The following is a 288,358-nucleotide window of genomic DNA, read 5'->3' on the forward strand; positions in this document are numbered from 1 at the left end:
CCTTATCCCTGACCCAGCCAGGGTCGCCTCTTGCATTTATTTGTCCCATGTCTTTAATTTTCTTTAATGTGAGATATTCTCTCAGCCGTTCTTTGTTTTGTAACATTGACGGTTTTGATGAGGCCAGACCAGTTGTTTTAGAGGTTTCTCTATTTGGGTTTGATTGAGTAGAATCAGGTTCCACTCATTTGGCAGAAGCACTGTATAACTGAGATTGTGTCCCGCTTGGTGCATCACTAAGGAGGCCTGTGATCACAGACTGTCCCTTTTTTAGGGAGGTCTGTTTTGATCATGTGGCTAAGGAATTTTCCAGATTTCTCTTAAGTTCTGGTTATTTTTGAATGCGTGCCAGATGTTATATACAACATTTTTAGTGATAATTTGAGGCTCTGCATGATGTTGTCTTCCTCTAGAGAGGTTTCCCTCTTGTCCTCGGCAGATAGCTGGGTAAGGAAAGATCCTGACTTTGTCAGAGAATGAGATGGTTCACAGCTGGGCTCCAATCTTTTTTTTTTTTTTTTTAAGTTATTTATTTATAGAAAGAAAGCACGAGTCAGGGAGGGGCAGAGAGAGTGGGTAAGAGAGAGAACCCCAAGCAGGCTCCGCACTGCCAGCTCAGAGCCTGACACAGGGCTCGAACATATGAACCGTGAGATCATGACCTGAGCCAAAGTTGGACGCTTAACCGACTGAGCCACTCGGCACCCCTGGGCTCCAGTCTTTTTTTAGAGTTGTCTATTTTTGGTTTACTCTTCTTCTAAGGATCTAGCAGTTGTGGTCCCAACCAAAACCTGAGGGTGCTGACAAGGGCTCTTCCTCCGGGGCAGACTCAGAAATGCCAGTTATAGTGTTATGCCCAGAATTCGTGATCCTCAAAGACCACCAGGGAGCTGAGTCTGATGCAAAAGCAAAGAGCCTTTATTCGAGCTAGCTCAAGCTCATTCCCCTACCTGCACCGATGCAGCGGTGAGATACCAGAGAGAGACAGCGAGTTTCAAAAGCACAAAGGTTTTATAGGGGTCTAGGGGTAGTCGGTGAGGTAATGGTCGTGGCCTTAGCTGATTGGCTGGGGAAGGGTCAGAGTCCCGTTACTTAGGTTGCGGGCGTGGTTTGATCGGGAAGTTACCCAAGGGGAGGAGGCGTGGTCTGAGGTTTGAGCGGGAATTTCTTTCTGTGGCCATGTCGGGGACATAGTCACTCAAGATGGAGGACACAGAACAAGATGGAGGACACAGAACAAAATGGAGTCAGCCGGCCTAGGTCTGCTCTTTCAATAGTCCTTAAGCCCTTAAATTGTCAAAAGCTCTGCTCATCTTCTTAACCTGTCAGCCACTGTTTTTGCTTTCTAAATCTACAATTGCCTCGAGGGTAGAAGTGGCCCCAGATGTTCTGCTTCTCTTGGGTTCCCACAGCTTTCTTCTCTTAGCTCTGAAGACACTCAGTGCCTTGGGAGAGATCTGACACCTTCAAACCCACTTTTATTATATTCTGTCTGGGTTTCCTAATTGTTCTTGGTAAGAGTATCGCAAAAATATCTCAATTTTGCCAGTAGTGGAAACTCTACCACCATTAAAAAAAATAATACTTGATCTTGGGGTGCCTGGGTGGCTCAGTCAGTTGAGCGTCTGGCTTCAACTCAGGTGATAATCTCCAGGTTTGTGAGTTTGAGCCCCGCATTGGGGTCTGTGCTGACAGCCGGGAGCCTGGAGCCTGCTTCGGATTCTGTGTCTTCTTCTCTCTCTGCCCCTCCCCCGCTCATGCTTTGTCTCTCTCTCTCTCTCTCTCTCTCTCTCTCTGTCTCCTTCTCTCTCTCTCTCTCAAAAATAAATGAACATTAAAAAGTTATTAATCTCATCTAAATTGCTTAGGCTGTGTGGGAAATCCCAGGTAAGGTCACTTTATGTAACGAGAATACATAGCGGGAAAAGTGACAGTGCATGCAAAACAACGAAAACTGTTATGTACATATGAAAACGGAGCTTCCAAAACTTGAAATTCAAGCGAAGTCTTTTTCAGGGGTAGCAAGCTCATTTTACTGGACTACTACCACCTAGGTGGTAAATGTGTTTAAATCCATGGTTTTGTCTGCATGCTGGAATTGCATTTCACAACTATGGACTGTTCTTTTACGTTTCTCAAAAGCAGAAAACCCACAAGGACTTTGTTATCAGATAAGAGTATTTTCTTCTTCGACAGCTTTAGCAGCATTAAATTGTAAGCCAGGAGAGAAAAAATACAGTTTTGTGTGTTCTTTCAGAAGTACAGTGTCTCTGTAATATAAAATGCATAAACATTTAATTCGTTTGTGTAGTAAAGCTGTTGGATTTTCCAGGAAAAAACCTTGTTTAAAATAGCTGCTTGTCTTGTCTGATCACACAACGGAGAATGTGATCATGGAATGTACATAATCCTTTTACTAGTTTTCCTTCATATGTGATAGCGGATTATAAGAGATACCATTTTGCACTAACAATTCAGAATGACCAAATGAGATTTCCAATTAAGCATTCAGAGTCCTTGGGCACTGCCCTTACAACATCCCCTAAGAATGCGCGTTGCCACTAATCATGGGAGGACAGAAGGCGGGGGAGTTTTCCACCTCAAGCCCTAAGAACAAACTGAAAGCCTCATTTGTATTTTTGCAAGTTACTTTGGTTTCAGTTAAGAATGCTAGATCAAGAACTTTATTTACAAAATCTACTGACTATTTTTATTTAGTACCCAGAAACAGTAAGAACTCAAAAATATTTAAATGGTATATTTACAGAATTACTGTAAAAGTATAGGTTAGACTGTCTTGTTGATAAGTCGGTGAAATTGATTGTATTGTTTTTAAGTGTGGGGCGACTCAAGTATTTATGGGAACATTATTGTGTCATTTCAGAATCTTTGGTCCCAAGAGTTTCTTTGGCAGCAGGAAGCTCATTTATCTGTGTTCCCCATATTTCAGGGCCTTGGGACCCACTGGCTAACATCCTGGGTCCTATGTCCGAGTTCTGTGTGGTGAAGCGGGTAACTTATGAGGGTTCTTTTGTTAACCTTGCACTGTCGCATATTGAATTCAACTGGATGAATTGTGTGAGGCTCTTTCCCAGAAGCTCAGAGGCTCCGAAAAGGGGTTTAGGATTGAGTGGCTTCCAACATCAGCCTAATTGCTCTGCCTTCAGATCCTGCAGAGCCTACCCGATGCAGCCTTGCTGGTCTCAAAGAGTCGATGTGCTGACTTAGGTGTTCTGTTCCTAGGGAGTGTTTGGTGTGGTCTGAAGTCGGTATCAGAATCGTTTAGCAGGTGGCGTGTAGTGTCTCTTAACACTGATTCTTGAGTCAGTGAATTAACTGAAGCTGAAGAAGGAATACTGGTGAAACATAATGCCTCCTTTTCCTGGGCTCTGGGGAGGATCAGGTTTGGGGGTAATGCAGTCAACAGCCACGGTATTTCTAAACACCATAAAGAACATGTTGCTAGACCTGCTCAGGTACTAAACGGTACCATGCTTCAAAGAACTAATTGTCCCTCCTAAGTGCAGTTATTTGTTAATGCTAGTTTCGGATATTTAAATAGTATAATTTGAATTTTACAAAAAAGTCTTTCCACTTTTCGCCTCCAGATGGTCATGCTTTACGATTACTATGAAATCAAGACTCTCCACCATTGTTATCAGTTCTCGATGTCTGCCGGGTTTTGGCTAAACCCCCATTGCTGTTTATGGCGTTTGTGCACACCCTGGATTGTTCTGCAGGAAAACAAACCGAAGTTTGAGGTGCAACTTTCAATTGCGGTAGTCTGAACTCTGTGTAGGGGGGGACCCTGTCTGTCTCGTTCAGCCTTGGGTCTTGAAGTCCTAGGAGTGAGATAAATGTTTGCAGAAGGAATGAAGGAATGAACGCATGGAGAAAAGGAAATTATTAGTGGTCTCTGACAAATTCCAGATTATAGACGCGTATGTGGTTTTTATCAAGAACTATAAGCCCCCCTTTGTTCTCCCAGACAGCAATTCAAAATATTTAGTTTTGCTTAATTTGGAAGCTCTTGAAGGGTAGGGAGAGATTCTATCTTCAAAAGTGCTACATTCTGCGTTGGGTATGTCTTGATGCTTATGAAATCGTTTTAAAATAACATGATATGAGGCTAAAATAACGTGATATGAGGTCAATAAGCTAAATGTCAGGATTGGTCAGACCATAGTATACACGCTGTGAGACTTTTCCACCCGGTCTGATTCATTATAACTTACGGTACATTGTCAACTTTCATGCTCATAAACTACCTCTTGTTAAAATTACATTTTCAACCAAAGCAAGTTATGGGACATAAAATTCTCATATTGTAAGAATTTTATTTATTTTTTTAAAGTTTATTTCTTTACTTTGAGGGAGAGAGAGAGAGAGAGAGAGAGAGAGAGAGAAAGGGAGGGGCAGAGAGAGGGAGAGACAGAATCCCAAGCAGTTTCCACACTGACAGCGCAGAGCCCGACGTGGGGTTCGAACTCACGAACCATGAGATCGTGACCTGAGCTGAAATAGAGTTGGACAGATAACCAACTGAGCACCCAGGTGCCCCAGGTATTTTATATCTATATCTATATCTAATCTATATCTATATCTATCACACACTATATACAATTTTATTATATATGTCACACTAAAAACTGATCAATTAAAAGATAACTCTTTTTTTTTTTTTTTTTAATTTATTTTTGGGACAGAGAGAGACAAAGCATGAACGGGGCAGGGGCAGAGAGAGAGGGAGACACAGAATCGGAAACAGGCTCCAGGCTCCGAGCCATCAGCCCAGAGCCTGACGCGGGGCTCGAACTCACGGACCGTGAGATCGTGACCTGGCTGAAGTCGGACGCTTAACCGACTGTGCCACCCAGGCGCCCCTAAAAGATAACTCTTACTTAAACTTGAAGCTTTAATACTTCATGATTTTGATTATATAATACTATTTTACCATTGTAATATTGGCCAAAGCCAATATTAATAATAATAAAATCCATGACTGTGTTCTTAAAATCTAGATATCTCCTAAATTTCTGAATAAGAATGGATAGATTATAAAATTGTTCTTACCAATACCAAAGTAAATAAGATACAAATTGGTTATAGTCATTTTCATGAAAAGGCACAATTTTGGCATTTCCCCCCGGTGGACACAAATTCTCATTCATGCTTTGAACTGCCCACTTCATGTAGCAGATGGCGGGAGAAGGCGGATGGGGTTAGCGGAACCATATTTCCCCCGGCACTGTGGATATGGCTCCTACTCCCCACCAGCCGCTGTCCCGGGGGCACTGAGAGATTGGCAAGAATTGCTAGGGTCTGCCAGTGGCTCCTAATTTGCTGGGTCCAATTCCACCTTTTCTGTAACATTGGGAAGTATATTCTGGGTCAAAAAAGGATAAAGAAACCATCATTTATGAAAGAGCCCAGAGAAGAAACAACACTAAGAGGTTTTCAGCTTTTTCAACTGTGTGTGTGTCTGCACAGTCCACTGCCTTGAGGAGCTTTTAAATAGATGATACCCAGGCCCCACCCGGGACCCGCTGAATCAACACACATTCCTTGAAAAGAGTGTTGTTTAAAAATTGCTTTTAGGAGGATCTCATAATGATCATTACGGGGCTGACAGAGCTTGCTAATTGAAGGGGGGCTGGGTTTTATTTATTCATTTCCAGAAGTTGCAAAAGTCAGGGCAGCAACTTTCTGTGTTTGTTTGCATCGTGTTCCTAGCCACAAAAGCAGAGCCTGATATATGTAGGTACTAAATAAATATTCATGGAGGAAATAAATGACAAAGTATAAAGCCCAGATGATGTTTTCTCCCTCATGGCATAGACGTGCGCTCTGCGTTCTTCCTTCAAATGTACTGGTTTGATAGGCAAGATCTTGAGCCTTTCCTTATTGAATGCTATCTTTTTATGTTACTTTTCTTTATTTTGGAAAGAATAGATAGTGGCTTATGTTTTTTTCTGACTCACAAATGAAAACAACTGTGTTAGGAAAAAGGTTTCGTGAATACTCTATAGATTGAATAGAGAACCACAAAACAGAAGTCTTCACGTTTTTGACCCTTCTTCCCCATCCAAAAATAAATAGATGATTCAAAGTCTTGTGGTCAAAATCTTCTTGATGCAAAGGATTAAGAATGATCTTGGATAAAGTAGGTTCCCTGTGAGGATATAGATATAGATATAGATACACACACACAATATGTAAAAAAAATCACATTAATATAAGGCAGTGATCTCATTGAAAAAATCTACTGACCAAACAGTATGATTTTCCACAGGACCCACTTTTCGGATACAGAAAGAATGGCTCGGCTGAGTCCAGTGGAAATATGTTAGCTGACAGGACTCTGATAAAAAGATTGTATGAAGATTATTAAAGTAATGACCAATATTTTACATGAGTGATGTTGATGCATTTATAACACTGTAGTCTTTAGATCTCCTAAAATTATGATAATTTCTACTAGGTATGCCATATAAACATATTTTACTTGTTTGTGATTTTGTTAGGAATAGTTTTAGCAGGTACTGCACAAGTAGTGAAAGTATTAGAAATACCAAATTTGTGTATTTATGGGTCCTTTGTGTCGTTTGTGCTTAAGAAATTGCTATAGATAGGTTTTATTTGCCATTACATTTTTTCTTTTTTCCAAATAGAGGAAATGAGTTTTGTTTTGTTTTTGTTTTTGTTTTCAATGACCAGAAGTAGATGAGTCGTTTCAGGGATATTTTGTTGTGGGAAACTGAATTTTAAGGAAATTTTAAGTGATTAATTTTCCTCGGAATCAGGGACATATTTGTCTACCTGTAGGGAAAATCCAAGCATTGCAACCTAATGGATACTACCAAGAAAAAAAGAGAGAGAAAGAAAAGGAACGATAAATTACAAATGTATAAACTAAACTGTTCTCTTGACCTTCTGGAGAGAAGTGTCATTTAAACTGTTATTCTACTTTATTTATGTTGAACTAGCTCTATCCTTAATGAAATCCTGTGTGAAATATGTGAATATGGTCACTTTTCATTTTAAAGTGACACCAACTTTCTGAGGTTCTATATGGTCTAAATATGACCGGAAAAGCGGCACCAGCGTTAATCTTGAAAACCCAACTTTTTTCTTAATGTGATGTCAGGGCTCTTGAAAATTAGCACGTAAACATAATTTCTGGAGTTAAGATTCCTGTTTCCTGATTCACTTAGCTGACTCCTTGCCAGGCTCATGAGGAGGCAGTGTGGGGAGAGGGCCTCTGGAGCCAGCCGGCTGATTGTGGGTCCTGGCCCTGCTTTGGAATGGTTGTGTGACCTCGGGACACATTACTTAACCTCAGCGGCATGAGTTCCCCATGCACCGAGGGGATAATGACACCTCACTAAATCTGGGGCGTCCGGGAGGCTGCATGCCGAGTGCAGGGAGCTTAGCGTGAGAGTCTTCCCCACTTAGCTATCACCCTCCACGCTTGACAAAGCCTCACACGCTCTGGGCGCTAGCACTGGTGTCTGTTGCAGGTGTCCATGCCTGCAGCAGCCAGGATCCTGTCACGTTTGCTGGAGTCCACGTTGCACATTCGTGGGCTGGAGTCCCACGGCACTGCCCGTTCAAGCCCTGCAAGGAAGGTTCCTTGCGGGATGTTCAGGAGGCATGAGACACGTCACATTTATATTGACTTCAAAAGCGGGCATTTGCGGGAGGGTCACAGATGAAAGTGGAGGAGGACTTTTGATACCATCTTTGACATCCGTCACTGGGGGTGAGGAGTAAGCCAGAGACAGCAGGATGCTGTCACCCGCGGTACTCAGACATCCGGCGGAGACGTCAAGCAGGTGCTCTTGCTGAGGCCCGCAGTGGGCAAAGGCAGCAAGGGGAATGAGCAGACTGATGGACCTTCCCCTGCTGTGGCTCCCCCACTGGGGGCTGTGCCTCACTCTGCTCATTTATTGAACAGACATTTATTGAGCACCCGCTGTGTGCAAGGCTGTGCTGATGGCTTGGGTAGCACAGGGAACAATCATTCACCTGGTGCCCGTAGCCAGTGTTTTCTGTTATCGTGGGTCAAGTTCTTACAGAATACTTAGACTTGGAAGAAGAAAAGGTATTGTATGAATCTGAACAAATATGGAAAATTAAACAAATCTCAACACCCAGGGGTTTCTGAGGCCACACGTGCACAAAATTCTCCTGGAGTAGACCCGAGGGTGGCAATCACTATGCCATCAACAGCAACATGACAGTGGGCATGTCGATTATTAATGTACTCCAGAGAATAGGTTTGCTTTTTGTGATTTGTTTTGGTTTCTGATAGTCTGTACAAGGAATCCCTGAAGTTTTAGAAATCTTGACAATTCACTCACCTGACTTTAAGGGTCTCTCTTCCTCTAAAAATGTTTATTAGGTGTGTCAGTTTCCTCTCACTGCTGTAACAAACCACCACACGCTCAGTGACTCTGGAGCAGTACACGGTCATTATCTTAACTATTCTGGACGTCAGAAGCCCAAAATTCGTTTCCATTGGCTAAAATCAAGGTGTTAGCGGAGCCGGTTCTTTCGGGAGGCTCTGGAGGAGAATAGATTTCTTTGCTTTTTTCCAGCGTCTAGAGGCTGCCCACGTTTCTTGGCTTGTGGCCACAGATCACTACAACCTCCGCTTCCTTCATCACATCGCCACCTCTGACTCTGGCCCTCCTGTTTCCCGCTTACAAGGTGCCTTGTGATTGCATTGGGCCCAGCTGCATCATCCGGGATCCTCTCCCCATCTCAAGAGCCTTACTTCAATCACATCTTTTTTCTGCGGAAGCTGACATCTTTACAGGTGCTGGGGGTTAGGGGGTGGACGTCTTTGGTCACCATTCAATCTTTCTTTTCTGTGCGGAAAGGTGTGGGAGTAAAATTCCACTGGATGACATTGCCCTGAACGATGAAACGTAGCATGACGTATCAACGTCAGAAAGAAACTGCTCACCACTTTCTTCAGAAACCAATTAGTCAGGTGTTGATATGCTCATTTTAGAGAATCTGATATTCTTTTTTTAAATTTTTTTTTTTCAACATTTTTAATTTATTTTTGGGACAGAGAGAGACAGAGCATGAACGGGGGAGGGGCAGAGAGAGAGGGAGACACAGAATCGGAAACAGGCTCCAGGCTCCGAGCCATCAGCCCAGAGCCTGACGCGGGGCTCGAACTCACGGACCGCGAGATCGTGACCTGGCTGAAGTCGGACGCTTAACCGACTGCGCCACCCAGGCGCCCCAGAGAATCTGATATTCTTTTAATAGTCCGTCATGACTGATTATTAGTTTTGGGTCTGAAAATGTGAAAAGGTTGGGTACGGTTTTCTTAGATGCCGCTTATGTATATGTGGAGTCTGTATAAAGTTTGATTTTTGCCAGTTAAGTTAATTTTAAAGTAAGATGAAAGGCTGCCTAAAGGAGCGTAAGTGATTTCTTAGCAAGCAAGTCCTAGCTTCCATTCTGTCCTCTCATCTCTTCAGTTTTCCTCTCCTGTTTTCCCACCGTATCGTCTGGTCCCCTCACCGACTCCTTCCTCCTTGCCGAGCGGTACCTGCCCCTCTGCAGCTCTTGGCCGGCGGCCTCTCCGCTGTCGACCCCCAGGGCCTCTGAAGCTTCTGATCCAGCTCTGACCTTGATGATGGGGCTTCCAAACCCACGCTCTCCTCCCTCCGCCACAGCTCCTCACACGCCTCCACGACAGTTCTCCCCACAGCCCACCCCTACTGGGCTCCACACCCGCAGCTGCCACGTGGCTCCCTGCAAATCGGCAGCCCCCCCTCCTGCCCTGTTTCTGCCCCGTCAGAGGCAGGGTGGGCTCCCGATGGGTCCTCCTGCGTTTGTTGTGCAAGTGGGAGCTTTGTGAGGGCAAGGCTTTTTGTGACAGCTGTTATCAGGTCTAGAAGAGTAGTGCCCGGCATGTAGCAAATACACGGTGTACATTTGTTGCCCAAACGACCCTCAACTTCATCTGTCGGTGACCCTTTTGCATGGATTTTTCTTAGGGCGGTTCTTTTTTTTTTTTTTTTTTTTTTTAATTAAACATTTTCTTTCTTTTTTATAATTTTTTAAAATGTTTATTTTTGAGAGGGAGAGAGACAGTGAGAGAGAGAGAGAGAGAGAGAGGGAGAGAGGGAGGGAGGGGCAGAGAGACGGAGACAGAGGATCCGAAGCAGGCTTTGTGCTGACAGTAGAGAGCCTAATTTGGGGTTCGAACCACCAACTGTGACATCATAACCTGAGCCCAAGTCCCATGCTTAACTGAGGCACCCATGCACCCCAGCACATGGAGTTTTAAAAAATCAATTACAGCGGGGTGCCTGGTTGGCTCAGTCGGTTGAGCATCTGACTTTGGCTCAGGTTGTGATCTCATACTCCATGAGTTCGAGCCCCACATCAGGCTCTGTGCTGACAGCTCAGAGCCTGGAGCCTGCTTCAGATTCTGTGTCTCCCTGTCTCTCTTCCCCTCCCTGACTCACAATCTGTCTCTCTCTCAAAAATAAATTCACATTAACAAAACAAAACAAAACAATTACAGCAAAAACTAACAACCAATACTTGTGGATTGCTTCTGAAACCCAGTGAGACCTATTTTATTTCTTACAAGAACCTTGTGATGAGGCCGGGGGAACATATTGTCCCATCCCCATTTTAGAATTGTGAAAACTGAGACTCAAAGAGCAATTAATTAGTCCAATTTCTTCACCTAAATTTGATTTCATCTTCTCTCAATTTGTTAATTTACACACTTCGCTTCATCTGTAATCTCTCAGCTTTGTCTCTCACGACTGTCTCTTACTTTCAACCCTCACCCTCTCTTGCCTTACTGTCTCTTGTCTAGAAAACTGGAAGTGTACCTTCCTGTTTTCAGTCTTATTGCAAATCTATTTTGAAGCTCTGCTAGAATTTTCTTCAAAAAATACAAATCAGGGGGCTCCCGGGTGGCTCAGTCAGTTAAGCGTCTGATCTTATTTTTGGCTTAGATGATGATCTCAAGGTTGGTGAGTTCGAGCCCCACATCAACTCACCATGTGAGTAGCACGGAGCCTGCTTGGGATTCTCTCTCTCCCTTCCTCTCTCTCTCTACCCCTTCCCCAGTCTTTCTCTGTCAAAATAAATAGAAACAAAAACAAAACGGCCAAAATACAAATCTGATGTCATTCCTTTCTGAAAAACGATTTCTCTCTCCTCCTTCCCAGATTTCATCCTTGCCCAGACATTAATACAGAAGCTGGAACGAAACAATTTCTGCAGTCCAGATGCAAGAGCAAAGAAAAAAGAATTTGATATACACAATTTCCTACGTGGAACACATAGTATGTTTTCAATATCTTTTGGAAGTACTGTGTTATTTCTCTGCATAGTTATTTAAGAGAGGCAAACTGCAAATGGCATTCCTTGTATGTGTATAGAGGTGTTAATGTAGCAACAGCGAATACATCTATCCATAAGATACAGTGAACTCACTTCTGTGTGTCTGGTCAAAGGCAATAGTTCTCATTCAGTATTGTTCTCATGTTAAAAATTAACATTCATCAGACACACATTATGTGCTGGGATGGTCTTGGATGACCCATCAGGCTGAGCTAATCTACTGAATAATATTGCCTAATTTGTAGACCTTGGGGAAATAAACCCCTGATTCTTATTGCTTCAGTGTCTGATGTTAAACAAGTTCTAGAACAGCAGGCTAACCACAGGCTGGAGCCATAACATTGCTTGATGAGCTGTCAGCGCACTGATGCTGAGTTCTTGAGGTGCCACCGCCACAGCCCGCATGTCGGGGGCCCGCCCTGAATCTCCTCCAAACGCAAGAATGCTTGTAATGTGTTTCTTTTAGGTTCAGCTGTCAAGGAGCTTTTTCAGTCTACTAGTTGATGTTTAAAAACTCCATTCTCATTTTCTGATAGATTTTTAAAAACAAGATAACTAGATATAGCTCTTTGAAGATAAATATTGAGAACTCTGTCGACTAAATTGATTCAGTTCAGCATTGTGGAAAATGGTATGGCCTGTCATTTGGGGAAGCTTTTAAATTTCTAAGGACTTTTCCTAAAAGGAATCAGAATAAAAGATGTGAAGTAGATACCTTATATTTTCTATCAATTATAGTAGTTTTTCACTCACAATTCAGGGACCCTGCTGGTGGTCGAAGCATTAAAATTTACCACAGCAAGATGGCAGCCTGGTGATATGTCTGTTTAGAAACTCAGTGTTCTCTAAACACGTATGTTTGCATTTCCTTTGTGTTATGTGCAGAAAAAGAGAAACAGTTGTGAAATGAAATGCAACACACTAGACACAGTGGCAATGTCTGAGAAGTGCACCTTCATAGCATTTAATGAACGCATTTCACCCCTCGGCCGTGTGCCCAGATTATGGAACAAGCTGGACTGGAGAGGGGGTGGGCAGAACACAACTGTATGCTTCCCCCGCTGGCTTGTTAAGCCCACTCTGTGGACCTGTTTCTCCTTGCTTCCTGAATGAAACGGACAGATTCTTGGCTTTTCTGATCAGTCTTTATTTACTTATTTTTGTTTCATTTTAGTTTTGAGAGAGAGAGAGACAGAGTACAAGCTGGGGAGGGGCAGAGAGAGAGGGAGACACAGAATCCAAAGGAGGTTCCAGGCTCTGAGTTGTCGGCACAGAACCTGACGTGGGGTTTGAACTCGTGAACCTGAGCCGAAGTCAGATGCTTAACCGGCTGAGCCACCCAGGAGTCCCTCTGACCACTCTTAAGGTACTTAAACCTCCTGTTTTAATATTAAATGAATCTAATGCAGTGCAATAGTCAGAACTTGACTCTCATCCAGCTGGAAGCTTCTTCCGTCCTGTGACTCAGCCAGCTTTGGGTTTGGTGGTCTACAGTGGGGTGGCTGAGGGCTGGGGGTGGTGTGACCGGCTCTTCCTCTTCTCTCCCAGTCTCCCCAACTTGCTGTGAAGGCTGTTTCTTACTCCTGGGGGGCTAGGGGGGGATAGGGAAAGCCTTCAGAGGCATGGGGCTGTGGTCTGCCGTCAGTCCCTCTGGATGGTGGGTGTGTGTCTCAGCTTTTCCTCTCTAGGAGAATTTTTTTTTAATGTTTATTTATTTTTGAGAGAGAGAGAGTGCAAGCCAGGGAGGGGTAGACAGAGTGACAGAGGGAGACACAGAATCTGAAGCAGGCTCCAGGCTCTGAGCTGTCAGCACAGAGCCCGATGTGGGGCTCGACCTCGTGAACCGCGAGATCTTGACTGGAGCTGAAGTTGGACGCTTAACCGACTGAGCCACCCAGGCGTCCCTCAAAGAGAACTTTTGGGAGTTCCTCAAAGATCCCATGAGGTAGCTGGCTGTGGTTGCTTTGAAGCCAAGCTGATGAAAACAAACGTGCTCTGAGTGGCTCTCAGGGCTGCGGGAGACATGCAGTCGATCCCTGAACGTGTGTTTGAACCACGCAGGTTCACTCACACACAAATCTTTTTCAACACAGTACAGTAATGTAAATTGTATTTTCCTTATCATTTTCACAATATTTTCTTTTCTCTAGCTTACTTTATTACCAGAATACGATATTTAATACATAAAACATTAAAAAATACGTGTAAATTGACTGTTTTTGTTACCGGTAAGGCTTCCAGTCAATGGCAGGCTATTGGTAGTTAAGTTTTTAGGGAGTTAAAGTAATACATGGATTTAAAAAAAAATGTTTATTTATAAACAGTGTGAGTGGGGGAGGGGCAGGCAGAGAGAGGAAGAGAGAGAGACAGGCAGGGAGGGAGAGAGAATCCCAAGCAAGTTCAGTGCTGTCAGCACAGAGCCCAACACGGGGCTTGATCCTCTGAACCATGAGATCATGATCTGAGCTGAAATTAAGAGTCAGACCCAGTCCCGCGTAATACATGGATTTTTGACTGTGGGGGGTTGGTGCCTCTGATCCCCACGTTGTTCAAAGGTCAACTGTACTGGGTGCTGTGCCACTACAGGCTGCCTGTTGTAGCGACCGGCTGAGCCATGGCTGGGAATTTCACCTGCGAGATGCCCCAAGCCACCATGCTCTTTGTTGGTCAGAGGGGCTGGTGGGAACGCGGGAAATGGTAGGTCCTGTCTGACAATGTCCCACGGGGTCGGAATGCTCTTGTTACTGGGACTTGTCGCTTATGACATGGTGTGTCAATCCATTCTTTACTGTTTGGTGATACTTCTTTCAAGTTTGCAATAAACCCTTCAATAGCATTAACTCCAACTCTGAGGAACACAGGTCAAACTCCTGAGTGGTCAGCTGGCAGCCTCTTTCCCGCCTAGACCCTGCACAGAACACCAGTAACCCCCAAACAAGCCCCGACCAGAAGACCCGACTCCCGACAGCCTCAGAGGGCGAAGAGAGCAGCCTCTCCCGGGCCTGCACGTGGGCACGTTTCCACCTGGACAGCAGCTCCCACCTGCTGCATTCTTCTTGGCCTTTGAGTCTGGGCCTAAACTCTGAAAACAGAGTCCTGTCTGCCCTCCCGTGCATGACTGTATTAGCGCAAAGAAGCTAAACCAAGTGGTATTTTATAAGTTTGCCTATGAAGCTTTGAATAACTTCGTTTTATCCAACAAGGTAATCTGCGAAAAACAAAGCACTGGTTAGCTGAATTGGTAAACTCACTTTTGAAAGGAATTTCTTTTAGGTGATGTGAGTAGCAGCATCTGAAATAATATATCTTATTGGTTCATCTTATAAACACACGTGACTGAATGTTAGAAACTCAGGAAAAGCCAAAGCCGTGGGCAAGGTGTGAAAAATAGGTTGACGCAAAAATATTCTTAGCTGTGTGAAAAAAGTGACCGAGGTATTGGTCATTCGGGCAACAATTGTTCATTCAAAATGTGACAGATGAGTTGAGGTGAATTATAAGCACATGTGCCTGCAAATTAAGGGGTAAATGGAAAACAGCAAAGTGAAGTGAGCTTGATGTCCTAGCTCGGTTCATGTTTAAGCCTATGCCGGCATCATCTGGCTAATCTGGCCTCTGTTTATTCGTGCAGTGGACATTGGTTGGTGCTTGCTCTGTGGACACTGGGAATTCAAATGCAAAGTGCATCTTGGTCCTCATGGACCAAGACTAGTGGTAGAAACAGGCTAATTAACAGTGCAAACCCCATGTGACAGTTGCTAAAACTGAGGTAAGACCAACTGCCAGCAATGGACTTTTGGCCCTGGAGCCAAGCAGGCCACACTCTTCTGCCAGGATGACAAGAAATGCTGTTGGAGGGAGGATGCTTGCGAGCTGCAGACCGTGGTGAGCCATGGTTGGCCTGTTCTCATGCCATCGCTGTGCCCATGGCTGGGGAGAATGGCCACTGACTGATCCTTGTGATTATATACGATGTTGTCCAGACAGCCATCCTCTGACCCCAGTGTGAGTGAACAGCCTTCCTGCAGTGGTAGAATATTCTGATGGAATATAGGAGGCACCATAGTTTCTCCAGTCACTTGGGTACGGGCGTGGGTAGGGGAGCTGACAGCAATCCCAATCTGTTAGCTGTGCTTGGTAAACATGTGGCGAGACTTCCCACACCATAGAGACCCAGCAGACTGGCCTGCCTCCTTGGCCAGGGCAGTTTTAGATAACAGGATCGCTCCAGACTTTCTGTTGGCCAGCTAAGGGTTTGTCTGCCTGCTGGCCAACGCATCATGTTGAATATGGATCAATACCAATGGTCAGGTAGAAAGATCAGTCTCCTACACACAAAGTGAGAAGGATGGTTGTTTATGATGTCCCAGTGAACACAGTGACAGGCCTGGCTATATTAGTTTGCAGGCCTAGTACGAAACTTACTAAAAATGTCAAGACCGTAATAGCGGAGCATTACATCAAGTTTGGAGACCTATAAGCAACGGGCTCTGTGCAGCTGCCCCCAGTTAGTGGACTCTGACCCTGTGACCTCTTTTCTTGGCTGGATCTGGATTGATGGCCTCCGGTCTGTCCTGTGATGTCTCTTTCGAGTGATGTCAAGGCTGGACTCTTAGTCCTTGTGGTTGAAATGGTGTGAAATAATACTGATGGGATGAGGAGTCCTTTGAATTTAGGGAGGTGAACTGAGAGGTAAGGACTCATCCTTGAAGAGTGGCCTTCCAAAGATGGAGTTGGCCCCGTGTGGAACAGGACCACCGGAACTAAACTAGGCTTCACACACACTGGCCTCAGCTGAATGTCTAAGGCAGTACAGTCGGTCCTGAGTGCCGAGGGGCAGATCAGGGCTGGAAGCCAGGGATCCACCTGTTACACAGTTGCAGCTACAGGGCATGGGCCCCAGACTGCAATCTTGCCAGGGGAGGACCTGGTACTTACCCTACTATGCAGGTGCTCATGCGCATGAAATAAGGCAGGACTGAGCTTCCTCTTTCAGAGGCTAATGCCAGTTCTGGTTCATCCCTGTAAGCACTCTCAGATTGTGATGGTGAATGGGGAAGCTGCTCTACACTGTCTCTACGTTTTCCTCCCTCGAGTGTTCTTCAGGTGCGGTCTCTGTGCTGTCAGAATGCTGGAGCCCAAGGAAGGGACACTCAAACTGAGAATTTAAGGATGAGAAGTTTGCTAAATAGGCAAATGCACATACCTGTGTGCCGTGTATATTGTGTGGGGTGGGTGGGTAGTGGAGGAGATGAATATGGGCAAGAGAAATAACAGGTGCAAAAGTACGGAAGTAAAGCAGAGCAACTAAAAATCAGGAGGCTGTTAGTAATTGGATTTGGTAAGAACAAAGGGTGCATGTGGGTTAGTCGTATGGGAAATGATGCTGGAAAGATAGGAAGGTACCAGATCAAAGAGAGCCTTTATATTCTACTAAGGAGTTTGGACTTTCTACTTTGTACATAATGGTAAGACAATGGAGGATTTTCAAGGGGAAAGTGACACAGTCAGATATGAGTTTTGATGGGTTGCTGTAGCAAAAGTGACAGGTTGGAAGACTGGAGGCAGGCAGTTGCAGTGGTCTAGAGGAAGATGATAAGAGAGGTAAATCTGTTGGGTTGAGTGACTCTGCTCACGGGATTATGCCAAAGGGGCTCTGAAGCCACAAGATGGTAGATACACAGACAGAAGGAGCCCGGATACTTCATTTATTTTTTGGAAGAGAGCTGCTCGAGAGAGTCACTTTCCCAGGAACATCTGAACTGGGTTTTGCATAAGAGTAATGTAAAGTTTTATTGGTTTTAGGCCATTGAGATTTTTGGATTTTGTAAGTTTTTTTTTTGGCTTTTAGCCCTTACTGATGTAGAGAGGTAAGGAAATCAATGGTACTACCATTAATCCAATATAGTGAAGACAGCAAGGCACCGATTCAGAAGGTGAGGATGAGGTTGGTTTAACTATGTAGTGAGTTTAAGAGACCGTGGGATAGCAAAATGAAACTTGTTGAGAAACCATTCTCCGCGAGTCTCTTGAGTTTCTGCACATCTTGAGAGCAAGGCACTGACTGCTCCTTGTTTCAGACTATCTTTTTAGGGATGTTTGTGTAGCAAACAATCTAAAGAAACTTGAGCAGCTTTCGAAGAAAAAGAGTGTCTCCCTCTGGAACAAAAGAAGAGCATGCTTGCTGCCCACGGGAAAGATTGCATCCTCCAAGCTCAGGGCTCCTCTCCTAGGAGGTGGTCCATGGCATGTGCGAGTCTCACTTGGCCTTCTTTATTTGCCGAATGGGAACTGGGGCTCTGGGAACCAGCGCAAAAAGGTTGATGTTCTGGGTACTGCATTTGCTGCGAGTAATGCACTGCCTTTCATCTCTGTGTCTTTTAGCAGCACTCACGAAACTCTGGCCGGAAGGAGATAAATCTCAGGTTCTTCACAGTTCTGGACAGAACCAGCCAGAGATGGTTAGGAATCCAGATTGGGAGTTCAGAACTGGGGTCTCATTGGAGTATAGGTGGGTTGAAGTCCCGGGTGCTGATTGGGGAGGTTGGGTGGGGGTGCGGCGAGCAGGAATGCTACTTGAAACACGAGAAAGACGAGAACGTGCAAGAACAGCAACTATTAAGAGAGAAAGGAAGAAGAGATTGTGAAGCTGACCCACACAGAGAATCTGACAAACAGGAACTTCTGCTTCCAACACGAGTGGTTAGGAACGTTAATTACTGTAAGATAAGCACTCTGGATTTGAAACTTGAGAGATCACTGGAGATTTTAGTATGACCAATTTCAGGGGGTGATGAAGACAGCATCCACATTTCCATGGACTGACAAGCCAGCAGGAGGTGGGGGTGGGAGGGCAAGCCCAGCCCGTGTAACCAGAACAGGATGTGAAGGAAAGGGCAGAGGGTTATAACACATGAGGTGTCTGGGGTTTGGGAAAGGGCTTCTAATATGAGATACACAAGCACGCACATGTGCGCCCACACACAAATACATTCGCACGTGCACATATGTGTGGCTGTAACTTACCTGGTAGCCGAGGTTTTCTAGTCTGGCTCCAATTTACTTCTCTAAACCAATTTCACACCCGTTTCCAGCACGAAATACTTGGGTAAGTCTAATAGGGTTACTCCCTCACCAAAATGTTTTGCCTGTTCCTACTTTAGTGCCAGTATAAACCTGAACCATTGTTCAAGGCGTATTAAAATCTCCCTTTCTTCACTGAGGGTTTCCCTGCTTCTCTGCAGTCTCTCCTCCCACAACACCACAGGCTCTTCTCTTTATCTCTTTCATGGCGCATAGACCCAAATCTTATAGACCAGATAGATTGGTTCTTCCAGAGGCAGGATATCGTAAGGAGTTGAGGCCCGGCTTGAGGATTAGACAGAACAGGTACCAGCTCTGCTATGCATGAGCAGGGCAGCCATTGGCAAGTCACTCATGTTTTCACACATTGTTTCCTCTGGTGTAAAAAGGGGGTTTACCCCCTTCTCTAGGACTATTATGGTAAATGAAACGGATACGGAAAAGGCTTGATGTGGTGCCTGGCTTATAGTAAGTTGTATATAACTTTGTCCACATAGGCGCTTGTCAACATATACTGAGTAAATAAACATTTGACTTGTGATTACCAAGAACAAAATTATTTTTATAATTTTTGCTTTAAACAACTCTATGACTTTAAAAAATTTAAAAGGGGAAAAAGTGGAGAGAAGAAAACCATCATTTGTGTGTCTCCAGATGTTTATATTTTGTTAACATCTGTTTTTTTGTTTTGTTTTGTTTTGTTTTTTTTGAGGATCCAGCTTTCTATCTGGTATCCTTTCCTTTCAGCCTCAACAACTTCCTTTAGAATTTCTGGTCATGTAGGTTTTATGACCTATGTGGTGGGTGATGGTGATGGATTCTGTCTTCTTTCATCTGAAACTGTCTGTATTTTATCTTCATTCTTCATGGATATAGAATTCCAGGTTGGGGCACCTGGGTGGCTCAGTTGATTAAATATGTGTGAGTTTGATTCACACATACGTGGCTCAGGGGTCACTCAGAAATATGGGTAGGCACTTTGGTGAAACCCTCTTTTGCGTTTTTCCTTCCAAGAATCCTCCATTCTCTTCAGTGGCATGATTACCGTAGTTTCAGGCTCTTCTGGTCAAAGAGACAGCTGTTTTCAGTTAGTGCCCCCTCCAAGACCATGTACTCTGCATGGACTACATTTAGCCCCGGAAGGGAAGCCATGAACACAGGGAACTTACTTGTTTGCTCCCTTCCTCTCCTCCTCTGAGCTTGTCTTCTCCATCAGATTCGGTCTGCTCCACTCAGTCTCCAATTCATTGGGGTATTTGCTTTTTGTATTATGTCTGGGGCTTATACTTGTTTTCTGCGGGAAGTCCTCCAGTTAGGTCTTATTCTGTCATTGCTGGGCATGAAAATTCCTATTTGTTGTTTAGCATAAAAGATGATTTATCACATGAAGGCAAAAATATAACTTATCCATATTGCACTGGTCTTAATGGGAGGGTAGAAAGCTAGTCCAATCTTTTGGGAAAGCAGTTAACATCATATGTATTTAAAGCCTAAAATTCTTTAATGACTAATAGGAGGATAATGTTAAGCTAATTGCTACACTTTAGGTACTATTTATAAACAATACAAAGTAAGATGGGAAAATGCAAAACAAATTAAACATACCAGTTTATTTATCTATTCACCTACTAAAGGACATCTTATTTGCTTACAATTTGGCAATCATGAATAAAACTTATACATCTCCATGTTCAGGTTTTTGTGTGGACCTAAGTTTTAAACTCCTTTGGGTAAATATCAAGGAGTGCAATTGCCGGATCTTATGGTAAGAGTATGTTTAGTTTTGTAAGAAAGTACAAACTGTTTTCCCAAGTGGCTGCACCATTTTGTGCACTGGCAGTGAGTGAGAGTTCCTGCTGCTCTACATCCTTGTCAGCATTTGGTGTTTCAGTGTTCTGGATTTTGGCCATCCCAAATAGGTGTGCAGGGGTTATCTCACTGGCGTTTTCATTTGCATTTTCCTGATGACATATGATGTGGAACATCTTTCCACATGCTTATTTTCCATCTGTTTATATTCTTTAGTGAGGTATCTGTTCAGGTCTTTGGCCCACTTTTAAAATCAGGTTGTTTGTTTTCTTATTGTTGGGTTTTAAGAGTTCTTTGTATATTTTGGACAACAGTCTTTTATCAGACATGTCTTTTGCAAATATTTTCTCCAAGCCTGTGGCTTGTTTTTTCATTCTCTTCACAGTGCCTTTTACAGAGCAGAAATATTTAATTTTAATGAAGTCCAGCTTATCAATTCTTTAATGGATTATGCCTTTGCTGTTATATTAAAAAATTATTGCCAAACACAAGGTCAACTAGATTTCCTTGTGTAACAAGAAAGTTTTATAGTTTTGCACTTCACATTTAGGTCTTGATCCATTTTGAGTTAAAGAGTGTAAGGTCTGTGTCTAGATTCATTTTTTGAATGTGGGTGTCCAGTTGTTCCAGAACCATTTGCTAAAAAGGCTATCTTTTCTCCATTGTATTCCCTTTGCTCTTTGTCAGGATCAGTTGACTATACTTCTTATCAATTTGGATGCCTTTCATTCCTTTTCATTGTCTGATTGCTGTGACTAGGACTTCCAGTACTATGTTGAATAAAAATGGTGAGAGTGGACATCCTTGTCTTATTCCTGATATTAAGAGGAAAGCTTTCAGTTTTTTACCATTGAGTATGATGTTAGTTGTGGGTTTTTCATATATGGCCTTTATTATACTGAGGTATGTTCTCTCTAAACCTATTTTGTTTTTATGATGAGTGGATGTTGTACTTTGTCAAATGCTTTTTCTGCATCTATTGAAATGATATATTTTTTTAATTCTTTCTCTTATTGATGTAATGGATCACATTTGATTGATTTGTGAATATTGAACCATCCTTGCATCCTGGGAATAAATCCCATTCGATTGTGGTGAAGGATTTTTTTTTTTTTTAAATGCATTGTTGGATTCAGTTTGCTAATGTTTTGTTGAGGACTTTTGCATGTATGTTCATCAAAGATATTGGCCTGTACTCTTTTTTTGTAGTGTCTTTGTAAGGTTTTGGTATCAGGGTAATGCAGGCCTCATAGAATGAATTTGGAAGTTTTCCTTCATCTTCTATTTTTTGGAATAGTTTGAGAATAGGTATTAACTCTTCTTTAAATGTTTGGTAGAATTTACTTTTGGGGGCACCTGGGTGGCTCAGTTGGTTGAGCATCTGACTTCGGCTCAGGTCATGATCTCATGGCTCTTGAGTTTGAGCCCCACATCAGGCTCTGTGCTGACAGCTTGGAGCCTGGAGCTTGCTTCATGTTCTGTGTCTCCCTCTCTCTCTCTGCCCCTCCCCTGCTCACTCTGTCTCTTTCTGTCTCTCAAAAATAAATAAACATTTTTAAAAATTTAAAAAAAATTTACTTTTGAAGCCATCTGGTCCTGGACTTTTGTTTGTTGGGAGTTTTTTTTGATTACTGGTTCAGTTTTGTTGCTGGTAATCAGTCCATTCAAATTTTCTATTTCTTCCTGATTCAGTTTTGGGAGGTTACATATTTCTAGAAATTTATCCATATCTTCTATGTTGTCCAATTTGTTGTCATGTAATTTTTCATAATACTCCCTTATAATCCTTTGCATTTCTGTGGTGTTGGTTGCTATTTCTCCTATTTCTGATTTTGTTTGAGTTATGTCTTTCTTCCTTTTGATAAGTTTGGCTAAAGCTTTATCAATTTTGTTGATCTTTTCAAAGAACCAGCTTCTGGTTTCATTGATCTCTTCTATTGTTTTTTGTTTGTTTGCTTGTTTTTCTATTTTGTTTATTTCTGCTCTCATCTTTATTATTTCCTTCCTTCTGTTAGTTTTTTTTGGTTGTGTTTATTCTTTTTCTAGCTCCTTTAGATGTAAAGTTAGGTTGTTTGAAATTTTTCCTGGGGCGCCTGGGTGGCGCAGTTGGTTAAGCGTCCGACTTCAGCCAGGTCACGATCTCGCGGTCCGTGAGTTCGAGCCCCGCGTCGGGCTCCGGGCTGATGGCTCGGAGCCTGGAGCCTGTTTCCGATTCTGTGTCTCCCTCTCTCTCTGCCCCTCCCCCGTTCATGCTCTGTCTCTCTCTGTCCCAAAAATAAATAAAAAACATTGAAAAAAAAATTAAAAAAAAAAAAAAAAAAAAGAAATTTTTCTTGAATTTTGAGGTAGACCTGTATTGCTATAAACTCTCCTCTTAGAACAGCTTTTGTTGCATCCCTATTGTGTTTTCATTTTCATTGGTCTCCATATAGTTTTTGATTTCTTCTTTGAGTTCTTAGTTGACCCATTCATTGCTTAGTAGCATGTTATTTAACCTCCATTTATTTGTGTTCTTTCCAGATTTTTCCTGTGGTTGATTTCTAATTTCATAGCCTTGTGGTCAGAAAAGATGCATGAAATGACTTCAGTCTTTGAGAATTTGTTGAGACTTGTTTTGTGGCCTAATATGCGATCTATTTTGGAGAATGTTCCATGTGCACTTGAAAATATGTGTATTCTGCTGTTTTTAGGATAAATGTTCTGAATATATCTGTTAAATCCATCTGGTTCAATGTGTCATTTAAAGCCACTGTTGATTTTTAAAGCCTTGTTGATTTTCTGTTTGAATGACCTGTCCATTGATATAAGTGGGGAGTTAAAATTACTATCAATTACTTCATGTTTGTTATCACCTACTTTATGTATTTGGGTGCTTCTATGTTGGATACACAAATATTTACAATTGTTGTATCTTCTTGTTGGATTGTCCCCTTGATTATATAGTATCCTTTTTTGTGTCTTGTTCAGTCTTTGTTTTAAAGTCTATTTTGTCCAATAAAGTATTGCTACCCTGGCTTTCCTTTCATATCCATTTGCATGATAAATGGTTCTCTGTCCCTTCACTTTCAATCTGCATGTGTTTTTTGGTCTGAAATGAGTCTCTGATAGGCAGTGTATAGATGGGTCTTATTTTTTGTTTGTTTTGTTTTGCTTTTATCCATCCATCACCCTATGTCTTTTGATTGGAGCATTTAGTCCATTTACATTCAAAGTAATCATTGGTAGGTGTATATTTATTGCCATTTTATTCCTTGTTTCATGGTTGTTTTTGTAGTTTATTTCTATTCCTTTCTTCTATTGCTCTTTTCTCTCATGATGTATATCATGCATACACATGTATATCATAATGTATATACATGTATATCATGTATAAATGGTATACATTTATAGTATACCATTCAGATATACCATTCAGTCTATCACATCTTCTGTGTATAGCCGTTTATATTAAGTTGGTACACTTAAGTTTGGACCCATTCTTTACTCCTCTCCTCCCCAAGTTTTAGGTATGTGGTGTTACTGTTTACATCCTTTTATTTTTGTAAGTTATTTGGTTTTTACAGATATACTTATTATTACTGCTTTTGTGCTTCCTACTTGCCTTCCTCTTGCCCTTTAACATTTCTTATAGGGCTGGTTTAATCATTAATTCCTTTAACTGTTTGTCTGGGAAATTCTCTCTTCTTCGATTCTGAATGATAGTCTTGCTGGATAGGGTATTCTATCTAGAGTATTACCTGCAGATTTTTTTCCTTTCAGCACTTTGAATATATAATGCCACTCTCTTCTGGCCTACAAAGTTTCTGTGGAAAAATCAGCTGATAGCCTTATAGGGTTTCCCTTGTATGTATCTGCTTCCTTTCCTCTTGCTTCTTCTAAAATTCTTTATCACTACTTTTTGCCATTTCACTTGCTGTGTGTCTTGGAGCGGACCTCTTTGGGTTGATTTTGTTGGGGGATCTCTGTGCCTCCTGCATCTAGATTTCTGTTTCTTTCCACAGATTTGGGAAGTTGTGAGCTATTATTTTTTCAAATAATTTTTCTGTCCCCTTTTCTTTCTCTTCTCCTTCTGGGATCCCTGTAAGGATATTATATGGGATGTTATTACACTTGATGGTGTCCCTAAGTTCCCTAAGTCTTTTCTCATTTTGCATATATATATTTTTTTATCTCATCTGCTCAGCTTGATTTTCCATTACTCTATCGTCCAGGCCACTGATTCAATCTTCTCCTTTGTTAACTCTATTTATTCCATCTAGTGTATTTTTAATTCCAGATATTGTATTCTTCATCTCTGATTGGTTCTTTTTTTATCTTATTGTTAAGGGTCTCCACTCCATTTTTAAGTGCAGTATCTTTATGAGCATTACTTTAAATTCTTGAACAGGCATATTGCTTATCTCTGTTTTGCTTAGGTCTCATCCCATGATTTTGATCTCTTCTTTTTTTGGGACATATTCCTCTGTCTTTTCATTTTGTCTAACTCTCTGTGTCTGTTTCTGTGTGTTAGGAAAGACAGTTATGTTTTCTGCACTTGAAAATAATGGCCTTATGAAGAAGAGATCCTGTAGTGTCCTGCCATGCATTGTTTTGTCTTTACCAGAACCTGGTGCTTCAGGAGTATTGCCTATGTGTGATGTGTACACCCTTCTGTTTTGGCTGAGCTGCTTTTTCCTTTAGTCCAGCAGTCTGCAATGGCTCTCTTTGCCTGTTGTGGGCAGTGTTCAGTCCCTGTGGTGTTAACTGGCCAGTCTGGGTCTGCCTTGGGCTTGAGGGGAGTCAGACTGGGCATTTGCCAGAGATGCAGTAGCACCACACTGCAGGGTGCTTTCTCTGAGAAGCTTTCATTGGTGGGTAAGGTCTGTAGTCACACCAGCTGTCTGCCTCCAGCCCACTGCTGGGGGCTCTTTCTGACTGGTAGGTGTGATTATCTTTCCTTCACCCCAGGGCAGGAATCACTCTGCAGTGGTGCTGGCTGCTTCAGGGGCTGCTTGTGCACTGCCAGTCTGGTAGCACCACCCTGTGTGGGCTCTGGCTAAGAGCACATTGAAGAGGGTGGATCTGAGGAAGCACCACTGGGGGATATGGTAGGGTGGTGGTGCTTGCAAACTGCTTGCTGCCATTCCTCCGAGAGCAGGGCAGTGCAGGGACTAAGGCAGGCTGTCTGGAGGGGTGGATTGGTGGAAGCACTGCGCAAGAAGGATGGGCAATTTCCGCAATTCCCGCAGGTGGCTGTGTGTTTACACTGGGGTGCAGGGGAGGGAAATGTGCCTGCCGGTTCCTTTGTTCCTGGAGGAGTTCCCCAGAGATTTCTGTCCCTCTGGAACACGCTCTGAGATTAGTAAATAACTCTCCCTCCTGTGTGCCCCAGAGACTTTTCAAACCGCTACTTCTATGTTCTATCTCTGTGGGCTGTTAGTAGGGCTATTTAAAGGCAGAGACTCAGCTTCCTCTGCTCACTGACTCTTCCAGAGCTGAGCCCACTGATTTTTTTTTTTTTTTTAATTCCAGGTTTTAAGTCCTGCTGTTGTAAGAACTCTCAAAACTTAGCCCTTCTGGTTTTCAAAGCCAAATGTTATGGAGATTTGTCTTCCTCATGTGGGCTTCTTAGTGGGGGAGGGGGGTATTTTTTTTTTTTTTTGAGAGAGAGAGAGAGTTGGGGAGGGGCAGAGAGAGAGAGAGAGAGAGAGGCACAGAATCCAAAGCAGGCTCCAGGCTCCTAGCTGTCAGCATAGAGCCTGATGTGGGGCTTGAACTCATGAATTGTGAGATCATGACCTGAGCGGGTATCAGATGCTTAACTGACTGAGCCACCCAGTCGCCCTGTGTGGGGGTCTGTTTATCTCCCTTTTCCATGCCTATGGCATCCCTCCCTCCTGTGGACAGTTCTGTGAGTCCATTTAATTCCTGACTGCTTCTGTGCTTTTCCAACTGTCTTCGATGTGTCTTCTTCCTCACATTTTATTGTGGAGCTTATTCTGCCAGTCTTCAGGTCATTTTTATTTATACTTAAAGTGAGTGTTATCTAGTTGTATCCATGGGATGACGTGAGCCTAGGGTCCTCCTATTGTGCCATCTTCCCCAAGTCCAGGACTCATTTTCTACATAGACAATCAGGTCACCTGTGAATAAGGACAGTTTTCTTTCTTCCTCCCCAATCTGTATACCTTTCATTTCCTTTTCTGCATCAGTTAGGACTCCCAATATGATGTTGAAAAGGAATGATGAGAGGGGACATCATTGCTTTGTGCCTGATCTTAGTGGGAAAGAGTTTAGTTTCTTATTTTGATGTTAGCTTGTGGCTTTTTACTCCTCAAGTTGAGGGATTCTCCTTTATCGCTAGTTTACTGAAATCTTTGTGCGTGTGTGTGTGTGTGTGTGTGTGTTCTAAATCATTAATGGGTGTTGAATTTTGTCAAAACCTTCTCCTGCATCTATTGATACAATCACGCAAATTTTTTTAAAGTCTGTTGATGTGATGGATCATATTAGTTGATGTTCAAATGTTAAACCAGCTCTGCATACCTGAGTTAAATCTAAGTCATAGTATATAATTCTTTTTATGCATTGTTGGGACTTAGTTTGCTAATATTTTGTTGTGGATTTTTGCAACTAGGTTAATAAGAGATATTAGTCTGTAGTTTTCATGTAATGTCTGGGTGGTTTTGGTGTTAGAGTAATGTTGGCTTCATAGGTTAAGAAGTATTCCCCTTCCTTCTGTCATCTGAAGAAATGGTAGAGAACTTTTATAATTTCTTAGTTACATGTTTGATAGAATTCACCGGTGAACCCATGTGGGCCCAGTGCTCTCTGTTCTGGAAAGTTAGTCATTATTGATTCAATTTCTTTAATAGATATTGGCCTATTCAGATCATCGATTTCCTCTTTCAGTTTTAAGAACAGTTATGTTGGAATTCCTGAATGGCAGTCTTTTTCTTTTAGTACTTTGAATAGGCCACCCCATTGCCTTCTGCCCTCCATGATGCCTGATGAGAACTGAGCTGTTAACCTTATTGAATATTTGTACATAGTTATTTTTGTCTTTTTTTTTTTTTTCCAACTTTTTTAAAATTTATTTTTGGGACAGAGAGAGACAGAGCATGAACGGGGGAGGAGCAGAGAGAGAGGGAGACACAGAATCGGAAACAGGCTCCAGGCTCCGAGCCATCAGCCCAGAGCCCGACGCGGGGCTCGAACTCACGGACCGCGAGATTGTGACCTGGCTGAAGTCAGACGCTTAACCGACTGCGCCACCCAGGCGCCCCATAGTTATTTTTGTCTTATTGTTCTCAAGTTTCTCTTTGCTTCTGTCTCCTGACAATTTGACTATGATGTGTGTGATTGTGGATCTCTTCAGTTTGTACTATGGAATTCATTGAGTTTCTTGGATGTAAATATTAACATTTTTCATCAAATTGAGGATGTTCTCAGACATGGTTTCTATGAACGTTCTTTCTGCACTTTTCTTTTTCCTCTCCTTCTGGGACTCCCATTATGTGTCTGTTAGTATACTTATGGTGCCCCACGTTTCTGAAACTTGTTCTTTCTCCCTATTCATTTTTCTTTTTGTTCTTTTGAGTGGACTCTTTCAATTGACTTAACTTCAACTTCATTGATTCTTTCTTCTACCAGCTCAAATCTGTTATTTACCCTGTAGTGAATTTTTCATTTCAGTTGAGTTTTTCAACACCAGAATTTCTATTTGGCTCTTTTTTTTTTTTTTTTTTTTTTAATGACTTCTAACCTCTTGATAGTCACTGTCAGGCTGCTGCCATGGTAAACAATTGCTGATTTTTATGGTGAGGTATCATTCTCATATTTTAATTCTTTAGACATGGTTTCCTTTAGTTCTTTGAACATATTTATACTAGCTGAATAATGTCTTTGTCCAGTAAGTTCAAGATTTAGACTTTCTCAAGAACAGTTTCTATTGAGTGCTTTTTTTTCTTTTGCATGGACCATACTTTTCTATTTTTTGTATGTCTTGTATTTTTTTAATTGAAATTTGGATATTTTAAATAATGAAAATATGGTAATTCTGGATCTCAAATTCTTGCCCCAGCCCTCCAACCTGGATTTTGTTGCTGTTGTTTGTTGTTGCTGTTTGTTTAATGACCTTCCTGAATAAATTCTGTAAGACCTGGATTCTTTGCTGTGTGCTACCTCTGAAGTCTCTGCTCAGTTAACTTCCTGGTCAGCTAATGATTAGACAGCAATTTCCTTAAATGCCCTGAATTGGTAAATCTTCCACCCTTTGCTAAGGGACTTCTATGTATGTTGAGACATGCCTTCAGTATTTTTGCAGTTTACACCCCTGACTTAGCTTTTAATTCCTGCTTGTGAAGATCCTCAAGGTCAGCCAGAGATGAGAAATTAGGGCATTCTCAGGTCTTTCTTGGGCAAACACACAGCCCTACAAAGCACCCTACATATATATATATATACTCTCAGTAATATTTTGAAGCTTTTCACATTTCCCTAAGGTCATCTCATTTCCCAGGTTTCCCTTTCAAGTTTGCTGTTGCTCCAATGGGTATTTCTGCCTCAGGCAGCTGCCATGTTAAACAACTGCTGATTTTTATTTATTTATTTTTTTTTAAAGAAAATGCCCTGGTGTTAGGACTTTCCTCAAAGAGCAAGCTCTGAGTCAGGTCAAATAAAGATAAGCCCTGTTAATGGAATTTTCGAGGGAGCTGCCAGACCAGTCAAACATTGACAGTTTTCTGGGGATGTGGCTTTTGGGGAGTTCCAAGCTGGTTTTGCTTCTTTTCAATGTCTGATGGGCTGCTGGTTTTCTCAGTTACTGTGGTTCTGGGTCTGTTGGTTTTCATGGCTATGGTGGAGCTGGGAAGAATGAGATGGGAATAGAGCAAGGTAAAATACCACAAGCTTTACTGTTCATAATGAGATTCAGCCATTTTTCTTGAATAAATGTTATTCACTGTTGCAAGTTTTTGGTTAATTTCCAGAGTTCTGAAAATTTTGATTTTTGACAATTTTGCCTGTGTTCTCATTGCTTTTATAGAAGAGATTTTCAGAGGTCCTTACTCCACCATTCTAGAAGTGTTTCCTCCATAAACATTAATCTCTGTACTGAGCTGTAATATAATGATGTATTCAGGGCATGTTGAGGAATATTCAGTTTTGGCCCCATACCACTGTGCTTTTTATCTTTTTTTCCTGCCTTTAAAAAAAAAATATTTATTTTATTTTTGGGAGAGCGTAAGTAGGGGAGGGATAGAGAGAAGGGACAGAGGATCCAAAGTGGGCTCTGCACTGACAGGCTGACGGCAGCGGGTCCAATGTGGGGCTCGAACTCATGAACCGTGAGATCATGAACTGAACCAAAGTCAGATGCTCAACCGACTGAGCCACCCAGGTGCCCCTCCTGCCTTTTTCTTATAAATGTTAGCCTATGAGTCTTCCCACAGCAGTCCCTTTTTCCTTGTTAATATATTATTTCCAATATGTTGTGGAGTTAATAATCAAATAGCCAAATTGGTTAGCAATACGTTAAAAAGCTTTGGATGGCCCACTGCAAAGTGTGTGGACTTTTGTGACATTGTGACTGCCTAGAAATCATTTTGACTTTTTCTCTATGTTTTAAGAATGAGGTTTCTAGATAACTGAATTTACAAGTGAATTGGTGATGTCCAAATCATGGGAGATCCTAATGCCACAGTACTCCTTGCTGAGTTAGATTACATCTGTAGTGGTATATCTAATTCTGGGAAACATGTTTAAGATGATGTTGAACAAATAGGAGTTTCAAGATAACAGTAACCAGGATGGAGAATGAGGAAGTTCTGAAACTATGCCATATGAGGAATAATTGGGAAGAGTGGTGATATTTCATTCAGAGAAAGAAAAGCTTGGAAGAAAGGAAAAAGTTACTGGAGTATAGGACAGGGCTAATATGGTAATAAAATTGTTCTGTTTCCCTGAGCCATACTCATGCCAAATGGCAGGATTATGACCAAAAAGCATAGGTTACAATGGAACAGATTCTGACTCAGTATAAGAGAAACTTCTGATAATGAGAACTGTCCAATAATGTAATTGACTAAGCATTTATTTACCATAGCCTGGGCCCGGGGAGACCAAACTAAACACGATAACTGGGCACTGTTAAATACACTGTATTGGATAGAAGACTAGAGTATCTGACAGCTAAGGTCCTCTCTACAACAACCATTTTAAGGGTTCAGATACAGGTTGGACTCCACTGGCACGTCTACAGAGCTGGCAGTGGCAGCTGCCATTTAGGGCAAGATAAAAAATTCACTGTGAGTCTAGTGTCTCCAAGGAATACAATGTATTTTTGAACTCTGTCTACCAAGGTCTCCTTCTCATCATGTATGAAGTTGGAGGCAAGTTAACTTTACCTTAGAGTTTTACTGACACCTAGTGGTAAATATGGATATCAGTATACTCTAAAATGTTAGAAGACCATATATACAGTAGTGCAAATAAAAATGTTCTAATACTGGGGTGCCTGGGTGGCTCAGTTGGTGAAGTGTCTGCCTCTTGGTTTCGGCTCAGGTCATGATCTCATGGTTTGTGGATTCGAGCCCCGTGCTGGGCTCTGTGGCTGACAGTGTGGAGTCTGCTTGGGATTTTCTCCTTCCCTCTCTTTCTCTGCTCCTTCTCTGCACACCCTCTCTCTCTCAAAATAAATAATAATAAAAATAAAACTTAAAAAAAGAGCTAATAAACTATTTAAAAATGTTTTGATATTTACAAAAATTATTGATGCATATAGCGATAAAAATTTATTCATGCTTTGAACTCTTCTCAAAAGATTTAAAATTGCTCGGGACACCAGGTTGGCTCAGCCGGTTAAGTGTCCGATTTCAGCTTAGGTCATTGTCTCGCAGTTAGTGAGTTTGAGCCCCGCATCGGGCTCTGTGCTGACAGCGCAGAGCCTGGAGCCTGCTTCGGATCTGTGTTTCCCTCTCTCTCTGCCCCTCTCCTGCTCACGCTCTATCTCTTGTCTCTCTCTCTCAAAAATAAATAAACGTTAAAAAAAAAGATTTAAAATTGTTTAAATGTTATCTTCAAGATACTTTTATCCTGAAATTATCTTCAATATTTCATAGATTTTATTTATAAGCAAAATTATAGTGTCATCACTGTATCTTCTCACATATTTCAGTTATACTATTCTCATGGTTTATGAAAAACAAAAACATCATCTAAGCTATCAATTCATTAAATTTTAATCTGTAAGTTGATATCACTAACACCCAAAGGTAAATATTCTTCAATTCAAAGGGAGAATTACAGACACCAATCCAATATCACTAACAGTATTTTTTATCATAGTGATAAAAACCTGATTTGCAACATTCTTGTTTGTGCTTCTGAAGGACAAGTCAGGAGAAGGCTGGTTCTGGTTAGACCTGGGAACTATGGCTAAGAAACAATAGGTGCTAATTGGTCTGTGGGGAAATTAAATCCCTGTTTTGGACCTCTCCAGAATGCCTTTAGGCTAAATAAAGATAAATGGCTACAGCTATTAAGCTAAGAATGTATATAAATACTTTCTGTAATTCACTTATAAACAAAATAGAAAAGCAGAATGTGCCAAATTTTTCATAGTAAGTGAAGCACATGAAAATAAGATTATAGATTTAAAAAAATGTAGCTGTTGTGGTTGATATGTTTTAACACCATGGTAAGAAAATGAAAGCCTTCTAGGAGAGAAGAAATGGGGATCATTAACATTTTGATGGTTATGGTACCATAAAATTTTGATATGACATGAAAATGCCACTTGTCCCATTCCCGTTATGACTTTCAAAGGAATTATAGTCTCCAAATAGTTTTTCCTTCTGCAGGTTTCCCACCCTGCCATACTTCAGAAATAGGACATGACTGATAAGTCGGTTCTTTTTCCTAATAACAAAGGCAAACCACCTAATGTGTGGTGAAGACTGTATTCTTGCAGGACAGAAAGCAAGCCCAGGCGGTCTGGCTCCGGTATCCAGGCTTCCAGTCACTGCCCTGAGCTGCCCTGCGTGACTTCCCAGGCCGTGCCAACACCCCTTAGCTCAACAGAAGTCAGAATGAATTGAACACCATGACGCCTACACTGGAGAAAACTACTTTGAACTCTCTGCCCTATTTTAGTGATGTGGGAATTTATCACTGTCAGGGATGACAGTCTCTATAAATTTATTACATAACATGCATTTTATTACTATTTAACATCTGTTCGCTTAGTGTTAGTAGAAATGATGAAAAGGAAAAGAACTCATAAGAAGAGTATTAGCACATGTAGGCAAAGCCAATTTAAAGTTTCCATTCAATAATTTTTCTCCAGATAATATATAACCTGTTTCTCTAAGTTTTCTCACAGGGACAGTCACCTAACCTCTTAATCATTTTTGTTTCTCTGTAGCATCTAATAGGATGGCAGTTAAACTTAACTGATTTCAGTGTGGAGTCTACAGATTTTCATATATTTAATAAACTGAATTAATTCATGGAATTATAGAGCACAAGTCTGGATGTTTAATGGAACATCTGCAAAGTGTTTAATGGATTAGGTTACTGTAAAAGAGGATTAGAATTGTAGATGAAAATCAAACTCCAATCCATTTTGAAAGCATTTTTAAAACTGTAGGTTTTTTAAAATCAATAATAATGATTCACAGTGATCCCAATAAAAAAAATGTCTTGCTGTTCTTTCCAAAATTAATATCTTGTATACTTTAGGATGCTCATAGAGACTTTAACAAGATGGAATAACCTAGCAATGGTAACAGGTGTGATTCCAATTTTTAAAAATGCTGCCGATGCAATAATTTATTTAGTTATTCTTTGTATCTCACAAGGGCTCAAGGTTGTTTACAAGAAAGTACAGTAGATTAGAAGGAAGATTTATGTTCTAGCTTCCATCCCATTACTTACGAGGCTTGTGACTCATGGCAAATCACCTAAAATCCCTGAGCTGTGGTTTCCTTATTTATACCCCTACTTTATTTAGCCCCACTGCTAGGCTGTTACTGGCAGTCTCCTACACAGGGCCCAATAGACAGCAGGCATGCAGTTAATGTTTGCTGGCTGACCTACTAAGACTGTTAAAAATGAAAATAAAAATATTGCCACACATACCTCAGAAGGGTTGCTACGAGGTTAAAATGATAAAGTGGTATAATACATGGGAAAGTGGTTTGAAAAGCATATAATGCTATGTAGACATATGGTGCATTTCTTGTTACAAATGGAGAAAAATGTTCTTTCTCCATTTTTAAAATGTGGATACATTTTTGGTATCTATCTTCAAAAGAAACAAAGGTAAATGTGTTAATAACTGCAGGTTATTTCAACTCACTACAGCTCACTACAAATATTCTGAGGAAAATAGGCTGTATCTACCTAAAGCTTCAGGGGACTTCAATGACTGCTTAAGGTTAATCTGACGAGAGAAAAAATATCTGTGATTTTCAATAGTCCAGGTAAACTCTTCAGACACGTTTAGATTAAAAAGTCAAATGTGAATTCCCTACAATATAGTCATAACATATAATATCTTACCATATTTAAAAAAGAGATTTATATGTACTAACCTTTAAGGTCTATGATATATTGTTAGGTGAAAAATGCAAACTATACATTTACATTTATATAAAGAAAAGTCAACCCCTCTATTTTTAGGTTTTAAATGTATATGTATATCTTGAAAAAGGCCTAGAAGGTACTCACCTAATTATAACAATGATAACAATGATTATACTGAGGAGGGGAGTGGAACTGCATAAGGGCAAGTAGAGACTTTAGCTTTATTGGTATTGTTTGAATTTTTTTTAATAGAAATGTGAAAAAAATGGACAAGCGCATATTACCAATTTGTAGACTCTTGGGCTTTACCTGAATATTGCAGATGGAAGGGGTAACCAACCATCTATTTAGTTTGACACAAATAAGGGTATATTTCTTGTCCTTGCCAGGAGGGGGCACTACAGCTTTCAGTGACACAACAGTTAGGTATTCTTTTTGCATGGAATAGGTTAAACGGTTTTCCCATAAAGAAGAAAAAGGCTTACTGGCTGACAGCACTGATATCTAACATGAAATATGATACTAAAAAAAAACAAAAGACAAAAAAAACTAACCCACAAAAGTAGAAAAATTAAGAAAAAATATATTTGTTAGTTATATTAGCAGTAAAGTTTGTAATACACATGATTCTCATTAGAGTTATAGTATAGCTTCTAGATAGTCTACCAGTAAATAAATGAATTAAGTTTCATTTTAATTAGTTTTATTATTTCAACATATTTGATTTGTCCAATCCAGTAGACAAAAAGACATGTTGAGTAAATGCAACATAATTTCCATAACCTGAGGGGGCCTGCGCACCATTACCTGATTGCTTGCAATGCTGACTGGCCGTTGATTGGTTTCATGGCTGGAAGTCTCCCCTTGGTTGTAGCACTTCTGTCCCCGAGGTTTTCCTTAGTTTTGTTTGCTCATACTCTCCTTCTTCCATTAGCTTCGTTTCTTGGGCTAACACACTCTCCATATGCCTTCCATCATCTGGTGTTCTTTGCAGGGAGTCTCTTCCCAGAAGTGGCCTCTGTGGCTGTGCTGTGCTTTGTTCCTGGAGTTCATAACCCACTGGTGGTTCTGTCGTCCTCCCGGACCCCCCGAGCTCGTCCTTAGGCTTCCCGGCCAGGGGCTGGTCGTCCCTCTGCTCATACGCAGCCAGTCTCTTCTCAACCACCTCACGAATCAACACTGAAAAATTTTACGTGGAAAAATCGCTGACTGTTCGGATTTGGGTAGTTATAATGCTGACTTACAGAGGACTATAAAGCACTCACCAGGCCTCATCCCTTCCCTGTACGTAACCTTTTATACGATATCGGCACATTTAACTTCTGTGCCACTTAACGCACTGAATATGAATTACATTCAATGCAAGTTTTACCAGAATATCATTTATAAAGTAATGACAGAAGATATTGATTCTGACCAAATTATACAACAACCAAAAGTATTATTGAGGGTAAAAATATTTGCCTTTGTTAATACAATTGATATAATGAAACTTTAAAAACTACAACTATAAAATTTAACATCTTTCTTCTATTCATTCTTTCTACTGGAACATTTCAGAAATGGCTTTTCTTTTAAAAAAAAATTTTCTTTTAAGTAATCTTTACACCCAACACAGGGCTTGAGCTTACAACCCCGAGATCAAGAGTTGCATGCTCTACTGACTGAGCCAGCCAGGAGCCTCAGAAATGACTTTTACATAAAATAAAACAACTTACTGTCAAGCACTGTTCTTCCCACCATACTGTATTCCATGGTTTTGTCAACTTCATTCATTAGCCATGGAAGGAATCCTATTTCAATATCTGTAATTAAAAAAAGTTAATTTTGTTATAATGAAATTCATTATAATTTCATTATAATGATTTTTATGAATCATTATAGGTAGGAAGAATCTGTGCTTTCCCCCTAATGTTGAAGGCTCATTAACACAGTTCTATTTACTTATTTATCTTAAGGTTTTTATTTTGAGAGAGAGAGAGAGAGAGAGAGAGAGAGAGAGAGAGAAGACGTGAGAACAGGGGAGGGGCAGAGAGAGAGAATCCCAAGCAGGCTCTGCACTGTCAGTGTGCAGCCTGACATGGGCTCGATCTCACAAACTTCAAGATCATAACCTGAGCCAAAATCAAGAGCTGGATGCTTAACTCACTGAGCCACCCAGCACACCCCCCTCCCCACTGTTTTCTTAATACTTAAAATATCAAATAGACTTATACAGCATTAATTTTGCCATATTCTCTCTGTATGTTTTGGTCCATTTCCTTTCTATTGCAGTAAAAATAGTATTTTCAAAACTATGAAGCCTTCCTTGGAGTCCAAGCCTTTGGAGCTGACTGCACAGGTACAATCTGAGGTAGACAAGGGGGCGGGTTCAGGAGTGGGGAGGAAGATGTGGGTCTGGGAGCAGAACTCCAATAGAAATGCAATACAAATCTGGGACTGAACCAAGATGATAAAAAGAATGCTCCCGTCTGAAGCCCCGAGCCCATGAGGAGCTGACCAAGGGTCAGAGAGTATCTGAGAACAAGGCCATCTAGAAATGGGTCAGAAACTAGGTGCTTCCATTAGTGATAAATTTGTTCAAACTGAAATGGAAATCTGATGTGTAAGCCTTTTAAAAAATATGATCCATTACAATATACATTTTAATGTTTCAAAATAGCTTTTTTGGGGAGGGGGTAGCATCTGTTACTTTTCAATGGGGTGACAATAGAGAGTGTAATAGAATATTATATTCACTACTATAAATAATTTTTTAATCTGAGGCATGAATCTCATTTGCAAGCTTCTCAATGATCTGTGACTTTTTTTTTTTTTTTTTTTTTAGCAATTCATGAGGGGAAAAAAGGTTACCAGACTCTGTGTGGCTAAAAGCAGTCTAGCTAGACCCCGAGGAGGCGGCAACGAAGCACAGGAAGAGCACTGGACCTGGGGTCAGAGTCCCAGGCCTAATGGCTTCCTTGCCTGTCTGGGAGAAGGTATTTAACTTCTCTGGGCTTCAGTTTCTACTTCTGAAAAATGGGAATTGATCTGCTCCATCTACCCCCCAGGGTTACTGGTATCAATGCTATCATGTATAAAAAATACTACAGAAATGGTAAAGTACAATATAAACTAATAATATTTGTCTGTAATCTGACCCCTTATGCATGTGTACTGAATTGAATCTGTAACCAGTGAAAATTAATATTACTGAACTCTGCCCCCAAATACTATTAGCCATTTGAAATAGGACCTGTACACATTTTGTGAATTTAAATGCTTCTGAACGTGAGGAAGGAGGGCAGCTCTGAGCAACTGTTCATTTGGCCTGACTAGCTGAGAGGTGGGGCTCAGAGGGTGGACAGAGAGCTGACAGGTGCGGTTCTCTAAGCGCAGAGACAGGTCTCCTTGTTTTTATCTCCCACACCTAATACAGGCCCTGGGATGGTGTCCACACCTAAGCGAATGATGACTTTAAGGGTTTTTGAGCAGAACCGGGAGTCAGCTGAGAAAAAGTTACAAGTACGTACACACATATTTTATACACATCATGTTCCACACATATTTTGACATTTAGCTCCTAAATAATCCTCATTTCACCCATGAGGAAATTGAAGGTCATACAGCTGACCCAGGATGAAACTGGGGCCCGCACTCAAGTTTTTGACATCAGGTCCTAGTTCTTCCTACTGCCCAGTGCTGCTTCTCAGCAAAAGACACGTCCAGGTCTTTCTAGCATACCTCTCATTAGCAATAGTACTAACTTAACACGACTCGAATTGACTTTCAGAGTTGGTTTCAAGGATAGATTCCAATTCCGAATGGAAACGGGCACGGGATTACTTGGAAGCATTCAGAGGAAGCGGACAGTAGCAGAGTGACCTGACAACACCCCACAAACCTCTTTCAATGGGGTCGTAGAAGTAGCCGCCGTCCCGGAGGCTGTCGAACACCGAGGGGAGAAGGTCGGCCAGGTACCGCTGGGCGAACACGCGCGCCGCCACTTTCTGCGCCGTCTCGCTGTGTTTGTACACCACCTCCCACTGCTGTCGCTTCCGGCGCTCCTGCACGCACAAGACACGCCCGCACACGGTTACTCAGCCGCGTCGTCCTCCCCCAGCGCCGCGTGTGCTGAGCGCAAGAATCTGGACGCGGATTTGGATCAAAACATGGACAGCGAGGAGTCCGTTAATGGTGCATGAAGGTTTTAGAGAATTTCAAACAAGAAGTCAAACAAGGGATGGAGCTTCAGGTGAAATTCATCTGCTGATCCATTTTTAAGCAGAAGAATTTCAACACGTGCACGGTTGACCCTATGGGTGTTAGCAAAGAATAATATATAACTCTTATTAGCAACTAGTATTATAATAAACTACCAATATGAAAATTATAGTTGCTCAGATATCTTCATTTAAAGTACCTGGGCCAACGAGTTGTGTCATTTGTAATGATTCTTTGAATTCATAAAATTCTGAAAATTATAAACCTTTTTTTGTTGTTGCTTTTTGTAGACCATAGGATATCTATAGAGCTAATGAACCACCTTCTCTGCTCCCATGTGGAAGTGGGAAAATTAACGTAGTTTCTTATTAAGTCTATTTTCAGAATTTAAGTAAATATAAATTTAGACGATTTGTATTCTTCATTGTTTTCACAGTATATTTCCTAATAGTAAATAAACAAGAAGTTTCCTTTGATGAGCATTTCACTGATTATTTCAATAAAGCTAATACTGCCACTGATCATTTTACATTTGTGAACAAATGGTCTTCATTTGCATAATCTCCACCATAAGCCCTATGCCCTTTATGCAATTAATTATTCATTTTGGAGAAAAACTAAAAGTCAATTTAATTAGGTATTGAGCGGAATATCCCAACAACTAAGCTATTCTGTGCTGTGAATGAAACTCTTTGGGAAATTGTTTGAACTCTTTTAGGTATTCAGTCACTTCTGCATAATTTATACATTCGGTGTCCAACAGAGAGCGACAATTATTACCAGACCCAGAAAAAGTCTTAAAAGATGACTGAGCCTATCATTTCCCAATTGAAGGTTATTGTCATATTTTAAAAACTAGATCCTAGAACTTTTCTTATTAAAAGTTCTAAAAACTTGTAATGTAAAGCAATATTATGCAAAGAAGTTTTGGAGAATCCCTAGGGTATAGAGAAGGGTCTGGCCACTGAGAAAAAAGACCCAGAATTCTGTCTGGATCCTCTGCTTCTCCACCACACCCATCCCCAATCTAGTCCACTTTTCCCTTCTACTTTTCTGCCACTGATTATGGAAAAACCAATACATTTCCTTTGCTAGGAATCTTGATATGTAAGACTGCCTTTCAGTCAGGACATATGTGATTACAAATGAAATTAAATGTAATTACAAATGTAATTAAAATTACATTTAGAAACTTTTGGCAACTCTAGGTACATATACGTAAGCTGGTATTAAAGAATGTGCTTCTGTGTATAAAAGTTCTGTGATCTATAGGAGATAACTGAGCAACAAACTCTTTTCTAACATATTTGCAAAGATCTCTAGCTCTATGACATACTACGTGTGATTCAGAACATGATCTGTTAAACATCCAAAGACTGTCTAAGAAAGAAAACTAGAGTTCTATACTTTTTCCTCTCTGTGTCGTTTCTCTTGCTCTGCAAGTCGCTGGACTTCAGCAAGTTCGACGTTGCGTAACTCTTCGTACGCATACTGACTGGCCCGCAGGTTAGCCAACTCTTCTTCTTCCATTACTTCCAAAAGAGACTGCTCAATGGTCTTTCCCACCAGGACTTCTAACATTGGTTTAACTTCAAGATCAAAGTCAAAGAGCTTAAACACACAAAACAAAGCAAATTTAAAATCTGAGTCATGAACCAAATGCTGAAAGAAACAACATCCAGAAAAGTAGTCATGACAGGATACTGTTTATTGAGGATCTTGTGTGTGCTATAGATGCTGTGATGGTGCTTTACTTAATGGTTTCCAACACTCAACACAGCCCCACAGGGCACACAGAATAAGCATTTCATTTACAGGCAAAAATCAGTTTGAGTCCAAATTATATAAAGACCTACAGAGCCATCAAAATGAACCCTGATACTCAATAATTTTAAGAGCAGACTCTGAAACCTGAAAGAAATTATCCTTGTATTTCTCAGTTTTTGCCCTTTTGACTCAATTTTTACTGGTTTGTTTTCACTAACACTTTGAAGAACTAAGGAACAAGAATAAAGGGCATTTTGGTGGTTCTTCTCCAGGGTTTAGAGGCAGCTATACCCTTGGATGTAGTTTGTGAAGACTTATTTTCTCAATTTCAATGGAAGTTCTTTCAAGTTCCTTCAAGTCTTAAATCTCACTCAAGTCATTATGCACATAAGCATTGCTTCTCTTCTTCCATTTCATAAACTGGCTTATTTATGTATTCTACATTGATATGAAAATGTAATTATTTTAGTTTTTTTCTAACATAGGGAGATTATCTTAATGAAAATTATATAATTTACAAGCAGCTAACAGTGGACCTCTTATACCAGTATCTTATACCAGAGAGGCTATTTTTCTTTATTTGGTACAAATTTACCTTGTATTCAGACATTAATCAAGTATGCGAACACACAAAAATCAAAGTGCAGACATTCTAAAAATATTTCTAATGATTTTTATTTCTGATCTGCAAAGAGGAGAAATCAGAATATGCTATTTCAGGATAAAACTATTATAAGTACAGTTGGAAAGAAATCCAATAAGTAGAATCTTTCTGATTATGAAGTGGTTTGTAAGCTTTTAACTAAACCTAACTTAACCTGTTTATAAAGAAGATAGAGGGAAGTCCAGATAAAGTACTGTACCTCTCCTTCTAGTATTTGGGTGGCCACATCTTTGCCAGTTTTGGCAGGAATAAAGAGTGGTGTTGGTGGTCTGTCCAAAAATGCATCTGTTTGGCATTCCACATCAACTTCTATTATGCGGTCAGCAATTTCTTCAAGGTACATTTCTAAGAGAATACCATATGCATTGAGTTTGAAATTCTGGTCTCTTTTAAGCATATATGTGTATTGAAACTTTAGCTCCTTCAAAACAGAATTAAATGGATCAGAAAAGAAGTGCTCAAATGTGGGACTAAATTCACATATTGTACTAAGCATTTTTATGTATTTGGAAGACCCAAGGGCTAGTCAGGCTAGGACATTTATTGAATGTTGAGAAAGCACTGAGCTTTGTACTTGAAAACAGAACTAAAGGAGAACATGAGGCCTAGATGTTTGTAAGATGCAAAGTATAATTGGGGATGAAAAGTTAATAATCCACCTATATAACTGAGTTCTAAGATAGTAAATGTGTAAAGATTTGAAAATTCCTGGATATTTAAAAAATTATGCACCATGTCACTATGTTACTTGATGTTCCCTCTAGGCTATAGATTATAAGCAGGCTTATGAAAACAGATTTCACCTTAGGAATAATTTATGTGAGGCAAGGTCAGCGTGGTTATCATGCAAAGAACATGAGAACTGGAGTCATATGTTGAACATAGGACCTAGTCAAGTTACATCTTCTTAGAGCCTTAGTTTCTTTATCTGTAAAAGGGATCATAATTACCATCACAAGGAGTCCTTCTAATAATAAAGAAAGGAGATACACGTAGAGGACTGGAATAGTTTCTGAGATGTAGGAAAACTCAACACAAAGTGGTTGCTCCTGTATCATTTAATATTCTGCTGGTATAAAGAAACACTAAAATTTAGCTCTTACAGATTTACAACTATATTGCCTAATTACAGACATATCCTCATTCTAGACTTGGCCCCAGGGTAGGGGGAAAAGGCATGAAATAGTTCTCTTCCATTTGCCCTAACTACCCAGAAATAACTGATGAAGCCACTCATCATCTTGACAAGGTGCAAGGCGAATCCTTTTTTTTTAATGTTTTTACTTATTTTTGAGACAGAGCATGAGCAGGCGAGGGGCAGACAGAGAAGGAGACACAGAATCCGAAGCAGGCTCCAGGCTCTGTGCTGACAGCTCAGAGTGGGGCTCGAACTCAGACCACGAGATCGTGACCTGAGCCAAAGTCGGACGCTCAACCAATTGAGCCACCCAAGCGCCCCAAGGTGAATCCTTAATAGTTACATCAGTCCAAGGAAAACACCAAGTATTGTCTGATTACCAAGATTCTGACAACAACACAGCTGGGACCTCTAGGTCCAGGTAAGCCTCCCTAGCTCAGAACCGGCAGACAAGCAAGAAAGCCTGGCACTGGCCCAGCAGAGCTTGTGTGGCCCCGGGGAATATGCGCAGTGAGAGGAGATTAAAAGCAGAGAACAGAAAAGGCAGGGGTGAGAGAGTTGGAGGACTCAGATCCGGATGAGTTCACTCCTTTTAAAAGACAGACAAAGTGCCAAGATGGAACTACCCTGCTCTCTCCTCCTGTAGGTCCCAGCTGTGATTCATGTCGGGCTATAAAAAGAAAAAGGGAGAAATAATCACAGTTTGGGAAACGAGTATGTGAAAAGGGCTAAGACAGAATTAATTTGGTCATCAAATTCTTTTCTAACCCCATCTCACACCCGATGTAATAACATAGTCTATGAATTTGTTTAATGAATGGACTCCTACTACCATGTGATTGGAGCAGTACTGCATGGCATAACAGATATGTAAATAATGGAAAAGCCAAATAAAAATGGACGGACTTAGAAAACTGGGCAAACCAAGGAGGCATGATGCCAATGGCATGGTCACATACCTGTCTGCACATCCACGTGCTTTCTGCCTTCCACGGGCTCGGGTGTTCGTGGTCTGAACTGTTCTTGAGCTCGTTTTTTGGCAAGAGCCCTCCTCTTAGCCTGTTGCTGTCTCTGAATCTCTATAGGATCAGGCTGCCCAGGCTGAGTGACAGAAAAGGCTTCTAAAAGTTAGAAAATCTTTCTCAAAGCACACAGAACTGCCATTGCAGAAGTGATTCCTGGATAGCATGAAAGTATCTGTCATATAATGCTTTCTGATTTAATGATTACAATTCTATTTGAACTTTGTCAGGTAATTATAGTTATCTGATGAAGCACGTAAGTAAGCATACTTCAAAGTATGACTGTTAACTGGAATAAACAGTGACAGAATCCTATCTAATAAGTTGTTTTTCCTCATTCAAGCTTTTTTACCACGAATTTCTTGGATGCTTAGTAACCTAGTATACTATATAACTCCTCAGTAATTAAGGAACTGAAAAGCACCAGGATTTTTTTAAAAATCTGAATTTCATTTAGACAAAATTTCCTTAAAAAATATATTAGCTTACAAAGAAAACATTTTAACCCAAACAAAGCCTGTCCAAGGGCACAAAACAACAGGTGACTAAGGCATTAAAAATATAATTATTCACAGTATTCTGCAGTATTTAGAGGTCCTTGATTTCATATCTATATCTCATTTTGTGGTCATTAAATTTTTTTTTAATGTTTATTTATTTTTAAGAGAGAAACAGAGAGACGGAAAGCATGAGTGGGGTAGGGACAGAGAGAGAGGGAGACACAGAATCCAAAACAGGCTCTGGGCTCTGAGCTGTCAGCACAGAGCCCGACGTGGGGCTCGAATTCACGAATTGAGAGATCATGACCTGAACCGAAATCGGACACTTAATTGACTGAGCCACCCAGGTGCCCCTGTGGTCATTTCTTATAGCTAACCTGTCTTATTTCAAGGTAAATATATAGAGAGTGGAAATATGAAAGTACTTTGCATGAAAAAAAATTAATATTTAAAATTAGAATTGCAAAACATTTTAATTGAAATAACAATGTAATAACATTAAAATTTTTAAAAGGAAAATATCCCATAATCCCATTTCCCTAATACCCTGGCTATTGTCATTTAAATGCACACAGTTTTTTGCAGTTGTGATAATCATACATTTTATATGGTTTTTCCTAACTTAACATATCATAAACTCTCTCCATATGAGCGTTAAATAGTAGAAAGAAGAGCACTGGGCTCTGAAGCTCAGATGCCAAGTCTTCAGTTTATTAATTACTAGGATTAGTAAAGCTCAGACTAACAACCTAAGTTTTCAGATATCCTGTTTTCTCTGTACAACAGCAATACCAATAACATATATCTAAAGTTTTTGTTTGCAAGGAACAAATCAGATCATGTAACAAGCCTAACATAATGCCTTACATAGGAAAGCTCCTCTATGTAGTTACCATTTCCTTTTATTATAAAATAATTTACCCATATTTCTTTAAAAAAGGAAGAAAAAAGAATCACTTATACTTCCATTTTTCTAATATAATTACTAATATCATAGTATTATTATTGGGATCATCTAGTGAAAGCTTTTTTCCTGTGTTCATTCTACATTATTCCAAATATCATGCTTGACTTATTTCCATTTTCTTACTGGAACAGAACTATTAATGTCAGCTCTGGAAAGATTTGGGATAACATAAATGCAAGTAAGTTCATTGTAGAAATACATTAGTACATTGCCCTACTTAACTGTTTCATAATCTAGTCAAAATATTTTTTAAAAAAGAACTTTTTAAAAAGTTTTCTTTTGAAATCATTTATCAAAGATTGCAAAAATAGTAGAGTCCTTTGTACCCTTCACTCAGCTTCCTGCAATATATAATTTATATAACTTCAGCACAATATCAAAATCAGAAAATTAACCCTGGTAAAATATAAACAGATCTTATTCAGTTTTCACAAATTTGATTTTTGATTTGATTTTGATTTGATTTTTTATTTGATTTGCATTGATTTGTGTTTATGTCTGTGTGTATAGTTCTATGCGGTTTTATCCCAAATACAGATTTATGTTAGCTATCACCCAATCAACAGAGGGATCTGTTTTATCACCACAAAGGAGCTCTCCTGGGTATTCCCTTATAGTTCTTAAGTCCTATATTCATTCCTATCCCCTGGCAACCACTAATCTGTTCTCCATCTTTATAGTTTTGTCTTTTCGAGAATGTTACATGTAAGGAATCATATAGTATGTAACCTTATGAGATTGGCTTTTTTCACTAGGCCAAATGTCCTTGAGATCCATTCAGGTTGTTACATATATCAATAGTTCCTTTCTTTTTTGTTACCGAGTAGTACTTAATTGCACTGAAGTGCCAGGTGCCAGGTTTCTTTAGCCATTTACCTATTGAAAGACACTCAGGATGTGTTTTTGGTTTTTGGCTATTATGTATAAAGCTGCTATGAATGTTTGTTAATGTATAGGTTAAAAAAAGTTTATTTATTTATTTTGAGTCTCATGAGAGACAGAGAGAGAGAGAGAACCAGCAGGGAAGGGGCAGAGAGAGGGGGAAACAGAAGATCTAAAGCAGGCTCTGTGCTAACAATGGAGAGCCTGATGTGGGGCTCAACCCCATGAACCATGAGATCATGACCTGGGCTGAAGTCAGATGCTTAACCGACTGAGCCACCCAGGTGCCCCTTACAGGTTTATATGTAAATATAAGTTCCCATTTCTCTGGGATAATGTCTAAGGGAAATTGTGGATTCAAACAGTAAGTAAGACTTGTTAGTTCTTATAAGTAGCTACTAAACAATTACCTAGAGGGAATGTACCATTTGACATTTCTATCAACAATGCATGAGAGTTCCAATCGCTTCACATCCTCACTCTTGTTACAATCACTATTTAAAAGTTTCAGCTTTTCAACAGTTTTTTTTTTTTTCCCACATTTTATTTATTTTTGAGAGAGAGACAGAGAGGGACAGAACCCAAGTGGGGGAGAGGCAGAGGGAGAGGGAGACACAGAATCCAAAGCAGGCTCCAGGCTCTGAGCTGTCAGCGCAGAACCCGATGTGGGGCTTGAACTCACAAACCGTGAGATCATGACCTGAGCCAAAGCTGGATACTCAACCAACTGAGCCACTCAGGCACCCCTGGATGATTTTTTTTTTAACCTGAGTTTTGAGAGTTCTTTAATATTCCAAATTTAAGATCTTTGCTGGATATGTGGTTTGCAAATATTTTCTTCCAGTTTGTAGCTTGTGTTTTTATCCTCTTATAAGGGTTTTCCAGATCACAAAAGTTTTCAGTTTTTTAAAAAGTTTATTTATTTATTTATTTTTGAGAGAGAGAGAGAGAGAGGGAGAGCACAAGCTGGGGAGGGGCAGAGAGAAAGAGAGGGAGACACAGAATCCGAATGTGAAGCAGGATCCAGGCTCTGAGATGTCAGCACAGAGCCCGATGCAGGGTTGGAACTCACAAACTGTGAGATCGTGACCTGAGCCGAAGTCGGATGCTTAACTGACTGCACCACCAGGATGCCCCACAAATTTTTTATTTCAATTAAGTCCAATTTGCCATGCTTTCTTCTCTGGATTGTATTTTGGGTATTATATCTAAGAACTCTCTGCTTAGCCCGAGATTCTGAAGTGCTTCTCCTAAAAGTTTATAGTTTTACATTTTACATTTAAATTCATGATCCATCTGAATTAATTTTTTTGTATGGTGTATTGTTTAGGTTGTGGTTCATGTAATTTTTTTGTCTACAGATGTCCAATCGCTCCCGCACTATTTGTTAAAAAGGCTATTTTTCCACTATTGAACTTCTTTATCCCTTTGTCAAAAATTAGTCAAGTGTATTTGTGCCGGTATATTTGAGTTTTCTATTCTGTTTCATTGTTCCATATAGCTATTCCTCCACTGCCCTGTGTTAATATGATTACTAATGTCATACATGATAAGTCTTAATGTTGGGTAGAGTGATTCCTACCACTTTATACTTCTTTTTCAAATTTTAAAATAAGCTTGTCTAACCCTACATAAATCTTGCTGAGATTGATAGAAATTGTGTTATACTTATAGATCAATTTGGGGAGAATTAACATCTTTGCTGTGGTGAATCTTCCAGTCCAGGCATATCTCTCCATTTCTTTAGATGGTCTTGATTTCTTTCATCAGCACTTTGTAACTCTTATCTTATAGATCCTGTACATGTTGTGTTACATTTATACCTGGGTATTCCAAGTGTTTTGAAGTGATTGTAAATGGTATTGTGTTTAAAATTTTATTTTCCATGTGTTCCTTTCTAGATTTATTATATTTCTGTATACAAAAATATGACTGATTTTTGTATGTTGACCTTGTACCTGTGATGTTACTCAGACCACTTATTAGTTCTAGGGCTTTTTTAATAGATTCATTGAGATTTTCTATGTACGTAATAATGTCATCTGCAATTAGGGACCGTTTTACTTCTTTCTTTCTGATCTGGGTCTAGTACTGGATAGAACTTCCAGTACTATGCTGAATAAGAGTAGTGAGGGTGGACATCGTTGCCTTTTTTCCCAGTCTAAAGGGGGAAAGCATTCACTCTTTCATCATTAGGTATGATAGGTAAGCTGTAGATATTTTGTGGATGCTCTTCATAAAGTTGAAAAAATTTCCCTCAATTCTTAATTTGCTGTGTTTATCATCAATGAACATCGAATTCTGTTAAATGCTTGTTCTGCATCGATAAATATGATCATGGGATTTTTTTTCTTCTTTAACCTATAGGATATGGTGGATTACATTGATGTACAATTGTTGGAATACCCTTGCATTTCTGGAATAAATCCTGCTTAGTCATGGCATATGATCTTTTTATATATTGCTGGATTATATTTGCTAATATTTTATTGAGAATTCTTGCATCTACATTCATGATAGCTATTGGTTTATAGTTTTGTTTTTAGTGTCTTTGTCTGCTTTGGGTATCAGAGTAATGCTGATTACCCGAAGTGTTCCTTCCTCTTTTATTTTCTGGAAGAGACTATGTAAAATTGTGTAAATTATGTAAAATCAATGAGATTTTTTTGGTAGAATGAGGAATGTTTGGTAGAATTTTCCAGTGAAACCATATGGGCCTGATATTTCTTTTTTGAAAGACTTTAAATTAGAAATGTAATCTCTTTTATAGTTATAAGGCAACTCAGAATATCTATTCCATTTTAGGTGAATTCTGATAGTTTGTAGTTTGGAGAATTTGTCCATTTCATTTATTTTGCTGAATTTATATGTACAGATTTGTTTGTAGTATTCCAATTTTATCCTTTTGCTCTTTTAAGAGATGCAGTGTGTGTGTGTGTGTGTGTGTGTGTGTGTGTGTGTGTGGTCTATTTTCTATCTGTTGTTCCAACTGGGTAATTTCCATCAATTTGACTTTGAACTCACTGATTGTTCCCTATGTCAGCTCTGATGAGTCTGTCTGTCCTACGAGTTTTTTTTTTTATGTTATTATGTTAAGAATTACTTTATTAAGTACATAAAATGAAACAATTTTAAGTCTACAATTAAAATAACTATGTATACATCAGTAAAACTACCACTCACATACTGATCATTTTACATATGAATACCATGTTATTTACCACATAAAGCTTAAATATTACATACTACAGTTTTATATTTTGTTGTAACTTAAATTCTGATAAAAATGTTGCTCCTACTTCAACTTTTATGACTTATGGTTTTCATTATCTTTAAATTCTTTTATCCTTTGTTTTGTACAAATGTGAACATTCAGGTTCAGAGACTGATGTTTGACCCAATTTGAATCTTTTTAATAGAGGTATTTAGCCTGATTATGAGTGTGATAATTCACCTCTGTCAATCTATTTTATGTTAATTTTTATGTTTCCTTGCTGTTTTTCACACTTCCTCTCCAATCCGTAGAACTGGTATACTATAATTTACCTGGAACCTTATCTCAGTGTCAAATTTACTTATAATGAACTACTATATGAAGCAGGAACTACTGATTTTCCCTGGACAAGATGTACATAAAACAAGGTTTTCATCTACCACCTCCCCAACCAGGGATTTAGAAATTTTCTTTTTACACAGTATTCACATTATAGATAAACTTGTTACTTTTTCCCCCCTCTATAATAAAAATAGAGGACATAAAACTGTGTCTAAATAGAGGACATAAAACTGATTTCCCATTTTGTCAGATTAACACTTGGATTGCCTTTACTCTATGTGTCCTGTCCACACCGACAAAGCCCTTTTATTTTACTTATGTTTACCTGAAGAGCATGCATATCTTTATCTACATTACATACTAAAAATAACAGCACTTGCTTTCTAAATTAAACATTTGCCACACTTTTTCAGTTTACAATGAGAGAAACTGAAATTTTAGATTGAACTTACAAATCTATTTTTGCACTTAGTCTTATAACCCTACAGCTAACAGTTTAATCTTAATGATGTTTAACTAGCTTTAATGCTTACCCACTTTTTTTTTTACCCTTTTTTTTTTTTCCATACAATTGTCTCACTACAATTGAATTGTTTTAACTTATGGTGTTTATGGGTTGCAGCAATATCATTTAACAAATTTTTCAAGGAAAGCATTTGGGTGATATACTTTAACTCCTGAATATCTGTGAATGTCTTCCAGTTGCCTTCGTATAGAAATGATAACTTAGCAGGATACAGAATTCTTGGCTCAAAATTATTTTTCCCTTAAACCTCTGTAGACATTGCTTCATTGTCTTTTTGGTATTTAGAGCTGCAAAAGAAATATCAGGTCAGTCTGATTTTTACCCCTTTATAAGTAACCTGCTTCCTCTGAATACTTGTAGAATTTTTTCTTTATCTTCCAGTTTAACATCACTAGGGTATGTCCAAAGTGTTGCTTTCTTTTCATTAAGTTCTACTGGTAGCCTATGAGCTTTTCTATTTGCCGATCTAGTTAGTCCCTCAAATTTGGAAAATTTTCTTCTATTGGTTCCTGAATTATTGTTTCTGCTTCATTTGCTTTGCCATCTATTTCAGGTATTCTTATTATGCATGGATTGCAACTCTTGGAGAGATTCTGTAGATGTCTCTTCTATCTTTTCCCTTTTTTTCCGCAGGCTGAGTTTCTCTTGTTTTTCATTTATTTCTGTAATTCGTTTTTGTGACTGACCGGGTTTGCACGTTTCCGTTCTTTTTCAATTCTCTTATACTTTTCCAAGTGCTCTGACAGTAGCCTCTTTATCTTCGAGCATAGGTCTGTAAGCTCCTGTACAATATGATGGTCCATCTTTAAAACCTCTTCAGTTTCCTTCTATATCCGTTTCAAGAGGCGGCATTTTCTCAATTGTAAGCGGTTTCTGCTGAACTCAGGTATTACGACGTTTTGAACAGCGCTTCTTAGTAATCTGACCAAAAGTGACGATTAGAGAATGCCATCTGTCTGAAAACCAAACGAAAGATAACTGCCTATGAGTTTTTAACTTTGGTTATTGCATAATTCAGTTCTATATTTTCCATTTGGTTCATTTGTAGATCTTCTATTTCTTTGTTAATATTTTCTGTTTTTCATTTGTTTTAAGAATGGTCATAATTATTCACTTTTGACTGAGGCACTTTTTATGATCATTGCTTTATTTACTTTAAAAATTTTATTTTTTATTTTTTAAAATTTACATCTTTATTAGTTGGCATATAGTGCAACAATGACTTCAGGAGATTCCTTAATGCCCCTTACCCATTTAGCCCATCCCCCCTCCCACAACCCCTCCAGTAACCCTCAGTTTGTTCTCCATATTTATGAGTCTCTTCTGTTTTGTCCCCCTCCCTGCTTTTATATTATTTTTGCTTCCCTTCCCTTATGTTCATCTGTTTTGTCTCTTAAAGTCCTCATATGAGTGAAGTCATATGATTTTTGTCTTTCTCGGACTAATTTCACTTAGCATAATACCCTCCAGTTCTATCCACGTAGTTGCAAATAGCAAGACTTCATTCTTTTTGATTGCCGAGTAATACTCCATTGGATATATATATACCACATCTTCTTTATCCATTCACCCATCAATGGACATTTGGGCTCTTTCCATACTTTGGTTATTGTTGATAGTGCTGCTATAAGCATGGGGGTGCATGTGCCCCTTCAAAACAGCACACCTGTATCCCTTGGATAAATGCCTCATAGGGCAATTGCTGGGTTGTAGGGTAGTTCTATTTTTAGTTTTTTGAGGAACCTCCATACTGTTTTCCAGAGTGGCTGCGCCAGCTTGCATTCCCACCAATAATGCAAAAGAGAGCCTCTTTCTCCACATCCTCGCCAACCTCTGTTGTCGCCTGAGTTGCTAATGTTAGCCATTCTGACAGGTGTGAGGTGGTATCTCATTGTGGTTTTGATTTGTATTTCCCTGATGATAAGTGATGCTGAGCATTTTTTCATGTGTCAGTTGGCCATCTGGATGTCTTCTTTGGAGAAGTGTCTATTCATGTCTCTTGCCCATTTCTTCACTGGATTATTTGTTTTTCGGGTGTTGAGTTTGAGAAGTTCTCTATAGATTTTGAATCCTAACCCTTTATCTGATATGCCATTTGCAAATATCTTCTCCCATTCTGTCGGTTGCCTTTTAGTTTTGCTGATCGTTTCCTTCTCTGTGCAGAAGCTTTTTATTTTGATGAGGTCCCAGTAGTTCATTTTTGCTTTTGTTTCCCTTGCCTCCGGAGACGTGTTGAGTAAGAAGTTGCTGTGGGCAAGGTCAAAGAGGTTTTTGCCTGCTTTCTCCTCAAGGATTTTGATGGCTTCCTGTCTTACATTGAGGTCTTTCATCCATTTTGAGTTTATTTTTGTGTCTGGTGTAAGAAAGTGGTCCAGGTTCATTCTTCTGCATGTCGCTGTCCAGTTTTCCCAGCACCACTTGCTGAAGAGACTGTCTGTATCCCATTGGATATTCTTTTCCTGCTTTGTCAAAGATTAGTTGGCCAAACATCGGTGAGTCCATTTCTGGGTTCTCTATTCTGTTCCATTGATCTGAGTGTCTGTTTGTGCCAGTACCATACTGTCTTGATGGTTACAGCTTTATAGTATAGCTTGAAGTCTGGGATTGTGATGCCTCCTGCTTTGGTTTTCTTTTTCAAGATTGCTTTGGCTATTCAGGGTCTTTTCTGGTTCCATACAAATTTTAGGATTATTTGTTTTAGCTCTGTGAAGAATGCTGGTGTCATTTTGATAGGGATTGCATTGAATATGTAGATTGCTTTGGGTAGTATCGACATTTTAACAATATTCTTCCTATCCAGGAGCATGGACTCTTTTTCCATTTTTTGTGTCTTCTTCAATTTCTTTCACAAGCTTTCCATAGTTTTCAGCGTATAGATTTTCCACCTCTTTGGTTAGATTTATTCCTAGGTATTTTATGGTTGTTTTGCGCAACTGTAAATGGGATCATTTCCTTGATTTCTCTTTCTGTTGCTTCATTGTTGGTGTATAGGAATGCAACCGATTTCTGTGTGTTGACTTTATATCCTGCAACTTTGCTGAATTCATTTATGATCGTTGCTTTAAAATGTTCATCAGGTAATTTCTACATCTGAGTCATCTTGGTGTTGTCATTTCTTGATTGATTTTTCTCCTTCAAGTTATGACTTCCCTGGTTCTTGGTAGGATGAGTGATTTTTTTAGTTGTATCCTGGAAATTTTGGGTATTATGACATGACACTCTGGATCTTATTTAATCTGTGTAGCAGGAAGTCACGCTTTTTTGTTTTAGCAGCAGGCATGGGTGGAGATGGAAGTTCAGCATCCTGCTAGGCCCCATGTGAAAGCAGAGGGTCAACTAGGTGCCTGGTAGGGGTGGTATTTCAGCTTCCTGCTGTTATCAACTGACACCAGTGCTGGGGTGCAGAGGAGTGGAGCTCTGACCAGCCCTGCCTTATCCCACCTGTTTCACTTTGTTGCTGACAGGTAGGGTTGAAAATTCAGCTCCCTCATGGCTCTGCTGCTGTCACCCCAGCAAATGTAGGACACCAACTTATACCATTTCTTACCATCTCCCTGCCCCTGGGTAGGAGTGGAAGTTCAGCTTCCTGCTCCACCCATGTTGACACCACCTCAGTGAGGGAATCAGAGCACCAATGAGTACGGTGGTGTTGTTGCCACGCGGGGCTGGTAGATCAGTTGCCTGGCTCAGTCTCGCTGACTCCACTGGGAGGGCCAGGACAGTTTTTCTGTTGGGGTTTGGCTGGAGGAGGGGTAGTAAAAAGGTTTCTGCTCTGCTCGGTTACCCTTCCCTAGTCTTCTGGATAGATAGAAGGAGCAGGCCTGTGCCTGTTGGTGGTTCCAGGTTGCAGGCTTTTCCAGCGCTCTGAATGGGATATGCAGGCAGCAAAAAGAAGACTTAGGGAACTCACCACTATCTCGCTCAAATCCTGAGGACCCCAGCCAGTTCCCTTGCTTCTTTCTACTTCCAGAGTCTTCCTATGTTTGCTTCTTGGGCTATGTCTGGGGCTTTTTCACTTGAAAGTGGGAGAAATGGGAAGGGATTGGTGAATCCCTGCTTGTCTGGAACTGGAAGTCTCAGTATAGACTTTTTATTTTTATTTTATTTTTTAATTTTTTAATGTTTATTTATTTCTGAGACAGAGAGAGACACAGCATGAGTGCGGGAGGGGCAGAGAGAGAGGGAGACACAGAATCTGAAACAGGCTCCAGGCTCCAAGCTGTCAGCACAGAGCCCGACGTGGGGCTCAAACTCACGGACCGCGAGATCATGACCTGAGCCGAAGTTGGTCACTCAACCGACTGAGCCACCCAGGCACCCCTCAGTATAGACTTTTTAGTTAAATTGTTGAATAACTGACCAGAGAACTAAAAAAAAAAAGTATATCAAATCATCAAAATATTAATTAAAAAAAAAACTAAAAAAATGGTGATTCTCTTTTTTCCTTTACTTCTAGATGTGCCAGGGTTCATTTCTACTGCCACAAGATGCCGAAACACATATCCATATTGCATATTTGAGCTGTTGTTTTCAAGTGTTGGTCCCTGAATTGGCTGTACCAGGACTGCCTAGGGAAGTTACTAATAATGCACATTCCTGTGTCCAACCCTTGAAGGTTTTAATGTAGTAGATCTCAGGTACAGATGAAACATCCATATTTTTAGTGAGTTTTCTAGGTGGTTTTGATGTATATTTCATGCTTCAAAATGTCTAATATTCCACATGTCACCATGTGGTGTTAGGCACATATATATCATACAGTGTTTACATATTAACTGAACTATATTTCATTTCTGTACCAAGAAATCATCACTCTTAATATCATGCCACATCCTAATCATCTCTGTATCCTAGGTACTCAGCACAGGAGTGCTAAAACTTTATAAATATTTACTGAGTGAATTAAAGAAAATAATTTTTGACTAAATAATGAAAATAGTATTACAGTATGAAATAATTTAAACAAACCTAAATATGTTACACGGATGCCTATGAACTGTTTGGTCTGCAAAAATTTAATTACAGAAATTGAGAGTAGAAGTTTACAGACTTTTAGAGCAGTGTTACAAAGTTCTGTTAACCTAATAAAATCTTGGGCTTTGTATTGTTTAATTATTATTTTTAATTGCAGTGAAGTACACATAAAATTTACGATCTTAGCCATGTTTAGGTGTAGAATTCAGTGGCATTAAGTACATTCATATTGTTGTACAACCATTACCACCATCCATCTCCAGAACTCTTTTCATATTGCAAAACTCAACTTCTGCACCTGGTAAACACTAATTCCCTATTCCCCCACTCTCCCAGCCCCTGGCAATCACCAGCAGCCTTGTATTTTGTACGTCTTTTTTTTATTTTTAGATTTCATTTTTCCAGTAGTCTGTCAATATTCTATTTTACAAACGTTTTAGTTTGCAACAAATTAGAAATCAAAACAAACAAAATGGTCCGTTAGCACAGTTAGTTTGAAAAGCTCTGTGTTAGAATATTCACATTATACTTACCAGCGGTCCTGTGTGTAGAGCATAAGTATTGCCTCGGACCACCCTTCTGTCATACATTATGTTTCCATGATGCACAGGCTCTTCAGCACTGTAAAACAGCAAATACTAAATAACTACGGTAATAGAGTGTTGGTCTATGCAAGTCAACTCATTTTTAATTGGATTTAGACTAAGATAAAAATGGTAAGAATATAGATTTTTGTTCTGACACACTCAATGACAAATGACTACCACTTATTGAATGCTTATTAGATGCCAGCCCCTCCACATATTTTAATTATTGCTCACAATAAGCTTCCAGATAGGAACTATGATTCTCATTTGACAGAAGAGGAAGGAGATTGAGAAAGGAATGTGCCCGAGGTTACCTAGCTAGCAAGTTGTAGAGCTGGATTTAGGCTGTAAATGTGTTGGGCTAACTGACAAATGTGAAAAGGGCCAGTGGGAAAGGGGTCTGCCTTCAAGTACTGACAATAATTTGATTCAAGGGTTGAAAGGATTCACAGAATCAGGTTTAAAAAAGTAAGTCAAATTTCTCATTGTTCTTTAACCTCAAAGATATATTTTCATGGGACTTCAAGCTTAATACAAAGCTGTAACCATCAAGACAGTATGGTACTGGCACAAACAGACACTCAGATCAATGGAACAGAATAGAGAACCCAGAAATGGACTCACCGATGTTTGGCCAACTAATCTTTGACAAAGCAGGAAAAGAATATCCAATGGGATACAGACAGTCTCTTCAGCAAGTGGTGCTGGGAAAACTGGACAGCGACATGCAGAAGAATGAACCTGGACCACTTTCTTACACCAGACACAAAAATAAACTCAAAATGGATGAAAGACCTCAATGTAAGACAGGAAGCCATCAAAATCCTTGAGGAGAAAGCAGGCAAAAACCTCTTTGACCTTGCCCACAGCAACTTCTTACTCAACACGTCTCCGGAGGCAAGGGAAACAAAAGCAAAAATGAACTACTGGGACCTCATCAAAATAAAAAGCTTCTGCACAGAGAAGGAAACGATCAGCAAAACTAAAAGGCAACCGACAGAATGGGAGAAGATATTTGCAAATGGCATATCAGATAAAGGGTTAGGATTCAAAATCTATAGAGAACTTCTCAAACTCAACACCCGAAAAACAAATAATCCAGTGAAGAAATGGGCAAGAGACATGAATAGACACTTCTCCAAAGAAGACATCCAGATGGCCAACTGACACATGAAAAAATGCTCAGCATCACTTATCATCAGGGAAATACAAATCAAAACCACAATGAGATACCACCTCACACCTGTCAGAATGGCTAACATTAGCAACTCAGGCGACAACAGAGGTTGGCGAGGATGTGGAGAAAGAGGCTCTCTTTTGCATTATTGGTGGGAATGCAAGCTGGCGCAGCCACTCTGGAAAACAGTATGGAGGTTCCTCAAAAAACTAAAAATAGAACTACCCTACAACCCAGCAATTGCCCTATGAGGCATTTATCCAAGGGATACAGGTGTGCTGTTTTGAAGGGGCACATGCACCCCCATGCTTATAGCAGCACTATCAACAATAACCAAAGTATGGAAAGAGCCCAAATGTCCATTGATGGGTGAATGGATAAAGAAGATGTAGTGTGTGTATATATATATATATATATATATATATATATATATATATATATATATATATATCCAATGAAGTATTACTCAGCAATCAAAAAGAATGAAGTCTTACGATTTGCAACTACATGGATGGAACTGGAGGGTATTATGCTAAGTGAAATTAGTCCGAGAAAGACAAAAATCATATGACTTCACTCATATGAGGACTTTAAGAGACAAAACAGATGAACATAAGGGAAGGGAAGCAAAAGTAATATAAAAACAGGGAGGGGGACAAAACAGAAGAGACTCATAAATATGGAGAACAAACTGAGGGTTACTGGAGGGGTTGTGGGAGGGGGGATGGGCTAAATGCGTAAGGGGCATTAAGGAATCTACTCCTGAAATCATTATTGCTGTATATGCTAACTTGGATGTAAATTAAAAAATAAATTATTAATTAAAAAAAATAAAACCTATTATCTCACATAGGCAAAAAAAAAGAGATGTATTTTCAAATGATATATATTTTTTATTTTTTTTAATGTTTATTCATTTTTGAGAGACACAGACGGAGTGCGAGTAGGGTAGGGGCAGAGAGTAGGGTAGGGGTGAGTAGGGTAGAAGCAGGCTCCAGGCTCTGAGCTGTCAGCATAAAGCCTGATGTGGGGCTGGAACTCATGAACCATGAGATCATGACCTGAGCTGAAGTCACTTAACTGACTGCTTAACTGACTGAGCCGCCCAGGTGTCCCACAAATGATATTGTTTTAAATGTTAATAAAAATTTAATCTGGGGTATCAGAATATCAATAGTGAATAGTGAAAAACATAGAATTAATGTTTTAATTCAAAGTTCTTTTAAAAAGTTTTTTTCAATGTTTATTTATTTTTGAGAGAGAGGGACAGAGCATGAGTGGGGGAGGGGCGGGGAGCAAGGGAGACACAGAATCTGAAGCGGGCTCCAGATTCTGAGCTGACAGCTCAGAGCCCAACGCGGGGCTCGAACCCACGAACTGTGAGATCATGATCTGAGCCGAAGTTGGACTCTTAACCAACTGAGCCACCGAGGTGTCCCTAATTTAAAGTTCTTTAAAATGATATCCTATGAATGGCTATGAAACAAAATATTGCCCTACACAATAATAGTACTCCACCAGAAATGATTTTGAGAAGGGTAGTAAGTTGCTTTTTTATCATATATTGAAACCACTGTCGGATAACCTGACTTCATGTTACTTACAACCCAGACGTGTTACACTGTGCATTTTACTTGATCCCTGGGACGTGTTCAGCTCAGTTGGCCACTCCTTCACTGAAGCACTCTCTTTTCTAGCCTCTGTGGCACTACCATAGTCTTCTGATTGTTTTTTCTAGGACTTCTTTAACTGCTCTTTCTCAGCCCGTGTTGGCTAGCTCCTCCCCTACTGAAGGATTTCCTCAGGGCTCAGCCTTCTCTTGCCTTAGCTGACCATATCCATTCTCAAAAGACTTCACTCATAATCCTTATACCTAAAACTCCCTATTTTATTTCACCTTTAGCTCAGAACTCTCCTCTGAGCTCTAGGAATGTATATCCAATTGATAATGTTCAATGACATCTCACTGAGATATCTCAAAAGCAGCCTCAAAATTGAACCAATTATCACTCTCCCACTCCAAACTGTTACTTCTTTAGTGTTCTCTGTTTCATTATATGGTACTGCTAACCACCCAATTGGCTTAATCTAGAAGCCTGGGAGTCATCCATGGTTCTTCTCTTTTCCTCACTCCCTGTATCCTAGCAGTCCTATTGATTTTCCTCCCCAAATCTTTTTCACATCTATCCATTGCTCATTGCCACCACTGTCTTTTACGTGGACTACTGCAAAACTCTTTCAGGCTCTTAACTGTTAACATTTCTCCCTCAGTTTGTTCTATACGTTGTATCCAGTGGTCTTTTAAAATAGAATAATCTAAACATGACGCCACTTGATTAAAACCTCCTAGTGCTAATTAATACAATAATGAGAAAACATCTTAGTTTTGTTTTTACACTATCAAAAGCCAAGAAGAAAGAAAAATGCCTACCACCTATTGCTGGTGAGGATGTATGGAGAAAGATACGTTTAAACATTCCTAAATGAAAGGCATATCATTCCATCTGTTCATGTTAAAAATATTCGTGACCTAACAATCCTATCCTGGGAATCTGCTTCATAGAAATCGAAAGGCCAGCACACGAAGTTGTTTATTGAAATCTTCCTCTTTGTGTTAAAAACTTGAAGCAAACTGAATATCTATCAATATCAATAGTGGAAAATATGTGAATATCTGAATATCTACCAATATCTATCAATAGTGGAAAATTTTAGTAACACGTTGTACATCCGTATAGGGCACATCATGCTATTGAAAATAATTGGGAGGATTTCTAGAAAGAATTAACTGAGAAAAGGAAGATGTTGAGAATTGTGTATGTTATCATTGCTAAGAAGTAGACAAAACTCCTATGTGTACTTGTATGTATATACTTATATATTTGTACACAAACGCAAATATGGAGAAAAGTCCAGAAACATTCATGTAAGGTCATTAACATGGTTTACCCTCTGGGGAGGAAGGGAAGAGCAGGTTTACAAGGGAAGAGGGTGGGGTACTAAGAATGTACCCAAGGATAAATGATAGCATTCTATTTATATAAAATTAAATATGTGTATGTATACATAAAGAAATTAGGGAAAAAAAAGAATTAGAAGTTGTAAAAAGCAGGGAGGAAGCTAATTACAGATTAATATGTGTAGTATGATTCTATTTTGGAAATAAACCTCCTATATAAGGTACATATCCTCAAGTACAGAGGTGTAGAAGAATAATATAAAATTGTTAAGGGAAGTGGGAATAGAGGTGGGTGGGAGTTCATTTGCCTTTTTCATTCTTTTTTTTTAAATTTTTTTTTTAACGTTTTATTTATTTTTGAGACAGAGAGAGACAGAGCATGAACGGGGGAGGGTCAGAGAGAGAGGGAGACACAGAATCGGAAGCAGGCTCCAGGCTCTGAGCCGTCAGCCCAGAGCCCGACGCGGGGCTCGAACTCACGGACCGAGAGATCGTGACCTGAGCTGAAGTCGGCCGCCCAACCGACTGAGCCACCCAGGCGCCCCGCCTTTTTCATTCTTATTTTGTATTTTTCATTTGCTTCAACAAGCATTCATTAATTTTATAAACTGAAAATCACCACTGATAATTTTAAACTGAAAAATCAAACACATGCACATACACACTCCTTCCAATGGTTGTAATCAATGGATTCCTTCAATATAAACAAGGTCCTACAAGTTGATTATCAACTAGCTATGAAAAAAAATCATTCCTAATGAAACACCATTTATTATTATTTCATTGTTGGTATAATTTACTAGTAATGATTTATAAGCAACACTTAAAGACACCAGAGAGTGTTTTTGAAAGTGTTTTTAAGTTGAAACTTTTACAGTATAAATAATCCATCTATAAATTTAAATTTTCCATCCTGGTTTCCTTAAAGTGACAGGAATTTTTTCTTTCTTTCTTTTTTTTTTTAAAAAAAAATTATTTTATTTTTTTAAAGTAACCTCTACACCCAACATGGGGGTCGAACCCACAATCCCGAGATCAAGAGTTAGATGCTCCATTGACTGAGCCAGCCAGGCGCCCCATGACAAGCATTTCTTATAAACAAGGTTTTTATTTGTCATAAGACAATTACAAATTTAGACTAAATGTTTGAAATAAGCATCAAGAGTTACTTAGCTGATATGTTCAGTCATTAATTCAACAATTTGTTTTGAGTGCTCCCTGTATGTCAGGCACAGTCCTAGGTGGACAAAAGACAATAAAGGTTTCAGCCTCCAGGGAGTCTGCATTCTTGGGCAGTTCTGCTGGTTCCAAAATTTGAGGCTTATAGCAGGAACTATAAGCTTTAGAAAGGGCCGTAAACGTTATTATGGATAATAATACATATGGATATTTGAATATTTGCAAATAAACGCATTAATGTAAAAATACAATTTGGGGTCCAGCCTGGAAGAATGACCTGATGATTCCTGGCCAAAGACTGGCGTGCAAAGAGCTTTATTTGGCTTTCAGTCTGTTTCTTCATGTGCATAATGGGAGTTACAAAACCAACTTCACAGTACTGTGGAGTAAGGAAGAAAACGTGCATGAATGCCCTTAGTGAGGTGCGGATAGTTGGCCAACAATAGTGACTCAAACGTTGTGAAACAAGGGGGTTTCATGTACATGTTATTGATCATGCCAGCAACTCATTATCACTAAAAGTTAACCAAGGGAGGCCACCCGTGCCCCTTCTTGTTTCATTCCTCCACGCCACGGGGGAGTTCTTTAGGGAAGAGATTTTATTTCGGAGGATGTGGAGTGGGGAGAGCAGCGTGGGCAGAGTCGCCAGGGCGAAGGGGCCAGAATCCCGAGGTCCCGGGATGGGGGCAGGTGGAGACCACTCAGGGGGCCGGTTGCTCACTCACAGCTGCATCAGGTGGTCCCGGTAACGGCGGCGCTGGCAGGGCAGGGCCCGAGGCCGGCTGGTGTAGGTGTAGGTGTAGGTGCCCATGGCCAGGGAGGTGCGGTCGGTCAGCGTGGAGGCCACGCCCGCGGCCAGGTCGCTCCGCTTCGGGTGAATACCGGCTTTCAAGCTGGTGGGCGCTAAGCGGTCTTGGGAGCCGGAGAGGTGTACGTATTGCCAAGGGCAGGGATTCCCCGACGCAAGGAGAGGCGGCAAGAAGGAAGGCGGCCGGGAAAGGAAGTTGCCAGGACAGGAGGTGAGAGCTACACTCGGCTTGCCCCAAGGAACACTGAGCCAGCCTGCGTCTCCCACCGCGGTTGCCCGGCAACCCGGAGTTCCGCCCGGAGGCGGGACCTCCTGGCAGTTCCGGCCGGCGATTTTCGCGGGAAGGCCCGTCCTCAGGAGAACTTCCGGTTCTTGCCTCCGCATGCGCGCGCGCGCGCACGCCTCCCCGGAAGGTGCGTGTGCGGCTTAGGAGCTCTCTCCAGGGCGAGTCGGGCAGGGCGGTGTTGAGGATCTTGGCAGGCACCGCGGCCGCCCTCGTCCCCAGTTTGGAGTCTGGCTTTTCGGCGCCATTCTCCCAGGCCCACGTGCTCCCGTTCCTTAAGGGGCGCCCTCGGCCGTTTCTGCTCCCGTCGCGCCGCTACCTGGCGCTGCTCACCTGTGCTCGCACACACGTGGCACCCGGGCTCCCAGCTCTGTTACGTGCCAGGGCCGGGGGAGGGCTTCTTGGTGTCCCAGCACCGCCACCCCTGCACCTTCGGGGCGGGCTGCCGCCGCGCTCCGCAGCCCTGTCTGCATTTCCCGCCTTCCTTCGCCTACCGCTCTGTTGCTAGCACCTCAGAGGACCCACGGATGCGCGGAGCTGCAGGGGCCGCCCCTCAGACCCCTAATTTTGGCAGAGGGGTGGGTGCTTTGTTGAGTCTTTCTTTTAGGCCTCCTATATCATAATCTGTCAGGCGCCAGACTCTGGAGAACGAAGCATCATGGGGTGGGGTCTGCGCTTCGAAATGCAGGTGCTTAATTTTAGTATGAACAACGTTAAAAATGTTAGAGTTCCTGTATGTGAAGTGTGTGTATCCCCGACCGATCAGTTATTTGCACGTGCATGTACTCCCTCAGTTCAGCCAAGTGCTGCGCGGATTTGAACTCACGTGCTGCCGTGTGCGAGGCCCACGACCTCTGGCAAGTTAATGCTTTTGTGCTTCATTCTCCTGATCTGTAAAATGAGGGTAAGAGAATTTATAAGGGTTTGTCATGAGGATTCAAAGTGTTAATAAGTATAAAATACTTAGAACTGTGCTGGGGAATGATAAGCTGTTATATTGAGATCTAAATTCCTCCTGTACTTTGAAGATTAAGACCGAAAGCTAGTGTAGGTATTGTATAAATAATCCTAACATAGAGATGTGTAGGCAGTGCTAGAGGTAAAAACACTGCGTGAAGATTTGAGGTCTGATCACTGAATTTCGTGGTAACTTAGGATAACGATTACAAGAGAAAGTGACATTTTTAGTTGTGTCTGACGGGTGACTGTTTTTACTGGTGAAGGTCTTCGGGGGAAGTGCATTCAGAATGGCTTGATCAAAAGCTCAAAAGCCCAAGGGGTCTTTGGAGAATTCTAAGTGAGTAAATACATATGTTTGATAATTCCAAGAGCTAAGGAGAAACCACAGGCCAGGAGGTGTCAGAGGTGGAGGGGGACCTAGAGATTTCAGATTGGTCAGGGAAGGCTTCACTGAGAAGGTAACCTTTGAATAAAGATGTGAAGGAGGTGAAGCCGTGAAACTGGGGACTAACATTCCAAGACGCAGTCAGTGCCAAGTTCTAAGGCACATACAAACCAGGTGTGTTCAAGGATAAGAGTAAGGAGGCTAGGGTGGGTGGAGCAGAGGAGAGCATCAGGAGATGACGTCAGAGGTAATGAGTTCAGATCTTTGTGCCTTGTAGGTCAGCATAAAGATGAACTTTTATTGTGAGGTTAAAAGCCCCAGAGGGTTTTGATTATTGGGACATAATTTGATTTTTTTTTTTTTAAAGCATTTCTATTCTAGCTGCTGGGTTGAGAATAGGCTGAAGTGGGGCAAAGAGAAGCAGAGAGACCAAACCGAACCAGTAAGGCTGGCTGAGAAAGTGGTTTGGATCAGGGACCAGGCAATGGAGGGGTGAGGTGTGGTCAGAGAGATCCTGAATCTATTTTGAAAGTAGAAACAGATGGAGTAGAAATGGGGCACTAGACCAAAGAGGAACCAGTTAGTGATGCTGAAGAGGCAGGAAATAGGAGCCTCCCCAAGAAAAAGAGGAAATTCTCTTCCAAGGAGGAGCCACTCAGCAGTGGGCTGGAAGGGGCTGCTTTCAGCAAGAGCAGGAGCTCCGAGAACAAGAAAAAGCTCCAGAAGTTATCCCAGGAAGATTAGATTGGACATTTACCTGGTGGGGCATAACCCGCAAGACAGTTCCTAATCCATCCCTTATATCCCAATAAAAAATTCACAAGAAAAAAGAATTGGGCAGTAGAGAAAGAAAGGAGTTAAAGATCATGCTAAAGTTTATGACTAAATGTTGAAGATTGTGTAGAAAAAATTGCAGAGGCACTCCAGCAGGTCTACTCTTTTTCTAGAGGATATAATTTTATTCCAGCTCCCAATTAGAATAGGAGCAGATGACTTTTAATCAAGAATTCAGGCTTTAGGAGGGCTGATGACTTTCTGGTTTGCCCTTATCCTAGAGCACAGGCCTTTAGGAATCTCAACAGAAAGCCTGGGGTGTTCAACAGGTCCCCATCTTTGGGGGCCCTTGAACTCTCATTTTTGTATTCCCAACTCTGTGAAGTTATTGGAAAGTCTGCTTACCATTTTAGCCACTGCAGCACCTTTGTTTCTTGATTTCTAGTGTCCCTGCAGCTTAGAATTTAGCAAATGCCAATAAAAACCAAACAAATTGTCAGGCTTACTTCTCTGTGATCCACCTTCGTCAGGGGTCTTGTCCCTTCAAGTTCTGTCTGCATTTCTCAGCTCTAATTTCTATCTCCCTAGATCTGACATCGCTAGACCATTGCTTTCTGCTTGCCTGTAAATGTCCTTCTCTGGAACTCTGTAAATGCCCTGGAAGAAAAGCAATGGAGAAGTTCTGTGTCCCTGTGTATTTTCTTTCTCCCTGGGATCCCAATCCCTCATGTCCACTGGTTTGGTTATTCTCTAGGGCCTTCACACAACCTGTGTGGTTTTTGTTTTTGTTTTTGTTTTCAGCTTTTACAGTTATTCCTGTAGGAGAGTTGTCTCATTCAAGTTACTACTCAGTCCTAGGCAGAAGCTATGCCAAGAATGGAGTTTCTGTTTACTAATACAGGGAACACTGGGAAAGAGCAGGTTTTGGAGGGAACATTAGAAGTTCAGTTTTAGGCACATTAAGCTTGAAAAGCACGTTAGTCATCCAAGTGGAGATATTGAGTAGACAGTTTGACATGGGAGTCGGGCTTCAGGGGGATTGGTCAAGAGTAGAGAGGGATTTTTGGGTTGATGGCATAAAGACGGTATTTAAAGCCATGTGACTTGATGAGATTGCTGAGTGTAGAGAGAAGACAGATGAGCCCTTGAATGTAGTTAGAGGCTGGAAATGTGAAAAATAACTAACAAAGGATACTGGAAAAAGATGGTCAGAGAGATGGAAGAAATTGCAGAAAGTCTGGTCACCAGGAATCAAGTGAAGAAAGTGTTGTGTTTTTTTTTTTAAGTTTATTTATTTTGAGAGAGAGAGAGAGAGAGAGAGAGAGTGCATGGGAGAGGGAGAGATAGAATCTGAAGCAGGCTCCATGCTCTCAGTGCAGAGCCTGATGTGGGGCTCCATCCCATGACCCGTGAGATTATGACCTGAGCCGAAACCGTGAGTTGGACGCTTAACCCACTGAGCCACCCAGGTGCCCCAAAAAAGTGTTTCAAGGAGAAGTAAGTATGGCTAATGCAATTTGTGGATCAAGCAAGCTGTGAACATTGGATCTGGCAACATAGAGATCATTGGTGATTAAGCAAAGGGTGCTTGTGATGGAGTTAGGGAGGAGAAAGTTCAGTTCCGTATTTTGAAGAGAGTGGGAAGAGAGAGAGTGACTCAGGGAGGTTTGCTGCAAAGGAAAAGAAAGAACCAGGGTGGTAGCCAGAGAGAAATTGGGCCAAGAGAAAGTTTTATATTTTTTAATGGGAGAGTTGACTGTATATGTGTGCTCATAGGAGTGACTAGAGAGGGCAGAATGGACTATGGAGGGGAGAGAGCCAAGAATTGATGGGCTGATGTAGGCCAGAAAAAATGGGTTCTTGTGCACAGTTAGAAGAGTTGGCCTTGCCTAGAATCATGCATGTTTCATCCATTATAATAGGAGAAAAGGTAGACATGACCACAGATGTACCCTGGATGCAGGTAGGTACATAATATTTTCAAATCCCTTAATAATTAATAGGTGTTTCTGATAAAGCAGTCACTGTGCTAAGCACTTTACATATATGATTTCACTTAGTTCTTAAAATGACCCTGTGAGGTAGGTTCTCATATTATTTTTAGTTACAAGGGGACCAAAGCTTGAAGGGGTTAAAGTAACTTACAGAGTCATACAGCAAGTAAGTGACAATACAGATTAAAACCCTTATTTAAGCCAGATTCTAGAACCTATACACTGAAGTATCAACATATGATGTTCATTATCTTCCTACACTTAATCCTCTCTTGCTATGTTTTTTTCCCCCTCTGTCTCTCATTCTTCGTATCCCCAATAATCACCAAGCCCCGCCCATTTTACCTCCTAAATTGTCTTGATTCTGAGACCTCTTCTTTGCATCCCCACTGTTTATACTAGCCTTGACCTGATCCAGACAGCCTGAGCTGGCTCTTCTGTGCAACCACAAAATGTAACTGAAATACATCTTTGATCCTGCCAGTTCCCTCCTCAAACATTTCTGTAACTGCTTTGCCCTGTGAGTTCAAGCTCCGTAAACGTGCTGTAGGCTCTTCTCTACCTGGTTACTGCCTCTTTTTCCTAGCTCAGATCTCGCTGGTTTCTCCTTGTGCTTTTTCCCCCAGAGTAGCTGAACCTTTGCAGTCCCGCTGTGCTGACTATGTGTGTTCTGCCTCTATGATTTATACTTTCCCTTTATCCCTTCTGGTCGATTTTCTGCTCATCCTTTAAGCCACAGCTCCAGTTTTTTTCTCCACAGACACATTTCTGATGCCTCTAACTGGGGCTTACGTAGTCCTGGATCCTATTTCCATCTTTTATTTGCCGCATGGCTTTTATAACAACTTGTCACCATGTTTGCCTCCACAACTAGACCACAAGTTTCTTGAGCATAGGAATTGGGTCCTATTCATGTTTTTGGCCCTACCACATGGCTTAATGTTTGCCTTTAATAGTTTATTGAGTGAATAAATGAATGAGTGAATAGCACATGTGCAGGGTTTATCCAAGGAAAAGAAGAGGGAGCCTTTCTGTTTAGAGTGTGAAAATGAGTGAATGGCTATAGTTTTTGAACTATTTCTAAGCATAGTAAGAGAGTGTGAGAGAGAACCTATGACAGCTCTTATTTAACAAATATCAAGCACCTTCCATGTTCTGGGCACTTCAGTAAGATCTAGGGACAGATGGGGCTTACATTCTAGTGAAGGGAAACATAGTAGGCAAATGAATTGAAAAAGAAAGAAAAAAGTTTCATAGAACGATAAAAGCTGCGATGAAAACACGACAGGATGTTAGGTAGGATAGGGGGTACCTAAGCAGCCCCTTTACCCCAACTGCAGAGAAAGGCTGCAAAGGCAGTGTTTAACCTGAGATCTGTATGCCCTAGGAAGGAGCCAACCACATCAAGTTGGGGAGACCAGCACAGGCAGAAGGGAATGGGTAGTGTGTTGTCCTGAAGGCGGGAGCACAGCTGTCATGTTTATGTAACAGAAGGCCAGTGTAGCCAGGACTTGGAGAGCAAAGGGGAGAGTGATTGGAAATGAGATTTTAGAGGTAGCTAGGAATTCAATCAGGTAGGGCCTTACAGAATGGGGAGGATTGGATTATGGGGAGCCATTCACGGGTTTTTAAGGTGGGAAGATGATACATTCTGAGTTCTCTTACAAAGATTACTGATTGCTATGTGAAGAATGGATTGTAAGAGGTGAAGACTAAAACTAGTCAGGAAGGTGGTACAGCTGAGTTAGGGTGATCGTAGGGAAAATGGAGAGAAGGGGTGCATTTGGGGACATTTTGGAGAATGGATCTAGATAACTTACTGGTTGATTAGATAGAGGGGGAGGAATAAAGGAATAATAGATGACCACTAAGTTTTTGACTTGAGCAAAATAACGTGGTAATCATGTCATTTATGGAAATGTAGTCGATGGGGTGGAAGAAGTAAGAAATCAAGAATCCCATTTGGGGTATGTTAATTATGAGATGCTATTGGACATCAAATGGATGCGTTAAATTGGTAGGTTGGAGATGTGAGTCTGGAGTTCAGTAGAAAGGTTGGGCCAGGGACATACATTTGGTATGTGAGCACTGGGAGGGCTTAAAAGGCTTTAGAGGTAAGAAGAAGACCGTGTAGTGTTGCTCAAGTCCAAGGTTTCAGGAGCAGTGGGCTCAACCTGGTCAAATAGTGTGAGGGCTTAAGTAAGATGAAAAGTGAGAAGTAACTGTTGGGTCCACGGAAGGCGTCTGTGAACTTGACAATAACGGCAGTTTTTGTGGAGTGGGGACTAAAGCCCAAGTAGTATAATTTGAAGAGAGATCTAGTTATGAGGAGAATCTATAACCTTAGATTATTCTTTCCAGAACTTTTGCTGTTGTCTTAACTACTTAATCAGGCCTTTGGACAAGCCTGTCAAGTGAAAATGGGTGGTTGTAGCACACGAATTAATATGTTTTTGCCACAAGGTGTCGCTAATTGTTTATTAGTTTTTAGTAAGTAAATAGCTGCACAAGTTATACCTTGCATTAAGGAGATGCTGTTTTACAAAATCGCATTTACAAAATAGACCAGTTAGAAAGTAGTTGTGGAAAGATTTCCTTTAAAGAGCCGGTCTCTGTAGCATATTCGACATGTGTGCCTGAGTGTGGAGTAGTGCACTGAGCAGCAGGCTAGGAATCTGCAGACCGGAGTGTGGGTTTAGAGCGCTGGATGTGGAGTCAGAAGACTTGAGCCCAGCTCCAGTTTTGCACCTGCCAGCTGTGTGACCTCAGGCAGAATTTGAATGTTCTTTGTCTTACTGGTAAAGACAACATTTGTTGTTGTTGTTGTTATTTTAAACTAACAGAGATAGTAGATTCTGCTTTACCCATCTCACCCAACTATTTTTACATATCAGAAGACAGTGTGTATGGCAGTGTTTCAACAGTTGTGAGGTGCTGTGTGAATGAATATAAGATTAAAAATTATAAAAATTGTTTATGCCCAACTTTATAACAAGATATATAACTAATATAACTGCGTATTACATAACGCAGTTGTATTAGTGAAGACTCGTTTGCAGATGGGAGAAACCCAGTTGGGATTTGATTGCCAAGAAGGGAATGTTTTGAAGTTTATAAGGACAGCTCATGTGACTTCAGGAGTGGTGGTGCTGTGGGGTGGGTGACAGGAGGGGGCTTTGAATGTCTGCACCTCTACTCTTTTCTTTGCTTCTGCCTGATGTCTTTCTTTTCTTTGGCTTCAACTTGCTTCCTCTACTTAATAAGGAACATTTTGATATTATGAAGGTTGTAGGAGGTGCATGTGATGACATCCTATAGGTTGAGAAGGTTAGAAGGCAGAGCTGGAGAAGAAGTAGATGCTATAGAATTACCTTGATTTTGGTGAAGAGCGTGGATTTCAAATTTATGAAAGCCAATGTCAATTAATACTAGCCTTCACATTAAAAAAAGTGATAAAACCCAAATGTCCTTAAACAGTCTAATATCCTAGGGTCTTTAATTTTTAAAAGTAGACACTTTACATTATTTTCTTCAATAAATTCACACTATAAAGGGTTAAGATAAAGGGATAGGCACACCTAATTTAAAGAAATGAAAGATTAAAAAAATACTCACCCAAAATAAAAAGATAGTTATAATTTTTCAAAAGAAATCTTCATTTACAAAATTTCACAATGTAATTCTTCAAAAAGGAATTGTGCTCTGAAATATGTGTTAATTTAAAAACCTATTTTTATATGACTTCAGGAACATATGTACCAATATTATGAAGTGTCCTTGCTAGATGTATATATTTAGCTTCTTTTCAATCCAAACAAATATGCTAATTGCTTTTAACAAAAAAGTCTTAACTAGAACCATTGCTAAATGTTTTTTCTACATATGTATTAGTTAATCACAAGTCACTTTAGTTATCTGTAAAATTTTACCCGGAAATAAATTCTCGCAACCTCAAATTCCCTTAGCAGGAAGCAGAAGCAAGTTTTCAGACACGTTCATATGTTGAATGAATGGAATCTCTCAGCCCTGAGATGATGTTGAAATGCAGGAGATGGAGACACTGGTAGGTAAGTCCCCTGCCTACCAAAAGGGAAACATCTTGAGACATCTTGAAAGTAGGGACCATTCTCTTTCCTGGGAGGCTGGTGTTTCCCCCTTCTCCATACAGTTTACCAGATATCTGAAAATATTAATAACATTGGTGGAATTGTGCATGCCTTAGCTATTTGTGCATATTCTTATGTATTTAGGTCTCTTTGATAAAAATCTCTAATATATGGACATAACTAAGGCTTCTAAAGTGCATTCAAGGGTACTTCTTGAAATTATCTGATAATGTCCCTGTCCCTATGATTTGTTTAAAAGACAGTGTCAGGGACTCCTGGTTTAAAATGGCATTGACTCGGGGCGCCTGGGTGGCGCAGTCGGTTAAGCGTCCGACTTCAGCCAGGTCACGATCTCGCGGTCCGTGAGTTCGAGCCCCGCGTCGGGCTCTGGGCTGATGGCTCGGAGCCTGGAGCCTGCTTCCGATTCTGTGTCGCCCTCTCTCTCTGCCCCTCCCCCGTTCATGCTCTGTCTCTCTCTGTCCCAAAAATAAATAAAAAACGTTGAAAAAAAAAATAAATAAATAAAATGGCATTGACTCAGGGGAAAGTCTTCCAGCCTTGAACAAAATACCCACGGCAGCAAATACATAGTGTGTCCCATTTCTGTCTGGAAGGACGTAGTGGTTATAGACAAGGGGAGAGGGGACAGGAGTTGTGCATAGCAGGCTGGTTGCAGCTTGATAAGGAGATTTCAAATGCACCCAGGTATAGGTAGAGTGAGTCCAGAGGCAATGATGATGCTGTGTCTGCTGGAAAATCCAGGTGTGGATTTATTTCCCTTCTTGGAAGATGAGGGAGAAGAGGAAGAGGAGAGACATGAAATTCACCAGGTGCAGTGAGGGGGGAAGAGAATACCACATGTGAAGCCTTTGAGATGAGGGGATGCCTAGAATTTTGAGGAGTTGAGAGCTCATCATGTCTGAACCAGAGCTCAAGGCAGAGTGTCAAGAAATACGGATTAAAGGGAAAGTAAAGATACAGTAACAGAATTCAGATCTACATACTGGAGGATGTTGTCAAATGTCAAATCAGCGATTTAAAGAACTACCCTGAGGAAGGTTCCCAGAATCTAGAGGAGAAGATAAAAAATATTGACCCAGCATGGGAGGTGATAACAATTCAACCTATGATTCCTATCCCTGTAGGAAGATCGAAGCAACAATCAAAGACTTAATTTAACAAGTGTTTCCTAAACACACAGATCAAGAGGGTTCACTGCATTCCAAGAAACACTAATAGCAACAATTTTCATATGGTAAGCGTATAGGAAACATATCTTATGAGCATTTAGGCAAAAAGAAGCAAGTTACCTTTGCAAGAATAAAAATCCCTGTGGCCTTAGGCTTTATCTGCAATACTCAACATCAGAAGGCAATTAAACAGCATATAATAGTTTTCGGGGGAAAGTGCTGGAGCACCTGGTACCCAGCTAAGTCCATTGTCTTTCAAGGTAATTACTTATGCTTTCAGATTTGCAAGGCATTATGGACCATTCTGTCCCTTCATTAAAAAATGCTTTAAGACTTCTGCTGCCCCAAAGAGCAGTCAAACTCAGTAACGAAAAACTCAGTAATGAGAAAATTATGACACAGGATTTGTAAGACTGACCTTACTCACTTTGGACCAAACACAGATATTCGATTGGCCCGCACGTGGTCTGGTCAGTTCTGCGTCTGGGGGTTGGGGGGGTGGGTGGTGAAGCACGGTCTGTAGAGCCTCCCTGAGCTGTTCCCCCTGAGGCTGCTCTCACTTCCCAGAAAATGTCTTTCTTGCGCCACATGCTATACCCCATGTATCAGAAGGAATGTTTGATGACCGCTTAAACTGACTCGGTTCTAGTGTGTGTTAATATTGGCTTAATTATTTACCTGGTTGAGATACTAAGTGCTCCCCCTTTCCCAAAACGAGTGATGGATAATGTGGCATAGTGATCATTTTCATTTCCAAGAGCTTCACATATTCTCTGCATCTGTAAGACTCTGACTTGTGGCACTTGTAATTGGGTGAAATTAGTAAACCATATGTTAGCAGCCATTGAGTTTAAAATTAAGCTTCACTCGATCTCTTCCACCTGGGACTTGGGAATGTCCCCCTGTTACCTATGGTTGGAATCATTATTTTCATTACGGACGATGCTGATGTTTAGAAATGTAGCTTATCTGTTTTTCTATTTCTTAAAGAAAATCTCAGAATCAGATAAATGATTTATCATTTCCTTTTGATCTACGAAGTCAGTGACTCACTTTAGTGAGATATATTTTTAAAGGCACATTAAAGAAAAACTAAGAACTATACCATTTCTAGGTACTAGTTCCTCCAGAAATGAGTGGCTTAAACAATAGCCATTTTCCTGTGCTCCCAGGTTCTATGGGTCAGGAATTGGGACAGGATGGGGTGAAGAGGGTTTGTCTTTCCTTGGCGAGGTCTGGGACCTCAGGTGGCAAGGCTCAAACTGGGGATGACTTCACAGTTGGGGCTGGAAGCACCTGGAAGCTCTTTCACTCCCCTGCCTAGTGCCTGGGCTCTGATGACTTAATATCAGCCCTACAGAGCGGCACTATGTTACCGCCTGGCCCAGACTCAGGGAAAGGGGATGTGGATCCCACTTCCAGTGTCAATATTTTGTGGCCATACTTTTAAAAAACTGCCTAATAATAAATGGCCAACACTGGTTTTCTTTCACTCATAGGTTTGGGGATGGTGTAATGGGCTGAATTGTCTCCCCTTAAAATTCACATGTGGATGTCCTAACCCTCAGCAGATGTGACCTTATATGGAAGTAAGATCTTTGCAGATGTAATTAGCTAAATTAGAATGAGAACATACCGAAGTGGGGTGGGACTGATGTCCTTTTTTTTTTTTTTTTAATTTTATTTATTTTGAGAGAGAGAGAGAGAGAAGAGAGTGCAAGTGTGCACACAAGTGGGAGAAGGGAAGATAGAAGGAGAGACCCAAGCAGGCTATGCGCCATCAGCACAGAGCCTGATGCGGGGCTCGAACTCATGAACTGTGAGATCATCACCTGAGCCAAGATCAAGAATTGGACGCTTAACTGACTGTGTCACCCAGGCGCCCTTGAAATATGACTGATGTCCTTTTAAGAAAGGGAAATTTGGATGCAGATCTGCACACAAGGAGAACACCATGTGGACATAATGGGTATCTGCGTGCGATGCTTCCAAAGCCAAGGGATGCCGCAGACTGCCAGGGAACCAGCAGAAGCTGGGAGGGAGGCGTGGGATTGAGTCTCCCTCACAGCCCTCAGAGGGGACCAGCCTTACCAACAGCTGGATTCTGGATTTCTAGCCTTTAAAACTGTGAGACCATACATTTCTGTGGTGTAAGCCACCCCTTGTGTTGGATTTTGTGATAGGAGCCCTAGGAAACTAATACAGATGGTTTTAATGTCTTTTCAATATTTTTCATATTTTTGACAAGGAACATATGTTTCTTTAAAAGTGAGGAAAAATAGGTTTATTTAATATAATAGTTTCAATTTCTGTGTTCCATAAAACATGGAAATAGACCATAATCTTACTAAGGTTGTGTGTAGGTAATGTGACTATAGGTAACTTTTTTTTTCCTTCCTTCTTCATCTCTATATTTAAAATGTTTTCTATACCATCTATGCATGACTTTTATCATGGTGGGAATCGAGACTGTAGGAAGCAGCCATTGAATGTAGCAAGAGGAGGGGCTTCAGGGAGTTTGCCCTGGGGTCCTGCTCTGCTACTTAGTGACTCGGAGCCTGTTTCCCAGTCTGGACGTGGGGCACGTGGTGCCCCTCAGTGTTGCTGTGAGAAGTAAATGAACGAATATATGCGAACCCCCCCAACCTGGTGTCTGATGTCTGTGGCGACTAGGTAGCATTCTGTGTCCACTCTCTGAGACGTGTTTGACAGCCTCCAGGACTGTGACTGTGGAGGGCTGGTGGGAGACTGAAGTTCTTAAAGAGCTCACGCATGTCTTTTCACTGATTATTGGTGGCAGACTGAGGGCTTAAAAAGCTAGGGAGCCCAGAGGCGGCTTTACTGTGAAGTAAGGGCAGCTGGATCTAAGGGCCTGTCACTTACCCAGGTCCCTCCTAAGGCTTTGGAAAGGATTAAGGTCAAAAATGGATTCACGTGGTGGTGTGGTTTATAAAATTTGCAGAAATATACATTAACTATAATCAGTTAAGACTCCTGTCTCTCTCTACTCTGATCTCTTGTGTTCCCCTCACCTACCACCTTTGGAGTGGCCATGGGGACTTGGGGATTGGGCTAAAGGACAGTTGACTTATGGATATTTTTTACTTGGGTTCTGTGAGATTTACTTACATGGTTTGCAGTCACTTCCCTGAATAGGTAAGCTATTAATAGCTGTCCTGGAGTAGGAAGAGCTTCCAGAGATATTCCCACTGACTACTGTGCCTTTTTCACTCAGCTTTCAACACCCCCAAGAACACATTTAAGAATATTCTACAGGGGTGCCTGGGTGGCTCAGTCGGTTAAGCGGCCAACTTTGGCTCAGGTCATGATCTCACGGTCCGTGAGTTTGAGCCCTGCGTCGGGCTCTGTGCTGACCGCTCAGAGCCTGGAGCCTGTTTCAGATTCTGTGTCTCCCTCTCTCTCTGACCCTCCCCCGTTCATGCTCTGTCTCTCTCTGTCTCAAAAATAAATAAACGTTAAAAAAAAAATTTTTTTTCTACAGAGCCTACCACTGAAAGTATGTAGGTAATGGAGGAGAAACGAGATTTGAGATATATGAAGCCAGAAGGTAGTATGTGGAAAAATTTCCCAAATTTTACAGCTCATGTATGAAACTTGATAGAGATTTCTCCAAATTTGATAGAGTCTTAAAAATTTATATTAACAATGAGTTGAGAAGTTGAAATTTATTCTAAGTTATTAATATTGAAGAACCCCAAATTTTAATTAAGTGAACCCCTCCCCCCCAGAATTAACTTTTATTCTCACTACGGAAAATAATACAAATATTTATAGGAAGAAGTGATTAAAAAAGGTATGTAGCCAAAAATCGTAGAAAAGGAGCATTGCTGAAATGCATCAGGAGGTTGTTAATAAAAATACTACATAATTTTGGGGGGCAGATTTTACTAGTTTTTAGATAAACCACAGCTTCATTAAATTTATAATTTATTTAATGTCACTCCATTAGGCTTACAATTTGTGATTTTTGTTTCTCATTCTATGTAAATATTTGTGTTCATTCACTTTTTTAAAAAAAGTTTTTATTTATTTTTGAGAGAGAGAGAGAGAGGGAGGGAGGGAGAGAGAGGGGCAGAGAGAGGGAGACAGAGGGTCCTAAGTGGGCTCTGTGCTGACAGCAGGAAGCCCAATGTGGGGCTTGAGCCCAAGAACTGCAAGATCATGACCTGAGCTGGAGTCAGACACTCAACCGACTGAGCCAGCCAGGTGCCCCTGTGTTCAGTCTTAAATTTATATTTGGGAGTTTGCATTCTTTTTCTCACAGGGGGCTTCCAAAATTGTGTAAGTGGCAGGCCCCTCAAAACCTGGGCCTGACTTCAAAGAACCTGTTTCCAGATCAGTTCTTGTTCCTCCGCGAAGTTGTTATTTGAACCTGATGCTAATGTTTAAGACTCCCGCTTCTCTGTTTTTCCATTTCCTACAGAGGAACCCAGAATCAAAGTATTTACCCATCGTTTCCTTTTGATCTAAGAGGTTTCAGTGGCTCTGTCTAGTAAGAGTTTCAGGATGTATGCTGTTTACCTCGTCAGAGCAAAACCGTGACTCAGAGTGTGAGAAAATGGCTCTCTGCTTCCTAGGAAGTTTTCAATATAAAAACATGCTGTGCTTTTGAATGAAAAGTAAAATTAAAAGCCAAGGGATGGAAATTTCTTGTAAGAAGATATAAAAAAAACCCCAACTCTTCCCATTCTTAAAAATAAGAATTGTTTTTGTCAAAGGATCTGAGACCTGAATAACGTTTTTTGAAGTGAATTTGGCAGACTGTGTAAAAGCCCATGCGCCTGTGATCTTTCCTTGGGGAAGTCCCTCAGCTGGTCTCCTTCCATGCCCACCGTGCTTGGGTGTCTTACAGCTAAAGACAGAGGAATAATGGTCTTGAGTAACAAAATTACCTTTGCATACATGTGGTTTTAACTTAAAGCCAGAAGGTTCTTTCTTTTATCTCTTGTCAGAAGTTTTACCCATCTTGATGGGAACTACTCTGTGGTTTTAAAAATATTTCAATTCCATGAAATATAACGGGTGTATTATAGGAAGGACATAAAATCAGTATCCAGCCTAGAATATTTGTCCCTTATCCCCCATGCAAGAATGGGGAAAAGGGATGTGTCTTCAGAATATGGTCAATCTATGTTCAGATGCTACCTTTATCTCTCATTAACCATGTGACCTTTAGAAAGTTACTTAGTTTCCCCATTTGTACAAACATGGATATTAATATTCATCCCACAAAGTTGTTGTGAGGATTAACTGAGATGGCAGGAGATAAATCCCCCAGATCCCCATCTAGTTCTAGCACCTAGTACAAAGAAGGAGCTCAGTAAATGTTTGACGTAAAAGAAAGATAATGCCTTCATTATCCTCCCAAGGAGTTTGGGATCTAGAGTGTATTAGGAAAGGAGGATTAAAATGAAAGGGTTAAGTCATGGAACCTTTGAAGTTGATGAGTATTGAAAGAAGTGGTAGAAAGATGAATGGTTGTAGTTTGGAGAAATTTGACTTCAGAGAAAGTTTTGTGTGAGGCTGAGATGTAAGGAGGTAAATTGTGTGTGGGGAACCACTGTCCTATTTTCCTGGTTGAATTAAAGAGTGTGCATTCATGTGTTGCTTCTTTCATTAAAGCATGTGAGGATGATTTTTAGAACTGGGGAATACAAAGAAGAAATGTGATCCATTTTTGCCCTCAAATAAGTTACAGTGTACTAGGGAGAGAGAAACATGAAAACATAAGGACATTAAGATTTGGGGTACAGAAGAGGAAGGGTCAGTTTTACACTGGAGTGGAGATGGGCTCTGTGAGGGCTTCATGGAAGAGAGAAGGTGTCCACACAGCAGTGGAGTTGGGGGAGTGTGGACTGTGTAGACGGTCCAGGTAGAGGAATTGGAATGAGCAGAGCCACAGGTGTGGCTTTGCAGGTGTGTGGGAGCTGGACGCCGGGCAAGAGCAGGTGGTACAGGATGCCCCTGCAGCAGTGGGCTGGGAAAATAGGCAGAGGCAGATGATGGAGGGTCTAGCCTGCCATGCTTCCGGGGCAGGGCTATGAGGGGTTCCATCTAGGAGTAATGGTGGCTATGGAAGGGATGCTATGAACAAATTGACATCCTCTGAGACCTGAATAACGTTTTATAAATTGCATGGGGAAGACAGTTGAGGCAAGGGTATTAAATAAGACATTAAAATTTTTTTTTTTTTACTGCTTATTTATTTTTGAGAGACAGAGCATAAACCGAGGAGGGGCAGAGAGAGACGGAGACACAGAATCCGAAGCAGGCTCCAGGCTCTGAGCTGTCAACACAGAGCCCGATGCGGGGCTTGAACTCACGAACTGCAGTATCATGATCTGAGCCGAAGTTGGACACTTAACCCAACTGAGCCACCCAGGCTTCCCTGACATTTTTTAAGCTTGGGAATTTGATATGAGCTGGAACCAGTAGATTGGGGTTTAAATTTTGCCTTTCTATTTTCTAACTCTTTAATCCCAGGAATGGCTGGAAATTTAGAAAAATGGCTGTCTCTGCTATGGGAATGGATAGTCTCACAAATTAGACTTGAAATCTGATTTAAACAACTTAAACTGACTTAAAAACTTATGTAGCAAGAGGAATCTTACACATGCAAATGAACACCTGTGAAAATTCTTGGGCAAGAAATGCTAGATTTAGCAACTCCAGTTTAGCAGTTTGAAAGGGGATCTCTTCTGGGACTAAATGGCCAATTTTAAAGATTGTTTTACTGCTTGGGTCTGCTTTAATGTTTGAATACACAATTCCTATCTCTAAAGCAGTTCTTGAACTTTCTTTATAAATTAGAGATCCTGAAAGGAATGTAGTTAGATAGTGTGCATTTCAGTGTACTCTGAGCCCTGGGGATGTTTGGTGTCTTTCCAAGCTTTAGTTTAGACATCTAAGCTTTGCCATATAAATTTTTCGTAGGAACTAGGTGTATGCAACTCGAGTGTCACATCTCCTACAAATTTGCCAGAAACGAAGCCACAGTTTTTCTCATTTCCAATCCCAATGAAAACCTTATCACTTTTTGCTATAGAGTCATAGATAACAATAATTGAGGTCATGAATCCAATGACCAGATGGCTTCCCTATCACCCTACAGTGAGTGTCTCCCCCAACCCATGTTTCTGGTTCCTTAAGATTTTAATGTATTTTTCTTAATATTTGTTTGGGCCATATTTATATCTTTGGAAACTGGTCAATTTCTGTGTATGTTTAAATGCCTCCTTTTACTTGACAGTATATTTAACATGCCAAAAGCATTTTCCAAGGTACGATCACATTGTGTCCTTTTAATAAGTTTATTCGGGATCAGAGACACCAGTCCATGTTGAGAGCTTTTCACTAGGTTGTGCATAAGCAACGTTGAAGAAACATACCCAGTGTTACAGTGGAACAGGCTCTTAACAGATGAACCCTTTCACAAACTGCAACTATCAACTCTAGATAAACTACAAAAACAACTACCTAAGGGGTTTTGAGAGTGAACAAAAGCAGACAGAAGGGAGTTGAAACCTGGGGGAAGGTGAGTTTCCTGGTATTCAGCTTTGGCCAGAGGACGGGTCATAGTTGCAAAGGTTGTGTGGGTGGCTAAAATTCCAATGGAAAGCCTGTCAGATTTCTGGCCCAAAAAACCAGATGATGGAGCCCAACCATGAGAGAGTGAGGGATCACTCAGAGAAGAAGTGACCTGTGTTTGAACTCTGTCCAAGTCTCTAGCTGACCCACATCCCACACAAGGCAGACTCAAAGCAGCTTGCAGCTGAGGTTTAGAGTAGTGACCTGACATTTAACTGCTACCCGCCCCAGGTGAGGCAGAGTTTGAGTTGGAGCCTCACCAAGTCAGTTGCCTGTTAAAAAGAAATATCACAGTGGGATAAATACTACAAAATTCAGTCTTGACAGTATTAACATTCATGATGTCCAGGATACAATCCAAAACTATTCAAAATATGAAGAAGCAGAAAAATGTGACCTAATTTCAAGAGAGAGGACAATCAAGAAGTTTAAAGCAGCTGTTATAATTATGCTCAGTGGGATTTAAAAAGTGCTTCTGATAAATGAGAAGACAGGAAATCTCAAGAAATTGAAAATGTATGAAGTGAAAATGTTAGAAATGAAAATATAACATTTAATAAAAAATACAAAGACAAAAAGGTTGAAAAAGAAATGGTTGGAAAAGGACATATCACTCACACACACACACACCATAAGAAAATTGAAGTGGCTTATATTACTATCAGATAAAATGGACTTCCAAACAAAGAGTATTACCAGAAATAAATAGGAACATTACATAATGAATGAAAACCCCTATTAGGATGATAAAACAATCATAAATGTGTATGCATCTCAGACTCTAAATAAACAAAAATTGATGGAATAGTATCATAACCATAGTGGGAAGTTTTAACATCTCTTGCAGAGCAATTGCTATGATAACTAGACAAAGTGTCAGTAAAGACACAGATGATCTGAACACTATCAATCATCTTGACCTAATTGATTTTTAAAATCAATTGTTTTTATTTAGACATTATTTTTTTTAGAGCAGTTTAAGGTTCACAGCAAAATTGAGGGAAAGGGCCAGAGATTTCCTCATATCCTTTGCCCCCACACATACACAGCCTCCCCCATTATCAATATCCCCAAATGGTATATTTGTTACAATTGATAAACATATGTTGACACGTCATCACCCAAAGTCCATAGTTTACATTATGGTTCACTCTTGCCGTTGTACATTCTATGAATTTGGACAAATGTATATTTGGACATGTATCCATAATTAGGTATCAAACAGAGTATTTTTACTGCTCTAGAAATTCTCTGTGCTTTGTGTATTCATCGTTCCCAACTCCAACTCCCAATCCCTGGCAACCACTCATCCTTTTATGCTCTCCATAGTTGTCTCTTTTCCAGAAGGTTATATAGATGGAATCATGCAGTTTGTAGTCCTTTTAGATTGGCTTCTTTCACTTAGCAATATGCATGTAGAGTTCTTCCATTTCAGTTTTACTGAAACTGAAAAATGGATTTCCTGAAAAAATGCTCCCTGGTATGTGTGTATGTATTTATTTTATTTTTATTTATTTTATTTTTTAATAATTTATTGTCACATTAGCTAATATATAGTGTATACAGTGAAGTCCTGGTTTCAGGAGTAGATTCCTGTGGTTCATCACTTACATACAACACTTAGTGCTCATCCGAAAAAGTGCCCTCCTCAATGCCCATCTCCCATTTTCCCCGCCCCCCCACCCCACCCCCATCAACCCTCAGTTTGTTTTCTCTTCAGTTCTCTTCAGCAAACCCTCAGTTTGCTTCTCTTCCCTTTTGTTCATCTGTTAAGTTTCTCAAATTCCACATATGAGTGAAATCGTATATTTGTCTTTATCTGACTGACTTATTTCACTTAGCATAATACCCTCCAGTTCCATCCACATAGTTGCAAATGGCAAGATTTCATTCTTTTTGATCACTGAGTAGTATTCCATTGTATATATATACCACATCTTCTTTTTTATTTTTTTTATTTTTTTTATTTTTTAATATATGAAATTTACTGTCAAATTGGTTTCCATACAACACCCAGTGCTCATCCCAAAAGGTGCCCTCCTCAATACCCATCACCCACCCTGCCCTCCCTCCCACCCCCCATCAACCCTCAGATTGTTCTCAGTTTTTAACAGTCTCTTATGCTTTGGCTCTCTCCCACTCTAACCTCTTTTTTTTTTTTCCCCTTCCCCTCCCCCATGGGTTTCTGTTAAGTTTCTCAGGATCCACATAAGAGTGAAACCATATGGTATCTGTCTTTCTCTGTATGGCTTATTTCACTTAGCATCACACTCTCCAGTTCCATCCACGTTGCTACAAAAGGCCATATTTCATTTTTTCTCATTGCCACGTAGTATTCCATTGTGTATATAAACCACAATTTCTTTATCCATTCATCAGTTGATGGACATTTAGGCTCTTTCCATAATTTGGCTATTGTTGAGAGTGCTGCTATAAACATTGGGGTACAAGTGCCCCTATGCATCAGTACTCCTGTATCCCTTGGATAAATTCCTAGCAGTGCTATTGCTGGGTCATAGGGTAGGTCTATTTTTAATTTTCTGAGGAACCTCCACACTGCTTTCCATAGCGGCTGCACCAATTTGCATTCCCACCAACAGTGCAAGAGGGTTCCCGTCTCTCCACATCCTCTCCAGCATCTATAGTCTCCTGATTTCTTCATTTTGGCCACTCTGACTGGCGTGAGGTGGTATCTGAGTGTGGTTTTGATTTGTATTTCCCTGATGAGGAGCGACGTTGAACATCTTTTCATGTGCCTGTTGGCCATCCGGATGTCTTCTTTAGAGAAGTGTCTATTCATGTTTTCTGCCCATTTCTTCACTGGGTTATTTGTTTTTCGGGTGTGGAGTTTGATGAGCTCTTTATAGATTTTGGATACTAGCCCTTTGTCCGATGTGTCATTTGCAAATATCTTTTCCCATTCCGTTGGTTGCCTTTTAGTTTTGTTGGTTGTTTCCTTTGCTGTGCAGAAGCTTTTTATCTTCATAAGGTCCCAGTAATTCACTTTTGCTTTTAATTCCCTTGCCTTTGGGGATGTGCCGAGTAAGAGATTGCTACGGCTGAGGTCAGAGAGGTCTTTTCCTGCTTTCTCCTCTAAGGTTTTGATGGTTTCCTGTCTCACATTCAGGTCCTTTATCCATTTTGAGTTTATTTTTGTGAATGGTGTGAGAAAGTGGTCTAGTTTCAACCTTCTGCATGTTGCTGTCCAGTTCTCCCAGCACCATTTGTTAAAGAGACTGTCTTTTTTCCATTGGATGTTCTTTCCTGCTTTGTCAAAAATGAGTTGGCCATACGTTTGTGGGTCTAGTTCTGGGGTTTCTATTCGATTCCATTGGTCTATGTGTCTGTTTTTATGCTAATACCATGCTGTCTTGATGATGACAGCTTTGTAGTAGAGGCTAAAGTCTGGGATTGTGATGCCTCCCGCTTTGGTCTTCTTCTTCAAAATTACTTTGGCTATTCGGGGCCTTTTGTGGTTCCATATGAATTTTAGGATTGCTTGTTCTAGTTTCAAGAAGAATGCTGGTGCAATTTTGATTGGGATTGCATTGAATGTGTAGATAGCTTTGGGTAGTATTGACATTTTGACAATATTTATTCTTCCAATCCATGAGCAGGGAATGTCTTTCCATTTCTTTATATCTTCTTCAATTACCTGCATAAGCTTTCTATAGTTTTCAGCATACAGATCTTTTACATCTTTGGTTAGATTTATTCCTAGGTATTTTATGCTTCTTGGTGCAATTGTGAATGGGATCAGTTTCTTTATTTGTCTTTCTGTTGCTTCATTGTTAGTGTATAAGAATGCAACTGATTTCTGTACATTGATTTTGTATCCTGCAACTTTGCTGAATTCATGTATCAGTTCTAGCAGACTTTTGGTGGAGTCTATCGGATTTTCCATGTATAATATCATGTCATCTGCAAAAAGCGAAAGCTTGACTTCATCTTTGCCAATTTGGATGCCTTTGATTTCCTTTTGTTGTCTGATTGCTGATGCTAGAACTTCCAGCACTATATTAAACAGCAGCGGTGAGAGTGGGCATCCCTGTCGTGTTCCTGATCTCAGGGAAAAAGCTCTCAGTTTTTCCCCATTGAGGATGATGTTAGCTGTGGGCTTTTCATAAATGGCTTTTATGATCTTTAAGTATGTTCCTTCTATCCCGACTTTCTCAAGGGTTTTTATTAAGAAAGGGTGCTGGATTTTGTCAAAGGCCTTTTCTGCATCGATTGACAGGATCATATGGTTCTTCTCTTTTTTTTTGTTAATGTGATGTATCACGTTGATCGATTTGCGAATGTTGAACCAGCCCTGCATCCCAGGAATGAATCCCACTTGATCATGGTGAATAATTCTTTTTATATGCTGTTGAATTCGATTTGCTAGTATCTTATTGAGAATTTTTGCATCCATATTCATCAGGGATATTGGCCTGTAGTTTTCTTTTTTTACTGGGTCTCTGTCTGGTTTAGGAATCAAAGTAATACTGGCTTCATAGAATGAGTCTGGAAGTTTTCCTTCCCTTTCTATTTCTTGGAATAGCTTGAGAAGGATAGGTATTATCTCTGCTTTAAACGTCTGGTAGAACTCCCCTGGGAAGCCATCTGGTCCTGGACTCTTATTTGTTGGGAGATTTTTGATAACCGATTCAATTTCTTCGCTGGTTATGGGTCTGTTCAAGCTTTCTATTTCCTCCTGATTGAGTTTTGGAAGAGTGTGGGTGTTTAGGAATTTGTCCATTTCTTCAAGGTTGTCCAATTTGTTGGCATATAATTTTTCATAGTATTCCCTGATAATTGTTTGTATCTCTGAGGGATTGGTTGTAATAATTCCATTTTCATTCATGATTTTATCTATTTGGGTCATCTCCCTTTTCTTTTTGAGAAGCCTGGCTAGAGGTTTGTCAATTTTGTTTATTTTTTCAAAAAACCAACTCTTGGTTTCGTTGATCTGCTCTACAGTTTTTTTAGATTCTATATTGTTTATTTCTGCTCTGATCTTTATGATTTCTCTTCTTCTGCTGGGTTTAGGCTGCCTTTGCTGTTCTGCTTCTATTTCCTTTAGGTGTGCTGTTAGATTTTGTATTTGGGATTTTTCTTGTTTCTTGAGATAGGCCTGGATTGCAATGTATTTTCCTCTCAGGACTGCCTTCGCTGCGTCCCAAAGCGTTTGGATTGTTGTATTTTCATTTTCGTTTGTTTCCATATATTTTTTAATTTCTTCTCTAATTGCCTGGTTGACCCACTCATTCGTTAGTAGGGTGTTCTTTAACCTCCATGCTTTTGGAGGTTTTCCAGACTTTTTCCTGTGGTTGATTTCAAGCTTCATAGCATTGTGGTCTGAAAGTATGCATGGTATAATTTCAATTCTTGTAAACTTATGAAGGGCTGTTTTGTGACCCAGTATATGATCTATCTTGGAGAATGTTCCATGTGCACTCGAGAAGAAAGTATATTCTGTTGCTTTGGGATGCAGAGTTCTAAATATATCTGTCAAGTCCATCTGATCCAATGTATCATTCAGGGCCCTTGTTTCTTTATTGACCGTGTGTCTAGATGATCTATCCATTTCTGTAAGTGGGGTGTTAAAGTCCCCTGCAATGACCACATTCTTATCAATAAGGTTGCTTATGTTTATGAGTAACTGTTTTATATATCTGGGGGCTCCGGTATTTGGCGCATAGACATTTATAATTGTTAGCTCTTCCTGATGGATAGACCCTGTAATTATTATATAATGCCCTTCTTCATCTCTTTTTTTTCAATGTTTTTTATTTTTTTTTTATTTTTGGGACAGAGAGACACAGAGCATGAACGGGGGAGGGGCAGAGAGAGAGGGAGACACAGAATTGGAAACAGGCTCCAGGCTCCGAGCTGTCAGCACAGAGCCCGACGCGGGGCTCGAACTCACAGATGCGAGATCGTGACCTGGCTGAAGTCGGCCGCTTAACTGACTGCGCCACCCAGGCGCCCCCCCTTCTTCATCTCTTGTTACAGCCTTTAATTTAAAGTCTAGTTTGTCTGATATAAGTATGGCTACTCCAGCTTTCTTTTGGCTTCCAGTAGCATGATAAATAGTTCTCCATCCCCTCACTCTCAATCTAAAGGTGTCCTCAGATCTCAAATGAGTCTCTTGTAGACAGCAAATAGATGGGTCTTGTTTTTTTATCCATTCTGATACCCTATGTCTTTTGGTTGGCGCATTTAATCCATTTACATTCAGTGTTATTATAGAAAGATACGGGTTTAGAGTCATTGTGATGTCTGTATGTTTTATGCTTGCAGTGATGTCTCTGGTACTTTGTCTCACAGGATCCCCCTTAGGATCTCTTGTAGGGCTGGTTTCATGGTGACAAATTCCTTCAGTTTTTGTTTGTTTGGGAAGACCTTTATCTCTCCTTCTATTCTAAATGACAGACTTGCTGGATAAAGGATTCTCGGCTGCATATTTTTTCTGTTTAGCACACTGAAGATATCGTGCCAAGCCTTTCTGGCCTGCCAAGTTTCAAAGGAGAGATCAGTCACGAGTCTTATAGGTCTCCCTTTATATGTGAGGGCACGTTTATCCCTTGCTGCTTTCAGAATTTTCTCTTTATCCTTGTATTTTGCCAGTTTCACTATGATATGTCGTGCAGAAGATCGATTTAAGTTACGTCTGAAGGGAGTTCTCTGTGCCTCTTGGATTTCAATGCCTTTTTCCTTCCCCAGTTCAGGGAAGTTCTCAGCTATAATTTCTTCAAGTACCCCTTCAGCACCTTTCCCTCTCTCTTCCTCCTCTGGGATACCAATTATGCGTATATTATTTCTTTTTAGTGTATCACTTTGTTCTCTAATTTTCCCCTCATACTCCTGGATTTTTTTTATCTCTCTTTCTCTCAGCTTCCTCTTTCTCCATAACTTTATCTTCTAGTTCACCTATTCTCTCCTCTGCCTCTTCAATCCGAGCCGTCGTGGTTTCCATTTTGTTTTGCATTTCGTTTAAAGCGTTTTTCAGCTCCTCGTGACTGTTCCTTAGTCCCTTGATCTCTGTAGCAAGAGATTCTCTGCTGTCCTGTATACTGTTTTCAAGCCCAGCGATTAATTTTATGACTATTATTCTAAATTCACTTTCTGTTATATTATTTAAATCCTTTTTGATCAGTTCATTAGCTGTTGTTATTTCCTGGAGATTCTTCTGAGGGGAATTCTTCCGTTTGGTCATTTTGGATAGTCCCTGGAGCGGTGAGGACCCGCAGGGCACTTCCCCCGTGCTGTGGTGTATAACTGGAGTTGGTGGGCGGGGCCGCAGTCCGACCTGATGTCTGCCCCCAGCCCACCGCTGGGGCCACAGTCAGACTGGTGTGTGCCTTCTCTTCCCCTCTCCTAGGGGCGGGATTCACTGTGGGGTGGCGTGGCCCGTCTGGTCTACTTGCACACTGCCAGGCTTGTGGTGCTGGGGAGCTGGCATATTAGCTGGGGTGGGTAGGCAAGGTGCACGGGGGCGGGAGGGGCAGGCTTAGCTCGCTTCTCCTTAGGTGATCCACTTCAGGAGGGGCCCTGTGGCAGCGGGAGGGAGTCAGATCCGCTGCCGGAGGTTTGGCTCCGCAGAAGCACAGAGTTGGGTGTTTGCGCGGAGCGAGCAAGTTCCCTGGCAGGAACCGGTTCTCTTTGGGATTTTGGCTGGGGGATGGGCGGGGGAGATGGTGCTGGCGAGCGCCTTTGTTCCCCGCCAAGCTGAGCTCTGCCGTCCGGGGGCTCAGCAGCTCTCCCTCCGTTTGTCCTCCAGCCTTCCCGCTTTCTGAGCAGAGCTGTTAACTTATGACCTCCCAGACGCTAAGTCGCGCTTGCTGTCGGAACCCAGTCCGTCCGGCCCCTCCGCTTTTGCCAGCCCGACTCGGGGGCTCTGCTTGGCCGGCGAGCCGCCCCTCCGCCCCGGCTCCCTCCCGCCAGTCCGTGGAGCGTGCACCGCCTCGCCGCCCTTCCTACCCTCTTCCGTGGGCCTCTCGTCTGCGCTTGGCTCCGGAGACTCCGTTCTGCTAATCCTCTGGCGGTTTTCTGGGTTCTTTAGGCAGGTGTAGGTGGAATCTAAGTGATCAGCAGGACGCGCGGTGAGCCCAGCGTCCTCCTACGCCGCCATCTTCCGGAACCCCTATACCACATCTTCTTTATCCATTCATCAGTCAATGGACATTTGGGCTTTTTCCATACTTTGGCTATTGTCAATAGTGTGGCTGTAAACATTGGGGTGCATGTGCCCCTTCGAATCAGCACTCCTGTACCCTTGGGATAAATGCCTAGTAGTGCAATTGCTGGGTCTTAGGGTAGTTCTATCTTTAATTTTTGGAGGAACCTCCATACCGTTTTCCAGAGTGGCTGCACCAGTTTGTTTGCCACCAGCAGTGCAAAAGGATTCTTCTTTCTCCGCATCCTTGCCAACATCTGCTGTTGCATGAACTGTTAATGTTAGCCATTCTGACAGGTGCGAGGTGGTATCTCATTGTGGTTTTGGTTTGTATTTCCCTGATGATGAGTGATGTTGAGCATCTTTTCATGTGTCTGTAATCCATCTGGATGTCTTCTTTGGAAAAGTGTCTATTCATGTCTTCTGCGTATTTCTTCACTGGATTGTTTTTTGGGTGTTGAGTTTGATAAGTTCATTATAGATTTTGGATGCTAATCCTTTATCTGATATGTCATTTGCGAATATCTTTTCCTTTCTGTCAGTTGCCTTTTAGTTTTGTTGATTGTTTCCTTTGCTGTGCAGCTTTTTATTTTGATGAGGTCCCAAAAGTTCATTTTTGCTTTTGTTTCCCTTGCCTCTGAAGATGTGTCAAGTAAGAAGCTGCTGTGGCCAAGGTCAAGGAGGTTGTTGCCTGTTTTCTCTTCTAGGATTTTGATGGCTTCCTGTCTTACGTTTAGGTCTTTCATCCATTTTGAATTTATTTTTGTGTATGGTGTAAGGTTCATTCTTCTGCACATCACTATCCAGTTTTCCTAACACCATTTGCTGAAGAGACTGTCTTTATTCCATTGGATACTCTTTCCTGCTTTGTCAAAGATTAGTTGGCCATACGTTTGTGGGTCCATTTCTGGATTCTCAGTTCTGTTCCATTGATCTATGTGTCTGTTCTTGTACAAATACCATACTGTCTTGATGATTACAGCTTTGTAATACAACTTGAAGTCCGGAATTGTGATGCCTGATGCCTGCAGCTTTTTCTTTTTCAGGATTGCTTTGGCTATTTGGGGTCTTTTCTGGTTCCAGGCTATATTTAGTTTTACAAGAAACCACCAAGCTGTTTTCCAAAGAGACATCCATTTTGCATGCCCATGAGCACTGAATGAGAGTTCCTGTTTCTCCACATCCTCCTCACATCTGGTGTTGTCAGTGTTCAAGATTTTGGCCATTCAAATAGGAGTGACATGGTATCTCAGTGTTGTTTAATTTACATTTCCCTAATGTGGAGTATCTTTTCATGTTTATTTGCCATCTGTATTTCTTCTTTGGTGGTGTCTTTTCAGATTTTTGGCCTGTATTTTAAGGTCAGTTTCTAGGTTCACTTTTTTGCATGTGGATGTCCAGTTGTTCTAGCACCATTTGTTGAAAAGACTATCTTTGTTCATTGTGTTGCCTTTGCTTTTTTGTTAAAGATCAGTTGACTATATATATGGGTCTATTTCTGGGTACTCTGTTCTCTTCTATTAATCCGTATGTCTGTTCTTTCACTAATACTACACTATTTTGATTACTGTAGCTTTATAGTAAGAATAGAAGTCAAGTCAATACCATTCCTCCAATTTCTTCTTCAGTATTGTGTTGGTTATTCTAGGTCTTTTGCCTCCCCATGGAAACTCTACTTTGCTGATGTCCACAAAATAACTTGCTGGGATTGCATTGACTCTATAGATCAAGTTGGGAAGAATTGACATCTTGACAGTATTGAGTCCTCCTATCCATCAATATGGAATGTCTCTCCAATTAGTTAGTTCTTCTTTGATTTTGTTCATCAGACTTTGTAGTTTTACTCATTACTTTGTTATGTTTATACTAAGTATTTTTTCTTCTTTTTGAATTTAAATTCAAGTTAGTTAACATAGAGTGTAGTCTTGGCTTCAGGAGTAGAGACCAATGATTCATCTCTTACATATGACACCCAGTGCTCATCCCAGAAAGTGCCCTCATTAATGTCCATCATCCATTTAACCCATACCTCCACACCTCTCCTCCAGCAACTCTCAGTTTGTTCTCTGTATTTAAGAGTCTCTTATGGTTTGTCTCCTTTTCTGTTTTTATCTTATTTTTCCTTCCCTTCCCCTATGTTCATCTGTTGTGTTTCTCAAATACTAGTATTTCAGTTTTGGGAGTGTTAATATAAACAGTATTGTTTTTTTTATTTCAAATTCCACTTATTAAATCTTGATGTATGGGAAAGTGATTAGCTTTTGTATATTAACCTTGTATCCTTCAACCTTGCTATAATTCTTCATTAGTTCCAGGAGTTTTTGGTTGGTTCTTTTGGATTTTCTACATAGATGATCATGTTGTCTGTGAACAAAAACAGTTTTATTTCTTCCTTCCCAATCTGAAACCTTTAACTTCCTTTTCTTGTCTTATTGCATTATCTAAGACTTCCAGTATGATGTTGAGAAATTATGGTTAGAAGGGATGCCCTTGCCTGGTACTTAATCTTAGTGGGAAAGCTTCTAGTTTTTCATTGTTAAGTGTAATATTAGCTATAGTTTTTTTTGATAAATATTCTTTATCAAGTTGAGGAATTTCCCTTTATTTCTGATTTACTGAGGGTTTTTTTTTTATCATGGATGAGCATAATTGATTTTTATAGAATCTAAAACACAACAACTGAAGAATACATTTTTTTTTCAGGAACACATGGCACATTCACAAAGATAAAGCTTATGCTAGGCTATAAAACAAGTCTCAATAAATTTAAAAGGATTGCAGCCACATGGAATATATTTTCATAGGCCAAAGAAGAAACCATAGAGAGGTTAGAAGATATTTTCTCCTAAATGATCATGAAAGTACAACATATCAAAATTTGTAGGATGCAGCTAAAGCAATGCTTACATGGAAATGTGTAGTTTTAAGTCCTTATTCCAGGAGAAAAGTCGACTTTCATCATTTAAGTTCTTACCTTAAGAAGCTCTGGAAAGAAGAGCAAAGTAACCAAACAAATCAGAGGGAAAGATTAGAGCAGAAATCAGTTAAATAGAACATATTAACTAACAGAGGAAATTAACAAAACTGGAGCCTTGTTGGTTGAAAAGTTCAACAAAAGTGATAAGTCCTGAGCAAGGTTGATGAAAAGAGAGAGAGAGAGAACACAAGTTACCAATATCGTGATTGAAAGAAGGGATATCACTACAAATCCTACATATATTAAAAGCATAATAAGAACAACTTGATCATGAACAACTTGATTCCAACAAACAATAATTGTGATGAATCGGACAACTTCTTTGAAAAATACAACTTACCAATTGACCCAAGATGGAACAGAAAAGAAGAATAGCTCTATAACCATTAAACTATAGTAACTCTGTAACTATCAGAAACCTTCCTATAAAGAAAATTCCAGTCCCAGTGATGTCACTTTTTTTTTTTTTTTTAAGAAGATAGAAGACGAGTAACACTTTGTAACTCTCTTTTGTCCTTCTCCAAGCTGGGCTGCTGGGTCTTGGGGGAATGGTGACAGGAGTAATGTGAAGCTATCTTTCCTACCTACTTCAACGTATCTTTTCTTACTCCTGTGCTCCATCCAAGTGCTGTAATCCGTTGCCTGGAGTCCTTAGTCTTTATAAAGGTATTTTTGTGCATGGATAGTTGTTCTAAGTAATATTTCTGTGAGGGTATAAGCTCTGAAAACTCCTATTCCACCATCTTAGTGGTATCACTGTCTCAAAGTTGTCTTAACATTAGAAAATTAATATTTCACCATATTAATAGAATAAAGGAGAAAACCATATGACCATTTTAATACATAGAGGAAATAATATGACATAATTCAACATCCATTCAGAAGATCAGTTCTCACCAAACAAAGAATGTAAGGGTACTTCTACTCATAAAAAGCATCTATGAAAATCCTCCAGCTAACATCATATGTTCCTGTTGAAATATTAAATTATTTTCTATTAGAATCAAGAGTAAGGTAATGTGCTCCATTTTGCCACTTTTACTCAACATTGAATTGAAGGTCCTAGCCATTGCAGTAGAGGAAGAAAAAGAAATAAAATGATAAAGATTGGAAAGGAGGAAGAAAAATGGTCATTTTCGATGTGAAATAATGGAAAAATACATATATTGGTCTCTGTCCTGAGTTCCTGGCACAGAACTTCTAAAATCCTTGCAATTTCCCAAGTGGTAATAGAACTAGGGGCATCTTTAGTTCTAATATTTGGTCTTTAAACCTGGTTTCTGACACAGGGCTCTTGAAACCCTTGTAATTTCCTGAGTGATAGGAATGTTTTTTGTTCTAGTGAGATGACTCTGACTGGGCTCCTAGATAAGCACTGATCACAGGAAAGACCAAGCCATGATTAGAAGCTTGAAATTTTCAGGATACCCAACCCCACTCTCATTCTCTTGAGAAGGGAGGAGGGCTAGAAATAGAGTTAATGATTGATCAAGCCTATGTGAGGAAGCCTCCATAAAAATTCACAAAGTATTAGATTCAGAGAGCTTGCAGGTTGGTGAACGCATCTACATACTGGGAAGGTAACACATCCCAACTCCACAGGCACAAAAGCTTCTGTACTTGGCATTCTCCCAGACCTCACTCTATGTACCTCTTCATCTGGTTGTTCATCTGTATCCCTTATCATATCCTTCAATAAATGGGTTAACAGAAGTGTTTCCTTGAGTTCTGTGAGCCACTCTAGCAAATTTAGAATCCAAAGGGGGAAGAGGTCATGGGAGCCATGATTTGTAGCTAAGTCAGGCAGAATTGTGGACAGTCTTGGGGACCTACTAGTATTTGCAATTGGCATCTGAAGTGGAGGACAGTCTTGTGGGGCTGAGCCCTTAACCTGTAGGTTCTAAAGCCATCTCTAGATAGAGTGTCAGAATTGAGTTAAAATGTAAGAAACCCAGCTGGTGTCACAGAGATTGCTTGTTGTAGGGAAAACCCTCGTCTGGTGTTGGGAGTGTTGTGAGGTGGTAGTAGTGTGAGAAGAAAGGAGACACACAGGAGGAGGACTGGGTTTTTCTTAAACAGTAGCTAATATGCTTGTTTACATAGAGAACCCTGAAGATCTGCACAACAACTAGAAGTAATTAGTGAGTATGGAAAGTCATAGTATATAAAGCTAAAATTTTAAAAATCAATTCTATTATTATATTCTAACAGGAAAAGTTGTGAAATGAAATAGAAAAACAATTCTGTTTATAATAGCTGCCTAAATCAGAATATTTAGGAATAAATTTAAACAGATGTTCACTGAAAACCACAGGACATGGCTGAAATTTTAAAAGGTGTAAGTGAATGGGAAGATATATTATCTTCATGGATTGAAAGACTCAAATTTTAAGATGTCACTTCTTCCTAAATTGACCCATACATTTAATTCAATCCCAATAAAAATCCCTAGAAGTTTACATACTGATGTTAAAATTTATATGGATTCAAAGGACTTGGAATTGCCCCAAAAAGAACAAAGTTGCAGGACTTACTATAAAGTTCCAATAATCAAGACTGTACTATAAACAAAAGGATAGGTATATTGATAAATCAATGAAACACAACAGACTCCAAAAATAGGTCTACACATATTTAATCAATTGATTTTTTATAAAGACACAAAGCAATTCAATGGGGAAAGGAAAGTCTTTATTTGTAAGTTCATAATAGTGTAGATCTTAAAAGCTCTCAGAACAAAAATTTTGTGACTATGTGTGGTGATGGATGTTAATAGATTGTGGAGATCATTTCACAGTATATACAAATAGTGAATCATTATGTTATATACCTGAAACTAATATCATGTTATATGCCAATAAAAAAGTGGTCTTTCCATATGGGAAAAAAATGCATTGACTCTTTCCTCATATCACATACAGAAATTAACTTGCAGTGGGTCATAAACCTAAATGTAGAATCTCAAACTGTAAAACTTCTAGCAGAAAATGAAGAAAAAAAATTTTTTGTGACACTGGATGAGGAAAAGGTTTGTTAAACAGAAGATGAAAAGCACAAAGGAAAGACACACTAGAATGGACTTCTTTAAAATAAAGAGCATTTGCTCTCCCATAGATATAGGTAAGAAAACAAAGCCTAAAAGACAGGCCATTGATTGGGAGGAAATATTTGCAAAACATGGATCTTTGTGTCAAAGGGTTTATATCTAGAATATGTAAAGTACTCTTAGAACTCAATTCTTAAAGACAACCCAATTTAAAAAAATGGGCATAGGATTGGACATTTCACAAATGGCCGAGTAAAAACATGAAAAGATGCTCAATATCACTAGCCAATAGAAAATGCAAATTAAAAACAATGAGATACTACTACATACCCACTAGGATAAATTAAACCAAAAGAAATCTGACAATACCAAGTATTATCAACAATGTGTTCCATATTTTGACGGTGGTGTTTTCATGAGTTTATATATAAGGCAAAATTAATCAAAGTGTACAATTTTTAATGGATATAGCTTAATGTTTGTAAATTGTACCTCAATGAAGTTGACTTAAAAAAATAAGCCTATGGAAGAATAACAATTTATTATCCCAATGAAAGACCAAGCCGTGAAGATGCTTGGGTATTTGCTAAAGTAGTAAGTGTAGCTGGGATCAGACTTTAGTTCTCAATCCAGACTATTTTCTCTTCCAATTAGATCATGCTGCTGAGCATAGAACGCAGGATTGCAGGACAGGAAGAAGCAAGAAGGGAAATAAGTGTCCTAAGAATGGACCTGCTGTAATCAGATCTTGGTCTTATCCCAACCAGAGGTGTCAAAACACTTCCCCACAGTACTTAAGACATGCTTTGCTTTTAACTTGAAAATTTTTCATCTTTTAAAATAGCTTCCTCATTTTCCTTTCTCTTCCCTAATTGTAACAGAGTCAATTTGAATTATATGGACATATATGGAAATAGAAAGTCCAAGTGACTTACACTATGTACCGTTAAGGGATGTGAATAAAGAACTTTGGACACATCTCTTCCTATCAGCCCATCAGTTTATTAGTGAATGTTTTTTGGAACCTATTTCAATTATGTTGATAGATTAAAAGTACATAAAGAATTTAGGGAGAGTCAGAAAATGCAGAGAATGTGTTGAGTAAATGCTTTTTAGAATTAACATGTAAATTTGTCAAATCTCCTTCCAGCTTATTATCTTTAACATTTTAATACCCTATATATTTTACGTGTATTTTCTGTATGCCTTTCTTAGGCTTAAAAATAAGTTCACTGAAATTTGATATTTTTTCTCTAAGAGGGCATTTTATCATCTTGAAATTACTGATGTACTAAATTGTCACATATTTGATGTCAGTGTGAAGATTCCACTGTAAGAAAAAAAAGAAAGATAATTCAAGGGAGGAGCACGTACTTAAACATGAGTTCACCAGCCTTTGTTATCTTTTTAAAAAAATTTTTTTTGATGTTTATTTATTTTTGAGAGAGAGAGAGAGAGAGACAGAGTGTGGGTGGGGTGGGGCAGAGAGGAGACACAGAATCCCAAGCAGGCTCCAGACTCTGAGCTCTCAGCACAGAGCCCGACGCAGGGCTTGAGTTCACAAACCGCGAGATCATGACCTGAACCCAAGTCAGACACAACCGACTGAGCCACCCAGGTGCCCCCATCCTTTGCTATCGAACTGAAGCGACATCGTCACCTTTCAGGATTTCTAATACATAATGGTGTACAGTAAGAGCTTGAACTGCATACGTTACATTTCTGAAAAGCTCCTGTGTTCAAACAGCAAAATACCACATTGAGAAATTTAAAAATTTTCTCTGTGAATCTGAATCTGAATTTATGTAGCATATTTCACCTGAACTTACAAAACACAGATAATGTAAAAAATGAGTTCCTTGGAAATAATCTAAATTTTATGTTCCAGAGAAAACTAGCATTTATCGACCACCGACCGTTCTTTGGGGACTGGAAGGACTTCTTGCATGTGATCTTATTTAGTCCTCCTGTCAGCCCTGCAGAGTAGGAAGTACTGTTACCCCCATTTTGCAGATGGGGAAATGCAGGCACAAAGGGATAAGGATAAGATTCAATATTTTTTTAATAGAATATTTAAAAATTTTTTATTTTAGAGAGCACACAAGCAGGGGAAAGGGAGGGAGGGAGGGAGGGAGAGAGAGAGAGAGAGAGAGAGAGAGAGAGAGAGAGAGAGAATGAATCTCAAGCAGGTTCCACTCTCAGCACAGAGCCTGATGCAGGGCTCTATCCTACGACCCTGGGATCATGACCTGAGCTGAAATCAAAAGTCAGACATTCAACTGACTGAGTCACCCAAGGCGCCCCGATAAGATTCAGAATTTTAACCCAGGCTGCTTTCTGTGGAACCTGTGCCCTCTCACCCCGGGCCATACTCACAGGAGTGGGTCCTTGCTCTTGCCTGCACATACCCTGTTCCTTCCCATCCACATTCATCCTGCTCCGTCCTCCTGGAGTGCCCAGCCTGCCCTCTCCACTGACCACATCCTGTCCACCCTTCACTGTCTGGACACTTAGTCCTTCCTTATTCCCACTCGGCCTGATTTCCTACTGACCAAATGTAATTGCTTCCTAATGTTTGGGTAATAACCTCAGAACTGGCTGTTTTGTCTCGCATTGCATTTCCTCCAAACCATCCTATGTAATCACCCTAAATACACATCCTGAAAAGTTTGGGTGGCTCCCACTTTTATGCTTTGAAGCCTAGTTTGGAGAACACTCAAGGCCCTCCAAAATCTGTCTCTGACCCACTTTACCAGCCTTATTCAGATGTTGAAACACCAACCCCAGGCAGGTAGTTCTCAGGTCATTTCAATGTGCTTGGCATATAACACACACTGAATATTTGTTATCATTGTTTTATGTTTAATAGTTGAGTATATACATAGTTACATAGTTCAAACACTAAAAATATAGAAATATATTGTTGAAATATCTTCTACTTATTCTTGGCCCAGTTTCTGTTCTCTGTCCCCACACATTAAACTGTTACTAGTAATTTATTTATTTTGTAAATGTTTTATTTATCTTTGAGAGAGGACAAGCAGGGGTGGGACAGAGAGAGAGGGGGACAGGATCCGAAGTGGGCTCTGCACTGACAGCTGCGAGCTTGACGTCGGGCTTGAACTCACGAAGCAGGAGATCATGGCCTGAACCGAAGTGGGACGCTCAACTGACTGAGCCACCCAGGCATCGCAGGAATTTCTTTTTTTAAAAGATAAATTATCGCATACAATATACATTGACCTACCTGTTGCTTTTTTCTACTTAGTATATCTTGGACATCTTTTTATATCAATAGCTGAAGAGCTTGCTCATTTCTTTTTTACAGCTGCATAGAAATTTTTAGAGCTGTACAGGCATATCACAATTTAATTAACGATAGTTTCATTATTTTCTGGTGATGCATCTTTTTGTCATTTCCAGTCTTTTACTACTATGAACAAAGCAAATGTCCTTATTCTCATTGTATGCATGAAAATGTACTTGTAAAGCACATTCCTAGTGGGAGAAGTAGGAAAGTGATTTATGCATTTGTCATTTTAACAGATACTGCCAAACTGTCCTACATAGGGGATGTATCAGTTTCTATTTCCAACAGAAACAAATGAATCAACAGTTTCCCCACAGCCTTGCCAACACACGTTATAAACTTTTCATTTGTGCCTATCTGATGGGAGAAATGGTGTCTTAGTGTAGTCTTAGTTTGCCTTTTAAAAAAAAGAGGAGTGAGTTTGAGCATTTTTCAAAAGTGTAAGGGCCATTTGTTTTTCTGATTTGGCTGTTCATACCCTTTGCACATTTTAAAACTGTTCTGTGCTTTCCGTTACCAATTTACAGGTACTGTGTATATTGTGGAAGTTAGCCCTTTATCTGCTATATGAGATGCAAACATTTTTCCAAGTTTGTCATTTGTCTCCTGTTTATAGTGTTTTATGTGTGCAGTTGTTTTTGGTTTCAACTTGGCATTTTCTTTCATGCTGTCAAGACTTTAAGTTATGTTATAAATGTCTTTCCCACTCTGAGATTACAATGAATTTTCCCTTATTTCTCCTAGAAGTTTGGTTCTTTCACTTCACACATTTAAATCTTTGAGCCATCTAAAATTTATCCTGGCATGTCTTATGAGATAAATTATGTTCTCCCTTTTTTTTTTTCCCAGATGGTCAACGATTTATACCAGCACCACTTATTAAATATTCCTTTTACCCCTCCCCCTGCTTTGAAATACCACCTTTATGTGCCAAAGTCCTGTATGTATCTGCCTCTCTCCTTGGGGTTTCTCTTCTGTCTGATTGGTTTGCTGTCTGTTCACATGTCAGGACCCAGCCATTCACCTTCTGAGCATGGCTGAAAATCAAGCAGAGTTGGTTTTCTCTCACAGATCCTCCTTTCAGAGTTCTCTTTGCTATTAGCATTTGCTGATTTTTTATATTTATTTTATAGTTTTTTTAAAGTTTGTTTATTTATTTAGAGTGTCCCAAGTAGGCTCCAGACTGTCAGCACAGAGCCCCACATGGGTCTCGAAATCATGAACCAGGGATCATGACTTTGAGCCCAAATTGGGAGTCAGTTGCTTAGCCAACTGAGCCACCGAGGTGCTCCCAGTGTTTACTGATTTTTTTAAATGTGGTTTTCAGGGGCGCCTGTGTGGCTTAGTCGGTTAAGCGTCGGCTCTTGATTTGGCTCAAGTCATGATCTTGTGGTTTTGTGAGTTTGAACCCCGCGAAGAGCTCTGTGCTGACAGCCCAGAGACTGCTTGGGATTCTCTCTCTTTCTCTCTCTCTTTGCCCCTCCCCCACTCACTGGCACTCTTTCTCTCTCTCTCTCTCTCAAATAAATAAGTAAAAATTTTTAAAAATGTGTTTTTCAGATTCAGTTAGTGTTGTTCCAGTAAGTAACAACAGCAATGACAAACAACAAAAAAACATTCCTGTTGGATGTTTTTTTGTGATGATTTTAAGTTTGAAAATTAACCTAGGAAAACTTGATCGTTTTGAATCTTACTCTCTAAAAATAAGTTCTTCTATTTTTGTTCCATTCTACTTCTTTGTCCTGCAAGAACATTTAAAATTTTTTGTCACATTGGTTTTATGTTTCTTCCTAGGTATTTTATCTATTTGTTGCCAATGGAGTCTTTTCTTTCATTATATTTTCTGTTAGTATGTATTGAGACTTTTGGTTTCTGTATATTAATTTCACAGCTTGCTAGATTAATGTGTTTTCTTATTTCTAGTGGTTTTTATTTTTAATCGATTCTCTTGATTTTTGAAGTACTCAATTATATAACCTACAAATAGCAAAACCTTGCCCCCTCTTTTATAATATTTCTTCCTCTGTTTTCTTTCTCGTATGGGTGCTTTAGATAGTACCTCAAGAACAGTGTTAATAGAAATAGTACCAACCTGACTTTTTTCGCACTTCAGCGGGAGTTTCCAGAGTTTCCTCATTAAGCCCTTACAGCCTTTTTGTCTAAGATTGACATCTTTAAAAAATCATGTTCATCATTTTCTCTCATTAAGAATCTTTTATTTATTTAAAAAATCTTTTTAATGTTTATTTTTGAGAGACAGAGACAGAGACAGAGTGTGAGTGGGGAGGGACAGAGAGAGAGAGAGAGAGAGGGAGACACAGGATCCCAAGCAGGCTCCAGGCTCCTAGCTGTCGGCACAAAACCCAACATGGGGCTGGAATTCACGAACCCTGAGATCATGACCTGAGCCAAAGTTGGATGCTCAACTTGACTGAGCCACCCAGGTGCCCCTCATTAAGAATCTTTTAAAAATTCAGCAGTGGAGGGTTGCTGTGTAACTCAGTTGATTAAGCATCCAACTCTTAATTTCGGGTCAGGTCATGATTTCATGGTTCATGAGTTCAAGCCCCTCATTGGGCTCTACTCTGACAGTGCAGAGCCTGCTTGGGATTCTCTCTCTCTCTCTCTCTCTCCCTCTCCCTCTCTGCCCCTTCCCTCTTTGTGAGCACTCTATCTCACAATAAATAAAACTTAAAAAAAATTCAGTAGTAGAGATTAGATTTTGACAGGTCTATGGAGCTGGTTATATTTTCCCTGTAACTTAACAAAATGATGAATTATGTTAATAAATTTCCTACATTGCAATTATACTTGCACTCCCACATTAACTCCACTTGGTATCCATACATTCCATCACTAATATTTTATTTAGGATTTTTACATCAATATTCATAAGATTGATCTGTAATTTTCTGTGTCTCTTTTCATAATTTTTTTTTAAGTGGGCTTGGTGCCCAGCATGGAGCCCAGCACAGAGCCCAAACTCATGACCCTGAGATCAAGACCTGAGCTGAGATGAAGAGTTGGATGCTTAACCAGCTGAGCCACCCAGGCGCCCCTTCTCTGTTTAGATTTTCTCTCTCTTCTGGAGTTAGATTAGTAAATTATGTTTTTCTAGAAATAGTTAATCTCATCTACATTTTCAAATGCATTTGCATTCAGGTCAGCAAAGGAGTTCTTTGATTCTTTAAGTTTTCAGTCTCTGTTTTTATTTCCTATCATCATTTCTCCTGTTGTGTACTTCTGATGTATCTTTCCCTGGACTAGATTAGGCAGCGATTATTTTCAGAGAGACAGCTTTGGTTTTATTTATCAGTTCTACTCCTTTTCTGTTTTTGAAATTACTAATTTCAACTTTTTTTATTATTATTCCGTTTCTAACTTCATGAACAGTATGCTGAATGCATTCAGTTTTATTTTTGTTTATTAATATAATTATGGAAGGACATGAATTTTCATCTGAACATTGCTTGTCTCCGGTTCTGAAAGGTGGGGTGTACACATGCATCTTTCACATTAGCTGTCGTTCTTATTTATGGTAGAAAGTCACTGGGGGGTTAAGGAAGGAAGTTTGGGTACTATTTCTATTCTTTCTAAGGAAAGAAGCCCCTAGGATGGGGCTAGATAAGGTGGGCCTTGATTGGTAGGTGGGAGGTGGAGGGCTTTAGACTTGATGAAAACGGTATTAAGTCATTGGAGATCTTTGGTTAGGAAAGTAACAAGATGTACGTGTTGTTTTGAAAAGATGAACATCCCACATATTAGCAGTTATCTTACATAGTACTTTGTCTTTTCCAAAACCATTTTGTATAGGAAATGCCTTTTTCGACAAGGATGGGAAAAAAAGAAGTTGTCAATTTCCTTTTCAACAGTGATGTGCTCTAATCACATAAATGAATAGCTTCCTGGAAACTCTCATGATTATTTTAAATGTCATACGCTTGGCTGAAATCTTTCATTACTGCTCTGGAATCTGATATAGGAAGCACTTTTAAATATGAAGTATATCCTGGGACACCTGGGTGGCAAGGTCGGTTGAGTGTCTGACTTTGGCTCAGGTCATGATCTCATGGTTTGTGAGTTCAAGCCCCGCCTTGGGCTCACTGCTGTCAACCTGTCAGTGCAGAGCTTGCTTCAAATCTTCTGTCCCCACCTCTCTCTGCCCACTCCCCACTCACAGTCTGTCTGTCTATGTCTCTCTCTCTCTCTCTCTCTCAAAAAGTAAATAAAACATTAAAAAAAGTTTGAAGTATATCCTAAAACTAATTGGACCACGAAACAATCATTTCTCCTATAGCACTTTATGCCATTTCTCATTTGGAATGTACCTTACCTTCAAGGCTGTCTTATTTCTAGCTTGTGAATTTCTTACATACAATATGTCTTACATTTTAATTTTAAATTTTGTTAGTAATTTATTTTACTTAAAACTTCTCATATGAGTATTCTCACAATGTGCATATGAATGATTGAAGTACTCCAAAATTATCTGCCTTGTCTTTATTTATCCCTAATCATATTCAACATTTTCATTTTGAGATTTGTCTCATTATACTAAATAATCTGTGCTTTATCCTTCTTTCTATGTTAGAGCAACTAATTGTATGTGTTTTACCATATCCACGATCTCTTTTGATTTTTGTATCAAGGGCTAATAGTTCCTACTGATTTAGGCTAAAATCCTACTGATTTTGTTGGGAAAGGCAGAGTGCCTATGAGAAACTTATTTCCTAGACTCCTCCGCAGGTGAGAGTAGCCATGGGAATAACTTCTGGCTGCTGGGATGTAGATAGAAGTTAACTGAGCAAGAAAGTTCAAGGCTGGAGGAGGAGGATCTTGCTCACAGAAATGATGGTGGATTAGAAAACCACAAGGTGTGAACAAGGTGAGCTACCTAATTTGCAGGGAGCAGCATGAAATGAAAATGGGGGGCCCTTATTCAACAGTTACTAATAATGAAAAAAAATGCCAACAAGCAGAGCAATGAACCCCAGTGCTGGGCCCTTCTAAGCGTGGGGCTCTGAGACAACACAGGTCCCGTGCCCATGATGCTGGCCCTGGTGTGAAGGAACCCGGGGGCATGGGATGTCCTGGAGCTTCCATGCCAGCCCTGGACTGCCCGTCTGCTTTTCTTTTAATGGAGAGCACAATCCCCTTCTTGTTTAAGCCTCTGTTATCTGGGTTTTCTGTTACGTGCATCCCACAACTGATGCGCTGTTGTGATTATCCTCGTTTTACAGATGAGGAAATGGATGCTCAGACAAGTTTAGTACCTGGTCCTGGGGGCACATTTGGGGTGTGGACTCAGGCCCTGCAAATTGGGTCGTGTACTATTATGCCAACACAGTGTCTTTCCTTGCCTACAGAGATGTTATCATTCTGCATTTCCTTTTTCCGGCAAGACTTTGCACTCTGCAGGTTTGCTGGTCTCCCAGGGGCCCCTCTTTGTAGGAGCCCTCTATAGTAGGAGGAGGGCAGCACTTTATCCCAGTGGTTTTTCCCCCTTCACATTTAATTTGTACCCCGAAGTTGACAAGATGCAAAATCTCTGTTCACATTTCAAATATGGCCAAAAAGTGATTCACTTCCATCTCTAGCAAAATGTTTATAATTTCTTCCTCAGTGGTTCTGCTTTTGCAGATAAGGAGTTAAGATCTTACATAATTCAATTAAAAAAGAAACTCAAAACATGTGAGATCCTATCTGATGTGGGTTTCTGTCTACTTGACCCTTCAGGAGGAAGGCATGTACTGGCGATCCTTCCAGTGAGATCACAATCAGGAAAATGCAGCTAGAGTTTATTCCGTTAACAGTGCATTAGGATAAATAGTGTTTATTGCCCTTGGATGTTCTCATCTATGGTCATGGAAAGCATTGTGGCCATTAACTACTATTTCTTTTATTAACGTACAAGCCACGGCTGCCACTTCCTTGCACGGGGACCCCGTGTAGCACAAGCATTGTATTTGCTAGGCTCTGAGGTGATTGGAGTTTGGCTGAGCTCCACTATGAGCATCTAGCCTTGGTTAACATCCACAAGTCAACATTTATGGACCACTGGGCAGGGGTGGTCACAGTGTGTCATGTGGGAGGCTGGCAATGGCATCTGGAACCCATTTCTCTCCCTCCTTATAAGAGAGAAAACTACCTATCTTCCCTGAGAGGAAGAAATTCTAGTCTGTACAGCCAGATTCCAGGGCAGTGAAGGCTGCATATTATTCACCAGTGGGCACATTAACTTTACATGCTTCCTTGTCTCTCACTTGGTAAGAGGGTCAGGGTCCCTCTTAATCTAGGCCCAGGCAGGTGATGCATGGATGCTGGGGAGACCCAGTGGCTGTGGCTCAGAGGCTAGAGATCAGACCTGGATTTAGGTAGAAGCCCCTATTTAGCCCTTGACTTCCAACCTGATTTTACCATAGACCTTACACCGGGGTGTCAGGCACATTTGCAATAGTCCCATTTGTGATTGTGTGGCCCTTAGGAAGTTCATGGAGGACAGAACTTTGGAGTTCCTGGGTCCTTCACTAAAGCATCATTTTAACATTTTCCAAATCGCACCATAAGCTTGGGTCTTCTGATTCCTTCACTAAAGCATTATTTATTTATTTATTTTTAATTTTGAGAGAGAGAGAGGGAGAAGGTGAATGGAGGAGGGGCAGAGAGAGAGAAGGAGACACAGAATCCAAAGCAGGCTCCAGGCCCTGAGCTATCAGCACAGAGACCAACACAGGGCTTGAACTCAGGTACTGCAAGATCGTGACCTGAGCCGAAGTCAGATGTTTAACTGACTGAGCCACCCAGGTGCCCCAAGCATCATTCTAATAGTATCCAAATCTCACCATAAGCTTGGGTCCTTTGGTTATGGTGAAGTATTAAGAATTGTCAGCATAATCAAGGTATCATTAAGTAGTATTCTGTGAAGCTTGATGGAGGGGTTGCATTGTGTGCCCCCCCCCCCCCATTCATTTGTAGAAATCTTAACTCATAGGATCTCAGAATGTGACTACAAAGAGGTAAAATGGATCATTAGAATGGGTCCTAATCCAATATGGCTGGTGGTGTCCCTCATGAAAGGGAAATCTGGGGACAGACACACATAGAAGGAAGACAATGTAGAGATACAGAGTGATGGCCATGTACAAGCAAGCAGAGAAGCCTGGGAAAGATCCTTCCCTTGTGACCCTCATAAGGAGCCAACCCGCCGACACCTAGATTTCAGTTCTAGCCTCCAGAACTATGAGATGATACGTTTCTGTAGCTTACATTCCTTGTTTGTGATACTTTGTTATGGTAGCCCTAGGCAACTGATGGGCTTGGCAACTGGGGTTGGGCAATGCTAGAAGCCAGTGGTCTCCTCCATGGATGGATGTGGGAAGACCACTCTGCAATATATAAGGTAGTCACCACACCTTTTTCTCCACTATTCAAAGATAGCAACAATCATGACATTTGCTCAACTGCAGGAAGCTCATAAATGTTTGCCACAAACTGTACTAGTTATCTGCAATAGGTAGACAGCTTCCAGCCTCACACCACCTTTTTTAAATTAAAGAAATTTAAGACAAAATTTTGGTGATCTGAGTTGGGTCAACAGAGGTCAGGTCAGTGGTAAAGTGGAATAGACGGGAGGCTTCCTAGTTTTAGTTTTTTATTGATGAGAATTCTGATTGTCAGTAGGAAGTTGCTATTCTTGTTTTAGCCCTGAAATACTTAAAACAGTGCTTGGCACATGGCAGATGCTAAAAATTGTAACTGTCATTTGTGTCCAACTCTGGAAAAGGATTGCTCTTCTGAAGTTAGTGGTCAGAGGGGAGTGTCAACCCCTTGAAACTTATACATTTTTAGTGTGCTTAATAAAGTATTTCTCATGAAGTCTGAGCATGCTCCCTTGAGCAATCTGGGTTACATTTTTAACTTTGTACCACATTATCAATAAATCTCCTCTGAAAATAATAATAGGCCTTTGCCATCTGGTGGTTGGCCAACATAAAAATATTCTTTGAACAAATAAAAAACACACAGTGTTTTATGAAAGAAGTTGATAAAATAAGGAAAATAGAAGTCCAGTATCTCCAATGTACTGGATAAATATCTTAATCATTGAGCATTAAAGTTCTAACATATGACAAATATTTTTACCATTATGTTTGTGAATAAGCAAACTGAGCATCATAAAAACAAGGTTTGTGAAGGTAATGAAGAGTTTCATTCACTAAAACCAGGAAATATTATATTGGTTTTATTACCCTGTATTTGCATACTAAATTTTCTGGTCTCTGAGTGACTATTGAGAAAATGGCTTCGAGTAGGTATATTTTTATGGTTTTGCAAACTACCAAAGAATAGGGATTATCTTTTCTTTCTAAAGACAAGATCCTCAGCCTGCCTATTAATCTAGAATAATGGATATACCTTCAGTAGATGCTTGTTGAATGGACCAATGTGTGAGTGCTTTTCTTAGTGGGTTTCTATGAACCAAGGAAGAGAAGGCAACACATCAGTAAAGAATGAACATGTTTACTTTGAAACAAGGAAGGCAATTTATTGTAGTGAGATTATATTGAAGTTCTATATATGATCCCCAATGCATATCATGCATATAAAGTTTCCTGCACACTGTTGGAGAAGGCATTGCTGAGCCACAGAGAAACTCAAAGTGCTATAAATCACTTAATATTGATATAATGCATTTTTGCTAATCTACCCAAATTGAAAATGAGATGATTAAAAGAACACATTTCACTATTTTTCATAAATGTTAACGATGGCCTTTTCATTCACTGGAGTTTGTAATGCCTTCGATATAACTCCAAACACTGAAGTCTGTTCTTGCAGTCTGCTCCTTTTTTCTTACCGTTGTGGGTAATTATCACAAAGCTGTTTACTGGAGGAAACTTCTAACAGAGATTTAAACATTTTCCCTAAATGGAGTTTGTGGAAAATATGAAAAATGGCATGACATTTGAAGCAACATAAAAAGGAAAAAAAATTATTTTTGAACACTAATAGTGTTCAAAATACTACCCCAGGAGGCAGAGAACAGCAATGCAGTTGACTACAAGTTCACAAATACACACATACTCATGTAGACATCTTTGCACCTAATACCTTGTCTCTAATACATTTTATACACTTGCTACATGTTGCATGAATTTGGGCACACACACACACTGCCTGAGTCCCATTGCGTGGCTATCCCCTCTAGGGAGGCCTCTATACAACCTTTCTAAAAGAGCTTATTCTCGACTTTTTGGAAAACAGAGTTCAAAGCAGTTCTTTATACAGTTGTGCATTTACAGAGACGCCATAAGCCATGTCATGGTGTCTGGTCTGCTGTCCTAAATGTAGGATTCTTTAGCATACTGGAGTTGGTCAGCCTCAAAGACTGGCTGACTACATCGCCGCACTAGATGGTCCAGCTTAGTCTTCTGTTTTGACTCAGATACAGTTCTTGGCCGGTGCAGGTCAGGTCTCCCTGTGACGGTCACGTGTCCTATTGTTTCTACAGAAACATGTACAGTTTGGCTCTGTCTCCAGCTCTCAGTCCTGGGAGATAGTCTGTGCCTGTCAAGCAGCTCTTGACTGCATGTATTTCTTAAATTCCCTCCGTGATGAAAAGGTCGGAGAGGTTCAGCATCCTGGCTGAGCATTCTGGCCCTCATGCTCCCGACTGTTTGGCCCCTGTAGGCCGAGAGGTCCAATGCCTGGCGCCGAATGGCCTCTTCGTAAGATGGCGGACTACCTGGGCTTTTCTGATCCACTTGTTGGAACACATCCCTGACAGAGAGGGCATAGGATGTGGAGCTAAAGTCTAGAGCAGTTTGGCCCTGGATTTCAGACAAGTTTTCCTGGATGATCCGCCCAGAAAGCTGGCTTTCTTTTTTAAAACCTTTCTTTACTTGGTCTCTGGTAAAGCCTTTGGATTTTACAGACACGCAGCTGGGGGCTTTGGTCAGCACTCTTTTGTGAGAGGCAAAGGAGAATGACATGGAGTGTTTTTTAATTTCTCTGTTGGGCTTACTCTTCTCTGTCTTTGTGAAAGACTGATGTCTGGTGAAGAAATTCCTTTTGGGACTGGAAGGAGAAGCCACGGGTGAACCATCAGAGGAAGCATCCAGAGAGCCACTGGAGGAGGCTCTGGGCGCTAGTCCCCACAGTAACACCAAACCCTGAGTCGAGTTCTTCACCTTCAGGTCCTGTGGTCTCTGGGCTTTGCCTTCCACTGCAGGAAACACCTCCTCTGGAAAGGGGTCTTCAGTTTCCTTACTTTCCAAATGAGCCCCTGCCTGGGCCATGGCGACGTCCTCCTCACTTCGTGTTAGTTTTTGGTGTGTTTTCTGGCTCTCGAGGCTCTCCTGTGAGGATGACGGGCTGGGCTCTGAGTACCTCCTGTCTAGTTCACTCAGGGAGTTTTTCAGCCTGGCAAGAGTGCTGCTGATGGGCTCCGGACTCAACTCCCAAGTGAGCTGGGGGCCTCTGGGCCCCCAGCCGGCAGTCGTCTCCACAGGTACTGGGGGTTGCCTATTTGGGGAGCCAATGGCACCACCGGAGTCCACGTCAGGATCGTTGCTGTCATAAGCTGAGTCATTCTGCAGCGTTGACATGTCTGGGGGAAGTTAAGGGCCAGTTGAGTTTCTGGTTCAGTTTCTCTGAGAAATAAACTTTAGTACAATTCCCCCTACTTATATCAAGTATGGCCCTAGGTAATCTGGTGAAGCTACTTTGGGGCTTGATACGAAATTTGCCACATTAAAATTTTGTTTCTTTCCTAGTTTGAGGTGCAGAAGAGAAGCAGATAAAGGAAATATGAGGGAGAATGAGAAGAGAGAGAAAACATTTCCATAAAAATTTGTTGATCTTAAATTAAAAAATTAATCCTTTGGATGGCTCTTTCATTGGATCCATTCCATTTTAATAGACCCATAGCCCATTATGTGGAAACAACCCTCTAGCTGAAGTTAACTTAGTAAAATTTGAAGGTTTTTGTGATTCTGAAAGAAGCTGAACGAGTGTCAGCTGAGTGAGGAGGCACTGCACGGAAATTTGAGAACAGGTGTCCATGTGAATGGTGTCCTATGAGTTTGATTTGGTGATTTGTGTAGGTAGCTGTTGCTTCAAATACCAGATATATTTTACATTACTGGCATGGACTGGCAGACTGGCATGAACTTTCCCCCACAGTCATCATCAATCGAGAGCACATTTTGTACCTGAACTGTCAGTGTGTTCCAGGGAGTCATCAGAAGCAGTACTGGAATGTGCCGGAATGTTCTCCCCAAATATTTCCAAGCAGTTATCGATGAGGAATTCCACCAATGTCTTAACCTGTGAGGAAAAATAAGCAAGTTGTCAGCCTAAAGCTATCTTTAATTTTTTTAAAGGAAGAGGAGAAATAATGGGGATATGATGGGGGTCAACCGATAGGGAGGTGCCAAAATAAGCGTAAGGGATCTTTATGTGTTTGAGAAGAGCATGTGGAAAATTGGTAAAAATCATATATATTAATGTTATCTTTGAGACACACATTTTTTTTTTGAGATTTAAAAAACCCTCTTCCTTTCAAGTAATTTTTATCTAAATAAGGAGTTTCCCAAACTTATAGTTGGACTGATGGCGGGTGATACACAAGTCCTGTGAGACAGGAGGTTTGTTCCGTTTCATCAAATGCATGAGTCTAAGAGGGCAGAACTATGACAAAAGCATTTTGTATTTCATATTTCACTTGACCTTGAGTCAGAGAAACTTAGAGGCATTTTACACTTGGGTCTTCCTTCCTTCCTTCCCTCCTTCCTTCCTCTCCCTCCCTCTCTCTCTCTCTCTCTCTCTCTCTCTCTCTTTTTAATAATTTACTTATTTTTGAGAGAGAGAACTTGTTGTGTGCACAGGTGAGTGAGGGAGGGCCAGAGAGAGGGAGAGACAGATTCCCAAGCAGGCTCCACACTGCCAGCACAGAGCCCGACATGGGGCTCGATCCCATGAACTGTGACATCATGACCTGAGCCAAAACCAAGAGTCGGATGCTTAACCAACTGAGCGACCCAGAAGCCTCCTCCATTCCTTTTTATTATCACTTGGTGTTTTCAAACAGTGAGATCAAATTGGGAGTTTGTCAGAAATAGACCAGAACAAACCTTGTTGTTTAAGTCTTTCTGGGCTTCGAATGACAGGTGTTGATCATTCTCTCGGATCAGCACGTTGGGTCCAATGCAGATAGCTAGATTGCTGGCATCCATCTTACTGATCTGTGAGTTCTTGCTGATGAGGTAGAGCACGGAGACCAGGTGTTTGAGCAGCAGGAGGTTGGGCCGGGGGAGCTTATCTGCAACCCTGGAATGAAGTTCAGGGAGGCTGGTTTTAGAGGAGGCTAATGGTCTATTTCCCTTTAGTGTCTCAAGTTGAAAGTTTCTGCCTAACCCAGACTTCCTTTAAAATGAAGAAGGTGCATTTTCACAGTAAGGTTGTGAAATGTTTATTCAGACACTTCCAGTGGTAACAGACGTGGCATGAAACTGGTTAACCATGAGATCCTAAAGACCTAAGACACTGGTCTTTATAATTAGGAAGGACACCAATAACACAACCCTTTATTACTTGTATTGATCTCAAATTAGGAATCCTTAACTTCTGCAACAAACCCCATAGTTTAATACATTTTGAAAATTGTTTTGGTGAGTAATCATTTAGCCAGGCAGAATGTCTTTCTAGCACTGCAAGACTGGTGTTTTTGGAACACAGTCATTTACTTTTTTTGATCTGTAATCATCACACAAAGATGACCCATTTTTATACCATTCTGAGAAAACTTTATGGAGCATAAATCAGTTTATAAGGGCATGTTCATAAATATGGCCAAGGTAGCACTTAAATGGCAACATCAGTACTAACAGTAATTAGATTTATAAAGCCTCATTTTTTCAAAATAAGCAATGGTGACTAAGTAGGGACCATTTTCATTTCTCATAAGGAGTTACTATTTGAAAGAGCTTATGTCTTTAAGGGGAAACTTCTAACAATATTAGGATTTTCAATTTGGGACAGATACTCTTAACGCCTTCAATTCAATAACTATTTCACTGGAAATATTTAGCCGCCTGGGACAATCATAATAAATAGACTTTCATAGCAGTCGGCGAAAGAGCTGATATTTCAAAGTTAGGTGTTTAAGATTGTCTAGTCACTAACAGGTTACGGTTTCATTTACGAATGTAATTGTTTTTGTTGTCTTTGGAATTTGTTTTTATATAGTTTTCATTTTGATTAATTGTACGAATATGAAACATGCTGTGGAATTTTGTGATCAAAACATTCCCTTCCTATGTTCTACTATGCCTTAGGGGATGTTTTTATGGGAGAATTGTTGCCTTGCCTGACACCCATTTATTAGGTTAAGAATAACCCCAAATTCCTACAGTTGGCTATTTAGCGTGTTTTCAGGGTTTCACCTAAGATTTTGCCCCATTCTTTCTTGAACAACTTACGTTTTTAGACCCCCCACCTCTTGGGATTTGCGCTTTCCACTCTTTGAAAAAGTGCTTCCTTTCATTTGGCTAAAACCACTTTAAAAGGAGTCTCCAAAGTACCTTGTGATTTTTCTTCTGGGAGTAGATAAACAATTCCGTTCTGATTCCCTAAACACTTCAATTTTCATGAAACACTCAGAGAATTATGTGAAGAATCAAAAAATGGAGACCATGTGGGCCTGGCCTCTGGCAAGGACTCTGGCAACTTACTGTTTCAGGGCCTCAATTCTGTCCTCCTCATTCTGCCTCTCCAGGGCGTCCATCCAGTCCTCAAACAGGTCACATGAAAGTAGCTTCAGTGGGATACTTCTGAGGAAGTCCTGGAGGAGGAAAGGGGATGGTTTGTCCTGTTGATGTTCCATTATGTGCTGGCGTCTTCATCGCCCCCTTGTCTGGTCTGTCTCAGAGACCCTCTGATCATCTTAACACAGGCTGCGCCCCCTTCCTTCTTGCATTTGAATACTCGAGGGAAATCTCTCCCGTCAACTTCCTAACAACGCACACACAGTAAGGACATCATCTGAGGGACAGCCAGATTCAGGGGCACAGACTTGGCCATGGGACAGTCTAAGTGCCTTTTCTCATCAGGATTTGGGGAGAATTTAATGTATCGCCTTCCGTTGGAATCTGGGATCATAGAAACAGATGTTTATATCTTAGCTAAAAAAACTTAAACTCCAGGATCAGTTTACTTTGATTTGTAGGGAGAAGAGCCCATTTCTTATTTTCTGAAAATTAATGTGTCAGAGCCACCTGCAGATGATTTGGCAGCAATGTTGTGAACTCACCTTAAAGACCACAGCCAGAAGGTGCACAGGGAGGCTTTTCAGATCCACCACGCCTCCAGAGTTGAGCTCTTCCTTTAGCTCTTTGCGGGCTTTCTCATTGGCTGCTTTCCTGAATATCCCCTCGGTGGAAGGTCCTTTAAGGCACAGAATAGTGAGAATATCCTATAGGAAAGAGGGGCAGGAATAGGAAATGACTACCCTTAGTTTGAATGCATGACACCATATGCTGCTACTAATACATGAAAAATCTATGTTTAGGTAAGAGAAAGAATTAAAATGGTGCATGTGAACAGTAGCAAACTTCACCTGTCCTAGAATATCTTCTCCATAAAAGTTAGTTCTTCATGATACCGAGATGGTGTTAACAAGAGACCTCTAATGCCAGTTTTTCTTTATAGCCCCATTGCTATCAACTGTCTCCCTCAACTCTGCTATTTTTCTAAGAGGAGGTAAGTGGTGAAAGCTCTAATTTTTTACATTCTAAAATTATTCCAGGCCTCCCTCCTTTCAAGTCATTCCATATAAACACTGGATTTCTGATCATACACTTTAGACCCCGTCTCTGTTGACTTTTCAGAAGCTACACATTTTAAGCATTCTCAACTCCATGAGATCATGAGGATGGAAGGATGGAGGGCAAGTAGAGCTCATTTCTAGAGTGTAAGCAGCCAGGTACTCTCCTGACTGTACTCATATGTGGAAACACCATTTCCAAAGGTGGAAAAAACTAAATACTGGCCCCAGCAAGATTAGCATGAGAATGATATTTAGAGCTCCCAAGAATCTTTCACATCCAACAAAAACCTGATGTAGGTTACAAGTAAATGCACACCTACCTGGATGGGTCTGGGGAGTATGTCGTCCTCACCGCAGATGATTGACAAGGGCTGATCAAATAGTGGCGTTTTCAGTTCTGGTTCTGAAGCCCCAGGAAAATCTGACACAGGAGAAGGCCTTCTCATGAGAAAAGGCCAAGACAGCACCTTTTTTCTCTTCTTAATTTCTACAGCCAGGAAAACAAGGCAAAGAGAAAAATTAAATTTAACTTATTAATAAATAAAGACCCATATAAGACAATGGATATCATCAGCCACTTAATGTCATCTATGATATGTCATGGGGGGGGGGCAGGAATAATTTTGAAAAACTGAGAAAGCAAAGGGCGTGAATTTTAATCGAGAAAAATCAACCGATAAAGCAACCACACTGTCACCAGAGCAACCAGCCCCTAAACATCAACACCAAGGTTCCTCAAAGTCTCCACCTTTCCTGTTTTTACCCTTCACTGGCTGTTTGCTACAAAAAAATCAGCAAAACCTAGCCAAGCAGATCACAAACAACCATCTTAATATATTGACCTTAATAACTATGGTGGGCATTTCTGATGTGAAATAGATTATTTTAATTTTCTTCATTGGTGGAAAAAACGAAACTTAGAAGGAGAGGAAGTGACTTGCTTAAGATCTTTTTTTTTTTTAAACTGAAGTATAGTTGACAGTAGAATGTTACGTTAATTTCAGCCACAATGGGAAACAGTATGGAGTTTCCTCAAAAAATTAAAATAGAAATACCATATGAGCCAGTGATTTTACTGCTAGGTTTTACCCAAAGAAAACAAAAATACTAATTCAAAAAGATCTACGCACCCCTGTGTTTATTGCAGCATCATTTACAACAGCCAAGATATGGAAGCAAACCAAGTGTCCAGTGATAGATGAATGGATAAAGATGTGGTTTATAAATACAGCGGAATACCACCGAGCCATAAAAAAAGAGTGGAACCTTGTTCAAGATCATTTTGAAGACACTTAGCTGGGCTGGCGGGTAAACCTCTGCAGCCACTTAGCCACTAGGGGGAGCTACAACAGGCTGTCTGCAGTCCCCTTTAGGATGTCCCTGGTGGCTGCTTTGGGACAGCGCTGGCACAAATTGCCAGGAAGGCTTGAACCTAGACCTGGCAGTTGGGAACTATCAGTAAAACATTAGCAAGATGTTCTATCTTTGCAAAAGCCTGAAGATGTGTATGCGACGGGTATCGCACCTCACAAGTTTCCTTCTGTCTCTCTTTTCTGTCTCCTTCTTTCTCTTGTTTTCCCCTAAATATAAAAGCTGTATTTTCCAAATGCATTGCCATATGTTTCTACACTGGCAAGTGGAAGAGGATGGCTAGAGAAGGAAGAAAAGGGAAAAGGAACGGTCTCTTTTTCATATGTATGCATGCTGTAATTGTTAAAACAGAAGCGCCTAGGAGATCTGACCCCACGAAAAACCCCTTGAAGAGCTGGGGGGTTGGCTCTAGAGAGGATCTTGTCTGTCAGAGTGCCCTGATGCTCTGGTGAGCTGGAGCCTGCCTGCCATCTAAGTGTTAATGTTCTGCGGTCTTTAAAAGAACATTTATAAAAAAAAAATTCCTAGTAAAGTACTGTGGTTTTGCAAACCGAGAACATTTGTTGTTAGCACTTACATAAAAGATCAGTATGTTTTCAAAACTCACCAATTAGCTGGCAAATATTATTTTCACCCTCAGATGATGCCAACAGAGGATGTTCCTTGATATCACCCTAAAAATATATTTGTTTTAGTTAAAAATGACGGAAGAGATCTACCCAGTCTTGCCCCACAGAATACACATACAACAGTTTATTCGTATTAGGAATTAGTCAATAGAGTCCACTGATTTTTTCTAGCTTCTAGAATCAACAATTGATTATCATCCTATAAGGTCCCAATTAATGTATTTAATGTACTGCACGAATGATGTTAATTTTCTACTCTGATAATTAAATAATCCAAACAATATTCCATTAAAACACAGTGTTCCACATTCTCACAGTGCAGATAAAAAGTGTTTAAAATTTCTTTCTTTCAGAAATTTCTTTCTGCTTTCTTACCTCTGACTGACATTCAATCAATGTCTCCATGTTATTGGCATTTAGTGTTTTTGCCTAAAAGAGAAAACCAAAATTAGGTAAAGATCTTTGACTCTGACTTCTGGAAAACCGGAATTAATAAATGTAAGAGGGGGACGTACGGCATTGCAACTGCTTATCAACTTCATTAGAGTCTGTGCTGACTGTCCAGCGATGAATTTCCCTCCGTGTGTCCTTGGCTCTGCCTGTGAGAAATCACGTGAGAAAGAGTGAGGAGGGAGACGCATAATAAGTTGGCCGATTTCAGTGCCAAAACACAAAGTTTGAAACTGTTAGGTAGAAAAGTTTTCATTTAAAGTCTGTGTGTATGTTACTAGATATCTTAGGCTGTTAAGGACAGCACCTGAACACACTTATTTCTATATTATTTAAACCTGATACCTTTACCACGCCACACTTATTCACTTATTCCATTCCCATCAAGAAATAATCTGACAAATAATTACATAATAATTATATACCCCCTTTTTTTGGCAGCAGGTAGAGCTCACTATGTGTCAGGCACTGTATTGCTTGCTCTGCATGGATGATCTCATCTAACCCCCAGGGTCAAAAACTTATTCCCAAGATGCTACTTGTAGTAAACACAAAACAAAGTTAACCTTTCCGGAATTCCCATGCCAAAAAAGTTCAGGCTTCACACTGAAGCCAAGCTTTGCGCGTTCAGAGTCTTTGTAACATGACATGTGTGTTTGTGGTACAGCTGTTTTCTGTCGGAGGTGCTCTCAGACACCTGAGATTTGCTAGCTAGCTTATTCTCTAGTGATATGAATTTATGGTACTCACCCTCAGAGGGTCTCCAGCCAGACTTGTCTTATCTCCGGGGGACTGTGAAAAATGGGAGAAACAGCATTTCACTCTGCTCCTACTAATCCACTGGTTGAGAGGGCAAGACTGAATGACCGGCTTCACGTGTCCTGCATTATAAACGAGAGGGGGCGGGCAGGTGGAAATTCAGAATATTACTGAGACCGGAAAGAACATCATGGGTTGTCACACAGACATAGCCAGCCAGACACTGGAGAGCTCTCACTTCCTCATTCCTTTTAGGGCAGCTCTGGTTCTTTTTCTTCTTCTTCCACTTCAAAGTAAAAAAAAAAAAAAAAAATCTACAAACTAGTAGGGGTGGAAAAGATGACATATGGCTCTTAGGTGAAGGCTGTGATTAATGTCACAGGTGGGATGTGTGAACAAGAAATTGTGTTATTCTGTAATAAACATATTTTATTTTGTAAAGTGGTGATTTCAGGTGCCCTTATTTTGTATCCTGTTTGGGTGCCATCTCCCCTCCCATCCACCATCTACTCTGTTCATCAGTTACCACACATTGACTGGCATCCTCTGGGTGCAGGATGCTCTTTCTCCCAGAAGCTCCAGACATGCTGCTGCTTTTGAGAAATGGTCGCTATCAGTTTCCTTTGGAATTAGGTAGAGAGTCCCCTAGAGCCAGCTGCCAAAATATTAACCCCCTTCTCCTTTCCCTAACTCCTGGTCAAAATTGCTAATACCATCTCTAATCTTGACATGGAAGGAAAACCAAAAATTCCTTTGATCAGATCAATTTCAAATAGAAAGGAGATCGTGAGGGGCACCTGGGTGGCTCAGATAAGCATCCAACTTCGGTTCAGGTCATGATCTCACTATTCGTGCGTTCGAGCCCCACACCAGGCTGACTACTATCAGCACAGAGCCCGCTTGGATCCTGTGTCTCCCTTTTTCTGCCCCTCCCCTGCTTGCTCTCTCTCTCTCTCTCAAAAATAAATAAACATTTAATTCTTTTCTAAAGAAAAAAAGAAAAGAGACGGTGAACTTCATCTGTGGATCCCTCCTCCTCCTCCCTGCCTCCTCCTTCTCCTTCTTCATGTGTGGATCCCTCGTTCTGGATAAGAGAAAATCTCTGGTCTTTTCTATGGCTAAAAGGCTATGTATGTGACCTATATTACGACATCTTCACACAGTGGAGTGTTCCGTAGAACTGAGAATGCATGGTCTATAACTATGTCCAACAGTGTGGGCAGGTCTCACAACATAATGTTGAGCTAAAGAAACCAGACTCAAAAGAGCGTATCTTGCATACAAAGCAAAGTCATCTATGTTGTTGGAAGTCAATCTATGTTATTTTACCAGTTTCCCTGGGGTGGGAAGTGACCACTGGGGGCCAGAGAGGGCTCTCTAATGGTCCATCTCTTGATCTGGGTGCTCCTAGTCTTATGTTCACATTTCTGTATGTGTGTTATTCTTCAACAAAAAATTAAAAACTACCTTTGTCTTAATCCATCACCAGAAGGCTTTAATCCCAAGACTTTTTCATATTGACAGCTCCATTGTCTTTACACTAAAAGGAAGTCATGATTAGGTGTTCTTCAGGAAACTGAAGCACAGAACAGTTAAGATTTGCCCCCTAACTCAGCGTTTCAGTGGGGGGGTGTTCAGGCTTCCAGCTGGAGGCTCCCTCTCTGAAAACTCCCTCAGAGCTGGAGCCCCAGAGCTTAGGGTAGTGTCCCTGTGGAGTCTATGTGAATGACTGCCTTTCCTCCTTCCTCCGGCCCTTACAAATCTTCAAAATGACTCATTGAATTTTTTAAACTTTTTTAAGTTTGAGAGAGAGGGAGGGGGACAAGAGCAAGAGGGAGAGAGAGAGAAATCCTAAGCGGACTCTGCACTGTCAGCTCAGCCTGACGCGGGGCTCAGTCCCAAGACCCATGAGATCATGACCTGAGCCGGAATCAAGAGTCTGGATCTTAACCCAATAAGCCACGCAGGTGCCCTCACTCATTGACTTTTTTATTATCAAAAAGTGCATATATGCTGTACCTCGCCCAGAGACAGGCATGTAGTAGTTGTTCAGTAAATAGCTTCTGAAAAAATACATTAACTTATAAAATAGTCATTCTTTATGCTAATATGTATTTCATGAACTTTTTTCATTTGACATAGTTTTTGGGAGTTTCTAAGAAATCTAATGCTTGCACAGCTCTAACAACCTAATGCATCAATCCTCAATCTATATATTTCAAATGAAGACCATATTTTTTTCTTTGATTATGCACTATACCCCACAATACACATTCTATTAGTGGTTTAAAAACTGGTTTTTTTTTGTTTGTTTATGTTTTGGTGTGGAATTCTATATTTAAAGGAAGATGAACCTAGAATCCTGATATATAAAATGTAAAAAAAAAAAAAAATTGAGTATGTGTCTCTAGTGGGAGAAGGGTGGGGAAGTCATGGGCTCATCCATTTTACCTCTTTTTCTGACGAGCCCAAGCTGGGGGGTGTTTAGGAGACTCAAAAACTCATAGGTTTGGTCTATCTCAGTGGTTCTCAACATGTGTTCAGGGAGTCCTGAGGGTACTTGAGACCCTTTCAGGAGGGTCCATGAAATCAAAACTATTTTATAACAATATTTGCCTTTTTGACTCTATTGTCTCAAGGGCAGACAGTGGAGTTTTTCAGAGGCTACATGATATGGGATGTTACGATATGATGGGAATGCAGGCTTGTGTATTCTTATGTTTAAAATTTTTCTCAGCTTTAATTTTTCCTAAGGTACATATTGGTAAATACAGCTTACATAAATTAAATCTCTAGACTCAGCAATAATTCTGTAAAGGGTTCCTGAGACTACAGAGTTTGAGAACTGCTAGTCTACATTGTATCTGCGTGTGAGAAAGTTCCGGATATTTGTAGTGCATCATTACCTGTCCTCGTCACCCTCACAGCCACAGCCATTTTCAATGAAAATTATTTTCAAGCTGTGTCGTCTGACAGCCAATCACTCTACATCCCATTTTGTTTATTAATGGTTTTGACAAGAGTGAAGAAAGGATTCTGTCCTGCTGCTTTAAATCTTATGCCTGCAGCGACCCCAGGGGTCCTCACTGCCTTTCCTCCACATCTGAGTCTCGGTGCCTCTAATGACACAAATATGCCTCATTATAAGCCATCAAAATATGGCAATGGAGAAAAATGAGAAAGTTAGTTGGACATAAGTGCCATTTCCCTTTGGATATGTAATCCCAAAACTTTTTGAAGTAAAAAAAAATCTTTATTCAACTTTTAATATCACCAGTGGGCACTAACAAACATTTTTTTAAAGTGATCTTTACACCCAGTGTGGGGCTCGAACTAACAACCCCAAGATCAAGAGTCGCGTGTTCCACTGACTGAACCAGCCAAGCATCCCCCCTAAAACTTTTTGATTTTTAAAAAATATTTATTTATATTGAGAGATAGACATCATAAGCTTGGGAGGGGCAGAGAGAGAAGGAAACACAGAATCTGAAGCAGGCTCCAGGCTCTGAGCTGTCAGCACAGAGCCCAATGCAGGGCTTGAACTCAAAAACTGTGAGATCATGACCTGAGCCAAAGTCAGAGTCTTAACTGACTGAGTCACCCAGGTGCCCCAAACGTTTCGAGTTCTTAAGTGAGATTTGATTGTTGCTGGGGTTATATATTTCTTATTATATAGATAATCATGTTTTTTAATTTACTATGAGGCGTGCCTGGGTGGCTCAGTTAAGCATCCGACTTTGGCTCAGGTCATGATTTCGTGGTCCATGAGTTTGGGCCCCGCCTCGGGCTCTGGGCTGACAGCTCAGAGCTTGGATCCTGCTTCAGATTCTGTGACTTCCTCTCTCTCTGCCCCTCTCCTGCTCATGTTCTTCATGCTCTGTCTCTGTCTCTCAAAAAATAAATAGATGTTTAAAAACAAATTTAAAACATTTACTATGAGGTGTACTAAGAAATAGACTTAAATAAACATGTTTATTCTGGTAACAACTCTTTTGGAAAGAGCAATAACAGTTAACTTTATATGTTTGTTAATGATATTGTGGTGACTTTGGACATTTTTTAAGGAAGAAATAATTAAAATGCAAATGCTATAAATTATATTGGCTACAAAATTTCCTGTAATCTAGTTTAATTTTCTTTTTCCTCTCTCTTCTTCCTCCTCCTCCTTTTTCCTTTTCTTATTGTGAGACTGAATTATGGGACTAGAAATGGACATTTGTTGACATTGAATTTCAGGGCTGAATAAGTTTTTTTTTTTTTTTTTTACTGTTTATTTATTTTTGAGAGTGAGAGAGACAGAGTGTGAGTCAGGGAGGGGCAGAGAGAGAGGGAGACACAGAATCTGAAGCAGGCTCCAGGCTACAAGCTGTCAGCACAGAGCCCGATGTGGGGCTCCAACCCACAGAGTAGGAGATCATGACCTGAGCCAAAGTCGGAGGCTTAACTGACTGACCCACCCAGGCGCCCCAAGGGCTGAATAGGTTTTAAGTGAGCAACTGAGTTAATGTCCTGCCCCTGTTCTGATGTTTTCATCTCTGCAGCGTCCTGCCAAATTGTCTCTTTAAAGTTGTTCTGGAAGTCCTTCTGTGCTGAGGGCGTCGCCATCTCAAGTAAACCCTTCCCTAATCCAGCAGAAGGCTTCTAGTTTTGTCAAAGGGGAGCCTTCCTGCCAAAAACTCTCATCTTAAATCCCATCCTATTCTGGGAGATAAAGCTTTCAGCTTCCTCCAGTCAGCCCCTGTGAATACCCCCACCCCAAACAAGAACACCCATACAGAAGCACCAAGAACACCTCCCTCTGGGGTCCCCCATCAACAATCTAGCCTAGAAGAAGAGCCAAAGATTCCTGCTTTAGAAAACACCAGGGCCCTGACTTACTCATTTCTATTGCCCTGTTTGCTGCTAACTTCTGATCCCAGATAGCTTGGTACCTCTGTTTTAAAGAAAATGACTTCCAGGGCACCTGGGTGGCTCAATTGGTTAAGCAGCCGACTTCAGCTTAGGTCATGATCTCTCAGTCTGTGAGTTCGAGCCCTGCGTCGGGCTCTGTGCTGACAGCTCAGAGCCTGGAGCCTGCTTTGGATTCTGTGTCTCCCTCTCTCTCTGACCCTCCCCCGTTCATGCTCTGTCTCTCTCTGTCTCAAAAATAAATAAATACTAAAAAAAAATTTTTTTTAAATAAAAAAAAAAGGAAATGACTTCTATGCCTTCATCATCCCAGTAGGAAATGTTCTCTTAATTTTTTTTAATGTTTCTTTATTTTTGAGAGACAGAGTGTGAGCAGGGGAAGGGCAGAGAAAGAGGGAGACACAGAATCTGAAGCAAGCTCCAGGCTCTGAGCTGTCAGCACAGACCCCAACATGGGACTTGAACCCACAAACCATGAAATCATGACCTGAGCCGAAGTTGGATGCTCAACAAACTGAGCCACCCAGGCATCCCAGGAAATATTCTTTTAAACATCGCCTTGGTTTTTGGCATCCATCATTAGCTCTGCATTCTTGGGTGTGAGATTTACTTATTTAACACCTACTATGTGCCATATACTGTGTGGTATTTTCAAATAACTTATCTCACATAATTACTGAAACAGCACTTTGAATGTGTCATTCTCCGAGGCTTACAGACAAGATAACCAGGGCTCCACGGTTCAGCTGGCTTTCCCAAGATCACTCCACTGGGTTTGAACCTTGGTCTTTCCATCATTTATCTCAAGGAATATCCTTGAAGGGATTCATTTATAAATGGAAACAAAATGTCTAGATCTATTATATCAATTTATGCCAGGTGAGTCCTGGTGAATCCTTCTAGGGAACTCTTATCTGACAGAGAGAGTCAGATTTAGGGCATTGTCCTGAAACTTCAAATCTCCTTCTGTCAGTTTCATTAATAATCATAAATAGAACGCAATTTACATCTTAAAAAATACGTAGCACCCAAGGTTCAGTGACGTGCAGAAACTGTTACAACAACAGATTAGAATTTTCCACTTGTCTGTAATTCTTCCATCGACCTACCATGCCGCCCCACTTTGGAGAAGAAGGGAGGTACCAAGCTATCTGGGATCAGAAGTTAACAGCAAACAGGGCATAGAAACGAGTAAAGTCAGGGCCCTGGTGTTTTCTAAAGCAGGAATCTTTGGCTCTTCTTCTAGGCTAGATTGTTGATGGGGGAGCCCCGAGGGAGGTGTTCTTGGTGCTTCTGGGAGATTGTTGACAGTTACCATCTGATTCACAGGTACGTTTGTGACTGATGGGTGGTCACCATGAGCATCTGGCCCTGGTGACTGATGGAGGAGAGTTGTTCCCTTATGGTTAGTGCTTGCCTGTCAGGCATATGGTCTCCACTGTGGAGACAGAGTGGGAGGGGCAGGTCCTGCACCACTGCTTTAAGAATCGCAAAGTTTGATGGCAATTTTCTGAGCAATAGTAGAAACGTTTGTAAGTACAGTGTGAAATTTGGGGGCAGATGGAAGGATCTGTTTCACTCTCTCCATCGTCTTGTCTGTTACAGTTTCCTTAGAAAAGCAAGCTCTTATCCTGTGTGACAAGAGTTTTTGGAACATTTAAAAAAAACGTTTATTAATTTTTGAGGGGGGGGGCAGAGAGAGAGGGGGACAGAGGATCTGTAGGGCTCAAAGTCACAAACTGTGAGATCATGACCTGAGCTGAAGTCAGACACTCGACTGACTGAGCCACCTGGGCATCCCTTAAGTGGCCTTTGCTAGCCAGCAGATCTGGATAAGATGAAGGGTCAGGTTGAAGAAACACACCTGTAAAGCTGCTTCTCATGCCAGGACTTTTCTTAACTCCTGATAAAAATAGATGTTTCTCCAAGAACTGCTTTGTTTTAACTGTGGTGACTGTCTAGACAGTAAATCCTGTGATAGGGACTGTGATTTCTACACTGAGTGTGTTCAGCTACTACTACCTCAGTCCTGACCGCCGTGTGTGTGGTGTTACCCAGCTTGCCTATGGGACACCAACTCGAGAACCAGTCTCTTCATTCCAAGAATCACTTTTCCCTTCTCCCCCTTGGACTGCCAGTGACCAGAGCCCCACATTCCTTAAGTAGAGCATTATCAACCCTTTCCTGCAGAGAGGATTGTTTTCCCAAAGAGGTCACAATTTCCTAGAGGACTTTCTACATCAGCCCACTGCCTGGCTACCTAATGATTGATTAACACATTGATCTTCTGGAAAGTTCTTCAAGTTACCAGAAAAAAAATACAAATAAAAAGGTATCCATCCTTCTGTCTGATTATGCCTCCTCCCCTCTCCCCTACTTGTCATATTTTAGCTACAGAGTCTGTTGTCATCCCCTAAAAGTGCAGTCTTGCATCTCCAGGCCTGTGAGGAAGCTGTCCCATCCAGAATGCTGTTCACCACACATTTATTTGTCTTTCACAGTATCTATGTTTTCTTTCCACTGAGTCCCCTTCAAGCCCCATCTTCTCTAAGAGCACACAAAGACTCTTCCAGAAGGAATAAGGTCCCTTCCCCAGTTCTGCAATAGCAGCTCACCTGGTACCTCCAAAAAGTAGGGGCCGATTTTCACCTCTTTACAAGCACTTTGGACGCAGCAGGCATTTATTATCTACTATATTTTGATTCTTTTCCATGTGAGAAATTGTGTTATCAAATGAAACATTCAAATCTCACTGTATGCTTACTGGTATCGCAGTGTTAGTTAGCCTCAGTGACTGCTTGCCTCGCCGAAAAAGACCTTCTCTTTGTCAGGATGGAACCATGACTGTCCATGAGGGATGGGATTGATATGCAGAGGACCTGTCTCTGCAAGCCTTGCCCTTGTGAACAGCAGGCTTCATGACACCAGCACGTTGAACTGAGGCCCCTGGACTTCCCAGTTTTGCCTGTCTTGTGTGAGTTAGGTCTGTGATAAGAGCCCTCAGTGAAGGGCGTTCGGGATGGTGACTTCTGTCAATGAACTTGGAGGACATAGTCACGACCGACTGTCTCTCTGCCCCTCCACGGACCAAAGCCTCACCTTCTTTGCGGAGGAGGAAATCCCCCAGTGGGCCCATCCTGGATCCCCTAGCTCCATCTGAGCCAGATGTGTGGACACCTGACCTTTCCAAGGCCATGTTCCATGCAGATGCAGGCTGAGGAGGCCCAGGAACCAGGACTTAGAATAAAGAACTGAGGGATAACGGAGTCAACCATTACCCAAGGCTTGGCCTCTCTCTGCTGCAGATTTGTTGCTGTCCTGACAAATGTTCCATCCAGACTGGGCCTTAGTTTTTCCCATCGAATGGAGGGCATGGGATTCAGTAATCTGCAAAGTCCCAGCTCTGCTAAGTTCCTTCTGGTTACAGTGGATCAGCAATGAAACTCCTTGCCTGCCTCTCCTCTAAGAAACTTGGAGGAAGGTTTGTGGGTGTGTGACAGGACTGGAAGAGACATTCCAACCTTTCCCAGCCTGGGACAGAGGGCAGATGGGGACTCATTCTGGCCTAGAGTAAATCCAGTCCATGTCCTTAAAGGTTATTGTCTTTTCCTGGCAGGAAAAGGGCTGTCCTTCAGCCAAATTTTAATTGATGCTATTGCACGAGAGTTACCTCAATGTCTCTGAGGTTTGCTGGGACTACAGCATCCCTGAAATACTGTAGAGTGTCCTTGTGTCTTGCAGAATTATTGTGGTACCTGCAAATGCCTGCATTTCTGTGGTGGATGCACATGTTTTAAATTTGCCTCTGAGATCTTCGTGATAACTAATTTATCTTTGCATTGGAATATAAAATAGCCTCAGCATAAAATAATATTTGAAGAACTCTGTGTTTTCAGAAAGCTGGCTTGAAAAATACAAAAGGCTAGAACAAAATGTTCTTTTTTAAACTGCCTTCCTCGCTTATTGAGATCAGGATGAAGAATTAGAAATAAAATATCCTGAGATTAGGAGATTATAATCTGTGAATTGCTGATGATACAAATACCACAGTGTCATGGCCAGTGCTACAAACTTACTTGCACATACCACTTTAAGGACTAAAGAGTCCTTCCTTTCTGATATTTTGGCTCAAAAAAATTACACAAAGAAAACCCGAGGTCCAAAAGGGTATGTCAGCGAACTTGAACATTGCTAAACTATGACATAATCCAGCAGATTAGTTTTGGGAAAGAAAAAGAGAAATTTATGAAAAATGAGGTTCCTTTGTTAGCAGTCCACAAAATTCATGGGCAACACTTGTAAAAAATCTGGACAAGAAAAGTAGAAATGATGGGCAAATGTTTAGTTAGCCTCATGCCTTCAAAATACCCTTTAAAGAGATATTTACTTTACTTGGATTCTTTTCTTTTTAAGAACGTCTCTCTTTTTTCATTTGTCACATGAAAAAAAATTACACAGGGCTTTTACCTCCCTGTTTAAATTTAAAAAAAGAAGACCGTTTCTCATTTCGGATGTGTGTGGTCCCGTTCTCAAATACTGTGCCTTATTTGGCGTCTCCTGAGAAAATCTCCCAGTAGTGGCCTCAGAAGGTGGCTTTGGCTCTGGGGGCTGAGGTTTAAGGTGGGGTGGCTGTTGGCAGTGTAGCCAGCAGCCATGCAGGTCCCACCTGGGGAGATGCGGTAAGGGACCTCCATCCAAACCGCAACCTGACCTGAATGGGATTGTCCACACTGGTTCTGAATTCTACTGAAGGACCAGCCCCAGGGTGTTGTGTGAAGATCATGCGATCCATGTGAGAAGATTTTGCACAGAGGAGGCAAGGTTAAGCCGTGATGATTCTGGTGAGCCTGATACAGCCACCCTTAGAGTAAAGCAGAGGAGTGAAAATGAACAGAGACAGACTGAAGACACATCTATGCTAGGCCATGCAAGGATGTCTTGTCATCTGTATACAGAGTTGATATTCACAATTACTCAGCTCCCTTCCTCGGGGTGTAGATGGAAAGGACCAGGCCCCTGCAGTGTTCTTTTTTTTTTTTTTTTAAAGGTATCCGATTAAAACAATTTTTTAAATGTTTATCTGTTTTTGAGAGTGAGAGATACAGAGCATGAGCAGGGGAGGGGCAGAGAGAGAGACACACACACAGAATCTGAAGCAGGCTCCAGACTCTGAGCGGTCAGCACAGAGCCCGATGCAGGGCTCACCCACAAACCATGAGATCATGACCTAAGCTGAAGTCAGATGCTCAACCAACTGAGCCACCCAGGTGCTCCACCCCCTCAACCCCCCCCTCCCCGCGCGCCCCCCCCCCCCCCCCCCCGTAGTGTTCTTGATAGCCCATGACTCCTGGGATCTTCCTACAGAAAAAAGAATCACAAGACTTTCCCTCCTGGCTTTGGGTCATAAACCATTATACGAAACTCTAAGTCGCGAGATGTATTTTCAAACATTCTTTTATCTTTCCTAAATGTTACCCATATGGATTGCAAAACTGAGCCCTGGTGCCATTTCTCTGAGATGTAGCCTTTGTGAGATCTTCAGTAAATCCTCAAGGGCGACCCTTTTTCAGATTTGCACTGTGGTGGTGCTCAGACTTGGACATTCTTCAGCATCACCTGAGGGCTCATGAAAACACAGATTGTGGACCTCGCCCCCAGAGCTTCAGATTCAGCAGGTTTGGGAGAAGCCTAAAAATGTGCATTCCTAACAAGGTCCCAGGTGATGTCGCTGCAGCTGGTCTGGCAAAGACTATTGCTGAAGCCTCATGATGAAGTAAACAGTGAGCCCATGGGACTGGTGCTTCCCGGGCACTGGAGTGGATTCATGGCATTTTTAGAATCACTAGGTTATCCCACAATGCCAGTGCTTTGCTGGCTTTCACTCATATGTCTTGCCCCTGAAATTAGCCTGCAGGTCCTTACAATGGAGAAATTCGCTCTGACCGACACCCTGACACACCCTGACACAAGCCCGAAGTGCCCAGATGTTCATTTTTAAGAATGAGTAAGATAGCAGACTCCCCAGGAGAAGTTATACTTCTGCTTTTATCAGATATTTGGACACATTTCTACTCCTGTTTGCTATGCTCAATGCTGTTTTTTTTAATCAGTTAAAAAAAAAATGGGGACCATTCCAAAGGACCTGTGTAAGCTTTTGTGTTTAGGAGAATTCCAGGCACCTTTACTAGATAGCCAAAGACAGATAAGGCACCTACAACTTGACTCAGTAACTGCAAATAGGCTTTGCTAAATTTTTTTTTATTTTTATTTTTTTTTCAAATAAATGTGGTATTCCCCTGTTGGTGACTCACTTCCAGTGGCCCAGGGTTAAGGAAACCAAATGGACCACAAGATATATTAGTTTGTTCTGAACCTTAGGGTCGGCTGTTGGCCCACAAGGTGTCTTATTCCTCATTTAGAGAGCTCAGTTCTCCACAAAATACCCTTCTGCAAATCCCTAAACACTTGAAAGCAAGCTTCCTTCATCAGCATCTACCAGAATATGCTGTGTGTGTGTGTGTGTGTGTGTGTGTGTGTGTGTGTGTGACATTATCCTTCTGTGTACACATCACAAATGACCAGATAGATAAGCATTAGTTGCATCTTTCTTGCCGACGGAGAAAAGGCAGTTTCAAGTTTAAACACCCGTCCTTTGCACACTTTGCTGCACATTAGAATCCCCTAGGGAGCTTTTAAAAATCCCCAATACACAAGTGACATCCTATACCAGTGAAATTGTGATTTCTCGAGGTGGGACCCAGACAGACCTCAGTATTTTTGAAAACTCTCTGGAGAATTCCAACATGCACCACATTTGAGAACCAGGGAGGTCAGCACCAGCTTTCTGGGTAAACTGATCTGTTGATTCTATGACCGGATCCTTTTCTGCAACTGTGGGCACCGGGCAGTCTTGGAAGCAGCAGGTTCATTCTTGGCCAGGAAGGAAGGCTGTGCCTCAGTTTCCCTCCTCAGAAGAGCACCAGCTCAGGAGAACCGTTTCCCTGACTCACCCCTCTTTTGCTCACCAAGTGAGAAAGTTAAGGTGACTTTGAATCTGCTGCAATCTTGTGGTTGATCAAATGTGGCTATAAATTCTCTGTAGCTGCTCCCATGAAGAGATGAAGTCTATTTCCCTCTCCTCTAAACTGGGCTGGTTTCATGACTTGCTCTGACCAGTAGATTGTAGCAAAAGAGATGTCACATAAGTTCTGGAGCCTGGGCCTCCCATAGACTGGAAGCTTCCACCTTCCGCTCCTGAATGCAGCCCTGAGAAGGCTGTGTGGGAAACCAGTCTAGCGTCCTGGAGGAGGAACGGCCAGGCTCCCCAGACCTCAGTGACTCACCCGAGCGAGCCCTGTGAAACCAGCAGAGCAGTGGCCGAACCATCCATAGAATCAGGAGAAATCAGAAATTGCTGTTGTTTTGAGAGACTGAGTTTTGGGGTGGTTGTTACTCAGGAATAAGGCTGAAACAAATAGTGACCCCATAAGTTATTCTCATAACTTCTGTCATTGTGCTGTGAGGACTGGCTTGCATAGCATTGCAAGTACTGATTTTAAAAAGCACTGAGTTAATCTCTTTCTTGGTGGGAATCTTTTTATTTTAAAGCAACCTCATGATGATACAGTATTTCTCACCATGAGCCCCTGATGTGTTTTTCAGTGTGTTCATGATGACACAATTTAAAATAGACTGTAGAGATATAAAATAAAAATAAAAAATAAATACATTAAAATAAAAGAAAAAGAAAAAAGCAGTACCTGTGGATCCAAATGATGTATAAGGGCAGAGTATCTAAAACTTTGAGTAGTTAATTTACAAATTCCAGAAAAGAATGCCTTTCTCTGAGGACTGGAGGAGTTGAATGGGATACTTCTGTACATTTAGGCCTGATATTGTTTGTATTCACTCAGTCAATAAATAAATATATTTTTGAGTCCCTGCAGTGGAGCAAGGCACTTTACTGAATGTTGGAGGTTCAAAGAAGGATGCAGAATGTTCTCAAACTCAGGGAGCATGCACCACGTTGTTATCCTGTCATTTCGGTTTTCCAAATTATTAGCTGCTGGCAACAGGGCATATCCCAGTCCTAATGACTGGAATTCAAATCTGGCTCTTCCAGAAACAGTCTACAGTTTTTCAGTGCTAAGGAGAGGAGCTGTTGTTCCGATAAGGGTTCCATGGATTGATGAATGGAACAGGAAAGATGGGACTTTTCATTCAATATTCTTTACAAGGAGCTTCTACTGGGCAACATACTCATGTGACTCAGCAATCTAGAATTAACTCAACGAGAAGGCTTTGCCTTGCAAGTAACCACTCAAATTTTTATCATTAACTCGCATTATATGTGCATGCATGGGCACATGGTGGCATGTGTGCACACACACACACACACACTCTCTCACACAATCACTTCCCTGGATCTGCCATAGTAAAATACCATAGACTGGATGGCTTAAGCAGCAGAAATGTATCTGGAGGCTTGAAAGTCCATGATCAAGGTGTCTGCAGATTTGGTTTCTCCCACGGCCTTTCTCCTTGGCTTGCAAATGGCTGCCTTCTCACCATGTCCTCACATGGCCTTTCCTCTGTGTGTGAACATCCCTGGTGTCTCTTTGTGTGTCCTAATCTCTTCTTAAAAGGACACTAGTCATGTTGGGTAACAGCCCATTCTGATGGCTGCATTCTAACTTAATTACCTTATAAAAGGCCTCTCAAAAGACAGTTACGGTTTACAGTACTGTGAGCTAGGGTTTCATCAGATGAATTTGGTGGGGGACGTAGTTCAGTCCACCTCTCTCTCTCTCTCTATTTCCATTGACAGAAAGTATGCCTGCATTTTTTTCTCTGCCAAGGGGTTAGGCTTAGCTCTCTGCCTCATGTTAAAACCTACAGATAAAGGCAAAGGGAAGGGGACAGTAGGTGTTTTGAAACAGCAGACACTCCAGACTGAATCGCTGGAGGTAAAGGCCAGAAAAGCTGAGGGGAAGCCTGGCGGGCGTGGGGTGGGTGGGCAGCAAAGCACTGAACACCAGGTAGTGGGTGGGCTTCTCTACTCCAGGCCACACGCCATCAGGGGGGGCGTCGGTCTATGCGCTTCTGACACTGGGACATGCACTTCAGTTCATTGGGACAAAACCCCCACCTTCTTGAGTAATATTGCACAAGTTCCTATTCAGAAATAATCGTCAAGGAGGAAATTACTTTTTTTTTGGCGGTTCTTTTTTTCCTTCTCATTTTTAAACTCTCCTTGATATGATAGGCAGATGCGACTTCCTTAAATGAAAGCCACTTACTTCCCATTTTCTCTAATTGGAGGCTCTTCAAATAAAAAGCCAGGTTATCCGATAGACAGACACACATACACAAGATGTTTCTTCACTGAAGGGGAATTCTGCAGATAACTAGGAAATCTGAGAGGAGGGTGTTGATTTACACACTTAACAGATTACGTTATAGAATCCAATCCATACTCAAGACTGAGTGAGGAACCTCTGCCCAAAAGAATTTAATGGAACTTTGCTCAACTGCCAGAAAGCCAGCCAGAGGGGAGATTTCCCATTGCCTTCCCCAGGGGGCTGAGCCATCCCAGAGGGAGGGGCCACCCTTCTGCTGGCCATGGGAGGAGACCAGACAGTGTTTCCAAAAGGAAATATGGTGGCACTTGGATAGCTCAGTTGGTTAAGCATCCAACTTTGGCGCAGCTCGTGATCTCGTGGTTTGTAGGTTCGAGCCCCGTGTCAGGCTCCGTGCTGACAGCTCAGAGCCTGGAACCTGCTTCGGATTCTGTGTCTCCCTCTCACTCTCTCTGCCCCTCCCCCACGCACACTCTGTCTCTCTCTCCTTCAAAAATAAATAAACATTAAAAAAATGTTTAAAAAAGGAAATATGAACAGCCTTCCCAGGAACGATGAGACTATGTTACATTGCAATCCTAAAATTGGAATTGTCAACAAAATGGCCGGAGGAAAACATCCAATCCTGCAAACACTGAATCCCCCAGACAGACCTTGACAGGAGGACATTGGGCAGATGCTGTCCATGTCCCACAGGAGTCCCAGATGGAACATCTTCTTCCCATGGGTTTTAATTTTGTAGTTAGTTTGCCTTCCTGCACACTTTTGTTTGTTTGTTCTGTTTTAGTCATGATCGGGTTGAAAATGTTAAAGAAGGCAGACTCAGAGAGAGGCACAATATTTCAGCAATGAACCCTGCACATACAGATGATCAACTTTACTCAGAGCTCATTAAATGAGTAAAATATGTACATATTTTCTGTACTGCTTTTTCTCAATAGAGAAACTACTTTCCCCTAGAAAAGGAGCCATAAGTGGGGCATACATCCCACAGGAACCGTGGGTCTCTCTTGTGGCAGTGAAAGTACCTGTGTGGCATGGGTGGGACCATCTGAACAGAGGGTCTTCTGATGCCCTCCCCTGGGAGCCTCCTTCTGTTCCTCAACTACTCTCCGTGTTCTGTTGCTAAACAGAAGAATGGTGGTCTTTTTTTGATCCACAGACAGATTGAAGTTAGAGATGGAACTTGCTTAGTTTTAACCCCCACGCTCCATATTTATTATGAATTTGTCGCTGACATTTTTCTCTCTTGATATCTACTCTGTGATGCTGTTTGATCTGGCACAAAATTACGCAGGTATTTTACATTAGCATTTCATGGTGATCAAAACCCTTTCTTGTGACTTTCAGGCTCCCTGATGCTCAAACAAGGCTCATAATCAGACCCTGGGGGCATCTCATACAGTGGTTTGCTTCTCTGTCTGTGAGGGCAGGGGCTGTGCCTCATTAAAATCTGTATCCTCAGGGCACCTGGCTAGCTCAGTTAAGTGTCTGACTCTTGGTTTCGGCTCAGGTCATGATCTCATAGTTCGTGGGTTCGATCCCCATGTCGTGCTCTGTGCTGGCAGCACGGAGCCTGCTTGGGATTCTCTCTCTCCTCCTCTCTCTGCCCTCCTGTGTGTACTCTCTTTCTATCAAAAATAAATAAATAAAGTTAAAAATTAAAATCTGTATTCTCTCCATATCAGCTGGCTCATAGGGAGCATCCAGTTAAGGCATGTTGAATCAATGAATTATCATCTGTGAGCCTGAAGCAAGCATGGTTTGACTTTGCAATTAATCGTGATGGGGTGTCATCAAATCGCAGCGACTTCGCTAATTAGGCCCATCCAGGTGTTAGTCAAGAGGGAGGAGGAAGCAGAATCATGTTCCAGTCTGGGGACTTCACAGGAAAGGAGACGACATTTCCAGTGTGGTACTGATTCTGGTTTTCTCTGTGGTGCATCTGGGAGGACACCTTCTCACTATGACCAGAGGAGAAAAGTCTATCCCTGCTTCTTCCCATAGAAAACTTTTATAAGAATCCAGGAAAAGATCTAGTGATGGGAGAAGGTGGCCACAGAGCCAGGAAAACGGCTGGTCCCCTAGAGTCTCTTGTTCTTTGATGCCCACAAGCATGAAAAGAAATACCTAGTCTGAAGCTGGACAGGGGATTCCTCATTCTTAAGTGTTAGTGAGGAGCCAATCTGTTCCAGAGAAATAGGAAGCAACGCATCCTGATACTAGTGATCCTTGGCCAGTTGTGTGGGAGGCTATGAAGGCTTTCCAATTAAAGTCCCTTCGTGTCTTTCTCAGAGCTGTATGGTTTACACAATAAGAAGTACAACTATTTTTCTCTCAACAGGAAGAACTATTCCCGGGAAGAGTTGATTTTCCCTTCTGAAATCTCTAGACCTCTGAATCCTTTTTTGAGTTTGGAGATTGGGGTGGCTGTGTCCTAGGACAGTAGTGCTCAGGGCTGCCCGGGGAGCTTTTAATGATCCCAGACCCCTGGCTGGACCCAGGCCAATTTCTCTGAAGTCTTTGGACTCAAGCATCAGTATATTCTTTTAAAGAATTTATTTATTTATTTATTTATTTATTTATTTATTTATTTATAAGATTTTTAAAAAACTTTTTAAGTGTTTATTTTCGAGAGAGAGAGACAGAGACAAAGACAGAGTATGAGCAGAGGAAGCACAGAGAGAGGGAGACACAGAATCTGAAGCAGGCTCCAGGTTCTGAGCTGTCAGCACAGAGCCTGATGCAGGGCATGAGCTCAGGGATTGCGAGATCATGACCTGATCTGAAGTTGGATACTTAACCAACTGAGCCACCCAAGCCCCCTTTAAAGATTTGAATTTTAAATAATCTCTGCACCCAACGTAGGGCTTGAACCCACAACCCTGAGATCAAGAGTCGTAGGTTCTACCCACTGAGCCAGCCAGGTGCCCCAGGCACCAGTATTTTTTAAAGTCCTTCAAGGAGTTCTAACATGGAGCCAATGCTGAGAACCACCACTTAGAGTCTACTACAGCCCTCACATGTAAAGGTTTTGGTGAAAAGAAAAATAAGGCCAAAGATTTCTTTTAATTGGAAAAAGTATATATTTTTTCACATTCTCATATCTCAAAAGCTACCAAAGGGATTTTTCCCCCCCTCAACTTTCCATTAATAAAAAACAAAACAAATTTATACTGAAACAATGATGAGAAAATTCAGCCAAAAGTAGAATTTTCCAGAAAGTTATGGGCAAGTGAAAAAAAAAAAAAAACAAAGACTGTCATTGAAAAAAATGCTTTTACAGGAATTTCCTTTTAAATCTGCTTGCAATCAATGTCTCATTTCAAAGATGGATAAACAGCATTTGCCAAAAAGTCCCACCTCTGGCTATTGCTAAGAGGCTCAGTGTCAGGTGATGGAAATGCCCACGGCAGAGTTAACTCAGTCTGACTCAATGCGGGTTTTAAAGAAGAAATTAACAAATTTTTTTTGACAGTAAGAGCACAAGTGGGTAACAAAATGACTGGAGGCTATATGACTATATGAGTTGAAAAGAATTATCTGAACAGCTAGGAATGATGGCTCATCTTGCAAGCACAACTTTCTGAAGACTGTATCAACTCTATCTTTTGGTGACAGAAGAAATGTGTCTCCAGTTGGTTACATGCTAGTACTCTGAAGGCGAAAAAAGGGGGGCACATGATCTGAGTTGTGGACCCTGCCCAAGCGCATCAAGTCCTGGTTCATCTTTTGCTTTACTTTAATCTGGCACAAAACATTGACCTCACTGATGTTTTTTATTTTTTTATTTTTGAGAGACAGAGAGCGAGAGAGAGAGAGAGAGAACCTGGGGGAGGGACAGATAAAGAGAGGGGGACAGAAGATCCAAGGCAGGCTCTGCGCTGACAGCAGAGAGCCCCATGCAGGGCTCAGACTCACAAACCTCAAGATCATGACCTGAGCTGAAGTCAGACCCTCAACCAACTGAGCTGCCCAGTCTCACCCGAGCTCACTGATTTTTAGGCAAAAGCTTCCCAGTGGCTCCAGCAGAAACTCCTCAGGCTGGCATGCAAGCTGCTCTATAATGGGGTCACACCTTGCCTTTCCATCACTGTACCCCAGGGTGCCTTTTAGTGGGCTGGTGTTCCTAAAACCTTCCTAGTGAAGAGACTTGGTGACAAATGAGAGCCCAAGTCTCCCAAACTCTTGTGAGTTTTGCTTTTCTACCATTGCCGGCCTTATCCTATAGGCTGAGCTCTCTGTTAAGCATCATCCAGACCTTATCAAATAAGCTGCTACCACAAACTGGAGAGGTAGGAATTATTGCCACCCCCAACCCCCCCCCCCCCACTTTTATCTAAAGTAACTACTGTTGTCTCCTCCTTCAGATACCAGGGTTTGCTGTCTTAATAAAAATAGTACCTTTTCACTCTTTTTTTAAAAATGTTTTTTTAATTAATTAATTTATTTTTGAGAGGGAGAAAGAGTGCAAGCAGGAGAGGGGCGGAACAGAGGACCCGAAGCGGGCTCTGCACTGACCGCCAAGAGCCCAATGTGGGGCTTCAACTCAGGAACTGTGAGATTATGATCTGAGCTGAAGTTGATGCTTAACCAACTGAGCCACCCAGGTGCCCCTACCTTTTCACTCTTAAAACATCTAGTAAAGTTGAGGTGCAGGTTGGTGCTTTGTCCCTGGGTCATATTGGTTTCTTGGGATACTTTTGACTGAGCACGTCTGTAAGGGAATTGGAGCAAAGCAACTCAGGACTTGGCCATGCTGGAATTGCCCCTAATGAATGGAGGAGAGGGACATTCTTTGTTTGGTATCTCTGTCACATGGCTGGGTCATGGCAGGGACAGTGCTCATGATGGAGGCGAGGAAGGGACAGTCAGATGCAAAGTCTCATTCAGCCCTCCTGTCACATGGCTGGTGTTCTGTGCCTGTGACTGGTGCTCTTATGCCTCTGGACCTTCATTCCTTTTGCCCCTCTGCTGGAATGTCCTTTATGCACCTCTCTAAAGGCCCAGTCCTGCCCCTTCCTGCAAGGCTAGCTTAGATGCTACCCACTCCCCAACCCCAAATCCTCGCTTGTTTCTCCCAACTTGAGATAAACTGCCCGTCGTGTGTTGAATTATGTCCCCTAAACAGATACGTCTAAGTTCTAACTCCCTGTACCTGTGGCAATGTCCTTGTCTAGAAATGGTCTTTGCAAATGTAGTTAAGGGAAGGATTCTGAGATGAGCTCATCTTGGGTTTGGGTGGACCCTACCTCCAGTGAAGGGGGTCCTTAAGAGATAGAAGACAGACACAGAGGGGAGGCCACATGAAGACGAGGTGGAGGTTGAACTGATGTGTTTACAAACCAAGAACACCAAGGATTGCCAGCAACCATGGGAAGTTAGGAGAGGACCTGGAACAGATTCTCCCTCAGAGCCTCCAGAGGGAGTCAACCCTGCTGACCCTTCAGTTTTGCCCTTCTGGCCTCCAGAATGGTGACAGAATAAGTATCTATCAGTCAGCCGTCCAGCTCTGTGGTGATTTGTTTCCCATGGCCCCAGGAAATGAATATACTTCCTGTCTCTGGACTCTCCTATCATTCCATCTGATCTTCTCCTGAGACTCATCAATTCTGACCCCACATTTTATCTTCTCACATACACGTCTGCCTTCTCCTACCAGATCTGTCTGGACCACCCTTCAGGTCTCCTGTGATGCCTTCTGGCAGGCTGCATTTGATGATAGCATTTGCAGGGTGCTGCGGGGGAGGGTTGGAGAACAGACCAGGTCATGCTCCAACAGTGACTGGAGCAGCTCCGGGGAAGGCTTGGACTCTGGAGGCCACTCTTCCCTTCCAGGTGGGGGCCGGCCCAACCCTGAGGCCTTTTTGTCATTTCAGGACTTTGGGGTGACCTCCGCCAACCTCTCTGGCACATTCCAGGCAGCACTGGGTGAGGGGCTCCTGCCTCTGTGTTTCCCATTAAAATTATTATTATTATTTGATTATTCTCATTATTAAAGTGCATGCCTGGATCACTATTTGAATGATTTCTTCAAGGCCTGTCTTCACCAGAATTGCAGCCTGCTAAGGTCAGAGGCCATACCTTATTTTCCTTTGAATTTCCTCAGCCCAGTACTGATGACGTATTGACGTGCAGTGAGTATCATTTAAAGCTCTTAAGGATTTGGTCCCCAGCTAGCTTTTCAGGATCATTTTGTCTTATCTGTTCATTCTGACTGTCCCCCACCTCGCCCCCAGCCTTCCTAGTACAATCCAGTGAAGCCACTCTCTTAGTTAAGCATTAAAATGTTCCCCGCTTGGCCCCTCAAATTCACATGTTGAAGCCCTAGCCCCCAGGACCTCAGATTGTGGCTTTTTGCAGAAAGACTGCATTTACAGGGGTAATCAAGTTAAAGTGAGGTTGTCAGGATGGGCCCCAATACAATATGACTGGTGTCCTTATAAAAAGGGGAAATTCCTGGGGCACCTTGGTGGCTCAGTCGATTGAGCATCCGGCTCTTGATTTCGGCTCAGGTCATGATCTCAATGGCGTAGAATCGAGCTCTGCATCAGGCTCCACACTGAATGTGGAGCCTGCTTGGGATTCTCTCTCTCTCTCTCTCTCTCTCTCTCAATCTCCCCCCATCTGCCCTTCTTCCCTGCTTGTGCACTCTAAATTAAAAAAAAATTAAAAATAAAAAAATAGGGGGAAATTCAGGCACAGAGATGCACCTAGAGGGAAGGCGATGTGACGACAAAGTGGGGAGACAGCCATCTACAAACCAGGGAGAGAGGCCTGGAACAGGTCTGCAGCCTTCCAAAGGACCTAGCTCTGCCAAAACCTTGATCTTGGACTTGGAACCTCCAGAATTGTGAGACAATTAGTCTCTGTTGTTTGAGCCATGCCGACTGTGACCCATTGTTATGGCAGCCCTAGTTGGTCCTCCTTCTCAGGGCACCCAGCCTCTCCCTCGATCCTTTGCATATGCCGTTCCCCTTTACCTGGAATGTCCTCCCATTATTGGTGTACAAAGCTCAACCTCTGTTCTATGTGGCAGACTGTGCTAGGAGGTTTACAAGCATTACCTCATTTAATTCTCCCAGCAACACTGTATCTGGAAGTTCCTTTTTTTTTTTTTTTAATGTTTATTTATTTTTGAGAGAGAGACAGATAGAGCAAGAGCTGGGGAGGGGCAGAGAGAGAGGGAGACACAGAATTTGAAACAGACTCCAGGCTCTGAGCTGTCAGCACAGAGCCCAACGCAGGCCTCGAATTCACAAACTGTGAGATCATGACCTGACCCAAAGTTGGACACTTAACTGACTGAGCTACCCAGGCGCCCCAGAAGTTCCTTTAAAAATAAAAAAAAAAGTTTTTTTAAGTTCATGTATTTATTTTTGAGAGAAAGAGTGAGCACCCAACCATGGGAGGGGCAAAGAGAAGGAGAAAAAGAATCTCAAACAGGTTCCACACCATCAGTGCAGAGCTCGACACGGGGCTTGAACTCATGAGATTATGACCTAAGCCTGGGGCGCCTGGGTGGCGCAGTCGGTTAAGCGTCCGACTTCAGCCAGCACGATCTCGCGGTCCGTGAGTTCGAGCCCCGCATCAGGCTCTGGGCTGATGGCTCGGAGCCTGGAGCCTGTTTCCGATTCTGTGTCTCCCTCTCTCTGTGCCCCTCCCCCGTTCATGCTCTGTCTCTCTCTGTCCCAAAAATAAATAAAAAACGTTGGAAAAAAAAATTAAAAAAAAAAAAAAAAAGAGATTATGACCTAAGCCAAGATCAAGAGTCGGACACTTAACTGACTGAACCACCCAAGGGCCCCTGGAAGTTGCTTTTCATAAAAAGAAGTGTTGCATCTGCTGGTTGGCCTATACTGACATTATAGTTGGAATTCATCCCAGTGAGTCAAAAAAGCGCGGCTACATAATTTCCTGGTATCCCAGTGACTACACTGAAGGCACGGGTCAAAAGGCACAGCCATCCTTGGGTTCCATGTCCTGGCCCAGCATGACACGGGGGAATCTCTTGGTCACCTGATTGATATTGGATGTGGTGGCACTTCCAACATTAGTAAGACAGAGCATTTTTTTGTGACTTAGAGGAAGCCATTCTGGAAACTAAAAATCTGTGACGCCCTGCTTGAAAGACTCTTACCTCACATGACACCAGGGCATCTGTGTCAGAAGGGAAGTGAATGATGTATTGTATGTCAAGGACTCAGAATGGTGTCGAGTACGTATACCAAGTACTGTATACCTTAACTGCTGGCTGTTATGGGTACCATTCTAAGACTTCCTTGCCAGGGGAGTGTGTCACAAATGTTAATTTGGGCTCCTCCCTTGTGCATGCAAGCTGATCCTATGAAGTTCATAAGGATAAAATATAAACTTTATCTAGAGTATTGCAGCAAGTGAGGGAAGGTGACACAATATTAGCCATTTCCTGCCAAGCCCCAAATCTGTGGCTACAGCCTCGCAGGACCTACTTCCCATGTAATGATGCTCAGCAAACATCTCAGTTCTTGTGCACAACTCTAAACTTTTCAAGTAGAAATTGAACCTCTTCATGGCTGCCAAGGGAACCCTCTCCTTGGCCCCTTTTTTCGCAGGTGTGTGTATCTGCTGTACACCATAAAACTCTTCTCTACACTTTGCCATTAAGTGGTTTGCCAGAACAGTTTGAAGCAAGTAGGAAGGTTGTTGGAAATTTTCCAGTCACCTCTAAGAGACTGAGATCAGAAACTGTGATTGATGGTTCTAATATTACCATTCATCTTGGCAGTGAAGCCCATCTTTGCTGATCTGGATTTTCCCCTGCACACACACACAAAAAATAATAATAATTAGTAGCCGTCATCCATATCCCTATCTGGAATTTTACTTAAGCTGCTTTATTTCTCAATCCTCAAAACTATGTGTGGCAGCAACTCATTTATTTCCTCTCAATATTCTATACAGCAGATATAGTTGCTTCCTTAACAGTTGAGGAAACTAAAACTCAGAAATATGGGAGAATTTGTCCCCGGAAAATAGGCAAGTGTAGACAGATCTAGAACTCCAATATAGGTCTTCTTGGTCTCATACTCTAGACCATTTGCAAATCCCCACAGAGTTTCTCAGCCTGGGAGAACTGGAGTCAGGGTGGACCATCTAGACAGGGAGGGACAAGACTGATGAAGTTCACTGAGAGGGTCCCCTATACCTGGTCTCTCCAGATGGGTGCAATTCCTTAGTCAGAGTCTCTGTTTCTAGCTAAGGCATGTTTACGAAAGGTGACCATCAGACCTTAAGGACCTTATGTATGTTGGGGGCAACACAGGAGCACTGCCCATGTGGGTCCCTATCTCAGATGGCTCCTGGCAACCAACCAAGAGCACAGGTGAATATGGACAGGGCACAGAGATTAGGAGGCTTCACAGGAATCACCAGAAAGGAGCAGGAAGATTCAACTCCATTCAACACATATTTTTTGATTGCTGTTATGTGCCAGACTCTGGGCCAACAGCAAGTTCTGGGCTGGAGCTACCTGTTTCTGGGTGGGGTGGAGATGGACAGAGACCTAGTGCTGTGGATGGGTTATGAAGGTCAGTGGGGCAAAGCATGATGTCAAGGTCATAATGGACCTATATTTACGTTGCCTTCTGTTCCACACTGAAGGAACAAGTACTGCCCTTTCTGAAGTTTTTATCCCTTTGATACAGCTGACATGGACAACCATTCCCAAAGCAAAGAAGGATAATTATAACAATGCTTATGTGCATATATGTATATAACAGTGCAGACCCTTCCCTGTTGATTGTCGATTCATGGGAGGACATTTTCACATTTTCACGTTTGTTGTAACAGTCGTGGTCTTCCTGAGTATCTTAATGTTGTACACCTACAGTTGAACTTAGCAGCACTCATGGAAACTCGGTGATACAAGGGTTAAAGGTCAGCATGAAGAGGAGAGCGTTTCCTCCACCAGTAATGTGGTCACTGGTTTTGTCTTTGTCCTGATCTACCTCTTTGTCCTAGGAGACTACCCCCAAGGCAGAGAGATGCAGCTTCTGTTTGAATCCTTGTTGCTCCTGGAATTCCTGGGTAAAAGACAATGAGAATTTGGTTTGTATTCTCCATTTGACTCTGAAGTACAGTGGAAATGCTCCAAGTTGAGAGAGCCCTCTCATGAGACCCCTGAGCAGCCTCAATTTAGAAGCTTAGTCCTCTTGTCTTCTTTTCTATCCATATCTGTCATTTGATTAACCATCTATTCAGTATCCAGACAGTGTTTGGAAAGAAAGGACAAGCACTAGCAAACATTTCTGGATCTGTAAATGTGAGGCATGTGAGGAAGGAGCCATCAGTAGGTATGATTTTACACGACACTCACTGACACAGATGATTTGAGATTTCCTCCAGATCCCCCAGTTCCAAGTGGAGAATGGACTTGGAGTTTAGATTTGGCATAGTGCCAGGGATATGGCATCCTTAATAGAGCTGAGTGGGGACCATCCCCACCCAGCTCCCGTCTTATGCAATGACATACTCAGTGGCCAAGTGGTTTTTTTCTAAGTTTATTTATTTATTTTGCTGCAGGGGGTGGGGGGAAGGCAGAGAGAGAGAGGAAGAGAGAGAGAATCTTAAGCAGTCTCCACACTGTCAGCAGAGTCCGACATGGGGCTTGAAGCCACAAAGTTTGAGATCATGGCCTGAGCCAAAATCAAGAGGTGGATGCTTAACCAAATAAGCCACCCAGGCAGTCCAAGATATGGTCTTGTAAATACAGAGAGAGGAAAGTGAGAGGAAAGAAATGGTGTTAGAATTAGTCTTTTTAAATTCTCTCTCTCTTTTTTAGTGTTTTTTTTTTAAAGTAGGCTCCATGCCCAATGTAGGGCTTGAGCCTATTACCTTGAGATTGAGAGTCACATGCTCTACTGACTGAGCCAACCAGATGCCCCTCCAAGTGTTTTGATAATAAAAGCAGTAATAATAAATGAAGGTTATTGCCTTCTCCATTACTTTTTTTGAAAGCACCAAGAGTCAGCAAAAGGACATTTCCTCCCAGCTCATATTTAGGAGGCTCCCAGCTTTGTTTTAGGTATAAATAAAAAGCATAATGTGATAGATCAAAAGAAAAGCAGAAGGCCAGGCAGAGAGTAAGCACTTAATAACGAAAAGAAAAACTTACGGAAGAATCAGAACTTATCAGACACTTTGAAGGATGAATAAAGACTCATGAGTACACAAGACTGTTGAAACATTCCTTCTTGACAAGGACAAACTTATAAGTTTCCCCTTCAATCTTAGCGGCTACCACCATGTACCAAAACATAATTATTGTGAAGCTGGGAAGAAACAAATTCTGAATGTGTAGGAAATAGTCATCCTAGAAGTAAGATACTTCTTGGCTTCTGAAGTCTTCTCAAGCTCTTTTTCTGTGAAACTCGTAACTGGGATTCAACAGAACTGTGGGAAGGGGATAGTAGTGGCTTTGGCTGGGGGTGAAAGAGCAGAGTGCCAGGGGTGAGGGTGGTCCTCCCCGCCCCTGATTTAGGACAGAAGGATCGCTCCATCTAGAGGAGAGCAGACCTGAGCTGAGTAAGAGGAATGGACTGAATAGTGAGTGCAAAACAAGGGACCCATAAATATCATTTAGCCTCAGCATATTTTCAAAATATTTCAACCATCCCCAAAGCACATGGAAGCTCTAATACATAACAGTGGACTTCGATGATGCTGGGGCATCTGGAAGGCTTGGTTGGTGGGGAGGGAGAGGTTGAGGGCAGAAGAGAGGGCAGGCACAGGTCATCTTTGCAATTCTTCCACGTTTCCAAAGATTAGCAGAAGGGATTCCGCTGGCCATCTGCAAAAAGTCCAGTCATTCTGCAGGGCAGGCTGACCTGCCATCTGAAATATATGGATTTGTAACAACACTTTTCTGCTTGAAATAATAGATAAGAACTACCATTGCATTGGGTTTTCCCCTCTCACGCTGCCACCAGGGCACCTCAGGTTATTTGGACTGCAGAGATCCAGGACAAATGGCCAGTGGCATCCCCAGTTTAAGCACCAAGGAAGAAGTTGCCATACATTTTTCTATGGTTCTTATCATTTGGAAATTTTCTCCCTTCAAAGATGGCGCCCTTGCCGTGGTGATCACAGACTGTTTCTTTGGAAGTAAACAGACATCTAAGTCTTCCTCCTAAACTTATTCTTGTGAGAGCTGGAGTGCATCAAGGACTCAGACTTTGCTAGAACTTGATCTTCAGTGCCTTTTCCCGAGCACATTTTTGTTTCCAAGGGAGCTGTATTTTGTCACATGTGGCCTGTCAAGAGCAGTAAATGATGCTGGGTATTTTTAAAGTTTATTTATTTATTTTGAGAGAGAGAGAGAGAGAGAGAGAGAGAGACAGCATGCAAGCTGGGGGAGGGGAAGAGAGAGAGAGAGATTGAGATAGAGAATCCCAGGCAGGCTCTGTAGTGTCAGCATGGAGCCTGACATGGGGCTTGATCACACAAACCGTGAGATCTGGCCTGTCATGACCTGAGCCGAAATCAAGAGATGGACACTCAACCGACTGAGCCACCCAGGCGCCACAGTGCTGGGTGTTTCTAAACTCAGACTCCTGAGACAATCCCATCCTCCCACAATTTGAAAAATTTTTAAATATGCTCTTGGTTCTCAACAGCTGCTCTCCCTTCTTCTACTCCCTCCTGTTCCCACTCCCAGGCAAGCCTGCTGTGTTTTATGATCTTCATGATAGGCTTTTACCCACCACCTTCTCAAGGGAGCAGCAGGCTGGGTTACTTTCTGTTTGTTTGTGTTATTTTGGTTTGTCTCTAGGTGGCTGTGCAAACTACAAGCCAAATACACAGTTCTCCCTTTTTTACAGACTCAGTTGATGGCAAGACAAAAGGACACTTCAACCCAGAAAGATGTGGTGCTTTTTACTCATGTGAAGAAGAAAGAAAATCAAGAAATGGTCAATGTTTGGGGTGCCTGGGTGGCTCAGTCGGTTGAGTGATTCTTGATTTTGGCTCAGGCCATGATCCCAGGATTGTAGGATCGAGCCCCATGTTGGACTCTGTGCTGAGCATGGAGCCTGCTTAAGATTCTCTCCTCCCCCCCCCGCCACCCCCACCCCGTGCCCTCCCCTGCTCACACTCTCGTGCTCTCTGTCTCTCTCAATCTTGAAAATAAAAAAATAAATGGTCACTGTCACTGGTTTTTCTCCTGGGAAATGAGGTGGAGTGTTTATTTTTCCCTGCCCAAATCCTTTCTTGGCTTATGTTTTGGACTTTTTTTTTTTTTTATATTTGTTAAGATAGAAGGTGAAATCAAAAGCCATGAAATAGCGACGGGGTGCCAGAGACAACACAGTAGACTGTCTCCTTGTTCTCTAGCTATGCTTCACCTGTGGTCATTAAAACATGACCTCCAGTGGGAGGAACTTGATGGGCTAGTGCAGGAGGGGAAGACACAGAATGGGGCCTTTCCTGGGGACAGGGTTTCATGTGATGTGTGGCGTGGTGAAGCTTGTCTGAAGGACCTGACATCTTGCCTCACTCAGACAGGGTTATGAAACAGAGTTGACTCAATATGATGTGTTAGATCTTCAGCTGATACGCAGCCTAGAGCACCAGGAAAGATGCTCTCACATGTGCATGGAAAGTACTGCATTGCTATTCTAGGGAGACGCTCCTTTGTGCAAAGGGGGATGTCCTTTCTCGGCTGGGAGAAGATGGCAACTGAATGGCTATGCTGTCTGGGAATAGGTTAAGAAATCCAGGAGGCCACGCTGGCAGTCCCTCTGGCTAGGGAGATATAATTAAAAGCCTGGATTATCTGCAAGCTTTCCCTTGGTGAGGCTGATTAAACAACTGTGGAATGCCTACACAGCTGGGAAGAAAAATAGGTAAAAGTGAATTGGATTTACTTTCCTCAGCTAATGGATGTGACCTTGCTAGTTCATTGGATTTCATCAAACAGTGATGAAAAAAGAGAATTCTGCGTTAGACAGTACTCCTGGGTCAAGAATCCCACAATTATACCTGATAATACACTTCTAGAATTTTTGCTTCCTGTTGCCCGCAATTTAAGCTCTTGTAGGAAGTTTCACTTTATAAGGGAAGAATGCTTTCCCAGGGAACCCAACAGTGAGTGATTCCTTCTAATTGGCAGTTGAGACATCCAGCTGACAAGTTGGGGCTCCTCATGCCTCTGAACCAAAAGGTAAGGAAGAGAATTATCTGTGAAATAATAGAAGCTGTGTATCTTGGTCTCTGCCCCCAGTTCCTGGCATAGAGCTCCTAAAATGCTTATAATTTCCTAAGAGGTAAGAGCATTTAGGAGCATCTTTTGTTCTAACATTTGGTCTTTGGTCCTGGTTCCTGGCACAGAGCTTCTAAATCCCTTGGAATTTGTTAGGTGATTGGAGTGTCTTTTGTCCTAATAAAGTGACTTTTGGTAGGCTCCTGAATAGCTTCAAGTTGGAGGCTGATCACCAGAAAGACCGAGGCACAATTAGAAACATGGAGCTTTTAGGGGCGCCTGGGTGGCTCAGTCGGTTAAGCATCAGACTTCAGCTCAGGTCATGATCTCATGGTTCATGAGTTCAAGCCCCACATCAGGCTCTGTGCTGACAGCTCAGATTCTGAGCTGCTTCAGATTCTGTGTCTCCTTCTCTCTCTTCCCTTCCCCCACTCGTACTCGCTCGCTCTCTCTCAAAAATAAACATTAAAAAAAAAAAAGAAAGATGGGACTTTTAGCCCCAACTCTCATCCTGTGGGAAGAGGAGAGGGGCCAGAGACTGAGTTAAAGATTGATCATGCCTATGTGATGGAGCCTCCATAAAAATCTCAAAAGCATGGGGTTTGGAGAGTTTACAGGTTGGTGAACACCTCCACATGCTGGGAGGTGGTGCACCCCAACACCATGGAGACAGAAACTCCTGCGCTTGGTACCCTTCTGGACTTTGCCCTATGTGCCTCTTTATCTGGGTGTTTATCTGTATCGTTTATCATATCCTTTGTTATATAATAAGCCAGTGAATGTAAGTAAATGTTTCCCTGAGTTCTGAGCTGTTCTAGGAAATGATTGAACTTGAGGAAATGGGTGGTTGGAACCCTGATTTTTAGCACTGGTGACAACCTGGTCCTGGAACTGGCATCTGAAGTGAGGGCAGTCTTGTGGGACTGAGCCCTGAACCTGTGGAGTCTGCACTAACTCCAATTAGTGTCCAAATGAATTGAATTGTAGGATACCCTGCTGGTGTCTCAGAGAATTACTGGGTGTGTGGGAAAAATCCACACATCTGATGTCAGAAGTCTTGTGTGGTAGCAGTGTGAGAGTCAAGGAGAAACACTGTTTTTCCAGCCATGACCCCACAGACTGTGGTAGGTCATCCAACCACCAAGTGGAAATTTGGTTGTTTCAGCACTACAAGGGCAGGGAGGTCTATGTCTGGAATGAGAGGATTTTCTGGGTTGTCCCTTAGTACTTCCATGTCCAATGGAAAACTATAGCAACCAGAGAAGAGGAGGACCACTGAGGATTCCGACCCCTTTGGAACAAAGGGTTGAGTCACTGTGTCAGAGAACTTCAAAAAGCTGAAGACTTGGTTGAGGACAAAGGAAGCACAGAATGGATCATGGAGGAAAGGAGTTACACAAATTAACCAGTTAGAGAGGAAGACTGTAGAAACCGGGCATATTTCCTCAAATGCTTTCTCTGTGTGTGCATCAGTGTGTGCATATATATTCACATAGCTCTTCTCTCTTTACAACAGTGAACACATCGTTGGAGGCTAACCTACAATTTAGTCTTTAGGTAATGCAACATTTGGTTGGGAATGTGATTGAATTTGAGGAATAATTACCCACGTTTTCTTTGCATCTCTAAGCTTTGCTTCTTTTTTTTTCCCCTCCCCTCCTGCCTTTATTGAATTGATCACATTTTCTTTTACCTCCTCATATCCCCCTCTAATTGTTTGGAAAGCATACATTCTATTTTTATTATTTATGAGGTCATCCACAATTTTTGACATGCGTACTTGACCTTACGTTTTCTAGAGGTGATTTATGTTTCTGTCTTCTTGAACAGGAATGGTTTAGCTTCTTTCTGAACTCTTCCATCTTTTATGGTATCGGCATCTATTATATGAACTCCCCACTGATTTCAAGCAACACTCAATTAGCCCTTATTAGTATCGGTACCAGTCAGTAATGACTTAGATTCTGTAGGGCATTTTACCAATTTATTTGACTGCCCTTGTTTTGGGGATCTTCATCTTTCCTTTTGGATTCAATTTCCTTCTTGACGAAGTATACCTCTTAGTGATTTTTTTCAGCAAGACTCTGGGCACTCAACTCTCTTTGTCTATGTATGTCTAAAATTGTCTTTAGCTTTAAAATTTTAACTTTGAATGATAATTTAGCTAAAATTTAGATTTTTGTAATGACAATTGTTTCCGCCTGAGTATCTAAAAGATATTATTCATGGCCTCTGGCATCTACTTTGGCTTCTTAGAAATCCACTTGTAGTTTATTATTCCTTTGTAGCTCATCTGTTTTGTTTTCCTTTAGGTAACTTTAAGATTTTCCTCTTTACCTTGGATATTCTGCAGTTTTATTACCATGTGCCTACATGCTTTTATTTATACGGCTCTAGATTCAGTCTACTTGCATAATATGAAGACATGTTTTTCCTCCCTTTGAGAAAAATTCAGCTCTTATCTCTTGAATATTGTCTCTCTATCTTGTTCTAGAACTTTGGTTAGACATATATTGGCCTTTTCATTCTACCCTATGTCTTTTATATCTCACACTTTATCTTTCTGAACTACATTTTAGGTGATTTCCTTAGTTCTATATTCTAGTTTGCTACTCTTCTCTTCAACTGTATATAACTTACTATTAGTTTTTTAATGTTTATTTATTTTTGAGAGAGAAAGAGAGAGGCAGAGAGAGAGGGAGACACAGAATCCGAAGCAGGCTCCAGGCTCTGAGCTGTCAGCAGAGAGCCAAAATAGGGCTTGAACCCATGGAACCATGAGATTATGACCTGAGCTGAAGTCAGATGCCCAACCAACTGAGCCACCCATGTACCCCTAACTTACTATTAAACCCACCTATTGAGACTTAATTTCCATGTTTTTTGTTTAATTTGTATAGTTTCTGTTTGAGTTTTAGGGGAGGGATCAATTTATCTTTTTCCCCCTGCACTATTTTGTTACTATATATTTCTTTTTTTTTTTTTATCCCTAAATGTTTTAAATGTATTTAAAATCTCTTCAGATTGATTTGTTATCTCTGGTTTTGATGAACAAATGTTACCATTTATTGTGTTTGCTAACTGCCCATTTTGGTAATTTGTTTCCTAATGTGATTTGGATTCTGAACTCATTTTTAGGAAGGGCTGTTTTCAATGGGATGCTGTTGCTTATGGGAATATTCTTATGGAGCAGTTCAGTATTTCATACAAGCCCCTAGTAAAGCATCTACAGGTATCTTTAACCAGATGCCTCATCTGGCTTCTTATCAACCAGAATGGAGTCACATGTCTGTATGTCTGTTCCTGAGCCAATCAATTGCAAGGAGGAAAGAATACTTTTAGGCCAATCAAGTTCACCCCAATTCAGCTGAGAGTTGTTCAGCTTCCTCTTAGGAATGCAGGCAGCTGAGAAGGAGTGGATACCTAAGAAAAATCAGGGTTCTATTAGAAAGAAAAATGGGAGGGGCACCTAGGTGGCTCAGTTGTTAAGAGTCCAACTTGAGCTGAACACATGGTCTCACGGTTCATGGGTTCGAGCCCTGCATTGGGCTCTGTGCTATCAGCACAGAGCCTGGAGCCTGCTTCAGATCCTGTGTCTCCCTCTCTCTCTGCCCCTCCCCTACTTATGCTCTGTCTCTCTCTGTCTCTCAAAATTAAATAAAGGTTAAAAAAAGTAAAAAAAAAAAAAAGGAAAGAAGAAATAGGATATGTACACTCACACTGTAACACTCCTAGAGATTTCAAATTTTCAGAGACGCTTAGGAGTTAATTCAGTAGAGAAATTCTTCAACAGTTGTGGAAGGAGAGGGGAAAAAAAGAATAATTAAAAAAAAAACAAACCCAAATACTCATAGAACATACTTTGGTTGACTGTCATTTACTATATTCTCCAGAAATGCTTCACATTTTCATGAAAAGCAACTTTCCACTGTGTGCCTTTGTATTTTTTCCCTTCTATTTACAGGAAAAAAAACCACAAGTATGACAGCCATTTGACAAAGAAAATGTAAATAAAATGATCTCTAAATTTCAGATCTGACAAAACAAAAATGTAGCATTAACAATATTTTGAATTAATCTGTGAAGACACTGTGATCCTTTGAAGGGTTCAAAGTTATTTGAAGAAAGGAAAAGCCATATTCACATTTTGATGGAGAGCTTTGCCTGGCCCTCGGTCACATGCATAGTAGTTAAGTAACATTATAGGGAACAGAGTGTCTGGCTCCTGGTTCCAGCACCCTGCCCAGCCACACAACTTTGACACCAGGTCTTTACCAGAAGCAACCAAGGTGGGGCCAAAGCTCTGTGAGGTTTTGCTAACACTGATCTGTCTTCCTCTGTTCAGTCAATATTTGATGAATGCCTACTACGTGTCAGGAATTAGACTAGGTGGTGACAGGCTAAGGAATGAATGAAGTTTCTGCCTTCCTTGGAGCTGACTGGAGGAACAAATACTATGTCAGACTTTATTTTTAAACCTATGGATATTTGAATTCCTCATTACTCACAGAGATATGTGCCACTTTATTAAAAAGTAACAGTAATACTAATCATAGTGGTAGGTGCTAAAATACCCCAAATTCGACATTGTAGATATCTAGATCCTCCATTTGCTTATGTGACTTCTTCCTGCCATTCACTCATTCATTTATTCAACTGATGTTAGACGAGGTGGCAGAGAAGACCTCTCTGCAAAGGTAACAGTGGAAGATGAGAGTAAGTGGTGGGGGTTGGCTGAGGCAAGGAGAATATTCCAGAGAACGGAAGCAGCATATGCAAAGAACCTGAGATGGGGAAGAGTGTATTCCCTTCTTGCCTGAAAGCCACCAGGGAGCCACGCTCCCATGCTCCCCAGCTCCCTCTGGCATTCCCCTCCTCCCCTTGGGCTTTCTCCTTAGTCTTCCCCTTGGTTGTGCCCTATCTCCCCTTATTACTTTCTCCTCTTATCCTTTCTTGTGTTCCCTCACCTCACATCTCTCCTATCTTATCATTTCATCCTTGAACTTTAAGTCTGCCTGGAAACTGGTTGTTTTCTGGCCATAATGTAATTGTTGTTTTTTTTTTTTTTAATTTTTTTTAACGTTTATTTATTTTTGAGACAGAGAGAGAGAGACAGAGCATGAACCGGGGAGGAGCAGAGAGAGAGGGAGACACAGAATCAGAAGCAGGCTCCAGGCTCTGAGCCATCAGCCCAGAGCCCGACGTGGGGCTCGAACTCACAGACTGCGAGATCGTGAGATCGTGACCTGAGCTGAAGTCGGACGCTTAACCGACTGAGCCACCCAGGCGCCCCCATAATGTAATTGTTTAAACTGAAATCTATTGAGTCTGTGAACATGCTTGGAATTGTTGCTGGTCTTCCTGTAAACCCACATTTAGACACCATATTGTAAACTTGTCATGATCTCATATATAAACCCTGTGAGGAAATCAGCATTCGTTCATCATGTCAAAGTTTGCATGGTGCCTTTATGCATGTTACCTCATGTAACTCCAGCCCTAACTTGTCAAGGAGGTGTTCTCATGAGAAGACCAAGGTTGTAAGGACTTTGCTGAAATCTAAAGGTTAATAAATAGTGGAGGTGAGTCTGAAACCCAGGACTTCTGACTCCAAATCACTTCTTTGTCTTTTCTATAAATCATACCATTGCCCTGAATAAAGATTGAAGGTTTTATTTTAATAACTACAGGACATCTTACACAAGGCTTTCATTGAATAGGGTTCAGGGTGTCAGTTGATTTTTGAGATTGAAACTCTTTAATTTAGATCAACTATCCTTCAAGATGGCATGGACAGAACAGATGAAATAACTCATTTTTATCTCCCTTCTTCCCATAGAACTAGGGTCATATTTATTTGTTCAAGTGGATTTTTGTTCAACTGATTTTCTGGATTTTCTAGATCAGGAGTTGACATACGTTTTCTGTAAAAGGCCAGATAGATATTGGCTTTGTGTAACTGCTCAACTCTGCCATTGTAGTGTGAAAGCAGCTATAGAGAGTGTGTGAATGGGGCTCTGTTTCAATAAAACTTTATTTATAAAAACAAGCAGCTGACTGAATTTGGCGCCCAGGGAGTCATTTGCTAACCCTTGTTTCAGATAAATGATCCCTAAACAAGAAGATGTTTGTTTCTCATTCTCATTTCTCATAAAATGCCCAGAGGCAGGCAGTTCCCAGTTGGTATGGCAGCTCTCTTCTGGGAAGTCCTATGGGTCCAGTGGCCCTTCCAGCTCACCACTCACCATCCCTCATCCTTAGATCTGAGATGACAACATCCAGTTCCAGGTAGTAGGATGGGAGACAGAGGAGATGAGAGAAGGGCACATGCTGACTGACTCTTAAGGAAAGTTCCCAGAAGCTGTTGCATGACACTTCCTCTTTCATTCTATTGGCTGGAGTTAATGGCCACTGGTTGAGTTGCAAGAAAGTCTGGGAAATGAGATTTTTATTCCGGGGGGCCATGTGCCTAATTTAGAATCTATTACTGTGAAAGTAAGTGAGATGGGATATTGGGAGAATTTGTCCCTGCCACATATCCCTTCCTTTGTTCTGTAGCTGAATTTCCTTTGGGTGATTGCTAATATAATATTAAATAGCGAGCACCCTTTTCTTTTGTCTACAATAGGAATGCTGCTGATGTTTCACTTTTAAGTATGATTATAGCAGATTTCTGGTAGAGATCCTTTATCAATTTAAAGAAATTTTATTCTGTTTTTGGCTTGCTTGCTTATTTATTTATTTATTTATTTATTTATTTATTTATACAGAGAGAGCCAGTGGGGAAGGGGCAGAGAGAGAGAGAGGGAGAGAGAGAATTCCAAGCAGGCTCCACCCTGTCAGCATGGTGGCTTGCTGATTTTTTTAAAATTTATTTTTAATGTTTATTTTTGAGAGAGAGAGACTGAGTGCGAGCAGGGGTGGGCAGAGAGAGAGGGAGACAGAGAATCTGAAGCAGGCTCCAGGCTCCGCAAGCTGTCAGCACAGAGCCCGAAGCAGGGCTTGAACTCACAAGGTGTGAGATCATGACCTGAGCTGAAGTCAGACACTCAACTGACTGAGCCACCCAGAAGCCCCACTGATTATTTTTAAATCAGGATTGAATAAGCCTTATGATCTTCTGATGAGACAGGTCTGGCCAGCCTCATCTTTATATGGTTCATAAGAATGAATTCAAGGCCATCTGAACGGAAAAGTGTCAGATTCCTCACGTAGCTGAGCGGGGCTTTCTCAGTTCTCCAGGGAAGACTCGCCATGCTGCCTGTGCTTCAACCTGTGATTTTACCCTGGGGAAAACCAAAGATGCCTTTATATGGAATCGCCTTTCTGGTTCTCTGCAGAGTGTCTGCTCTGTCAGACTTGTTTGTGGCTGGTGTATTATGACGATTCTCCATCCTCCTGTCCTGTAAACTGTAAAATAGTTTAGTGAGCATTTGCCCTGGGTATCCTTCTTCCTGTTTGTATAGGCTTGTCTCAGCAGATGTTGGGGGAGTTTACTGTTTCCTGTAAGGATAAAGCCTAATCGCAGATTGCTTATTGGAATCAGAGTCCTCTCTATGTTTAAAAAAAAAAAAAAAAAAACCTCCCAAATCTCTGGTAGAGAGTCTACTGGAAACACCTGTTAGAACAGCTTCTTCCCCTCGGACTTAATCAACTTTCTGTTTGTATGTAGCCTGGGCCTAATTCACCTGCCTTCTCCTCACTACTTTGAAGAAATCTTGGATTTGTTTTTTTCTAGACTGATGGTACCTACTTGTCCCTTCCTAAAGAAACTGCTATGGTCTGGTCTTCATGCCAGGTCCTTCCTGTGGGAGGGAGTCCTGTGTCTGGCGTGTCCAACCAGCTCTGTCCCGTTCGATGTTCACATCCAGGCAGAATATTCCCTTTGTCTTTTGTCTGCCACAAAGCACATAGCACCATCAATTCAAGCCAGACGAGCCACACCACATGTGTATTCACCACATCTCTTCTCTCTTAACATAGTGACCAGCTGTGTGTGCGACTGAGCATATTCTGTGAGCCTGTGTCCTGTAGCAGTCACAGCTGACCCTCAGGGGGCATGTATCACAAGAAAGAAATACACTTTCATGGTCCTAAGCCACAGGGATATTTGAGTTGTTTGTTTCCTACAACATAACTTAGCCTATCCTGACTGACACAAAGAGTTAAAGAGATTCTTTATTGTAAGACTTCTTAGCCCTTTTAAATAATGTTGTGTCGTATGAATGTCCAAGATGGAGATGATGAGATGTACTGGTTTCCCAGTCTTAAATCCCAGCACCTTCTTAACTGAAGCATCTACTGAGGCTTGGACTGCTGTTCCAAAAAAGACAAGTGGATATATCTTTGTTCATGTTTACCCAATTAGGTCACATGTCTCAGGCTATGAGTCTGGAGTTCTTTCTTGTCCAGCAAGAGAGTGGATGCAGAATTGAATATGAGAGAGAGGCTAATGTCTGGGAGGAGACAAGAGCCCTGAACAGGGGTTTCATTTCTGTATTTGTTGAGCCCTCAAGATCTTACACACATGGTGAACATGAAGAAAACAAGATATTACCCATGTGGTGAACATGAAGAAAACAATCAGATAGTAATCATTAACTTATGTGTGTAAGAAGCAAAGGGTTTAGGGGGCAAGTGGAGTTTGTGATCAGAGTGCAATAGTATATTGGCATCAGATGGAAAGTAATTTCCTGCGGGTGATATAACAAGTTACTTGTGATCCCATTACAGTATCTTGCTAGCTTACCTTGGACACTTTCACCCCATGGTGGTGGCTTCCCGTCCTAAGCTTTTTCCTAATCCATTTATGTAAGTAGAACCTATTTCCCCACAGTCACAATCCCCTCAGTGTACCCCCCCCCCCCCCAGGGACCAGCACATGTCTGGCACAGGGTTAAGTTCAACAAAAGCTTGTTGGTAATAAAAAAAAACATGAATCCATCCCTGTCACCTCCATGACTACCCGTGTGAACAATTTATTTATTTATTTGCAATATCAGTTTCCTGTTTTGGGAATTGAGTTAAGTGCTTTATGCCTCCTGCTTAAGTCAAATGAGATCCTGTCTAGCCAGTGGAATGATCACTGATCATCACTCTGGGTGCTTCTTCTGGGGCAGCACTTGGGAGGCAGAGAGCTGTGTGAGAAGCTGATTTCCAGAAGAGCTGAGGAAGGCAAATGAGTAGGATTCTAATGTTAAAGCTGGGCAGGAATCACTGTGCATCAGAGATCCAGTTTTAAGGCCCATGCTAAAAGGTCTTCAAAATAGGATAATGGCAATCGCTCCTTAAGAGATGTGGCTGTTAGGGGGAAATGGTGCAGCCATTTTTTTTTTTTCCTCTCAAACAAATGGGACCATTCTTTTCTCAAAAGCCATCGCAAGAGAAATTCCTGTGTTCAGGAGAGAAGGGAGCAGAGTTGGTGGAAAACATTTTGGCCTCTAGTTAATGTCAATGCCAGAACATCAGGGGAGCCGTCAGAAGCTGCTGGGGTCTGTGATTTCCGCTGCCTCTGAGCTTTAAGAGAAGCAGCACCTGAGTAATAGCACCACGGCCCACTCCGTGGCAGGTGGGAGGACAGGAAAAGTCAAACCACAGAGTGGGCTTCTTAGCTGCTGGAGCAGTGGCCTCTCTGTCCTTACCCTTGAGGGGGCTCGGGAGGCCCGGGGGAGGAAGGCAGGCTGGGTGTGAATGTGAAGGTCCTGTCGTGGTTTCCGTGGTAAACCATGGGTTTTCCAGACCCCCAGATTTCAGGGCCTACCCCACAGTGGCCGCCCACCCTCCTACCCCGCTGATCCAGCACAGGTCTCTCTACCCAAGCCCGGCTCCACAGAGGAAGGGGGCATTCGGCCTCTTCTCACAGAAAAGGGAAAGCACTTCTCAAATAGGATTTTGATTTGTGAGCGATGAAGGAAACACAAATAAAACTAGAGCTTCATGGATCCAGGCATTTGTTTTCAAGCTGGTATTTATTGGGGACGTTTATTGTACCTGGCACTGTGATAAACATTTTCCAGTCATTTCCTCTGCAAGCCTTCCCACCATGGCTGTGCGGCCCCTCTGCTGCCCTTCACCTTCTACACAAGAGGAGACTGGCGTCCCCCATGGCAGAGATAGGACTCCATTCAGGTCCAGTTGAGCCCCCAGCTTCTGCCCTTTGCCACGCTGCTGCCCTGTATGGCCATTTTGAAACATTCCGGCTGAAATGGTGATTCCATGGGAACTAAATTCCCTTACTGGGTCAGCACTTCTCTACTTTTCCAAAGAAAGTTTGTCAATCTCCTGCTCAGTGGGAGTCCAAAGTGAATGAGTTTCACCCAGCCCAGGAGGCATCTCCATTCAGTGCAGTTACGGGGGACAGGGGACTTCCTGGTGGAGGTGTCAGCAAGGGTGAAGGCCCAGAAATGGGAGAGCACAGGATGTTTTGGAAACTGTAAGCATTCCTGTGCACACATTGGAGGGTGGGATAGAGGGCTGGAGGTGTGTGTCAGACCAGAGAGAAGTGTCCTAGATGCCATACAAAGTTGGTGGGCCTCATGCAGCAGGCTTGTGATATTGGAGATGGTGTTTGACAGTGAGAATTGGAAATGATGGAAGAGAGGTGAGGCAGGCTGCCTGAGGGAGTCAGAGTCTTAGAGGAAGGGTCTGGAAGGTCAAATCGGGCTGGGCAGGGAGCAACCGTCAGTACAAGAGAGGAGGAGGGCCTGGCATACAACTACTTAGGCCAGGGGTTAGGTGCATGGCCTCGGCACTGAATGGATTTGGGGGAAGGAGGAGTTTTGGTTCTGTTTGGGCCACAGTGTTCATCCCTCACTAAAGAGGACCCTCTGTCTTGACCTTATATGTACATACCCCCTAAGTGAGTTTTCAGGATAAGCATTACCTAAGTGGAGGGTGACGAGTTTTAGGCTCCTATATTTCATTTGCTCACTTCTAGTGTTTGTCTCACCAGCATACGTTTGCAGGTAGACCTTGCTCCCGTGGAAACTCCTGGAGGAAGTTGGAAGTCATCAGAGACACAACGGGCTTTGAAAGGTAAAGCTGGTGTCACCTTTCCCTATCGTCCCTCCTGGCCTTACTCTGGGTTTCCTCTGGGTTACAGAGAACAGCATTCTGGGGCTCCTAGCTTACAGAAAATAAAAACACTTGGCACTTAGTAAAACCGAACAGAGACCTGCAATGAGGAAATATTAACCCTGGACCATTCAAGGCTAGAGTCTCTTATAGGACATTTCGATCACCAAGACGTGAGAGATGCTTTTAGAGGACATGTGGCCATCCAGCAGAGAGGAGGGGAAGGCAAATTCAAGTGACCCCTTTAGTTGGCATCCTTGGTAAAATTGGGTTACAGCCTCCTGGGATCAATTTTTTATTTTATAATTTTTCCTTAAGTTCTGTTTTGTTATTTTCACTAGCTATATCAGAAAAGTCTAGCCCAGATTAACTACTGACATCTGGGCCCAGACCCATGAGGCCCCATGTAGAGTCCAAAGCATAGGCTTGCGTGTGGGGCAAACCGGGTTCAAATCCCAACCTCACAGTTTATTCGTGCCGTGATTCTAGGTAAAGAAGTAACCCAAATATTGGCTTCCCCGTCTACACACTGAAAAGAAAAATACCAATGATGGGTCAGATTATGAGGGTCAGATTACAGAAATAATATGAAAATGTTATCGTAGTGCTTGGCATATAACATAGAACCAAATGGTAGCTCATATCGTGTCCCTCAATCCACAGGAACCAAACCCATGAACGGTGGCATTAAGGCATACGGGTAGGCACACAAAAGGTTTCAGGGTCCAGCACGGGTGTCTTCCTCAGCTTCTCTCGGGAGACAGAAGTGGGCAGCCGGTGTTCACTGTGTTAACGAAACAGAGACCCGACCAAGGTCTCTGCAGCATGGACTTGGACACCCAGCGGGGTCCTTTTCAGGTCAGGCTTTAACCATACATGACAGGAGGTGCAGAACCTTCAAGAAACCTAAGAGTAACCCAGAACCCTCCCCATCCCTTCCCATCTAAACTCTGGGCCTGTCCCACCTTGGGCACCGCAGGAAGTGGTCCGTTTGTGGACACTAGGCTGGTCACTGCCTACGTCTGTTAGCCGGAAAGTTCCGGGCAGGGGACGGGTCATGGGCTTCTCCTGTGTATACAGGGCCATGGAATACACTGAGCTTCTGGGAGAGGAAACGTCCCTTCTTTCCCTTTGTCCTTGTTCTGAGTTAGGGCAATAGTGTTCACTGAATGGAAGAAATAGTCTCAAGAGCCTTTTTTGTAAACCTAACCTTCATTCCTGTCAGTGCCCCCTAAATGTGCCACCAATAGGGAGCAGAGAGGAAGGGGAAGGGGAGCTGCCCTCAGTGTTGCCGGCCCCAGCCCCTCTCCTGGTCCACACTTGGCGACGGGGATGTCCACCCTACAACCAAATTCCCTCATCCTTACATTTAGGAGTTCCTGTGAAAAACAGACCTGGAAGAAGGGAATCCATGACTAAAAGAAAAACAAAAACAAAAACAAGAAACCAAAAGACCTTACAGGGATTTTGAATTAGTTACACCCCCCCCCTACTATTCTTAAAATTTACTTACTTTCAGTTTTTAAATGAAGCATCAAGCATTTGACACATTCACATTAAATGTTTACTAAGTTCCCTGCAAGGGAATTCGATGACTTCAGTTTGTGGGTGAGGGAACACGTGCCCGCCCACACGCACAGAGCCCAGAAACTACAGGAGAGGGATTGAGACTGTCACCAGAGCTCATGTTCCCCTCAAAACTCTGTTTACACACCTCGAAAGCTGGCCGCCTCAACTAGGGGAGGCAGTCCAGCAACTTCTCGGTCAACACGCGTTTCCCAAGAAAAGAGGATAAAGCAGATTTCTTTGGCTCATGAACCTGTTGTCTCCGGAGCCGGGCTGGAAACTGGCAGTGCCCCTGCAGCAGCTGGCACACCAAAGGGTGCCCCTGCGAAGTGGCAGAAAACAAAATATCCCACATTTATGGTGCTAGTTATATGTTCTACAAAAAGGACTTAAACATTCGAATTAACATTAAAAAACAAAATTTGAAAGGGTTGGTTTTTTAGTAAAGTGGATTTCATTTGGAATTATTTGTTTAACGTTTTTATATATTTTGAGAAAGAGAGAGGGAGAGAGAGTGCACAAGCAGGGGAGGGGCAGAGAGAGAGGGAAAGGGAGAATCGTAGGCAGTCTCCATGCTGTCAGTGCAGAGCCTGATGCAGGGCTTGATCCCACGAACCCTGAGATCACGACCTGAGCTGAAATCAAGAGTTGGATGCTTAACCGAGTCACCCAGGTGTCCCTCATCTGGATTATAACCAACATGGTTTAGCAACATTTTGTTCATGTGAAAATGGTAACTGTTGCAATCTACAATTTTGTGAATTGTGGAATTGAAATCTGCAAATTTATGAATCCATCTCCACATCTGGCAGGTAGTCTGTGATGATACAAACGTTGCTAGGTACCTTGCAGAAATGTCACCTTAGTGCCTAGATAGAGAATCGCATATTCGGCTTGCTGAATCACACCTAATGTGGCCACCTGTCAGCTGTCACTGCACTGATATTTCTAAGTGTGTTTGAAAATCACCTTATGTGTTCTTCAGCTCCTCTACTACCTCTGTTTTGTTCCTGCTGTAACTAGATGTGTTTATTTTATACAGCTGACCCTTGAACAACACCGGGGTCAGGAGTGCCAACTCACCAGAAGTCAAAAATCCACGTACAACTCTTGATTTCCCCACAACTTAACTCCTAATAGCCTGTCATTGACTGGAGGCTCTACCAATAACATAAACAGTTGACTAACACATATTTTGTATGTTATGTGTATTATATACTGTATTCTTGCAATAAAGTAAGTTAGAGAAAAGAAAATGTTATTAAGAAAATCATAAGAAAGATAAAAAACATTTACAGTACCATACTGTAAAAAAAAAATCCGTGTATAAGTGGACCCGCACAGCCAAAACCAGCGTTATTCAAAGGTCAACTGTATATTTTCTTTTCAGAGGGGAGCGACTTTTAAAATACAGAAAAAAAAAAATACAAGCAAGAGAAAAAGCAATCCTCCATAATGTGCCTGCCCAAAGACATCTGTTTTAGTTTCTATGGGTTTATATTTTGTTTTGGTAGATGGTAGATGTTGGAGCCTCTCTTCCTTCTTTGTTTTTCTTCACAAATTTGTCTTGGCTGTTTTTGCACATTTAAGAATTTAAGAAGCAGTTTTATTTAAAAAAATCCCCTGGGGATTTTGATGGGCACAACGATGACAGAGTGATTTGGGGGAGAAATGAGAGCTTCACGATTCATCTCCCCATCCATGAATATGGCATACCTCACCAGTACTGAAGTCTTCTTTTATTTCATATTTAATCAAAATGTTCTCTATAAAGGTCTTAAACATTTTTCTGAGATCTGTGTCTCAGTTCTAATGATTTTCTTTGCTATTGCAAACTAGATATTTTATTTCTATTTTTACATTTTAAAACTTTTATTTCCAACTTTTGATTTTCTTTGTACTTTTTTCTACTCATCAAGGTGCATTTTAATTTTGCTTTTCTAATTTTCTAATAATTATTTTCTAATAATTTTCTTATTTTCTAATAATTGCATTTAAGATGTGAACTATAGAACTTAGGCTAGTTTTAAAGTTCCATATCTCATAGTCAAACAAGAGATCCGATTTTTTGATAGTAAATTTATTTTAATAGTATGGTCAGAAGTTTTACCACAGTTATATTTCAAGATTTTGGAAAACAAAGATGAAATCTGTGTATACTATTATCTGTACCTGAAGAGAAATAAGTTTCACAGTGAACCAGGGTGAATAGATCAATTGTGCAATGATGTCAGTCATGAGAATTCATTTTGTTTCCATGAAAGCACTGGTGTTGCATCATCTACATATGAAATAGTTACAACTCAATCTATTTTAGGATTTAAACAAAATTGTTATTTTTCCTTCGATGGTATTTTCTTCCAATTGCTGTTTCATAATCCATTAGCCTCTTACAATCTGACGTGGTCAGCAATAAGTGATTAATAGAATAAGGTGACTGTATTTCACTGAAATTTTAAGCAATATTGCCCACATTGGAACAATTTTTTATAATGGAAAATGAAAATATTAAAAATTTTAAAAAGCAAAAAATTCTTCTCATCAGTCTGAACTATACTTCCCTTATTTTTTTTTATTAATTTGTTTGATGTTTATTTATGTTTGAGAGAGAGAGAGAGAGTGGGGAGAGAGAAGGAGACACAGAATCTGAAGCCGGCTCCAGGCTCTGAGCTGTCAGCATGGAGCCAGACGCCAGGTCTGAACTCATGGACCATGAGATCATGACCAGAGCCGAAGTCAGGTGCTCAACTGACTGAGCCACCCAGACGTCCCTATACTTCCCTTATGTTTATTATAAAGTACTTATTTAATGTACAGTTATTAAAATAAAAAAGTGATATAGATTTTATTACATTTTCATCTATTGCATACAAAATCAGTTACAAATATGTAGAAAACAGTTTTTGAAGCAGTTGAAATTTATTCCTGTCCTAGACAATCATATGGAGTAGATTTTTAGGTTCTAATTAAATTCTCAAAACTTAATACTTGTAAAAGGTAAAAACCTTTGGAATCCCATGAGCTACAAATATATTTAAACCTATTCAAATTATAACAGAAAAACATCCCATGAACCAATTCTCAAACAGTGGAAAATGCTAGTTACATTTTATATTTTAAGACTATATTTACATAAATTGCACTTTTGTTTTACTCATTGCAGACAACTTGAAATGAAAGAAAAATATAAAAAGAGTAAACTTTTGGATAACTAGTGGAATTTTGAAAATAGATTTTGGAGTAACTTCTCTATTTGGGAGCATAAACTTGCTAATTTATATGCAAGGGCAGGTGCAGTTGACAAGCCTGTGGATAAATGACCTGGGGAGATGGGAGATCAGCACGGGCCGGGATCCTCTTAGACTGATTCTTTGCTTAATTTTTTTAAAAAAAATTTTAATGTTTATTTATTTTTGAGAGAGAGACAGAGTATGAGCAGAGGAGGGGCAGAGAGGGAGAGGGAGACACAGAATCTGAAGCAGGTTCCAGGCTCTGAGCTGTCAGCACAGAGCCCGATGCAGGGCTCAAACTTGTGAATCGCGAGATCATGACCTCAGCCCAAGTCAGATGCCCAACAGACTGAGCCACCCAACTGTCCCCTTTTTTTAATTTAAAAAATTTTTTTATTTTCAAGAGAGAGTGCAAGCAGAGGAGGGAGGGAGGGAGAGAGAGAGAGAGTGAGAGAGAGATGGAGGAAATATCTCAAGTAGGCTCCACGCTCAGCACAGCCCAATGCAGGACTTGATCCCACAACCCTTGGATCATGACCTAAGCGAAAATCAAGAGTCAGGTACTCAATTGACTAAACTACCCAGGCGCCTCCTTCTTCTGCTGACTCTGGCCTGTTCCTTCCCCAGGCCTTTTCCCACTCCATGTCTGACCTTTAATGTGTCTTCCCTGGCCCACAGGAGCTTTCACCTGGTTCCTGTTGAGCTACTCTGTGTAAGAGCTTGGGGTCTAGAGCTGGTCTGCTTGGGTTCAAATGTTCCATGTTAGTTTTACGACATTAGTGGACTAATAGAGTACCTGATATATAGGGTGGTTGTAAAGATAAAATTAGGTACTGGACTAGGTAAAGAATTTACAGTAACCACTCAGTGTTGGGTTTTTGGTCTGTTTCCAACCCTCTGTGTCACACTCTGGCTCCCCAGCTGCCTTTTCCCAGTGAGCTGATTTTCCAGTGTGACACTCTCTTGTGAAAGGCACCCAACTGCACCTATAGTGGTCATGCAGTCATGACCCCAAGCTGATTCCTTAGATAGAACCTCACAGTCAGAGGGCTGATATGTATAAGGTAGGATCCTCTATGAATACAATCATTTCATAGTTTTCTGGTAGTTAAAATGAGAACACTACTCGGATAAAAAATACTTAGAAAGATTTTATTACAAAATTTAAATTTCTTCCGTCTTTTCCCTCATCAGTGTTCACCTGAACAATCAAGATAATATCTTATTCCTGTGGATGGAGATCCCTTTTTCAATGAAGCCAATGACTCCAAGAAAAACATTATCTAAGCCCAGATAAGTAAAATGAAAGTTAATATCAGCTTTTCATTTCTTGAAAGTGCCAAAAATGAGCCAGGGTTTATTTTTCAACAAAGGCAAATAATTCATCTAAGTAACTTCACTTGACAAAAGATAATGCACTGCGAGGTGGTACTGTAGCTCTGTGACCTGAGCAAATACGCAAAGTGTGATACAGGAACCACATGACTTCACAGAGCTGTTGTTGGTAATGAAATATATTAAGATGTGCAAAGCGATAAACATGGCTTCTGGGCCATAGCAGGGTGCGAAGGAAATGACAGACATTATTCAAAGTTGGCACAGGCTAAGTGGAGATGGGTACGGAGAGGGTCATCCCTTCCTAAGTAGCCAGCAGGGAAGTAGCCAGCCATGGCGCAGGGGCAGCCATGGAAGTTGGGGACAAGCCATACCTAGAGCTTTTTTATACATTTTATCAAATGAAAAGCATTTCATGGATAATTATGAATAAATGTGAATCTTGGGATGTCTATTTCTATTTTATCTATTTGGATCACATTGACGATGGCTTTTTGCCAGTTTGTCAAATTATTACGTTTCAACAAGAAAAATCCATTCTGTAGCTTTGTGATAGTCATAATTTTCTCAAGATTGCCAAATCATAAAGTGAGTTTTCATTAAAGCTGTACTCAAACTTTAACATAATCTGTGATTACATCAAGTAGTGATTGAGAAGAGTTGAAATTTAGTGAGCAAATTGTCTTTGTGATTTATAAAATCTTATTTCAGCTTGGTGTGTTATTTCATGTTATGCTAACATTAGCTAATATTTTATATAACTTGTTAATAACTTTTAATAGAAAAATATGTTGAAAGAAAAAGATTTTGATATATGTATCACAGTAAGTCACTTATTAGATGATCCCCCTCTGATTATCCAATGGCTTCTCCATTGCCTGGTCCAATTCCCAAATCTCAGTGCTCATGTTACTTGACTTATGTATGGGATGTCCATATAATTCATTATCGGACTGGGCTGCGTTTCAGAGTAAAAGAGGGTGCTATTAGTAACAACACCAGAACAGAACCAGAGGAAGCTGGGATGGTCCTGAGCAAGTCAGGGTAAATGATTACCCTACCTACCAGCAACATTTGACAGAGTAAACCACTATTTCTTTCTTAATGCACTTTCTCCACTCAGTTCTAAAACATCATACTCTCTTGGTTTTCTTCCTACTTCACAAGCCTCTCATTCTTGACCTTCTTTGATGGGTCTTCATCTTCTCCCCCACCTTTCAACGTTGAAGCCTCCTAGGACTCAATCCTTGGTCCCCTTCTCTCTCTCTTTTTTTCCCCACATGCACTCTTCTGGTAAGCTTATCCAATCTCATGGCTTTAAATATAATCTGTATGCAGATGTGATAGTTTTAAAAGTATCCAGGAATCCTTTGGAATATCTGTCCTCAAAAGGTGAAGCTTAATTTGACCTGCCTTGAGTGTGAACTGGATTTTTTGATTGGCTTCTACTTAATAGATTAAGGCAGAAATAATTGAAGGTCATTTCCAAGTTTAGGTTATAAAGAGGCATCAGCTTCCATTTTGAGTAATTCCTCACTGTCTCTTGGGTCACTCATCCTGAGCTAAGCCAGATACTATGTTGTGAGAGGCCCACATGGTGAGGATCCAAGGCTACCAACAGGCATGTGGGTGAACATGGAAGTGTATCTTCTGAGATCTGCCAATTGCTATGCAAGTGAACATGGAAGCTGATCTTTCCCCAGACTAACCTTCAAATGGGACTGCAGCCCCACCAACACCTTGATTGCAGTCTCAAAGCCAGAACTATCTGGCTGAGTGGCTCCCAGACTCCTGATCCACAGACACCTTGGGGGTAACAAATGATTGTTGTTGTAAACTACTACGTTTTGAGTAATTTATTACCTAGCAACACATAATACAGTCAATTCCCGTATCCATCTGTCTCCCCACTTTTTCTTCCAGATGTCTAACAATCATCTCAAACTCAACAGGTCCAAAACTGGACTGCTTATCTCACACATCCAGAACCTACCCCATCCCAGTCTTTCCCATTGCAGTAGAAGGCCACTCCATCCTTTTGGTTTCTTGGACCAAGAGATTTTAGTCCTTTTTAGCTCTCTCTCTGCCTCAAATTTGGCAGATTGGCCTTATCTCTGATAAGGACCACCTTTGTTTGATAACAAAGTTTGTTCAGAATCCGGCCACCTTGGACTACACTTACTGCACCTTCTCTGGGCTTAGCCGCCATTGTCCCTTGCCTGGATTACTGCAGTGATCTTCTAACAGTTCTCCTCCTTTCTGCCCTTGTCATCTCCCCTGACCCTAGGCTATTTGCAGCAAAGAAGCCAGTGTACTTCCTTTAAAGCACAAATGAGATCACAGTACTGCTCTGCTACAATGTTTTCAATGGCTTACCATCTCACTTGGCCAAAAAAGACAAGTCAGGTCCTCCTAAGGGCCCACCAGGCCCTGATTGACCTGGCACCTGTTACCTGTTGCCTGCCTCTCAGCCTCCCACACTTGCTCCCTGGCCCATTGGCCACCTTGCTGCTCCTTTACCATGCCAGGCACACTCCAGCCTTCAGGCCTTTGCTTTTCTGTTTTCTCTTCCAGGAAGGCTCTTTCTCCTGATGCCTTGGCTAACCCTTTCATTTCCTTCATATGTCTGCTCAAAACTGCCTTTTGCAATGAGGTCTATATTGTTCACTCCCTTCACTATTGGAACTGCCTCCCCTCTGGTATGAGTTGCCAATTCCTTTCACCCAATTCTATTTTTCCCCCCATTGCACTTTCCAACATACTAGGTCATTTGTTATGTTTGTTATCTGATATTCTCTATTGCCCCTTGCTAGAAAACAAGCCCCATAAGAGCCCCATAAGATATTTTCTATTGCCCCGTAAGTGCCTAGAATAGTACCTTACATATAGAGATGCTCAACAAAAATGTGTTGAATAGATGAATGAATGGTTATATGAGTAGTGCCATCATCTGGGGGAAGAAACATTGAGGCCAATAACTCAAGAAGAAATAATAATTTTTATGGATCTTACACACCAGACCAAAATGGCAAATATCAGTTTATACACTTCCATTAGTCTGCTTATTTGCCAAACTTGGCCCTTGGTGGTTTCCTTCAGGGCAGCAGAAATGAAGCGTGCAGACTCTGAAACCTGAATGCCTAAGTCCTGGGTTCAGCTCCACCACTCACTGGCTTGGTGACCTCGGGAAGCTGCATAACTCCCATGCCTCATTTGCCTATCTATAAAACAGAAAATCAACCTTTTAATGTTGAAGTTTCCGAGGGCTCACACTGTGGTCTCCTTTCCTTTTTTCTTCATACTCACTCTTTTGGTGATCTTATCCGGTCTCATTTGGTTTCAAATATAATCTGTATGTCGGAGAGATGGTTTTAAAAATATGTTCTTGATTCCCTCAGTATATCTTCTCCCAAAATGTGAAGCTTAATTTCCTCCTTTTGAGTGTGGCTGGACTTGTTGGCTTATGTCTAAGAAGAGACTCTGGTACAAGTGATGGGATGTCATTTCCTACCTGATGGGAATTTTTCGAGAACTAATCAAGTTACTACAAGTGAAGGGCTCTGAACAGTGCCTGGCACAAAGTGAGCAGACACTGTTGTGTTTGTGATATTCAGCAGGTTTGCTCTCCGGGTGGCCCTAAAATTTCTCTTTCCAAATGTGCTGCTTTGGATAAGTCTTGATGAGTAAATTTTTGAAAAGCATGGGAAATAAATAGATATCTGTTATTTTAGTGAACAGACACAAGCAATCTCAATTTTCAGTCCTGCTGGAGCCAGGATGGGCTATGTCAACGTGTGAATGAGGGCACGTGGTGAAATCTACAATGAAGTCACATTTTTCAGCCTAAAACAGTTAAAATCGTTTAAGTTTATAGAAAACATGGGAAATGCATTTATATAGCTCTTATTTAAAAAATAATATTGAAGATGTATCTATTTTATTCTGAAATATGATTTTTGGAAAAAAGATCTTCTGTGAAGCAAAGGGAAGGTTATTAAATATTGGTAAATGCTGGTAAATATGTCAAGCAAAGGTGTTAAGCTTGAAAGTTCCTTAAGTATGTTAATGACGTTAATGTTAAAATACATTAAATTAATAAAAGAGGGCAGCTGGGCTAGCCATGAAGACATGTGACCTGTGCAGTCATGTGGGTCCCCATGTTCCGAAGGTACTTATGTGTGGTCTCATGCTCTGCTCTTTGAACAAGGCACCCCATATTTTCATTTCAGCCTGGGTTCCGCAAATTATGTAAGCCAGTACTGGAGTTGGTAATTATCAACTGTGAACTTCGACTGCCTCAGGGGTAAAAGGAGATTTCAAAACCATCTGGGCAGGTTATGAAATACACTTAACTTCTTTGTATCTCATACTATTTATAGTGAAACGCAACCGAAAGCATTTTTCCTCTGGCAGTGGAAGCAAAGGGTATGTTCTTGTCAATAAATTTCTGTGGCTACCATAGATCTTCACTCACCGATGCTAATAACACAGATCTATATAAAATCCTATAAAAATCCTATAAAATCCTATAAAAATCCTATAAAAATACAATAACACTTCTTTAAAATAGCTCCTCATTATACATATTTGAATATGCTTCCCAATACATCCTAAAAACATACAGAACATTCTACTCTAAATGAGATAAATTGGATACATTCCCCAAACACATAGGAGTTTCAGTCTTTGAATTAAAAAACAAAAACACCAACAAAAACTAAAGTAAACTCAAGAGTTAGCCATCATTCTTTCCCTCTGTCCATCAAGGGGGGCAGACTAATAAACTTTCCTGCTACATTATAAACTCTTTGAGAGCTTGGGCTCTCTGTCTTACATCGCCAGACTGCAGCAGGAAGCCTTAGGCAGAGGAGACCCTTCAACCCACGCCAGTATTGATTAGCTACTACATTATTAACAATTAACTCTTAGGCTAGTAGAGGAGATTGAGATCTCTTCTCTTTTTAGACTGAGGGTGAGGCCTCAGAACCCTTCCTGGAAAACTCTTCAGAAAGGGTTCCTCTTCATAGCAAACACAGAACATCTGTGCCAGTCCTGCTCTAACCTTTTACATGTACTCATTCTTTTCCTCCTCCTCTCAAGCCATCCTGTAAGATAAATACCATTTTATCCCCATTTTACAGACCAGGAAATCAAGGCACGTAGCGCTTAGGTTATAGTTAGCAAATGGCAGAGCTGAGATCAGTCTCAGCAGTGCTGTCCCCAAGAGTATGATTTGTGCATTGGGCCACATCTCCAAGCAAGGGTTCGAGTTAGCCACAGGAAGAGGGGCCGGTGGTCAGAGCGGCAGGGACGGAGGTAAGGAGGCAAGAGGAGCCAGACCCACTGGAAGGGATGAAGGTGGGTCACAGGGCCAGGCCACGGAGTCACGGAGAGTGTGAGGACATGTGATATATCTTATAAAGTGCTGTCGCCCTGATTCTCCTTTCGGGAAGTGACAGGGAAGGATTCCTATATTCATATCCTTTTAAAGCAGTGGCGCGAAGACTCAGTCCTGGACCCGCGGGCTGGCTCTGACGCCACGTGGCAGGTCCGCGGCGAGGTCTGGCCCACGGCGCCCCCTGCGTGTGCGAGGTGTGCTCGCAGCTCGCTGTCCTTTGCAACAGACGCCGGCGGCCCGCACTCCTTCCCTCCCCCGCTCCACTGCGGGGACGATGAGCCGGCTTTGAGGAGTGGGGGGGCTGGGGGGGGGGGGGAAGGGGCTCGTCCGAAAGAGAGAGGGAGGGGGCGGGGGCGAGGCTCAGCGCGCGCCTGCGCAGCGTCTGGGCCGCCACTGGCGGGGAGCGGCCGCTTCCCTTTCTCGGGATCTTTTGTGCTCGAGACCGAGAGAGGGTCAGGATTTCCCCGCCGCTGTTTGTGACCCCGGGGGATTTCTCGGGGCTGTGAAAACACAGCATATCCCCTGGCCAGGAGGGATCAGGGGGCAGGATGCCAGATGTTTTGAATTCTTTGAAATCTCTAAGCATCTAGAAAAAGTAATCATTGGGGCTAGATGCGAGCAGCTCTTTAAAATGTGGCTCATTTCCCCCCAAAGCTTAAAATAGAACGTTTCAAGGGAAATCAAATGAGAGTGAAAAATTCGCAAGTGCTCTTCTTGCTATAAAGCGGGAGGACAGTGTTAACAACCTCCTCCTTTCCCGTGTGGCTACAGTCATCAGCATCATGCAAAATAGGGTCCTTTCTTCCATTGCTACAGCAGCAGCCCCCCCCCCCCCCCCCCCCCCCGCCGTCTATCCCAGGGTTCTGGGCCATGCTTTGTATAAAGACCCTGCTGCTGACCCTGGATTTCAGAGGTTTCCCTCAGGGCCCCCCCCCCTGTTTCCCTGATGAATCCCTAATGTCTGTATCTCCCTCCAACGCCCATCCCGCCCTCCCCCGGGCTTTTCTCTGCCTGTGTGGACTTTTTGAAAGGCTGGCACACATTCCCTGTGCCTGTTTCTGAAAAACACCCAGAATCCTCTGTGATGTGCACGTGCCCCTGGGGAGTGTGACTCACCTCTGATCCCTCCAGGACCAGAGGGAGGTGCCTTGACAGAGAGTTGCACTTGGAGACTAGGATGCAATTTTAAGGCCTGCTTCCGCCACTTCCACCTGGCAGAACTCGGTCAAGCGCTCAGTCTCTCTGAGCTTCACCTCCTCTGTGAAATGGGTGTGACGATTAAGCGAGCCAAGGCGTGTGAGGCTGTGGATAGGTGCTCAGTTCTGAAAGTGCCTGATGAGGGTGGGTGTTTCCCCGGGACCCTGCTCCTTGATGCTCTCTAGTCTAGTGTTCTCTTGATTGTGTCTTGGCAATGAAGGACTCTGAAGCTGGCGGGCAGACTCCTTTCCAGAGGAGTCCTTTCCTGACCAGACTCCAGGGTGACCTTCTTCCATACTGTCATTGCCTTGGGGTTCTAACTGCACCTTGGGTTTGTTGGTGGGCGGTGGGGATCACACCCTCTGGCTCCCTGAGTGTTCTTTTGGCCCCTGTATCCCTTACGAAGGCTTGGAACATTCTTTTGCACCCAAAGCCTGCTGGTGGCCTGTGGGTGGCTCCTGGTTTGAGCTTCCTTGGAAACCGCACGAGGCCAGCAGCCCTCGCCTGAAGAGAGGATGCTTTTCATTTCCTTTAAGCTTCCTGATCTTCTGGGAAGAGGAGAGGAATCTCCCAAAGCAAGGGGAGAGGAGTACAGGGCAGGGAGAGTTGAGGGGTGGGTGCTGCCTACGGGGTGGCTCATGGGCCATTGGCCCAGCTGCCATCTTTCCCACTCTGCTGCGTCCACGGGGTGGTGTTCTTTGCAGCCTACCAGGCTCTTTGGCCCCCTCCCCTCTTCTCTTCCCTGAAACAATGCAGGAGTTACCTAGTCGGTGGGTGACCCTTGTTCCCATTTCTCCTTTGGGTGGAGCTCACATTTCAAAACTGTAAGGGCGGGGGAGGGAGAGGGCGCAAAGTGGGGAATGTGGTTAAGGCCCCTCGGTCCCTCTTCCGTCTCTGCCCAGAGCCAGTGAGGGGCAGCAACCAGGGGTGTTTGCTCTGCAGACTCAAGTTAACAACCTGAGTTCCTGGAAGCAAGGCATTGTTTGGGCTCCGTCAGTGGCCTTAACTAGTAACTGCCTGGACAGTTGTAAAGATCCTCTGGGTGGGGGACACCTGGGTCCATCCGTCCGTTGAGTGTCTGACTGTTAGTTTTGGCTCAGGTCATGATCTCACGGTGTGTGAGTTTGAGCCCTGCATCAGGCCCTACACTGACATTGCAGGGCCTGCTTGGGATTCTCTCTCTCCCTCTCTCTGCCCTCCCCCCGGCCCTGTCTCTCAAAATTAAATAAACATTAAAAAAAAAAAAAAAAAAAGATGTGCTGGGTGGGAACTCTTGTTTCAGAAACCATGATGAATTAGATTGGGTAAGTATCCTGAATGCCTCTGCACCTTACACACATATATACATGCACATGCATGTTCTGGGGAGTGGGAGAAAAATGGAGAGGAGACATTGCAAGTATACAGTTGTCCTACAGGCAAGAAAAGTAATATTGCACTTCTGTTGACCTAGCCTCCCCTAATCTGATGCAAATATTGAAAAAGTATAATTGCATATTTTCCCAGAGAGAAGAATGATTATCATGGTAATAATGTTAACTCAATTCGCTTCTAGGTTTCTGAGTTCAGATGTATTGCTGAGAATACACTACATCTGTAAGCAAACCAAAAGGCCTAGTTCACGTAGGATTTATTTTTAAATGATGGATTTCCTATACGCCCCTTGCGTAGTTTTCTCCCCACTCCATGTGTGATGTTGCCCGAGGGACGCAGCCTCTTGGCCTTACTTGCCAGGTGAAGGGCAGCTCCTCATGGCACTGGGAGATGATGCAGACCTGGAAGGAATTGCCTTTTGACCAAGAGGGACACGGTGACAGTCTTTCAATTACCTCTGCTTGGTGATGACCAGCCAGTCCCTGAAGAGGAGAAGGTAGCTGTCCTTGGTCTCAGGGTCCGGGTGCAGCACCACAGGGCTGTGGAGGATGGGCTCACCATGCTGGTCAGGCAGCTCCAGCTGTTGGAGGGACGCTGGAGACTATAGACTATAGACTATAGTGGGGGAAGGTAGAAATCAATGTGAGGGGAGCGTAATGGATTGATTGGCAGGGAGGATGTGAGGAGCCTCCTCCCAAAACAAGTCAGCTTGAGTTTGGCTTAACTGGAGTGGAAATTAGCAGAGAAAACAGTGAAGAGGCAAATTGCAGATTGTTTTTCTAAAACCTGAACTTTATTATTTATTATTTTTTATTTTAGAGAGAGAGAGAACTTGAGCGTGGGAGAGGGGCAGAGAGAGAGAGAGAATCCCAAGCAAGCTCCACATTCAGCGCGGAGCTCAGGGCAGGGCTTGAACCCACAAACTGTGAAATCATGACCTGAGCCAAAATCAAGAGTCGGTCACTCAACTGACTGAGCCATTCAAGCACCTCTAAAACCTGAACTTTAAAATATGGAATTACAACAAAGCACAGTAAATCAAGTCCAACCGTTGTTTGGTCCTGTTTCAGTGGATAGCTAGCTAAATGTTAAGGATTTTTGTGAGAATTTAAACTTCAGGCAATGATTCCCAAACTTTTTCATGCCACATGCTAATTTTACGTCCCACCAGCAGGTGAGCAGAGGCAGGGAAGGCTGACTGGCCCATGCAGACCTCGTGTGGCCCTCTCCCAGAGCAGAGGGGAGCAGTGTGGGGGCATCACTGTAACTCATTTGGGGCACACGGGTGGAACGCTTGGACTTACTCATTTACTTAGGAAAAGTTTTCCCTAAAGGTTGAAAGGGTCAGGTTTATCCTGATGCAAAATGTAAACCAGTGACTCCAAATGAACGATCTCCTTGCACACAGTGATCTGGCAGCAGCAGAAGGAAAAAACCTTATCTGTGAGGCTCAAGTGGTCGTAATTCATGACTTGGCTCCTTGCGATGCTCAGTTCCTGTTGCTTGCACGGCTTGCTCCCTTCCTGATCACCTGCCCTGTTTCTGGCAGAGATGGGTGACCTCGGCAGGCATGCGTGCAAGTGTGTGTATGTGTCTGTACACATGTGTGTGTAAGGAGGGAAGAAAAGGTAGGTGACCCTTCTCAGCAGCTCTGAAATTATGCCACCCAGATGGCTAGCTGCTTAGCCTTCTTGTCTGGTTGCTTTGACTCCTGCTCACATCCACCTTCCGTTCTAAAGACAGACGGAGTACTAACTCTGGAAGGTAAGTATTTTATGCATGGAAACTTCTGTTTAATTCAAACATGAATTAAACTGTGCTGGGGCTCAAGGACACATCTCTGTTATTTAAAGCAAAGCAAACATGAAAAATGTCATTGCTTGGTATTTTCTGGAAATCAGTGATGTGGCATGAGCCTTGGATTGAGCTGTCTCTGATGAAAAGGTCCAACTCATTAGAATCACTCTGCTCTCTGACCTTCCCACCCACCTCACACCTCCCACTGCCCCCGCCCACTTTCAACATGAGCTGGTGTCCAGAAATGATACGATCCCAGTAAAGCCGGCGGCGGGGGGGACGGTATGAAGCAGGGGGTTTTCAGCCCTTGGTGATGGCCAACAAAATGTTAGGGAGGGGGTCAGGATAAGAAAACGGGGACTCAACCCACAGGAGCTGGGAACTAGAACCCCTTGCTCTGTTTATAAATGTCTTTTGGCTTCCTCTGAGTTGACCTGGAAAAATGCTTGATTATTTCTATATATTTGAGAGATAATAACTCACTCGTGTGGAGCACAGTTTTGTCTGTCTGGTTACACCGATCAGAGCCACAGACACCCGTACACTGTCTAACCTAGAGACTGTGCTTTCAAATGCCTGGGAGGCCAGGCAGGGAGAGTGAAGGGGTGAAGTGTGTGATCTGGAGCAGTGGCTACTGTGGGAAATGGCAGAAGCCGTTTTATGCCCCAACAGGCAGCCCACTGGTACTACGTAGGCAAGCAGTCCCAGTGTTACTGCCAATTTAAAAGGCCAGTGAGCCAAAATTCTATTAATTGTCAACTACTTCTAAGCATTTATTTGTGCATTATTTAAATTTATTGGGGCGCCTGGGTGGCTCAGTCAGTTGAGCGTCTAACTCTTGATTTCAGCTTAGGGTATGATCTCGAGGTCTGTGAGTTGGAGCCCCGCATTGGGCTCTGCACCGACAGTGGGGAGCCTACTCGGGATTCTCTCTCTCCCTCTCTGTCTGACCCTCCCTCGCTCATACTCTCTCTCTCAAAATAAATAAATAAACTTAAAAAAAATGTTTATTTAAGCATAATTCTCTGACCTCTGACCCTCTTCATCGTAGTCACCTGCAGATTTAGAGCACATGAAGACATCTGGATGATACAGAGTCTCTGGCAATTTGGGCAAAATAATTGAATATTTTTAATATGATGTTATAAGCCATACTGAGAGTAACAGATCTAAACCTGTCAGATAATTAATCATTTGAGCTTTAAAAAACAACGGACACATAGCTAATGTGACCAGTAAAAGGAAGTGGGTAAAGTTTCTTTTTCTAGAAGTCATCTCTGCCAAGTGCTATTCCACATTTAATTTCGGTGGAGACACTATTTTCCTTGTCCTTCTCTTTTCTCTGCTACTTCCCCTAAATGCCCCCCCCCCCACCACTTTTGTGCATTTCTTTGAGATCCCAGAAAACAGGCCATGGCTGGGGCTTTGGCTCCCCTACACACACAGAGCCGATCTGAGTGATGTCATGAAAAAAGCACCTCGAGTTAACCGTGTTTCACAACACAGCGCCTCTGTGCTCACACCCTGGGGGAAATTTTTAAAACGCACTGAAATAGGAAACAAGTGATGTAGCAAATACTACCTGGTGAACGGAAATCAGTTTGCCCTTTGCCTTTCCACACAGTGGTGAATTTCCAGTGGAGAGCCGGATGGTGGCTTCCCACAGAGAAAGTGCTAGCTGGCCACACTCTGCTCCCAGGGGCCCCTGATGCGGGTAAGGAGCACATGTGCTGAGCGCCCCGCAGAGCCTGGCCTGAATCCACTTGACTGGGAAGGGAAGAACGCCAGGGTGTCCTGGGAGTCTGGTCAGCATGCTCACACCTGCCATTTCCTGGGAAGGAGCCAGGAAATACTTAACTGCAGTCCTACTTCCTCAGTAGGATCCCCTCCCATTTGTCTGTGGGTTTGGCAGAAAGGAAGGGAGGACGGTGAAGTGTCTGGGGTTCTCTGAGTTACTGGTTCTCTTTGCAAAAGGGAAACAGTGCTGGTACATTGACTTGAGCAGTAGCAAGCCTGAGCCTTCGTAGGGGGTGGGGTTTGGCAGCGAGAAGCAGGTCCTCTGGGTCACATGACCTGTGTCACCTGCATTTAGAGTCACTCTGTGGGGAGTCACGGGGCACACAGCTCTTTCTCCTGGCAATTTTTTTTAAGTTTATTTATTTATTTTGAGAGAGGCAGAGAGCGCTAGTGGAGGGACAGAGAGAGGCGGAGAGAGAGAGAATCCCGAGCAGGCTCTACACTGTCAGTGCACAGCCTGACGCAGGGCTCGAACTCACGAACTGTGAGATCATGACCTGAGCACAAACCAAGGGCCGGACCCTTAACGGACTGAGCCACCCAGGCACCCGCTGGCAAATGTTTTAATGTAGGTTCCTGCTGAAGTCCATGGGCAAGCCTCACTGCCCAACACTGAGGTTTCATTGTGGCTCATCTCTGCACATTCTTTCCTATTTGGGTCCTATTGACCCCAGCCTTGTCATGAGTTACCATTTCCTTCCATGGGGCTGACGTTCTTGAGTGCCTGCCGTGTGTCAGGTTCGTCTCTTTACACTCATTCTCTTTAATTCTCATTATACTCCTGTACAGTTAAGCCCATTTTACAGATAATAAAACTGAGGCTCAGGGATGTTACGTAACCTGCAGGTCACATACCTACCAAGTGGCAGAGTTGAGGGCTGAGGTCAGGACTTTTCCTTCTCCAAATGTCTGAATTCTCATTTACCCCTTTCCTTGTTACCTTAGTTGCTATTGCTGAGTTCCAAGCTCTTGTGGCATGTTGCCTACATTATGTCAATAGTTTCTGACAGTTTCCTTTCCAAAGATCTTAACACCCTCAATTTTCTGTCACCCTCCATCCTCTGCATTACTGTCTGGGGGGAGGGTGTTTAAAAATGCGTAAGTTTAAACCATCTCAGGCTGAAAATCCTGTAGGGCTCTCACGGCCTTCTGAGCTTCTCAGGGCTCGGCCTTCTGAGCTTCTCAGGGCTCCGTGTGGACCACCCTGGCCCTCTCCTGCTGTTTGCTGGGACACGCCCTCCGGGTTCACCCAGGGACTGCTTGCAGTCTGGATTGGCTGTCTCCCTGCAAACCTCTGTCATCTAGTCACCTACTTGCCAGTCTGTATTCGCTGCTGCAGAGCAGATTTGTTTCTACTCCCCCCAGCAGTGTGCGTGGAGAAAATACACAAGGAACAGTATATGAATGAAGCATTCGAACTTGGGTTGAACCACATTTGAACTTGTATGTGTGTTGCTTAATTTGCTTTCGACTGAGGTCCTCTGGATTTATCTTGTCCTTTACTGGCTCATCCCCCACAATCAGTTGGAAGCCAGGGGCAGAGTCATGGAGTGATGGGGAAAAGCAGTGGCTGGTGGAGCCTCAGGGAGCCGGAACCACCCTCGGCCCGACTCTGGGGCAGACACAGTGGCGTCAAGAGGGAAGAGTGCCAGCCAGTGCTCTGGGAGTTCCTGATCCAACCTGGAATTATACTCAGGGCCCTTTTCCTTCCTTGTCCATTCTGAACTCGTCTAACAAATGAATGAATGAATGAATGAATGAATAAATAAATGGTATTTATGATACCTTACAACAAATGACAGACACCATTCTCTCCCCCTTGGATCTCTCTCTCTCTCTCTCTCTCTCTCTCTCTCTCTCTCTCTCTCTAATTTAAAATTTTGTTTTGGGGTTATAGTAGAAAGCTGGTTGCTTTTCCTGGGATGTTATCATTAGTTCTCCAATGGTTTCTCTAATAGTAACGCATGGCTTTTCGGAAGGCTTAGAGTTCGGAGTACTTTTCACCCACATTACCTCCCTCGATTTGACTTCTTGTCTACCCTGGGGATCCGGCAGCCCTATTTACAGATGGGAGACTGAGGCTCGGGGGTGGGGAACAGGAGGAAGGGGTGAACGGCCAGGGTAGAGGCTCCAGACCTTAAGTGTTCCATGTGAACTCGCGCCTTCTCTGTTGTGTTTGTTTACTGTGTCGATCTCTTTATAGATCATCATCTAAGAGCCTCCCACTTGCATGACAGCCGTGGATGGAATGTTCTGTTCAGACACTGTTAGCTGAAGGGTTGACTGTGGGCCCAGGGGAAACACGGGCCAGCACAGCCCGAGCCGCCCACACGTGTGTGAGCTGCAGGAAGAGGAAGCAGGACCGCCCCCAGCTGAGCTCCCCGGTCCTGGGCGAGCAGGCTGTGCTGGGCTGGCCTCTCTCAGCGGTGGGTGGTTCCGGGGTGCTGGGTCAGAGAAGGGGGGTGATCCCGAAGGGGCAGAGAGGCGGGGAGACGGAGCCTAGCTGTACCTGTGCCTGTAGGTCCCGGCGGCTGCAGCTGGCTTGGATGCACGTTAGTCTCCAGGAGGATTTCTTCAACGGGCTCCAGGATGAATTTATGGGGGTCTGTTTTGTTTCAGTTTAAATCACATTCTCGAAGGGTTCCATGTCCCCCCACCCCCAAATGTTGAAGATTCACTATTCTATAGGAGGTCCACAAATATACAAATACCGTCCTACCTCCAAAGTGGGGGTGTTTCTCTGTTACCCCCAATTTGTGGTGATAAGAGGTGGTTGTGCTCAGGACGTCAGACAGGTGTCCTGCTGCCCCCTGCCCAGGCCGCGGTGTCGGGCACGCTGCCCACCGGGAAGCGCTGTTCTCTGCCTGCAGGGTCCCCACCAGGCCTGGCCAACTCCCATTTACTTGTCTGTCGGAACCGGGTGCAGGTTTCATTTACCTCCACACTCCAGCCTCGTTCGACTTCCTGGGACACCTTTGGGCACCTAGCTCCAAGCCTGTCAGCACCTTGCTCTGGCTCTTACACCTGTCTCGCTGTCCTGGTCTCACTTGTCCACCAGGTGAGCGTTGGGAACACTTGGAGACCGGGGCCATCGTTGTATCCATCTTTGCATCTCAGGGCCTGGCTCTGTGCCAGGTACCCAGAGGGTGCTCAATAAATCTGTTTGACTGACAGCTGGAAGCCAGGCTGCTAAGAGCAGACGTGAAGCTAATTGTGAGCTAAATCGGGTCAGGCTCTCAAAATGTGGTTAGCCTGAGTCACACAGGACTCTTTTTAAATGTCATATGAAAATTGCCACTTGTAGTTTGATGGTGTGGTCACCATGACAAACAGAGCAGAAAACGCAGCCGCTTATTGAGCACCTATTGTATGCAAAGCACTCTACTGAATCCCCTCCTAAGAGAATGTGTAAATTCTGTTCAGTTTGGTCAAGCGCAAACAAAATTTAAGGCCTTGAGCCTTGGTCCCATGACCAGACCAAACAGCATGATGTGTTTTAAGATACACTGCATATCTTAAAATGAAACATCTGGTGACAACGAACAATTGGCAAGGAACCAGGTTCTTCTATGCGCCTTTGGAAGGAAAACAATATGGTCATATGAGTCACGTCATTTGTTGATTAAAGATAGTAGCACTTGAAAACGCTGGGTACATCTGGGTGCTCACATGGAGGCAAAGGTATGAAATTCATCTATGTTACTGGAAGTCAGACACACTTCAATTTCATTTACCTTCTTGAATATCGCTAATCACACAGCTGTCTTCCTCAAGACCCACCATCATTTGACTCTTCTATAAACTGGATTCCCATTCATAATTTTTCTCATCCTTCCCTATTGTGGCGATAGCTTGTGATAGATTATATATATATGTATATATATACACGTATATATACGTATATATATATGTGTGTGTGTATATATATGTACATATATATATACATATATATACGTATATATGTGTATATATATATATATATATATATATATATATACTTTGAAACCTTAATTTCAAGTTTTACCCACTGAAGTCGATTATAAAAATCACAGTATTTGGATTCATATATTCGGTTCCCAGCCAGTAAATTTAAACCATCTCCAACCACACCTCTCGAAGGGCTCCTGGTGACACCCCCTTCTCCCTGTGACATGTGGGCATCTTTTCTCTAGTGGCCTTCACAGGTAACAGATACTGTGTGGGGATGCTGTGGTCCGCACCAGGTGTGTTTGCCTTCTGTAGGCCAACTGTATTACTTGGGATTTTGATCAAGTTTCCTTTATGGGGAGCTGCCCATTGAAGAAAATAAGCTCCCATCACTTTCCCAGAGAAGTTTTCCATCACCTTTTAACTCCCCACTGCTTGTGCACAGACATCTGTGACTGAGGGTCACTGACCACAATTAAGGTCCCAGCTCAGTGATGCTCAAGTAAGCCCCTGAATATAGTATGATGCTCTCTGCTCTGCTCCTGGCCATTGTTGATCCTCCCTGCCTCCCTCTCCTCTTTTCCTCCAGTCCTGATCACAGCATACACAGCCTGCTGAGTGCTAGCTAGCACTGCTTCTGGGGGATGGGGTCTCAGGGGAGTCCAGGCCATGTCTGCAATGGTCCCCCAAGCCTTTCCTGCTCTGCCATTTCTCCCCCATGCTTTAACAAAAGTCACAACATCAAACCTGGGATTCAAAGGCACCCATCAGTATAACAGCTGTGTTATGCTCATTCTCAAATGATAAGAGACAGTGAGGGAAACTCCTAGTTGCCATCGACTGCTGTGGCTTCCTTTGAAATGTCTACAGCAGATGTGTAAAAGCAGAACCCACTTGTCTCTAACCACTGGGCTTTTACATTCAGGAAGCAGGAGAGGGAACAGTAAGCAGGGACCCTGTGGGCTCTGCAAGCAGCAACCAGGCCTCCCGCACGATTTGGGGACACTCCTGCAAGTGTGCCTGGGAGGACCTGAGTTCTGTGTGTCTGAGTCAGCATGGAATGTGGCTTTGTGCATGAGCATGGGGTCTGGGGGCAGGAGAGAGACCACAGTGTGATCACAGGTGGCTTTGTCCATGGCTGGAGAGGCCCCCGTTTGGTCATTCTCCCAAGAGGCTTGGCAATGCTCTTTTAGGTTCCTCTAATCCCACTTCATGTCACAAGTTTTAGGTAAGACCCAAGACTGGCTCAGACCCAGTCTGAGCTGATATCCCCGTTCTTATGATCGGTATGGCAAGTTACCCAGCCTTCCGGAGTCTCACTGGGACAATAGCTGTACCTACTCCCTGAGGCAGGTGTGGAGGAGGTAATGATGCAATGTGGCGATGGTGAGCAGCATCTGGCCTTTGGGAAATGCCAGTAACTGGTAGCTCTTCCAAGCTTTTGTTCTGCCCACGTTCCTCCTGGCGTGAGTGAGAGCCTTGGGGAGAGGGATACGGATGCTCCCCCATTTGGGGGCCAAGTCCATAAAGAAAAGATTACATTTAAACAACACTTTAGATTGACTACTTTTCATCTGTGAACGTTTTTTTTGGTTTTTTGTTTCGTTTTGTTTTGTTTTTCCTGCTCTTCGGTTCTGTTTGGGGGGTACCCACATGATGTCAAGGGAGCAACCTGATTCTTTGTCCCAGTGATGCAGCGTGGCAGGGACCACGCTGATGCCTGCTGCGTGTACTTTATCCTTGTCTCACAATCATGTCTCATGCCCTAGAGAGAGAGAGACCTCGGAGCAGAGGTGAAATGAGGGGACAGGCAGGCAGTGCCTCTGCTTAGAGAGGTCGCTGGCCGAAGAGCTGGGGGCGGGGGTGCGGAGAGGCCAGAACTGGAGAGTTCTCCCTCCCAGTCCTCACTTGGCCTGCCCCCGTAATCAGGACCCTTGGTGTCTGGGTGTTCTCCCAAGTGGTGGAGAACTGCAGGTGGCTATGTGCAGAGCAGAGAGACTGAGCGTCTTCTTGACATCCAGGAATCAGTCTTCCCGAGTGAGGCTGCTCCTATGTTTGTGGTCAAGTTCTGAAAAGGGCCCAGATCTTCTGGGTGTGGCATTAGAGCTCACTGCAAGTAGAAATCCCTAAATATCAGACTTTCTGCAATGCAAAAATCCATTGCGAGGTCAAACAGAAAGTCCATTGTCCACAGTCATGTTGACCCTACAGGATAAAGGACAAGGGGGGAGGGGTATGTTTCTAGCCTCAGGGAAATTTACAGGGGAAGGAGGAGTCAGGACATGTGTGACCAAAAGGAGGTGGATGGCCAAATTGGGCTGTTGACACAAAATGAACACACCTTTTAGAATCTTTAGAAGTGAGAAAGCAAAGTTTTATTGTAACCCAAGTTTGGACAGCTGCCCCAGAAACATGTACTTCATGGGGAAGAAAGTGCTCTGGAGAAGGTACGGTTCTTACAGAGTTATCCACTTTTTACATCTTGTAAAAGCTCAAGAGATGACAGATTAGCATATAGGCAGGAACTATGGGGTTTTATTCTCAAGGGATGCAGGGAATTGGAATGTGACCCATAGGTCAAGGACGAGATGGTTTTCTTTTAGGCTACTCGTTCACAAAGCAAACATACAATGCGTGTGTGTGTGCACGGCAGTCAGAAATCAGGCTTTTGGTTTGAACAAAGTTTATACACAGTCATGTTGACTTAGAAGGAAATCCAGGGACGCTCGGATGGCTCAGTCAGTTGAGCATCCAACTCTTGGTTTCGGTTCGGGTCATGATCTCATGGTTCGTGGGTTCGAGCCATGTGTGTGTGGGGGGCGCTGTATGCTGACAGTGCAGAGGCTGCTTGGGATTCTCTCTCTGCCCTCCTCCTTCTCTCTCTCAAAATAAATAAACATGAGTCCAGTATGTGAGAGCCTGTGTGATTGAGCTGGAAAAAAAGGACAAAGGAAGTGGCCTCTAGCCAGCCCTGTTTTCAGGAATGAAGAAGGAGTCTCTTTTTCCTAATCCTGTCTGTGTCCCTGTGACACCTGAACGTCGCCTTGCTTAACAGTCTTTGTTTTCCAAGTTTCTGGATAAAAGACAGATAGCCTAATAAGGTGCTCTTATTTATTTATACCTCCCGGCTAATGACTTGATTCATTCTCTTTTCGAAATCAGAGGCTTACATTAGGGGAAAGGGGATGAATTTTCCGATGCCAAAAAAGTGCTCTGCGGGCCAGGAAGGCCTGGCTTCCTCCCAGTCTGGGGCTCAGGTGAGCAGTTCTGGAAGATTCCCCAGAGTCTCATTCATCCTTTCTTTTCCTGCTACCCTTTCCGAAAGCACCCGGCAGGAGCCCAGGGAAGCGCGGCTGGGCAGGGAGGCTGGGGGCATGAGAAAGGCAGCTGACGCTGGCCGGCAGGGTCTAGAGGCCGGATGGACACAGCAGACTCCCACGCCACAGCTGTGCTGGCCGTCGCCCTCTGACTCATCAGCCAGATATAGATCACGTCCTTTTCTTTCCTCACACGGTTTCTGAAGCATGGGCTGAGCTTCCGTGCTTTGGACAGTTGAATCACGCTGCTTTGGTGTTGAGCAGACTGTGTTTGCAGAAGAGCAGGTTGGTGCCTTATGCCAGCCCGGGGGTGGCCGGGCCCTGGGTGCCCCCGTCCAGGCAGCGTCCTGCCAGTTTCCCACCTCAGCCTTTCTGAACCTGGCTTCATGACAGTGAATCCTGCTGGGGTCCCTCAAGGCATCAGAGTCTAAAATACCTTGTACCTTGTGCCCTGGGCTGGCATACAGGGTGACTCGGAGGAGAACAGGAATACAGGGATGGCTGAGAACCAGGAGGCTTGGGCTGGAGCAGTAGCACCACCTCCGACTTGCCAGGTGAGCCTGGCCGAATTGCTGAGCTTGTATGGGGTTTCAGTCTCCTCGTCTGGAAAATGGGCATGGCCTCCGTGTTCTCCTGCTTTTCCTTCCTCCCATCAGGAATATGACATAAGTCAGTTTTCTAAGCCTTGTCTCTTAGGAAATGAAATACTTTATCTTGGGGGCGTCTGGGTGGCTCAGTCAGTTACTCATCCGGCTCTTGGTTTCGGCCCAGGTCATGATCTCACAGTTCGTGAGTTCGAGCCCTGAGTTGGGCTCTGTGCTGCTTGGGATTCTCTCTCTCTCTCTCTCCTTCCCTCTCTGCCCCTCCCCGCTCTCTATCTCTCTGTCTCTCTCAAAATAAATGAATAAACTTAAAAAAAAAAAAAAAAGGAAATACTTTATTTTCTTATAATAAGAAATGAAAATGTCAGAAACCAGTTGGAGATTTCAGGGTCAGGTGAAGGGTTACAGGAAGCCCTGTAGTTCACCCTATCTCTTTATCTAACAACTTCTTGCATTTAAAAAATACCTGGCCCTGTGCTGGTAGGTTCTGGGGGGTAGAAAACAGAATAAAAGGACATGGTCTTTGCCTTGGGGACATATTATCTGATGGAGGATGTAGATAATGTTCAAGTCAGGTCAACAGCTTATCAGGCGTTAGATAGATTCACTCAAATGCTATTTCTGAGACAATAATACTTTACATTTTAAAGAAGTAGTAGCTGGAATATTTTGAGGACAAAGAAAGGAGAGTAACCCTTCACCCCACCGCACCCTGAAATCTCCCACCTGGTTTCTGATATGTTCATTTCCTTTCATAAGAAATAAAGAATTTCATTTCATAAGAGACAAGGCTTAGAAAACTGACTTAAGCTAATATCATATTCCTGACAGGAGCGAGGAAAAGCAGAACACATAAGGCATGCCCATTGTACAGATGAGGAGACTGAAACTCCATACAAATTTTCAGCATTTTTGGCCAAGCTCCCCTGCAAGTCTCCCAGGGGCACCTCGGCTTTTCCATCATACATAGAGCAGGTGGCCCAGAATCCCATGGAATACTAAATGAGTAAAGTCAACTGTGGTGAAAAAATGCAACACATGCTGTCGAGAGAATGGAAAGGACCCAAGGCCCAGACAATGCACACTTCCTACATAAGACATGACTGTGAGAGCTTTCACTTGTCATAGTTTGGTTACAGCATTGGAGAAAATGGCTCATCACGTCAAACCCATGGGCAAGGTCACATTTTAAATGGGAATTTTTTTTTTTTTTTTGTCTATGGTGGAGATTTAGGGGCCAACCATTCACTCTTGCACGCCTATAAAATTCCTGGCCCTTCTCTGGTCATTCCATAGTCAGCATCTACTGAGCTCATTCAGGACTCTGCACTGACTCCTTCATGGGGCACAAACAAGGCACGTCCCCGAGTCCCATGTCTCGGGCTGCTACCTGAAAAGTGCCTGACGGGTGACATTGGAAATAGTCCCTGACTGTGGAAAAGCCAGTTGGAGATGCTCAGCAGAGAAGTTTGCTGGACTCGAGAAATCAGGGAAGGCTTCCTAGAAGAGGTGGATTATGAGCCGGGCCTACAAATCCAGCAGAATTGGGGCAGGTGGTCCACAGTGTGGGAGTGGGCATGCTCAGGTCCAGGGGATGGGTCAGCAGCCTGGCTAGAGGAGGCAACGGGGGACACCCTGAAAGGAAAGTGATTTCGTGTGGACCATATCCCTGTTAGGAGATGACCGCAGCAGCTAGGCGAGGTGGATGTATTTCAGTGAATCCCGGAACGAAAATCGATACGTGCACCACCAGCTGCAAACCCAGCTTCCTTGTGTCCTGTGTCCCTGCCCACCTGCCCTTCTGCTCTGCCATGTACACCTTGGCACCTTCGCCTTTTCCAAACAGCTGGTGGGTAGAGACAGAGGCCCAGTGGAACTTGCCAAATGTCCTCCTGTGTAACTTATTTCAGAGGACCACGTGGTGACCTTTAAAACCCGAGGTTTTCTTGACGTTTATAAACACACCTCTGCCCCCAGCCCCAAACTGAATTCTATATTCCTGGGCTGATTCTGGAAGGTAAATCGTCACAGCCCTGGAGGTTGGGTGCCTCCTATTGGTGAGAGTTGGTAATGACAGCATCCCAATGGTCATTTTCCAGACTTCTCCAGGGTGAGAGCCAGGCGGACAGGGACCTCCAGTAGGTCGCTGCTGATATTCCACAACCACTTCCTGTGTGCCAGGAGCTTTCCTGGGTCTTATACAGACTCACTCATTTTCCCCTCTTAGTGAGGTTGGTACTGTTATTGTCCCGCATTAGCCATGAGGAAACTGGAGCCCAGAGAAGTTAAGAATGTGTGTAAGTTTACACAGCCAGCCGTCAGCCAAGGTGTGCCTGCTGACACGGGACTGACTCTTAGATAGAATGTGGGATGTGCAGGAGCTCTTAGTGATACTAATGTGTATTGTGGCGATGCTGTTTTTTTAATGTTAAAACTCAGTTGTTTTGACAGGTGCAAATTACTCAACTGAACAAACTTTTAATACCTACTGTCTGGGAGTTCCCAGGGGGATACTATGAAATGAAAGACAATGTTACAATAACAAGGTTACAGTAACTCACACTGAGGTAGCAGCAATAAGACATGTATTCAGATAATCATAACCCAGAGAATGTTCCAGAAGAATACTATGAATGCTCTAGGAACGCGGAGAGGAAACACGATTTTTGGCATGGTAAGGGCTGGTGGAAGCAGCAATTCAGGTCTGATAGAACTTCCTGGAAGAGTTCTGGGCTGACAATGGAGTCGGTGGAGGAGATGGCGGGGTGGGGGTGGGGGAAACATGATTGTCGGAGGGATTAGCGCTAGCGAAGGCAGGGAGGCCAGAAAGCAGAGGGTGTTGGCAAAGCCAATTGATGAGTGAGGCTGTTTGGAGCTTAAGTGGGAGAAATTTAGGTAAGATTGGGAAATAAAGATGGATCGGATCACTAGGGAGTTAAGGATTTCAACTTATATTGTATCATATGAAAGTTTTGGATCAAGAGAGTGGTGATGGGATACATAAATGTTTGTTGGTGCAAACAAAATCGTGACCAGGACCAACTTTACGGAAAGGTGGAATGTACCTAAATAGCAGGTAACATTTGCAAAGACCCTCAAAGGATACTATAGATAGAGCACACACATCTACACCTTTGTCTGACCAGCGCTGACCAGCACACCTGTCTCCAAATCCCCCCCACCAACCTGACACCATAGCTGGATTCCAACCCTGAGCGCTCAGCAAGACAAAGGTTTGAATATCAAGAAGGCCTCAATTAAACTGCATATAGTTGCTTGGGAAGGCAGGTAAGACAGGAGCCATGAACACATTAATAAGGATAGTAATGATATCTGCTAATATTTATTAATCACTCTTTGTGGGGGCACTGTTCTTGGTGTGTTACAAAGTCTATCTCATTTCGTCTTTCCCATAATCCTTTGCAGTAGGTACGATTATTATCCCATTTACCGAGGAGAAAATCAAGCCCAGACAATCTGTATGAATAGCAAATGCTAGAGCTGGAATTCAGTCCTGGGGGTTTAACTGCCATATAGGTTTATCAGAATACTTGGCCATTAACTATCAACTAGTAATGGAAGCAGGACCATGAGGTAAGTGACACAGGCAGGCACATTTTGAAAGGACACAGACAGAAAGTCCAGAATAAGATGACACTTTGAAGGGAGGTTTGATGTCAGAGAGCAGCAGGGAGCCTGGGCTGTCTTATCACATGCAGTGTGCATGCAGCATGTGGGCATATAAACTTACGCCAAGGTCACAGACCTTCTGGACCCTGAATTCGGGGGGCGGAACCACATTAGTGTTAGTCATTGCTGCGTTCTCAGTGTCTTGCTCTGATCAACAAGTCTTGGTGTGAAATTTTATTTGGTCTAGTTCAATTGGATATTTTTTTTCTTAAAAATCTAGTTGGCAGGGACGCACAAGACCCAATGTATGCAGTCTCACAAGAGACTCACTTCAGCTTTAATGACAGGCTCGAAGTGAAGGGATGGAAAAAGGTATTTCACATAAGTGGAAATCAAAGGGGGACAGGGATGGCTATATGTATATCAGACAAAATAGAGTTTGACTCAAAAATCATAACGAGAGGCAAAGAAGTTCTTTATATACTGATAAAGGGGTCAATTCATCAGGAATATTTAACAATAATAAATATAGATGCATCCTGGGGCACCTGGCTGGCTCAGTTGCAAGAGTACGTGACTCTTGATCTCGGGGTTCAAGCCCTATGTTGGGTGGAGAGATTACTAAACAAACAAAACAAACAAATATATATGCATCTAACATCAAAGCATGTAGATATATTAAGCAAATACTAACAAATCTGAAGGCAGAAGTAGATTACAATATGATAAAAGTAGGGATGTCACTACTCCACTTTCCACACACATAGATCATTCAGACAGAAAATAAATAAGGAAACTTTGGACTTGAACTATACTTTAGACCAAATGGACCTAACACACCTATATATAACATTCCATCCAACAGGAGAATGCACATTCTTCTCAAGTACACACAGAACCTTCTCCAGGATAGATCATATATTAGGTGTCAAGTCTTAGCAAATTTAAGAAGATTGAAATCACACCAAGTAGCTTTCCAACCACAACTGTACAAAACTAGGAATTGATAACAGGTGAAAAACTGAAAAATCTACAAGTATGTGGAGATTAAACAACAGGTTTCTGAACAACCAATGGGTCAAAAAAGAAATCAACTGGGAAATTTTAAAAATGTTGAAACACAAAAATGGAAACACAACATAACCAAAACTTTTGGGATACAGATAAAGCAGTTCTGAGGAATTTTATAGTGATAATTGCCTACATTAAGAAAAGGAAAAATTTAAATAAGCAACCTAACTTTATACCTTAGGCAACTAAAAAAACAAATGGAGCCCCAACTTAGAAGAAGGAAGGAAATAATAAAGATCAGATCAGCAATCAATGAAATGGAGTCCAGAAAAACAATAGAAAAGATCAACGAAGCCAAGAGCTGGTGTTTTGCTTTCTTTTGTTTTTTAAAGTTTATTTATTTATTTTGAGAGAGACTGTAAGTGGAGAAGGGGCAGAAAATGAGAGACAGAATCCTAAGCAGGCTCTGCGATGTCAGTGCAGAGCCTGACAAGGGGCTCAACCTCACAAATGGTCAGATCGTGACCTGAGCCAAGATTAAGAGTTGGACACCTAACCAACTGAGCCAACCAGGTGCCTCTAAGCTGGTTTTTTGAAAAGACAACAAAACTGACAAACATTTACCTAGACTTACCAAGAATAAAAAGGGCAAGGACTCAAATTATAAACGACAGAAGTGATATTACAACTGATACCACAGAATTAAAAACGATCTTAAGAGACTATCATGACCAATTCTATGCTAGTAAATTGGACAACCTACAAGTAATGGATAAAAGTCCGAGAAGCATAGAACCTACCAAGCTGAGCTCAGGATGTAGCCGTGGAGAGGCCAGAGAACCAGCCTCCAAAGCAGCAGCCAGAGTGGAGGCCCCTCTTGCCCTGCCTTGGGCAGTGTTGTTCCCCGCACTTTTTTGTTTTTTCTTTTTTTTTTTTTAAATTTTTTTTTCAACGTTTTTTATTTATTTTTGGGACAGAGAGAGACACAGCATGAACGGGGGAGGGGCAGAGAGAGAGGGAGACACAGAATCGGAAACAGGCTCCAGGCTCCGAGCCATCAGCCCAGAGCCCGACGCAGGGCTCGAACTCACGGACCGCGAGATCGTGACCTGGCTGAAGTCGGACGCTTAACCGACTGCGCCACCCAGGCGCCCCTTTTTTTTTTTTTTTTTTTTTTAAATACCCCGCACTTTTCTTGAAGGACGGGCTGGCAGATGGAATGATCCGCTGAAAGATGAATGGAGAACAGTGAAAGTAAGATATGGCCTGGGGGAACCAACGAGACGTGCTTCTCAAGTTGAGGTTGCGGGATCCACAGTCACTAAGAGACTCTCTAGGAAGATTCGGACTCCAGATGATTGTGGTGGCAGATGTCTGAGAGCCATGGAACTGAGGCCCCACCTTGTCACAGCAGTCCTGAAGACAGCATCCTTGCAGATGGGCCCATTCACACCTGTTTGCTGGCCCCATTGGGCCCTCGACATCAGGGGAAGCCAGGCCTCCCTCCCAGTGGTAGCCCAACAAGAAGTGAAAGCTGGCCATTCATTATGGATTGTTCTTTCTCCAGCTGGATTGCCTGCCATTGGATGCAGGAAGTTCTTTTGAAAAAGCTTCTTCTCAGGCAGGATTTCCCCTAGAGTCAGAAATCAAGCTAACCGTGTTGATAGGCAGGTAAAAAAGATGAACTTCCCCCTCTAGTGCATTTCATTTACCTTCATCTTTTCTGTATTAGTTCTCTCTTGAATTACCTCTGCAAAGGGAAGTTCAAGAGTCAGACTCTCTCCCCAGCATTGAGGATATTCTTTGTTGCTTTCTTTTTTTATGCTTATTTATTTTTGAGAGAGAGAGAGAGAGAGAGCAAGCAGGGGAGGGGCAGAGAGAGCGGGAGACGCAGAATTCGAAGGAGGCTCCGGGGTCTGAGCTGTCAGCACAGAGCCCGATGCAGGGCTTGAACTCACGAACTGTAAGATCATGAAGCTGAAGTCAGACACTTAATCTCCCAGGTGTACCTAAAAAAAAAATTTCTTTTTAATGGAGGCTATTCTTCACTTCTGAACCGGAGTTTTGCTTTTGTATACTAATGCTGAGGTCAGTCATAGAGATTCAGGTTTAAAATTTTAAATTAGTTTTTAAGTCTCCCTAATAAAACAATAATAATTCTTTAAATATCTGTTGATAAAAACACAATACACTTTTAGCACAAAAGATGAATTTTTTATTATGTGTCTTAAGTTACAAATCAGGAATGATATAATTCAAATATATTTAGCTGTTTGTGTTAAAAAAAAAGCCACATAATAACAAAAACTAGTATAGATTGAAATAACCCTTATACTTTGTATTTTCTTAATTATGACAGCTTCTACATTTGTTCAAGATGTACGAGAAGGGGATCATTTATTCAGTCTGGACAATGAGTCTGGAATTCTCTTTCATCATCTGTGATTTGCTGGAAGCCAAGTTCCACAGATCTGTTTGCTGCTCTATCCAGTCTTTTCCAATTATCAAATAAGTCACTTCCTCCGTGGTATCTTGTCCTCCCAAGGGAAGCACGGGTTACTGGGAAAAGGGGCTTGTCGTGGTTGCCATCTGTTAGGGACTGAATTGTGCCCCCACCACCCCATTTGCACACTGAAGCCCTAACCCCCAGGACCTCAGAATGTGAATGTATATGGAGTTAGAGTCTTTCAAGAGGTGATTAAGTTAACATGAGGTCACATGGGTGGGCCCTAAATCCAATCTGACTGTGCCCTTGTAAGAAGAGGTCAAGACACAGACATGCACAGAGGGAAGACCGTATGCAGACACAGGGGAAGGTGGCCGTCTACAAGCCAGGGAGGGAGGCCTCCGAAGAAACTAAGCCTGTCCACACCTTGATCTCAGACTTGCCAGCCCCTGGAATCATAAGAAAATAAATGTCTGTCATTTCAGGCACCCCAGCCTGGGGTCCTTTGTCATGGCAGCCTGAGCGCTCTCACCCATACCCCATCTGATCTGCTCCCTCCGGCCGTCTTTGTCTGGGAGAACCAGGGCTGTAGGCTTCTTGGGTTTTCCTACGTGCTTGCTCATCCCCACATCTGATTTATGAGCCTTGTCTTCTTTGGTGCTTATAGCAGCTACTCCTTGGAATTCTTTGCTGTTTGGATAAGCACAGCCTGCCCATTCCCCTACATGCTAAATAAAAATGCGGTGGTTGACAAGCAGTCCCTGGCACCCCTTCCTCTCAACCCCTGCTCGGACCTTCCTTGGGCACCATATGCTGTTAGTGGTGGCTTATTTTGTGTGTTGTCCTTTGGTCTCTTGATTGTCTTTCTTTCTTTCTTTCTTTCTTTCTTTCTTTCTTTCTTTCTTTCTTTCTTTCTTTCATGTTTATTTTTAAGAGAGACAAACTGTGAGTGGGGGAGTGGACAGAGAGAGAGGGAGACACAGAATCCTAAGAAGCTCTGAGCTGTCAGCACAGAGCCTGATGCAGGGCTCGAACCCACGAACCACGAGATCATAACCTGCCTCAGTCAGAGGCTTAACCGACTGAGCCATCCAGGCACCCCATTTCTCTTTGTTTCTTATCTGAGCCCACAGGGTGGTATCTCCATGTCTAGTGGTGTCCCAGCTGTCCTTCAGCTTGTGGGATGAAATAAGAACACCCTGTGCCATGAAAATAGAGTGCTGAGTCTCCCATCATGGTCTGTTGGACACATACATGCACCAGCACACATGTGCAAAGCGTTTCAGTTATGATTTGTGGACCTACCTGCCTCCGTTCCATGACACACAATTCTCCTCGGACAGGACGCCTGGTATTTGTGTGTGTACAACCGTTTCTTTTTTGAAAGGATGGAGGGGTATACACTCATCAGGGAATGGAAGTTGATAGAAGGAAAACTATAATTTCCGTAGAATGGAACTAGAATTCCAACTAGAATTTAAACATAACCAAACTTTCCTACCCAAAGGACAAAACTTTGTAAGTAAACCAGATCATTTAAAGTCATTCTTGGAGGGGCTCCTGGGTGACTCAGTCGGTTGAGTGTTCGACTTCAGTTCAGGTCATGATCTCACAGTTTGTGGTTTCAAGCCACGTGTCAGGCTCTGTGCTGACAGCTCGGAGTTTGGAGCCTGCTTTGGATTCTGTGTCTCCCTCTCTCTCTGCCCCTCCCCCACTCATGCTCTGTCTCTGTCTCTGTCTCTCTCGAAAATAAATAAACATTAAATAATAAAAAATTAAAAAAAATAAAATCACTCTTGGAGCAGTCTTACTCTATACACTTTGGTTTTGAATGCAACATTGGTTTTGATTCTTCACCCTGGTCTCCCTTCATGGGGCCACAGTCAGGTTCATTTACAGTATCCAGGATCAACTGTTTCCCCCCAGGTCACACAGGAGAACAAGACAGTTTGTGACTCCTCTCATGCTAAGCGGCAATGAGGTTTGCTGTGTGGCTGGAGGTGAGGAGAGGAAGTTTGGGTGGAGGCCTTTCTAGAGACATATGTTGCAGGTGGAAGCAGGGAGGTCATGAGGAGCTGCCTCTTGACACCTGGGGCCCTGGTGATGCTGCTTTGGGGGCACAGATGGCATAATCCCGCCCCCAAAGACAAGGGAAGCCATTCCTGTCCCTACCAGGAGCACAGGGTATGTGACATGGGAGCACAGTGAAGATGCTGTCGTGCACTTTCTGGGCAGGATGAACAGAATGGACTTCATCCACCGTCCACACGGGACAGCCCTGGGGGTCTGGCCACTGCAGGGCGAGGCTGCGAGGCAGGGCAGAGGCATAGCTCCTGAAGTGTGGGTCCTGATGCCCACCAGCCCTCCTTCTTCACCCCAGCCCACCAGGCCTCGGGACCCTTCCCTTCCACAAAGGATACGGTTTTGCTTTTCAGGAAAGGCAAGTAGTCATAGAGATTTATATGATAAGGCCACATGATATCATCACAAGGTGAGTGCATCTCAGATATGATCTATGATCTCCCCCATTTCCCTTTCCTCCCATGCCTTCCCTGTGGGTCCCTTCCCTCATCGTTCATGATGGGGTCTTCTGTTCCTCTTAACCCCTATCCTTTCCTTCCTTCCTTCCTTCCTTCCTTCCTTCCTTCCTTCCTTCCTTCCTTCCTCCTTCCTTCCTTCCTTCCTTCCTTCCTTCCTTCCTTCCTTCCTTCCTTCCTTCCTTCTTTCCTTCCTTCCTTCCTCCCTTCCCTTCCCTCCCCTCCCCTCCCCTCTCCTCCTCTCCCTTTCCCTTTCTCTCTCTCTCTTCCTTCCTTCCTTCCTTCCTTCCCTCCTTCCTTCCTTCCCCCTTCCTTCCTTCCTACCTTCCTTCCTTCTTCCCTTCCCTTCCCTTCCCTCACCTCCCCTCCTCTCCCTTTCCCTTTCTCTCTCTCTCTTCCTTCCTTCCTTCCTTCCTTCCTTCCTTCCTTCCTTCCTTCCTCCCTTCCCTTCCCTTCCCTCCCCTCCCCTCCTCTCCCTTTCCCTTTCCCTTCCTTCCTTCCTTCCTTCCTTCCTTCCTTCCTTCCTTCCTTCCTTCCTTCCTCCCTTCCCTTCCCTTCCCTCCCCTCCCCTCCCCTCCCCTCCCTTTCCCTTTCTCTCTCTCTTCCTTCCTTCCTTCCTTCCTTCCTTCCTTCCTTCCTTCCTTCCTTCCTCCTTCCTTCCTCCTTCCCTCCCTCCCACTTTCTTTGTTTCTTGAAAGAGACAGAGAGAGCAAGTGCACAGGGGGCAGAGGGAGAGAGAGAATCCCAATCAGCCTCCACACTCAGTGCAGAGTATGACTTGGAGTTTGATCCCACGACCCTGGGATCATGACCTGAGCTGAAATCAAGAGTTGGACGCTCAACTGACTGAGCCACCCAGGTGCCCCTCAGCCCCTATTTCATTTCTTTTCCCCACCACTCAGTTTAGTACTTATTTATCTTATGTTCTCATGTCTTAGTTTCGTTTACTCAGCTAGATCAGATTGAGTTCTTTGGGGATGGGGACCTGGTCTCCTTATTTGTTGTTGTTTTTTCAATTCCAGAAACATCTACCACATTCTGAGTATACACGGCTGGTGTTCAAGAATTGTTAACTGAATGAATGGCTTAGAAAACAGGATAGTTTTCGACAGAAAATTTCCTGGAGGCGGTAAAGCAGAACTTTTCCTTCTAGCCCAGTACAGCTGCCCGTGGTACTGACACCTCTCTGCTGTTTTCCAAAGATGTGCCCTTTTGTCCTTTGAATGTAGAGTCCGCACCCTTTATAAAGATCCTAACTGCTTAATTTCAGAGACAGTCTCTGAGAACTGTCAACTCAGCTTAGGTTAGAGGTCCATTTAGAATTCTGTGCCCAGGGATCCTGGATGGCTCAGTTGGTTAAGTGGCAGACATTGGCTCAAGTCATGATCCCAGGGTTCATGGGTTCGAGCCCCTCATCAGGCTACTCTGCTGTCACTGTGGAGGCTACTTTGTATCTTGTCTCCGTCTTTCTCTGCCCCTCCCCCACTCATGCTCTCCCTCTTTCTCAAAATTAAATAAGATTAAAAAATAAAAGAATTCTGTGCCCAATCTGAGTCCCGGGAGCTTGTCTTTTTCTTGCACACGGTGGGCACTCAAAGTTTGTTCAGGAAATACAAATAAATGAAGAGAAAATAATAAAGAGAGAAAACTCTCTTATTTGAGTAAAAGAATGCATTGGTAGTATTTGCACACCTATCATGTGCATGGTTGGGTTGAATTATTTTATGTGTAGGACCCACGGGAAGGGAACAACAGCACAGGATTGCCTCCAAGCTCATCGCTGTCATATTGAAGAGGAGGCGGTCTCCATGGGCCCCTCACCATAACCATGGTGGATCTCTATTTCCCTCTGGTGGCAGATCTGTGTACTGCAATAGGTATTTCTGAGGCTCAGGTGAGGTTAGATTTGAACAGAAACTTGAAGAAACAGGAAGCTTGAAGGACCCCTAGAGGTTTTTGATTCCAGTATTTCTCCAGCGGGAGAATCCTGACTGATGCCGAAAAGCCTTCGAATTCTTTACAAGATCAGCACTTGGCTTGAATTTCGGTGATAATCTAAAATATAAGCATATTCTGGGTTCTGTGGATGATTACTTTCTAACCACGCACGGTCGTGCGGTTCTGTTTTCTCATTTGTGTTTAGATTTAGGGTTAGTCTGGTGCCAAGAATTACGACTTCCACCTGCCAAGGGAGGCGCAGTGTGCCGCAGTTTGAAAACCGCATGCGGCACACCACAGTGGAAGCAAGCCCCGCGCTCAAGCCTGCAATGCCGGGGGCACGCTCCCAGATGAGGCCCCTATTCTTCTAGAACCCTGATTTTCTCTCTCGTACTGGTTTTGCCAGCTGAGTACTCCGACTTGTAGTGTTGCTATTGCTTACTGAATTTTTTTTTTCCTGGAATGTGCTTTGGTGATACTCAAGAGCTAGCTACGAGCCTAAATGGCTGACCCCATATTTTATACTTGTGTATATTTATGTTATTACAGCAAACAAGAAGCAATCCTACCATGGAGGTCTGAAAATTTTCCCATCAGTTATTTTTATTATTTTAAGTAGGCTCCGTGCCCACCGTGGGGCTCACACTCACAGCCCTGAGAGCAAGAGTTGCATGCTCCACTGACTGAGCCAGCCGGTGCCCTGCAAATTTTCCCTTTAAAAGTGGTCCAGATGCACTAGGTATTTATCCAAGGGATACAGGTGTGCTGTTTCGAGGGGTACATGCACCCCAATGTTTATAGCAGCACTATTGACAATAGCCAAAGTACAGAAAGAGCCCAAATGTCCATCGGCAGATGAATGGATAAAGAAGATGTGGTTTATAGATACAATGGAGTATTACTCGGTGTTCAAAAAGAATGAAATCTTGCCATTTGCAGCAACATGGGTGGAACTAGAGGGTATCACGCTAAGTGAATTAAATCAGAGAAAGACAAAGATCATATGACTTCACTTACGTGTGGAATTTAAGATACAAAACAGATGAACAGAAGGGAAGCAAAAATAATATATAAAAAGAGGGAGGGGGCAAAACATAAGAGACTCTTAAATACAGAGGACAAACTGAGGGTCACTGGAGGGGTTGTGGGAGGGGGGATGGGCTAAATGGGCCAGGGGCATGAAGGAGGGTACTTGTTGGGATGAGCACGGGGTGTTATATGTAGGGGATGAATCACTGGATTCTACTCCTGAAATCATTATTGCACTATATGCTAACTTGGAGGTAAATTAAAAACAAATAGATAAATACATTACTAAACAGAAAAAAAAAAAGTGGTCCAGATGCTACGCAGGTTGAGATGATACAGCTGGGGCCCAGAGGAGTGACATTTTCCAAGAATCGCGTGGGTAGTTGGTGGTAGAGGCAGAAATGCACACGAGAGATCAGGCTTTCAGATGCTCAGTCCTGTGTTACCTGGATTAACCCCCATTATCTGGATTTAAAAAAATCTATTTTGATATGGATACACTCTGTGGTTTGCTTCACTTGGTCAGCGGAGACCCGATCTGTAATCCCTTAAAAATAATACACACTGGGTGTGTTACCCTTTTCTCTGGTGATTCAAGTCAAAAAAGTGGGTTTCACACCATTCATAGCATTTTACCCAGCACCATAAAGCACATGGCATGCGGTTCTTGCCCAAGAACAGTTTGTAATTAAATTTGGAGGAAAGACATACGGGCATCCTTTAAATGATTAGCGATAGTGCAGCTGAGGAAAGAAGCAAATGAATGCCACACTGTCAACTTTTCTCCCACTTGCTGTGTGTCTCTTAACCACCGCTTTCCTTCTTTTTTTCCTGTCTTTCCTTTTTATTTTTTCATTATTTTTTAATTTTTTAAAAATTTAAATCCAAGTTAGTTAACAGATAGTGTAATAACGATTTCAGGAATAGAATTTAGTGATTCATCACTTACATACAACACCCAGTGCTCATCACAAGTGCTCCCTTAATACCCATCACCCATTTAGCCCATCCCCCCACCCAACACCCCTCCAGCAACCTTCAGTTTGTTCTCTGTATTTAAGAGTTTCTTATGGTTTGTTTCCCTCTCTGTTTTTATCTGATTTCTGTTTCCCTTATGCTCATCTGTTTTGTTTCTTAAATTCCACGTATGAGTGAAATCATATGACACCTGTCTTCCTCTGACTGACTTATTTTTCTTATCGTAATCTATTCTAGTTCCATCCACGTTGCGCAAATGGCAAGACTTCATTCTTTTTGATGGCTGAGTAATATTTCGTTGTATATCTCTACCACATCTTCCTTATTTATTCATCAGTCAGTGGACATTTGGGCTCTTTCCATACTTTGGCTATTGTTGATAGTGTTTTCCTTCTTTGTACCCAGAAGTAATGTTCAGGAGAGTCTCCCAGGAAGTAGAGAACGAAACCCAACCCCCTTGGTCCCTCAGGTGCACCTGTCCATGCCCCGAGGCCTCCACTCCTATCTTCCAGAAGTGGCGCGAGAGCACCCTCAGGTCCACCACCAGTTCCAGGAGGAACTCAGCCTCCCATAAACACACCACTGTGTGGTTTCAGCATGTGTGAGGCTCCTTGGGAAGAGTCCAGGTCCCTGCAGTTAGAGGCCCCCTTCGATCACATGGCCTTGTTTGCCCGGCTAGCATGTGTGTGTGTGAGTGTGTATGAGGGTGTGCGTGGCCTGCAGATGTGTGTGCATACATGGATATGTTTGCTTATGGGCAGTATGGCCAGCTTCTAGGCAGAGTTTGGGTTTTTCAGGCATTGAGTGATGCTTCATCTGGGAGCCTCCAGAGTCATGACTGGGGTGTTCCTAACTCAGTGTGGACTCGCAAAGATTATGTGACTCCAATCAAAATTTCCAAAGACCAGCATGTAGCATTTCCTAATTTTGGGCTAATCAGCTTCAAATTCAGTGAGTGTCTTTTGAATGCATGGTCATGTATCTCTAGGGCCTACAGATGTAGGTCCTGTATCTACAACGTAAGTATGTAAGCAAGGGGACAGAGTTTGGGAAAACTGGGACAGCCCCCGTCCCTTTCGTGTAAATTACCCATTTATCCTCAAACAAGCTCATTTTGTTATTTCTTACCACCGTCTGGGTGGGTTAGGCCAGCTGGGCCTGGGTGGACAGTTGGATGATGTCATCCCTTGTCCTCCAGCTGGCCTGGGTGGGTTCCTTCAAGAAGCACCTGTCATCTTTGCTGGTGTCCCATTGGCCAAGACATGTCACGTGGCCAAGCTGCTCTGGCAGGATTCAGAGTCAGGGTGGGGGGGCAGGTGGAAGGATTATATGGTCCCCATGACCCGGTGTCAGAGGTGAATAAAGGCAATAGAGGCCCGCAGGGGGCCCCGTGTGGGCTGGTTGGGAAGGTGACCCTGCAAGCCCAGTGCTCAGGGAGGTGAGGGTGGCTCTGCAGCCCTGAGCAAGTGGCACAGAGCACGAGGTGTCTGTCCCATCCTCAGACACCTGAAGTGGGGTTTGGGGGGGCCACAAGGAGGTGAGGTGGCAGATGAGGCCACCAACTTCAGCAATTTGACTTTATCGCAGAAAGGGGGGGTTCTACATTATTATTGTTTTTAGTCAGGCCCACCTTCTTGCTCAGGTGACTAGACATTTTACTTATAAAATTTTAAGTTCACTTGAAAGTGATGCAATTCCTTTGTTGGTGTTTATGCGTATAAGTGACACAGTAGAATGGAAAATATGTGGATGAATTTGTATCTCCGGTCTACGGATGATGTGTTTAATCTGTTTTCAGTTTCAGATGTGTGTTGACATTTCTGTGGGAGTTATCTTTCTTATCCCAATTATATGGTCAAAGGAAGAACACATTCCAAAATCCGTAGCCCAGGCGGTTGGTAACGTCAACTTTCCGGATGAAATTTGGCACCAGGGTTCTGGCAATGTACAGAGCTGAAATTGCCGGAGATGTATTTATTATGGCCTGCAGCCACGGGAGCAGAAGTGGAATTTTGTTTGAGGTTGTAAAGAAAAATGGCTGGGGGGATTTATGGAGGCACACACTCCATAAAGTACTAGTGTAATCGGGCTCCAGGTGATGAGGGGCACGTGGCGGCAGCTTTATTTTGTTCCCCGCTCCGAAATGACACAAGCCCCTGTGAAAAGTTCCCTTTCGTTCGCTTCTCCTTCCACCCTCTTCGAGTCACCTCTATTCGTCTTCCTTTCTTCTTCCTGGCTTCACCCTAGAAGAGGAAGCAGCCATTCCTGCGCCCTGGTCAGTTCCACCCTTAAACTGAAGGGCACAGGGAAAGGCCCCGCCCTGCGGTTCAGTTGGGGTAGGAAACATCATGGGCCAGGTTTCCAGAGGGGCAGGCGGCAGTTTCCTTGGGAGACCAAGAGAAAACACAAAGAGTTTTTAACTAGAGTTTCTAACACAGTCTTTTCCTTTTGTGCATTCTTCCCCTCTCGCCCGAGTCTCTGGCATCTGTTCCAGGGTTGGCACAGAGGAAGGGAAAGAGGGAGACAGGAGGCAGAGTCCAGGTAATTTCCTCACGCTTCTAGCTTCTGCCTGGGACAGGCTGAGAGAGGAGGGTGGGGAGAGAGAGAACGAGAGGCAGGAGAGGGATAAGTGAGTAACGACATTTGGTGCTCCAGCATGGTGGTTTACGCGTGGAGGTAGGATTATATCGTTTGGGAAGGAGATTTGCAAGACATCTGCTCAGCTCAGCACACAGCGGTGTTAGTACAGGGATGCCCACTGCAGCACTGTTTGTAATAGTAAAAGGTTGGAAATAACTTGCAGAGTCAATAATAAGGCAGTAGTTTAAAACCGTGGGTTTCCTTCCAATGGAATACTATGAGACGTTTACACAGTGTAGTAGACCTCTACCTACTGACGTTAAAGAGATCTAGGATGTCTTTTTAAATTTCAAAAGTACTTGGCAGAAATTTGCAAAACAACATGTCTAGTAGGATCCTTTTTTTGATAAAAAATACATATAACTGTATATACATTTATGCATGGAAAAAATCTAAAATGACACACAGCAAAATATTAACTGATGTTTTTCATGATTGGAAGGATTTAAGGGCACTGTCCATTCTTCTTTATATAAATACATATAAAGAAATACATAATTCCTTTCTGTATTGCCTGACACTTTAAAATAATGAACATGAAAGTTTTTGGAATCAGACAACCATTAGAGGTATTGTCATTTAAAAGTTTTCTTTTTTAATGTTTATTTATTTTTGAGAGAGAGAGAGTGCATGCGTGCATGAGTTGGGGAGGGGCAGAGAGAGAGGGAGACACAGAATCCGAAGCAGGGTCCGGGCTCCGAGCTGTCAGCACAGAGCCCGACTTGGGGCTTGAATCCACAAACCACAAGATCATGACCTGAGCTGAAGTCACACGCTTAACTGACTGAGCCACCCAGGCACCCCAGAGGTGTTGTCATTTTTTAAAATACAATCTACCTTGTGTGTGGCTTCGATAAGCTTGAGTTTTCGGGGCACCTGGGTGGCCACAGGAAGACCCGCCAGTATGAAGCATGGTGTGGTCAGGAACGCGAGCTGTCTCAGCATGGACTCATGTGAACAGATGAAGGTCTGAAAGGCTCTGCATACTCTAAACTTCCTGCACTTAGATGCAACTCGAGGGAAAAGAGAGGGAGGGAGACCCTAAGCTGACTGATATTACGTAGGTTCTCCTCACTTGGCAGGACGAGGCGTCCAAAGAGAAATCCAGGAAATGAGAACCGAGATCCGTACCCACTACAGACAGGGGGCAAGGGCCAGCTGGGGGTGCAGAAGGCAGCCCCGTGGTTTGGAGCATGTGCAACTTTTATGGGCTCGGAGAGGCTCTGCAATGCAGGTGTTTTCTTGCAGAAAGCCTCTACTATCTTAGACTTTCAGGGAAGTAAAAGAGTTGGTTAAAACAATAAATGAGAAAAACCGCTGAGCAAAATCACACCCTCCTTTTATGCTTTGCTTTGACTTGCTTCACTTTTAAGCTTGCCCAAGGCCAAGTAATCCCCAATTCAAGGCTGGTTAGAACTAATCAGAAGAGCTTTGTTTAACAAACCAGAGGGAGATCAGCCCTTTAAAAGCAAAACTTTCAAAGGAATTAATTTTTATGCACATAAATGCATCATATTTACTGAGTCCCTGATATGGCCCAGAGCTGAGATGGCCCCTTGACTTCCTCCAGATAAACGAGGGTGGGAGACCTGTTTGCCCAGCTGGTTACTGCTTCTCTTTCCTTCATGGTAACTTTTGGAATGGAAAATGGATACTTCAGAACCTGGCTTCTTAAGCGACTTCTGTCACCAGTTTATTTTCCTATTTGTAATATGGGGAGAATGGTATTTGCCTTTCTAATTATTAAGGCAATAGAAAATAGGTGAATCCTTTCAAAGACTTTGACTTGCATAGAATATTACTTGAGAAAATGAATGCTTTTCTGATTGATAACGTTGAGGACGAAACTGACAATAGTGTTGAGAAACCCCTTGTACTGGTCAGGATTTGGTCAGAGAAGCAGGACCACTGGGAGAGAAAATATCATTCCTGTCTATCTGTCTGTCTGCCAGTTATTCCTAGCAATCCTCTAACACTCCATAGCAATTAATATTTAATGAATAAAGTGTCTCTACATTCACTCAGGCCTTCTTTTAAAGTTCTAAATACAGATGCGTAGTTTTCCATATGTTGGGCTCATTGAAGTTATTCTAAGGTAATTTATGACTTGATTGCTTTATAAATGGACTCTTTTATATTTTGATCTGTAATAGATTTTTGCTGGTCTGCATGGGAGAACCATACATTGCTATTTACCACATATTCTTACATCCATCACTTTCCTTACCGTTTTAGCTTGTTAGGTTGCTGTTCATCTGATTTTTTCCTTTGCTTTTTCTTTTTCATCATGAAAGTATACAAGGTTTTGATTGCTCAGGACAGAGTTGAATGAGCTTCATAAATTTTGAGATTTTGGTTAGACAAAAACATTCTATCAAGCACCCACAAATTGTGGGAAAACTCTGTTACAGGCTATGGAGTCAAAGATGAAGAGAAGGCTCTTCTTGTCCTCAGAAATTCATAGCAGTAGTCTAAAAGTCTGGATTATTTGCATTTTACTGAAATGAAGTGTCCCCTTTGTATATTTGGAACCACATCCCTCGGGGATGTTTTTGCAGCTGGACTCAGCAGCCTTTAGAGAAGCTGACCATTCTGTTCATTAAAGCACCTTTACTTCCGCTTTGCATTTGGAATATTTTCCTTAAATTACATTTCTCTCTTTTGCAAGGACTGAAGATTGAGCGTACCGTAGTTTGTGGTAATTGGCATTGCTGGTTATCTGATGTCTCAGAAGTGCTTCTGCGTCTCTGGTAGAGTTCTGACTAATCTTGAAAAAAATTTTTTTTAAATGTTTGTTCATTTTTGAGAGAGGGGGAGGGGCAGAGAGGGAGACACAGAATCCCAAGCAAGCTTCAGGCTCTGAGCTGTCAGCGCAGAGCCTAACATGGGGCTCGAACTCACTAACTGTGAGATCATGACCTGAGCTGATGTTGGATGCTTAATGGACTGAGCGCCCTGGGCGCCCCAAATTTTGACTAATCTTGACTCTAAATTTTAGCCAAATGAAATCTGACTACAATGATATTTCCTATACTTTGGCTCCAAGTATTTAACTTCTTTTTGAAACCAAAGTGGATTTAAAAAATTCTCTTTCTGTCTTTAGTTATGTCACCTGACTCTGCAAGTACTGGTATTACCTGTCACTTGAAGAAGCCAAAAATTGTCACAACTGTGTGAGCGCCTGTGCTTCAGTCTCTGGCTTTGGGTAAATGACAGAAACTCTTTCCTTGATTTCTCATGCACATAAATGATTATAATTTCAGAGGCGTCAGATTAATATCTCAAATGACAACTCTTATTATTCATATTGTTAAAACATTCTATCTCTTGGATTTTTTAGAAATAAAAGCACACAGGGTGCCTGGGTGGCTCAGTCAGTTGGGTGTCCAACTTCGGCTCAGGTCATGATCTCGCAGTCTGTGGGTTCGAGCCCCACATTGGGCTCTGTGCTGACAGCTCGGAGCCTGGACCCTGCTTCAGATTCTGTGTCTCCCTCTCTCTCTGCCCCTCCCCTGCTCATGCTCTCTCTCTCTCTCTCTGTCTCTCTCTCTCTCTCTCAAAAATAAACATTAAAAATTTTAAAAAAAAAGAAAGAAAAGCATGTATTTATTCTGAAATATGTGAAGAAATGATTTTAGAACAACATGAGTATTTGTGATTAAAAACAAGGTCCTGAGGTTTCTGTGATGGATTCTGCTGGTTAAAATCCCCACAGGAGTCCATGTGGAAATACGTGCTCCTTACCTTTCAAGAAACAGAACTCCCTGCATTAGTCAAAGTAACCTCCTTGCTTTAGCAAACAACCCCAACGTTTCAATGATTTACTATAATCAGATGTATTTGTTGTTCATATCAGAGTGTAATGCAGGTTGGGGTGGGGTTGTTCTGGGACCTGGGGTCCTCCTACCTATCAGCTCAGCCATCTCCAAGGGCTTCCGAGTCACCTGCCAGATTCACTCCATCCTCCAGCTGACAACCAGAGAGAGTGTGGGGCTTCCTGTGGGACGTTTTAGGGGGCAGGATTTGGGGTCACGTCTGTCACTTTTATCTAATCTCTGCTGGCCAGAATGCAGTCACTTTGCCCCACTGAACTAACTGCAAGGGGTCTAAGAAGTACAGGGCACGACACAAAACTAGGTGTGTGAGTTTCCCATGGCTTGGGTAACACGTGACCACAGTCTTAGGGCTTGAGACAGCACAGACTTATTATCTTATCGTTCTGGAGATCAGAAGTCCAAAATGGGTCTAATGGAGCCAACTTCAAGGTATCAGTAAGGGCATGTTCCTTCTGGAGGCTCGAGAGGTGAATCAGTTCCTTGTCTTTTTCAGCTTCTAGAGGATGCCTGTGCCTTAGTTTGTGGTCACCTCCTGTTCTCTGACTCTCCTGTTACTTTCCTCTTGTACCCTTTAAAGACCTTGTGATTACACTGGACCCAACTAGATGGTACAGAATGATTTCCCCATCTCAGGAACTTTAATCACATCTACAAGGCCTCTTGCTTGCTAAGGTAACATGTTCACAGAGATTAGGATGTGGACAGATATCTTGGGGGTGGTGATTCTGCTCCTGCAAGGGGTGAGTTCTGGCTGTTTCTGTCACACTCCCACACTCTACAGTGGCCTGTGCTTGACTCTGGCTATTGCTGGAGTTCACTTAGCTCTAAGTGGGAATAAGCCCTTACTGAGTAACACAGGTTACAGGGCATGAGACACATCGCAGGGTAGAATCTCCAGTGCTGACACTGTTCCATCTATGGTCTGAAATCATGCGGTTGTGACTATAAGTACTCAAGGTATTTTTTCCTTTTTAAAACATTACCAAAAGAATACATCGATATTTGGTTGTTATAGAAAATTCAGAATGCAGAATACAGAGGGGCTCCTGGGTGGCTCAGTTGGCTCAGCATCCGACTTCGGCTCAGGTCGGATCTCGCAGTTCATGAGTTTGAGCCCCATGTCAGGTTCTGTGCTGACAGCTCGGAGCCTGAAGCCTGCTTGAGATTCTGTGTCTCCCTCTCTCTCTGCTTCTCCCCTGCTTGTGCTCTGTCTCTTTCTCAAAAAATAAACATTAAAAAAAAATTTAAATGCAGATACAGAACTAGAAAGAATAAAAGGCAAAAGTCATCTTTCACTTCTCTCTCCATAGATAACTGCTGGTGACATTCTGGAAGGTGTTTCTGCATGGCTTCCGTTTGTCCTTCTAATCTGTTCCCCACCCTTCTCCACCCTAGGCTACCCTGCAGCTGGGAGGCTGACCCACACCAGACTGCATGAATGACCCCTTGCTCTCTGGCCTCTCGCTGGCCTTGGCCACAGGGAGACACTAGCGGGAGATGGGAGGTGGAGAGGAGTGATGTCAAGGTATTTATTCCTTCTTGTTCCCTCCCTATTGAGTTATCATGAATTGGTTGCATCCCCACCAAAAGCCAAAGTGACCTTTTCTTTCTTTTTTTAAATGTATGTTTATTTATTTCTACGGGGGTGGGGGTGGGTAGAGAACGTGAGCAGGAAGGGGCAGGGAGAGAGGGAGAGAGAGAATCCCAAGCAGGTTCCACATTGTCAGCTCAGAGCCCGACATGGGGCTCGATGTCATGAACCTGTGAGATCATGACCTGAGCTGAAATCAAGAATCAGACGTTTAACAGTCTCACTGCCCCCAGGTGCCCCCAAAGTGCTAAAGCTTTTCCATAAAGCCCCCTTCTCCAGGTTATATCAGACTTGGGGCTTATAATGCTTCTGTGCTCTTGGTAGTCCTGGGCACTGCACTAAACCTCATTCCCCCCCCCCCCCCAAATTCCACCTGTACTTTAATCAAATTCTTCTCACATTACCCAGTTTTAATGCCAGGACCCTGATAGATACAGTGTGTGTCCTTCCACATCTTGCTATGACTTTACACACAGACACATGCTCACAGGCATGAGTAATAAGATGGTAAACTGGATTAAGGTGTGTGTGGGTGGGGGTGTGTGGGTGTGAGAGGAGACAGAGATAGAGACAGAGAGACAGACCTAGGACAAGGCGAGGGGTGGAGGGTGGTATTTGCAATATACCACTATGCAGATATTTGAAAATCGGTGGTCAGGAACTGGTTGAAAGGCTCACATGAAGGGTATGTGAGGTCATTGGTAGGGTTAGGTCGTTGCAGATTAGAGAGAACTTGTTGGGAGGATTGCTTTGAAAATATGTAACTCCAGGGGCACTTGGGGAGCTCAGTCGGTTAAGTGTCCGACTTCTGCTCAGGTCATGATCTCATGGTCATGGGTTCAAGCCCCACGTCAGGTTCTGTGCTGACAGCTCAGAGCCTGGAGCCTGCTTCAGATTCTGTGTCTCCCTCTCTCTCTGCCCCTCCCCACTCATGTTCTGTCTCTCTCTCTTTCTCAAAAATAAGTAAAAACATTAAAAAGAAAAAGAAAGCTGTAAGTCCAGTTACTCTGAGTATCAATCCTATCTCCTAAGGGTGGGAGCACAGAGGTGATTCCCCTTTATCTCAAGCCAATGGGAGCTTTACTGGGGCCCTTCTGAATAAGGGGCCGGCCTCTGACACACAGCTAAGGATCAGAAGATGAGGCTTTTTCTCTCAGCCAGAGGCAGCCGCGTAGATGAACTGGGTGTTCTGCGTGTGTCTGGAGATGGCAGGTGGGGAGAGGGGGACGTGGGTTAATGAGTGTTTCTCACGAACCAGATGTGGGCCATATGGGAGAGAGAACTGGCTATTTTATTTTTTATTTTTTAAAAAATACTTATTTTGGGGAGAGCACAAGCTGGGGAGGAGCAGAGAGAGGAGAAAAGAAAATCTGAAGCCGGCTCTGCACAGACAGTAGTGAACCCAATGTGGAGCTTGAACTCACAAACCAACCGCAAGATTATGACCTGAGCCAAAGATGGATGCTTGGCCGACTGAGCCACCCAAGCGCCCCAGAACTGGCCATTGTAAATAGTGTTCAGGAGGGCTCCTAGAGGGGCAGTGGGTGTCAACCAAGTGAATCCATGTGGCCCTGGCACCCAGAAGAGAGAGTGATGCCAGCCTATGAGATCCCCAGTTGGGCAAGAATCATCTGCTTCCGAACCCAGAGGGGTCAGAATCCTTTAGCAAGCTGAGAGTTGGAAAACTGTAAGGAAGGAAAACAGAAGAAGCAGCCTTCAAGGTCTGCAGGCTTCCAGGTTCCACGGGCTCAGATTGGGAGGTCTGGGAGAAAATCTAATTTAAGTCAATTCTGGTATTTTTATTATTATACGGGATTAGGCATCTTTCATTGCTGAGTTGACACTGTGTTTATGACTTAAAACAACCATAGGATTTGTTAATTACCTATGACTTCACAGAAACCATGACCCTGCCTGAGCTTCTCCCCTAGAGAATGAACTTTTCCCACCATATGTATGTTAAAGGACCAGTGGAAGACAAAAATAGGGAAGTTTTATGAGTCTTTCCTGTTCCATAGATGTCTTTTAAAATCTTATGTGATCCTCTTCTGGTACTTCCTTGATTCACTTAGGGACGTCCCTTAGAGATCTTCCTGTGTCCTATAACTTCACTGACCTCAGTGACAACCTAGAATTCCAGTCCGGATGTACAATACTTTATTTAACTACTCCCTTATTAATGAGCATTGCTATCATTTTTATTCTTTACCATTAAGAAACATTTTTCACCACCTGTGTGATGTAGAAGAATAGATTCTCTGGATAGATTCACTGATAGGCAGGTGTTGTTGCAGAGAGATTGGCCACGTGCTGCTTTTATCTACCTGTCTGCCATTCTCCTTCTTTCTGACAACAGCACCTCCATTTTCCTTTGGGGGAAAGGGAGATGTAATAAGAAATCATCTCAAATTTTGGTCTTCTGCTGTGATTTTATTTTTTATAAGTTTTAAAAAGGTTTATATATTTATTTCAAGAGAGCAAGAGCAGGGGTGGGGCAGAGAGAGAGGGAGAGAGAATCCCAAGCAGGCTGTGCACTGTCAGTGCATGCGAGGCTTGATCTCACGAAGTGTGAGATCGTGACCTGAGCCTAAACCGAGAGTCAGATGCTTACCTGACTGAGCCACCCAGGTGCCCTCTCACCTCGCTGTGCCTTTTTAAAAGGGCCAGTGCTGCCCCTTCCTGGAGAAGAAAGTCTGCATCCCACCCTCTTGTGGAGAAGGGGAGTCATGTGATCTAAGCCACTCGATACTCCCTCCAGGAACTTGATTCTTCAACAGAGTGACACAAAATTGGAAAATGGTTGGGGATGATTTGTCCTGAAAGGGGTGCCTTAAAGAAGCTGGCCAAATGTTTCTACCCTTAGACCTCCTGAGTCCTATTTTTCTTGAGACCTTCTTATTCAGCCTTTTGTTCAATCAGGTGAACTCTTTATTCTATAAACAATGTTTTATTATTATTATTACCTAATTTCTCATGAGAGTGTCTCTATTGTTTGCAAATGATATAAGGTATGTTTCCATTTAATATTTTGGCAATTATCTCTAGTTGCCCTCCAATCTGAAGTAGCAGTTTACCCTTCCACCAACAGTTGGAAGCTTCTGGATTTCATTCTATTTCGATTTGCTTTAAGCAGTTCTGTGGTGGTATGCACACAGAGTCTCTTTTTATTCAATTTTCCTGATACAAGACTACTTTGATTTCCTAATAGAGCAATTCTATTTCTAAATGAGCAAAATGGTATTTGCTGCAAGGGGTTGGCCAACAAATAAGTCATTTATTATTTATTAATAACTCATTTACTATTGCTAGAATACAACTGGCTTGTATTTAACTCACCAGAAGTATAGTTGATGAAATGGCCCAGTGTCAAATTAATTTTATTTATAAGTGGAGTGATTCACAAGGACATGAACCACAAACTTGGACTTCAAGTGTTCCAAAACTGAGTATTCTCACATGATCACCTTAGCAACTGTAAAATAATGACATAATCGTCAAATACCAGAAAAAAGAACAGCCAAGCATGCTACAAAAAGTTCCTCTAATTAACATCATGTTTGCCCATTACTTTATTCTTACTGAAATATGTATCAGAAAAACAAGCTGTGGAGGTAGAATAATTTGTGATTTGAGTTGAAGGCATATGAAAAAAAAATCAGATTCTCCAACTAGGAAAATATGATCATTAAAACAATACACGTACAGTTCATTGCCCTGTGTGAAGAGAAATATCTAGGTTATTTATGCACATTGGAAATCATAAATAAAAATGAGTAGTAGTCAACACTCAATCACCAAGAATTGTATGTACCAGGAAGAGTATGGAGAAACAGAATCATGTCCACCACCAACTTCTTGAGATATTTCTTGCATCATGAAAAAGGGGAAAAAATGCACACGTTTGACTTTAATCCCCTCTCCTCTGTCCACTTACTTTTGCTGACTTTCAGATAAGAATAGAAAATGTCTAGAGGAGAGAGAATTATAATGTTGGAACAGGGGCTTTGCAAGGTTTCATATAGGAGCCAGAGTGCTATTCAAAATATTTGATAGCCAGTATGGCAATGTAAATTAATATATAAAGCAACATCAAATCAGTTACCACCATGTGCCTTATAGGATCTGAGAAAGGAAGAGTGCTTAAGTAAACAAATTTGGGTTGTTTTGTTACTAACATATATGGAAAAGATTGCCTTTTGTGTGCCAAGCAGTACAACTGACAGGCAGAGAAATTGCAAAGTGCCTGAAATAAAGGCTAATTTTCAAGTCTGCCAGTATGGTGGGCCGATGGGAGTGGGCATTCCATGCTTCTCCTGTTTCACAGTTAAGAAAGGCATTGCTGTACGCAGGTTCTTTATAGATATTATTCATCAGTTTATGGAATCTCCCATTTGTTTTGAGTTTCTTAATTTTTTTTTAACCTAAAGGCATGATGAATTTTATCTAATACTTGTTCCTAGTCAAACGAGAAGACCATATGGTGTTTCTCCTCTAATTTATTAATGTGGTTAGTTAAATTTATACTGATGTTAAACCTTCCACAAATTGCTGGGATAGAGCAAATCTGGACAAGATATATTTTTGTTTTTATACTTGGCTGGATTTGATGTTATGCTGTTTAGGATTTTTCTATCAATGTTTAACAGTTAAATTGTCTGTAATTTTCTTTCATCATATCATCTTTATCTAGTTTTGGCATTGAGGCTCTGTTAACCTCATAGAATTTTACTGGGGCAGTACTCTCTCATTTCCATCATCTAGAAGATTGGAATGATCTTTCTTTGAAAGTTATGTAGAATTTGCTTGCAAAATTGGCTGAACCTGCTATTTTCTTCTGGGGAAGATACTTAACTACAGATTAAATTTCTTTAAAAATTTTTTTTTAAATATTTATTTTGAGAGAGAGAGAGAGAGAGAGAAGTGCACGTGCATGAGTGTGAATGAGTGGGGTAGGGGCAGAGAGAGAGGGAGAGTATGAATCCCAAGCAGGCTCCATGCCTAGCTTGGAGCCCAATTTAGGGCTCAATCCCATGACTGTGAGATCACCACCTGAGCTGATATCAAGAGCTGGTCGCTCAACCAACTGAGCCACTCAGGCACCCCCCAGATTAAATTTCTTTAATAATTGTAGGACCATTTAGGCCTTCTCTTTCTTCTTGAGTCAAGTTTAGTAAGTTATAATTTTTCCAGGAATTTATTTCATAGTAGTTTTCAAATTTATTAACATTATATTGATGAGCAGATCAAATAATAATGATGAGCAAACAATTATGATAATCCATAATATTCTTTCCCTTTAAATTTCTGCTCTTTGTGTAGTTATAATTTCTTTTTATTCCCATTACTCTTTATTTGTGGCTTCTTTCCCTTTTTCTTGATAAATCTCACTGAATATTTGGTTATTAGTCTTTTATAAAAACCAAATGCTTTTTGATTATACTCTCTGTTGTACCTTTGTTGCTTTTCCTTTATGTCTTCTCATTTCTTTTTTAAAAAAATTTTTAAATGTTTTTATTTATTTTTGAGAGACAGAGGGAGACAGAGTGTGAGTAGGGGAGGGGCAGAGAGAGAGAGACACACACACACACACACACACACACACACACACACACACAGAATCTGAAGAGGCTCCAGGCTCTGAGCTGTCAGCACAGAGCCCAACATGGGGCTTGAACCCATGAACTGGGAGATCATGACCTGAGCCGAAGTTGGACACTTAACCGACTGAGCCACCCAGGCAACCCTCTTCTCATTTCTTTAACTTCTCTTCTAAAGAGTTTATTCTTTTGTTCTCCTAACTTCTAAATTGGACATTCACCTTATTTTCAATGTTATAATTTTAAATACAAGTGTTTAAAGCTATATATTTTCTAGTTTTGCAATATCCTACAAGTTATGATATGCTAAAATGTATTATTGTGCAAGTTCTGAGCATTTAAAGGTTCCTATTATTCAAATTTTTTATGCATCTACTATTTTATCTGGTTTATATACCCATAATCGAGAAAGGAATGTTGAAATCTCTCCTGTTGGTTTAGAAATTACACACTCAATTTAAAAAGTTATACACTCTATAATTTTTAGTTGTTACTCTTAAAATTTTGCCATACTTATTTCAAACACTCAAAGTTAATTTCCAAAAAATTTCCCTGAACAATAAAAGCTGATTTTAACACTCTTAACAATGATTACCCCAAACTGGATTTCTTGTGTGTGTGTGTGTGTGTGTGTGTGTGTGTGTGCGTGCACACGCACACGTGCGTGTGTGTGTGTGAGATCCAGTATTTTAGTTTTCTTCTTTTTTAACTCCAGGATTAGACATTATTTTGATTATGTTACCCAACTGGTGTTTGTTTAGATTTCCTACACATTTCCAGATTCCTTTGCCCACCATTCCTCCTTGCGTCCCAGACCTTTGTTATGAGGTCTTTCTTTTCTTCTTGAATACTTTTAGAAGTTTATGTAGTAAAAACCTGTAGGTAGTAAGTACTCTCAAATTCTATTTATCTGAAAATGGCTTTATTTTACCAAATTCTTGAAAGATCCTTTTTCTGGGTATGTAATTCTAAATTTACAGTTATTTTTTTCTCAAAGTTTGAAGATATTATACTACCATCTTCAACCTCCTGTTGTTGAGAAGATTGTTGGTAACTTAGTCCTTTTGTAGGTGTTCTCTCATCTATTTTTGGGTGTGTTTAATCATTGCTTTACATTCTGTGTTCTCAGAGTTGCCATCATGTAAGGTGTGAATTTCACTGTATTTATCTAGCTTTGCATTTACTGCGCTTCTTATATCAGTGGATTTATAATTTTCATTAATTCACAAGTAACTGTTTCTTTGAATATTGTTTCTTCTCTATTCTGCTTACTCTTTTCTTTTGGGACTTTGATTGGATAGATGCTACATATTTCTTTTCTTATACCTTTTTCTTTCTTCATATTTTCCATCTTCTTTTACTTCTATTTTACAATTTTGGCAATTTCTTCTGACCTGTCATCCAGTTACCTAATTTTCTCTTTCGCCGTGTCTACTCTATTTAACCGTTCACTAAATTTTTATTGTCCATGGTAACATTTTTCATTTATAAGTTGTTTTGGCTGTTGTTCAAACTATTATTTATTTTTTACTCTATTTTTATTTCTTTAAACATGTCATGTATAATTATGTCATATTTTGAATCTAATGATTCTAATATCTAAAGCACTTGGGAGCCCAAATCTTGTTTCTTCTGATTATTATCATAGTGCTTTTTTTCCTCTGAGGATTTCTGATCTCCTATTTTATTGACCTTAAACTGTGGAAATCATGAGTCCTAAAAATGAGGATGCTTTCCTCTGAAGAGGTTTTGTGTTTGCTTCTGCCAGGGATGGAAGATATCTCTGACCTAGGACACTCAGGAGTCCAGGCTGATGTTGGGTTTGAGGATGCTCAGATTCAGTCTCTGACTTGTGGTGAGCCCAAAGATTAATGATGGGGCCCCTTAATCACCTTCCTATCACACATCTACCATGTTCTGTTAATTCTACCTCCCAGTATCCTGTCTATGAATGCATTTCATTCATCCTCTAGTCCAGCCAACCTGAACTTCTCAGAACTCTCTTTTTCCTTCCTCACGCTGGTCTTTCTGGTGAGAAGGTCCTGTCATCACTGTTTCCACTTGCAATATCTTTCCTTCAAGGTCTGGCTCAAATGCCGACTCTTCCAAGACACCTTTCATTGTCTCCTCAGCTGAGCAAGCTCATGTTTCCTGTGCATTAAGCATCACATAAGCACACACACACAGATGTACGTACACACAGATGTGCACACACAGATGCACACATGCACCTGCACACTCACACACAGATGCACACACACACAGATGTACACACAGAGATGCACACATGCACATGCTCACACACAGATGCACACTCACACACAGATGCACACACACACAGATGTACACACACAGATGCACACTCACACAGATGCACACACACACAGATGTACACACACAGATGTGCACATGCACACACACAGATGCACACACACACAGATGTGCACACACACAGATGCACACACACAGATGCACACTCACACAGATGCACACACACACAGATGCACACTCACACAGATGCACACACACACAGATGTACACACGCAGATGCACACATGCACATGCACACACACAGATGCACACACACACAGATGCACACACACAGATGCACACACACACAGATGCACACACACACAGATGTACACACACAGATGCACACTCACACACAGATGCACACACACACAGATGTATGCACACACAGATGCACACATGCACCTGCACACACACAGATGTGCACACACACAGATGCACACACACAGATGCACACATACAGATGCACACTCACACACAGATGCACACACACAGAGATGCACACACACAGATGCACACATGCACATGCACACACACAGATGCACACACACAAGCAGACATGCACACAGACATATCCTTCCTTTGGGAATTCATGGCCTTGTGCTTTTTCTCAGAGTTTCTTCTCCTTTCTTTCCTACTACTCTGAAGCTGCCTTTTGGGTCAGGTTATATTTTATCTTTGTAGCCAGTCCCCTGTTTTTTTCCACTTCAACCCCATTTTTATTTTTTATTTTTTTATTTTATTTTATTTTTTTTTAATTTTTTTTTTCAACGTTTTTTATTTTATTTTTGGATAGAGAGAGACAGAGCATGAACGGGGGAGGGGCAGAGAGAGAGGGAGACACAGAATCGGAAACAGGCTCCAGGCTCCGAGCCATCAGCCCAGAGCCTGACGCGGGGCTCGAACTCACGGACCGCGAGATCGTGACCTGGCTGAAGTCGGACGCTTAACCGACTGCGCCACCCAGGCGCCCCCAACCCCATTTTTAATAATTGTTCCACATAAAGGTAAAATGCATTTATGGGATACTATGTGGTTAAAAAATTTTTTTTTAATGCTTATTTATTTTTGAGAGAAAAAGAGACAGAGCATGAGCAGAGGAAGGGCAGAGAGAGAGGGAGACACAGAGTCTGAAACAGGCTCCAGGCTCTGAGCTGTCAGCACAGAGCCTGACGCAGGGCTCGAACTCACGAACCATGAGATCATGATCTGAGCTGAAGTGGGATGCTACCCAGGCACCTTGGGATCCTATGTGTTTTAAAGGGAGCACCGTGGAGACATCCCTGAGAAGACTGTGGTGGTTTCTACTGCATAGTGACAGCCAGTGGCTCCCTAGAGGCTTTCCAGGTGGAGGGTTGGACTGGAAGTGGGGTGTGTTCAGTGGGTGCTTTCAGGGGGCTTAATTCTGAAGGGCTAAAAAGCTAAAGTGCCCTCCACTGATGTGTATTTTATATGGAAAGGAGAGAGAAAATCTTGAATGAATGATTCAATCTTGAATGAGTAAATGAAGCCCAGGGCTGGTGGCAGTGACCGCATTCAGAAGGATAACTGAGCAGAGCCACGGTGTAGATGAGGGGAGCGGGCTCTCAGTCCATCTGATGGCGGGCCGTGCTTCTGGGGAGATGCTCCATCCTCATTGGGAAGCCCCGGCAATCTCTCTTCTTGGAGAAGCTGCAATTTGGTGGCTCAGCAGTTGCAAGTTTTCCTTGTGCTATTTGAAAGTTTGCATATTTTCTTTCCTGCCAACAGTTATAACAAGACATCTTGCTTTTAAAAATACATTCCAATAACATTTTCATGTTAGGCTCTGCAAACCAAGCAAACAAGTGCCTAAAGAGAATATCCAGCTTGATTAATTGGCCTTATTTAGGAGTTTGCTAACTATTACAATATGCAAAGTGGCCATATTTTGATTGCAACATTTGAACTTCTATTTGATACAAAGTTTATTAAACCGTGCAGATAAAGCACACATTAAAGTGAATGATACAGGATTGGACCTTGTGCATTTTGCCACCAAGATATCATTCTGCTAAAAGATTATTCCAGACACTGTGTCTTACTCATGTTTGTGCCTTCAGTATTTATCTCAGTGCTTGATACATAGTAGGTATTCTGTGCATGTTTGTTGAAAAATCAATTAAGGTATTTAAGAATGATTTTTATGGCCTTGTGTGTTCTCTATGTTCTTCATGGTTCTATGAGATATTAAAGAAGAATGAGTTTGCCATCAAGCCAGGAACAACAACACATGATTATGAATGATGTAATGCAGACCTAAGTGCCAAAGGAATTTTCAGGAAAAAATTCTTTGAAGGTCTAGTCAGGGAAGGCTTCCAGGAGGAAGTGGCATAAGATTTGAATACATCCTGCAAAGAAACATTTGCTGAAATGAACTGATTAGGTGAAGGAAAAACGGGTGGGGGCCTTCTTGGTTAAGGGAAGTGCACGAGAGAGACAGAGGAGGGATGGCCAACCGGAACAATGAGGACAGAAACTGCATCATTTCCACTCACAGGATGCAGTCAGGGGGCCCTGCGAAATGCAACGGGGCTGCAAATGGAATCTGTCCTGGATGGGCCTCTGCATAGACTTTATGAGCTACGACATATGTCATATTTTATGAGCACACGAGAAGGATCCTTGTCATGAAAGCAAACTAGAAAGCCATAACCTAGCTAAGAAACATGATCAGGGACACGGGCTAGTGGGACACACTGACAAAGGACATCAGAGGCAAGAGCATAAATAAGAGAAGGCGATGGAGAGTAGGATATCATGTTCTGTGACCCTGTAGAGCAAACATTCTGGGCCCTGGGCAGGTGGTGTGCCTTCCCCAGCAGCATGGCTTCAGCTGGAACCAAGGTGAGTGAGCTTGGAGCCAAGATCCAAATCACTGGTCAGTGAACTGAAGAGTTTGCATGAAAGCGGGATACCACTCGCTGTGTCACCGAGAGAATATAATGTAAGTTGCTTTGGGTGACTTCCGAGGCTGGTCATGGAAGGCATTGCTGCTTTTGCTGCAGGGAATGCCAGCTGCCAAGCTCTGAGGACGCGCAGCTCTGTTGGAGGCCCGGATGAAGAGGAACTGAGGCCATTAGCCAACAGCCGGCACCGACTTGCCTGCCATGTGAGTGGATCCTCTTGAAAGTGGGTCCTCCTGCCCCAACAGACCTTCAGAGGACAGCATCCTGAGCTGATGTTCTGACTGCACCTAATGAGAGACATCCATCCAGGGGTGCCTGGGTGACTCAGGCTGACTCTTGGTTTCAGCTCAGGTCATGATCTCACGGTTCATGGGTTCTGTGCTGACAGTGAGGTCCCTGCTTGGGATTCTCTCTCTCTTCCCTCTCTCTGCCCCTCTCCTGCTCCCTCTCTCAAAATAAATAAATAAACAACAAAGAAAAAGAGAGCCGTCTGGCCACAATTGCCTACCAAACTGCTTCTGAATTCCTGACCCATGGAAGCTGGGAAGGGCAATACATGAGTACTGCTTTAAGTCACCAATATTTGGAATAACAGGAAGACACGCCTTCTGAAAAAACACGAAAAATAAACCTGTCGTATCCTTGAGTAATTGTTCAGTCACGGACTAGAAGAGAAGGAGATCATCTGGAGAGTGTCCCTCAATCTGTGCCTTTCTCATAGGACAGTGTTGGTCAAGGTGATCACCGACATTAGGTCTAAGTTCTTGGACAGCTCCTTGGCGTCAGTGGTTAATATTGCGTTTACCAAACCGGCTGCACCATCTGATTAGAGAAATTATGGTGTCTGCAAATCCCAAGGCACTCACCACCTATCTGTTGGGCAAGTTAAAGAAACAACAAAAGGATGAGTGTCACCAATTAATGAAAAAAACTGGATTTGTTACACAGTTACTTGCCACTCATTCCTTCCCTGCCTTGGAAACAATAAATGAGTATCTTCTTGCAATTACTAGACTCAGTGCACCAGTTGTCCAGAATGGGAAGTCTCGTGTTTCTAAATTGTGTTTGCAGGAGCATCTCTCAGCCTGATGTCGTCTGCCCATGGGTTCAATGAACCGCTGGGTATGCATGGAGGGTATTAAATACAGCCAGGATTTGGGTGGGAGTGGAATGGCGGCAGGGAGGAGGTCCAGGCTCACCCTGCCTTCCTGCAGAGGCCAACTCTACCAAGGTTGTTCTGCTGAGTACAGAATGTCCTTCAGCCTACATGCCTCAACAAATGTTTGCTGTGCACCTGTTTGAGTCAGGTCATGCACCAGTTCCTGAACTACAGGGTGAGCAAAAACAGACCTGGTCTCTGTCCTAGTGGAGCTTACAGTCCAGCCATGGTGATGCATAATGATACGCACACAGATAAGTGCAAACATGTAGCCATGAGAAGGAATGCAAAGGAAAGTTGTATGATGCTTTGTGTGGGTTTACAGGGGGCTTTTTACCAGCTTGCAGAGGTCGGGGTGGGGGGGGGACTTTGGTATGAGCTGGGTTGTGAAGGAAAGGAAGGAAGGCAGAAAGGAATAGGGGAAAGGATCAGCTGGTGCAAAGGCTCTGTGGGAGGAGGCAGCACGGTGACTCAGACTGAGAGAGGGTGGGTGATGGTGCACACAGTTATTGTAGCAGGAGCCTAGGGGGTGTCTTCCACCGAGAGAAGAGAGGGAGAGCAGAAAAAGGCCCTGACAGCAAAGAAAATGGAGGAGGAGTGTAGGAGAAATGGAGGAGAAGCCAGGACAGTACTGAGCGTCAGAGGCCAAGGAAAGGGTGCTTGCAGAAGGAGGGCGAGATCGTGGGGATAATGCTGTATGGCTGAGGCAGGAGCAGAAGGGCTAAGGTCCCTTCCCAGAATGGAGGTAACCCATGAAATAGCTCCAGAGCATCATAAATACCCAGTTCATGAATTATGTTATAGAGAAGCACACAGGTTTGAATGGTACAAAATCATAGGAAGTTTCTTCTTGGGTGCCACTTCTGTGCTGATCTTTTCCCCTAAAGGATGTAGGAAAAATGGACTTACTTTGCTTCTCAAATGCAGCCTGGAAGAGTTGGTTATAAAGCTGGTGCAAAAAATGGGTACCTTTTCTAAAGTGTAAATGAAAGAGGTCCTAGTCTTAAATGACTGCCTGCTGATATTTTGTTGCTGCTAATTCACAGGAGAAGTGTTCTTTGGACTGGCCTAAAAAGCAAAGAGGACTGAGTTTACAAATGGGGTATCACGACTTAGTTCTGGCTCTGACACTTACTAACTGTATATACTGGGCTGGGCATATAAGGTCCGTTTGTCCCTCTGTAAAACGGGCATAATAGTGTGTTTTCCCTCTTCGTGGTTCCTAAAGGTGAATGAGATCACACTTTGCGAGTTGAAAAGCACCCAATACTTGTAGGGAAGAGCACCTTCCTGAAGCCCTATCAGTCACTTACTCACATTTCAGCCAGAAAGGGGTGTAGGGTTGACCTTGAAGGCAGGTTTGATAGTGGTGTTGGTACTGGTAGAGTGTCCATGGGCGGTGGGGACTGGGGTAAGGGATATAAGAGGGGGTGCCACCCAGGAGGAAAGGGGCTGGGGCTCACTGTGAACAAACTCTCTTCTTCCTCACCTTCTCCAGGGCGGGTCATGCTGGGTAGCACGATACTACCACCAGAGGTGGGTGTTCCTGGGGAGAGAAGGGTCTTTTTGGGCACCAGGATTATGCTGGGCCATTCTGTGGCTTGCCCAGGGGTAGCCCCCTGGACTGTTGATGGCCAAGACCCATCAGCTGTCTGCTGGTCCATGCCATTTCAGAGGTGACCACAGGTCTGTGCCCCTGAATATAGGCTGGGTATGTAGTAGGAGCTCATTAAAGGCTTACGGAAGAAGTAATTCACTTCTGCATTTTGAGCATGAGTACTTGTCCACGTGTGCGGGGTCTGAGGCGTGTGTGGCTAGTGTGACATGCTCGGCACTTGGCAGTTCTGTGCCCTTGGCTCTGTGGTACCCACCGACCTGCCCCATGTTGTGCTCTGGACCGGAGGCAGGGCCAGGCCAAGGCAGGCTGGAAGGCGGCCAGACATGAGTTTTGCCAGCATAATGCCCGGGCCAGTTTCTCAAACTGCCAACCGTGACTCAGATATTGGACATTTTGAGCTTCTGTTCCACCCCAGTTTACTAATGCCTTCCCCACAAACCAGATTTCTTCATTCCGTAGGATTAGAGTGAGTGCACCCTGAGTGATGCCTGCCTGTGGAAAGTACATGTAGGGTTAAAGCCCTCCTTGGGGAAAAAGGAAAATAAAGAAAGAGAAAAGATAAGCAGCATTTAGAACAATGCCTGTAAGCTTCACGGCCTAAATATCATGGCACTCTAGATTGCAATTTTTTTGTTTGTTTCTGTCTTACTTCAAGGCAAGCACTGCCTGAGCCTCAGTCACATTTTATGTCCAGATTCTAACACATCACTTGGCAGAGAGACAGATGTTCAACAGAGGCTATAGACAGGAATAGATTAATGAATGATTCCTCTCGATCTAGCCCAAGTCCTGTGCCCATTGACAAATGGTAGGTGATAAACTGGAATATCTAGGTGCTTCCATTTGAGTATGTTTGTCTAATGGCCTGGGCCACTAGACAGAAGCTTAGAATAAGGTCTGTGGGCTTTTCTCTCATGGCAATCGAAACATTCTCAATGAGAATCTTCAACAGTTCATAGGCTAGGTTGGCTATCTGACATCTTAATCCTTTCTGTTCCACCAATTCCCCGTATATTTGCACAAAAGAGAACTTGCCTTGGCAAGAGGAAACTTGTTTCAGGCAATGATGGATTTACAGAAATGTCACTACCATGTCTCTCCCCCTGCACCTTCCAACCCCTGAGAAGGTAAATGATGTAATATCGAGGTCTTGTGTAAGGATTGCTCACCATTTGGATGATAAAGAAGTGTGTCTGATAAATCTGTACTGGGCGTGGGACATATAAAATGTACTTGTACTTGTCTTCTCTGCTTTGATCCTGATGCTTCTGATGAAAATATAATAGACAAGAGGCATTTGGAGGTACCACGGCATTGTGGAAAAGATGTGCCCCTGGAGTCAGATGGTGTGGGTGGGACTCTCACCCTCAGCAGTCGCTAGTGTGGGTAGACAAACCCCACAAACTCTCGGAGGCTTGGATTTCTCTCTGTAAAATCAGACTAGTGGCTCTAAGATTATTGTGGGAATCAGAACAAAATAGATACCACTCAAGAAAAGTTGGGGGAAGCATTATGTTATTACTTTACTGCTGGTTAGAAGCAATCTCCATCTTTTTTCTCCCATGTCAAGGTGAAGTCTACTTGCTTACCTCTATTTTCTTTTTTCTTTGCCCCTTCGCCTCTGTTTATGGCATCCTAGAGACTGATGCTCTCCGGTTCTGTTGTGCCTGGACCAAGTGATCTCTCAGTCACTGCAAGTGCTGAGAGTACTCCCTTCCTTTCATTCTACGTGATGGAGAGTCTTCTAAAAGCTGTGTGCACATCACCATCATGGAATGGGGATTATACGGTTTCCTGATGCTGACACAGCATACAGATATATTCAGGTGTGCTGCTTAAAAAGGAAATTAAAGAGCCATGTGAGCCAAACTGAAGCCTGAATGAGATTCGATGTCAGATGATGGTATGAGACATGCACTTTCTTTTTTTATTTTTTTATTAAAAAAATTTTTTTTAACGTTTATTTATTATTGAGAGACAGAGAGACACAGACCATGAGCAGGGGAGGGGTAGAGAGAGGGGGAGACACAGAATCCGAAGCAGGCTCCAGGCTCTGAGCTCTCAGCACAGAGCCCGACGCGGGGCTCGAACTCACAAACTGCGAGATCGTGACCTGAGCCGAAGTCGGTCACTTAACCAACTGAGCCACTCAGGTGCCCCTTTTATAATTTAAAAAAACATTTTTTTTTCTAACGTGAGACATGCACTCTCAAAACTATACTGGATGGGCATTGGAACTTGGTTTCCATTTACCCACATGAGAATAGCATTTTAATCTACCCACCACATTGGAACACCATGACAATATGTATGGAGAGTGTTGAGATCTTTGAATGTATGGTTATTTAAAAAATAACTAGAACCAGACATAGTGATGTAGACACAGACAGATTCATAAATCTGGAAATAAACCATAGAAACAGCCTGGAGGCCAGCTAGGAAAGGGCCACAATTAAGTACTGATAATCTGTCTGGCCCAAGAGTGACATCTACTCTGTTTTTTTGTTTTTTTGTTTTTTTGTTTTTTGTTGTTTTTGATAAACAAAATAGAAGCAACAACCAGGAGCTTAAGAAATTATGTGAAAAAAATAGAAAAGTCTATCAGGACAAAAGTAAAATAAAGTGGAAGAAAACTTCAGGGAGCTTATATTTTTCAAGTGGTCACATTGAGGATAGGAGACTATGACCCTTAGATCATACTTTTTTGAGATGTTTTAAACCTCAAGTTTGAAGTCTCCTTTTAGGACTTTTTACGATGAAACACACTCTCACATTTGTAATCAAATCAGAATTCTGACTCATAAGTGTTGATAACTGCATTTCATATCTAAGTCCCTGACTGTTCTGATCCAGTGGGAGGCCATTTTGCTCATACTTGATTGTGAGATGACCCCACAAGGAAGTTGCTCTAATAAGTAACATGCTGGGAGGCAGGCGCATGCGCACAAGCATTTCACATGGAAGGAAGGAAGGTACTGGTCAGGACTCTGGTCACATGGGATGGAAATCCCACTCTGATTTAGCAAAAGGGAATTTTTGTCTCCCGGACCTTAGGAAGCACAGGGCTGGAGCTGGAGCCCAGAACTTGACATCTGCCTGACTCTTCTTCCCTGTTCAGTTATTCTCTGTGTGTTGACTTTATTCTGTCTTGGATGGTGCCTATCAAAGCTGGAGCCAGAGACATAGGCACCTCTTGGCTGCTGTATCAGTTGCCTGTGGCTGCTGTCACAACTACCAACCTGTGGTTTTAAAACAACTGAAATGTCTGGGCGCCTGGTTGCCTCGGTCAGTTAAGTGTCCGATTTCCGCTCAGGGCCTGATCTTCCGGTTCATAAGTTCAAACCCCAGGTCGGGCTCTGTGCTGACAGCTCGGAGCCTGGAGCCTGCTTCGGGTTCTCTATCTCCCTCTCTCTCTGCCCTTCCCCCACTCACACTCTGACTCTCTCAAAGATAAACATTAAACAAACAAACAAACAAAAAACACCTGATATGTATTCTCTCCCAGTTCTGGAGGCCAGAAGTCTGAAATTTGTTCCACTGGAGTCAAGGTGAGGGCCTCAAGGTGGGGGCAGGGTTGTGCTCCCTGCAGAGGCCCTCAGGGAGAATCTGCTCTTTGTCTCTTCCAGCTTCTTGTGACTGCCCCCTACCTCGGCTCATGGTGGGATCCCTCCCATCTCTGCCTCTGTGTGCACATTGCCTTCTCTTCTGTGTATGTCACACCCCCCCCCCCCCCCCTTCTCCTTGTCACGGTGCATGTGATGGCATTTAGGGCCCACCAGATAACCCAGGATAATCTCTCCATCCCAAAATGCTGAACTTATTCACATATGCAGCCCCCACCTCCACAAGGTAACATTCATGGATTCCAGGGAATTAGGGTATGGATATCTTTTAAGGGGCCATATTTCAGCCTACCACAGCTACCACCCTTCAACATCCATGAATGACTGGAGAAAGACTTTACCGCCAGCTCCAGTTAGAAAATTCTGACTTTGATCCTGCTTGGGCCACTGGGGATCCCGGACCAAATGGGCTGGGGATAGGTCCCACTGCAGTCACTTGATTGAGTGGGGGAAGGGGCTGCTATTCCCAAAAGAGCAGGAGGTGGGGGCTGCTGGGCAGACAAGAGCCACAGCTCCATTACATGGCTTATGGAGGAAACACTGCAATACTGTGGAGTAATGGAAGAAAGTGTGTATATAAACATTAAAATGCTTGCAAACTCCAAAAGCTCTGGGAGCACACAGAGCTCGCAGGATGAATGAAGAAGGAACCCTCGCTGTGAACCAGGAGAAAGCTTTCCGGAAGGAAGGCCGAAGGAATTACGGATTTCATAGATGATCACTGGGCAAGAGGCACCAGCCAAGGTTTAAGGGCATGGATGCATTGTCGCTTTGTTTCAGAAAAGAGATGCTGTATTTCTCTTTTTCATCGGTCTACAATTCATTTTATAATCTTTTCCACTCTGCGGAAGGACACAAATCTGGTCTTGGGTTGTCCCGATGGAGAACTGACTCAATGTTAGGTTGTGAGCTTTGGCGGGATCAGGTCTGCGACGAAACTGGGGGAGGGGTGACGACAGCACCCTGCGCCCCAACCTGGGCCCGCCTGATGCAGGTGACCCTGTTGCCTCCAGGGGCGCTCCCAGCCCGCTTGCAGGCGCGGCGAGGCTTCCGAAGGGCGAGGGCTGACTACAGACAGGTGGGAGTCTAATAATAGGCCCAGGGGCACCCTAATAGATACTGGAGGAAGCAAGGCCAGCCAAGTCCTCGGGCTGGATGCCCTCCTTTGAGACGAGTTGACACGCTCCACAGAAACGACAGCCAGGGGCAGCAGTGTCTAGGGACATTAAAGCCCCCTCTCCTGGGCTCGCGGGCTGTGGAAAGGCCCGGGCGAGACGCAGGCAAGACCGCAATGTGCAGTTGGAGGTGAAGGGGCCTGGCTCCAGTCCCCAGCGTTGAAACCAGGATGTTTGTTTAAGGGATCATCACAGGGCACACACTCTTGGGCTTGGCAAGCGATTGACGCGATGAGCCATTTCCCGAGCCAGAAAACGAGACAGGTTAGACAATGGGAGGAACGTCCCAGGCCACTTCGCCCCACACCGAAATCACCGAATTTTCAGAACCGCCAAGCGGGGTTCCGGGGCGCTCCGGCAGCCGGAGCCCAGGCGCGGCACCCAGTGCCCCGCCCGCCTGGCCCCGCCGCCCCGCCGCCGGCAGGGGGCGCCCGCTCGCGGCTAAAAGGCACGGCCGGCGGCCGGCGGCCTCAGTACGCGGCGCGGCGGCCGGTGCGCGGGCGGAGCGACCAGCGCGGGGCCAGGGCACCGCGGACACCGCGCAGAGCGCGGACTCCCATACGGACGGCGGGGACCCGACGGCTGCGCCCCCGCGCTCCCCGACTCCGGCCCAGCGCCCACCGGCCAGCCCGCCCGCCCGCCCGCCCAGCCAGCCGCGCACCCCGGGCTCCCGATGGCGCCCGAGGCCGGGGCGGCCCCGCGCGCGCGGTGCCCGCTGCCCTGGGCGGCGCTGCTGCTCCTGGCGGCGCTGCTGCCCGTCGTGTCCCCGGCGGGGGCTCCAGGTACGCGCAGTTCCGGGCTCGGCTGCCGGGCTCTCTGCGCCTCCTCGCCGCTTCTCTGTCCACCCTTCGCGCGTCACCCACCCTGCCTGTCGCTCCGGGGACCGCCGTCCCGCTCTGTGCTGTGCGTGTCAGTGTCACTAACCTGTGCGTCTTCATCGCTCGCGGGTCGGGGAGCGGGGTCTGGGCACTTGGCGCCGCGCGCGCGGGAGGTGGGCGCGGGGACACCGTGGGTACCCGGGGACCTCAGCGCTCTGGGTTTTGACTTTGCCGTCGAACGCGCAAAGTTCTGGAGACTCGAGTTCTGGAGGCTCGAGCAGTGTAACTTCCCGGAGAGATTCAGGCAAAGGGAAAAAACAAACAAAAAAGAAAAAGAGAGAGTGAAAAGCGACCCCTCGGTGGTGATGCTTTCCTTCGCCCAGAATTTCCCCGTGGGCATCTTTCTTTCCCCCAGTTCACCTGCCCCGAGGTAGGATTGCCCGTTGGAAGGTGGCATTCGACAGACCAGGGGGGAGGCAGGGAGAGGGAGGCAGGACTCTTCTAGAAGCGCACTCTTCTAAAAGCTGCGAGCTGTCGCGGGGCGGTCGGGTACCTCGGTGCCCAAGCGGCAGCCGCGCCCTGACGGAGGCCAGTACCTCCCGGTGAGAACTTTGGAGCTGGGAGAAGACATCGGTCTTGAGAGCGGAGAGAGAGGGAAAGTGGGGGAGCCGATTTGGGAGAAGCTCCCCTTTCCCCAAAGACTGAAGTTGGAGATGGGATGGTGATGTGAGCAGCGCTTTTGGGAAAATGCCCGCGGGCCGGTTGTCAGTTTCTGAACGTTTCCTGCAGAAAGAGATACGTTTGTGGTGGCGTTTTCACCCTTAAGCCTTTGGCGGCCCTTGTTCCCACCTCCTGTGCAGGCATTTTCACACTTAAAGCGTGTGGCTTTTATTTATGCCATCAGTTTGCAGGAATCCAAGAAGTCCACGTTTTTGTTTGAGACTGTTCACTCCTGGCTGGGTTATAAAAATTCAGATGTGACTCCAATGAGGGCTACTTGCTTTAAGATGCTGTTTAGTGTCCCCATAGCCCTTTTGTACAAGGGGAATGGGAGAATGTTGGGGGAGGGGTGTCGTGTTGTCATTCAATTCTTTTTGGTGGGTCCATCCTGCATAACGCTCGGGTTTATGTCACATGCTGGGATGCCAGAGGCACGTCTTCATAAAAGGCAGTGCTAGTGGTGGGTTTTGTTTTCCTCTCTGTTAGCAATCTCTAGGAAAGCATTCACGGAATATGTGGTACAGTGGTTCACAAGAATACAACTATTTTAAAGCCTTTCAAATCCCCCACCTACAACCCATGGCTTTTTTTTTTTTTCCTAAATTAAAATTTCTGAATGTTGAAAGAGTTTTTGTCTCAGAAAATGGGCTGGAGCTGGAAGTAATGCTGAACCGGCTTCGCGACGATTCCACCTTCTTTCCTGTTAGATCCCGCTGCCACCTGCCCAATGGGTTACATTTGAGTGCGTCTGGACTCCGGGTTGTTTGTGATAGCTTCAGAAATGCTTCTGTGTTCCCTGCTCTTCCTTCTCTTGCTTCTGCTCAGTAAATCCACTGAGCTGTGGAATGTGCAGCCTGGAATGCTTGCTGGCACTCTCTCTTCTGTGTTGACGTGGGATTTGCAGTACAGTGATGATCAGACTAGAAGTGGACAAGCATATTTCGAAACGAATATTTACTGCATTGTGGGGAAATAGAAGAAGGAAAGAAATAGACATCATCTGCAGATAGCTCCCTGATGCTGTGAAAGAAATCATGGGGCACATAATTTATTTCATCTGCTCCTCTGGAAGGCTTCCTGTCTGTCCTGCTGGACATAGCTCCAGTCACTGCTGCAGACTTGTATTCTGGGTCTGACAGCAAGGCCACGGGCGCACTGCTCCTGCTCTGGCTGAATCAGTGCATGGGCCCAGCAAGCTGCTTGAGTCAAGCCTCCCCCTACTCTCCAACCTTTGGGGGCCAGAATCCCTGTAATGAAATCACCCAGAGCCACTTTAAATGGCAAAGCATCACAGCTCAGAGGGGGCTCTCCTTAAAACAGAGGTGATTTGTGGGGCATGCTGAGGATCTATGTAAACTCTTTAAGTTGGTGGTCAATTAATGTAAAACAAAATAAGCAGGCAATGCCTCCACCATCCATCCCATCAATAAACTAACATGCAACCCTTAAAATTATGATGGCACTTGCCAGTCTGATAGGATGCATTTCTCTAAAAATGTGGGGACACACACACTCACATACATTTACAGCAGTTCCCTCAGGGTGGTTATGGGTGACGTGACTTTGCTTCTTTAAAACTTAAATATCCTTTCAGGGACTCTGCCAGGTCAAAACTATTTTCAAAGTAATACGAAGATACTCTTTGCCTTTTTTTTTTTTTTTACTGTGTTGACATTGACAGCAAGGGTGAGAAGCTTGGTGAGTAAAACCGCTGGTGCTTTAGTATGAATCAAGGCAGTGGCACCATATTGTACTCGTAGTCACTGAATTTTTTTAGGCCTTTGAAGTGCAGTAAAGCTATGCCAGTTCCAATGAAGCGTGTCCTGTGGCAGCAGTAAAAATGATTCATTTTGCCAACTCTCTACCCTTGAATGCATGTCTTTTTAATATTGTGTGTGAGGGAACAGGAAAGGGACATAAAGCAGTTCTGCTAACTACCCAAGTTCAGTGGTAATCCTGAAGAAAAGTTCTTGTGCGGTAGCTTGAGTTGGGAACTGAACTAGCTTCTTTTTTCATGGCATGCCATATTTACCAGAAAGAATGACCACAGACAAACTTGAGTATTTGGCAGACATCTTCTCAAAAATGAACAAAGGGGCCTGCCACTTCTAATAGGATAACTGACTGTATGTCTTGCTGGTGATAAAATTTCAACTTTCGAATGAAAGAATTTTGCCAAGTCATCTCTAACGTCGATTGAAAGCTTCCTAATACTTAAAAACTTTTCTAATAATATTGATGGTGATATACATGAGTGTGATGTTTTAAATATTATCTTATAAAAATGTCTCAGCATACTGGGTGCCTGGGTGGCTCAGTTGGTTAAGTGTCTGACTCTTGATTTTTGGCTCAGGTCATGATCTCATGATCTCATGATCGTGGTGTGTGGGTTCGAGCCCTGCGTTGGGCTCTGTGCTGACAGTGCGAAGCCTGCTTGGGGTTCTCTCTCTCTGCCCCTCCCCTGCTCTGTCTTTCTCTCTCTCTTTCTGTCAAAATAAATAAATAAACTTAAAAAAAAGTCTCAGGATATGACCTGCATAACCAGGTGAACCAGTAAATCTAAGTGACCAATGCCGAGTGTTACAAAATCTTGCCTGGCTAAAAGATCCATCCAAAGTGCAAGATAGCCCAATGGATTTTTCATGTAACAAAATGTGAAAAATTCTTGAGATGGTTTCAGATTCTGTATCACAACTAACCTTTAAGAAACTGCTACTTGATGAGTTTTGGTGTAGTATCAAAGATTTTCCAAACTTACTCATAAGGCTTTTAAAATACTTTTCCAACTATAGATCTGTGTGAGGCTGGGTTTTTTTCAGGTTCACCAACCAAAACAACATATTTCCATAGACTGAAGGCATAAGCACATAAGAGATCCTGCTGTTTTCTATTAAAGAGATATGCTGAAGTGCAAAACAATGCCATTCGTCAATTACTTTTTGTATTGGAAAATGGTGATTTTTCATAAAATCCAGTTTTTTAATGCCAATATGAAATGGTTTACTGCTGCTATTTTAAAATGATTTAATACATGCATAGTAACTTGTGCCTAGTTTTAATTTCTGGTCAGTAGATAGCATCAGATAAAACCCACATAAATATAAATCTCTGTGAGAACCTCATTAATTTAACAGTAGGAAGGAATCCAGAGAACAGGAAGTTTGGCAACTGCTGGTGTAGACAAGGGGAGTAATTCCAAAATCAGGATGCCTGGGTCTGAGTCTCATGGTGTCATTCACATGCTGTGTGGCCTTGGGCCAGTCAGTCTCCACTAGTCCAACTGAATGGAAAGATACCTTCCATCTCCAGAAGCCCTCAGTGACTTTCTTGTGGCCCAACCTACACCCAGCTCTGTAGGGTTTCACTCCTTACTTCTGTCCTCTTTGAGAGGAGGAGGTGAAATACCCTTTCCTTTTATCTTGTGCATTGGAGCGCACCCAGATGAACTGTTTAATTCATCAACTGAACATGCAATTTGTTACTGTTGAATCAGAGGTTGTAAAAGAATTGCAGGGTGACAATTCCTGTCATTGAAAAATTATCCCTGGACAATTCCAGAGCATTGTCAATATGTCTAACCAAGGCTGTTCATATCTCTAGCTAAGTCATAAAGGCCCATTCCCTGAAAACAGGCAGGGGTGGGTGGGTGGGGAGGAGTGTGTGTGTATGTGTGTGTGTGTGGGGGGGGGGGTAATTAGTTTCTTATTTGCTGTTGTAACAGAGTACCACAAATTTAGTGGCATAAAAAAACACAAATTCATTATCTTCTAGTTCTAGAAGTCAGAAGTCCAAAGTGGGTTTCATTGGGCTAAGATGAAGGGCCATGTTCCTTCTGTAGGCTCTTGGGGAGAATCTGATCCTTGTCTTTACAGCTTCTAGAAGTGCCCACATTCTTCTAGGGGCCCCTCCCAGCAGTCCCATGATTCTGCCCCCACCCACACATTGCAGTTTCTGACTCTGACCTTCCTGTCTCCTTCTTTCACTTATGAGGACCCTTGTGGTTATATTGGGCCCACCAGGATCATCCAGGATAATCTCGCCAGCACCAGGTCCTGTCCTTCATCACATCTGCAAGGTCCATTTTGCCACATGAGGTCACATATTCTCAGGCTCTGGGGGATTAGGACATACACATCTTTGGGAGCTGTTATTCTGCTACTGCGGGGTGAGTGGGGCAGTGGGGGGGGGGGGAGGGGGGAGTCTGGAAGCAAACATTCCAGGAAAGACCCCATCAGTCTTCAGATAATTAGGAAGCAAACCTCTTTCCGTTGTTCCCTGTGGAACTTGGGGATTTCTTAAGTTATCATTAAACTTCTTATCAGGGGATTTTATTTCAGTTTGGAAATACAGAGGCAAGTATCTAAAGCTATAAAAATAAAGGAGAGAAAAATATGTATCTATTTACTTGTTAATCCATAGACTGTTTATGTTAGAATACATTGGAACCTGAAACTCTGGGTGCCTTTGAGGAGAGCTGGGTAGCTGGGCCAAGGGCGGATATTGCTTATTTCTTTTACTGGTTTCAGTAAGCACATATTGGAGCTTTTGGATCAGGGTATTGATGAGCTAACCTCTTCGTGTCTCTCCTAGAATTTAACCTTGTCTTAGTTACAAAGAATGTGAATTTCATTCTGTTTTGGGGAATTGTGTCATTATTGATTTTTCATTAAGGAAATTTCTCCAATATGGGCCAGATGGTTAAAATGTAGACATTTTGAACACAGTTATGTTTGTGCCGCTGAGCATTTAGGGGACGTCCTGAGGAAGACAGTTTTCCTGTTCCTTTTCCTCGGCAGCGCTTGCGCTTCGCGGCCCTTAGAGGGCGCTGCTGGCCTGCTGGCGGCGTTTCCACGGCCCGCGGGCCCTTTGCATTGGCGCCCCAGCAGCTGTGGCTTTTTCAGAGTTAAGAAAATTAGGACAAACGTGCTCTGGGTTTCTCTTAGTGTTTGCCCTTGTTCAGTTTTGCTCCTCACTGAAGCTTCCTTCAGACGTTAAGTCAGGAAGGACAAATCATTAAGAGTGGAATTGAGTGCTTCCTAGTAATTTTCAACTGACCATTGGTGAGGAGGAATTTGAAGCCTAAAGTTAAATCCGGGGGTGGGGGTGGGGGGTGTCAGCAACCCTTTAGCCCTGGGGGTCCCTGGTATTTCTGCTCTTCCTCCAGAGCTGTGGCAGCTGGAACATGGGGGACTGGAGGGTCACTGGAGGAGGATGCAGCCTCCTGAGTGCTGTGGGTCCGTTTCGAATGAGTTGATGAATCAGTCTCTCCCCTTTACCCTCCGTGGATTCTCTTGGTATCTGGGGAGTAATGCAAGTTCTAAGGCAGATTTGTAAGTCTAGCAAAATAGCTGGACAGCTGCTAGTGTCATTGCTCACAGTTTTCTGCCTCGGTCTCCTCTATGTGGAGGAAACGATTAACTTGTAATGTCATAATGGTATAACCGACACAATTCCATTTTCACTTTATGTGGCATTCTTAGGTATGCATTTTAATTTCTTTTTAATAATAACTGGCAGTTAAAAGTGCCACAGAGTTTACCGTTTCTCATTTGATTTTCACTGCGACCTCGTGAAATTGGTAGCACCCTCACCTCACCACGAGGGAACTGCGTTCAGAGGAGTTAACTGATTTTCCCAAAGTCGGTCCTGTAGTCTGTGGTATCCCAGGATTTGGACCCCCGTCTTCTGGATCCACATCCTCCGTGCTTCCCGCAGACTCTCCCAGCTCCCATTTGGATGTTTGCTTAATTTCCCTTGTTTTCTTTCTTCTTTAAGCTGGTGGTGGGAACTGGCACCAGCATTTCTGATTTGCTCAGAACGCCCTTGTAAGTCTATGCTCTGGTGACACTGCCGTTGGCTATTGGGAAATGATCCTGTCACACCCCAAAGCGTATTGAGCTCCAGTAGGGCTTAATTTCCAATGAGCCTATTCCCTATTACAAAATATATTTGGCATTTGGGTATAAGCATGATCTTCATTGCAGGAAGTGTCTTTCCTCAGTGGCTCCTGTTAAAACGTGCCCTTGAGATGAGTGTTCTGTGTCTGGTTTGTTACAGAAACACTTCAGTGTTTAGTACAGGGGTTCTCTGTGATGCCTGATCCTTATGGTGGAATCTGTCGGCCTTGTGTTGTCACTAGAAGGTTCCCAGAATTCAAGTTTGTTTACAGCAGACCACTTAAATCAGGGAACAGTGCTGACAGATGTTACGTGTTAATCTCGGGGGTTGACAGATCCTCACCTCTCCTGGAGGTGGTAAGACTGTAACAGCATTATTGTTAAGGTGTTTGGAACTTCTCAGAAAGAAGTGTCCTCTAAATGCTGGGATTTGTGTTTTAGGGATTATTTTGCAGGGTCACATCTCTTCACCTGCATCCGCATTCACTTCACCTGACCCACGTGCTGGCTTGTACTGTGTGAACTTGGGCAGGTCATGACCCTGTGGGCCTGTTTCTCACAAAGTGACAGAACGGGACTGTAGACATGGCTAGGGGCCCCTTCTGGCTCTAATTTTGTGTGAGTCTCCATCTGAAGGCCATCCATCCATCCATCCATCCATCCATCCATCCTTCCATTCATTCAGTCAGCAAGGGTCAATGCCCAAGCGTCAGTGCCCAAGCATCAATGCCTGTCAGACACAGGGATACCAAGTCCAACAAACACAGTCCATCTGTCCAGAATGCACAGGCAGAGAGGGGGTGGGGAAGAGGGTACACACAGTGTGGTGTGTATGAGGGCAGTCCCTGGGGGGAATCAGACTGGAAGTCTCGGACAGCCGTATTTGAGCTGGGTTTTGAAGACGGGTGTGGGCATTAGTTAGAGAAGGAGGGCAAGGAAGGACATTTCGGGTGGAGGACCACCATGCGGTGGGTGTGAAGGCTCAGAGGCAAGGGGCATCATGACATGTGTGAAGAAATGTGAGTTTTCTGGTGGCCCCTGCAAAGTGACCCCTTGAGAGAACAGTGGTATTCAGGGCTGGAAAGGTCAGCAGTAGGCAGCTTAGGAAGGGCCTGGAGTTTGACCATAGTCCAAAGCAGTCGTGGCCATTGAAAGGGCATCCACAGTGGGAGATTGCGTGGCCGCTGAGTGGAGGACAGTGCAGGAGTCGGGCCAGATGCGGGGGGGTTCTCTTATATCTGCTTATTTTTTTGAGGCTTGGGGAGTTTCTTCATTACATGCTAGACCAAGCCGACAGCTCCTAACTACTGTCTTTACTTCCAGTCCTATCTGAAATGTTCTAGAACAATCCCATTTAAAAAAAAAATATTCATTTTTGGGAGAGCACAGCAGGGGAGGGAGAGAGAGAGGGGTCAGAGGATCTGAAGCGGGCTCTGGGCTGACAGGCTGACAGCAGCGGGCCCAGTGGGGGCTCAAACTCACGACCTCTGAGATCATGACCTGGGCCGAAGTCAGATGCTCAACCGACTGAGCCACCCAGGAGCCCCTAGAACATCCCATCTTGGAATGGGTTCCAGGTTACCATGAGTCTCATGCCTTCACGTGTGGGCAGGTTGGTAGACTTTATAGTTAAGATGGGAGTACTGAACGTCGGGTGTCTTTGGGGTTGAGGGTGGTTCTGTGGACAGAATTCAGTATGGTTTCCAAGGGAAAAAACCGTGGGCAATTTTAGGAGTTCGTGGCCGTGGTGGCGGTAGGTAACTTGGAACTGAAATCAATGGGCATAATCTATGCAGACTCTTGGAGCCTAAGTAGTGATGCTCTGCCCTGAAGGTCACCCAAGCATCCCCTCGTTTCAGGGTCTGACAGCTGTCACGTCGTGGACAGGCGGTTGGTTACAGCCAGCCGACACAGACTGGGGAGGAGCCCGGCTGTTCCTGGCAGAGGGGTGGACGGTGGGTCCCCTAAGCGTGGTGCTGTGGCTGGACCAGCTGGCACCCCAGTGAGCAGTCCCGGCAGGGTGCACAGCGATGGCTAATTGGGGGTGACAGCACGGTTGTCTCCTGGTGACTGACAGTCACTGCGGTCAGAAACAGCAGTGCTGGGCGGGGGAAGAGGCCAGGGACCCTGAGCGTCTCCCCTCTGAAGCAGCGACCTCAGCCAGGCCAGGCGAGGGCGGCCGGGGCAGGCTGTCCTTGTGCGGGGTGGGGGAGTGGCTGCTGTTGGCAGGGCAGTGGCGGGGAGGACTGCCTTCTCAGGGGCACCGCAGCCTCCATCCTCGTTTTGTAAAATGTTATAAAATCCCCTACGGAGATTAGGGTCACATTGTGATGGTGCCACCTTGTAAGTCGCCACACGGACACTTCCGCCTAGAGAACAGAAAGCTTAGGTGAGCCTTCCCCACAGTGACACCAGTGTGGCCTGTTGCACTCGCTGGGGCTCAGAGTGCTTTACGTGTTCATTTATCACGAGTCTGCTGTAGCCTGCTCTTTCCCCAAGCACAGGGGTCAGGGGTTTGCACTCCACTGTAGGCTTAAAAGACTATTTCTTAACAACAGCTTTTTATTTTTTATTTCTTCAAAAAAAATTTTTTTAATGTTTATTTTTGAGAGAGAGACAGAGGGTGAGTGGGGGGAGGGGCAGAGACAGAGAGGGAGACACAGAATCTGAAGCAGGCTCCAGGTTCTGAGCTGTCAGCACCCAGTCTGACTTGGGGCTCAAACCCACGAACTGTGACATCATGACCTGAGCCGAAGTCGGACGCTTAACCGACTGAGCCACCCAGGTGCCCCTTAAAAATGGCTTTTAAGGTGTTTACTCAGGTAGTTGTAGTCACGTGCAATTGTAAGAAATAATGCAGGGATCTCAGGTGTCCTTCACCCAGTGTCTCCCTAAGGTGACCTCTTGTGTAACTATAACACAATGTCCAGCAGGAAGGTGACGTTGATACAAGCCATTGACTCTTCCCGTCTCACGAGTGTTACGTGCTTGTGTGTGTGTTTCTACGTAATTTCGTCACGTGTGTAGATTGTGTGACCGCCACAGTCATGATGCAGAACATTCCATCCCCGGACTACTCTTTTATAGTTCATCTTCCTTCTTCCCGTCCACCTCAGCCCTTGGCAACCACTAACTTGTTCTCCACTTCTATAATTTTGTCATGTCAAGGATGTCATATGAATGGAACTATATAATATGTTACCTTTTGTATGGGTAAAGGCCTATTTTTAAGAAGTATGTTTGGGGTGCCTGGGTGGCCCAGTCGGTTAAGCATCTGACTTTGGCTCAGGTCATGATCTCACTGCCTATGGGTTCAAGCCCCACGTTGGGCCCTGTGCTGACAGCTCGGAGCCTGGAGCCTGCTTCAGAGTCCCTCTCCCTCTGCCCCTACCCTGCTTGCCCCCTGCCCCCCCCCCCGCCTCTCTCTCTCTCAAAACAAATAAATATTTAAAAAAATAAGGAGTATTTTTGCCCATTCTGCTTGAGATCACTATAATTAGCTTGCAAGTATTTTTGCACACACTGAGATACCATGGTATATAATTTGGCATAGTGGCAAAATACTGCCACCGCCTGGTCCAAGCCACCTTACCTGAATTATTGCAATAACCTCTTTACTGGTGTCCCTGTTTCTGCCCTCTTTCCCTACATCCTATTCTCAAAACAGCAGCCACAGTGATTCTCATGACGTGTGAAGTCACAGAACCTTCTAGTAACTCCCCATCTCTCTTACATAAAAACCAAAATCCTAACAAGTTTTCAAGGCTACACATAATCATCTTCTATCCCATGCCCTCCCTCACTGTCAGGTCCAGCTACTTGGCTTCCTTGCTGGTCCTCTAATGTGCTAGGGACCTTCCAGCCCCAGTGCCTTTGCACTTACTATTCCCTCTGCCCAAAAACCTTTCCATAAACATCTATGGGTACATTCCTCACTGTCTTCAGATTCTTTATGCAACATCTCACCAGGTCTTATGTGACCACTTCCTCCCCAATTTAACAGTGTAACCCTATCCCTACTCCCCAGTGCTTCTCACTCTGGCTCTATTTTTCTCCCCAGCTTATCCCTACCTGCTAGGTCATGTATTTTGCTTTTGGATTTGATAAGTGCCTGTTGTCCTCCACTGGAGTATAAGCTCCACAAGAGAAGGATATTTTGTTGGTTTTATTCACTGAAGTCTCTTAATTGCCTAGAATGCTGCCTGCACAGAGTAGGTGCTCCGTAAATATTTGCTGAATGATTGGATGTGCTTTCTTTGGTATTGATTTTACATGTGCTATAAATATATTGATGTACACTGACTAACAACAGCAGGATACGTGGGGTCGGGGGGTGTGGGACAGTGTCCTGCCCACCCGTCTCCATAGTCCTGTGAGGTCAGCCCTCAAGTTTTGAAGAGTGTTGGCTTGTGTTGGAAAGTCCCTCTGCGGCTGGAGCAGAGAATTACATTTACTGGTTTCCTAGGGCCACAAACTGGGTGGCTTTAAACAACAGAAAATTTATTCTCTCATACTTCTGGAGGCTGGACGTCTGAAATCTGTAGGTCAGGGTCACACTGTCTCTGAAGGCTCTAGAGAAGAATCTTTCCTTGCCTCTTCTTTGTGACATGATTTCCAGTACTCCGTGGTGTCCCTTGGCTTGTAGATGTTATCACTCCATTCTCTTGTCTCCACTGTCACATGGTCTTCTCCCTGTGTCTTCTTGTAAGGATATTGGTCATATTGGATTATGACCAGCCCTAATCAAGCATAACATCATCCTAACTTGATTACATCTGCAACAACCCTATTTCCAAGTCACATTCATGGGTCCTGGGTGTTAGCACTCGACATAGCTTTTGGGGAGACACAGTTAAACCCACAACACATGGTGTGCCTCTCAACACAATTCCTTTTCAGTAGGTGAAAGAATTCCTGCAGCTTCTAACAGTGGGGGCCATAGTTGAGCCATAGGAAGACATGAGGCGCTGTGTTGTACCCTGTGTTCAATTGTCAACCCACATTCTGAAGACCTACGCACATTCAGTAGGCCTAATTCATAGGTCAAGCCTGACTCCATCCTTCATTCATAAAGTAATTAATTAATTAATTAACTTGGATCTTCTATGGCCAGTGACTATGCTAGGCTCTGAGGCATGTGGTACAAAGAAGAAGTCAGGACTGATGTAGCAATAAACAATGGCATTGAGTGTGTGGTGTAGCAATATAGGATCATCTAGTACTTTCTAATCAACTTTTACTTGCCAGGTATTGTGTTAAGTTCTGAATGTTTTTACATTAGCATACATAAAATCATAAGATTAGCAACAGAAATTAGCAAATTTGTGTGAGGACTTTGCCTGATGGGAGCAGTTTGATGTTGACTCGATCTACATTTTTTTTTCCTATTCGATAAAATTTGGGATGCATCACTGTCTTTCTCTTACCTGGATTGCGGTCTGTTCGTCTCTCATCGAGATTTCTAGGTGACGAGGTGAGGCAGCCTTGCTCTCCTACGAATGTCCAACTTTCTGACATTCCATATGTTACAGAAAGCTGCCATGTTCTTTTTCTGTTATAACACATGTCTGGGCCCTGCTCTGTTTTTTAACATTTCTCTACCCTACCCAACGATTTCCTTCTATTATTTTCTGATAGACTGGGAGAACTGAAGCCTCTTCTTGTGGTTAATAACTCTCAGAGAATCCACATAGGTACCTACAGATATCTGAGCAAATGACAGGCAAGGGGAAGAGAAAAGAGGGGCAGAGGGTACTATGCCCCCTGACCTCCCTGAAACCTGGGCTGATCTTATTTTAAAACTGTGCTATCACCATATTTTTATTCTAAATAGTAAGAAGGAAGAAGTCCTGGAGATGAAACACAGGATATTGCCTGAGCAGATTACATGTCTGTCTTGGGGAACATGAGGGTTTTGACTTAGAGTCTCTGGGATGAGTTTAATGGGGTCCGCTGATGCTCTGAAATTGTAATACATTTTGATTACAGGAAGCAATTCAGAGCATTCTCAGAGGTAAAGGGTAGGCTGTGTTGGAGTCACAGATTAAATGTCCTCTTAGGATCAAAAGTACTGACCAGTGCTCACACACATGGGGGAAATCTCTGGCAAAGGCCCTTCTTGAATGCCACCAATGTCATACTTTGTTCTCTTATCATCCTTACTTGAGAAAGACTTCCTTCCCTTGCCCTTCGGAGCCCTGATAATGTGTATTGTTAGTAGCACGCAGGTGATATTAAATGTCTGATACCCTTACTCTTTTACTCATGTGCTAGTAGAGTGCTTCCCTCAGAAGACTGAAGACACTGCCTTTCTTACATACTTGGGAATTTATTCACTGGTATTCCCAGGGCAGCACTTGCATAGTAACTCTGCATCATCGCCCAGTTGAGGAACACATTCATAGAAATTTACCTTTGAAGGTGGGGGAATGTGTTGGGATTTGAGTTAGGTAGACATGACTAGTTACAGAAACTACTCACGACCATTTTAGGCACAGAATAGATAGGCAGATTGAAGAGGGAAGTTGATCAGGTTACCTAAGTTTCCTTTCAACTCTTAAGATTTTAAAATTCATTTCAAAGACTATGTCTTAAGATTGAGGAAAATGAAGACCCAAAGCCCACTCCTGCTAGGTGAGGAGGGAGAATTGGTCGAGAGGTCCCAGGTACTGGGAATCATGCTGGGTCCTTTTCTATTAGCCAATAGAAAATTAATTGGTGACACGAGCCCCGCACTGTGCCTCTTCCTCCTCCCATGTGTGTCGAGTGCCTTATAGTTTTCTTTCACATTTTATTCTTACATCCGTGCTTTGAAAGTAGCACTAGAAAAGGAAGTCATTAAGTTTGATATTTTCAGAAAGAAACTTTGGTGGCATATTAGCTTTGTTTTGATGTTTTGAATGGGGGTGAACCTGTCCAAATTATAAGTGAAGAAAAATGGGCTCTTCTCAGCATTTATTTGACTTGACACTGACAGATATTCCTTACTTTCTGAAAATCTCTCTATTTCTGTCTTCCATGATGCAACTATTTTCCAGTTTCTCCTCTTTATAGCTAATATTTCAAATTAAAGTGTCTTCTTTCCAGTCGTCCTTCACACATCTATGTTCTTTGGGTTCTACTGGGGATGTCAAGTAGACTGTTGGACACACTGGAACTCAAAGGAAAACCCAGGACTGGAGTTATGAATTTAGGAACCATCATTGTATGGATGGTATTTGCAATCATAGAAGTAGATGTGCTAACTAGGGAGAGAAGACAGCGGGGTGGAGTGGGGGCGGTGCATGCAGAGAAGAGGGAGGGCCAGAGGTTAGTACTCTAACATTTGAGTTCTGGCAAAGGAGACAGATGATGTGGAAGATAAACCAGGGAGGATGGTGTCCTCAAAGGCAGATGACTGTGGGGTTAGAGAGGACAGGAGAAGAGGACTTCTAGGAGAAGGACTCAACTGTTGTTGGAAGTAGAATAAATCAAGGACCAAGAGATGAAGGTTTGGCAATATCGACTCTTCTTAATATTTGTAATAGTTCACTCAGCACAATGAGCTCATGTATCGCCATGAATTCTGCTGCCACTGATAACTTTTGGTTTTATATATTTGGTTCTGACTTCTCTCCAGGCTTACATTTATCTCTTTCAGTTATAACGGCAGCTGAGAGGCAACAAAGAATAGTGGAAAAGCATGGTCTTTGGTTTCATGGTCTTTTGGTTTAGCCACTGTAACTTACTAGCTGTGTGCCCCTGGGGAGTCACTTAACTCTATGAGACTCAATTTCCTCATTTATAAAAATGGGGATACCAAAGCACATTTGATAAGGTTTTTATGGAGACTAAAGACCTAATAGTTGTGATAGCATAGAACTCTTTTTAATCACCTCTGGGTCCCCAGGGCCTATCTCAGAATCTGACACACAGTAAGTATTCAACCTATGTCTGTTGCAGAAATAAATGAAATGACTGGCACTTACTACATGGGTATACAACAGATGTTCATTTTCTTTCTTCTTTACCTCTCTATTTGTTCTTGATCACAAATGGCTCCATTGCAAAACCTAAAGTCCTTGCTCATTAGGTGTGTTGAACATTTTTTCCCTCTTCATTGATAGATTGTCTGCCTATGCCTATTCATAACCATGAGGTGATATCTGAAATATTAATTTTTAAAATATTAAAGCATAATGTAAAAAATTATTATCATTAGCAGTCTGGGTTGTCATCGAGTCCAGGTGGTTGTTGGCTTCTGGTCGTGTCTGCCTCATATACTCTGTTTCATACCTGCCTCTGCACAACATTTGCTTGGCTTGTCTTCTAAGGGTATTTTGCAGGGAACTTTCCGAGTAAGATGAGTGGTGATTTCAGTGACAGTAGTGCCCAAGTGTTTAACATAGTTAGACAATGACTTTCACATTTTGGGAAAAGGAATGAATTTTCAGGGAGTTTTTTTTGGCTGGCGTGTCAGGCAGTTTATAGTAGGCTGAGTTTAAGCTGGACCGGCAAACAATGGTAATTCTTTGAGAAACTATTTCTCAGTTGCGAATTGAATTTGAAGAATGTGCAAAAGATCCCACAAAAACCTGGAAAGTACTGGTGTCTAGTAGGATCTCTGATGCTGGTCAACAGCAGGCATGAATCCTGTATGCCTTTCCAATCCATAGGCCTTTTCTCTTTGGGGTCCCTTGTTTTCTTGTTGTTATTATAAATAAGCATATCTATGGAATCCCTCCAGTTCCACTTCCCTAAACCATTCTGGAAAGCTGGTGGTTTAGATGGGGAAAAATTCTTGTCTTTTCTTTGAACAGTAGCTTTTGCTTACATTAGTTCCTGAATAAAATGGCCAAGACCTTTAAAACTTTAAACCCTAATGATCAAATCCTGCCAGCTCTGTGGGTTAAGTTTACTCTAGCTTTTGGCTGCATCATTTTCTGGACAGATGTACTGACTCAAGTCTGTGGCATACTGACAAATAAAGCACTGACATTGTCAAAATTAAATTTGCAGAGAGGATCCCTTAAAAACAACAGAAATAAGTTGGTTAAAAAAAAAAAAAAAAAGGCAGCTCTCATTTAGAAATCAAGGGAAAAAGTGACTTGATTTTATGGATCCAGTAATGACGATACCAGGTAGCAATGGATTGGGTTGCCGATAGCACAGTATCTGATTAACAGTGGCTAAACAGGCAAGAAAATTGTTTATGTCACTCATCAATAAACTCAGGAGCAGAGAGGGTAATGAGGGACCCAGGATCCTTTCATGTTTTCCAGTTGGCCACCCCACGCCTTCCCAGTACGTCTAGTTGGACATACTCAGGCTTGGCATTTCATGTTCCAGGATGGCTGCCGTATCTCCAGGTGTCATGTTGACATCTCAGAGTGGGGGAAAAAACAGGAAGGTATGAAAGGTCAAAAGCACAGGAGAGCAGACCCTGCCCCTGTATAATGCTTTCCCAGAAGTGATAGTAACTTCCTTGTATGTGTCGTTGGCTAGAATCAACCACATGACCACCCTTAGCTACTGGGAAGGCTGAAGGGTCATGAATATTTAACATCCCAGTTTCTATTGTGGAAGAGGTGAAGGAGGAAAAAGCAGCCAGGAATGATTCTTGGGTACCCAACCCACTGTTGACCACTTCTGAATTCAGTGCAAGTTCGAAACTGTTATAAATTAGTTGGGAACCTGTACACTCTTGAATGAGACTAATAAGAATTCAACTTAAAACGTCTCAGGAGATTCTTGAGGGAGAAGGCAGATTCATTTTAAGAGTGTTCTTTGGGCTTGAGCACTTTGTTTTAGTTTTGCCACTCGCTGCTGGTTTTGAAACAGAATTCCTCGCTGCTTCTTTTTGTTGTCCACTTTTGTATTCTTCCGCTTTATAGATCTTTCCCAAGGTGGCTGGTGAGGAGGAGGAAAGATAATTGAAAGGGAATAATGTGAAGTAAACTATATTAACAAATATTCTGACTTTCTCTGTTCACCCCTTTTTCTCCCCAAATACAAATAAGGTAGACTCTAGAACATTCTAGGCAAAAATTTCCCATAAGAAGCCATTAACCTTTGAGGTAATGAGATGGTATTTGAATACAGCCTTTGTTTACCAACATCACAGGACTGTGGCCGCATTGGGGATGCAAGTGGCCTTGGGTGGGAGGTTGGGGGCCAGCTCCTAAGGAGAAAGGGACAGGGGAAAGAAAGTGCAGCCCATACAGCATTGGGACTCTTTCCTTGGGAAGTTCCTGTGAGCTGGCAGGAATGCCTGGCAGCCGAGGGCGTGACCAGCTTATGTGTGGCCCCTACCCCTGCCCCGGGGTGCAGTTTACTAAAGCCACATATGAGGATTGCCTCTTTCTGTGACATGTGGCCACCGGAAACTCATCCCGGGGAGAATGCTTGCACAGAGGCAGATGAGGGTGACGGTGGCCCTGACTGTCTGGAAAGGATAGAAATGGTCTCAGACAAACTCTACTGAAGTGTAGCCAGTGGCTCAAATTTTGAGATTTGGATGGCTTCATCATTTGGCTTCTTTGAGCTGATGGAGAAAAAATGTGATTCACAATTGTATTCAGTGACCATCTAGTGCCCTTATAAGCTCATTGGCATGTATGCATGTGAATTTGGCCATTTAGTCTGAATAAAATGATGCTTTGTTGTGATCAAAACACTGGAAAGTGCCCGAGGGTCTGGGGACAAGGGCAGGGAAGTCAGGTTTAGCCGAGGCTCGGGAGAGGTGAGCAGAACACACACTGAACCTAGTGGCTTCCCTCCTCCCTCTGTTCATTAGGAAACTCTGGGAGTGTGAGTGGCGGGGGTGCTCCTGCCGCACCGAGAGAGGCCTGAGGCATTCTGAGTCTTCTGGTTTCTCACTCCACTTGTATACACCCTCAGCAGGTAAATGGGACAGGACACGTTGGCCACGGGGGTGGAACCCGGTTACATGGGGTTACATCGTGACAAGGGGAGATGGATTGGGTTTTGAGGAATGTGAACCAGGGATAAGGTCTGGAGAACCCTGACTGCCCTCCATCTCCCGAGGGACCCAGGACATCTGCTTGCCTTCGTGTTTCCCTCTGACGTGAGGACAGCGCTGTGTGGCTTCCCTGTGGTGGGGTCAGAGGTTCTGTTTGCAAAGTTCTTTTGGCTCCCTGGGGTGTTTTTCAAGTTTAAAGACTCCAAAGACCTAGACTCCTAGACCTGGGTTTTGTTTTTTAAAGCAGTTATCCGTACAGAATCGTGCCAACTGTGGAAAACACTTTTATTAAACCCCATTCATATTGTGAAATGTCAGAAGAGGAGCCAGGCCATTATTTTAATACTCAGACTGTGTCTACCCAACCCCAGTCTTCCAGGTGGAAAATGCAGTCAACCATATGTAGATTTTACTAGTGTCAGTTTTACTTCCCACCATGGCAAATCAACCTGTACTTTCTGTTTTTTTATTCTTGATTTTGTTGTTGTTGTTTTTTTTGCTTTTGCTTTTTGTTTTGTTTTTTTTTGAGGGAAGAGCCATAATTATTTGGCAAATATAATTCCACCCATTTGACAAGTTATTAAAACTCAGTCAGGCATTTCAGTGTTTTGCCCATGTGTTGCCAACCATCTGGATATTTCTACATTTGTGAAGATTCCTGTGCTGTCTGGTACCTTATGGACAGTAGCTGAATTTTCCCACCTTTTCTTGGAATGATAGTCTCAAAGTTGTAGACCACGTTGATTTCCTACCCCCCCCAGTTTACATCCTGACCTTTCCTGGCTTATCGATTGGATTTTTGGTCAAACATTCATGGTTGCAGTGAGAGCTGTGTTTTCTTCATTTCAGAGTCTGGGAAGTATTTGGCGGTTTCCAGTGGAAAGTAAAACTTGAATTTCAAACAAAGATGAAATAGGGAGACTTACATAAACACGAAGGTTTTGTTGCATTAAAGAACAATCCTTGGTATACTTACGAAATAATTTTAGAATTTGGGGGGTTTTAAGAGACTCGTTTATTTCGAAAAGTTCTTAACATTCATTTGGAAGTTTCCTTCTTCACCAAGGTTGTCCTCTCCGGCTCCTCAGCATCGACTGCCAGACTGAGTGGGCTGCATGGAGCGCTCAGCTAGGAATGGCAGCTGTCCCTGGCTGGTATTTGCCTTAAAATTTTTTGGGGTGTGTCTGCACCCTGGCAGCCTTTTGTGACTAAATGTACTGGCTTACCGGGGTAGCTTCAGAAAGTTCTTTTTGACTTTCATAGAGGATCTTGATTAACCTATCAGGGTTTGACTGCATGTGGCCAAATCCCAACTTGAACGAATTTAAATCCCAGAATTCATTGCTTTGTGGAGCTGTACCTTTGGAAGTGCAGGGATTGAGCTGGCCTTAGGGGTTGAGCCCTAGAACCCAGGTTCTAACAGCCCCCAGACTCTCTCTCCATCTCTTGGTGTCTTCTCTGTGTGACATGAGAGCTGTCACTAGCAATTCTAGGATGCTCCCTTCAGAGCCTTATGACTGGAAAGCAAAAGCAGTGCCTGGGTTCCAGCTCCAGTTAAAACGATTCCAGTGGAGTCTTCTGAGCCATCTGGACTCACATGAACAGAAGTCTGTTACCAGATTTGGGGGAGGCTTCACTGGATAGACAAAAGTGATATGTATCCTTTACAGAGCACATTTTGGATTTGCTGCCTTATAGAAATTTTAGGGTCTTGGGGCTCCTAAAGAATTTAGGCAAGTGGAAGACTTTGAATTAGAATCCACATCAATCCCAGTAAAAGACGGAAGAAGCTGTAGTTGCCAAGGGAGCCCTGACCTCCTCTGGGCACTTGATGAATGTCCTCTGGCCGAGGCTAGACAGAATAAGAAGAGCAGAAAGAAACTTAGATTTTAATTTCTTCGTATTTTAAGCTCTGAGACCAAGAAGGCTTCACTCTTGGACTCTAAATTTTCCTTGAGAATTTTGTAACGGGAAGGACTTATATTGAAATTGGGATATTTCATATTGCTGGTATTGTATTATCAGAATACCTATCATTTCATCTCATTGCTTACACTCTGGTGGGCTATTTTGGACAGCATGAGTTGGCAGAATATGGGATTGGGAAAGGACAGGCAGGAATGGATTTTCAGCTTAGAGGTCAGCATGGCTTTGGAGTTGGCTAAAGAATGAACCCTCCTCCTTTCAGAGCCTTTTGGGGGCTGGGGGAGATCCCTATCTGTAACCCCAGGAGGACACATGGTAGGACAGTGGTTGGCAATGGGGAGGCTCCTGAAGGTGGAGCCGGTGGTCCTGATCCTCACTCTGAAGGGGCAGCCACAAGTTGACCTCAGGGTAATGGTCATGCCCAGTGGGGCCAGGTTAATGGTCATGCCCAGTGGGAATAGTCTTCTGGGGAATAGTCTTCTGGGGATGTTAAGGGGACTTCCATTTTCCTCTCCTCATGTTTCGCTTCTGGCCTCTCTCCTCATCCTGTACCCCCTTTCCTCCACGAGACTTGCTGTATCTGAGGGGTGAGTGGAAAGAGCCCAGTCTCCATTGGCCTACTTTCTCTAGTCGGTGACAGTAATGGGTTAGAAGACACAGACATGTGAGTTTCCTCTTCGGGTCTGCCTTGCCACAGGCTCCATTCCTGCTTCCACATGGGAGGGTCCTGGGTTGTGGCTCAGGCCTGTTGCTTTCTCCCCACCTGTGAGGCAGCGGCCCTGAGGGGTTCTGCTCCTAGGCTCAGCTCTCCCTTGTGTGTTCACCTAAGGGTCTGGAATTGGAGAAGAGAAGAAGACAGAAAGCACGATGACAGTCACACATCCGATCCACCCTCTTTAATTTAACCTTATCAATACTAAACCTGTCAGTTTGATTGTTTGCCTATGTAGAGAATATAATGAAGTCACAGTATGACTTTTCAAAAGTAGAACAAAACAAAGAAAAAAGCAAAAACAATATTTTGGATCCAGAAAGGTTCAGTTACTGTTTTTAATCACAGTCTTCAAATCATGATTTTTTACATGAATTGTGTCCATTTTGGACTACTTTTTACCATTGCATCTTTTTTTAATGTTAATTTATTTTGAGAGACAGAGAGAGAGAGAACAAGCAGGGGAGGGGCAGAGAGAGAGGGAGAGAGAATCCTAAGCATGTTCGGTGGTGTCAGCACAGAGCCCAATTTGGGGCTTGAACTCATGAACCATGAGATCATGACCTGAGCCAAAATCAAGAGTTGGACACTTAACCACTGAGCCACCCAGGTGCCCCTACCATTGATTCATTTTATCAATTAATTCTGAACTTTCCATCCCTTTATTCTGAGAAATAGCCCTTGACAGAATTCCCTTTCTAGGAACATACGTATTTTCGTTCGTTGTGGCTATGCCTGTACCCTTAAGGATGGATGGTGATGTCTGAACCAAGATAGTGAGAAGTGAGATACCGAGTTCACTTTGAACACGTTACATTTGGAACTCACATGGGACTATCACATAGGCAGTAGGGACTGTCAGTCTGGGATGGTTAGGCCAGAGCTAGACATCTGGAAGTCATCAGTTTTGCTAGTAGTTGAAGCCTGTGTAGCATCCTACACTCCCCTACCCAAAACCATCCTAGGGTGGACCTTCCTTTCTTCTTTGGAGCCCAGGCCAGTTTTTTTTTTTTTTTTTTTTTTTTTTTTTGCAGAGCCTTTAGGTCTCTCATGGGACAGAGGGTGGTCTGGCAGTGAGATAGGAATCCTTGAACAGATCTGTACCTAAAGTGAGACCAAATTGTGCCTTTAGACTCAGTGGACACTCCTTAATATGTCTTCACTATTTGCTTGATCTTCCTGGTCCTTGGAGGTATTTGGGTTGGATATCCTTGGTTGATCTCATGAGTCTAAATCCTGCTAACATCTTTTTCTTCAATCTATCAGCCATTTAAGTGAGAACCAGGCATATGGTCAATTGTGGTGTCAAGAAAGATGCCAGAGTGTCAAGGTGAGCAAGGGGCAGGTGAAGAGTTTTGCCCCTGTCCACTATGAGAAATGGGCCCTGCAGATGTTGGTCAGGCCAGCCTGCCTTGGGAACCTAGCTCTGGCATCCCAAGGGCATTCATCAGCCCTGGAGAATCCCTTGAGGTCACTCTGCAGAAGCTGAAGACCTTCTAAGGACAGACATTACAGAGCCATTGGAATTTTGGTATCTATCCTTGAGCAGAAAGGGATCCATACTTTGACCCTTGAAGCAAACTGGCCTTCTAGAGCCCTCTTGGATAAGACCTGATGTTTGGAGCTAGACCAAAGGAGCAACTCTAGGTACTGACTGTGCCCTTATTTTCCATTCCTGAACAAACCAGTAGAGGTCTCATGGGAACCATGGCTCAGACATGTCTAGCCTGGCAGTGGCTGGGAATCTGAAAGATCACCAAAATACCATATGCCACTTGGTACATGGCAAAATATTCTTGAATGTGGGTAATGGTTACTGGCACAAACTCTGGAAGTGGCTTTGTCATGGTATGAAATTGCTTCCGTCACAGCAGACTTTAGTAGCTTCCTTCTTCTGTCTGGAGCATCTTACCATCTGCTCTATTCAAAGACAGCCTTGAATGGGGGGAAAAGGGGAAAGACATGGACAGGAAATTCTTTTTTACTTAACCTAAAATCCCTTAGGCTGCAGCTTAAGCTCATTTCCTCATTTTGCATCCTGTGGAGAAGAAAAAAACAGCTTGTTGTGGCCCTAACCTGTCGTGCACGCTCTGTGAGATTACCTCCCAGTGTTCCCTCTGTTGGGCCATATAATTCCTGTTGTGTTGACTTTGGGTTTTTCCTTTGTCCTTTTTAAAGAGGCAGCTTGTGGGACACATAGCTTTAAAGAATATACCCAGTACCATACGTCCTTATCAGGCAAGAATACTGAAAACTATTACAAAAGGTCACGTGCTGCATTTATCTAACAGAGGGTGGTCTATTATAAGATTCTAAGAACACTTAGAATAAATGAGGAACCACTTTGTCATATTGCATCTTTGTACTCCCAGAATGTTGATCCCACAGCACAGAACCAGAATGCAGTCTGCAGTCCTGGAAACCAATTTCAAAGTCTTTATGCCTTTACTTCACATTTAAGGAAGGAAATCAGGAGACCTACAAAATGATCATCAGGAATAGAACATATTGGCATGTTTCTAGTCCCAAGAAGAAGCTTTCTGTCAGGTAATCCAAGTGTATGCACATTGATTTGTGCTGCCTGGACTGGCTGTTCCTTAGATAGATGCTGATTTGATGAGTTCACTGAGAACTTGGGCTCAGGGAGCTCTGGGTGGGGCTGGAATGACAGACAAGATCACTTTTGATCTAGGGTCTCTCTTCTTCTCTTCCTCCAGTTCTTTCTGAGGAGGGTACAGATGGTAGGAAGCATCACAAATGACATCAATTTTAAATATCAAAGTTGATGAGAATCCAGGGGATGAAAATACCTGCTAATCAAGCCACCGTATAGTTTGTTTAACTGTCCCAGTTTGCCTGTGCTGGGGGGTAGGGTGGGAGGAGGGGTGATGGTAGACTGGCCTCAGGCCTTTGGAAAACCTTATATTCAGGATTGATCTTAAGGAGATTGACCCTACGGCTGCTTTGAAAGTATGGTTCCAGGTCCCCCAAAGGTCTTTGTGTTTAAAAACGACCTTCATTAGGTGACTCTCTAAGGCCTAAAACGTTGCTATTAGAAAAGTCATTTGGTCTCAGGTTTTGTCCTAAGAGTGCAAATATCCCTGAGAGAGTACCTCGTCCACTTCTTCCATGCCTTCAGAGAGAGGGAGGATGAGGACACCCAGCACAAGGTGCCATGACTGGGGTGGGGCAGGAGTGCCCCCCCGCCCCGTCCCCATCCCGAGGGGAAAGCAGCATGGTGGAAGAAATGGTAATCACAACTACAACTACGGAGGCCTTATCTTTTTTAGAAGGGTGGTTTCACTGGCAGTGATCACAGATCATGTATGGGCCGGAGCAGGTTCTGAGGATCTGGGAGCTGTGGGGGGAGGGAGACCTGGGCTTTAGAATGGGACAAAGCAGGGCTTGCATTTGGCTCCCCCTGGGTGCAGCTGTGTGACTCTGGCTGAACCCTAACCTCCTTGCTCCAAGGCCTTCTTTCCCCCTTCTGCAACATGGAGGGAGTTATGTGTGTTCTCCCAGGTTATGTGTGTTCTGAGCGTCTCTTGCAGCATAAGTGGGTGCTCAGAGCCGTGCGTGGTGGACGGTAGACAATAAATCCCCTCTTCCTATCCACTGAACTCTCCCATTCGTATTTACTTTAGAGCAGTTGCACGCACCATATGGCCTTTTTCTCAGCATACACATGCTGGCTCAGGCAGTTATCAAGCAGAGACACACTGATGGTACTTGATCATTGGCAACAGGAGAACAAACAGACTCATGCATGGACGCCGTTGGAGGCTCTGATTGTGTGAGCACAACGAAGTGAGATTCATTAGGTTTTGGCAACCCAGAGGTATTTGCCCCTTGCCCTTCTTTACTTGTGCCCCTTACTGGAGCTCCTTGAAGGTTTTGAGTGTTTCCCCATATGCTGGGCTGATGCAACCATTTGAACATGGATTCTTGCGTGAGTTGGAAATTCATCTATGCTGGGTCCAAGGGTAGACGTGAGGCAGAGCCGGGAAGAACAAGGAGTATGTTTATAAATTGTTCTTCTTTTCAGATACCGGTAATGAAAGTCCAGCATTTTCAGGCCTAGGCGGGTTTGTGCTAATTGAATCACGAGTGCCCAAGAGAAGATGTGACAGTGTTTGGGTTTCACAGGCCTCTTGTTTCAGCTGTGTCTGTCCGGGATCTAACTTTTCTTAGATTTGGAATGGAACCGTAAAGAAAAATGTTATTCACGCACTCATTGATTTGTTTTCGTCCTTGGGAGAACCGCCCAACCCTGAGCATCCCTTTGCAGGCTTTGGAGACCTCGCTTTACTCTTCCACACCTTTTGGTCACTGTGAAATAGTGGATTCCTGGAACTGATTACTGCCGTTGGGGAAAACATGGAATGCAACTAGAAAAAGCTCGTTAGTCAGATGGCAGAGGAGGAGGAGAGGTTTCTGGAATGAAGCCTTGGGAAAAATAAAGGGAACCGAGGGAAGGGAGCCCCAGTCCTCTGGCTAAGTAAGTCCTGCAAGGTTTCTTGTGGGTGAGGCGGGAGTACGTGAGCATTATTGAAGAGTAGCCGTGATTGCTAGTAAATGCACAGGAAGTCAACCCCTTGCCGTGTGTACAGTCTCCTGAACTCAAAATTCCACACAGAGTACCAGGTTTCTTTTCTGATTTCTCCCATCCTGACACCCTCATCTCTGGAACTGGGGACGGGTTGCTTCGTGGGTTTCTCTTCGTGCCCATAGTCGGACAACATGCTTTTGTCTCTTTCTCTTCTGCTTTGAAATCATCATATTCATTCTCTTCTTTTTTACTCCTTGGATTTCTTTGAGTGGGGTCCACGAGTTCTCCCCTTTTCTCATCGTGTTCCTCCTGAGGCAGTGGGGAAGTTTTGGGGTATGTTAGGGTCATCTGTGCTTCCTGTGTTCTGAATTTTCATCCAGTATTAAGATCACATACTAACCAATCCACGTGTCATCATGAAACACTTCTTCCCCTTTCTTTTTCCATGAGGTTCCAAATTCACTTTTCTTAATGTTACTAAGTTGAAAGGTTTCCAGGTTTTTTGACTACTTTTTTCTTTCCTGGGAGTGCCTGGCATCACTGAATAAACAGTTTCAGATCCAAATTTGCCTAAATTTTATTTGTGTGAATGTTTAGCATGTGTTTATATTGTGTTACGTGTTATGTGTTAGGATCCATTACGGTGTGGGCTGAGAGATTTTGTTTGACAAAATGTTATGTCTCATTTGGGTTATTTTTGAAAATCTAGAATACTTTTACGGAACCTCAGAACTGAAGAAACAAATGGAATTGTGCTTCTTAATAACTTGTTTTTCCTCTTCTGGGACAAAATATGGAGACATTTAAATTAGTTATATTCAGATATACCAGAGGCTTATCTCCCTTTTAAGCTGTTGATGATCTTGGTTTGTTTTCTTTGTGGAAATGAACACTTCCATTATCTCACTTTGGCTGCAATGGATAGTCTCCCTTATCATGAAAATTTTATGTTGCTCTCAGAGGTATTTTAAAGATTATCCAACTATACCATACAAAATGCTGAGAAGTTATTTGATATATGGTTGCCTCTGGAGAATATGTCAAATTATGAGTTCATTATTCCTGTGCTAGCAAAGCAGCATAATCAAGCCAGAGAATGCCTCGAGTTTGTTTTGATTCACTTTTGTTTTAAATTTACCACCCACTGTTTTATCCAAAATACATAAAAGCTTGTGGGTTTGGTATGTTTGTCTTGCTCTCATCCTGTAACGATGTTCAAACATGATTGTACTTAAAGTCTTTAGGACCAGACAAATGAAGAGTCATTTGCTCTTTTGATAACAATATCAGAGAACACTGGAAAAAAAAATTCGTTTTCCCAGTCTGTGTTCCCGTAAGTTCATAGTCATGCTGTTTGCATAGCTGACCACCCACTGAAGCCAAGGCACGTGAAACTGCTGTCCACTAAAATGGGCCTGAAAGTCACATGGGACCCACCCAAAGATGCTACCAGTAGACCCGTGGAGCATTACAACATTGCCTATGGGAAGTCACTGAAAAGTCTTAAATACATCAAGGTGAATGCCGAGACGCACTCCTTCCTTATTGAGGATGTGGGTAAGTGACACTCTGGTCTTGTTCCCAGTCAGAACTAACTGTACACCAACCTTCTCAGTTCCCTTCTTAGGTAGGATGGCTGTTTGTGAGACACAGTGTGGACAGGCTCAAGAGACCTCCTGGTTCTTTGGGAATGGGGAGCTGAGTTCATGAGGCTGTGGCTTAACCTTTATCTTGCCCCTGGGCTTCCTCATTCTGCATTTGAATTCTAGTATTTCTGGAGATCTCTCTCAGTGGATGTAGGAAACCATTTTTAGTTTCTGAATGTGCTTTTGGAAAATACGTTGGTCCTTTGTTTGTTTCATAGAAGCTCAACTACTTTGTAGCTTCATCTTGAGATTTCTAGTTTACAAATCAATTAGAGGTTACTCAAGTAATGAGTCCCTGTGAAGGTACGTATGTGCGATATTCGCTTAGCCACATCTGGTTCAAAGATGTAACATTCTCCCCGTTAAATTTGATTCTGGAAGTTTGTAATGTTTGCAGTTTTTCCTAGATATATTGTTTTATAAGGGCAGGTGTAGGCGGTTTTGAACTTAGGTTTTGAGCTGCCACCTCCCAGGGATCCCCTGGCTTCTGCGTTTTTGATCTGACGAGCCTGAAACTCCATTTATTCTACAGTCACGTCACAGCCCAACCTCACGATGGATCATGAAGAAGTAACAGAAGTCAGCATCCATGACAGCCAGGTCTCCCTGTGCCAGGTCACCATTTTCCTGCCTTCCTCTGGTGGATCAAAATCAACTCATGACTCCTTGGGTTCCTGGCCGTAGTCTACGCACTTACTCCTCCACCTCCTGCGCCCTAATGTTAGGCTTTCTGAGTAATGGAGCAGAGAGTGTATAGAAGGGGCATAAGGGGGGCCAGATTTCCTTCTTGGTAGTTCCAGCCACACATACATTTCTCTGAATCCTTTCCATGTCAGTATCACCCTAGAAAGTCCAACTACGAGGTTAAATGGAGATTCTGTTGGACCGAAGGCATGAGCAGGGTCATATCTGCTTGTTCAAACCTTAGGTTGTTAAGATTGCTGCAGAAAGAAACACATGCAAAAAGAGAGCCCTAGAGCTCACTGAAAAACAAATAATGCCTCCCGAGTAACTCACTGATGAGTTAACAGGAATCAGAGACATGTGGATTACATTTCTTTGAAAATACGAATAACCTCAGGATGAAGAGAGAAAGTGCCTGGCAAAGCATGATTTTGTGTTCTCTCTGGATCTAGAGCATTTTCCAGTTGGTCTGGCAGGTTGTGCCAAACCCTCAATGCCACCAGGCCCTGCCTCAGTCAGACAGAAGTCACACTGGCCTTGAGCACAGCAGGGATGCTAGATGGCATCACTGTGTCGCTGTTCCTGGACCTCTGGCCCAAGGACTAAAGTTCCGTTGCAGGAATACTCCCCACTTTGAGAAATGTAATAACCGTTATTGTCTTTGACACAACTAACTCTTATCTCTCCAACCTTTGGCCCCTCACATGCCCGCACACTTTCATCTCCTCAAGGAGTTCGCACCTTCACTTACCTTTTGCAGTAATTTATTTTGAGGAAAAGCAGCACTACTGGCGTTTTGCTTTCTGAAGCTGCACATTTGGGGCGCACTCACTTGGTAATGTGGCGTCTTGGCTTCCCTTCCTGTTCCACTGACTTCAGGAGCTCAGCCAAAGAGAGCATCGCAATTTGACCTTGACCCCTAGATGCAAGTCAAAAAGTGGAGCCCAGTTATTTCAAGATTAGCATTTCCGAGATTCCAACAACTGTTTTTCTAGATATTTGTTGAAATAGTCAAAGACAGCACACAGATCTAGTAAAGGGAGTGTTTTACTGGGATAAGGGGAAAATTTCACGAAGCTTTATGTGTGTTGCAACGAAGATTTCCCATGTGCTAAATTTTATGAGTTCCACTGACATTTTCTTACTGTTTTTTGGAGATTTCTGTTTGGAGCTTTCATGGAGAGATATTATTGGCAGTTACTGATAGCATAGGTTAAAACATCTAGTTAGCAGACAGTGCATTTCTATTTCCTGCATTAATTTCACATTAAAAAACTCAAAAGCTTTTTCTGCCTACTGCTCACGGATCCAGGCTTATTACACATGCCATGTACTTTGTACTACAAATAAATTTTGTGTTCTTTGGGTCAGGTGTATTTTAGTTACATGAGAGGAATGTTAGCGATAGTGATTAAAAGAGTGAGAGAGAAAGCCGTAGTTAGACTTGTCGCTTAATTCAGATTTCTTTATTTGGTTATATATGAGGAAGACGGTTAGTGAATCGAACTGTCATTCTTGGAGATGTGAAATGGTGGCTTGATGTAAACCATATGTTTCAGAGCCGGGTGTAGTGTACTTTGTGCTGGTTACTGCAGAAAACCACAATGGAGTGAGCCGTCCAGTTTACAGAGCTGAAAGCCTGCCTGGTAAGTCTTACCTAGAATTGGAGGCTGTTTTTTTGTTACTTAGATTGGGAGAAACATCTCTCCTTGCTTTCTCAGGTCTACACAAACGTAGAATCTTTAAAGAGTTCCCAAACAGGAATTTTCTTTTTTTTTTTTTAGACTTGTCTAGCAAGCTGAAAGATTGAAAACTAGGAGAGATTTACTCCTTCTTTTAAAGTAATTTGAATGTAGGTCATTTGTGTTTTGTCCTATTTTTTTGAGCACTCGTTAGAGTAAACCACGTGCAAAAGACCAAAAAGATGTGTTGTCGATAAAGCGTATGTGCCTTGTTATTGATGTGGCCTGAGCAGATCCTCTGGAAGAGTGTTGAAAAGACCATTAACTATACGTTAGGGCTGCGCAGAAATGTGGAAAATCCAATCGTTCTTGTTTCTAACTATGAAGTTGCATTTTCCTCATTTAGGAGGTGAATGGATCAAGATTGATGGTTTTCCCATTAAGGGTCCAGGACCATTTAATGAAACCGTCACAGGTACCTCGTGCTCCTTCGGTTCATGTCTTCACTGAGGCACCATCTTGCAAGAGGGTGGTGTTTCTGTCACACACATGTGCTCACCAACCTTCATTCAGTTCCCATCGCTAAACTAACACACATGCCACACGGTTTTGGTCAACCTGCTGTGCACCTGATGGCCCAGACTGCAGCCATTGTTGCTCATTTCTCACTGTTCTTTCATGTTCTGGCGTGGGGAGGTGTCCGCGTCCACATCTGGGGATACTGTTCACTGTTAACAGGCAAATATGGTGGTTGAGATGGCAGTCCTGGCCTGATGAGGATTGTTACAGCTCTTTTTCCTGTGGATGGCGTAAATGAATGGAACCCACCAAGCAGTGGCTTTTATTGGCTAATATGCTGCATGCATCAAGTCTTTCTCTGTTTTCTTGTAACCATGGGATATTTTGTGATATGTTAGAGAACCTGCCTTCCATCTCTGCTCCATATTTGTATATATGTTTTATCATTTGGATGTTGCTGTTGTCTAGTCATGTTGTTTTACTTGTTGAGAGAAGTGTGTACATTTCTTGTATGTTCTCATATGAATGTGGTTGTTTTGGAATGTGGTTGGATGATATCCCAAAGGCGATATGGTGAGGAACTGTATATTATTTTCATGACCCATGTTTTTAAGTACATCAGTCTGGTGTTGTTGTTGAGAGGAAGGTGAGTACTTTGAAACCAATGACCATAATCTGCTTCTCAGGTCAGATTTGATGGGTGTAGGCAGCTTCAAGGTCCCTTTTCCACCAAAAAGGGGTGGGAAAATGAAACAACCAGAAAAGGAAACTGGCTTTCCAGGAAAGGTGATATGTTTTTGTTCCAATATGTTGGACTTGTGGTGACCCCAGGGGTGATGGAAGGGAGACATGTTAGAGGTGATTACATGTGAAGGGATGAAATTTGGAAGAGAGAAGTAAGAGACAGACATGCATTGTGGAGTCATGCTCCAGAGTGAGAGTGCGAGCAGAGAGTGTATGAGGGTGACAGGAGAGACAAGAGCAAAAGGCCAAGGGTCAAAACGGAGAGGATGATGACAGTGAAGTAGCCAAGATGGTGGTACACCTAGGAATATGCAGAATAGACAAGGGTGTTTATTCCTCGATTGTCTACCCCTGAAGAGGGACATGTAAACTCTTTGCTGACAGAGGTTCAGTGCCTTGTATCTGAATCTTGTATTTTAAATGACCATTTTATTTTTTATAATCTTTCTGATAAAGTTTTCTGAATGTCAGTGGTTTTAGAACAAATAGTTTTCTTTTGCTTTTTCTTAAGTAATGAATTTCTTGTGCCTTCTTTAATAGAAGTACGTGTATGTATGACCTTTCTGTGTGTGTGTGTGTGTGTGTGTGTGTGTGTGTGTGTATGTATGACGTGAGCATGAATTACCGAAATGCTGGGAATTGGGACTCATGGACAATCGTGTTCCAACTCATTATTGGTCTTATGTACAGTAAGATGATTTAACCTCTCTCTGTAGAAGACTTTGTGTGCCCTAGTTGCCAAAGAGCACACTTCTATAATACATAATAGTATATTTGTTATACATTATGATACAAAAGATACTGGAAGAAATTAGCTGAAACAATTTACAGCATATGCTGTAAAGCAGAATTTTTTAAATGAATATCCAGAATGCATAGACTTGGCGACAGTGCTCCAGAAAAAAAAAAAAAAAAAATCACATTTCATTGTTATTAAAATAATAAGAATAATTTATGAGAAGTGATCAAGAAGTGATTGGCATGCATCTACACCTTTTTTATAAGGCTTGGAAAATACTATGCTGCTGTTCTGAGGAATGGTTAATAAATTATAATCCTGGTAGTTAAACAAAAGAAGTATTCTGAATTCCAAGTATCTTCGTTCAAAAGAAGGGATTTGTCCTGGAGATAGTGGCAGACATTGGCATTGACTCCTGGGGTGAGGTCCCAAGGGTTCCCTTTAGTGCTTTGACTGGTGACATCCCACTTTATTCTAGTATTTTATTTGAAGCCAGAGGGAAATCTATTCTTTTGCTTTGCTGGAAACAGTAGTTTCAGTTCAAATTCCAGAAGGCCTCTTTATGCTGCTGAGACCTATTTTGACCTCGTTATCTTTCCTTAATTATTAGATTCATTCATTTAGCGCCATTGGTTTTGCCAGCATGTCTGGATGCTAAAGATACAATAATGAAGAAGATAGACAAGGGCTTGCCTTAATGGAGACTGTAGTCTAGAGGGAAAGAAAGACAATAAACATATAAGCAAAACATAATGCATATAATCTGTATTAGTTTGCTACGGTCGCCATAACAAAATACCACAGAGGGTGGCTTAAACAATAGATGTTTATTTTCTCACAGTTCTAGAGCCTGGAAGTCCAAGATCAATGTGTCAGCAGGTCTGATTTCCCCTGAGGCCTCTCTCTTTGGCTTGCCTTTCCTCTAGGAGTGCACATTCTTGGTATCTCTTTGTGTCTCCAAATTTCTTCTCCTTAAAAGAACACCAGTTAGATGGGATTAGGGCCCACCCCAGGGGCCTCACTGTAATTTAACCACCTCTTAAAGGCTCAGTCTCCAAATACATTTACCTCCTGGGATAACTGAGGGTCAGGACTTCAACACGTGAATTTGGGTGGGGGTGGGGGTGGGTGGGGACACAATTCAGCCTGTAGCATGATCATAAGTTCTTTGAAAGGTGAACAACATTGAGATCTAGAATAAGCAGGGTGGGGGAGCCCAGGAGGCGCAAAGATGGTGATGCCAGGCTGAGATGGTATGGGGACCGCGGGGGTGAGTGTTAGGAGGAAGAACGTGCCAGGGCCGACTTGAGTGATTCTCAGACTGGTCGCTCATCCAAATCTGAAAACCCAGAGGACTCAGAAAGTAAGAGGACTAAGCAGAACTGCAATTCCCTGGCAGAAATTTCAGCTTTGGCTTTGGGTAGCTCCTGGTCTATCTTTCAGCCAGAAAGTTCTCTGTGTATTTAAATGTAAGATCCCTCTCACTGAGACTTAAACCCATATTCCTCTGTTTAGTCCCCAGGGAAGAGAAGTCCCAAGTCCAGATACTGGAATCTTATTATTTACCTCCCCTGAAGACTTCTTTTCTGAAGCTGTTTTAGCTTTTTTTCCCCCCTGTTGACTGGATGTGGGGTCCTGGGGTCTGTGCAAAGCCAGACACTGGGGTCGGGACAGGACCATGGCCCAACTCTGATTGCAACCAGCCCAGCGACTGGGCGCGCAGGTCAACCTGCCTTCACCAGGCTCTTCATCTGGAAAATTTTAGTTCTCAGTAAGATCATATGTATTTTTTTTAAAGTTTATTTCTTTATTTTGAGAGAGAGAGAAGAGAGCAGTAGAGGGGCAGAGAGAGAGGGAGAGAGAGAGAATCCCAAGCAGGCTCTGTGCCGACAGTGGGGCATGAACTCAGGAATCTTGAGATCATGACCTGAGCCAAAGTCAAGAGTCAGATAGATGCTCAACCCACTGAGCCACCCCGGTGCCCCGGATCATGTGTATTTTTAATAAGGTGATGGTTTTCTAAAAATCATCATGCTGCCCTTAAGCTATGGGGCCCAAACTAGACATAATATGGAGGGAAAAGTCAGATTTGTGCCTCATATTTTGTTATATCATATTTTAGTTCCTGAAGCTTGCTCATTTTGTAGACAATTAACTTATAGCTCAGACTTGAGCCCACAGTTCTCCATGGCCATTCTCAACCAACACTGGCTTGGTACCTGACCTCCAGTTTGCTCCCCAAATACAAATAGCATGTTGGTGCTAGGCTCATAATGGCCTGTCCACACTGGCGTCCTCCATGACAGTGGCCCATGTGACAGCTTCACCTCATGCTTTCCAGCTGCTGCCACCTACCACCTGTGGTGAAGCTGCTCCTGTCCACAGTCATCTCGCCTCCTCAACTGCCTTGCTCTCCTGAGCTCGCTTTCAGACCTACTCAGGCTTTGGGTCCAGAGACACGTCTCACTTCCACGGTCCAGAGCCGTCTCCTGGCTCATTTCTCGTCTTATCCTGGTCCCACTCATGTCAGCACGGCCGGCCCCCTGACAGAGGGACAGCCTCAGTGGCCTGCTAGTCCCCACACCACCCCCCCTGCCCCCCATCCCTCCTGCATGTGCATTGTTGAGCCTCGTGGGAGAAGCAGAGAGTTGAGCTGATCTGCACCATTGTCACTCCTTATGGCTGGTTAGCCAACTCCACACGGGTCCTCAGCACTGCTTGGCTGTTGTTCTATGTGCCCTAAATCCGGCTCCTTCCTTTCTTCAATGGGTTGGGCCAGAATGTTGCCACTTTGCTCAGGCTCCTCCCTCTGCCCGTTCTCCTCTCGCTTTTAGCCCTGCTTCCCTCCTCCCTGGGAAATAAAGGCCATCAGCGTGACACCCCTCCTCTTATTTCCTGTGACCTCCAAACTCTCATCTCCCTTCCCTCCTCTCGGCTCTGAGGAAAGCTGCAGTCTCCACGTCTCTTCAAGGCTGACTTCATGCACGTGAAGCTGCTTTGCATGCATGGTCAAGCCAGAGGGCAGGCCTGGGTTTGCCACCATCATGGGAGCCCCCACGCTCCCCTCAGTGCCTGCCTCAAACAGCTGATACCTGCTGTTGAACAGGTGTCCAGTTATTTGACATGGAAATGATGAAATCAGGAAGCCATGCGCCCCACAGGTTGGCGTCTTCCTGCCCTGGCATTTCTTTTCATAGGCAATACCTATAGGCATATGAGAAATGGGTATTTCATAATCTAGAAATACGAATTCTGCCCTTTTCTATCAGTAGCTCATCAAAATGAGCACTGACCTTCAGGTGTATTTTTGTGCCAATTTATTTAAATGTGACTGATGTCGAGCGTGGAAACTCTAACCCTGGTGTCCGGCGATGGGCTATTTCCTGACCTGTTGACTTCAAGCTGCTGTCCCCATCAAGCCGGTGTCTCTGCCCTGTGCACGGCTGCCCGGGCTGCCCAGGACATTCCCAGATCCAGATTCCTCAGCTGTAACATGCTGCACTCGACAAGAAGTTTTTAGGCTCCTTTCTAAGAACTGTCTCAGGTTCTAGGTTTCATTCTACGGTTCCTTTCAGCTTTGAAATTTCGTGAATTTTGGACACTAAGTGGATTGATTCACCACTTTTCGTGGATGATTTTAAGCTTAGCAAGAGACTGGGAATCATTTTTATTACTGAGAAATGGCTCTGAGCCTTTCTCTCCACCCTACTTTGGCTGTTTTAGGTCAACAAAGTCAAAAATCCTATTAGCAAAGGGAGAAACACTGACTTGGAGTGTCTGGGTGTTGAGTGTGTGCCCAAGGACACACAAGTGCACAGAAGACAGAATTGTCTCCAGGGACACACTGGAAGTGCCTCCCCCAAGGGCCCCCCCCCCCCCCCCGTCTGTGCTGCCCTCCCCTTCTCTGTGTGTGATGGCAGGAATCCTGCCACGTGGGCCAGAAGACACTCTGGGTAAAAGGTGCCGGCACAACCCACCCGTGGGCAAATCACACACAGTGCTGATTATCTGATTATCCATCAGGTAATGCTGGAGCCAGGCCTGGGGGCCAGGCCTGCCGGTGTGCCAGACTTAGAGTAGACTCCAGTCCAGAAATTTTTAATTAATTATGATCAGTTGGTCTTTTCGCAAGCTAGTTTCGATTAACGCCCCGGCCAACGGGGATTTAATAATGTCTGTGGCATTATTTCCTCGGGAGCTTTCTCATGCCATCATCAGTTGTTACTAAGTACGGTTTGCAGGGCAAAAATCAATTTCTGGTTCACAGCCCGGGTGGTGAGCTCCTCAAGGGCCGGGTCCTTTGATTTACTCATTTTTTTTTTTTATGTTTATTTATTTTTGAAAGAGAGAGAGAGACACAGAGAGACAGAGAGTGAGTGGGGGAGGGGCAGAGGGAGAGGGAGAGGGAGACACAGAATCCAAAGCAGACTCCAGGCTCTGAGCTGTCAGCACAGAGTCTGCCGCGGGGCTCGAACTCACAAACCATGAGATCATGACCTGAGCTGAAGTCAGATGCTTTAATCGACTGAGCCACCCAGGCGCCCCAATTTACTCATCTGTTTATCTCCAGGGCCTGGGGCAAGCACACAGTAGGTGCTCCATAAATGTTTTTTAAGCAGAAATGCACTTGGAGGCTGCTTCCACTGGGGGGCTGTGCCCTGGTATAGGAGATGAGCAGTGACGAGAGCTTCCGCATCACACAGCGCCCTGTCAGGAGGCCAGGGTCACCTCTGCCTGGTTCAGCCGCGGACGCTGGGGTGGTCCTGGGCCTGCCGGTGTGTCGGCCACAGAGCGGTGTGGTCATTAATCAGAGATCCTAATTCTTGCCTTCTGTTTCTTGGAATGATATTGACTGTGTCTGTGGATTGGGATTCCTCGAGGCGGCTGGTCTGTGAGACGAGGCGGGTGCACAGTCCCTCTGCTGTGGGGTTGCCTCTCGGTCCCTCGGAGGCACTGCCCGGAGACAGGTGCCTTCCTCCTGGGGGCTCCCAGCTCTTTATCAGAGTGACTGCTTCCAAGTCGCCCGTCACATTAGGGGGGAGACTTCCCTAACCTTCCGGCCCGTTCTTCAGTAATGAGAAAGTAGGGCGTGGAGGCTTGTGTGCGGAGCTGTGTGACTTCTCACGTGGCCGGATGTGCTTGGGTCAGAGCCAAGCCCTCGGGGGTTCCAGCCCCCACAGGTTTCCCCTGGAAGGGAGTTAGGAGCCATTGCCGACGGCCTTCTCTGACACCAGGGCTTCAACCAGCCTTCTGTGGCGTTTCCGCCATATTGATGAGTAGGATATGTGCTCGCAGATTTTCCCTTCCGTGAGTTGCTAGGAAGCCAGTGGCCAGGAGTGAGGCCGTTTGCTCGGGGTGGGCTGGGTGCTCCCTTCAGAGCCGATCAGTGGCTGCTCCAAGCAGACAGGGCAGGGCCGAAAGCTGGAGAGATGAGCTGTCCCCACGTGAGTGGCCTCGAGTGAGGAGCTGCTCTCCCTGCCTTCATGTCCTGCGGTCATTACTAAACCCAATGCTTCTGACAAGGTCAGCGTCCTGGGGGCCAGGTGCCGCTCTCTGACTTCATATCCACCGTGGCCTTTTCTTTTGATGTCTGAGTGGAAGAGAGGGAGGACGTGGCCCCTGTGAGGTCGCCAAAGAAGGATGTGCTCATAAGGCAGGATCCCTGCAAATGCAGATCTTAGTCCTGAAAGAAAGCCCTTTTCTCTTTTAGCTTTTCAGCCTATTCAAATATCATAACTGGGTCTTCCATTTGCAAAGGGCATGTTGGGTCACAGTAAGAAGTTGAATTCTTCAGTAGCCACTCAGCAAAAACATGGTCTTCATTTCCAGGGAACGAGTGCATTACTTAGTTGTCTACTCCCGAATGAGAGCGATGTAGACGAGCTTTAAGACTAAAACAACTGAACCAAACAAACCTTTGAACTGCGACATGATTTTCCTCAGACTATTTCCCAGTCCTTCGTCTCGGCCTCCATAGTCTCCGTGTTACGCCGCGGGGTCAAGAAGTGCCAGAGGTCTGCATTTCAGCCGCTGAGGAGGTCAGAAAAGGGCCGTTCCCCCTTTTGCTTTTCTGTGGCCCTCGTGGGTCCTCAGGAAGTGCCTCTGGAAATGACGATACCCCCAGAGGGATCTAGAGCAGACGCTTTCAGTGACTGTGACTGCCCATCATGGATGGAGGAGGCCTCCACAGCTGGAGAAGCTCCCTGGATCCCCTCACGCTGTGTCCGTGGGGCTGGGCCAGGGGTGGGCTCCCCCCAGGCTCCTGTCGCAGGTGGCTGAGGACATCGGCGGCTGGTGTTGTTCTTCAAGGCTTATACAGGAGCTACTGCCGTGAGTAGGAAGCAGACCCTTGCTCTGCCTACACAGTAAGATGGTCGGCTTAGTGTGGGGAGAGATGCCCCTCGAAAGGCTTAGGATCTGTAAGAACTGAGGAATGTGTCCATGCAGGTGGTTGCTGAACCTCTTAATTCTTGTGCCGGTGGCCGGGCTTCATGACCAACTTGTGCAGGTGTCACTCATGTAGCACTGGCCGCCATCTCAGGGTGACCTGGCATTTTGTAGCTCTGGTCCTGTGGGGTGAAATTGGTGGCATAAAGTACTTCTCACCGATATTCTTTGCACCACTGAGGTCAAAGTCAGCCACCGTTTGACATGTTGGATAACATCCTGAAGCTGCTGACGCACTAGTGGTTCTTGGGGCTTCTAAACCTGGGGTTCTTGGAACCTGGAAGTCCATGAAGATATAGGATTCACCGGCCATGTCCACAGGAAGTGCTTTCTTGATGATCAGTCGTTCAAAACGTTACTTTCTAGTGTAAAACAAACACCAAAATATTAAAGAGTAGTCTGCAGAATTGACGTGCAATTTTGAGATAAAGACGGCGTAAATTGCCTTGCTCCTGGCTTCTGGGATTGTGCCATCTGCTTTTGCTGTTAAGTAAACTCTGGTGAAAAGTTTGAGGAGCCATGCTAAGTGATAACATGAAACGAACAGCCAAACAAAACAATATGGCCACAGCTGAGTGGTCCCAGGATGGCGGAAAGTATTTGCTTTGTTTCTGGGACCATCCCTACTGGATTCCGAGTGCCCTATTTTAGGGCACCAATGCTGGCTGCCTCACACAGCCTGTGGGGTTCTGACCACACCGTCCTTTCTCCACGCCATGCCGAGAAGGATGCCCTGAGGCTTGTCATCCGGTGACAGCCTGGACATCACTGCATCATCCCAGGGAGCAGGAGAGAAGAGTTTGTGAAGACCTGGACAGGTCCAGGGGGCAGGAGAAAGCTTGACAGAAGACGCTTAGGTTGGTTGATTTAAGAGTTAGTGTGAGATGTTTTATAAAGGCTCTTTAGGGTTCATGATCCATCACAATGTTAGTAATTGGCATTGATTAGCTTGGGGGAGATCAAGGTTGTTTTCTTTCTTTCTCTCTTTTTTTCTTTGAAGATCTTCTGTCTTCTCCCAAGCCCTGAAAAGGCAGTAAGGATCCAGTGCCTCCAGGTGTGGGCTTAGGGCCACCGCTCTAGTGTCTCTGAAGGATGGAGAGATGTGTCTAACTTGCAAAAATTCTCTCCTTCGTGTTCTGACTGCTTCCCCGGATGAGTCAGGCGGCCAGGCCGTCGGTGGTGCTGCCCAGGTCCTGGGCTCTTCATCAGACGGTCTTCCCTGGAGTGCTGAAATGTATAAATGTCAGGGGAACCGTGTGATGAGTGTATCCTGATGGGACAGATGGACCAACTTCTCTTAAGAGGAGCCGGGTCCTTGGGGTCTACGCTGACATTTTCCGTAAGTGGGTGTCCTCGTGGTGTGGAAGTCACGGGCAGTGATTACTCGAGCTGCAGACCAGATCCTTCAGCTGAGGTGTCTGTGAGGCACCAAGGGGACCTTCTCCCAGGGCAGCCACCATGCTGGCCGCTGGTGACACCGACTCTATAGCCACCGGGAACTTCTGAACAAGAACCAAGTGGAGAGAATCAGAGCTACAGATCCCACAGACCAGGGTTCCAGCCCAGCTTAGTGCCCCTGCTGTCTGGCTTTGAATTCCCCCTTAATCATTCTGAGCCTCGCTTTCTTTGTAAATGGGCTGTTACTGGATTATTGTGAGGATGTTTGTCAAATGCCTTCTGCCTGGTAGGGATCCAGTTATCTTATGAAGGTTGGTGACATGGTGACAGACACTATTCCAAAATAAAGAAATAAGACAGTCTTTCTCTTTCTGGTTAAGTAATTCTTGTTAAAAATATTTTCTCACTGTTGTTAAGTTGTCAGTAATAAACTGTCAAATAAAAATATTTGGCCTATCACACAAAAGCTTAGTAGTCAAATCACTGAGGATGTTTATTGGAAATGAAAACATGGCATTAAAAGGACTTCAGAGGAAGAACTGCAAATGTGGGTGTGTGGAAGGCGAGTTTTGTGAAACTTTCAGAGGTGTCTCAGGAGATTACGTGTCAGAGCTCGCCCAGGAAGGAGCCCTTGGCAGACAGAGGTGCTTGCAGACCTATCTTGGCAGATGTCAGTCAGTGCTGGCCTGGACCTATGTTAGTGACAGGGAATCCATACTCCGAGTGGGGACAGCAAAGCCCATGTCCTGTCTCTGTTCTGGCTGTCCGCGGTTCATCTTCACACCCCTCCAATGCACGTTTTCTCCCCTTTTCCCATCCTGTCTCTTCCTTATCATGTTTATTCATCAAATGTGCACGTAAGCTTTGGACTCTCTGGCCCTGATGGGGGTGGGGGCTGGGGAGTGTTTCCACAAGCCTTCCAGGTGATTCCGCCCCACACTGCCGTGTGGGGGCCACTACTCTAGCCTCACAGGCTGGACCTCTTCTCGCTGGACGGACCGGTGCCCCCGCTGGCCTCGGGGGGCTGATGTTTGGGGATGGTGGGGAAGCTGCCTGGGGCAGAGGATGAGCGAGCACACACGCCTGCCCTGCGAGGCCGTGGGAATGGGGATAAGGGCCATTTACCTTTATCTTTGTGAGGCCTGGAGGTCAGGGAAGTGGGGTGTCAAGTTCATCAGTGGAACAGACCACTTAAACCTGGTCCTCAGAGCTGCGCACTGAGTGATACCTCACATTCTGCGGAAAATGAGAATGTCCTGGTAGCTGAGGCCAGGCTGAGGAAAGTGGTCCCTGGACAGCAGTGGCCACGGACTCTTTTAGGCCAGCGAAGAGTAGGGACTTGATAATTGTTAGATGCTTTCAGTTAATGGTGCAAAAAGGGGTCTGGATTAGACCACCTCGCATTTGAGAAGGTTTTCAATGTAAAGAGTCTTTGGCAATAGGGCATCTTTTGCTTTTGTCTGGTTCTTTGCAACGCATTTTCGTGGCGCCCCCTGTGTGCAAGGCATCATGGTGAGCTGTGTAGCGCGAGTCTGGCCCACCCATCCAGTGAGTTTGGTAAATGAGGAATTTCATTTTTATCACAACTGCACACACAGCTAGCAATGAATGTGTGCTTAATATATGCCAGGAACAGTTTTAAATGCTTTTTGTGGATTAATATTACAAAATTCAACATGCTATATACTACTTTACAGAGGAGGAAATGGAGCTTCAGTGAATATTCTCAAAGTCACACAGCCAGTGAGTATCAGACTCAGATCAAACCCTGACTTTAGAGTCTGTGGAAACCCAATTCAGAAGCAACCATGTTTAACTAGCTTTGAATTGTAGATGGGCAGAGCATCACGTTGGTTTTTTAAGTTTTTTTCTTTACATCAAGAGCAGATTCTGAGTCCATGTAATTTCAGAATATTTGCCAATTGGTGTGGCTGGCAGTACAGGTCAGGAGCGATGTCCTAATCCTGTTTGACTTTCTGAGGTCTGCTATAATCCAGATGGTAATTGTTGTCCCCAGTTGACCTGCCAGGTAGATAGTGTGTAATTAATCACCACAGGTCTTCTGTTATTGACCAGTTCTGAGTAAGATCTACCTGATTATTTTGTACCAGGAGCAAGGGAGGGATTGTGTCCCGCCAAGGTTAAAATACACTCTGCACTGGTCAATGTGAACGGGATTACCCGTGGCAATTGTGACTTCCTGTTTTCAAGATAAAAGACTTACAGAGATTTATTAGAAAAATTTCACAGGGCTTCTGTGAAGCTATCACATACAGCTTAGAGAAGACACCGAAATAGTTTCATTGCAAGTAAATGTGAACCATACGGATAGTTTTGTTTTTTTTTTTTAATGTGTGCATCAGCTTAAAAGAGAGTTACCAGATGATCTTTAAAAGATCTATGAAAGATGTTTGATGGTGTGAAGGACCCAGCATATTAAAGAAATTTTCAAAATACCTGAAAAAAAAATTATAGCTGGCGTTTCTAAAACCAAGATTAGAAAAATGGAGGGCTGTGTTGAGGGGGGCATTTTCACCTTACTCTGTGGTTTTCAGAGTCTGGAACGTCTGTGTGGTGTGGGAACAGTTCTCAGGGCAATCTTTGGTGAGAGGCCTTCTCTTGTTTGTTTGTTACCTGCTCGGTATACTGTCTGGTCCATTGAAACACACGCACGCCCACATACACGCACACACACACGTGCGCGTGCCCACACACACACTCTTAATGCCCACTGTACGAGGCATTATACTCATACCCTGAAGACGGCCTGTTCAGTTCTGAACCTTGTTTGACGTTCATTCATTGGCAGACGAGGTTAGGTGGTTGCCGAGGTGGCATATGGGGTGAGGGGAGAACGTAAAGGGGAGGCGTCTAGTTAGACAAGGTTGGAACTCGGCCTGCAGTGGTTGAATTCGTGTCTCCACTGGGCACTCGGTAGCTGTGCGGCCTTGGGTCAGCAACTTCATCTCTTTGAACATCAGTTTTCTCTCAGGGATTATGATGTCTGTCCTACTTACTTGGAAGCTCTTGTAAGGACAATTAAAATAAACCATGTGAGGGCTTGAGATAAACTGTGAAGGTCTGTATACAGTAGGCAGTGTGGTTGGTGGTTGGGGCTAGGCTCAGCCCTGTGGTTGGTGGTTGGGGCTAGCCTCAGCCCCGTTCCCTGTTTTCCCCTGAGTTCCTTGTACAGCAGGCTCAGGCTCCTTCCCCAGCCCTGGTGCGGAGAGGTTGGACAGCAAGTCGGAGCCGGGGGTGAAAGCCCATACGATCTGAGGGGGCAGCCACTGTCTTTGCCACTGGGCAGCGTGGTGGATAGTTAGCGGGCCTCGCGTGGGTCAAGACAGAGCCACAGGCACCTCAGGCAACAAACTTCTGCTGTCTGAGACTGAACTCCTTGTCCTTGGAAACTTACCCCTTCCTCCTCCTCAGGGACTCTGTCACTTTTCCTTGTTACTGTTTTGTCAGTATTTTACTGTTGAGTGTCAGGGGTTATTTGTCTGGAGCAGAGACCCGCCACGTTCCCCAAGGCCCAGCAATGACAGTGCACCCTCCTGGAACACCTTCCACCGTAGCACGTGGGACACGGCTGGAAGCGTCCCAGGCGTGGAGCAGAGCTCCAGGGCAGGGAACAACCATTCTCTGTCCAATAATTTATTTTTTAGCTGACTCCTGTAAGACCCATGTGTGTGTTTTCAGTACATTTGCCCATTTTGCTGGACATCATCCCAGAACTCCCGTGCTGACGTGTTGCTTTCTGCAGTGGTAGGAGCATCACTGTAGGCCGCAGAGGGCTTTAGACCAAGAGCTTGGGGTGGGTGAGTAACACTGAGAACAGTCAAATTGATAACAGCACCACGGACATCTGTCCTGTTTACTGCCGCTCCTCGAGAAACAGACTGTGGCAGCCATGGTTGGGTGGTGACCCTGTCATTTCCACCCGAAAAACAAGCAGAGCAAATGGCCTGTGGCAGCTTGAGCAAGAGTCATTTTCAACCCCACATCACTGAGAAGTGCCCTTGAAGAGGTATGAACTTTTTATAAAAGTCAAATAAACATCATATGTTGTTGGCAGAGACCATTTTCACCTGTTACACTTTTTAAAAATGTAGTACCAACCCCTGCCCAAAGCTGGGCATCCTGTGAAATCAAACCCCAACCTCAGGTGGTTCACCCTCAGAGAGTCTGTGTCATTAACTCATGAGAGGATCTTCTGTTAAAATGGAATTTCGTGTGTGTGGTGACAGTTTGCATTAGAGGCCCATGGGTAAAAATGACTTAGAAGATGTAAAGACAGAATGAAGCAAAGGGTTTTGCTTCCTGTAAAATTTTCTTTCTTGACTTCTATGCCCATGCTTATGGCTCCTGTAAAGTCTATTTCATCACTTTGCACAAATCTGAAAATGACGTGAATGCTATTCCTGAGAAATTAAGCTTGGTTATGTATTTTGTTCTGATGAATGTCCCCCCAAGATCTGCTAACTTTAAAAAACAAACCAAAACGTCATTGTTGATAAATGTGACTGAACATGCTGTTCCTTATCCAGATTTTACTTTTATATGTGTTGTTTTATAAGACATTTTCCTCAGTATTGTAAAAAAAAAATCTTTTCACTGTAGCCCCACACAACGTCTGTTTGTCAGTGACCCATGCTGATGAAGAAATTCATGTCCACCTCTGTGACACCGTCATCTGTGGATAACTCAAACACTTAATAAGTTTTGGCAACCTGGATCTTTCTAGAAACATGGGACATCGCATTGTTATGGGTATGAAGTAAGAGATCCCCACTGGGAACTCTTAAGAATAACAAATCATAGGATTAATATAGGAACTCATACAGTTAATCAATGCTGTGCCATTAATGAGTATTAGTACTGAACAGTTTTGGCAAATTATTTTCTTTTGAGCTACTTAAATGAATATATTTGTCTTTCCATATCATTTGGTGGTCCTTGATTTTTATAGAGGCTAGTCCTTGAAATTGAGAGCCTACCTCTTAACTTGGAACAAAACGGAGATCAGTTTGGTATAACCCCAGGAAAAGTTACTCGATACCAGGCTGCAAGTTCCGTAAAGTTAGTCCCTTGACTACACTATTGGGCTAAAAACAAAAGATCTTAATAGTTACTACTTTGAGGGGCACCTGGGTGGCTCAGGTGGTTGAGCATCCAACTCTTGATTTTGGCTCAGGTCGTGATCTCAGGGATCGAGCCCTGCGTCAGCCTCCATGCTGAACATGGAACCTGTTTGAGATTCTCTCTCTCTCTCTCTCTCTCTCTCTCTCTCTCTCTCTGTCTCTCTCCCTCTTTCCCCCTCCCTCCCTCTGCCCCTCCCCTGCTTGCACGCATGCTCTCTCTCTCAAATAAAAAAAAAATTACTACTTTGATATTGGGCAAAATATTTATTTTACCATAGCATGATATTCTCTAAGTAGTCTTTAGGAATGCAGGTGCCCAGTAACTGAGTAGGTAACTCCAGCTAGTGTACAAAAGAATATCCCTTTTGATTACATTTAAGACATTGGAGCCACATGTCTGGCTTTTTAGAATAACCATCTCTAGTGTCTATTTGTGTTACTGAAACTCACACTAACTCGTGACATTAGATTCTGTTTTTATGTCTTTGCTTAGCTAAGAATGTCTAAAACAATGGTCAGAATTACTAATGGGCTGATGTAGGTTGAAGAACAATACCTGGGAAGACCTGGCCTCTATAACCAGAGAGACACGTATTAGCCTAACCATATCCTGATGCAGGGCTAGAATGTGGCCCACTGTCAGAAACAGGCGGTGTGGTCTCCCCAGGGCCCCTCACCCTTGTTCCCAAACTTGTCGGCTCTTAACTGATGTAAAAACAAGACTCGAAACACTAAGTACTGGCCACCAGAATGCATTGCTTTGAAAAAAGTGAACAGTCAGAGCGTTTCTTGAGATTGGCATTTAGCAAGAGGATTTCTAGGCATTGATGTCACGAGAAGGAAAGAGCGGAGACTGGGGTGAGCAGTGGGGTTTACCTGGCGGGGCAAGGCAGCCATGAAAGAGAAATTACAATAAAAAGCAGAAGCCAGTTAGTATTTAGCTCTTCGGGGTTTAACCGTAAAGACAAGGAGAGGCTGTCTTTTCAGCCTTAGAGAGGAGAGCTTCCAGGAGGACAGTTAGAAATAGCACCAAGTTGCGTTTCCTATGTTTTTACACTGATCTTTAGCTCTCACCAGAGAATATATAGTTTTGGCCTTAAGAACTCAAAATAGGTGAAAAAAGACATTGTAAAACATCCAAGATTTCTGGCTGGCAGCCCCACAGTGGTATGTTTGCACTTGAAGTTCTCGAGACCTCTCGGTCCGAAATGCGGGGAGGAACATGTGAGTGGAGTGTCGATACCCATGGGGGAAATACGTTCCTCCTCGAATGCGTTAGCGAACATGGAGGTTTCGAGCATAGCTGCCAGACTTTGGACTGACTTGACATACTCAATGGTTAAGTCTGAGGGGTGTACTGTTTAATAATTTCTGTGTCATGTCCTCTTTAAGAAAAGGAAGTGCCAAACAAGCCCTTGCGCGTGCGTGTCCGATCCTCAGACGACCGGCTCTCCGTTGCGTGGAAGGCACCACGCCTGTCGGGAGCCAAGAGTCCACGCAGATCACGGGGTTTTCTTCTGGGCTACGGGGAAAGTGGCCGGAAGATGAATTATGTTCCGCTGACAAGAGATGAGCGAACACACGAAATTAAAAAGCTGGGTGAGTTTAATGGTAACTGATGTTTTGATGACTGATGCAATCTTGTCAATGTTTAGAAGCTCGTTCATGACAGAAAGGTACATGGTAGGCATAGCGTTCATTTTCCAGGTATTGCGATTCTTCCGAACTGAACTCTGCAAGGTCTGCCCTCCGTGCCTCTGCCCTTTCAGCCTTCCGTTAAGGGGCAGGACAAGGCCTCCCCTTCAGGTGCCCATCAGTTCCTTGAGTTGGGCCATTTTTCTGGACATGAGAGGGAAGCTAAGGTTTTCTCATCTTGTCTCTGTTTCCACCATTTTGTCCTTTTTTTTTTTTTTTTTTTGTAATGTTTTATTTATTTTTGAAAGACAGTGCAGGTGGGGGAGGAGCAGCAAGAGGGGGACAAAGGATCCAAAGTGGGCTCTGCACTGTCACCCAGAGCCCGATGCACAGCTCAAACTCACGGTCTGCGGGATTATGACCTGAGTTGGACGCTGAACTGACTGAGCCACCCAGGTGCCCCACCATTATGTTCTTTTAAGCTTTGTCCTAGATCTGAGGACACTGGAACTTGGGTGCTTTCAAGATGAAATGTGGTGGCTGCTGATGAAGGCTGCATATCAGGCCTGCCTTCCTCCTTCTCTGCAAACCTTTATTGTGGGAAGGAAGCCTTGGCCACGGAACGTGGATGGGAGGGAACGTCTGCTGTAACGTGGAGAGATTATATGTGCATTGTTCTTGCTTGGGTGGAGGCCTGACCTTTGCTGCCTTTACTCACTGACAGGCCCGGACAGTGGCACAGGCCATGGTTTTAGAGAGGCAATGCTACAAACTCCTGCCTTTCTCCCCCTTTCCTCACGGCCCCTTATTTACCTGATGAGTTTGGTGGTCGGCGTTGGGTAAGCGTGGGTTGCCCTTTGTGTGTCCTCCACTTGGGGGGAAGCCAGGCTCTAGAGAGCACATGGTCTGCTCAGCTCCTCTAGGCCTAAGTCATGTAGAGCCCAGGGCTGCTGGGCAGGATGGCCCGTGTGATTCTAGGGTTCATTCCAGAATACTTACCCCATGTTCTCTCACATTTGCACCAGCAATAAGTATATTGGCCCCCCACTACTTATTCTCAGTCATTTCCTAATTGGGTCAGGACTCGGGCCAGAAAGGGGGTGTGGTTTATTAGGCCCTCCCACAAGACTCCTGTGGGACCTGGTGATCTCTTCACTTGCATGCCAGGCTTCGCTCAGCTTCCAGCACCCGCGAGATGGGCTGGAGGTGGGAGGGAGGTTGGGCTCCAGGCAAAGGAGCCCACGAGGACACGGAGCTGTGTGCCATAAGCAGTGTCCCTGGTGAGAAGGCAGTGGTGCCCGTGGCTCCTACTCAAGTCTTCTGTCAGACACGACAAGGGACAGGCAAGTAGTGGAAAGTGAGTCTGGCGAGACAAGATGGAGGAGTGGAAGAAGGAAGGGAGAAGAGAGCCCAGAGGGAGGGTGCCAGGCTCACAGGAGCGATGAACAGCGGTCAGGGGCTCAGTGGCGGTGGAGGAAACAAGTCAGCCTCCTGCTGGCCCCAGGCGCCTCAGGTGCTCTGAGAAGACAATCCACTCTGCTCGGTGACCACATATTGTGGAGTCTGGACAGGTAGCTCTGAGTTCCTCAAGGCTCTCAAAGCCTGGCCCCCTGGGCTGCACGGCGGACACCGATCGGGGCAGATTTGATCCGTGTGGAGACACCGGTGGAAGGCCAGGCTGGATTCCCCTTCTGCAGTAGCCCTGAAGTTACCGTCCTGCTCACTGCTCTCTGTTCAGCCACCTGCTGAAGACTCTTGGAAGAGCCTGGTGGGTGTTCTGTCAGGCATAGCATCCAAACCATCTCGAAATACAGACTCCAGACCTCCCCAACAAAAATGACCAGCCACCCCTCTGCTCCCGTGCCACTGGCCACCACATGGGGTCACAGAAGGAGATGGACAAGTCTGAGCCATGGGTGCTTTGTGAGGCTTCAGTATGAGCAGTGAGGCCTGGAGCCAGAGGCCTCTTTGGATCACTCTTTGGTCGTCCATTCTTGAGCCTACTTCTTGCCCTGAATAGTTGCACTTCATGGTGAAATGGCTGTTTTGGTGACACGGGCCAAATTCTACCCAGAGTATCAGCAGAAGAGTGGAGTCTCTGTTTTTACGTTCCTGAGACTGCAGGGGGCCTTTTCTAAGTGGGCACTTTTCACTGTGCTGAGCCTCTCACAGACACCACGCAGTAAGACGTCGGTCAGTGTGAGCAAGCGTCTCATCTGACTGGTTCCGCTGCCTCTTGATTTGCTCAGTCATGACCCCTGGCTCACCTGAGGGCAGAAGAAGGATTTGTTTGCTGCTTCAGCTTGAACAAATGTGGGACCTGAGGTCAAGGATGGCTCCGGCCTCAGCCTGATGAGCAGTGTGGACCTCCTGTGCCTCAGCTACACCGTGTTAGCTTTTGAATTTTCACCAAACAAAAATGTGTTGGACTTGCCGTTGTGAATGATCCCAGAGGCTGCCGTGAGGAAGAAGAGGTCCCCCTGGACGCTAGCTCCAGCACGGTTGGGAGGATGCCGTGAATTCCCGGGGAGATGTCACAGCGGGCCTGTTGTGTTAGGAGATGCCTGTGTTCTCATTTTTACCAGAATTAGGATTCTAATTCTGTTCATAAGCCAGATGCCATGAAAAGCGTGGTGCCTGCAGAGCATGGCCACACATGAAGGAAACTCGCGGAAAGGTGGGCCTGAGGTCCCGTCAGCAAAAATCCTGCCTCCCGAGTCATTTACGAAACACCTTACTGGGCATCTTCTGTGTCAGGACCTGTGGGGTTCTGGGGCCCCAACAGTCCCTGGCAGGGACAGACAACGGACAGAGTGTCGTGCAAGTGGAGGCAGAGGTGCGGGCACAGGAGGTGGGAAGTGCTGTGGTGGGCACCCGGGGCTCAGGGGCCAAGTCCCCTCCAGGGAGGCACAGTGGCCCCGGGCTAAGGAGGCAAGAGAACAGAGCAAGCACCAGAGCTCACGTGCGAGCGGGGCAGTAATGAAGGAGCGTGTGAGTTTGGGCTCCCTCAGGAAGTGAGGACAGACAAGTCCGAAGTCCAGACACCTGCGTTTCTGGTGAGTCACATGCCTGAGGTCAGGCTCTGTGGCTCTGAGGAGGGGCGGGGGTGCCTGGGGTCCCAGGGGGCACTGGGCTGGTGAGGGTGGGATCAGTTTGGAAATTTTATTTCCACACTATCAATAATCGGGCACAGAATGGAGTGTGTTGTGATACCAGTGAGGCTTCATTGCTTCTGTGAAGAACGAGTTGGTTGCTCCGTAGCCGGTGCTTGGCTCTGGGCCCTGCTCCCTCCTCACCCAGAGGAGTAAAACTTGGGTGTTGGACTGACCACCTAGTCCATGACCTTGGGTGGGTCACCTTGTCCCCCTGATCCTGGTTCTTCATCTGTGAAAAGGAGACTGTGAGAGTAGCTTCCTCATGGAACTTTTGTCGGGACTAAATGAGTAACTGATGGGACATGTCCAGCATGGCAGAGACAGACCCAGACATGTGAGCTGTCCCAGTTTACTCTTCCTTCATGATAATCTTGGGCCAAGTTTAGTGTGGAGAGCTTGCAAATCAAGAATCTGGGCATTAAAAACAGTCTCGGAACTTTAAGAAGTATATCGCAAATATGTAAAAACGTCAATTGTGGGAAGTTACTCATTTCTTGGTGGCTCTTGATAAATGATGGGCCACATTTTTTATGTTTATTTATACGTGTTCCCAGGTTGTGAGGTTGGATGGCACAATTTTTCTTTGTTGACCTTGGGCTGCTTCCTTTGTCAATAGCACCAAGAAATTGATCCCCTGAAGGGACTTCTCTCTGGAAGCTTAGTCTGATGCTCTATGAATGCGAGGGCTACAAACTTGATTCTTCCCTTTTATAAAACATGTATTTCAAAATTCTTTGGTAGAGTAAGATGTCAGAGCCTTAGCCTCAATAATAATTTATCATGCCAGCATGAGTTTTACCTGCTCTCTCTCTCTCTCTCTCTCTGTAAGTATGTATGTATATGCATATATGTGTGTATATATACATATATATATTTGTATATACATATATATGTGTATATATATGTGTGTGTGTATATATACATATATATATATATATATATATATATAGAGAGAGAGAGAGAGAGAGAGAAGAAGAGGGAGAGTGGGGGTGCTCAAAGATTGTCAAACATTGTCCCCTTTCCCTGAAACGTGATTAGTCTACAGCAGTTTAGTTTACATAAGTAGGTTTCTCCACGTGAGATTTTTGAACACTGGTCTCCTTTTATGTTTAACTGACATATTGTTTGTAAAAACAAAACGTTTGTTCTCCCCTTGCTGTGAAACTTTGCAATCCCTGAAAGCAGACCTCTAGTGTTACAGGTTTCTGTTAGGATCTCAGTGTCCCTTCTGCTAATTTGCTTAGGTATTACCTGATAAGATTGTTGTCTGCACTAGAAATATATCAAATTGCCTCATTTTTACTCTTGGGCTGATCAAGGCTGCTACAGGAAGCTTGGTCGGAAGAGCCTGGAGTTAGGCATTAGCAACTCTGGATTTGGAGACAACTTTGAGTCCTTCTTAGGGGCGTGGCTTTGGGCAAGTCAACCAATTTTTTTCATGGCTTTATGTCCTTATTTATAAAACAAGAAGGTCACATTGGAAGACTGAATGAAGACTTCATCTGGGTCCCAGACTCTATGGTTCCAAGGTGCTTGAGAGTTACAAGTTTTATTTCATCATTGTATTTTTTCCCAAATAAAGTTTTCAAGTTTATATTCAGTTGGATGCTAGTGGGCCCAATGTCCAATTAGGGGAGTGGGGTGGCGGGACCTAACTTAAAGAACAATCCAGAAATAAAGGGTATGTTTAAACTCTTACATTTGCTCTTAATAAATCTTTGGAGACTCAATTCTGAGGATGTCGGTTTCTAAGGGCCCAGCATGCTCTCTGGACTGCTAATCGGATACACTCACTGTTTTTGTCTTGCTTCCTTCTTTTCGATGACAGAAACAGAGTGACCCCTCTTTCTATTTTGGAGGTAAAAAAGAAATTGAGGGATTTCTGTGGGTAAAATATACTATTCTTTTCTTTTTTATTTTTTATTTATTTATTTTTTCAACGTTTTTTATTTATTTTTGGGACAGAGAGAGACAGAGCATGAACGGGGGAGGGGCAGAGAAAGAGAGGGAGACACAGAATCGGAAACAGGCTCCAGGCTCCGAGCCATCAGCCCAGAGCCCGACGCGGGGCTCGAACTCACGGACCGCGAGATTGTGACCTGGCTGAAGTCGGACGCTTAACCGACTGCACCACCCAGGCGCCCCTCTTTTCTTTTTTAAACATTGCTCCTCTTTCTTCAATTTTGGTGAGATAGAAACCTACTTCTCAAGAATTATAGGTAACTGTCACTCCCACATTTTCTAACATAATAGTGTTCTTCTTGAGCCTAGTTTTTACAGTTCTTGGTCTCATCTTTAATTGTCTAGAAGAAATTGGAATGCCCCCAGAAAGCCAAGATTGGTGGTAGGGGTGGGAGACGCAGACAATGAGGGTGTGCATTCCGGAAAGCCAAGTGCAGAGCCTCATCCCTTGCCGGTTGGTCCACAGCCTCGGAGTCGGTGTATGTGGTCTCCCTGCAGTCCATGAACTCACAGGGGCAGAGTCAGCCTGTCTACAGGGCTGCCCTAACGAAACGGAAGATTTCAGGTATGTTTCCAAGGACGCACCTGCTCAAGTCATGGTCTGTGTGAATGAGGTCTTGTTTCCAAACGATGCTGGCTAAGCGACAAATTAACGGGGTGTCATTCAGTGTGAAGGAAACAACAGGGCTGGCTCGGCCACATTTCAGACAGAAGTGTGTTTCTTTTATACTCAGAGCCCACAGAGTTCTTCCAATGAAGCATATTTCTTTGTGTATTTTCAATGGCTTCTCGGTGCGGCAAATTTGCCGTGATAGAAGCAGCCAATCATTTGTTCCATTTAAGGATCCAGTCTGATCCAACATCAGTGGCCCTTGGGGTCAGACTGTGAACAGAGAGGAGTAGGAGTAGGTGTGGAGGGGGCGGTGTGCAAGATCTGAACTCATGCTTCATTTCAGCTAAAACCACCGAAACACAGCATTGAGAAGAGGAAGAAAAGGTAGTAGAGGCTTTCTCATAGCCTGATCATTGGTCATTTACCAACAGAGGCTTTTTTCCTACGTCCATTCACAGGTGGTTTTTAATATTACTCACATACTAAGAAATTACACATACCTCTTCTGGATCCTGTGCCTTAACTTACAGAGGCAAACCTATAGCATGATTATTTTCATGAATTCACAATTTATTTGTGATTTCATTAGTATATTGTGGAATAGACATTCTATTACTATGTATAATACAGTAATAGAATATACTATGTATAATATATGTATTATAATTTATATCTGTGATGATTATGATTGCTTACACTGTGTAACAGAAGTCTCAAATACACGATGTGGCACTTTTATTTTTCATTATTTGTTGCTATAGAAGAAGTGTCTCCATTGCTTTTCTAACAGGCTAATTATTTCCACCTTCCCCTATTTGTAGCATAAGCCACATCCTTTTGAAACACCATCCCTTAAAGGTGAGAAGAAAAAACAAAATAAACAAAACCCCAAGAGACTAAAAAGCAAAATTGAAACCTCTTAATCTTCATTTATGGTAGAGATTGAACAGAACTTCACGAAGAACAGGCTTCGTGACTATAGTGTATTCCACTGGAAATCTGCAACTGAAATCTATTTTATGTCTGAGTGTAGCTCTTAATCTGTCTTGAAACCACATTTTCTAAAATGCGAGGACATGGAACCCAGTGTGATTTGTGCAGTTGTTTGAGCCAGAATTTTGTTTCATGCCATGATCGCCAAGGAAATGCTCTGGCTTGACCTTTTCTCCTCCAAAACTTTTGCTTCCTGTAAAGATTGTGTGATTTCCCAGAAACTTACAGTATGTGTTAAAACACTGAGTTGCTTGGAGAATTGTGGACCAGGGCAAAGCATCCCTTTTGTACTGTGCTATATGTCAGCTGGATTGGGCAGCTTTTCAAGTGAACTGCCCATTTCTTAGACTGTGTGTGAGAAGGACAAGAGTGGAGATTTTAGTTTATCTACATTAAGCATAAACAATTTAAAAATTGTACAGCGTGATTAATGAACCCTGGGGGGCCAGAGGAACTCGGGGCAGAGCCTGTTGTAGAGACAGTCTCTAAGGTTGCCCCTTGTCATTCCAGAAGAGGATGACCTGGATGTGCCTGAAGACATCAACGTCCGGGTCATGTCATCCCAATCTGTGCTTGTAGCCTGGGTGGATCCTGTTTTGGAAAAACAGAAGAAAGTTGTTGCATCAAGGTACTTTTCCTTATTTCTTTGCCTTTAGGTATGAGAGATGTGGTTTTTCTGGTGCTCAAAAGACCTGTGTTTATTTGAATGACTGTATCTTCTGACATACATGGATGATGGCCTCTTCCCATAGCTGAATGATCAACTATTCTCTGGCAGTCCAGCTAGTCTCGAGTGTGGTCACACACTTCCCACAGATCAGATGCTATCATGGCCTCGTGTGTAATGCACACAGGAGGACCTCGCCTCTCACTTGCTCAGAGTTTTATCTTGTGTCTGGAAATTCCCTCGATTCCATCTCTTCCTTTGCCCCATTTGTGTTTTGCTTTGTCTCCTTACGATCTAGTTGTGCAGAGGATGTGGGCCCATCTTAGAAGGAGTCTTCCCGTCCGTCCCATTACCCAGGAAAGGTTGGCAGGAGGAAAGATTTTTACACAGAGAGGTGGACATTTGTCAAATGCCTTGCACACTGTAGTTCTTCTCTAGACATTCTTCGGACACTGAATTTCTTAATGTCCAGCTCATTTGTGTATAGCAAAAGACAACTGTTTTGTCTCTTAAGCCACGATGTTATGCTCTTCAGATTTTTATACTGATTTGCAATAGCAGTAGAAGAAAAACCAATCATAAGGTTAAAATAATTTCTATGTTAAAAAAAGCCACTGGTGAACAGCATTTCATGTTACTGGTAGATTAATATAGCCATCAAAATTTTATGTGTTAAATGACTGAATAATTAATATTACCAAGAGAAAGCCAAAGATTTGGTAGCCACCAGGGCACCGTGTATTAATTTTTGAACCTATCTACGACCAGGAAGAGTGAATGTCCTTTTAAAAAAATGAATGGAATTGAATGCTGAGATTATATACATATAATATACATTATTTGTATTGGATATAGTTTCTGTCACTGTTAGAGAAAGAAAGAAAGAAAGAAAGAGAAAGAAAGAAAGAAAGAAAGAAAGAAAGAAAGAAAGAAAGAAAGAAAGAAAGAAAGAAATCTGCTTCTTTTGAAGGACCTCAGAAGGGTCTAGTGATTCTCTCCTTAGCCATTTGGCCTCTCCCGACGCAAAGTGTTCCTGATTACCACTGGACTTTGATTTCTAACATCTTGATGAAAACAAAAGAGGGCTTCAGTTTTCTTAGCAGGACTCTTATATTAATTGGTGGGCTGTGTCTGAAACTGAAGTCTTCACTTATTAAATATAATGAATGGTCCCTTTTTAATGTTTCACATGCTTTCTACCGCAAAGTGGCTGCAAAGAAAATTTCTTGAAAAAGGAAGAAACTAAGTGGCATTTGCAACTCTCAGAATGTTGAGGATGCCTTCTGCCTGACATTGTTACACCCTGTTTGCCCACACCATTTCTCTCTGTGATAATCACACAGTAGAGCTCCTTTTATAAGCTCCTCTATCCTGCTGTGTTTATTACATAGTTTTGCTCCTTCTCATAATGATAAGTCTACTCAAAACCACACGTTGTCTTTCCTCCTGAAACTATAGATAACTGCTTTGGCATGAAATGGATCTTCTTGTCTTTCTTTTCTGGAGAACCAAGATACCTTGGGCTGTTCCAGTTTTTAAAAAAAATTTTTTTTAACGTTTATTTATTTTTGAGACAGAGACAGAGCATGAATGGGGGAGGGGCAGAGAGAGAGGGAGACACAGAATTCGAAGCAGGCTCCAGGCTCTGAGCTGTCAGCACAGAGCCTGACACGGGGCTCGAACCCATGAGCCACAACATCATGACCCGAGCCGAAGTCAGACGCTTAACTGACTGAGCCACCCACGTGCCCCTGTTCCAGTTCTTAATATTGCCCTTTCCACACCACACACACACACACACACACACACACACACACACACACATTCACACTCACACATCTCTCATAAGGCACTTGCCTGGTCAAAGCTGTCCCCCTTCTGTCTCTTCCCTTCTGAATCTCTGCTCGATCTTTTGATCTGTAAGACACTAATCTCCATCTTTCTTGGCCTACTTTAGACACCTTTCCCTGGAACTTAAGAGTAAATTCTCTGACTTAATAACATAGTCAAAACTTTAGATTTTTCTCCTCTTTGATTTCTCTGCTTGCCTCCAGAAGTCATTACTTATGGGGAAGGAAAAATAGCAATGAATCTAGCGTTCAGTTGCAGGGAATTGGTCAGATGGGTGTGTGGCTGCCTTGTGTTTTCTTACAGACAGTACACCGTGCGCTATCGAGAAAAGGGGGAATCAGCAAGGTGGGATCACAAGCAGACCTCGAACAGACGCGTGTTGGTTGAGAACCTGATTCCAGACACCATGTATGAATTCGCAGTCCGTATTTCACAGGGTGAAAGAGACGGCAAATGGAGTACATCCGTCTTCCAGAGAACACCAGAATCTGGTCTGTATTTAAAACAGAGAGAGAGAGAGAGAGAGAGACCAAGAGAGCGCACAAACGGGGGAGGGGCAGAGAGAGAGGGAGACACAGAGTCCAACACAGGCTCTAGGCTCTGAGCTGTCAGCACAGAGCCCGACGCAGGGCTGGAACCCACGAGCCATGAAATCATGACCTGAGCCAAATTTGGATGCTTAACCGACTGAGCCACCCAGACGCCCCAGCAGAGGCAGTTTTTAAAGTAACATTACTCCGAAATCTTGGAAGTGTTTCTATGTACGAATGCAAAGAAATTCAGGAACTGTTCCCTTGGATCTGTGTTTTATCCTTCACTGGCCATTTGCATTAGCGTGTTAGTCTGACATGTGGAGCACATTACATCCTAGGATAGAGAATAATTAGGAATCACCACTTCTGCGTGAATGCCCCTGGGTAATGCCTGGCTCTGGAGGGTAGGAGAGACTCTTCCTTCCTAAGGCTGAGGTTGTGTTTGATCCTGGGGGAAAATTTTGCTCTGTATCAATTATTTTTTAAAACTATGTCTTTAAAAGCTTTATGAGAAAGAAGTTTGAACTGGATTTTAGTCTTCTTTATATATTTCAATATTCAGCAATGAGAGGAATTCTGAAATTCTAAAAGCATTTCCCTAGATAAGTCTAAACTCACTACATAAGTTGGTAGCACTGACATAAATCACTGTATTACACTAAGAGTAATGAGAGTGTAGATTTTTCTCTCGTGTATAATAAAAATTAACACAGTATTGCTTCAGTGAAAAATCTATATGTAGGACCACATGTCATATACTTGTTGAATATCCATAAGGGCATTTTTAAACCTTGGGTCCCTGTTCTTTTGTAGCTCCTACAACAGCTCCTGAAAACTTGAACGTCTGGCCAGTCAATGGCAAATCTACAGCTGTCACTGTCGCTTGGGATGCACTGCCTGAGACCGAAGGGAAAGTGAAAGGTAGGCACCTCATTATTTAAGGTGTAAGGTGCACACCACAGCAAAGTACTCCAAACAGAGATGTGTCCGTTGACTCTGATGAACACCAGTTCTAATAATAGCAGGATCGGTGACTGGAAAAGCAATAGGGAACAGCGTACGCTTGTGGGGCGCTAACCCAATGGACAAGGGTATTTCATGCAGGGTTTTCATTGTCAGGAAGGTCCAGGTTGTCGTGAAGATGACTTTCCATCTTCCCTATCCACAGGGAATTTGGTGCTGCTATCAGGAGGGATGTTTTTGATTGTGTGTGTGTGACAGCGTAACCTTTATCCATATAAGCCACACCTTGTGTTTCATGCTAGGGGTCTTTTCATTGTACCAGGAAGATCATGGAACGTAGAAGTGAGTTGGAACCCTGTGGGACCACAAATGTCTTGAATGAGACCATAAATACTTAATGGGTTTGAAAATCAAGTAATGAAATAAAATTAAAAAATGGATTTTTTCCTATTTTCCAGCCTTTTTAATTATTATTATTATTTTTTTGGTTGAGGAACAATAAACTATGACCTTAGAAAAAAACACAGAAGATGAAAAGAAAATAGAATAAAATATTCACAACTAGTTAAATTTAAAAAATTGTTGACAATGTTAAAGAAAGCACAAATCATTTCTTTTTTCTTTCTTTTTTTTTTTTTTTTAATTTATTTGGAGAGAGAGAGCACGAGCGGGATATGGACAGAGAGAGAGGGAGAGAGAGAGAATCCGAGGCAGGTTCCACACTGTTAGTGCAGAGCCCAATGTAGGGCTCAAACTCACAAACCTAGAGATCATGACCTGAGCTGGAATCAAGAGTCCAACACTTAACAGACTGAGCCACCCAGGCATCCCACAAATCACTTCTTTTTAATGTAAAAATATTTAAGAACCTTTCGGAAGTCTGTTTGGAGATATTTTTAAAGGCTATATGGAGATTCCCCCCTGACAGTGCCTGTATAAATGCACCCTAAGGGTACGTTTTATTGTTATTTGATTTTAGAAGACAACTTAAGTCTATGTCCAGAATACTCTGACAAGTTTGTGTAAGCTTAAAGAAATAGAGACAGTTATTGCTAATCTCCTTTGAGGATTTAATTAAAAAACTGAAAAGTTCTCTTGTATACAACTGTAAGTTGTCTTTGCGGACCTGTAAGGTTGTCCGTGGGACAAATAGAAGTTAAGGAAGGTTGATGTGGGGCAGTAGTTTCTAAACTTACTGCTTTCTCACTTTGCAGTTTTTAAAGAATATATTATACTGTTCTTGCTCATTTTTTTTTTCCAGTGGAATAAATCAGAAGCAAATGAAGAGAAGAGAGTTGGCCCTTTTAATCATCCTTTTTATGACAGTTTGAGCTTTGGCTGTATTATTGTTGTGATGCTGAAAAGGATTGTGAAAATTGCATAAATACGTTTTTTGGCTGACTACTTTTGTTAGTTATAAAAAAAAAGTCAATTGTTCCTCTTTTCATGACTTTATTACCATGCTACTTATTTGTTTTCTTTCCCTCTCCCACATCTTAGTTTATATTTATAGCTCTTTGGCAAATGAAGCTCCCTCGTAGTCAATGAAATATTTTCAGAAATAATAATAGCTACCGAGTTTTTGTGTCCAAAAGAACTCATGTATCTTAACCCTGTTAGGTGGTTTTAATAAAGGTGTGGTGGTGGGACTGAAAATTCATAATTACACTGGGGAATTTATATGTATGAGAAATAGAAAACATAATAGAAGAATATACTTCGACATGGTTACATTTTTTCCAGATGAATTGAATTCATAAAAAAAATCTGTATGACGATATTTTATAGCAGTGGGTTCTTTTAGTTCTTACTTGTGACCACCACAAATGACTAGTTTGCTCATTTTCAAAGAGAAAAGAATGTTTGGGTGTTTTTTTTGTTTTTTTTTGTTTTTTTCTGGACAAATGCTACAAAAGTATTTTCGGTTGAAGTTTTTTAATTAACATACTTTTTAAAGATTAGATCTCAGGGAAAAGAAAAGGTCTTCTGTGCTCCTCTACGTAGGATGTAGATAGTATGACAGTCGCTTAGCTTTTCTGTGATTCCAATTATTTTTTGTGGTTAGTGCATCCTCCCATTAATGTGATGAGTTCACTGGGAGGAAAACAGACCTGACAGTTTTTAGTTGAGGGTGGAAATTCTGCTTTAAAACATGGCTTCTTTACGTTATAGTATTTCCACATAAGCATAGAGATATATTAGTTCCTTGGACTGAATTTGCTCTGATTTTCAAAGTTTAAGGACATTACATGTTTGTACGTGTCTATAAATATCACTGATTCAAGATGGAAACATTAGACATCACATAAATCTATGAACTAGCAACTTTTCCCCATAGTGTTAAATACTGTGAAATGCCCTTATATTGAGTTAAGACTGTAATTCCTACAAAGGTGAGATTCTGCTCCAAGTATAGAATTTATCTGGCCTAAGACGCAAATAAAAATAGCTCACACGAACACACTGAGGCTGTTAAAGGTGGGAGCAATTGAGACTCAGTTCCTACAGTTGTCATTTCTCCCGTGGCTGCTTCTACTCAGGGTATATTAATGTGACATAGTAAGTTAGCAAAAAGCACAATGAAGAAAAAGTCCCATCGCAGCGTAAATAGTTTGGGTAAGTTGTATGAAGACTGGCCTCCTGGGTTCCATGTGTTTAATTTGCTAAAAATGGAAAATTGCCTGCTGAACCCTCCATGACCCTGTCTGGTAGCCCGAATGAACGCTAGTTCACCTTCCACTGTCTTTATGCTCCAGCTGCTGACTCGGCGTGCATTGCTGGAGTATTAATTTTAGTAATGCACGTTCTAATTCATCCTGCCCATACAGTCTGTCTGCTGGACACAGGACTGTTTTCAGTTTCCTCCTTCCAACCGTCTGCCAAATCATTTCAGAATACATTCTTTCATACGCCCCGGCTCTCAAACCATTTGGAGCAAAGTCCCTCACCTATCCTGGAGAGACTACCTCTGCCCGAGTGGATGGTCTGCAGCCTGGGGAACGCTATCTTTTCAAAATCCGGGCCGCAAACAGGAGAGGACTGGGGCCTCACTCCAAAGCCTTCATTGTCGCCATGCCAACAAGTAAGCACTGTGTGTCTGTGCCTCTCTCTCTCTTCATTACTGCTAACTGTGGTGTGTTACTTTGAATCGTGCCCTTGGGTTTAGTGCTGCTCTGTTGATGATTTGGGGGGCTAAATTTGCCTATTGATGTCTCAAATGTCTTTGTTGTTCCTTTAGAAATTAGTCTCCCCGGAGACTAAAATATTATTGATTGCTAGTGACGTGAATTGCTATTACAATATTACAATAACACGAACGTATTAATTACGTGATTAACCTCGTATCAGTGTATAATTTAGGGCTTGTGATGACAGGGGAAGAACACTTTTGCAGGTGTGATGTGACATTTTTATGTGTTAGCTCTCCTCAATTTCCAAATAGCACTGAAAATTTTTAGTTTATGTTCCATTATTTTGGAGTGCAGCTTTAGTGGGAAGAATTTTAAGTACCTTGTGTGTCTGACCACTCTGAAAATTAATAAAATCCAAAATTGGAGTGAGGCATTTTTGGACTCTATTTTCTTTTCTGTTTCCCCGTATTGACACCCGATATCGGTAGCTGTCTCCTTCACTGTGTGATGTCAGGATGGCTCCACAGTGTATACTGTAATATTCAACCATTCTGTGCTGGAAAAAGTGAAATGGATGAGGTTTGCTCCCTCCGGGTCCTCCATTGCCATATGAATTCTCCTTCTCTCCCCGCATCCCTTCCTACATTCAACCCTGCTCTCAAGAAAGGGTAAATTGTAGGGTACGTGTCATATAATGTTTTGCCTACACGAGGAGCCTTTTTAGTTTAGGCCTTATTTTGAGATTGTAAACATATCTATTATTAAAGGGATTTTAAGTAAGAAGGAGGAAGCAAGTACCCGCATGTTAGGGGCGGGGAATAGGGAACACTTTGTAATGTCTCAAAAATTACAAATTTGTTGCTCACCCTTCCCCTGCACATCACACACAGCACAGCCCCATTTGGTCTTGAGTGTAGATCATTCAACATTTTGTACCAAGCTTATGTGTATTTCTTGCCTACATCGCTAAGAGTGGCTGTAATACATCTGTAATATCCTGACAGTTATGTTAAGAAAATCCTACATAAGATTTTGCATTGCCAAAATCAATGGATTACTTGAAAGTACTCCTTTCAAAATGCCTGCAATAATAAGCTGTGACATAACTTGATTCAATTTCTAGAAATGTAATACAATTTGCTAGGACTACTATATCTTTACTTAAAACAAAAGAGGTGTTTAGGAGAGATTGCCATAATGTGGAAAATGTGTCCAATGTCTAAAGAATGAGAAATTATAATGACTAATTATAAATGCCTTCACACGGCCATGTTAAATACTCACCGCATGTGGCACAGCTTTCAAATCTTTTTTGACGGCAAAATCTTTCAAATCTATTATAGCTGGTTCTGGCGTGTCCGATGTGCAGAAAACCCACGCAGAGGATAACTGGAAGCCTGAAAAGCCGGAGATGTCTCCCAAAGCTCCCACTTCCTCAAAACACACTCATTTGCCTGTTTCTCCCCGAGGCAGAAATGTCAAGAACCCTCTTCTTGACTTGAAGAACAAAATATTGGCTAACGGTGGGGTGCCCAGGAAACCCCAGGTTCACTCCAAGAAGACTGAAGTTTTAGATCTTCAGTCGACAGAAATCACCGGCGAGGAGGAGCTGGATTCTCGGGGAGACCCACCAACCGCGTCCTCGGAGACTCAAGACCAGAAGCCACAGCAGAGGCCACCTAGTAGATCTGTCCCCCCAGCCCTTGCTCCTGGAAGGACTCCAGCCAGATCTCACACACTAGCACTGCCCCGAAAGGAAAGTGTAGACAGGGCTCCCTACCCTCGTCCAGGGGCCTCCCCTTCCACGCCAGCCTTGTCTGCACCCCACACGCCCACTGAGGGCAGCCCTCACCGCCCTTCAGGGGGGCCCTTTCCCAAGCTGCCCTCCAGCTCTGCTGACAATGACTCGGTGGGCCAAGAGGAGGAAGAGCCAGCCGCAGGCTCCCCGGCCCCCAAGGACACCGCTTCCCAGCGGCCACCTCCCAAGAGCCCCACCCACGCTCGGCCAGCCGTGTGGCCCAGCCGCCAGGCCCCCTCCAGCGCCCTGCGGGACAGGAGCCCTGCGCACCACGGCACAAAACCAGCCTTGCCCGCTCGGAGGGCACCCCATTTGGGGGATAGGGAGGAAAATTCAGATGCTTCAGTCCCACCCTCCAAACTTTCTCCTCCCCAGGGAGGGTCATCTCGGGTTTTGCCTCCTGAACCACACCCCGGAGCTCCACTGTCCAGGGGCTGGAAGGCTGGGCACGACACCCCAGGTACCAAATCCAGTGCGCCATCACAGTCCAAGTCGTCCTCGTCTTCTGGTGTCTCCTCAAGGACACAGGCCTCTGAAGGAGGAGATGCCTCTGATGGTGCTGGTGACAATGATACAGAAGAGAAAGGCAGGCAGGCTGAGGCCACAGCTCCCACGTCCCGGGCCCGGCTGCCAGCGGGTCCGCCTGTCTCTGGACATTTCAGTTTGTTCAGAAACAAGCCCTTTGCTGCCCACACGAGATATCCGAGCCGGTTTGGCAGCGGCCGAGGACTCCGGCTGCATCCCTCCAGCTCCCCACCGTCCACCGTGTCCCCCCGAGTTCACTCGAATTCTCAGTCAGCTGCTGACCATACGCCCGGCTCGAGTATCCACAGAGACGGCGCGGAGAGTGAAGCAGAAGACGAGAAGCCGCTTCCCGCCACCGAGGTACACGACCACGTGTCCTCCTCCTCCAGGCAGCCTTCCTCCCTGGGTGTGGATCACCTCAGAAGAAGCCCGCAGAGAGGGGTGAGCGCTCAGCGGAAGGAGCCCCTGGCGGAGAACCCCAAGTCCGCGGGCCCTGTGGCAGGTGCCCATCCTCAGGGCAAAGCCCTGCCCCCCAAGGCGCAGGATGTTCAGCAGAGCACAGAAGTGGCTGTGGAGCGCGGCTACCCCAAAGCGCAACTGGCCCCCGCTCGGCGGTCACAGCACCACCCCGGGGCCAGCGTGCCTTCCTCCGAGGTCTCCGTGGCGCAGCCACAGCCCCGTGGTCCCCAGAACAAGGAGATGGGGCGTCTGCCGGCCAACCCCCAGCCCGAGCGTCCCCACCCCGCGGCGCAGGAAAGCGCCTCTTTCTCGGACCCCTACGCGGCCAGAGGCAGTCAGTCCCCTCACACGGCCAACTCCCGAGGGGTGCTCCCCACGTCTCCCCACAATCGCAACGAGGATTCCGAGGGCCGATCTGGCGGAACCCCCCACGACGGCGCAGAAGCAGCGGCCCGGGCCAGGGAGGCCACCGCGTCCCTTCCCAAGCACAGCCAGCTGGAGGCTCAGGCAGGAGGCGCGGGCGACAGTCACCTCCGCAGACCCCCGGTCTCCCCGCAGAGGCCCGGCAGCCCCCGCCCCCACCCCGTCGCCCGCCCCAGGGGCCCGGGCCGGTTGGGGCCCCAGGCTGTGGGGAAGAAGGACCCAGCCTCCCCGTCCAAACGCCAGCCCCTGCCGTCTAAATCTCAGCAGTCCGTCTCGGCAGAGGAGGACGACGAAGACGCGATGTTTTTTAAAGGAGCAAAGGACAAGGACCCACTGTCTTCCTCTGTTCTAAAGTGGCCCTCCTCCTCCAGCCCCAGGGGCGGCAAATACGCAGATGGGAACAGCGCTAAGGACAAGACTGAGCCCCTCATTGTGCCCGCGCCTCCCAGGGTGAGCTCCCCCCAGGACGAGAACGACACTCCAGTGCAGCGTCCTCCCCCTCCAGGCAGCCCCCCGAGAGCCCCACACCTCCCGCCCCGACCCCCCCACCGCAGCCCGGCCACCGCAGGCCCCACCGCCCGGGTGCGGTTCACCACCCGCGCCCCTCCCGCCTATACTGCCACCACCCCCATGCTCTCCTTGCGCCAGCGCATGATGAACTCCAGGTTCCGGAATCCTCTGGCCCGCCAGCCCGTGAGGTCCCCTACCAGGCCAGGTAATGTGCTTTTAACTGAACATTCTCATTGTGGCTCTCAGTAGCGTTCCTAGCAATTCTTGAGAGGCTTTCATTTTACCTTACTGAGTGTCCACTGTGCCCCCGCACGGTGCTAAGGGCTTTGCAGACAGAACGTGATTTCTTAACCTTGCTTCTTGCCTTGTTTCTCCTGTTTTTGGATGAGGAAGCTAGGGCTCCGGGATCTGAGTGGTTTGCCCGAGGTCAGACAGCTTCCCATCCCAGACGTGGATTCTGCCCCCCGCCCCCAACCCCGCCCCTGCCGTTCCTCTGTCACATGCTGCCTCTTTGAATTCCTGAACATATGCTCTTAGTCCGTGAAAATGTGTCACGGTCGTGATGCCAGACTCGGGTTCCTGTGTTGTAGGTTATTTTTAGTCCTTCACCTGCCAGGGTAGATTTAAAGAATCCACAGTAAGGAATTGGGTACCTGTGTAGGCTTGATCTCGTTCTTGTTGATTCTCAACTTAACACACCCTGGGACAGACTCCGATGTGTCGCTTCGACTTTGCAGTCAGTGAATGTTGTTTAAAACTTCCAGGGGAAAAAAAATGCATGTTAAGGATGATTGTCACACAGAGGAGTAACAGGCAGATGTGTGACTTACATTGAGGGCAGAATGTAGACAGCTATGAATTAGAGTCTGCGTGGACCCCAGGGCAGAATCCTTGCTTGGAATTTGGGCATGATGGAAGATTCTTGAAAGAATGTATTAGTGTTTGTTAGTCTGTACTATGTATTGTTAGTTTGGCCCACTGTAAAGACATAGAACAATGCACCATGTAGAGGTCAGTTTTCTATTAAAATGGACTATTTTAAGCAATTCTAAGACCTTGATAATAGATGTGAAATCCACATTCCCTGGTGGATAGCAGAATTTCCATAAATATTTAATTTTCATTAACTATTTGAGCAAGAAAGATAAGTCTCTGACCTGCAAATAGTTGTCAGAAAGCCCAAGCACTTTGTGCTGTGGGTGGGGCTGGGCCAGAGCGCTCCCAGCGCGGACCTTGCACTAACTGTAGCTGATCAGAAATGCCCAGAGATGAAGAGGAAGGGCAGGTGCTAAGGGCAGACAGGAGCAACGGAAGGGGCCGCTAACTGAACCTCCTGTTTTCTCTCTGCGCTAACACTCCTCAAGCAGCGCCGAAGACGTGAGCAAGCTTCGAGTCAGCCCCGAGCGTTCACACTTGGCGACTGATGAGTGGACCTGATTCAGCTAGAAATAGTTGTTGGGTTTAGTATAATCTGAGAAGAGCAGGACAGCATCTAGTCTATTTTAGAGGTAGTGTTCTCAGTCCTTCCAACTCTCCCTCTGTCTTCCAACTGACTAAAATAATGCTATAGCCATTACTGTCTTAAGCTTTATCTAGAAAATTTACTTACTCTGGACTGTCACCTTTCCCCAATATTGTCAGAAAACTGTGACTTTACTGTACTTTTAATAGACATTCATACTGGGTATTTGGAAGTCACAATTTAAAACTGGCATCTAATATGTATAAGCTATTGGTTTAAAATCCTGTTTAGTATTTCTTTTAGAAATGATATGTTACTACTTAGAGTTTGGTATGAAACCAACTTGACAGGAGTGTTGAATTTACCAGATTTTTTGTTTTTGTTTTGCTGTATTTTTTCTTTCTTTGTTTCTTTCTTCCGTGCCATGTAGGTTATAATGGCAGACCAAATGTAGAAGCAAAAATACTTCCTGGTAGTAATGGAAAGCCAAGTGGACAAAGAATTATCAATGGCCCTCAAGGAACAAAGTGGGTAGGGTAAACTTCTTTACACATACCAGTTATTTTCATGCTGTTGGGAGGAGAAAATGGTGGGCATTTTGCAACAATAAACGAAATGGTCTTTCGTTTTTCTTTAGTTGTAACCACTCAATGTCAGTATACATGCGTGTTGTTTCTTCCAGTGCTCAGAAAGATCTTCATTCCCCTCAATCACTAGTGTGCTTTCTTCGCATGGCCAATAAAATAAAAGGGGCCTTTATTTCCTGTTTGCTTTGACGGGTTAGGAAAATCACACAGACGTATGTTCCAACTGCACGCTAGTGCTTAGCCTCTCAAATGGGCTTCTTCTGCTTCACCTCTGATAGCTTTATTTTTATTGTTTTTATTACTTGATTAACTAGTATACACATGTTTTCCCTGTAAATTGTCTCAAATCCTTTGCAAACGAAAGCAGGGTAAAAACAAATGAGCAAATCAAAACCTACTGAATCAAACAGGCAGTTTTTAACAGATCACCTTTTGAATTTTCCAATAATTGTTGTTTGACTGAAATAAAAAATATTATTAGTATTTTATATATGCTTAAGCTTTAATGACTTTCACTTCCTGAGGTTAAGATAAATGCTAGGGATTTCTTGGCAGGTTAGAGGGTAATGGGGAGAACACTTTACAAAGTCCCAGGATTTAAAATGTTTTTCATTTTTCATTATTCATTATGTAATTATTCATAGTTTGACTGGGAATTCCTGGTCAAAACTTCCCCTTTATGACAGTAAGGTGTAAGAAAACATATTGAGAGACTTCATACAAGTTTTAGTCACAGGTAAAAGATACATTTAATCATTTCTCAAAGGAACAGGAATTTATAAAGGAAGAATGTATATTAAAGCAAAATGTCATCGTAAATGATTTTTGCAAAACTTTTTTTTTAAGTTTATTTATTTATTTTGAGATAGAGAGATAGGGAGGGAGGGAGGGAGAGAATGAACAGGGGAGAGGCAGAGAGAGAGAGACAGACAGACAGAGACAGAGAATCCCAAGCAGGCTCCAGACTGTCAGCGCAGAGCCTGACGTGGGACTCAGACTCACAAACGTTGAGATCATGACCTGAGCTGAAATCAAGAGCTGGATGCTTAACCGACTGAGCACCCTTCATTGTAAACAATTTTGCATAGAAATGGTATGGAGTCGAGTTCAAAAGTAGGGTTTATATAAATGAGTTTTAATTACCAAGACAGCACCCAACAAAGTGGCTTCCTCCCGTGGCCTGCAGTGCAGTCATGGTTCTCAGACATCATGGGACTTGTCAGTTAAGGTCTGGGGTAGGGCTAGGTAATTAGCATATCGGACAGTTTCCCAGCTGACGCTGAGGCTGCCGTTCCAGGCCACACTTGGAGAACCACCAGTGTATATAGCATGAGCTTGTTTCTTAACAGGGATGGTAATAGCTTCCCCTCGCCCCAATTTTATGATTCCTTAGAATATGAAGTTTTTGCATGCATTCTATATTAGGCAATTTAATTACAAATTAATTTGTTTGTTATAGCAACTTCGATGTTTAATATTAACAGCCTGATAGAAACATTTCCTATTTTTAATACACCAGCAATACATGGTCATGGCTGGAAGTTAAAACAATTCAGAAATCTATGAAACAGATATATTTTAGGCTAATAAATACCCCAAACTACACCTCAGAGAAAACCATTACTAACAGTTTGGGGTATGTCCGTCCAGATTATTTTTCCCTGCAGTTTTAAGCTTATATACACACATGGATATATTTTTATTTCTGCAAAATAGGCAGTCCTGTAATCTGAGTCTGTAGCAGTTGATGTCAATATATGCAGAATTGCCAGATCTGTATCATGGGCTGCTAGCATTCCACTGTATGGATATGGATTCCACTGTATGGGCCATAATGTATTTAACCCCTTCCTTCCACTGATGAACACTTAAGTTGTCTCCTGCTTTTCAGCATTACACACAGCATACTAAATGGTAGCAGCATTTTGCACATGTTTTGCATATTTGAGAAACTTAAAACAATTTACATATTCTATGGGTAAACAATAATGTGACATTTACACTTCATTCTTAAACCTTGCAAATGATGTGGACAAAAATAATGTTTCCTACTCACATTATGGTCTCCTTCTGTGGAGGCTTCATGCATATGTTTGTGTAGTTGGATTCATGCTCAGTATATTCTTTAATCTGTGTCATGGGTTTAGGTCGTGGATCTCGACCGTGGGTTAGTATTAAATGAAGAGGGAAGGTACCTCCAAGATTCACAAGGAACTCCTCTTCGGATTAAACTGGGAGGAGATGGTCGCACCATTGTGGGTAAGTGACAGTGGTTTTTCGGCCACGAAAATGTTCTGAATTAGCTGTAGAATAACAACCCCCTCCCCATTTGTGATGGGGTCCCTTGGTCCAGTTATGTTTAGCCATGTGGAAAGGAGTGCCCCACAGGGGCAGAACGTAGCTTTCCCCCTGATACAAGTGTAGTTATACCCTTGCTTCAGATCCCAGCCTCCAGAAAAGGTGGTGCTCGACTTTGTTCTTGAAATAGGGCAGCCTAGAGCAACAGGAGGCAGCAAACCGTGGCACGAAGACCAAGCCCTGCCTGCTGCCTGCTTTTGTAATGCCTGTGAGGTCAAACGCGTTTTTGCACTTTTAAATGATTGGGAAAAAAATCAAAGAATAATATTTGTGAAGTGAAAATTATTTGAAATTTACAGAAACACTCCTTTGTGTACTCTCTATGCTTTTTTTTTAAAGTTTATTTATTTTGAGAGAGAGAGAGAGAGAGAGAGAGAAAGAAAGAATCTTAAGCAGGCTCTATACTGTCAGCACAAAGCCTGATGCGGGGCTCAAACTCACTGACCTTGAGATCATGACCTGAGCCGAGATCAAGAGTCAGATGCTTAACCAACTGAACCACCCAGGCGCCCCAAAGTTTCATGGCAGAGTTGAGTAGCTGCAACATAAAGCTTAAAATATCTGGCCCTCCTTCTTCTCTGGCCCTTTGAAGAGTGAGTTTGCCACCCCTGGTACAATGTAACACTTTTCCTCCTGAGGCTTAGGAATCGGGAGGAGGAAAGAATTACTTTCCTTACCAGAGACTAAGAGTTGTTTCAAGGTAATCGGGCATATCGATGGAGTATTTACATATTTATATAAGGTAATACAGAGTAATGGGCAATATAATAAGCCCAGAAATCTCTGGATAACAGCAGACATTGCTACCTCTGTTAATATTCTTTTATTCCTTCCTTTGCTTTTTACTGTTTAAAATACACAAATACATAAGTTTGAGAAGACACTCTGCGTTTATTTTTTACTTCCTCTGGATTATTTCATCTTGTTGCACGGCTTTGGTTTGGTTTTGTTTCAGATCTGGGAGGGACGCCTGTGGTGAGCCCTGATGGCCTTCCCCTCTTCGGGCAGGGGCGGCATGGCAAACCTCTGGCCAGTGCCCAGGATAAACCCATTCTGAGTCTTGGAGGGAAGCCCCTGGTGGGCTTGGAGGTTGTGAAAACAACCACCCGTGCCCCCACCACAACCACACCACCCACCACGACAACCCCAAGACCCACGACCACCACCACCCGCCGCACGACCACCACCACACGTCCAGCGACCACGATTCGAACCACTACGCAGACAACCACCACCCCTGAACCCACCACCCCTGTTCCCACCTGTCCCCCTGGGACCCTGGAGCGGCACGATGAAGATGGCAACCTCATAATGGGCTCCAGCGGGGTCCCAGAGTGCCACCCCGAAGAAGGTAACGGCCTTCGTTGTAACGGTGGCCCACGTAACTAGCATGCTGCGT

At 43.3% G+C, this 288,358-nt stretch overlaps 3 protein-coding genes and 3 long non-coding RNA genes across 9 annotated transcripts in view; 4 read left to right on the forward strand and 2 right to left on the reverse strand.

Annotated features, from left to right (window-relative positions):
- Positions 1–28,922: 28,922 nt before the first annotated feature.
- Positions 28,923–61,242, reverse strand: RSPH3 (radial spoke head 3). 2 transcript variants are annotated; one of them, XM_058735806.1, is made up of 9 exons: positions 60,676–61,242; positions 54,582–54,669; positions 42,581–42,722; positions 40,683–40,828; positions 39,460–39,663; positions 37,733–37,895; positions 35,568–35,654; positions 34,657–35,028; positions 28,923–29,127 (listed from the first exon to the last, which is right to left on the reverse strand). In XM_058735806.1, exons 1-8 carry the CDS (start codon positions 61,140–61,142, stop codon positions 34,694–34,696), a joined length of 1,632 nt encoding a protein of 543 aa, XP_058591789.1. In that variant the 5' UTR covers positions 61,143–61,242; the 3' UTR covers positions 28,923–29,127; positions 34,657–34,693. The 2 variants fall into 2 exon arrangements, with proteins under 2 accessions (XP_058591789.1, XP_058591788.1); XM_058735805.1 differs by lacking the exon at positions 28,923–29,127 and having other exon boundaries at positions 34,536–35,028.
- A 151-nt stretch (positions 61,243–61,393) lies between these two features.
- LOC131515125 (uncharacterized) lies at positions 61,394–159,278 on the forward strand. Of its 3 annotated transcripts, none has more exons than XR_009263455.1 (4): positions 61,394–61,619; positions 69,123–69,221; positions 153,046–153,128; positions 159,158–159,278. It is a non-coding gene; the product is annotated as an uncharacterized LOC131515125 (long non-coding RNA). The 3 variants fall into 3 exon arrangements; XR_009263457.1 differs by having other exon boundaries at positions 69,123–69,217; XR_009263456.1 differs by lacking the exons at positions 153,046–153,128; positions 159,158–159,278 and adding an exon at positions 140,716–141,057 and having other exon boundaries at positions 61,448–61,619.
- TAGAP (T cell activation RhoGTPase activating protein) lies at positions 104,072–113,736 on the reverse strand. Its single transcript, XM_058735803.1, has 10 exons — positions 113,580–113,736; positions 112,895–112,978; positions 112,755–112,808; positions 112,358–112,424; positions 110,700–110,866; positions 109,864–110,025; positions 109,286–109,395; positions 107,687–107,882; positions 106,766–106,880; positions 104,072–106,161 (listed from the first exon to the last, which is right to left on the reverse strand). The coding sequence occupies exons 2-10, from the start codon at positions 112,919–112,921 to the stop codon at positions 104,894–104,896; spliced, it is 2,166 nt and encodes a 721-aa protein (XP_058591786.1). The 5' UTR covers positions 112,922–112,978; positions 113,580–113,736; the 3' UTR covers positions 104,072–104,893.
- Positions 159,279–168,139: 8,861 nt separating the features above from the next.
- On the forward strand, positions 168,140–186,592 carry LOC131515126 (uncharacterized). The gene is made up of 2 exons (XR_009263458.1): positions 168,140–169,031; positions 185,708–186,592. It is a non-coding gene; the product is annotated as an uncharacterized LOC131515126 (long non-coding RNA).
- A 13,400-nt stretch (positions 186,593–199,992) lies between these two features.
- Positions 199,993–215,823, forward strand: LOC131515127 (uncharacterized). Its single transcript, XR_009263459.1, has 2 exons — positions 199,993–200,277; positions 215,594–215,823. It is a non-coding gene; the product is annotated as an uncharacterized LOC131515127 (long non-coding RNA).
- Positions 215,824–219,234: 3,411 nt separating this feature from the next.
- FNDC1 (fibronectin type III domain containing 1) overlaps positions 219,235–288,358 on the forward strand; it is a 106,367-nt gene continuing 37,243 nt past the window's right edge. The window contains exons 1-14 of the mRNA XM_058735808.1: positions 219,235–219,534; positions 245,697–245,891; positions 248,224–248,310; positions 248,753–248,821; positions 264,727–264,933; positions 270,553–270,651; positions 272,203–272,320; positions 274,514–274,701; positions 275,557–275,664; positions 278,600–278,788; positions 280,181–282,757; positions 284,445–284,545; positions 286,749–286,860; positions 287,915–288,310. Coding sequence (XP_058591791.1) covers positions 219,426–219,534; positions 245,697–245,891; positions 248,224–248,310; positions 248,753–248,821; positions 264,727–264,933; positions 270,553–270,651; positions 272,203–272,320; positions 274,514–274,701; positions 275,557–275,664; positions 278,600–278,788; positions 280,181–282,757; positions 284,445–284,545; positions 286,749–286,860; positions 287,915–288,310 — 4,555 coding nt within the window. The 5' untranslated portion in view covers positions 219,235–219,425. The remainder of the gene's footprint in view (positions 219,535–245,696; positions 245,892–248,223; positions 248,311–248,752; positions 248,822–264,726; positions 264,934–270,552; positions 270,652–272,202; positions 272,321–274,513; positions 274,702–275,556; positions 275,665–278,599; positions 278,789–280,180; positions 282,758–284,444; positions 284,546–286,748; positions 286,861–287,914; positions 288,311–288,358) is intronic.

Source organism: Neofelis nebulosa, chromosome 6, assembly GCF_028018385.1.
Source record: "Neofelis nebulosa isolate mNeoNeb1 chromosome 6, mNeoNeb1.pri, whole genome shotgun sequence".
NCBI lineage: Eukaryota > Metazoa > Chordata > Mammalia > Carnivora > Felidae > Neofelis > Neofelis nebulosa.

What these genes read in the sequence shown, in the direction of transcription:
- RSPH3 (XM_058735806.1), bottom strand. Translation starts at nt 61,142, where the DNA reads ATGCGGAGGCAAGAACCGGAAGTTCTCCTGAGGACGGGCCTTCCCGCG. An exon ending in CGGGACCACCTGATGCAGCT is followed by an intron (nt 54,670 to 60,675) that starts GTGAGTGAGCAA and finishes GCTGTTTTACAG; the next exon opens with TGCTGAAGAGCCTGTGCATC. An exon ending in CTCTACACACAGGACCGCTG is followed by an intron (nt 42,723 to 54,581) that starts GTAAGTATAATG and finishes TCTGTCACTCAG; the next exon opens with CCTGGGCAGCCTGATCCTAT.
- TAGAP (XM_058735803.1), bottom strand. Translation starts at nt 112,921, where the DNA reads ATGAAGTTGATAAGCAGTTGCAATGCC. An exon ending in TGATTGAATGTCAGTCAGAG is followed by an intron (nt 112,425 to 112,754) that starts GTAAGAAAGCAG and finishes ATATATTTTTAG; the next exon opens with GGTGATATCAAGGAACATCC. An exon ending in TTCTGGCTGTGGTCTTTAAG is followed by an intron (nt 109,396 to 109,863) that starts GTGAGTTCACAA and finishes TTCCTCCTCCAG; the next exon opens with GACTTCCTCAGAAGTATCCC.